The sequence below is a fragment of the Cheilinus undulatus genome, linkage group 23 (assembly GCF_018320785.1).
Source record: "Cheilinus undulatus linkage group 23, ASM1832078v1, whole genome shotgun sequence".
Classification (NCBI taxonomy): domain Eukaryota; kingdom Metazoa; phylum Chordata; class Actinopteri; order Labriformes; family Labridae; genus Cheilinus; species Cheilinus undulatus.
This window is the reverse complement of record NC_054887.1, coordinates 9,449,166-9,686,869: the sequence shown is the minus strand read 5'-3', so window position 1 is coordinate 9,686,869 and position 237,704 is coordinate 9,449,166. Positions and strand designations below refer to the sequence as shown.

General features: G+C 39.2%; 6 protein-coding genes across 10 annotated transcripts; 3 read left to right on the top strand and 3 right to left on the bottom strand.

Moving 5' to 3' along the window:
• Positions 1-305: 305 nt before the first annotated feature.
• Positions 306-78,164, bottom strand: arid2 (AT rich interactive domain 2 (ARID, RFX-like)). 2 transcript variants are annotated; one of them, XM_041780596.1, is made up of 21 exons: positions 77,641-78,164; positions 77,424-77,517; positions 76,408-76,505; positions 49,816-49,949; positions 33,675-33,893; positions 33,208-33,275; positions 32,446-32,515; positions 29,767-30,017; positions 21,650-21,746; positions 20,876-21,085; positions 19,754-19,924; positions 16,060-16,138; positions 15,834-15,968; positions 15,016-15,239; positions 12,170-14,592; positions 5,613-5,767; positions 5,390-5,528; positions 5,141-5,226; positions 4,332-4,455; positions 3,750-3,841; positions 306-1,929 (listed from the first exon to the last, which is right to left on the bottom strand). In XM_041780596.1, the coding sequence occupies exons 1-21, from the start codon at positions 77,730-77,732 to the stop codon at positions 1,818-1,820; spliced, it is 5,073 nt and encodes a 1,690-aa protein (XP_041636530.1). In that variant the 5' UTR covers positions 77,733-78,164; the 3' UTR covers positions 306-1,817. The 2 variants fall into 2 exon arrangements, with proteins under 2 accessions (XP_041636530.1, XP_041636531.1); XM_041780597.1 differs by having other exon boundaries at positions 19,760-19,924; positions 77,641-78,163.
• Positions 78,165-96,266: 18,102 nt separating this feature from the next.
• Positions 96,267-143,075, top strand: gas2l3 (growth arrest-specific 2 like 3). Of its 4 annotated transcripts, XM_041780513.1 has the most exons (10): positions 117,014-117,153; positions 117,256-117,327; positions 120,272-120,327; positions 131,177-131,363; positions 133,333-133,451; positions 133,904-134,045; positions 136,096-136,159; positions 136,390-136,531; positions 137,517-137,621; positions 140,246-143,075. In XM_041780513.1, the coding sequence occupies exons 3-10, from the start codon at positions 120,304-120,306 to the stop codon at positions 141,608-141,610; spliced, it is 2,148 nt and encodes a 715-aa protein (XP_041636447.1). In that variant the 5' UTR covers positions 117,014-117,153; positions 117,256-117,327; positions 120,272-120,303; the 3' UTR covers positions 141,611-143,075. The 4 variants fall into 4 exon arrangements, with proteins under 4 accessions (XP_041636446.1, XP_041636448.1, XP_041636447.1 ...); XM_041780512.1 differs by lacking the exons at positions 117,014-117,153; positions 117,256-117,327 and adding an exon at positions 96,267-96,395; XM_041780514.1 differs by lacking the exon at positions 117,256-117,327 and having other exon boundaries at positions 117,006-117,153.
• A 3,760-nt stretch (positions 143,076-146,835) lies between these two features.
• Positions 146,836-181,890, bottom strand: tm7sf3 (transmembrane 7 superfamily member 3). The gene is made up of 12 exons (XM_041781076.1): positions 181,618-181,890; positions 175,349-175,503; positions 165,906-166,056; positions 164,878-164,998; positions 158,044-158,215; positions 157,784-157,961; positions 157,446-157,532; positions 154,016-154,096; positions 152,637-152,789; positions 152,404-152,504; positions 150,029-150,191; positions 146,836-149,937 (listed from the first exon to the last, which is right to left on the bottom strand). Exons 1-12 carry the CDS (start codon positions 181,709-181,711, stop codon positions 149,684-149,686), a joined length of 1,710 nt encoding a protein of 569 aa, XP_041637010.1. The 5' UTR covers positions 181,712-181,890; the 3' UTR covers positions 146,836-149,683.
• A 1,340-nt stretch (positions 181,891-183,230) lies between these two features.
• fgfr1op2 (FGFR1 oncogene partner 2) lies at positions 183,231-192,072 on the bottom strand. Its single transcript, XM_041781067.1, has 6 exons — positions 191,801-192,072; positions 189,280-189,416; positions 188,965-189,082; positions 188,594-188,736; positions 186,216-186,329; positions 183,231-183,625 (listed from the first exon to the last, which is right to left on the bottom strand). The coding sequence occupies exons 1-6, from the start codon at positions 191,823-191,825 to the stop codon at positions 183,488-183,490; spliced, it is 675 nt and encodes a 224-aa protein (XP_041637001.1). The 5' UTR covers positions 191,826-192,072; the 3' UTR covers positions 183,231-183,487.
• Positions 192,073-192,092: 20 nt separating this feature from the next.
• Positions 192,093-196,496, top strand: med21 (mediator complex subunit 21). The gene is made up of 4 exons (XM_041781068.1): positions 192,093-192,188; positions 192,582-192,696; positions 193,926-194,026; positions 195,861-196,496. The coding sequence occupies exons 1-4, from the start codon at positions 192,147-192,149 to the stop codon at positions 196,038-196,040; spliced, it is 438 nt and encodes a 145-aa protein (XP_041637002.1). The 5' UTR covers positions 192,093-192,146; the 3' UTR covers positions 196,041-196,496.
• A 6,271-nt stretch (positions 196,497-202,767) lies between these two features.
• Positions 202,768-231,878, top strand: LOC121505417 (serine/threonine-protein kinase 38-like). Its single transcript, XM_041780739.1, has 14 exons — positions 202,768-203,099; positions 212,607-212,746; positions 216,498-216,549; positions 216,655-216,777; positions 217,021-217,104; positions 219,139-219,262; positions 219,620-219,774; positions 219,876-219,978; positions 220,114-220,175; positions 221,539-221,656; positions 222,075-222,198; positions 222,286-222,381; positions 224,562-224,653; positions 224,788-231,878. The coding sequence occupies exons 2-14, from the start codon at positions 212,613-212,615 to the stop codon at positions 224,910-224,912; spliced, it is 1,392 nt and encodes a 463-aa protein (XP_041636673.1). The 5' UTR covers positions 202,768-203,099; positions 212,607-212,612; the 3' UTR covers positions 224,913-231,878.
• The last annotated feature ends 5,826 nt before the right edge of the window (positions 231,879-237,704 follow it).

Genomic DNA, 237,704 nt, shown 5'->3' with positions numbered 1-237,704 from the left:
TTTTATCTAACAAATGCATTACTAATGTCTCAATACGTGACATGCTTTGTCAGCAAATTATTTATAGATTCTAGCTGGCTAAGAGCACTTCCCTGCTTGCTTTGCAAATGTAATGTATTCTTAATCATAAAGCCATAATCTATGTGATCCAGGACAGTAAATTTGTAGATGTGTTTTTGTCCAGAGTTTCTTCTTAGCTCCAGGCAGCTGGGGGAAGTTCAGGTGTATGTAATTTGGAAATAAGTTTAATTTGTCAAACTGGAAGTAGGTGAAAAAACAAAAGAGTCAAGCATAAAACCAAAGCAAAATGTTCAGTGTTTTATTTAAAAACTATAAACAGTCACCAAAGTAAATAAAGCCAATCTCTAACAGACTGTTAGGTCTATGTATAGTCACACATCCTACTGACACCGCAGAAATGAGGATGGTTGGGTCGCCCCGGTCAGATGCTAATACGACAGGCAGTCATAAATGTTACACAACACACGGTAGAGAGGACAGTCTGAGGACGTGAGCCGGAATGTGGCATGGTATTAAGAATGAAAAAATAGTACAATAAAACTCCACACTATATTAAGATAGAAAAAAGTAGTGAAGAAAATATCATACCTGCACGTAAAGCAAAGAACACAGGAGAAAACCTGTATAAAAACTCCATGTATTTAAACCAATTTACAAATACAAAAAAATTTTGGTACGCGCACTGTGCCCGTACAATGACAAAACGCTTACAGTGGATATATGTTACTTGTGTGTGCGTGTTAAGGGGAGGGTGTGTGAGGGGAGAGGAAGGGGAAGAGAATACCTTCAATATTTTTTTTTCTTCTACAAAATGACATGAGATATATTATTCCATACTCTTTCAGCCAGCAAAATGAGTTCTACAAGGTATTATAATACAAAAAATGTCACAGTTCCACAAAAAACTGTTTTTCCCCTCCCTAAGCTTTACAGCATCAGTACCTTTGCAGAATTATTTACAGGTTTTAAGTACATTCATCCACTGCTGAGTATAGAATCACATTAGATACAAGTGACCAGGGATCATAAAAAAGCAAAGAAACAAAAACAAACAAAAACAAACTATTTTATTCAATCCTACCAAAGTAATGCTTCTATTACTCCACAGAGCAAGTTCTCCAGTGGCTGCATCGGCATGAAAGAGGATCTTCTTTATATATATTCACAACATATTTACAAGATTCTTTTTCATTAATTGTAATGGTATTCATTTCAATAATAAATAAGTGAAAATATATTGACTCAAGTAAGAAAACCAAGCTACCAAGTTTCTAAAGAAAAAAAAAATTCTCTGCGCCAGTTGCCAGCTGAGTCCGCCTCTAACTGAACGTGTGGGACGCCTGCCTAAGCCCCGACCCCCTTCCTCCCCCGCCCACCTGTACTCTTCAGTCGACCGCCACTCACTCCAACGCACACACCGTTTCACGGGACGAAATAAAAACAACAAAAAAACTTGAACAAAATGTGCTCGTGTTTGGGGTTTCGTCGGTGGAGGCCCTCAGGGAAGCAGTCTTAAAGAGCTCCCCCTGGTGGGCAGCTGGTGGAAGACCCCGTGGCAGTTTTTTTTGTGTGTGTGTGTTGATGGTGGAGGGTGGGGGGTTTTGAACACAGGTCGGTGAGGAAGGAGAGGGATGTGAAGGGGATGGAGGGTCCCAGGCTCAGCAGATGGAGGGTCCTCTGGTCTTCCTCCCGCCCTCTGCAGACCCGCTACGGCTGACTGGTGGCTTCCTCCTCTCGACTCAGGAGAGGGATGAGGGAGATGGGGTGAGGGGATTGTAGAGGTTGTCCTTTTGGCGTTAAGCCTGGAGCGAGCGTGTCAGTTCATAAAGGCATTTGGCGAGCGTGGTGGAAACCTCCATGTTACTTAGCGCGAGCACAGAGAGATGCGTCTCATGCCTCTTTACCAACCTGAGGAGAAGAGAGACAAATTAAAGTTAGATTATTCTTATACATCCACACAAGCAGGGCTGGGTATTGTTTGGGTTTTTCCAATACCAGTGCTAAATCAATACTTTTAAATGAGTGCTGGTGCCATAATGATGCCTGAATCAATCCTTTTAGGTGGGAAAAATGACTCCACATACTCTGTGCTTTGACCCAGAAGTTGAAGTATCAAAGTTTCAAAATTCAGCCTGGTGTTGTTGTCTGCCTTAAGATATGCTAACAAGGTTTTTTTTGTTGTTTTTAATCATTCAGCCCTAGTTTTTGATACACATTCCTATACAGAAGAACACAAAAACCCTTTTCTTTACTCTAACTTTGACCCAAATCAATACTTGGTAACACTGATAACTGCAGTCATCACCTCTGACACCATTCTGATCCTGACAAAAATAGATCTCTTACAAGTAAAAGTGAAGATTTTTATCCCGTTTAATTTTATGTAAAATAGAAAATATTGGTGTTTTCACATTTGCACAAATCTGAAAATTTCCCAAAATTCGCCTGTTCATCAGGAAAAACTTACATGTGCATATTGCCCTGAAAATATCAGGAGAGAGATGAATGAAAAAACAAAACAGTTTGGGGAATACATGTGTTAATTATTAACTATTTAAAAAAGGAAGCTAAAGTTATGTAAAAATAAGCCTCCTAGTGGAAAACCACCACCAGGAATAGTTTAAAAAAGGAATTCCCCCTCAATCATCAAATAATGCTTCATTTTTTAAATCACATGTTTAGCCAAATTAGAATTTAAGTTGTAAGTAATGAATTATATTTTCTGAAATGTACTTGCAAAGTTCTGGTACCTGTTGCTTGAATCACAGTTGTTTTAATACTCAGACTAGGCCTTAATCTGCAGGCTTATAACTCTAGAACCACTAAGATGGTCTTACGGACTGCTTGGGATTTTATGTTGCAAATAAATCTGTTTTAATAAAAACTAGAAGATATTCCATGACTTCTACCAAATTTGTGCTTTGTATGATTGCTGATGATTACAGTGTTGGTGAATGAAACACCAGATTTGAGCATTTATAACTCTGATTGCTGCCATTTGGGAAGGGGGGGGGGGGGTACATTTATATGCACAGTTAAATCAGACTACAGTTACAGTTATAGCTCACTTAGGATATTTAACTGGGTTGCTGTCCTTGTCCCATGATACAAGCACCAGGGACAATCGATTTAAAGATGGAAGCATGACCGACCCGGCTATGCTGGCTAACAATATTTGAGCTAGTTGCAACAGATGTTGCTCCGGCAGCTTAACAATTACAGCAACTTCTGCTGTGCTAAGTATTAATGCTCTGCAACTGCTGGGTCAAAGCCTGGAAACTGTGAAGAATGTGCAAAGAATCCAGGCAAGTCTGGGTCTGATGTAGCTGCATATATGCAAGACTAAAATCGGTCTCCCTGGTTCAGTACGATTTCAGTCAGACTAACACGTTTACATGCATTTAAAAAATCTCCATTCGAGTTTTGTAACTGCATGTAAACATAACGACTTCCAGCAACTTAAAGGATGTACAGGTTGAGGTTCATGAATTCTTTTAAAGATGCTCCATAAACAGCGCAGACACTATTTAATGCAAGCCGAATGCATTTGGACTATGCCCATATCATCATGGCATGTCTTGTATCTGATTGCATTTTACTACCAGGTGATTTTTCATCTTCTCCACATGTCTATCAGGATATCTTTGAGGTTACAAGAAAGAGAAAACAAACAGCAGCAGAACCAGAAAGTGCACTCAATGCCTCCTGAAAGCCGGTAGGGTACTTACATGCGACCACATTCTGAGTGCTTGGCAATGTTCTTTAACGTTAAGGCAGCAGTTAGTCGTATGTGTTTGGTCACTGGTCCCTCTTTCTCATCCTGGGAGAGAAAAACAGCCAATCAATTTATGGATTTCACTTTAATAGAAGCAAGAGGTTCAGTAGAAGAAAGGCAATGAAGCTTGCAAAGTAAGGTAAAGGCTTGATGTTTAGAGAGGAAAGACAGGTTCTTAAATCAAACATCTGTCCAGAAATGTTCTATCCTTTACTTATAATATCCTTAACAGGTAGAAATCCCTTATCATATGTAAATCATACGTGTCTTTTTAGTTTTAGATTCTAACCTGATGAAGGAACATGGAAACAAATTCTTTCCCAAAAACATTTCCTGTCTACTGTGACCTGTGTTTGAACTGTTAAGTGGAGGGAAACAGTGGGCTTTAAAAGCCTAAGACCTGCTTATGTCCACCTCGGCCAACTAAGAGCTTTATAAGTCATACAAATCTCTGCGTGTCCATCTCTAAGTCCGTGTGAGCGTTTAACAAAATATCTGGGAGTGACGTGATCATAGTAGGCTTTGTTTTACTCACAGTGAAGTCCCTGAAGACCAGGTTTCGAGAGCCTCTGCGTAGGGCCATGAGAGCTGCGCTCGGATGATTCACGATTGCTTTTGGTGCTCGCGGTGCCGGAGAACTGCCTGCTGCTGGCGAAGTCCTGACACAACAAGGAGACACAAAACACAACAATGTTATTTACCAGAATAATTTTTAAAGCAGCATTTATTGATTAACTGATCTTAAAGCTCTTGTGAGGGTTTTTATCAGGTTATGAAACAGACTGTGGTTACCACTAATGCTTCTTTATGGTCCACAAAGGCAACAAGACTATCAGCAACAAGATTATCATTTTTATTATTTTGTATTTACTGGACAGGACAGCTGAAGAGAGAGGAAATACAGAGAGAAAGGATGGAGATCAAACAGCACCTGTTAGGATATGAAACCTACAATCTGTGTATTGAGGCCTCTGTAAAAAGGTACCTTCCTTACTAACCAAGCTAAATTAGCAACCAAGACTAAAATCCCTATCTAGTGACTTTAGGAGCCTCTCAACAGAAGGATTTTCTCCCAGGAACTAGGAACCTTTTCAGGATCTCTGCTTTAAATGATCAGGAAGAATGGTCTAAAAATGGTCTAAATTTACATCAAAGTCCCACAAAGTTTGTACTGAGTGACTGTCATTTCTTTTTGTTTTGCGTAGGATTGAATGAAGACTTTAGCCAATAAAATTTAAGAATACTCCCACAATTGAAGACTTTTAAGGCTTAAATTTGAGAATTCAAATTCAAGACCTTTAAGACCCTGTTGGTACCCTGTATATAGGTCTAATATCTACTTACTGGGAAGAAGTCTGATTGGGACTCTGTGCCTGCTGCTCCTCCAGTTTGAGTCCAGCCAGCAAAGCTTCTCGAGAACAGTGCTTATCCTGGAAAATAAATAACGGGAAAAATTCAGGTTTTACTTGTTTAGTATGTAAAAAAAAGTTGTAGGAATTTTCTGCAGATGTGGTGGCATTGAAACAATAAAAAGTGATTAAACAAAAAGCAGAAAAAAAGAGTTTCTCTGCTGATGAAGGAGTTAAGTCTCACCTGTAGATGCGTGATGAAAGACAGTCTCTGCCGGGGAAAAGGTTCACATCCCTCCCACAGACAATGGCCTCCATACACGCCTTTCCCTCCGTGTTGCGTTGCTGCGTGGTAAAACACTTGAGATGGCGTTTCAAACCACCTAAAGAACAGACAAAAACAAATAAGCAGGAGCTCAACACCTTACATATCTCCAAATAATACAGAGTTAGTCAAAATAACTCACCGTTTACAAGACTGCCACAGACATTTGAAGTTCTGCCCTGCTTTCCTGCTCTGCTCCGGTGGTGCTGTGGGTGTTTGCTGTGCTGGGAGGTGAGGACTGTGGTTACCCACTGGTGCAGACTGGGATACAGGGGGCGGAGATGGGGTAACGGTAGGCTGTAAAGAGTTAAAAAGTCACAGTGAATAAATGCAGATTCTATCAATTGATGGCATTTATTCCAGTTCTGATAAAAGGTTGCTGATATGAGAATAGGCCTTGTTGGCTGAGAAGTAACTCAGGCCTGTCTATTGACATAAGTTGTTCTCTCAGCTGCTTTGCTGTAGGAGGTGGGTATCAGTGAGAGCCACATGGTCTTAACTGGTCTCACCTTCTTAACCTCCAAACATAAACACGTCCATATACTCTACGTAAGAAGTGAATGTAACCTCTACGGCTGAGAAGAAAGGCCAATACATCAGATTTAAACATTTTTATTACAAATGGCAATGGTTACCGTGACAACCATCATGTAACTCATCATTTATCTTTAAAAAAGCAGGGTATGCTTGAGGGTCATGACAAGTAGGTACCATCGGGAACTGTCAAGAGTGACCAAGATGGCAAAAATGCAAAACTAAGTCTTGAAATAGCACAAAAAGAAAGTGGTGTGGCTACGTCCATTTAAACTAGGGTTGGGAAATAAATCACAAATTAGATTAAATCGCAGTATGGCATCTTTTTTCTTTTTTTTTGCAGCAGCAGCGATTTTATGCAAACATGCTAGTGCCTTTTGTTTTTGTTTTGTTTTTTTTACAAAAATCCTACTTTTCTTGTTCATGTGTACGTTCCTAAAATAAAATGCAGTAATTGAAATCAGCTTTGCTATATGAACCAAAATCACCATTAGATGTTTTTCTTTTTAACTTATCTAATATTGTGCTTGTTAAAACATGGAATGAGTTCTTGCTTGTATTTGCTGAACACAAAAGATGAGAACCCTTAAAATATATGCATATTAAATCACAACCACAATATTTGGGGCAAAAAAAAAGTTGCAGTTAGATTATTTTTGTAAATCGTCCAGCCTAATTTAAACACCGTCTTTGCTTATCAGATGAACCAAAAAACATAGTGCAATTTGAGATGGTCCTTTTAATTGGCTTATTTGGCTCCTAAGCCTCAATTCCACCAAGCAGTCTTGGTCATTTTACTTCAGTTTACTACACAATCACTTATGATTCCACTGCCAAAAGTTGGTAAAGGTGCCAAAATAGGACACTGCACATCCTACTTTTGGCACTTTTTTGTTACGCTATCAAGCGTACGTATCTGATCTTAAAGAGTGGAGCTAGCTGTTGTTTGATTGGCTGAATCATTCTTCACTTCCTGTAGTATAGCTCTAATAATAGACGAACATAATACACCATATTAACAACTAAACACCCTGTCATAAACATGCTTTTGAAGAAAACATTAATACACTATCAAACTAGAAAAGCTCTCAGAGAGTGCAGACCTCCACCATTAGCCCTATCTCCCAATAGTGAAGAATCCTTTAAAATACATTTCTGGATCCAGACGGTGATCTGGATCACTCCCAAAATCTAATTTGCCTATTACTCCCTCCCCGTTGGGGTGGAGAGACGGTGAGGCAAAGCACTGGCTTCGCTACGTGTGGACTGTCATGGCAGAAGCACTCATGGTCTCACAGGACGACTGAAAGTCATGGCAGAGGGTGAATATTCCTCTATTCCTCCCAGCATTAAGAGTATTCTTGCTACAATTGGCTGTCTTTCTCTCTGTTACGCTCCGACTCGTCTCCTCGACCTGGCGTGCGTCTTTCAAACTCTATAAACTCCAAAACTTTGAATAGAAACACACCCAAAACATGCTGCTGGGATTGAAGTTACTTGTGTCCGCCATCTCCTGGTCTAAAGTGGTAACAGCACAGACCTCTGCCATTAGCTCCATCTCTTAATAGTAAAGAATCCTTTGAGAAATTCCTGGATCTAGATGGTGATCCAGATCAGTCCCAAAATCTAATCAGTTCCTCCTTATGCCATTTCTGACATTTCCTGAAAATCCATCCATGACTTTTTGAGTTATGTTGCTAACAAACGAACAAACCCACCCGATCACATAACTTCCTTAGCAGAGGTAATAAACCCTGTGAGGTACCAGAAAGACTGAAATGATTGATGACATTTTGATAGCCAAGTTAAGATCCATAGCAATGTGTTATTTGCAAACAAGCTGGTTCTCAAAGCTCATTCTTATGAGAATGATGGGAGGTAGCTTATTTCCCTTTTTAAAATTTTTGTTGTTAGGGCCAAAATAGTACAAAATGAAGAGCCTTCTGGGAAGCTCTTATTCCCAAGCTGAGCCAAATGATCCAGATCTCTAAGAGAGCAAGAATCCACATCACTACGAGTGAGTCTGGACGGGCTGATAGTCTGTGGAAGCACAAGCAAGATAAGGGTTTACTGTATAAAACTCTACTGAACCAAAACAGACCACCTTTGTGGAACTGCATCATGTGTAAATTAAGGTCCAAATTGAAATCTAGCTTGACTGTAACAGTAAGTTTGAGGTCAATACATCTATTTTCTATAGTGAGCTATCAAGAAGGACCAAAATAGTGAATAAGCACAACCCAGAGTTTGAAAAAGAATGTCAAATAAGTGGAGTCATTGTGGCTAAATTCACTTAAAGTCTGCCGTTTTCACATGAACCAAAAATTCAAAACTCAAAATTTAGAGGAAAATGTTTTTCTAGTTAATTTGACCCTTAGAATCAGGACTTTTTAAAGTTTATAAAACAGGTTCTTCTTAACAGGTTTACACCTCCTGCAGGGCTGGAGAACAAAAGAATTACAAATATATTATTCATATCTAACCATTGTCTTGGACGATTACAAACTTTGTTGTAAAAAACACTGCTTGTTGGTTTTGTTAATAACAAAGCCTGCAGCAAGATTACTCCGTGCTTCTCAGGTTTGATATGTCTTCATAACCTTTTTTATCCTTTAACTAACAGATATTTCCATCCTTTCATCAAACTGATCCTTTTATTACTTAAAGTCACTGTTTATTTATCAGTCTAACAGATATCTTTCTTTTGAGAACCTACTTTGATTTTAGAATTAGTCTTATTTGCTGTTTTATTAATGGCTTCTATATGAATGCTGACTTGTGTCATAACATTTATACATAATCAACTAGTGAAGAGTGAATCAGACCTGAAGTATTATCTTGTTTAAAATTATGGAAAACTTCTGTGATCAGAAACACATTTTTACACAAGTTAACCCCCAAAATCAGGCCCAAACAAATCATGCTTCCTCACTTTGTCCTCTCAACAAAAACCTCCTTCCCTCAACTACAGAACATTTGTTTGATTTTAAAATGTGGCGTGACTTTACAAATTTCACATCTACTCCACAATGTGCAACTTTGATCCAGTTACATAACTGTTTATTTCTGAGTCAAACACTTGAATTAAATTGAAAACACCTTGTGATGTTTCTGACCACCGCTGGCACTAAAGAGCAAAGTTTTGATGAGTTCCCCGTATTCTACCAGCGTGTAAGAGAGGGCACAGATAAAGCCTGAAGCATGAAGTGATTTGGACCTTACCTTTACTCTAAAGTGCTTAAAAAAGTATGAAAAGAATATCTCACAGGATTTTTACACCGTAAATAAAAGTGGCTGTATTCCTCACAGCTGTTCTGCTCCAGGTTTACTGTAATTCAGTTCAGCTGAAGATGTCAGCTATGCTTCAGAGCAGAGGGAGGAACTGAATTGAGAAATTACATCTGGTGTTTAGGACTGTCATAACTTTTGCTGACTGGTGATGTGAAAACAATCTCAACAGGATAAATCAATTAAATGAAAAACTGATGTAAAAAAAACTTTACGTTTGCCTTATTTCATTGCATTTTTTAATCTTATATTTATCTTTTACTTGAGGAGATGCAGCAAACTTGACCGCTACAATATGTACAAACGTATAGGCTCAGTCCCTTGCACATGTTTTACCCCTACCACTTAATTTTAAGTGCCTTCTTGCCATTGGAACAGAGTTACGGCCTGTGTCCATAGCTAGCACATTTTCTTCTGGCAGCACTTCTTTTTAACTCAAAACCCTGAATAGTCCAGCGATACCAGTGTTCAATGTTCCACCCTGGGTAGAAAAAAACACCATTGGCATCAGCTGTTTGTGTTGCAGCACATGGAGCACTCTCAGTTGAAAACTGTTAAAACTTTTTCAAGCAGCGCTGCACTCATTAATGTCATTCCTCCTTCACTTTCCAATCAAAATCAAGAAGGGACGGGACTTCTGACAATGGTGGTAGGGAAACAAATCTGACCCATTTTTCCCAAGCTAAGTTTTCAACTGATGCCCATGTCAGGACAGGAGTCTTTTATTTTCTTCACGTGTGATATTTCCTTGAAACACAGAAATAAGAAGCACATAGCTATTTCAAAACAATGTTCCAATTCTACAGGAGAGGGAGTCTTTTTTTTGACGGAGTAACAAGGAATGCTGGTGAGAAGTGCTTTAAAAGAAGCGGTTGTGAGTGCTGTCAGTGCCATAAAAGCCAGCTGTGGACAGGATAGTGGTGAAATCATCCATTACAAAAAGTTCCTGAAAAATTCTCAGTAGTTGTCAACAGTGTTATGTAAACACAACAACACCGTTCATTACTAGGGATGTACGATATCAGCATGATATCTGTATCAGCATATATTTGCTCTACAAGTTAAGTATCTGCATCTACAGATATGAAAATTTCCGCCGATATTTACAGCTGATACACCAGTCATGCATGAGCAGCATCAATCATATCAGCCTTATATATCAGCGAAATGTACAAAGAAACATAGGGTAAAGATGGCTGCCTAAGGCGCCACACACTCTAGGGCAGTGGTACAAAGATGTGGCTTGAGACAAAGTTTAGGTGTGCCATGGGAAGCACAGTCCTGTCATATTACTAAAACTATACAGCGACTGAAGACACTTTAACATGTATTAAAGAGGACATTTTGCATTAATTGGGCAAACAAAGTGTGAAAACCACTGTTCTAGGGGGGCCCACTGTGAGCCTTTAAATGAAGTCCCAAATGTAAACCACCAGACGGTCTACTTCTCTGCTCCTTTCTCTCTGCTGTACTCCACTCAGCCTCTATTTGCTCTGGGTATAAAAGGTGTGACTATATTGGTATCAGTATTGTGTCAGCTACAGTGAGTTTGGAAAAATTGGCATATCGGATATCTGGAAAAAAAAATCCAATATTGTGCATCCTCATACATTGCTATTTTACCTATTTTCAAATCGCTTCCTATCCTCGCTGCCCTCCACTGGCTCCCTGTCACTTTTTGAATTGACCAATCACGTTTAAAGCTCTAATGGTTCTTGCATAAGCTTATATTTCTGAGATGCAGATCCCTCTAAGGGTCAACACGCAGCCTTAGTTCCTCAGGTGGGTGCTTCCTAGTCATTCCAAACTCCAGACTAAAATCTAAAGGAGATCGGGCCCCTTAGCTCTGGAACAACCTGTCTGTGGAATAAGGCTTGCAGATTCTGTGACATCTTTTAAATCACTAAATAAATCCTTAATTTTTTAAAATTGTAACACTCTTATTTATTTTGCTGCTCCTACTCTATTTATCCATGTCGTATCTTTCTGTTGGCATCTTAACACCCTCTGTTTTTAATTCATTTACTTGTTCTACCTCTATCTGTTTTTCATCCTCTTATGTATGTGATCTCTAAGGACGTGATGTCCTCTAGTTTGTCTCTATTTTTCTTAATTTTTTAATTTAAAAAATCTATCTAAATCATATCATATAATTTATCTAAATATCAATCATTTATTATTTTCATTGATGTTCAGCATTGTTTGTGTCATTCCCATTCCTTTCAAATGTGTTAATTTTTGTTTTTGTGCTTCAGTTTGTTCCGACTTTTTTGGTTTGATTATTAATGTTTATTTCATCTATCCCCGAGTTCGTGCCTTTGCCATGTCTGTTAAAGCACTTTGTAGACAACCATTTTTAAAAGTGCTATACCAGTGAAGTTAATATAATTACATCATGCAGATGATTTGCAGGGTTGTATGTTCTGAGCTGAGAAATACACACTTCCAAAATATGGCAATTCTCTGCATTTTCCTCGATAACCAAGCATGTAGACTCATGATACAATTTAGATATTACATCTTAATCGCAATCCTAAATCGCAGTATTGTCCAGTATAATCACAACTGCACATGACTACCAAAACAGCAGCACTAGAGAGGGGTATACTGGGACTGAGCCATAATCAGTTCAGGTGAATGTGAATAAATCTATTTAGAACAAAAAGTCACACGATAATCTTAGAAAAAAAAGGATGTGGTAAGTTAGAAAAACAGAGTAGCCACAGGAAACCTCCCTCTCTTGGCTACAGTCCCTGTGTTGTGTTTGTGACAGACAAGTAGGACACATTTTGTGGCAGGCCTGACATCCTGTCACACTACCAGAAAACAGAGAGGATAAATGTAGCTTACTGCTAGACTGACCGTACAATGACTCACCGTTGAGCCAGCTGCCTGTGTGGGCGAGCAGTTCCTCTGCTGTGTGGCATTCTCTATTGCTACTTTGGCTACTGTGCTTGGGTCTGTTCCTGCTGGCACCGCCACCATCGTGGCGCTGCTGCCGGCGTTGTTGGGGTCGCTGATGGTGATGATCCGCACGCCAACTTTATTGGGGATCCCAGAGGGTGCTGCCGGTGTGCTGCGGTCCTCATTCTCAGCCGGTCTCTTGAGACCTCGAGCCTCAGAGGCCACTCCGTTTGCAGGAGAGATAGCAGGACCCTGGGAGGTATGAGTAACATTGGAGGGGAGGGTGGAGTTGGGGTGCAGTTGCTGTCTTAGCACAGGGGCCGAGTAGCCCGGCCCTAAAGGTCCATTGGTTAGTTCCGAGGGAGGCTTGTTGCCTACCACCTGGGGTCCGTTGGCCAGGCGCTCGGCCTGCTGGGCTTTGGCAGTGTCCTGCTGCAGGGGAGGACTGGGGAGAAGAGGATCTGAGCCATGACCCTTCTCGGTGGGGCCCACCTCCCCGTTTCCCAAGTACTGTTTGGAAGCAATGTGATTTGGAATGTTTTTGTTGAAGTTGCCACCACTCTCACCCCGATCAAAGTCACAAACCCCGTTGACCAGAGTCTTTTTGGGGTCGGGGCTTCCCTCCAGAGGTGTGTTTGGGCCTGGGGAGAGGGCCTGCTTCCCATTAGCAGGGTGACTCTCCAAAGCCGGGCCGTTTAGCGCTCCCTGGCTGTTCCCTGAGTGATATGGAGGTAGATTAGACTCCATGCACTTTCGACCGTTTAGCAGCTTGGCACCTGCTGTCACATCGCCATTACTGGTTTTCCCATTGGAGGAGTCTCCTTCCGCTAAAGAAGAGTTCTCCATCACCTCGATCTTCCTTTCGTGGATGTGCAGCCCAGTGGCATCCTTGGCCTCCTCCTCCTTCTGACAGATGATCTTGTCTCCTCTGAGGGGAGCTGGCAGTGGTGGCGGTGTGGGTGGCGTTGTTGGTGGTGGAGCTGCTGGGGCGTGGTGGGGCACTGTGCCCGTAGAGAATGGAGGAGGTGGTACACCAGGAGCCACAGCACCCTGGCTGACAGCAGCGACAGCAGCAGTAGAGGTGGTGAAGCCAGTGTTAGGGACCACAAACGTGACCTGTCCAGCTGCTGTGGGGCTCTGGATGATGGTCGCAGTCCCTGGGCTACTTGTGGAAATGAGCTGGCCTGGCAGGAGCTGCACTGTCTGAAGGGCTGGAGCTCCTGCAGCAGGAAGCTGACCAGGAACCAGCTGAACATTGAGCTGCTGAGGCTGGGGAGAGGGATTCTGGGGGCTGTAGTTTGTCTGATAGATTACCTGCGGACTGGGGGCTATCGTGCTGTTGGGAATGGGCACCTGTGGAGCAGGAAGGATTAGTTTCCCTCCCGGGGTCGAAGGCCCTCGCTTTGGAAGCAGTAGCTGTTTGATCAAGCTGGACTCAGTGGAGGTAGGCTGCGAGGGGGGAGGTTGGGAGATGATTTGGAGTGGGGGCTGCTGTTGATGCTGCTGCTGAAGCTGCTGCTGTTGATGCCGTTTGATGGACAATGCTTGGCTAACGGTTTGACTTGACTGGACCTGGGTGTTTGGGAGAGAAGCAGGAGGCGGACATGGGCTGGAAGCAGTTCCAGGCTGCCCAGCTATCTGGATAGTCTGGGCGCCCGGAATGGCGGAGGGGTTGGCAAGAACGATCTGGTGTATGGCAGGGGTGTAGGCAGGGTTCTGTTGGGGGTTGGGACTAACGATGACGACGCTCTGCTGCTGAGGTGGCTGGTTGGGAGGAGCTATCGTGGTTGCGGCTCCACCTGATTGGTTTGGCGCTGGTTTGGGGGCGATATTCTGAAATGTAACTCGTGACGCCTGGGAATTGGGCACACCTGCGATACTCAACGCATGACCACCCCCCACCTGGATGGAAGAAGAAGGCGTTGAAGCTGCAGCAGCACACTGAGGGTCAGCCTGGGGAGGAGTCTGAGGCATGGGTGGTTGCTGATTAATGGGAGGACACACACCCTGCACCCTGGCGGTGAGGATGTGGCCCTGCGGTACCTGCTGAAAGAGAGTGACGGGTGTCCCTGTGGGGAGGATGGGGGAGTGTTGCTGCTGTTGTTGCTGGGGAACAGGAGGGGCTGCGGGGATCTGGGGGCTGTGGTTCTGGCTGGCCGGTGTCGACGTTGGAATCTGAACTGCTGGACCAGGTCGGACTGGTTGCTGCTGAGCTGCTGCATTTGGTGGTAACGGAGGAGGCACCTGTGGGGGCACCGGGTGACGGGGAACAGATGGGTGGCTTGCATGTGAAGGATCTTGTGTGGGATGGGCTGTTGATGGGGCAACACCAGTGTTGCTGGGGACTGGGCCACGGACGAACTGGGGTCCAGGACTGTGATGCCCGGGAGGTAAGCCTGGTGATACAGCAACACACAAAACAAAAGTGTTAAGGACATAGGTGAATTAAACTACTACTATTCCATATGAAGCAGAATGACAGAGTGTTTCTCTCCTTCAAAGCTTTATGCACAATGTCATCATAACAATATGGGGTTACAATTTATGGCATAAAGGCTATTTTAATGTATGATCATGCACTTACGATGTTATTTCTGTGAACAATAAAAGATTCCCCTAATTCCTAATTCAGACAAACTCTCTGGTATTTATTCAAAAGGACATCCAACTAAACACCTTTGACTAAAGCTATCTGAATGTATACCAGAGGGAAGCAGAGTGAGCATCTAGGGTGAGAAAGTCTTTTAAGGACGGTGCACACCCCCAGATTAAAATGTGTAAACCCAAATGAGAAACACAAATAACCCTAATCCGTTTACCTGGAGGTGGGGCCTGAGGGTCTCCAGGAGCATCGTGTCGGGCTGCTGGAGGTGGAGGAGCTGCTGCTGGGTTCTGCTGATGCTGCTGCTGCTGAGATTGCTGGTAGTACAGCTGGATGGGCAGGGGGATTGACCTTCTCCTTAACCCCATCAGGAGGATCTGAACCTGACCGTTGGACTTGGCCTCGTCTTGCCGCCGCATCGTGTGGTTAGGAAAAACAGTCCTGTGAAGGGAGAAGGAAAAAAGAGTTAGAAACCGTCAACTGCAGCATGAAGATTAGTTTTCAGCTTTTCTGGGACTGCTCTATGAGGGGTAGACGTAACCAAAATTAAATTATAAAAGTAGAGGTGGTAAAAACTCATGAGAGTTAAAGAATGAACTGACAGAAATGCATTCAAACTAAAATGAAGTGATAAATTAAGATGTGATTAATATGAGGTTGATCTGCTGAAAATTGTTATTTTTCATTCATCCTCATAGTGAACAAATATTTTAAAAACATGTTATATGATGTAAATGTAGCCCTGGAAAATGCACAAAATCACTTTATAAACACATACTAAAGTCTTCAAATAAGTCTATTTTGGCTATTCACTTTACAAGCCACCAGTGTCCTGCACAGTTGGAGGAAACTGACAGAATTATCAGTGCATCTATTAAACACATCATCTAACAGCTCTGCTCTGTTAAAGCTTTTCTACAACAGAGAAATAGTAATAGCTGTGATATAAATCTCAGTCAGGCCTGAGACATTACTCTCCCTTCTCTGTGCTGTCATAACAAAAAAGTATCAGACAAGGGAGGAAAGAGGACTCACCGCAAACATTTGAGGAAGCCGGTAGCGTTTAAGATGTTGGTTCGTCCCATTTTACTGCATGTGGAAAGGTACTCCGAGTACATTTCTGACCGAGATACAGTGCCGTCACTGTGCGTCTCAAAGTGTGCGTTGAGCCTTGGGGAAAACAAAGAAATTAGACAGTGATCATAGGGCTGCGCGTCTTCACACTTTGATTATCAGAGCTGATAATATGAAGGAAACTCACCACTGCAGTGTAAATTTCTCCCCATCTAGTTCAACAATTCCAGGTGGAGGTTGGGCGGGTGGGACAGGGACCCTTGGTGCTGAAAAGAAAAATTGAACATTTAATGCTTCTTTTCTTAAAAGCAGGAAAGTCATGTGCTGAGTTCCCATTTAACTTCTAAACTGAAACCCTCCGCAGGCTCCACTAGATGTCAGCAAACCACAGACAGCACAGGAATGACACTTCCAAGGTTAGGTGTGTTTAATTCCCACCAGGGTTCAACCGTTAATTCTTGTAAGTCATGAAGCTGTGACACGTTTTGAAAGCAGCTCATTAATCTGCGTTTTTCTTGTCTGTCTCATTGTGGAACCATCATATGAGACGTTAGCTAACCAAAATACACTTTTGAGAGCTACAGAGATCTAAAAATAAAGATGTTATTGAGTCAAATATAGAGATGATTGACTGTTCAGAGGAGACATGACTCTTCACTGTTAAACCATGTTTTTCACTTCTAACACTGTACTTTCAAACAGTGGTCAACTGTCTCTTTATGGAAAGAAAAGGTCAAAATATTAAGCCTGCACAGTCCTGATAGGGTTTATCAACCAGCCAACCCTTATTTTGAAATTACAAACATGTCTTCTAGGCCAGCCTGACTTTTTAGCTGAGTTTTCACCATAAAAAAAGTAAAAAAAACTTATTTCGAGGACGAATTACATTCATAGCCCGCGAATATTTCACCCAGATCTGGGTACAAAACGAACCAGGCTTGTAAACAACCAGCTAAGAAGGATGCAGTGCATCTCACTGACAGCTCCGCAACAGGTGAGTTAGCATTTGGAGCTAAATTAGCACTACACATTCATATTACAGCAGCTCTTGACTAATCAAGCTTTAAATCCCCCACAGCCAAAGATAAATATAAAGACAGTGTTTGGGGTTTTCTGTGTGTTTTGTTGAACCGACTCAACACAACAAACTTTCATTTGCCCTCTTGCTGTGTTTATTGTGGTGGGTAAACCTTTGACTCAAGAGTTCAGTGAGGCTCTTCTGTAAGCTTCAGTTTATGTCATGACTCACAAGCAGCCATTCTGACCTCAAACAGTCTGCTGTTGTGTGTCACACTGTGGTCATTTATATAAATTACAGTCCCGTTTGAAGTTCAATCAGCAAAGAAATCTGGCTTATACGGGGGTTTCCCTGGCTCAAATAAGGCAGAGGTGGTACCATTCTATTCAGGACTTTCTAAGGGGGTCCAGGGGCATGCTGGAGCAAAATATTTATATTTTAAACTTAATAAGATCCATCTAGTGCATTTTCAGAGCAAAATTAAGATGCTAAATCCATGAAAAAAAAATTCTCTCTTATTTTTTGATTGCCCAATTCTAATTTTCATCCTGGTCTGGCTTCCTGATAGGGGGTGGAAAGTACTCCTACTGAAATAAGTTTTTACCTTAGTGAATTTACTTTTTCTTGACTGCAATACTCTTGTACTTTTTCCACCTCTGTTGACTATACAGTAGCACAAGAGTATGCTTCCACATCACATCACAATACAGCAAAAACTGAAGTGTTGATATCTGTGTGTTTTAATTGGCTTAAGTGTTGAAGTTGTTTGACCGTGTTGATCCACCAGTGTTAGTTTAACTCTACAAGAAGTTAATGAATCAAAGCTCCATCCACTGCCATTTCAAATCTGGGAGAAGTGTGAGCAGAGGTCCCCATCATGCCTTAGGACTGAGTGTTTAGATGTGTTTTATATGAGTTTAGTGGTGTTTGGATGTTGCCTGTTGTACAATGATCCCTTCTTATGGTCAGGTTTCTGGTCGGCAGTTGTCGTTTCTGATGTGAGACACATTTGCACCATAAGTGAAGTTATTAACTGAGTTAGAGTTCCTGCCTCTGACTTTAAGTGTTCCTAAAGAACGCATAGTGTGTGTTCTTTATCAGTCTGCTTTGCCTCGCTATGAGGTCGACTCTGCTTTATTCTTAACCACAGGTTTTATAGAGTTACTGCAGCTCTGTCATATTGTTAAATATTTAACAATTTCAAATGTGTAGCTTAACTATATGTAGAATGGACCAGTGTAGATTATGATTAGATTAAACACATTAGTTTTACTTGAGCAGACTTAAAGACTAGTAATTTTACTTAATTTAAACCAGAGTAACTGTATTCTTACTTGAGTACAATAGACATACACCTTTTCCACCTCTGCCTCCTGATAAAGATTTTGGATGATACCATTTTCTGTCCTTGAAAAACTGTTTCATCAAAAATCTTTTTTACCCTTGCTTAATGGATAGTCAATTTTATGTCCACAAAAAATATTTGCACAGATGTTTATTACCATACCAAAATTACATTGGTACTAGGCTATACATTAGTAATACACTCTCTGGGTAGCTTATACAGATATCTTTTGCTAGTAACAAATGTCTTCAGGCCTTTTTTGTTGATATATTATCAACTGAATCTTCAATTTGTGTCAGTTTTTTGACAGCAATGTAGGAGTTATTTATGTTAGATACAAGTACAGACGGCCCCTACTTACTTGTGTTTAGGCCTTTGTGTTAATCTAGATTTGAAATTAGTCGTTTCAGAACATCCCTTGTTTTTTTCAAAGCAAAGCATTATCCAAAATGTCTTGGTATGCTGAAGCATTAAGACTGGCCTTCACTGGAGATAAGAAGCCTAGCCCTAAAATCAGCCCCACACCATTATCCCTTCTCCAACAAACTTCACAGTTGGCAACTGTGCATGTAAAGAAAATGGGAAGTATTCAGTGTTAGAAAGAGAACGAGTTTCAAAATCTAGTGCCAACAGAGAACCGTCAACAACACATCCAATACCTACAGCCCGAATTAAAAAAAATAACAAAACAAACAAAAAAAATTAATGATGCTTTCATCCAGTACCCTGCCACACCAGTGCTACAGTCTACCACTTTGAATGAAAGGCACTGAATATGTTATGGAATTTATGTGGTTTATCTGCACCTACGTTGCATGTCAGCAGAGCATGATCGCCTTTTGTTTAGCTATCTAGAGTTATGTTTCTGGCTCTGCTTGTTTTTACAGTTACAGTCACCTACACATTTGTTTTGTCTCTGACAACATCAGTTTATGAATTTAACCTGAGCCTCTTACACAAAAAGTTAAAACACTTTCCTTTTCTTAGCTCACGTTATACTTGAATCTTTAAAGATATTTCTCCGAATCCTTTAAGATTCAGAGAAAACTTTTAATCTCCCATGGATTGTAATTTTTTTTCTACTAAGGTACCGATTCAGGCACTTTTTAGGAACCAGAACTGTTTTAAAGATATTGATTTAACAACAGCATACAAAAAAACCCAAACAATGCCCAATAATAGTGTTATATTCCAGCTTTTCATTATTCTAGAATACCAGCGAAACATTATTGATCCAGGAAAAACAAAGCTGTTTTAAATTATCTCTATAACCACAGAACTGACCTCTGGGTGTTAAATTCAGCTAGCAACAGTCTCTGACCATTTGAAACACTTCTCTAATCAAAGCAAAACAAGCTTATTTGACTCTCCTGGTGATTTTCTTGCTCACCTAGCAGGAGGCTGAGTGTACTCTGATTGTCTTGTTAGGGAAGAAAAAAAGGAGTCACAATTTTCTAATCAAGAACACACATTTTAACCACCTCTCTTCAAAGAATAAGAACGATAAACTGTACAGACACTCACCGGGTGCTGGTGCTCCCTGCACGGCTGCAGGAACCTGCTCCACCAGCTGTGGTCGAACCTCGGCTGCCTGCTCAGCGTTGGCTTGATGCTCTATCAACCGCACCGCCGTAAGGGCGTCAGGTCCGAACGTATGGAGGTCGACAGATACTAACCGCACTAACAGATCTGATGGGAGAAAGGAGAGAGAAACATCCAGGGTTCATTTACATTTTTAACAACTCATTTAATTTCTCTATCTAAAAAGTAAAATGTTCAGCATGATAGCAAATGAAAGTCATACAATCACAAATTCAAGCAGTTTATCTGAAATCCTAACACTTTTCAAACCTTGAAAATGCTTAATTTAAGCATTTTCAAAATAATTCTAGTGACAGTACAAACCCTACACATCAAAATCAATGGAGCCTTTTCAGTTGTCTTTTAACTAACTGATAAATGGAAAAACTAGCATAACAAAACTAGGGTGGAAGAAATTGGCCTAAAATCTTTAAAACCATGTGATGTTAGATTTTAAACCCTAGATTCACATAATAGGCTGTTTGCAATCATTGAGGCACTCCATGACCTCCATACATTATTCTTTGGTGGCACTGGTTACCCTCCATATCCATCATCATCTCTGGATCACCTGCATCTGTAGGCTGTCTACAAAAGCCAGCTCCTCATCTCTCAGTCAGCAGCCAAGATCAGCTGCACGACCTAATTTTTCTTTGTTTATTATTATTCTGTGATAAAGATACTTTTTAATCATCAATACTTTTTACTCTCTTGTGTTGCTTCCTCTGAGCTAAGGCTGGAACAATGTCAGAGTCTCTGCCATGATTTCTTTTTCCCAGGCACACATTCATGACGCACTGAAAACGGCTCTGAAACCTGCTTTCTGATCCCAACCCCCCAGTTGAGAATCACTGGTTTAGATGTTCAAACACAAGAGAGAAAATGTTGGTATACTACGAGTATGACACACACAAAAAAAAGTAATAAAAAAACATCAGTATCAGAAGTCAGCTACATTAATTCTTAAAACATCAATATCATGTCGGCTCTGATTTCACCATCTGTGCAAAAGAAAGAATATATAGAGTGACAGAAGATGAAATAGTGGAGGATTCATACCTATGCTGTGGTCCACAGAGGCGATCTTACTGCAGGTGATCTCTCCTAGCTGAGCCAATAGGTAGAGCACCTCCAACGAGGCCATGAGGAGCATGAGGTCAGGCAGAGTGAGGAGCATCATCACCTCCCTGTACGAGTCCTGGTCCACATACTCGCAGATCAGCACGCCGTTATCCTCTGCCTTGCTGAGGTTGCCCAAGATCTCCATGGCTAAAAGATAAACAACAAAATTAATTTAGTTTAATATACTGCAGGAAGCATCCTGACAAAATGAGGTCACTCTGTAGGATTGGTGCACTCTTTTTTTAAAAATCAACTTTAAGACCAAAACAAAGACAAATTAATGTGATTTCTGCACTGCGCAGCATCAGTGCTTTGGGGATTTCATGTAAATCTCAAGGGCTTTGATTCCTATTGTCCCAATTTTAAAAGCTTTTTTGCATATCTTGCAAGTTGCCTTATAATCATTTTTCCCATGACAACCATTCTGTGTCAATTTCATCTTCGGGCCAAATTTCAGACTTGCTTTTCTTCTGTTCACTACTTCTGAAAGCATGGTTAACGTATACAATGTCATATATGCTGCTGTAAACAAAAAATAAAAGAGCATTTAATGCCAGAAAGACACGTAGACTTAAGTAAGTATTCAGACAAGTCTTGTTCAAAGGGCTATCCTCAATAAATGACCCAAAAAACAGCACTTTCAAAACACTATATTGACATTTTAGGCATCTGCAAGACTCCCTGCTTCAATGCCACATTAAAACAACTCACCTCTCATTTTGAGAAACCGATCTCTGGACATCAAGCATTTGGTGATGGTGTGAAAGATCAGATGAGTTGTCCGAAAGTCAACGGGATCCAGCTGAAGCTGCAGAAAGACAAGAAAACAGGATTTATTCAAAGATGCTGCAACCATCCATGAATCAGCTGGAAACTGCAGAATTCATTATGAGTTCTTTCTGGTTCAAACAGCTTAATAACACTCTAAACAAAAGGATGACTCACTACAAGACTGCAATGTTTAACAGCAGGTAAAAACCACTGAAGAGCTTCACCTTGTCTGCTGATTGTTAGCCCGTTGGACTGATTTGAAGTGTTAAAGGCAGAGCATTCACCTTCCTTGCAGGTTGACTACACATGTGATGAAGTCTGGCAGATTTGTTTATAAAAACTAGGTCACTACTGTATGTTAGTTAATGAAAAGACACTGCACAGACACAGTGAAGCACATCTTTCCATGTGTTGTTTAGTTTCAACAGTCAAGAGAAACTGTCCACATTAGCTAAAGTTCAAGTGAAGCTGTTATGAAAAGGGAAATGTGTTAAGTCCCCTGAACAGAGGGAATAAAGCACCTGTTTTATCTAATGCAACTGCAACATCCCAGACATTCTTACTAAAGAGTTAGCAGATTCAAGCAACTGCTGATAGTTGTAGCTTTAACTATGGACAGAGAGAAGGTATGAATATACACAATGAAAGATAAACACTTTATATGACCTACTTTTGTATGGATGTTTGAGAAAAATGAGCAAAAATGACATTTTAGAACACTGAATTATCTCCCATTTGTTCAGCAGATCTCCATGGCTGCTAAACACACCTCTTAAACACTGCTTTTTCACTCAGTTCATTTACATGCAGATAGAGTGATACGAAGTTAAATTATTGCTCAAGTTAAACTGGACTTAAATATATGTACATATTTTGGGGGCTTTTTGCCTTTACTATGACAGCACAGCTGAACAGAGACAGAAAATATAAGGAAACAGAGAGGGGGAAGACATGTACCAAACAATGCCAGGATCAGGAATCGGCCTTTGCCTCTAGAACTCTTTCCTCTGTATGTGGGTGGCTGGTCTACGTTGGCTTTGACCTGGAAGTTTAACCTGCATAAATGCATAGCAAAGCTGAAGTCACGTTTTCTTCTGTCTGTAAAGTTTGTCCATGTTTTCACATGTTTGTGATAGAAACTAGTTAGCTGCTTTCTAAACTGTTAACAAGGAAAAGGTTCAGCAGTAACCCACTGAAATAACCTAGCATAGCAAAATCATGTACTGGAGCATATAACAGTTTGGCACTTTGATATGCCAACCATGGCCCTGCACTGCTCTTGCCTCCTGATGGCCATTGTCCGGGCCAGTGCCAGGTCAATGCCCCACCTCTCCAGGAATACTCCCAGCTGACCCCTCCACGACACTCACGGCCGCTGCCAGGCCTGGTTGAACCCATCAGGTCCCAGGCACTCACAGCAAAGTCAGACATATTTCCATCAACAAATTGATTCTCCCTCAGTGCTTGTATACTGAAACAGGGAATAGTAGTCCAGTTTAACAGCGTAATCAAGCTACAAGATGATAAGGTTTTTAATAATGATTACTCAGGAGCAGAACCGCTGAAAATATCTTAATCAGTGTACCATCTCAGACACAGATGCTGTAGGAGATGTACGGCTAGTTAGCTCCACTGTTAGCATTAGCCAACAGTGCTAACTCTTAATGTCTGTAATGTTTACAAGCCTGTGTCTAACACGCTTACAAACTACCTGCACTGAGTTACTCAGCCCATCCTGTTTTTCCAAAAGAAAAGTTTTAATACTCACTGGATTCTACAACCCCAGGTAAGAGGAAGCCTGACCTGACATGTCTACTTACTGTGCTAAACTAAAGTAATGTAGTCTACTTCAGGAATGGTTCATATGCCCAAATTCACGTCACAGAGACACATTTACCTGGGAGTGATTATCAGCCAGCAACTGCTGACAGACAGCAAAAACAACAGGATCTACTGTCTTGTATCACATCAGTGACCGGTGTTACGGTGTACTAGGTGACCATGTTAACTGGTGACTACACAAATGTGGCTGGGTTAAAACGGATATCAAGAACTTAAAAATCCTTTGTTTAGTTTTTCATTAATCAATTCTCCTTAGAGTATACTAGAAATAACAGAAAATGTTGAGTGTTTTTACAATGTTGAGACTACAAAAACCGCCAACACTTTGAGCTGAAAAGTCACCAGTTAACATGATGACCTGTTAAAACTTAACACCTGTTCTCCTATAGCAACATCAACAATAACAGCTTTACATGTATGCTCTCTTTTTTATCGACTGACGAGTTTCTGATAAAAGCCCACACCTTTAAGTCATATGAAAATATTTTGCCATTTAAGCACAAATGACTTTTCTTTTCTTTGACTGTAACTAGTTGGGTAGGAAAACAACAAATATGCTAAAAGAAGCATTATTTTGAGCGCATTTTATTGACTTATGTCAAGTAATAACATACAGTCCCTCAATGCACAACATGACCAGAACAGATGCTGAAATCATCACCTATTTCAAAGCAACCATGAATGTGTTATTAAACAGTTTGAATCGAAAATTGATTCTGAATCGAATCACGAGCCCAAAAATCAGAATTGAATCTTGAGATACTCAAAGATTCACATCTCTATTGACTACTGTAAAATGTGGTGTATTAGAGACACACAATGCCTGCTAGTCAATCTAAAACAAGGCCTAAAACCAGTGCAACCAATATACTCCGTGAAGTGCTCAGACAGACTCTGTCATCTGCCATCATCCACCCCACACCACCTTACAATACTGAAAATTCAGCCCCATAAATTGTGAACAAGTTTTTGCTTCACTGCTCACAACATGCAAGGATCCTTGGCAATGCAGACCAGACCATGGAGGTTTGCACTTTTGCCTATCAGTACTATGTTCTCCTTTGTTGGGTCATAATCCTGGATGTAAACAAAGCAGTGGCATACTGGTAGATAAATAAACTGATCTAACTGCTAAGAATCTTCAACGAATGATCAGTGATGGTGGGCAGCGGAGTGACTTGTGGGCCGTGGGTCTGTCAACTTCACAACAATCAGCACAGGCTGAGAGCTCAACTACCGTACTGACGCTAGCAGAGCAGCCAACTATGTGGCAAAAACTGATGGTACTAAAAGAGCTGCACAGCTGCACAGAAACTTTGCTGAATGCAGGATTACTAATAAAACCTTTTTCCCTCTAGGAGAGGCAGAAAAACTGACAAAATACAAATTAATAATCCAGATTTTACCATAACATTTTCAAAAAGTGCAGATGCTTTAAAAATGAAATCTATTTCATAAAGTTAGAGGAATAAATCGATCAAAACTGCATGCAAATTTCAGCACAATTTATAGTTTGCCTGCAAAAAACAAAACAAAACAAAACAAAATAAAACAAATAGAAATATTAGGTGTACAGGACCTCTATTTATTGTGAAATAGGTATTGATATTGTGGGATATTAAGTAGAATTTTACCAGTTTAAAATTCTTGTACAATGACATCCCTGGTAATTTCACTTATAACTGATCGCTTTTGTTTACAGCTCTGGATCTAAAACCTTCCTGAAACTTGTTACTGAAAGTAATATAAAGATGAGACCAATATTCAACCAGCTAAACCTTTAGTATGAGCAGCCCTAATCACAACATATGCAACCCTAGCTTTGGTGCTATTTACATTATCAACAGCAACAACAGATAATACACAGCTTAGTAGCAGAATCATTTCTATCATAAGAATCTGTCTAGAGCCAGAAACCCAGCAATCCAATTAAAGGCATCAAAGGCTTTAACTGATTCTATCAGGGACCCCAAGCCTACAGTTTCTAAAAAAAGATAGCAGCTCATTTACATGCTACTCAAACCAATAAATGTGATAATAAAATGGAGACAAGTCCACGTAATGTATTCACTGACTAGTCCTATAACGATATCAGTTTCTAATTTTCTACTTCTGCTACAGAAGGTTTGAGTTCTGCACCTGCTAGAGAACGTGATACTTCACCTAAGCCAAATTAATATGTAAAAATTATTCTGAGAAACAGACTGCTTGGAAGTGACACAGCACACCATCTGGCAGACAATGTCCTCATTTCTTAGGAAACCCTGGCCAAAGCCACAGCCACGGTGGATTGTGTTAAATAACATAATATCCACTGGTGTGTTACTGATGAACCAAGTGGACAGAGCGAGCCATTTTATTGTCAATCCATCTGATTTAAGGAGAGGAGAAAGTAATCCCACTGTCAAACAAACCTAAGTGTGCTCCACATATCACAGCATTGTTGTCAACATGTCTAATCTGTCCTTAAAGCCTAGCACACAGATTTTTCAAATCTTCACAGATGTTGAATATTTGACCACAATTATAGATTCAACTGTTTTATTCCTATAGGCGTGAAGAGCAACAATGTGACCAAAAATAGAACAAAAACAACAGTCTACATTTTAATAAATAGAAATCTCACAAAATCTCTCACAATCAAACATGGCTCTAGAGCAGTGGTTCTCAAATGGTGTGCCTTGAGACAAGTCTAGGTGTGCCTTGAAAAGTCGTCTAACTTCACATATGTACTACAACTATGCAACAACTAAAGAGACTATAACCAATGTCCTTACAGCATGCAAGCATTACATGTTGCATTGTATCATATACTATTGCATGCTCACTGTCCATCTGTTATCTGTTAAATATGCAAATGTAAATTTACATGTAAAAATATGACCTCTCATGCTTTTACTAAGAAAATCTGAGGTATGGTGCCTCTAACAGCTGTGAGCCACATAGTTTTATCTCCATGTTAGCACAGGTCAGACCATAAAACTTCATAAATGGGTATGGAGAATATCCATGCATCACACTCCTCTTTGTAAAACAAGCTAACAAGTTTTGGGAGTGATAAAAGTGGAAGAAAATTAAGACTATCCTCTAGTGGGACACTCCTGGTGTCTTCTCATCCTTTGTGCAATCTCTTCCCTTGTTACTTGTCCATCTTAATAGGAGCGACAGAGAGAAAATAGGAACAGGGTGACTTGGGATAAACCTGGGGAGCTGCAGTGCATCACTTGCAGAGTGTCAGGATGCTACAAAAGGAAACTCTGTAATCAAACTGATGTAGCTGGCACTTGCTCACATTACATGCAGTTGGGACTGGGACATGTTGCTACTTGCTACACATGCTAAAGAGGCTATTTTGCAAGGACATTAATATGGTGTGCCTTGAGACATCAGCTTGCTTTTTGGTGTTCCTTGGGCAAACAAAGTTTGAAAGCCATTGCTCTAGAGCAAGCAAGCATGGGAGATGACAGGCAAAGAAAAGTAACAGTTTATGAACTACTTTAAACTGAAAACTCACAAAGAAAATTGATGGAGATCAAACAAAAAATGGCTGTACATCTTTCAGCATGAGCTAGTAAAAAAAGTATTTGCTACAGTTCTTAAGTCAGTTTAAGCCATCTTTACAGTTCATAAGACAATCCACAGAGAGTGTGCCCCTCAGCTTCGCTTGGGGTCCTTCTGATGCAATATGACATCCAATCACAAATGTTGAGCATGTTTAAGGTTTGAAATTGGAAAGGCCCTGACATACTTAATCATTATCCAATCACCTGACAAGCATCCCAGACTCCCAGTTTGTCACTGCACTGCTATTGCAAGTTCTGCTCTGAATCAGCACTGCGCTCTTGCTTTTCAACCCTGACACCACCTGTAGGCTTCAAAAAGGGTTTAAGGCACTATGGCTGACTCTCAATCTTCCTAAACCCTGAGCCCTTATGGACTTAATTCACTGCACCTGGAAAGTGATTGAGTGCATGAGGCTGCAAGGGCTCTAACCCCTAAAATACACCGGTCCATCACGGCTGCGCTGCAGTTTGACTGCGTGCCCCGCCGTCCATCAGCACCCACCAACTGTGTTTGCAGTGCAGCACTGAGCTGGTGGAAGCATTCTCGTTGACTAAAACTAAAACCTATCTGTGCCGTTGCCGTGCTGGAGCGTAGAAGGACCAAACACGTATCTGGTGTAATGTAGGGGTAAGTGGTATAGATAGGAATGGGACAGCACTTTGTTTTGTTTTTATCGACAGCTAGCATCCAGCAGAAATAAAAACAAAGATTAAAAGCAAGCGTGCCTTGCCTATAGGCCTATTTCCTCAGTGGATGAAGGCTGGTTAATATAATAAACTTAAAGGAAAACTTTTTTTGCAGTGTCAACACTAATTGCACCCTCCATGTCTTTTGTTTACAATTTCGCTCTTTTCGCTTTGCTTTTAAAGCATTCACTAGCAAGCTTCCCCTGGGAATCAATGTCATACCTAAAACTGCTATGAACTGTGGGTGATTCCCTCTTGCAAAATCTACAGATATGCATACTTACGGAAAGGGTGCACGAAGGGCTCAAAAAGTCTGCACTTTATGATTTTGACAGTGGGACAGCCCTGAGCCCTCACAGATTTAGTGTGAATGTGCCTCAAAGTCAGTGAGACTGGACCTATCTCATCACTCCTTAAACTCTGCATATCAATGAATCTTCAGGAAGTGATGAAGTTGGAGCCTAGACGGCAAACACAAACTATGCTCTACTGTTGTTGCAATACATGCCTTTAAAAATCAAGTTACTCAGAAAAAATCTCAGCCCAAAGAAAAATCTGGCGAGATAATCTTCAGAGAATCGTGACTTCGCTTGGGACAGCCAAAAGCAGGAACTCTGGTCTAAAACTGGCTCTATTATCTTGTTATGTGGACCATGTTGAACCTCAGTCTTCAGGAGAAAAGATAATACTAAACAGTGTCTAAAAGGTAAGATATTATAACACAGATCCAACAAAACTTAAGAATAAAGGTTTCCTTGATTTCAGCTAGGCATTAGGACTTAGAAAATTCTAATTTATAGGGGACAAAACAGTCACTTTTAAGTTACATCAGCCACCAGCTAACCTTTACCTGGTTACCTTGGCTTTATAAGCTCATAGTACTTGTTGAAAAGTGACTTTAATCATGAAGCAGGCAGTGCTAGTCCTTAACAGCTTTCCTAACAATCTTTTGTTTTGTTAATGATGTGCTGCCTTTGAATAAAACCCTCTCTTACAACAGTAGAAAGTGAGCTGGTTGGCTGCAAAGCTAATGTTTGAAGTCCACAACACTGCAGATTTTTCACACTTTAGCTTCTGGGTTTCAGGATGGAAAATATGGGGGAGAATAATTTATAGTGCTTTTCACACCTGCACAAAACTACTGCATTCACAGCAGCATGTGTGAACGCAAACAGACGTATTTCTCTGGACTATTTTTTTTGCATGGAGTCCTAGTGAGATGATGTGAGAACACAGCAGGATATAATCAAGAGATTTCACTGCAAGGGAGTGGGAGGGGGTGGTGACATTTATATCCTGCGATCAGCGCACAGCCATAGACTGAAAGCATGCGGCTGGTGTGATATCCATGGAAATCATCATATAGGAGAATAGCACACTATTGTCTCCTCCTCCACTTCCATGCTGCGCTTTTTTACATCTTGCTTCTACAGACCTCGCCCTCTTGTCTGATGGTGTAATTTCCTGTGGTGAGGTTCATGTATATGCCACCAGATCAGAAGCATTTAAGGGGAGGACACCTCCAATTCTCAGGAAACCGTCAGGACAGTATGTAAATGGATCTACTCTCCAGTCCCATAGCACGATGCACAGTGCTTCAAACTGTGGAGAAACCCAAAGCTTGGCCAATCTGCTGCTCTGAAACTGCTGCAAACCCAACAGTTAAGATGAATAGTAGTTTACAGCTATAACTTTTCTCTTTCCTATGCTTAAGCTCCAATTCAGACTGTTTAGGAGTGGAGACGATGCCTCAAGACAAGACAGTTATCTGTGTCACACTAACCTACATTTGGACACAAAATCTTTCACATCTCCCACTTCACTCTCCATCAGTGTGAAGACCCAAATCTGTAACATCAGGTTCTGAAAATGCTCCCCTTTCTAAAATCATGCTGATTTCATTTGGCTGAATTTTTTGGCACTGAACCATTTTGAATCTGCACCAAACAGGACAAGCGGACCAACCTCGGCAGCCACGTTGCCCAACGTGTCAAGTCCAAGCTGTCGGAGTGAGATGAGGTTACAGTGGGCACAGAGCAAAAGGAAGCGCAGGCACGTTCGGTTGGCCGCCAGCAGCTTGACGTTGGCCTCCTCGAAGGAGAGGTTTCGCAGGATAACGGCAATCTGAAGCACCCGCTGGGCCTCCATGTCACTGATACCCGGGTTCCGCGGCGGGTGGAAGAGGCTCTGCCAGCCCTCCTCACACGACGTACCATCTGCAGGGAGAGCAGAGCAGGGAAAAACTCAGACTTCTGTGCCAGGTGAGGGTGTGAGAACATATTGTTCAACAGGGATGAAATAGTTTCTAAAACTCAACTTTCAGGATCCCTTCAACTGTCACTGAACTGGTTATTTTTACCGTTTATCAGTCTTGTGGTACCTGTGTGCTTCTGCTGTCTTTTAGCTATTATAAACATTTATTGTAAGAAGGAGTTCAAAATATAAGGTGCATTTACAAACCCAATTCCAAAAAGGTTGGGGCGCTGTGTAAAATGCAAATAAAAACAGAATGCAATGATTTGCAAAGCTCACAAACTCATATTTAATTTACAATAGAACATAAACAACATATCAGACGTTCAAACTGAGACATTTTAACCTTTACATGAAAAATATTACCTCATTTTGAATTCGACGGTAGCCACACATCTTCAAAAATGTATGGACAGGGCCATGATTACTATTTTGTAGCATCCCTGTCTTTTTTTAAACAACAGTCTGTAAACACTTGGAAAATGAAGGGACCTGTTGCCAGAATTTTGGGAGAGGAATGTTGTCCCATTCCATTATGATGTAGGATGCTAGCTGCTCAACAGTCCTGGGTCTTTTTTGATGGATTTTTCATTTTATTGTTTTATCATTATTATTATTATCATTATTATTATTATGCACCAAATGTTTTCTGTTGGTGAAAGGTCTGGACTGCATGCAGGCCAGTTCAGCACTCAGACTCTTATTGTGAAGCCATGCCGTTGTGATGGATGTGTGGTTTAGCACTGTCTTGCTGAAATATGTAAGACGTTCCCTTAAAGAGACGTTGTCTGGATGAGAGTAAATGTTGCTCTAAACCTCTGTTTACTTTTTAGCATTGATAGTGCCTTTCCAGATGTGTAAGCTGCCGATCCCATAGGTACTAATGCTACCCCATACCATCAGAGATGCAAGCTTCTGAACTGTGCATTGATAACAAGATGGATGGTACCTCTCCTCTTAAGTCTGCGGGACACTGTGTCACTGGTTTCCAAAAAGAATTTCAAATTCTGATTTGTACGACCACAGAACAGTTTTCCATTTTGCTTCAGTCCATTTTAAATGAGCTTTGGCCCAGAAAAGACGATGATTCCAAATCATGTTCACACATGGCTTCTCTTTACATTTTATAGCTTTAACTTGCATTTGTGGAACCGTGTTGACAGACAATTTATTTCTGGAAGTGTTCCTGAGCCCATGCAGTGATTTCCTGGACAGATTCATGCCTTGTCCTTTGTGCACAGAGTGCCCAGATTCTCTAAATCTTATCATGTAAATTTTTTTGGACTTTTTGCCTTTATTGTGATAGGACAATTGAAGAGAGAAAGGGGGAAAGATGTACGGGAAGAAATGCACCAAACAGAAACGAGCCTGGGAACCAATCACCACCATTGGTGTGTCAAGGACTACAGCCTCTACAGGGTTTCCTCCAGGATTTTTTGAAACTGTGGGGGAAGACTTTGCCTGTTTTGCCAGGCAAATATCATGGATTACACGAACACCTGACAGCCCATCGCTATTGTTTTTATCCAGTCTCGTATTGTAACAGAAAAGGACCTTAAGTTCCGCCAGAGTTTTTACGATAACGAGCTATTTTTAGATTGCTAGTGTCTCACCTCCATCATGAAACATGGTCGATGATGAATATATCTAGAGATGGCGATGAGCCACGATCAATTACATGTAGCGGAAACCCTGCTCTATATATGAGCACCTGCTTTACCCACTGAACTGAGTATTATGGACTGTAGATGGTGGGAAATTCAAAATTTTTGCAATTTTATGTTGTCATGTTCTGAATTTTTTTTCAATATTTTTAGACAGTTTTTCATTGACTGGTGAACTTGTGCCCATCTTTACCACTGAGAGACTCAACCTCTCTAAATTGCTCCTTTTATACTCAGTCATGTTGCTGACCTGTCTCTAATTAACCTAACTGGCTAGAAATGCTCCTCCAGCTGTTTATCATTAGTATCACTTACTTTTCCAGCCTTTTTTTCCCCATCTCTACTTTTTTGAGATTTGGTGCTGCCATCAGATTCAACATTAGCTACATTTTTTATGAAATAATAAGATGTTTCTATTTTGAATAAAACATGGGCTTATGAGATTTAAAAATCATTGCATTCTTTTTTTACATTTACATTTCACACAGCACCCCAACTTTTTGGGCTTGTGGTTGAACAAGGTTGGTAAGAAGGAGAAAGGAGGATTATGGTGACAAAAAAGTGCATCCCGCTTCCTGCTTATAGGTGTTACACAAAAGGAAGTCAAAGTAAACAAAGCATCTCTACATGTCACAGCACTTTAGATGTCAATAAAAACACTGTGGGAGTGCACAAGAGAGAACTCTTATTGTTTTCTGCTGAAGCACGGAGTGTGTTGAGTGTTTACCTTGTGCTGGGCTGCTCTTGTCCCAGATCAGCTCCCTGACTTCAGCGTCCTCCACCACCTCTTTCCAGAACTGCAAAAACATCAGCTGTTAGCAGTGCCTTTAAAACCCAAATTCTAAAATAGCAAATAGATGCAACTTTCACAATAGCATCATACTTGCTTAAAAATTCACATGCAGTAGTAAACAACAACATTTCTGATCACATTTCAAGGAGTAAATTTTGGTGGGTTCCCATTTAATTACAATCACGATTTTCTAGCCAGTGACCATCTCTAAGAACACTAACACTTTCCTAATACAAGGAAATCCTGCCCTGTATTACTCAATCAATGTGAGACAAGGACCACACACCAAAGCCTGTTGAACTGGATAAAATGCGTCTTTTTGCTGACTGTGACCTCCGGTCTCTCTAAAGGACTAGTAGCCACGATAATGCACCCACAATGGTGGATAAATTAAATGCTGTATTATTTTGGAGTCATGACTTTTCCTTCATGCTTGCCTTTTAAATTGAATGAGATCAAAGTGAGCTGACCTCCATTCTGCTTTTAAAGACGCCTCAGAGAAAACAACTCTCTGAGGTTCCTCTTTGAAAAGTAACCGCTGTATTTTATGCCAATCTTCACACTCCAAAGGACGTGGCTTCATAGTGAAAAATGGATTTATTATCTGTATATAATTGCAAGTGAAAAGACATACAGTATCTAACAAACAGAAAAGTGATGTAAGAGGTGGAACAAGAAACACTTTTTAAAGTTTACCCTGATAAAGTCCCGGGAGGTTTTCTCCTTCCAGTCCGACCCAAATACCCCGGAGAAGCTGCCTAGCGCTGCAAAAAGAAAGGGAGGGTTAAAATAGAGCATAATAGTCTCAGCTCAGTATTATTGGTCTCTCTCCTGTTGCCCTTTCTTTCCCCTTTGATAAATTACACCAAGGACACACTAGAAACAGAGAACCTTTGATCTTTGACAAGAGGGGGAGCTGGGAGGCAGCAAATTGGGGAGAAAATCTGCTTTCTTATTCCCAGAATAATATGACTTCCGGCAGACTTTGGACATCCTTAATCATAGAAAAATTTTCTACATATAAAAGAAGGTGTAGAGTATCTACATATGCAGACATTCTACTCCAAACATTCATGATTAATTATAGAGTACACTGCAGTGATTTGGGGTTAAAATTCTTATGTTTACAGCAGATGAAAGAGCATTAGGTTTGGGAAACCTACAGTCATCGAAGACGCCAGCGTGGGCCAGCAGCAACGTGACAAGTTTGGGGTCCTTGTCCAACTGCATGGCATGCTTGCTCTCGTTGGAAAGTAGAGTGCAAACATTGACAGCGAAGTCCACTTCATTGGGTAGGCCCGATAAGAGAGACAGCACCAGTTTGTTGTAGTCGCACGGCGGAACGAAATCCGTAGACAGTCCATAGCTTTGGCGGAGATAGTCTGGGAAACAGGAGAAAAAACATAAATCAGCATATTTTAAACTTTAAAGAAAATTCCCTAAATAATATTTTTAAAAATGGAACCTAAATCCAGTACTGTCACAGATAAGGTTGGAGTAGGACTATATGTTGCTATCCCTTGGTTGTATACATAACACTTGCAAGTGATGGCACTTCTTCAATGTTTTGCTGATTAGCTCATGACATCTCCAAAGGGATTAGCAGTGAATCAAAGTGTCCCAGGCTCACCCCCTAGGTGTCATCCACTCTTGAACACATCCCCTTGCTGGTTCTTTATCTGAGGCCCAGGAGGCTTTCCATTAGGATGAGGCCCATAAGACACTTGCCCTCAATGTCCTCTCCTCACCATGTCTGTCTGCCTGTGGCTAGTAAGGATGGGACTTTACAGTAGCTTCAGTACTCAAGTATACTAAAAAACAAAAACCCCTACATCAAAGAAATGCCAGCAGACCGCTTTGTTTTCAGGGGTGGGCTGCTCATCACTACATCAAATCCCAACTCTGAAAGAAATAAGGGATAACAATGGATCTGAGTGTTAATGACCTTATTAATATAAAAAACATAAACATGGAGCTGTGTAGTATGAACTAGATGCTCTAAACTTAATTCAATAATTTCAATGAACTCCTCCACAGACCAAAGCACACTACTCTGAGGCAAAATAGCCAGGCGATTATAGCTATTAAAAACAATCATTAATCGGCCAAAAGTTGGCCGATGGCCACCAATTTTAGCACTTGTATTTTCACCAATAAAGTGCAGGGAATATGACCTGGTTTTACTCCAACATATCTGTTTTCTATTATTTATACAGTAGAGGGCGCTCTGACTCCTTTCACGTCACATGCTCTATATTAACCTCCTTACAGTAAAGTAAACTAGAGCCCAGAAAACGGTTTGCCTCAATGTTAAGTTTATAATTAGTATGTGAAATAAGAAATAACTCCGTAAGTTTCCTTTTCAATTCAACCCACTTGTCCATGAGCCATGATCTGCCTTGTTGTGTCAGTCACACTTATCTGTTTATGTTAGCAAGCTAAAGTCAGGATAACCTAGCTCAACATTTGCTAGCTATGAACTTTAGTTGAGTCAGGAACAACGCAATGAACATAATGGTGAAATATCTCAGAGTAATATTACGATCACTCAGGCAGCCGCATGGGGATTTGTGACCGGAGTTTGATTCATATTGACTTCATAGTGAAAGACAGAGGAAAGAAAATGTGAATACAAATTTGGAGGACATCAGAGAGGCACATTTCAAATCGTGTTTTACCAGTGACTTTTATGATGTTGTCAATCCACTGACCTATTACCTACAGATAATTATACATTCAAAATCCATATATACACTTACTGACCATTTCATTGGACACATCTATGCGAAGTAATGCACACCAGAAACATCTCTATTTCCCAAAGGTTTCTGGATTTTTGCACAGCATTTTGTTTATAATAGTTCTTTGTTTTTTACAGTAAAAGTATTTGAAAATAGTAAAATGTTCTGCCTTCAATATATATCTTTGTAAAACATTTTTAAAACTATCTAGAAATATGATAATAAAGTGAGTAATGCTACATCATCTTAATCATTTTGTCACACTAACCGCAAGACAATCATTATGATAAATAATGTTAAAATTGTGAGAAAATGAGAGGGTGTTAATGCACTGCAGATTGATGCTCCTCATGTTTTATCCTTTAACTTCTCACCAGTCAAACATCTCGCTGTGTTCTCTTTTTAGGAAATTAACTTCAGTCATGTTACCCTCATTCATGCCATAAGCTCCCCGTGAAGAGTTATGGACTAGTGACACAATGAACCCAACTGCCAGGGAAATCTGTTTGGAGCACAACACTTTTAAACCAAAATATTGATATTTGGCTGCAGTGGTTACATAATTGTATCACTCAAGCCAGATCAGTGATTCCCACCCCTAATGCTTAAAGTATATTTAGTAAAAACAGAGCCGTTGGGAAGACATGCAGACATTGGTAAATGGCCACAGGAGCTAACAGTCAAATTTCAAACAAAACAGGCCACAGGAGGAGGAAGCAATACAATAGAGGACACAGCAGGCTCAAGAATCCATTTATGAATGCATCTATCAAAAAGCAATTCTTTCCTCTGTCCTTTTATCACATGAGCAACTGATCTTCATCAACCTTGCCTGCTTTCTCTAGTTACTGAGTGTAATATAACGGATTGGCCTTTTTTACTTTGTCTGGAGTGAAAAAAAAAACTAAAGACCTGAATATAGAGGAGAAAAAGGAGCAGAAAGGCAGGGCAAACAAGACAGTTCTCAAGCATGGGATGCTAACGCTCCAGTAAGCTCTGAAGTCCTGCACAGCGGTCCATTAGGACAAAAAAGGGAAGTAGGGACAAAATTAGGGATGCATGATATCTGACTTTTGCTGATATTCATTAAAGTTGGGTATTGTTGGGTTTTTTTCGATAACAGTGCTAAATCAGTACTTTTGAAATAGTACTGGTGCCAAATGGTACCCAAATCAATACTTTAATATATGATAATATGATAATGGTAAATGACATAATAAAGTCATTTTATGATTGCAAAGGCAACTTTTAACTTAAAATTGAGCTGTAAATCAAATCTTAAAATTAAAAAACAGAAGATATTCATACAATAAATAAATAAAACCATATCCAACTCCAATAAATTGTATTTTTTACAAACAACTCTATACTAATTCTTTAAGAGTCTTTAAATGTGATAGCCCTAGGAGAACTAACAAATGTCACAACATTTTTAACTACTTATTTGATAATACTACTTTATTTTATTTGAGTATTTTTAAATACATTTAAAATCATACATTTTAATACATTAATAACACATGATGATCTGTTGTTTGTGTGAACACAAACTTAATTTCACCCCTGCACAAATCAGGGTCCAAGCCTCCCAAGCAAAAGTCTAGATTCACCCCTAATGATCACACATCACATGCATCACGTTAACAATCAGCTGCAGCACAGAGCAGCAGCACAGACTGTTGACAAGACAGACAGGGCAACATCAACAATAACTGAGAAGTAAAGGGACTAAAATTTCACCCAAGTAAAAGACAATTTGTTGTTTCTCCTTTGTCAATCTGACCCACAGACGTTGCACTGCTGTGTGCCTCTCTGTCTGCTTTCAAACCCTTTAGAACATTTTGACTACTAAGACAGACAAATACCAGACACAAACTTAGAAAGGACAGTAGGTTATGTCTTAAGTTCCTGCCTTGTCTGATAGTTACAAACGATCTCTTGAGCAGTGTTAATTTTGAAAGTTACTTTTAATTTTAGTCTCAGTCTTAGTCTTTAGATTAAATGCATTTTAGTTTTAGTCACATTTAAGTCATTTCTACCCTTTATAGTTTTAGTCTACTTTAAGTCCTTTAAAAGTTCTCACATTTTAGTCTTAACATTTATTTTCCTGCCTGAATCTGGTACCAAATCATGGTAGTGGGTTTGATGCACTCTGCCAGACATGGGGTCCCTGCTTACTATAGTTTAGAGGCACAATAGCTACACAAGCATTGTACAGATTTACCCGCAGTGGAGAAATATCATGGATATTAAATGTCTGACACAAAGTAAATTACATTTTAGTCCAGTTTTAGTCATACTGATTAAAACTTAATGTACTTTTAGTCAGTTTTAGTCATTAAAGATCTATTTTTGGCTGGTCTTAGTCTGGTCTTTCTCATGGAAAAAAAGGCTGTCGACGAACATTTTCAGTCATAGTTTTAGTCAACAAAATTAACTGCTTTTGAGGCTTTCTTTGAGAATCTACCTCATAGCAAGGCTATTCAAACTGATTAAGAATACACACATGTCCTTTAGGAACACATAAAGTTGCAGGGAGGAACTCTAACTCAACAAATGACTTCACTCATGGTGCAAATGTGTCTGACAACAAAAAACAACAACAATCCACCAGAAACATGAGCAAAGAAATCCCAGCAGGGATAACAGTACAACAGGCAACATCAAAACACAACTGAACACATATAAAACATATCTAAACACTCCTAGGGCATGGAGGAAAACTCTGTCCACACATTCCCCCCAAATTTGAAATGGCAGTGGGTGGAGCTTAGATCAATTGACTTGACAATACTAACACTAGTGGATCAACACTGTCAATAACTCAAACACTGAAGACCATTTCACACATACTCTATGTGTTATTGTGTAGTCAACAGAGGTGGAAAAGTTCCCAAAAATCTACTCAATTACACTAAATTGAGTAAATATAATTAGTTACTTTCCATTTCTGGTAATACACCAGCCAACATTCAACTGTATCTCAATTTGCTACATTAAAATTAAAGCCAAACTGCACCGCTTCTTTAGATCTTTGTCTGCATCCAGGCAGTGAAATGAGGAGAGGTCTAAATAGGCAGGGCTATAGCCAATCTATGGCTGCATCTTTAGCCAGCGACTATTAGCTGCATTACACCATGGGCTTCATATTAATCTATTTGACCAGTTATTACTCCCAGTGCTTAGCACGCATTGACATTTATTCAGTCTGGTTGTAACAAACATCTCTAGAAGAGAAATCTAGATTTTGGATTACTGGCGATGATAATGGGAAGACATCACTGGAGCTTTAAAGTCCAGAATAGAGGCAGTAAAGCCGACCAAATCAAAGCCAGACACAAATGACTGCGGTTTTACACTAATGATGTTAGTGAAGCATAAACCGCTGGCGTGGCATTTGACCTTAACATGTTTGTCTCTAGAGATGTGGGGAAGAAATGAAGCAGGATGAAACAAACACCACTCAGAGTAACTGATTTCATCACAAAATTCAAAAATACAAGGGGGAAGCTGCCCTCATCTGCTCCTTTTTTGTAGTTCCTTTGCCTCTGCCCACCTTAGGCCACTTTAACTTAGATTTATTTCTCATTTAACTTAGTTGAAGCAAACCAAATGGGGCAATGAGCTGCTCAGTGAAAGCAGTTTTTAGTTCTAATTAGCCTGATGAGCCGTGTCTTGTCTGACTGAGGAACATGAATGTTCCCTTAACTTTTAATTGTGTTTGTCTCTGACTCAGTCAACCTCCATGATGGGCTTTTCATAATTAAAAGCTCCTTTAATCCTAAATATTACAGAACCCAGTATGGTGCAGGGGTCAGAATCATGACTGGAATATTCTTCAGCAGCTCTGAAATGACTGAAGATCCAGTCTGTCAAGTGCAGCCGTTTTGTCAACAAAGACCTGCGTCTCCTCCCATGCTATGGTTTGATTTTCTGCCATCAATCATTTTGTGTGTATAGGTGTCATTTTTCCATACAGTGGGTATTTCAATTTGGTGCAGGATCTTTGTAGCCTGCTGCCTCTGGAAACCAATCATAAAGCAGAGAGGAGTCCTGCTGAGTGAATTTGATTTCCATGCTGAAAAGGTTTGTGCAGGCAAATGTAATTCAGCCCAGTCTCTATTACAGCAGCAACAGCACCTGCATCTCGTCCTGCAGCTAGCCAGCACTGTACAAACGGCTCATGTGCAACGACACAGACGGACAAAGCTTCATGAGCAGACTGGATTAAAAGTGGTCGGAGGCCACAACATGACGAGACAACAGGGCAGACCGAAGCTCAGAGAGAGATCTCTGAACTGACTGTCAAAATATTAACCATCAATGAGTCTGCTGAGCTAACATAGCTCCATCTGAGCCCTGCTGTTCTATTACATTAGAGTTAAATTTAAATTCAGAGCCTGGGGTACAGACAGAGTTCAGTTATGAGAGGTCTGTAATAGAGCTGTACCAATAAATCAACCAGACAGATGTATCAGTGAGCATAAGCTCAGAAGTAACATGAAAATGTAGCAGAGAAATGCCAAAGCAGCTTTCAGGGAGTGAATGAGTATTTATCCTAAGGTCTGTATCAGTGTTTTAATCAAGTGTGGTGTTAATGGAAGACAAACAAAACCAGGTTAAAGAATGATCTGTTTAAATCAGATGTCTGGATCCCTTTTGTTGCTGCCAGATCATCTATGAGTTAGATTAGCCAATGCTAATATGGATTTGTGTTTTAATATAGCTGCTGGTTCAGCAGTTGGTCAGTCTACTTAGCTTTGTAGTATACTGGAACTAGAGCTTCGACTAGGTCCATAACCATACCCGAGCCACTACATGTTCTCACCAAGTGTGTCTGGGCCCAACACCGATTTAAACATTTATATTAATATTCTGAGCTACAACTCAGAGTTGCTTTGATGACAGAATCTTAAGATTGAATAGAGCGCAACACAGAAATCTGTATGTTTGCTGTTTATGATAGAGTGGCGAGGGTGACAACCTGATGCACCAACATCACTGTAAAATGAATACACAGAGCTTTTTGGAGAGCATCAACATGTAAAGACAGCTACAGTCTGCACTGCTCTTCCTTTACCGAGCATACGGAGTTGCATTAGAACAGATCATCAATCGAAGCATTTGCTTCTTGCATCCTGATCTCTTTCCTTCCCCACTGTTTCTCCGCCTACTTGCGGAGCAAAGCAAGCCGACAGTGCCACTTTAACGGCTTTTCTTCTTCATATCAAAAACAAATGTAAAGAAAACAGGGATAGAATGTTTTCTAAATAAACTGATTGGAATGTAGAAGAAGAAGAAATGTGACGGGCAAAAGCACAGTAAATCTGCACAGAGGGAAGTTGTTCTGAAATTATAAGAAAAAAAAGGAAGAAAAGTCAAAAATTCAGGGTCAAATAAAACTACGCAGCCATGTCTGACAGGACATCTCTGACTCCCGGCCACAGGTCACATCAGGCCAGTCTGACGCTTGAACATTAGATCTATTTAGTCAATATAATGCTTTCCCTTCCATTCTTCAACAGAGCAGTACAAAAACCTCCAAAGAAGCAATGCAACAAGTATTCTACAGTAAGGACAACTGAATTTAATGATGTGGCCATTCGTTCATCACATGTGTAAATATATGTGAATTAAAAATCACAATTTTCAATAAGTTAAAGAGTGCGAAAAGCCAAATAAAACAAGGGCCAAAGTGTTAGAACATTACTCAGCTGAATTATGCAACTAATGCCATTATTTCACATTGCTAAGAAAACAACATTCTCCGACAAATAGTGAAGTTTCTCACCAACATCTAAATTACCTTTTTTTAAAGTTGCGTTTAAACAGATCTTAAGTTTTATTTACCTTTGCCTAATAGTAATTTTACCAAAGACCCTAAACACATCATAATGTCGTGTTGTACCACCTTGTTCAGTTAGCTAACTTCCTTTCATCTTGCTGGTTTCAATACCCATTTCAACACTGGACTGATATTTTTTACAGCAACAAAGAGGAAGAAATTTTGGGGGATTTTGCCACAGCTGCTTCAGGCGGATCAATATGACTGAGAACATAAACAGCAGGTGATTAGATTTGGTTATTGGGGACTAGAAGTATTCATTCTGATCCAGTTTGATTGTTCAGTTTCTTGGATTCTTGGACCGCCTGATAAATATTTAAGATAACCGATTTTCATGCCTTTAAAACAAAAATAAATTCTTTTTATTGGCAAAAAGATTATTAATTTTATGTTTATAATAAAAAATTGGTCTTCTATCAACCTTTTAATTTAAAAAATCTTCAAAATTGTACCGGGCAACATGACCACCTATCATTTTAACTCAAACTAACCTTCACCAGAAATTGCAGGGTCCGACATTAAGGTTTTTGCCCACTTGCCCTTCAGGGCAAGTGCTTCCCAAATCTAATTGCCCCATCTAAATTCCTACTTGCCCTGTCCAGGAGGTACTTTTTCTGGCTCTCGAGTGCTGCATACATTTTGCTCACAAAATACTTAGAACTAAAATCCATTGCCTGTCAACTGTGGAAAGCAGTACACAACACTTCTTTCTTAAGGAAATTGTATTTATTAGCTACAGTTGAAACCAGAAGTTTACATACCCTATATAAAAAGGCACATAAACTTTTTTTTTCTCACCGTCTCACATTAAATCAGATTAAACTTTTCCTGTTTTTGGTCAATTAGGATTACCAAAATTATTTCTATTTGCTAAATGCCAGAATAATGAGAGAGATCATTTTTTAGACCATTTTTTATTATTTTCTTGAGAGTCAGAAGTTTACATACACTAAGATTACTATGCCTTTAAACAATTTGGGAAAGCCCAGATGATGATGTCATGTCTTTGGAAGTCTCTGATAGGTTTATTGACAACATTTGAGTTAACTAGAGGCACACCTGTGGATGTATTTTAAGGCACACCTGAAACACACTGCTTCTTTGTGTAACATCATGGGAAAATCAAAAGAAATCAGCCAAGATATCAGGAAGAGAATTGTGGACTTGCACAAGTCTGGTTCATCCTTGGGTGCAATATCCAGATGTCTGAAGGTGCCACGTTCATCTGTTCAAACAATTATACGCAAGTACAAACACCATGGGAATGTCCAGCCATCATACCGCTCAGGAAGGAGACGGGTTCTGTGTCCCAGCGATGAATGTGCTTTGGTCCGAAAAGTGCATCTCAACCCAAGAACAAAAGCAAAAGACCTTGTGAAGATGCTGGCTGAAGCTGGTAAGAGTGTGTCATTATCAACAGTCAAACGAGTCCTGTACTGACATGGGCTGAAAGGCCACTCTCCCAGGAAGAAGCCATTACTCCACAAGAAACATAAAAAAGCCAGATTTCAGTTTGCAAATGCACACAGGGACAAAAACCTTAATTTTTGGAGACATGTTCTGTGGTCTGACGAATCTAAAATTTAACTTTTTGGCCATAATGACCATCGTTACATTTGGAGAAAATAGGGGGAAGCTTGCAAGCCTGAGAACACCATCCCAACTGTGAAACATGGGGGTGGCAGCATCATGTTGTGGGGTTGTTTTGCTGCAGGAGGGACTGGTGCACTTCACAAAATAGATGGCATCATGAGGAAAGAACATTATGTGGAAATACTGAAGCAACATCCCAAGACATCAGCCAAGAAGTTAAAGCTTGGGCGCAAATGGGTTTTCCAAATGGACAATGACCCTAAACATACTGCCAAACTGGTTACAAAGTAGCTTAAGGATAACAAAGTCAATGTTTTGGAGTGGCCATCACAAAGCCCTGATCTCAATCCCATTGAAAATTTATGGGCAGAGCTGAAAAGGCATGTGCGAGCAAGGCGGCCTACAAACTATGTTCAGTTACACCAGTTCTGCCAGGAGGAATGGGCCAAAATACAGCAAACTATTGTGAGAAGCTTGTGGAAGCATATCCAAAACATTTGACCCAAGTCATACAGTTTAAAGGCAATGCTACCAAATACTAATGAAATGTATGTAAACTTCTGACTCTCAAGAAAATAATAAAAAAAATGTCTAAAAAATGATCTCTCTCATTATTCTGGCATTTAGCAAATAGAAATAATTTTGGTAATCCTAATTGACCAAAAACAGGAAAAGTTTAATCTGATTTAATGTTAGACGGTGAGAAAAAAAAGTTTATGTGCCTTTTTATATAGTTTATGTAAACTTCTGGTTTCAACTGTATGTGTTAGCCCACTGAAAATTATATTTAACTTTGTACAGATCAGTGCAATGTAAAAGCTGCAACAGGTTTTTTTCTGAAGACATTCAAACTCAAGAATTTCATATTTACAATACTAATACGGTAATACTACAAACTCAGAAATATTTTTTCTGTAACTGATGAAACCAACTATTCTCAGAGGAAAATGAGGTCAACAAAACACTGCTACATAAAGTGTAAAATGGTGCTTTTCTTCTGTTTTTATTTGGTTTATTCATCCTGAAACTGAAGAAATTTTGCTGACATGTGAAAACCAACCAATTAAGATTTTGGCCAAAATTTTTTTGAAGATATTAGAATGTGCTGAGTTTGAGCTCTGAGATGCTTTTCAAAGAAATGATGAATGATAGCTGGCTTTTTGGGTATGTATATCTCACACTGGGGCATTTACTGGAGTTCTGTGACTTTATTAACATAAAAGAGATGCTTTCAATTTTTTTCCCACTCATTATTAATCCCTTAGTTAAAGGGAGAGGGGCCTCATATTGGTCTTTGCCCTGGGCCTCCAAATGACTAAAACCAGCCCTGCCTCACACCTACTGCTCTCCAGACACATCGTTTCACTTGGCCTCAATTTGGAGATTTGGTTTTACATTTCTGCTCTTTCGACAACACTTATTATCATTAGTCAAAATCAAATAAAACACCCACATTTGGACAAATTTCACTAGATATGATGTTATCTCCACGTGTGATACATGTGAGTTATGCTCATTGATGACGCGCATCGGTATAATTGTCAAAAGATCTGGGTGTGAGAGAGCATCGGCAGGATGTGACTAGAAAAAAAAATGTTAAAACGAGGAAATGAGAAGCTTCAGATTAAACACGACAGCACAGCTCAATGAATGTGCTTACTGAAGAGACGCACCACCGGTGGACTTCCTCTGCGCTCTTCTCTCACACACACTCCTCCGTCGAGCGCATCCGACGGTAATAAAATACGGATTTAAAACAATAAATGCTTAAATTTGGAAGTTAAAGCCTGTGTTCCTATATGTGGGTAACAGATTTATTAGTGTAACCTACCATGAATCTTTACTGATGACAGTGTTTATTTTCATAAAGGTTTTTAGTTAAAGTTTGTGCAGCTATCTGCATGTCAGCAGACATATGGAGGCAGCAACACACTGAATCTGGATACCTGGGGGCTCCGTAGTAACAGAAACAAGAAAGGAAAAAAATAATATTAATGAATAGCAAAGCTCAGAATCGTGCTTGCCTGATCAGCCAAGTCCTTACAAGTTTTGCTTGCCCATCAGCTTTTTCAAGTTGCCCCGGGCATTCGGTTAACTGTTAATGTTGGACCCTGAATTGTGTCACACCTTTTATTCAGCCTACTTTATCATCTTACTGCTCGGATGTCTTACATCCATCTGGGCAGCTGCCCATAGTCAAGTGTTTGGAAGGGCAGAATCTTTGGAAATAATCTCAAAGGGTGATTGGACAAACGTTCTGTTTGTTTCATTTGTTACAGGCCAATCAGCGTGGCAAAACATGACATAGAAAGTGCACAGCTCCAGAGTGAATTCAACAGTAACTGCTATCGTTGATAACTACTAGTGGAGCCAGTTGGTAAAATAAACCCATGTCGAAATTGGTTGGGAGGAGAGTAAAAACATCTTTTCAGCCAAGAAATGCATTAATTGCAGTTCTTTTCTCTTATTTAACAAAGACATGCCCAGGTCGGATAAAAACTACAGCTGCACAACAGGTGCAACCAAGCCAATCGCTACACCGGTGGCCATAGTTTACCGACTTGCAGTATGACTAAACCCTGCCTGTAGCTACCACCAATCCCCTTAAACCACTCTGATTGGTTGGATAAGAGACATGGAATCTGGCCAATCCATTGACTTTGCAAGGTTAGGTTAAGGTTAGGTTACATGTAACTCAAACAAATTAAACAGACCTAAAACAGGTGGATTGGCAAAGCCAACTGTAGATGGTATTTACAGCATTCCTTAATGTCTGACTCACCAATAGATAACAGGAGAAAATTGCAAGCCACAGAAAAAGTTCACTGCAGTTCCTCATGTGTCTTTTACCAACCAAGTCATGTTTTGGAGTTATTTCACTCAGCAGGCAGAGGGGTGACTGCTAATGAAAAGAGCTAGAGTCTAAAAGGCTGCAGGCTCTGAGCTAAACTGCGCTGGAGGGAAAACCAACAAGTGTTTCCTCCATCCTTTCATGACAAAACTGCTGTCAGCAAAGTCAATTATCTCTGAGAGCAGCTTGTGGTCACCATTACAACACAGAGAGGCTAATGGACAGCTTGCATTCACTGTGAGAGGGCAGGGTTGGACAGTACAGACAAGAGGTTGGCCTTGACAAGTCGCACAAAAATGTTTGGTTTGAAATATGATGTGGTTACTCAGGGGCTGTTTTTCCATCATGAAAGCAGCAGCATGCCTGAGTTTAAAGGATTATTATTCAGCACTGAGGTGTGTGTGGGCAATGTCCAAAAAGAAAAAAGGTACCAACAATTCCTGCAAACACATGCTTGATAGCCTTGGTTCAAACAGAACAGTGCTTAGCAAGGTGAAGAGTGAATCAAATGAGTCACAGGGTAATGAAAAGGATGAATGTTACTACGATAAGAAGGCTCATGAGCAAGGTAAAAAAGCAGAGCTATGATTGGGATCCACTGCCTGTTTTGTAAAACACAATATGAATAAAAACATCAGACTTTCTCTTTGGATGAAATGATAAAGATCTTCAAAAATGACATTACGTTAATAGACTAAGTGCGTCAATCGAATGAGAATCACCATGGAGATTATGTGCCAAAAGACTCAATTAAACAAGAATGAAAAGACTGAAAAAGTGGAGGATGAAAGAACAGAACAGTCTGACCAGATGTCATAAATAAAAATTGGACCTAAGGAGGAAGAAAATCTTGTTTTATCTTATATAGATATGTCTAACAGGAGATTTTGCATGAAAAGGCTCCATTTGGTTTCAACTGAAGGTGATGTAGCATGAACCAATCTAAGCATTTTTAAACGCCCAGAGGTCCAACTAAATTGAATCACAGGGCATCTTAAGGAACAGATTCCACCTTAAGATGCCCTAACTGCTCAACCTGAGTCTGCAATTAAATGTTCACAATTCAGCTTTTTAACCTGTAAGATACTGCATGGTTTAAAACAACACAACACTGTTATTTTTAGAGATGGATAGAATCGGTACCGTAGCTTTAAAAAAAACAAACAAAACAAAACAAAAAAAAAAACTCCAGCTCTTTAGTTAGTCTTTTAAGACAAGTTTATATTGGTCTTAGAGGTCCCAAAAACAGGCCTGTGAAGTTTACTGCTGAAAAAACACTCCAGTATTGAATTTTTGCATGTCTAAAAACCACCTCTGTTTCAGCCCTTCTCAGAACGAGCCGTTTCTGTTTCTGTGGCTTTAAATGGTAATTAACTGTCGGACTCTGCCCCTGACCACACCCCTCTCAGGAAATGGATGCAGCACTCCTGATGTTACAGACACTTTTATCCAAAGGTTAGGACCTGACTGGGATTTGAACCATCAATCTCCCAGTCAGTCAGTAGTCAGCATCTTAGCTGGTAGCTGAGAGGATCAGTAGAGGAGGGCAGAACTTTCCTCCAAGTGGGGGGAGGGCCAACCAAACCTGGGGGCGGGTTCTTACTCCCAATGTGAGGTCACTATGCATAAAATCTGAGAACAGCTTGTTTCAGGACACATTTTCTGAATGGTGTAGAAAGAGAGGGGGAGTGGATTTTTCTGGTATTTGAGGGGATTGTGGATAGGCCAGGGGCACATATTTGTGTTAGAAAAGCCTGAAAAGGTTATTTTTTGCATAATATGTCCCCTTTAAAGTTGGTGGTGGCCACTAGTGGCTGGCAGTAAACCAGTATCAATCCAGAATGGATTTTTGCAACACCATCATCACCAGTTTAAATGCGTGCATTCAGTTGTAGTGCCCACAGGGGGGCATAGCCGATACCATCAACTCAGTCTGAGTCCAGTCAGCAGCAAGTTTTGCTCTAGCATTTCGAGCAGCCAGGTTACTAACTGAACGTCACCCGCTTGGGCTGCTGTATTTAATTTTTAAACAGGTAAAACCTGTGTTTTTTCCCTCTCTGAGTTTGATATCTGTAATAACAGCAAAACACAGCGACTGTGCTTGCTTCGCAGAGTGTATGTTGGTCTTTCTAGGCTTTTAACACAAGCCGGGTTGCCTCTGTTTACTTTTAGCCCAGTGCTGCAGGGGTTCCGCTTAAACAACAGTCTAAAGGTGTGTTTAAACTCATGACTCGGTTAATGCAAGTCCAAGAAGCGGGCTGTGGCGTATGCATGTAAATATGTTTTCTATTTTAATTCTATGATATGATATTGTTATCGTGACAGAAAAGATGATATTAAGGCCGTACTGGCAGTGAAATCTTATGCCACCACCGGCCCTTAACAGTGTCAGGACATGTGCTTCCATGAAGAACGCCATGACAAAATGACAGCATTTGATTTATTTGTAATTTCTAATTGCAATTACGGCAGAACATCGATAAGGCAGCTGTATTGTGATCAGTCCAGAGCACTAGAAATGTGCTGCCAAACTCCCAAGGAAAAAGAAAGGGGTTTTAGGTCCTTTCAAAAACTGCTCCCTACACACTCACTTTATTTGCTCCTGCGGAGGGTCTGCCACAAAGAGTGCTGTCCAAAACCATGGAGTGCAGAGTTAGAGTTAAAATGCTCCATCAGGGAGTCTGCACTGATATGATGACTTACTGAACAAGTGTAAGTATGTCAAGGGAGACACTGTCAGTTTAAGTTTAAGTTCTAGCACCTGCACAAACTTTAATGGATCAGAATAATTATGAAAAAGATTTGTTAAGTGTTAAATGCTTAATGAATCATTAGATTGAAATACTGATTAATAGCAACAATAAAAGAAGTGTCACCCAAAATCTCTCAAAATTGTTTTAGTGAGTTTGCCAACATGATTTATGTGAGCAATGTATGCCACACAAAGTTCTGGTTTCTGAGGCAGTGAGGGGAGTTCATCCCAAAGCCTGCTGCTATATTCAAACCCTCCTATTAACGGAGGGAGTTTCATTCATGAGGTCAGACGTAGTTCACTCCATAACTGACAAGGAGTGATGAAGGAGCACTTTGAGAAAGCCCCGTAAAAAAGTGAAATGTTTGCAGGAGTAAGCATCTGTTTACTGCTGAATTTCCACTACATTTTATGTTCCCATAGTTTTGCAATGCACTAGTATTTCACACAAAACCCATGCATCTGCTCAATGTAACAAAGGTACAGCCTCATTTCGAGCCAGGAAAACCCCCGCCAAAAACTGCTGTGAGTGAAAGAGATGCAGCAGCAGGCTTGGAAATCAAAAATCATTCCAATCTGAAACTGTTTCTATATGTATGAGATTTGTGGATTCAATAAGGTGCATGAGTTCCTCTTTCCTGTTCCTAACAGCTTGAAGCACTTGCTACAATACTGTGTGAATTTAAGGGGGTGTACAGAATTTAATGTGTCATGGTCTATCCACAGTTAAAGCTCTGGCCACAGGTAGCAGAAGCAGCTGTTACAACTTCTTAAACATTGCCAACTGATTTGTTTGCCTTAAGCTTTTGGTTATTGAAAAAAGCCTCATATTGCTTAACTAGGACTTCTACTTCTGTTGACATCAGATCCAAATCAAAACAGATATGTTTTCACTACTATCAAACTCATGTCTGAGGAGAGGCTGGCTAGTAGCTCCAGCTTCATATGTGACAGACATGACAATGGCATCAATGCTCTTGGTCCTACCATTTGCAAAATACTTAGTATTTCACCCTGTATGCAAAGTCATTGCTATAAAAATCTTATTCAATACACACCTTCAGATCAGAGCAAAAACAGGCTGTGCTTGAAGAAAAACTAGCATTTTTACTATAAAGCATAGTGGATTTACTTTTGCAGACACTGGAGCTTAATGCTCCAACATATTTCCTTTCTCACTTATTTCCTACAGTTTCAACCCACTTGGAAATCCTTGGAACAAAACAGCTTTTGTTGTGGCACATTTCTATGCATATATTTGACCTGTGGGCTGGCCAGTTTCCCATGCCTCTCTCACACAGCTTTGATGAAGACAGACTCAAGTGTAATCACTTCTGCACGAGGATTAGTATTTGGGTTGGAGAGAGAGAAAAGACGGGATGACTTTGGGAGAAAATGAGAAACTGACAAGACAATGACAGAGTACACTGACAGAAAGTGAGTCTATGAACCTGATACAGATTGTACTTGTGACCAGAGAGAGAGCAGAAAGAAGCAAGAGAAACATGTCAGCTCTGCCTACCTGATACACTATGTTGCTGGTAGTTATAAGAGTTGGGAATTGCACCGATTGGAAGAGAGGTTTTGGGATTTCCCGGCTGCGCTTCTTCATCATCCTCGCCGAAGTGGTGGACTTTCTCATACTTCTCCAAGTATCTGCGGAGGAAAAAAAAGAAGAAAAGAGAAAATCAGCCAAGACTTGCTAAGTGTGAATTCATGCTCTGCTTTCTCTAGTGACTTAAGATTTTTTTTTATTTTTTATTATGCAGCCATTTTTTCTTTTCTTTTGAGAGCAAGTCTCAAAGTCATTGCAGCATTCTGACTCTGTGAAACAAACTAACAAGTGTCAGTGTTTTTGAAAATAATGTTTCTAATTACAGAAACCATTTCACTTTGAGTTGGACTTAACTGTTTTCTAGTGTCGCAAACAACATGACTGGCTGTGTTTTTCACAAACGATACATTGAAAACCACTCATAACAAAAGAGGCTCAAGTAGAAATTAAATTAGGGTCAATATAGATACCGAAGTTTATTCATCACTTCTGTTGGTCAAACATTGCCAACATTTCCAAAACAGATCAGTCAGTCCAACAGGTTACAATTTCAGCCTGGAAAAAAAATCCAATATTTGATTAAGCAGTTAGGTGAATCAGATGCCAGCATTATTGAATACAGTAAGCTAAACATTGACTTCTGATTTATGTGTATTATGCCACATAGTCAAATGTCTGATGTTTGTCAACAGGTATGACAGTGGCCAATACCAGCGTTAAACCAACACATCAGTACAGTTCAGTGGCACAGAAGCTGGAAGGACAGAAAGCTTAGGAATCTACTATTGGCCACTACGCTGAGCTGCAGCACTGGCATTTTAATGCTTCATCTCTTTAATAAAGCATGTTTAGCTACATCCCACTTTGAACTAGTTAGAGTCAGACTCATGAAAACATCATTTTCTCTTGTGCCCGACTATGAAAACAGATCATTTTGTCCAAGAGGTAGCATTACCTGTCCAATAACAAATCTCTCTTCTAAATCAGCAGTTAGGTACACTGTATGTCAGAATTAAACCGTCAAGACACAAAAAATAAACATTAGTTCATGCCTACATCATATACCAACGGCTGATATTGGTCAAAAGACACGGCAGCAGCCAAAACCGATGTTTAACTGATGCATCTGTTTCATTCATCCATTGAACTACAGCTTCATCCAAGGTAATAGCTACTGTGGCAGCAGGCATCGGATACACCAGAAAACCTCGACCGTTACGATCGGTAGCAGACCGGGAGAAGAGCAATATTTCTGTCATGAAAAGCTTTCAGTGTGAATCTTTGCTGTCGTTTTAATAGATAAATGTTGTCCAGTTCTGATATTTTATTTTTTACAGCACTGTTGCTGCGGCTAAATCCAGGCTAATCACTCCACTAGCAACCATTGTATACAACCACTCATACAACGGTTAATCCTTTCCCTCCATAACTATCATGAACTCATGCCGAAGCACGTTGGCTGAAAAGCAAAAACATCTATCCTATCATGAAAAGCTTTAAGTGTTGTTTTTATTCTTTATTTCATGCAGAAACAGGATTGAGTTCTGGTAAAATTGATGCTACACTTAGCTATATCCAAGCCATCACACTGGAGTTCAACTAATTCCCGCCCATAGCTACTGCCTTGTTCTCCCCAAATGATGGTGATTGTTCTGAACAGTGTTCAGTTTGACACAATCTAGATTGGAGTTTTTCAAGATGGATTTGCCAGATGACTGGATGGTCTGGCAAATCCATCTGCTTTGCAAGGTAATATGTGCATCCTGACTTGTGACACTAAAAAGAGTACTATCTTCAACATTTTGATGATGCTGCCATTTGGGAAATGAAGGGCAAGACAATTATCATAGCATAGGTGAGTGCTAATAAGCTGACAGTAGCTTTTAAAATTAGCATTAGCCTGTAATAGCAGGATACTTATTAGCTGCCACTATCAATCCCTCTTGTGGGCAGTATTGTTAGAAAAAGACAGTCACATCTTGCTGAAGTTAATATTTCTCAGCAGGAGTAGGAAACGTCTGTTCAGCTATGATGGTTATTAGTGGCACTTCTTCCAGCTATGTGCTGCTGCATGCTTCTAAAATAGCATGCATCATGAAAGTAGAAGGCATTTCCACTTTTAGAACCCCTTTCCTTCCTTAACGTGTGAAAGTCACCCTTGAAATGACAACAGTGGTTTAATAACCAGTGCACACACACATTATCAAGAGCAGCTTTGTTGAACTGACTCAATTCAAAAAGCTTCTTTGCAATGGATGTTGACAGCTCTGAGCAGTCTGTTGCTGCATGGCTTGGATGCATTCAGTGCAGCCGTGCTGTCATGCAGGTGTATCTGTGACAGCAGCAGTGTCATCTGTAACCTAAACATTTTGACATGCAGGAGACTCAGACTGCATGCACAGAACTCAGTCAGCTGACTGCTGATGGTGATACTGGACAGACGTTTAGTGTATTGGTCATCAAAACAAGGAAAGTCACATTTTGCACTGCACCAAACAGCACTAAAGTGGCAGAATGACCTGCTTCATCTGACATCCTGTGACGTGACGATTGCACACACCACCATCACAGTTACAAAACGATACACCATTAAGCCCTATCAGACACTCAACTTCTTAAACAATTCTCTACTGATATTACACCAATAATATCATGCATCTCTGATTAAATCCAATACTAAAAAGGCCCTGAACACTCTGAGAAACTCAGACACACCACAGCAGTAGAGCTTCAGCTTAATATGAAACATAAATCTGGTCAGGAATGTTGTTTACAGTGGAAACTGAAATGTTAAGAGCTTATTTTAATTATATGTGCATTCACTGTGAATTCCAATTTCCTACCTTAAGATTAGGGTTTCTTTCTACCTGGAAGGAGTGCCTGAAAATCTATTCTTCAATGCCTGTTTTGGCACTTAAAACCTTGGGTCGAAATGACTTCAGAACAACACGAGATAAGCAGAGAAGTACTCCTCATATTAGCCAGTTTTTCAAGCGTGTAAGCAAAAATTTCTGCACAAATTATCTACCCACACAAAAAGTGCAATGTAGATTGTCATGCATCTTCATGACTCCTTTCAAATGAAATTACAAGTGGTCCATACTGCATTTATATCACTGCCTGAGCAATGATCATCTTTATTTTGTAGAGAAATGTCTTAAACTTTTAAATGAGTCAAAAATGATATCACTGAACCACTCATTTAAATGTTTGCTTATCAGGGAGCACCAGGAAGTTAGTCACCTCTAAAACAAATACGTATAAGGGGTTATTTCAATAACAAGAAGTCTTATCAGTAACAGTCTGTAGTAGGAACTAGTGAACTGACTACAACACAAGCAGCTGTGAGCCGACATCAGGCAAACAATTCATCTTTGCCTGGAATCATTCTCACCTTCAAGAGGGGTTTAAGTTTTAAAAAATTACCCATGAGCACACAACAAATACTAATTCAAGCTTTCCTGTATCAGATGACATCTTATGATAATGCTGACAAACCTGCCAGACAAACAAAAACACTCACACGCGCTGCAAAATACCTCAGCAGTGATAGCGTGGTGAACCCAGCCTGCGCGGCCGTGAGTCACCGAGCCGAGCGCCCGCTTCTGAATGAGGCCCCGCTTGTTCATCGTGGCCAAGGTAATCCCCCGTCCGCTGGCTGCCGGGTGACACGCTGGACTATAAATACACTCAGCCTTCATTTGTAGAGTGAGTGAGAAAGACAGGGAGAGGGAGGGAAGGAGTGTGAGAGAGAGAGAGAGCAGGAGAGATAGGCCCCTAGTCCCCGACTGCAGCGTCATCAACCGCTGTCTGGGTACAGGCGAGGAAAAGGCTGAGGGTAAAGACGGGTGGGGGCATGATGAGAAGAGAGCAGGAGGGAGGGGGGTAAACTGCAGCTGCTCATGTCTCCGCTTCCCTTTTTTTCAAACATGCACGATAAGAGGAACATCAATCCCCTCCCACTTGCCACAGGGCGAGTAGAAACCACAGGGTTTTATCATTTTACTACAACCGTTTAGGGAAATGTACACTGTCAACGAGGCATAGTTTTCCCTCCAAAATAAGAACAAAAGGTGAGAAACAAACAAGGAATGTAGGCTGATAACCAGAAAGAAGGCACTGCAAACAGCCAGTGTCATGATTATCATGTTATTTACGGTCTTCCATGCAGATACTCTGGGCTTCAATTACTCCCTGCAAATGCCCTCATATGTGTGTCAGTGTGTTTGAGTTGATTGCCCCCTGCTGGACTTGGACAAAGACATGCAAACACACCCAAACAGAAATGTTTGCTGGGGTTTAATGGAACCGGCTGTCCGACACAAGCGAAGAACGGTTTGCTTTGTAAATAGCCAAAGGACTGTTTACAGAGGGCAGAGCCAAATAAGAAAATACAGTGCTGTGACAAAGCATTTGCCCCCTTCCTGATTTCTTTGTCACACTTAAATGTTCCAGATAATCAAACACTTTTAATACTACACAAAGATAACCCAAGGTAATACAAACTGTAGTTTTTAAATGATGATTTCATTTATTTAGTGAAAAAGCCATCCAAACCTACCTGGCCCTATGTGAGATTACAAAGCCATTTCTGAGGCTTTGGGACTCCAGTGAAGCAAAGTGAGAGCCATTATCCACAAATGAAGATAATTTGGATCAGTGGTGAACTTTCCCATCCAAACCTTCCTGGCCCATTGTGGAAAAAGTAATTTACTACAAAGCCATTTCTAACCCGCGTTCCAAATTATTAGGGAAATTATGTTTTGTCTCTGATTTTCCTTAATTTTACCTGCCCAGGGACTACAGATGGAAATTAGCTAGCAAGCTAGATCTGGTACCAAGCATCTTTTTTTTTTTCTTTTGAGACTGTGATTTTGTACACTGTCCCTGACACAAAAACTAAATAAACTAAACTAAACTAAACAGTTAATGCAAATGACAGCCAGTATAGTTTTAAGTCATCAACTGTTAGAGCATAATTCAAATTTTATTGAACAAACCATCCAATCATCACTTTTTTTTCCCCAAAAATGAAAAAAACTCAAAATGCACTTGGTTGTAAAGAACTGAAAATGGTAATTTGTTGAATTTGAATTATAAGGAGGTCATAACTACTAAAATCAAATGGCATTTCAATCGAACACATCTTAGGCCGGCCACACATTAGACGGTTTTTTAATCTGAAACTATTTAAAAACCGTGAGAGACCACAGACTTCAGGATAATTTGCAAAGATTTTTCGTCTTTAATCCTCTGAACGCACACACTAGACGACTCAGCCAGACTGTCAGATCACTGGAGACCACACACCTGCCGACCTGCCTAGGACCTCACGTGATCACTTGACTTCAGAAAAAAAAACAAAAAACACAGATGTCTGTCGATACTGTCTTGCGGTCTCTCCACAACAGGCTGCCCTGGCGTGTGTTACAGGTACAGCAACAATCATAAAACAAGGGAAAGACTCAGGACGAAATCCTGGCTGGAATTAAGGCACCGTTGTTTATGGTTGTGAGCGGGGAAAGTACATACAGGGTCCACCATTAACGGTTGCCCGAATGCCGGGGGCAACTTGAAAAAGCTGACAGGCAAGCAAAACTTGTAAGGACTTGCCCGATCAGGCAAACACGACTCTGGGCCTTTCTATTTATTAATTTTATTATTTTCTTCTCTCATTTCTGTATCAACGGAGGCCCCGAGGAGCAAGATGCAGTGTGTCGCTGCCTCCATTGGCTGAGCGAGTCTGCTGATGTACAGACAGCTGCATAAAACTTTCACTAAAAACCTTTATGAAGGTAAACACTGTCATCAGTAAAGATTCATGGTAAGTCACATCAATAAATCTGTTACCCACATAAAGAACACAGACTTTAACTTCCAAATTTAAATGTTTATTATTTTAAATCTGGGACTGTCCCCTCGACGGAGGAGTGTGTGTAAGAGAAAACAGCAGAGGAAGTCCGCCGGTGGTGCATCTCTTCAGTAAGCTCATTCATTGAGGTGTGCTGTCGTGTTTAATCTAAAGCTTCCCATTTCCTCATTTTAACATTTTCTCCAGCCACATCCTGCCGATGCTCTCTCACAACTAGATCTTATGACAAATATGCCAATGCGCGTCATCAATGAGCATAACACACGGATCACACATGGAGATAACATCATATCTAGTGAAATTTGTCCAAATCTGGGTGTTTTATTTGATCTTTAATGCACTAATGATCATAAATATTGTCAAAAGAGCAGAAATATAAAACCATAGCTCCAAAATGAGGCCGAGTTAAACGATGTGTCTGGAGAGCTGCAGGTGTGAGGCAGGGCTGGTTTTAGTCATTTGGAGGCCCAGGGCAAAGACCAAAATGAGGCCTCTCCCCCTTTAACTAAAGAATAAATAATGAGTGGAAAAAAATTGAAAGCATCTCTTTTATGTTAATAAAGTCACAGAACTCCAGTAAATGCCCCAGTGTGAGATATAAATACCCAAAAAGCCAACTATCAGTCAGCATTTTCTTTGAAAAGCATCTCAGAGCTCAAACTCAGCACATCCTTATATCTTAAATCTTTAGGCCAGGGGGAACTTTCATAAAGCTAGTGTTGGGCCAAAGACTGGTATGATCACTTTTCAGGGAATGAAAAGTTTATAATTTATAAAAATGATATAAATATGATTCATAAAAACAAATCAAAATCATGAAAAATTGAGATACAAGGTTATAGCCTGATGTCAGTGATAAGTAAATTAAATATATGCTCACCATCAGTGACATATTGGTTCTTCTGACTCTATACAGACATTTGTATCCCATTTAACCTCATAATTATCTACCAATCCACTGTTTTTTTTATTTCAACTACAGATTATCTGATCTATTTACCTTACATTCCCGGTTTGTATTGTGGCTTTCACTAAAGTATTTTTTAGACAATGTGGCTCTTTGGTAGAATAAGGTTGAGTACCACTGGTCTGTCACACTTACAGGGTGGAACTGTGAAACAGCACTTTAAAGGGGCACTATGTAGTTTTGGGGGAAGACATTTTTAATCAAACAAGAAAAATCTTAATTGATTGATTTTCATGTGTCGGCAAAATTAAATAAAAACAGAAGAAAAGCACCATTTTACACTTTATGTAGCAGACCCTGCCACCTCTCTAGTGTCAGTGTTTTGCTGACCTTATTTTCCTCTGAGAATAGTTGGTTTCATCAGTTACGAAGTTTCATCAGTTACTGTATTGTAAATATGAAATTCCTGAGTTTGAATTTCTTCAGAAAACAACCTGGTGCAGCCTTCACATTGCACTGATCTGTACAAAGTTAAATATAATTTTCAGTGGGTTAACACATAGCTAATAAATACAGTTTTCTTAAGAAAGAAGTGTTGCGTACTGCTTTCCACAGTTGACAGGCAATGGATTTTAGTTCTAAGTATTTTGTGAGCAAAATGTATGCAGCACTCGACAGCCAGAAAAAGTACCTCCTGGACAGGGCAAGTAGCAATTTAGATGGGGCAAGTAGATTTGGGAAGCACTTGCCCTGAAGGGCAAGTGGGCAAAAACCTTAACGTCGAATCCTGTACGTATGATTCCTCTGGTGATGCTCCCCGGTGTGCTTGCTCTTATTGGTTGTTGTGGGTACTCCGTCAGCAGCACTACGACCAAGAATTGTAAATATCAGACATGTTTGATATTTACGATTCTGGGTTTGGTAGGCTACGACACGATTTGGAGCAGTAAATGAATCGTGTTGACACCACACACATGCAGACTACTCAGACAAATAATCGTTTGCGACGAGGCTCCAGTCTTTATACGCCCCCAGGATCGCCAGGGGAGGCAAATCTTGCCTCAAATTGGGCTTAAAATCCTGTAGTGTGTGGCCGGCCTTAAAAGGCCAAGTTACATGTTAACCTGAGACCCTTTCTCTGATATATAAGCCTCAAAAATGGCTTTGTAACCAACTACTTCATCACACAGGACCACATAGATTTGGATTGCTTTTTTCCCTTAATGAATGAAATCATTTACACACTGTGTCTGGTATTTACTCAGGTTATCTTTGTGTGATATTTTAACGTATTTAAAGATCTGGAAAAAAAAAAGAGTTTGACAAGTATGCAAAAAAATAAGCAATCAGAAATGGAGTGAATATTTTTTACAGCACTGTAGTTAAAAAGTCAGACCATTCACAGAAGGCTAAGCAAACTTGAAGCTACCATATAGTGTGGTAAAAAGCTTCATGGTTAATAAAAGATGACCCTGTGTCCTATAATGGTATTCCTGTGACTCAAGTAAGTGTAAAAGAGGAGTCAAGTGCACACAGAGAGGTCAGCATGAAATATAAAGTTATGCTCAAACAAGTAAGGTCCTTCATGATTTGAAGCATTTCTGTTGCAGTTATCAGCCAGTTAATATCAACACTGTGGTATTTTGGTTGCTTGGTAGTATTTCCTGGGTTATACCAGGCTATATGCAGCAGAAGTAAGCACCGCTCACGTGACACTTGTTGAGATGCTTTCCTTGGACCCAGTTGGCCTTTTGAATGATTGCTTGACAGTGGAGATACACAGTATCCTAGGAAATATACTAGCTAATCACTCATGTATACTTTACCTTGGAGTCTGAGGGGGAAAATGGTCAAATAAAATTAACTGTCCAGACTTTAATTAGCCGTTTTCTATGGTGTAATCCAGAAAAACCTCCAGTCTGGGTTGTGAGTCCTTTTAAGGGCCGTGTGGTGCAAAACATCAGTTCACTTGTTCATATATTTTTTGCTAGATCTCTGAAATGCCTACATTTGTGAGGATATACTTCTTCAGTGAACAAAAAGGAAAAACAAGACACTGCTATTAACTTCACATAAGAAGGGGTGTAACTCATGTATATTGTCCCAAATGTTATTGTTTGCTGCATGGAGTTGTATGACTGAGTGGAGGGAAAGGCAATCACACATGGCGGTAACCACACCAGCTTTGGACAATGACCACCTTCTGTGAGGCCTTCGGTGCAATGTCGGGTCAATTTCCTCAATCTACCAGCCACAGTGGCAGGTAAAAGTAGCATAACAGAGCAATTTGTGACAGAACAAAGAAGACTGATTCCTGGTTTTCTGCTCATTTTGCTCTGACTTTAAAAGCTGAGCCAGGCAACCCTACACGCTCACTAAACCAAAGAGCCCCACAGTGTGTTTGACAATGTCGAACACGTAACATCATGCTGTTCATTTAGCGGATTGCTCAGGCTGCTCCTGCAGTGCAGGCAATGTAGATAAAACAGCAAACAGGTAAAGGGTTAAAAGAGAGTATATCTGCACCCAAAATAAAGTGGTTTAACAACAACTGCAAGGCTACATTTACCACTGCAGATTAGAGTCTAATATGTGATACTAATTATATTCATTGTTTCATGGGTCGCCATCGACTGATAAATGCAAACAAAATGATGTGATAGAAAAAGACAGAAAAATGTTTTATACAAATGATTCATACCCATTAAAACATAAATACATTACCAGATCACATCTCCATAGCATTTACACACCACCACAGCGCTGCCTCCCTTTTCACTGACACACAGTGATTGAATATTTTCTGATGATCTGATAACATGTATTTTGTGGCTGTCACAGATCTGTACAGAGCTGTACGGATCACAGCTCAACTGCCACGAAATAATAGCACATGGAGGCAGGCATTCCTGTGCCTGTGCATCAGTTTACTAACCTGACACACCAGATGGATTTGTTTCACACACCGATCTGGGAAACCTTTGATATACAACGTTTGGGAAAGGGCAGAACCTTTGAAAATAACTAGAAGGGTGATTGGATGAATGTTCTGTCTGTCACGTCTTTACAGGCCAATGAGAGCAATACAATACGTTACATCATCGCCACTACCAAGGTGAATGTGCGCAGCTACTGAGGAATAAACTCCATATAGAACTGCAGAACACGAACCATGGCGACTACAGACATGTCAGTACACGACTTTTGTAATTTTTTAAAGGAAACCAACTCACTGCTGTTCTTTGTTCTTCTTTAAACGAAGAAATTACATCAAGTTCTGATAAAACCGGCACTTTAGCAGCATACACGCTAATGTCTTCCACCATCACGGCACCTGCCTCTTGATGTTGCTTGCTTACGCCCTGACTCCGCCACGCCCGAAAGTACTGGCCCTTGACGCTGATTGGTCTTGTCACTTTCTAACCGGGCCTAAACGGCTCAGACGGGAGGTTTGCAATATGGATTCGTGTAATATAAGTGTAATAGTTGTTTCAGAGTGGGTGCATGGCTGCAACATAACTGCTGTGGCATGGCTACATTTTCATTTTGGTGTGCATGTTTAAAATTTAAGCATTTCCAACTGCCTGCACGAGCGCTACGTCTCACTCACCAGGGATTTAGAGCAGCCTTTTCCAAACTTTATCCTGATGATCCACTTTTTAGAAGATAAAAACTATCCTGACCCAACAACTTTGCTTTCCGTACATTACTGCTAATCAAGTCTGCCTTCTGCACCTTCAGGGCTGGTTAGTTGAGACGATAACTGGTGCTAGCTTTGACAATATTAATTCCAATCTGGTCCTAACCTGGAGCTTTCTGTTTCATAAGCCTAGAAGGGGTCACTTTACCTCTGATACATAGGCTTTAATTACATGCTCGGCCACTTGGGCCATCAGTGGCTGTCTGGTCTGGAACAATAAGTTTCTTTGTTTTTTGTTTTTTTTAATAAGGCAAGCATTCGTGATTGTGACTTTGGCTCTTTTGCCATCCAGTGGCTGGCAGAGCCTTGTTTTGTGTTTTAAAAAATCCTTCACATCCCCCTTGGGGTTCCAACCCAGACTTTGGGAAAAAAGCGATTTAGAGAACAGAAGTCTTACCCATTTTTTTCCCACGGGTCTCTCAGGTAGAAATATGATAAATAGGGAGCCATATTTACCTTGTTTTAGCCGATAAGCAAGTCCACAAGCATGGACAAAGCCACAAGCCAAAACACATCTAATAGAGCTGTTCTCTAAACTTTGATAGTTGCTGGAGTTAGAATGTGTCACAAGAAAGATAAACACTGCACGGTTCCACTTTTCAAGGTAAAAGCCTGACTTTGCATTAATGGGAAAAACACCTCTTTGACAGAATATTTTGATTCTGTTTTGTTCCCAGCTCAGTTATGCAATGCATCAAGACACTTGCAGAGGAGTTTAGGTAACACTAGACAAGAGCTGTGACAGTGGCTGCTGAGTAAGCAGCCAACATGCTCCTAGTATGAAAACCGTGATTGCGTGAGCCCAAGCAGACGTGTGCTGCAGCCGTCATGCAGCCAACACGCACCCAGTCAACCATGATTGCCTCCCTGCACAGCTCTGACATACAGAGAAAAACCCACAGCCATCCATACATTTAAAAAAGTCATATATATTTGCCTTGTTCAGTATAAAAATTCAGTCCACTAAAATTTAGTTGCCAAACAGATAAGCAACCCAATTATGTGCTTGACAGGTATTAATTTCAGACCTTGTATCAAACTGTTGAAAATTCTGACAACTTTAGAAGCAGGTGACCTAAATATAAACCCTCCCTAATACAAAGACTAATCCTGAACTCAATGCTAGTTTTATCATCTGTCACCTAGACTAGCCAGGAGTCTCTGACTATCCCCCCAAAACTAATTACTAATCATGGCACTACCTCGTCATTAGCATCTGGTCCTGCCTGTGTGTGAGTTTACCTTTATTTTTTAATTGTGCATAATTCTAACAGCTTTGCAGATGGTGCAGGTACTAAAAACATTAAATTGTGTTTCAATTTTATGTGAAAATCAGGACATTGTGAATTCTCATGGGGTGTTAAAAGATCTTTTCTTTCTGGTCGTATCCCCAGGCCCAATACTAGTATTTCAGATTGATGCTTATTATCATTAAAGACAGTGTGGAGGTAATTATACTTGTGTCAGCAACAAAGATATCTGGATATCAACAAGCTCCCAGTCCAAACACAAGTCTTTTTGCTGCAATGTCTGAAACACACTCTATAGCTTCCTAAAAGCAGAAAACTAATCTGTAGTACTTGGAATAGACTTATATTCAGAGAAGACCCAGTTATGTGTAAAATCCACTTACCAAGTAGAGCCATTCAACTTCTAATGAAGAGCTGATGCCCCTAAAACACCCAGAGCAAACATTTGAAACACATCATGTGTCTAATGAAGTGGAAAAGCTCAATCTTAGGTTCAATGTCAAGTACAAGACACATCAGTCCATCTGCTAGTTAGCATGGAGACTGAGAGAAAGAGATTAGGCTATCAGTGGTGGCCAACAGTGCTGGAGGGCAGGTCAAATTACACACAGGCAAAAAACAAAGTCTCAAGAGCCTTCAGATGGCATTTGTGATAGCAACTCCACTGCTCTTTTATTATGCTGTTCAAAAGAAGCAGGGACAGACAGTCCACTCTGCATGGCCTCTTCTTGATCCACAACCCCTCGTCATCTGAGCATCTCTACAGTCTGAGCAGCAGTTCAGATGAGGCGGGGGAATACAAACACGGCTAATGCAAGCCAGATCAAAGGCCACCTCATCCAGATGTTTCAGATGAGCGGGAGAGTCTATCGACAGAGACAGGAAGCAGAGCAGGACCAACAAGCATGATAGTACCAAGAATAATCTCATAACCAGGTGTGAAGATTTACACCAGCCAACAGGAAAAGTTGGATAGATAAAAAGCGGGGCTATAGTATAATCATCCTGGGTGTTATCAGCAGAATAAAAATCCCATTTTATCCTTATTGAAATGCCTGATGTCGTCTATGAACTGCAATTTTTTTAAAAGACTTGTAAAGAGACTCACGTCTGACACCCGCTTGCATCTATAAATACATTAGTCACAGGCTGTAAGATTTCACAAAGATTGAGTATCTTTCTGTGTCACTTCTGAAGAAAAAACTACAAACAGATTCATGTTGAGATTATTTTCCACTCTGCTACTGGTGGAAACTTAACAGAAAAACTGAACAGCAACTTTCATCTCTCTGTGTTCAAGGGTTAGTAAAGTCTGTCTCGTGGGACTGAACTCTTACTGGTTGCTGGGTTAGCATTCATAGCTAGCAGGCGTTCCCTTTTGAAAACTCTCACTGCAACCACAACACCACCACCCTGGTCCAGACAGCAAGCAAACATCCATTTATCTTGTCATATTTAGTTAGGACTCCCATACAGCAACATTTGTGTGCCATGCCTTGTCATTCACCTTCATGTTTACCAGCCACCAAGTTCGATAACATTGGAGAGTGCTTGTCTACTATCAAACTTGACTTTCTACATGTGCCAAAAACACAAATTTCTTGTCATATTACATATCTGGCTGTAACAGACCATAAAGATGAGACAAAAACTGACTGAAGACAACTCCAGACAGGTGAGTTTGCTGACCATTTCAACCCACAGAAATGTATAAATTACGGCTGTCAAAAGATTAAAATTTCTAACCCTGATTAATTTCAGGATTTCTGTAGTTAATTGTGATTAATTGCACCCAACTAATAATCACATTTAAAAATTCCTCTGTTTTGCATTTTAAATTGTTCTTGTGCCTTTTTTGATTTTTCCATCTTCTTATAAACTAAAGTATAAAAGACTTCCTGTTTGGATGCAGACCTGCTTCTAAAGATCTTATCTTATGTTTTCTTTTTGGCTTTTTATGCCTTTATTCAGAGAGGAAGACAGTGGACAGAGTATGGAACAGGGATGAGAGTCGAGTAGAGACATGCTGGGGAAAGCACAGGCCAGACTTAAACCCGGGCCACCTACATACATGGGGTTTGCCTTAGAACACTAGGCCATCTGGGCCCTGCAGACCTGCCTTTATAGGTAGATCAGAGAATATGACAAGACCTTAACCACAGAAAAAGGAACTTGTTCTGGATCTTAAAGGAAAGGGGAAACAGTAAAGAGGTAAATGTTTGATGACTTCTGACTCGTCCACTGAGCTGTCTGAGTTTTTAAAATGAAATGAGACATTAAGGTGCAGTGGTGGACTTATTTTACATCACCACTGCAGGGAGACTTTTGCAGACTTAGCCAAAGTGTGCTGAAAGGGACTTTAAAGCATGCGATTAAAAAATTAGTGCACTAATTGTGAACTGTAATTAATTGTGATAAACTTGATTAATCTTGACTGCCCTAGGCTACAATCATTTAAAAAGGAGGGCATTTACATGCAAAAATACAATTATAATCTGATTTCCAGAGTTACCCTACTACTTGAGTAGTCATGTAAAACACAATCTGATAGTCTTCATCAGATAAAGGCCAATATGAGATAATAAAATCCAATAAACACACCTAGATTTCTGCCTAATAATCTGGAGAGTCCACGCAAGTAAACAGAGGCAAATATGGTGAGTTGCAGCTTTTTTGGACCGAGGTTGAAAAGAATTTCATGCTCAGTGAAATGAATGATATGAATGTCTCTTTGATGGGAGGAAAAATGTAAACAGTAAAATAGTGTCTATGAAAATGGCCAGGGTGAGATTTACAAGTGTAGAACAGATTGGCGCAGCTGGAAATCACCAAGACTGATTCTGAAAGTCTCTCTCAATTCTGAAAGAGGAATCCTTGAAAACAACTCTTGCTCCCAATGTGCATGCAACATGCACATTGCTGTGTTAGTAGAAGAAGAACAGATATGATACAAAGGTAGGCTTTCTGATTAAAGAACGTGTTGCCTATTGTGGTCATACAGAGAAAACACAAAAAAAGGGGAGCACTATTAAGCATGTTTTGCATGTGTAGTAGGTTCCATCTAACCACAGCTGACTGTACAGCCTTGACCAACTTTAGTGCCAAAAGAAGGGAAGCTTTTAAAAAACAACTACTTCTTCTGAAAACAAAACAAAAAACTACTTTGTGGTGTTTCATGGTGTTCTGGTGCATTAGCACCACAATCGGCATCTTGCTGAAGTTTGAGTTTTCTGTCTTGTACTTGCAGGAAGAAAGGGAACTATTGGCATAACCATGTAAACGAGGTTTAAACAGAAGAAGGATTTTTATAAGTGCATGCTAATACGAACCTGGTTAGTCTCATTTCATTCAGGAATGCTCTCTTTATACATTTAACCATTTTACTGCATAATGGATATACCATTTTACTTGGCATTGAAGGCTGTGCTCAATAGAAGCTCTTTAGGTTAGTCAAGCAGCATGCTTTGACTTTACAGGAGCACAGAAACCTCCAAATGGATAGATACATTCATGGCAATGCTTATTAAATATAATAAAGCTAGCTCAAGAGCAATTTATCCATAGTAGCATGAATTGAATGAGGGTGCAGCAAGCTTTATGCTATAAAGGAGGAGGCTAGGTTGGAGGAGGTTAGGCTTTGCCAGCAGCAGCAGTGTGGTGCATTAGCATTGATGCAAGCAGGGATTAGTGATAAGTATGTCATATTTACATACTTCACTGTGTTGAGAGAAAGAGCTGTGATTGGCTCTGGGAGCTGGGAAGCAAAAAATTGGGATCAGTTGAATGTCAGCTGATCACAGCTGGGCATAGGACTACAGTGTCCTGCATGAACAAACTCTAGGCTTTAATTAGTCAGCACACTCATTGGCAAACCTATATTATGTATTATTTATTTGAGGACTTAAACTACCTCAAGTATTTCCAAAAGTTTCCACAGGCCAACAAATCTTTGTGCTTTCTTGATTTAACTGGACATGTCCATTTCACCGCTAAAGACCTTATGCATTCATACTGTGTCCCACACTCAGGAGTAATTCAGTCACTTTTTAGTCTATCTCTGCAATTCTGCAGCACAAACCATATTCCATCTCTGGAGCATGCCAAAAGCACCACTTTGCTCTGCATGAGAGCAATCAGTCAATTTCAAAATACAGGACAATGCATGGACTTGCAACTGTGAATCTCATTCGTATATCAAGATAATGTCCCAAATGATGGCACAAGCCACAGTCATCAGTCACTCAAGGGGACAACACACTATTTACAAGAGAAATTCATTTATAACGTAGAAAACAACAGGATATTATCTGACACTTACTACACATCCTCTCCAGATATTACAACCCTTTAAATTTCCTAATGTATGCACCCAAAGCTTCCATATGAACCGTTTGGGCCTGGTTAGAAAGTGACAGGACCAATCAGCAACGAAGGGCAGTACTTTCAGGCGCAGCAGAGTCGTGACATAAACAAGCAGCAAGAGCTGGTGCAGTTATGGAGGAAGAGATTAGCGTGGATGCTGCTAAAGTGCCAGTTTTATCAGAACTTAACATTTCTTCGTTAAAAGAAGAACAAAGAATAGCAGTGAGTTGTTTTCTTTTCAAAAACAACAAAAGTCGAGTACTTACATGTCTATAGTTGCCATGTTTCGCATTATTCCTCAGTAGCTGCGCACGCGCAGCTCAATAGCAGCCTCTGCCTCTTCTCAAATGTTTCCTATTGAAGCTTTCCTAGATGGATGTGAGGAACAAATCCATCTGGCGTGTTAGGTTAGTTATTTTGGGATCTCGCAATTCCTGCATAAACTCAGCAAAAAAGACATGGAGTATGTGGAATTTTTGGGAGACTTGGCATGTTTTCGGAACTCTGGTGTTATGTCAAAAACTGCTGCATAAGGAAGTGGAACTGCTACTGGAAGCTGCTGTCCTGTTGCTGTATCTCATTCATGTTTTGGGCCACTTACTTGGGATAGACTTTGATTACTTTCTGCTATCGACTGGGTTTTCTAGCTGAGAGCTAATTTTTGTCACAACATAGCTACATCACATTTCAGTCTTTGATTGAGAAACTTCTCTAGAATTGTTTGGCACAGAGACCAGAGAGGCGCTGGATATGTCTAAGCTTCTGGACAATATTTTTACATTTTCTACCATTAATCATAATGTACTTGCAGCTGGCTGGAAAAGGAGGAAAAAGTGTGCCATACCATTTGCATGACTTCTAAATTACAGTCTAATTGCTGGGGTTATGGGAATTGGGGGCCCTTAAAGTGGCCTCACAAGCAAGTAACAGTTGAGGAACAAAGTCAGCAATGACAGGGGATTAATATCAAAGCGTGAAATATTCAAATATAGACTGGAATGAGTAAATCTGATCGCACCTGCTCCTCTAAACCACAGACAGTTAGGGTGACAAATGACGGTGTAGTGTAATAATTTTGCTGTGCAGGAAACGGCATGTTCAACTGGTGAAGAGGCAGATTATTTTGAGGAGGAATCAGCAGAAACAGGTATATTTAAGAGCTGGTTTATGTTTCTGTAATCACTGTGGACAGCAAAACTTAAAGTCTATCTTGCTTAGTATACAGCATGAGTCAAAAGGAAGAAATTGATCTGGATTACATTGGCACAACCAGCCCTGATGCATCAAAAATTCTTAAACAGATCATTAATCATAAAAATAAAGCTTTGGGTGTAGATTCTTTTCATCCTATCCTTTCTTTGAAGTATTTCAAACCATGTGTCCAAACTTTATCACAAAAACAGATAAAAAATTTGAGCTAACACAGAATTAAGTAAGCAGTTCCTACATGTCGGTGCCTCTCGGGCCTTATTTCCTCCCAGCGGGGATGCAGCAGAGAGGTCAAACTGAGGTTGAACAAGGGTATCTGTCACCTGACTTGGCGTCTGTGTTCAGAGAGCTGCAGTTTGGGAAAAAGAGTCACCCACTGGCTGCAGCCAAACACCAGAGGCCTTATTTCCAAACTCCTTTCATTCACTCTCAAATTACAGTGTCTATCTCCAGACGGTGTGGATGGTGTTTGGTGGAAAATCTGCTCTCCTCTGGCCTCATGAGGAAACAAGAGTTTCACACAAACCACTCCCAAATCATATGAAACGACTAATGGAAGAGGAAAAGCGTGGAGATGTGAGGCAGTTATTGACTGGGAATCATCCAAATCAGTGTAGCCACAGGGAAACTGCTTAGTGACTAACCCAATCTACTGGAACATAGTGCACAGATGTAGCACATAAATCTATGCTGCATTAAGGAACAGAATCTGCTTGATTATTATATTCAAGAAATTTCCTTCAGTCTTTTAACATTCTTGACATGGCTTTTTTCATGTTCATGATCTCTATTGGCAAAATCTTCCTGTACCAGGGTCTGAAATTGTCACCTGCCATCTGCAAAATGTTGTGTTTTTGTTCATCCTGTCGGCCACAGTGGTGGAAAAATACAAGAAGCGCAAGAGAGTGATGTGACACAGAAAACAATATAAACTGAACCAGTCTTCTGCTGCTTGGTTGGTTAAGACGCTGTATTTTGGAAAATGACATCAAATTTATAGGTGCAAAACTAACATTTTAAATTAAATGTATTAAAGATTGAAGACACTCCAATCTATAACTCAACCTAGAGCAGCCTTACACCAGAGGACTTTCCAAAAACTCTTAAAAGACTCTAAAAAGACTGACACCTGAGACCCTCTCACATCTAAAGACAATTTGTCGGCAAGCCGTTGAGAGTTTAGTCTCAGACTGAGATTTTAGTCTCAGACTGAGATTTTGCAAAGACTGGTGGTGACTAACTACAAGACTAGAATGCGATTCCTTTTGAGATTATTTCCCATCATGCATCTGTTGGAAATTCACAATAGTTTTCAAGCAGAGAACAAGGTGTAGAAGGAAATGGAGATCGCATTTCAATTAATATCTCTTATAATCCGATGGCTGTAAATCATTTAGGTCGAGTAGAAACGAAAGGAAAGTTAAACACCAACGCAACTTTGCTTGTTACTGCAGCAACTGAGGAACTATCCTGGAGACACTTGTGAATAAAAAGTACCATATGTAAACGTGAGTCATCTCACCATGGAAACAAACTGATCGGGCTTTTACTTTGAAAATCCTAGTGGCAGTTTACCGTACCTGTCATGTCAGCCTGGATAAATTGACAGACAAGGCACACAGACACACAGGTGCAGAGATCTGAGCTCTGAGCAGAAAAGTTTCTCGATCTCTTGAGTTCTGAGTGGACATTCAGCAGCTCTAGATTGTTTTACACTCAGGTTCATATTTTGAAGCTTGAAGTGAATTAATGTGTTTACGCACAACACCGGCTCCCATTGGTCGTGGATGACAGTTGGGTCACTGAGAAATACAATTTGCATACAACCAGATTTAAGACTTAAGACATAACATGTTTGATATTATCGTAACACCAAGGCTGAAGACTGCCTTAAAACTGCTAAAATCAAGCTTTATGACCGCATTGCACCCAACAACTGAGACAACGCAAGTGAGCTGCGACTTTAGCGAGACTCCCATGATTTTACAACAACTTTGGAATTTTGTCTGCGACTTTGAAATCAGAGGAAAAGTCGTCAGGTGTAAGGCCACCTTTAGAAGAACTACGAGTGATTTTTCTCTGCAATCAAGTAAAGTTAACGGGTTGAAAATAAACCACCTACGATGTTTTTTATTCTGCAGGTGAATTTGCTTCTTTTTTATTGTGGTGTTACGTGAATTCTGTAAACAAACATAAACAAGATATCAGGGGTGAATCCAGTGGTAGCCAAGGCAAACTCCTAAAATCTGATTTGCCAACCCAGAATCCACACCAATGATTGCTTGTTTACCTTGTTAGCCATTTACAGGAAGCTGTGATTTAGGGTGTTTTTTTCTGTATGCATAGTTAAACACATAGCATATACTGACCTACACTGGATTGGTGTTGCTAAATATGACTGTATGTGGCCCTCAGTGAAAAAAGTTTGCACACCCCTGGTTTAAACTAATTTTTTGCTCTTCTTAGGTCAAAGATGATGAAAAGAAAAAGGCTGTTGCTCTGAGTCATGGTCAAATAATCGTCTGACTGAGATGACACTCCTCATATACCTCTCATATAGCGACATGGTTGCAATGGAGCCTCAAATTAAGACACCAAGATGAATTTTTCTCTGTTATGAGTGAGACAACAAGCATTTTCTTTAAAAGCTTAAATTTTTAGCTTCATACAACAGCCAATTACAAGAATACCATAAGCCTTGATTGTGTTTGATGTTCTTTCAAATGCTGCCTGTTAAAAAAAAAAGGTGTCTGGTAGATTTTTAAATCCACCAGCCATGGTGGCATGTAAACAAAAAAGTTAATCTTCAACCCTGTACTGTACGTCTCCACCGATCAATAACACCCCCACTCTCACGCCTGAAGACCTCATTCAGATTTGAGCATTGTTTTGGCTTCAATCTGGTTAATAAAGCCAAAAAACAGAGCTGGTGTGCCCTCGGTGTGATTCGATGCCAGAGCCTGGATCCAGACTGAGAAGTCTTCCTCTCCACAAAGCTGAAATAAGATCAGCAGCATTGGTAGGGCTGATGTCAAAGCAGCACTTCAACAAGTTGAAAACGAGCTGGAAAACTGTTTCTGGCAAGCATTGCTCACTTATTACTGAGTGACATTCAGATATCAAACACACAGCAGCAGAAACTGGCGGCGAACTTTCAGAGCTGCTTATTACTCTGCTCAGACTGGAGAGACGCAACATGGTCAACTGTTTCATTCAGGCAAGAGAAGCTGGGCAACACAAACACTATCCTGTGTCAAAGACAGATTTCACTGCCACAGACATGGGGTCCTGAGTAAATGTTATTGTTGTTCTAGCTGCTAAAAGTAAAGGACCAGAACTCAACACTGGAGTTGTCATCCTAAAGTTAGGTTTACATACTTCAAGGACCTTAGCAAGTGAAATTATTCACTAAATTGTGTACCAAGATTCTCACAGGTTTCAAGACTTTCTCAGTATATCATGTTTCACAATGACACAATCTATTATTTTAATCACAGACAGTGTAAAAGAAGTGAAACTTAAAAACAACTACATCTGATTCACAGGAGAAATGCATAAGAGAGGAATGAGCCAAGACAAGCAAACTCCTCACATGGTTTAAAATGCACAGAAATAAAACGTTTTCAATGTCATTGTGTATTTCAGGAAATTTGAAATTGATTACCTGGAATAGGAGTGAATACATTAATTACACAATTCTGAACAGATTCGAAATTTCCCAGAATTTATCACACCCTGAGTGCGTTTTCAACTTCAGACACACTGCTGGTATCTTCCTCCGTGTGCCGCCTCAGCTGCAGGAGGTTGTGTAGCACTATGCTAGTCTAGTTTTAGTCATCTTGACAAAAGTTAATCTCACTTTTAGTCATCAAAGATCAATTTTGGCTAGTCTTTCTCATGAAAAAAAGGCTGCTGGCGAACATTTTTAGTCGACGAAATTAAGACTGCTGCACTCTCAGTTGAAAACAGTTCAACTTTAGGAACAGCTTCATCTCACTTATCCTTAATTGGCCAATCACAATCAAGAAGGGCAAGACTTGTGATAATGGTAGAAGGGAATCAAATCTGACTCGTCTTTTAGAGGGCAAATTTCCAGGTCTACAAGATTCCTCTTCATTGTTATGATGTGTTTTCTTTGGTGACATCCTCAATTTAAAAAATGATGTCACAGATACGACCAAGGAAATCAAAACATGATCGCCATCTTGACCACAAGCACGTGAGAGAAAAGGAGAAATCTTCTAGTACATCCCTCTAACATACAGTTTAGGTTGCTTGATTTGTTTGAATTGAAATATTAACTGGACTCGAGCTTGTATAGGGCTTTTCTAGTCATAGAGCAGCCATCAGTATAAGCTAATCGCATTCATACGCATCCATATATATTCACATGCTACTGATGCAGCACTGGGAGCAAGCTAGGGTTAAGTGTCCTGCTCAAGGACACATGGACATGTGAGCTTTAGGAGCTGGTGATCAAACCCCTGACCTACTGACTGAGAGACTACCGATACTTCCTAATGAACCACACTGACACTGTGAAAAGAGAGGTGCAGTGTGTTTGCAAGTTTGTGAGTGTGTGTAGAAATGACAATGAAGAAAATTAAATAAAGGAAGATATTTCTTCACATATACAGTGCTTAACAAATTTATTAGACCACCCTAACCCTAACCAAAGTAAGGTTTATGCCACAGCTGCCCTAAATTAACAGCACTGGTAATTACCAAAATCATTTTTTATGTTTCTGCAATGGTTAATACACCAATATGTAGAAGCTCTTTAACCCAAATGATATTTTAATGCTAAAATATAATTATTATTGTTATCCATTAATTTTCAGATTTACTGATTTACAAAAGACTGAAAAATAGTAAAGCACATTATTATTTCTTGATTAATATGTCAAATTATAGTTATTTACTTACATTCCTGAACAGAAAAATTAGTTTTAGTGGTTGAATGTTATGCTTGATTAATTTCTGACTTCTCAGAGAAGCCTAGTGAGCCGGCTCAAATTTGGGTGAATTCAGTTTGAAATTCCTCATTCCTGTTCAACATGGTAAAATGCTGAGAGCTCACTGAAAATGAAAGAGTCCGCATTAAAGCACTTCATGGTGCTGGATGGTCTTTGAGACAAATATGACAGGGGGTCTAATGAATTTGTTAAGGACTGTATATCACTATTAACTCCACCATCTGGGTACAGAGTAATTCTGCGGGAAACACTGGAAGATGGTCATAAATAAAAGACAAATTTTGGACATACATTTCCATTTTTTTGCCCTTAAAGAACATAACACTGTACTGAACTAAATCAACTATAAAAGTATAAGTAAGAACATAATATTTCTTGCTAAATGTTTGGATTTTTGAGATATCAGCACTTTTGTAGGAAGAGTGGAAAGGCATTTTAAAAGTTTCATCTGCAAGAACAGCATGGTGCCTACGCTGGTAGTTTGACTTGAGGGGATTTCATTTCATGGGGTATCTTCAAATGCTCCACATCTCTAGAATGTGTACAGCTTCAAGAGATTTTATACATGGTGTAAGTTGCACTGTAGCTTTTACAGCTTTTTATATTTGATCAATTTAAACAAGTTTATGCAAAAAAAAAAAAAAAACTGATGCTGCCAGATCACACTTGCCCCCCTAGGGAAAGATGACATCAACTAAAGAATAACAGGATGATTCAGAGTTGAGCCTTAGCATTTTGGCATATCTATTCAAAGTCTAATTTTATATAAGTTAAAAAACATTTAAAATGGTCCTTTTCTTAGGGTTTAAAGGCTAGAGATCTAAAACACTGAGCCTGATTATTGTCATGAAATGGTACATGATGTACATTCATCACCTTCATTACCTACATCTATAAATCATTGTAGATGTTGGTACATATATGATAAAGAGCACAAACAGCTTAGAAATTTCCAGGCAGCCTGGGGTCACAGTTGGTCATTTAACTGGATAATAAAGCTTAGCACCTGATATTAGCAAACATCCAGCCAGCTTAGGTGTCCTTGAGCCAGACACTGAATCTGACCCAGCTCCAGTGAGCGCACAGCCACTGTGTTACCGGCTATGACCCCTGAACTCACCGCTTGAGGGCAAAATGAACATTTCCCACCCACGGCGATGACATTATAAACCCACTACTGCAAGACAAACACCTAATTCTTTCCGTCACACTCTGTCATCAAAAAAAAAAAATAAGCAGCACGAGGGAGGAGAGGACAGTCTCTATATCTAGTTGAGGCAAGAGGAGTCCAGCCGCCTGCTTCCTCTGACATCCACTACACTGAACTGCCTTAGATAAACTTTATAAAGTAGCTCCAACGGCCATTGTAACATGATTGTGAAAGTCAGCATGTTGACTCTGTTTACTTGCCTCTTTTGCTCACCCACAGGTGAAAATTTCAGGAGAATAGATCATTCCTGTTACAGGACATGATGGTAATGCCTCCATATAATCTCCTGCCTCATCTTGTCATCTGCAGGGTACTTTATCATCCACCTGCTGGTATTTATAAACCACTTTCTGACACAACCTAATGAGACAAACTGTTGCCTCCTTACATTAATATAGAGACTCAAAAACTCAGATCATCAGTTCACTTTCTGTGACGGATATTTCAGGTAAGCTCTAAAGAAAGTCTGTAAAATTAAGACAAAAAATTACCGTCTTGTTTCACTTGCTAAGTGAAAGTTCCGTCTTCACTTTTGGACAAAACTAGTCGATGTTAACCTAAGATGTATAACTGATCGCACCACAAAGACATAAAGTCCACCTCTACTAATGGAGTGTAAAGCCAAATTTAAGCCAATTATCGCCACAGATATGGGGTTTTCACTTCAAATGACAAAGTGAAAAGGCTTTTCCTAATTTCAAAAACTGTTACCATCCAGTTTCATATCAAACTGTTTCTGAAAGACTTAATGCTACAACTAACTTCTGTCAACTGCTGTTAACCCTCGGAGCACGAAGCTACCTCTAAACCATTTTGTCCCAGCCTGGACTTATTGTCTTGAAAATCTTGTAAAACATCAACCCTTTCACACACAGTCAAGCTCTAAACATCTTTTTTTCCAGGACAACCTGGACTTTAAGAATCCGAGGGCTGCAGGAATGTCAAGTGAATTTTTCAAAACGTTATGGGACTATAAAAATAAAAGAAATATTCAGATATTTACAAAAAAAAGTCCTTGTGTTTTTTATATTAGCTGTTTATAAGGCATTATGCAAAACAGTTTCTGTCTGCATTGACACAGAGGGCCACATCTCAGGTTCTCTGTCTCTTTTTCTCCACATTATGAGTTACTTTGGCCCTCTAGGTGTATACACATGTGCTGTTTGGCAAAGCATGACATGATGACAGAACAGCCTGCCATTGGTTGTCACAACCCATGTGGGAAAATGTAATGGTGGCAAATGCTAAGCTACCGACACAGACTAGCGAATATGGATAAGTGGATGAGTTACCAGTGTGGATTTAATCTTTAAATGCCCCGAAATTCCCAAATTCCAGGATGGTTAGAAAAGCTACAGTAATGACACAAGAAAGACCTTCAAGAGGGAAAAAACAGAAAGTGGCTATGATTTATGGTTCAAAAGTTATTAAACTTTTTATAACCAGTCTCTTCTTGATATTTCGTTGTTGGTGTAAGATGGTAAATCGTCAAAGTGCAAGAAAATGTATCTTAAGTGTTATGTCTAGGCGATAGAGAAAACCTTCGTCCTTAATCCATAGCCAGTGCAAAAACAACGACAGTGATATCAGGTGGTCAACTTGGTGGTATGCACTATTGCTGAATGACCAAAATGAACTAAAGAAGGGCAAAACGATTGTGTTTCTGAGGGATGTAATCTATCACAATCGATGCATCTCTGACACCAAACAGCCATCTACTCCTTCACATCTATCAAGTTATCCCAAATTTTAAAATGATACACTTCTACAACCAAATTTTACTGAAGACTTACACTACCCCAGGTGGTACGTGTAAGCTTAAGTTCTAACTTACGCCCAGGATGGAGCTGTTTGAGCCTGTGCAACACCTTAAACATCAGCAGAACATAAACCCCATCATAAGCTGGAAATTACGTTCAAACAAGGCTACATTTGATCTAGTACATAGCTGGTGCAACCTAGTGCAGATTAAGGTATGTTACTGTTGTACTGAGCCTATAAGGAGGAGTTCCCATGTCAATAATTTCACGACCTCGACATCTTTACCAATAGCCCTTTCAACTCGACACACAGGCGTAAATAAGAATCTTGTCAGCCGTCAGAGCTTCCAAGAAGACTGTAACACCAAAATAAATGATCTCCTGCTTCAAAGAAAAGGTTTTAAGAAAAGTACTGGCCCTAAATGTGAAGCCACTTGCAGCCAGCCTGTATGGTACTCAGGAAGACCTCAAATGACTTCAGCAGTACTGTAAAGCCGTCATGTGGCTTAGGTGTATCCCCTGCAGCAGATGTGCCCATGGTTATCCATGAACTTATGAGAAGCTTCAAGTCTCAGTAATCAAACCGGCTGCTTCTTTTCCACGCTGCAACAGATTGCTTTAAAAGGGAGCTCTGTAAACTGCAAAAATAATTAACTGCTGCTTGTGATATCAACCATGGCCCTGCAGAACAATATCAATGAGAGTCCACAACTGTTCCTCTGCTACAGAGGTGTAATCCCCTGCAGGCAGGTGCTAGTTATGGGAACAATCGTTGCATGGTGTAGAGGGGAGAAGAAAAGGAGTACAGAAAAAGCAGCGACAACCAAAAACCACAAATGCCAGCTGTTGGGGAGAGCTGCGTGTACACCAGACTCCCATCACTGGCAGCTGACTGTGTTGAGACTTGGAGGCTGAATGCTGAACACATTTCAGCACCCAGAGCGGCTTAATTATTCGAGCTATATCAAAACTCACCACCCTGTAGCTCTACCATTTTCAGACCATCATTAGTGTATGGCTAAGGGCTGTTAGAGACAAAATGCTTTTTAAATGTTGTCTTCCGAAACTGTCAAATTAAGAAATACATGAGACATATTTTTGTGTCGACAAAGCTGATCAGAGCGATATCTTCTGTAGAATAGGCAAGTGAAGGCAAATGTACACCTTATAGACCTTCTATTGCTTGTCATAATATCATACCAGTGCTGCTTCCTCTCAGAGGGAAGCACAGATCCTGCTGACTGCATCTTAACGTTTGTAAACACTTCCCACATGCTACCTGAGAGGCAGAGCTGCATGGCCATGCTACTTACCGAAGGTAGTACTGTTTTAAAGCAAATGCAGCGTTTGAACAACTTCTTGGAAAGTTAAACTCTTCTCCAAGTTCAATCCATTGGTTTTTGTCTGAAACCTGAAAAAGAGGAAAAGAGCTGGTTAGGAGATAAGACGGTGACAACAAGAAAAAGAGCGGTTACACTTGCGACCATCTGGTCTGCTACAGGTTCTCTCAATGAGGCAATACAAGAGCCACTAATCAATAACTTTCAAAAACTAGTGGACAAACATAAATATATAGAGAAAAATGAAGTAATGTGGCGCAAAATTATATTAAAATGACGTTACATTAGCTACTTGTGTTTGTCTCCTGAACATATTTACATTTAACACATCAGTGAGTACAACTGCCTTACTCCCTTTAGGATACTATCGTTACTGTTAAGGCTAGTTAGCACTCTAGCTAACGAGCTAACTTGACTTTCCCATTTTAGCGTTAAAAGCTAACGAGGCTAACGTTCCTCAAAGTGTCTCCGTCTGAATATAAAAGCTAGAGTTTGTGGCGAGCCGTTTGAATTTGGAGTATGTTAAGGTACCGTTTACAGTATTCACTACATGGGCCTGTGAGGCCTACATTTTGTGACCAGCCATGAAGCCGAAGAAAGATGGCTATGACGAGAAAGAAAAACGAAGCTTCACCGGCGTGAAAACTGCCGGTAAAAGCCCGGGCGAGACGTTATGTCCTGCGCGGTGTTTCTCCAGGCCGGGCTCCGTGCCGATAATCGATGTTAAACGTGCCCGCTAATTTTGAGTCGCTCCAACTGCACTCTGACTCCGAGCGGTTGGACTCTCAATTCAAAGCACACAACAACACAAGCCACCACATTGCATTGAGATACATGGCAAACTAGCACAAGGCCAACACCGACCCACTAACGCTGTTCTGGAGGATTACACTTGTCCCGGGGAACCCACACGGAGTTGTGGAGTGGTCCACGGAGCAGTCCACACACAGCAGAGTGTGGAGGAAAATATAGTTTTAGTTCCCACTCACCTTAGCAAATCCACCTAAAGAGACGACTCTGATATAGAGAGCATTCAGATCCAGCTCTTTCCCACCCACGAAAGGAATCTTCTTAAACGGCGATCTAAAGGGATAACACAAGAAATAGAAGCCCATATGTTTAAATAACACTTTCGGTTAACTCACAGTCACATGCAATGAAGATTTAAAGTTACATTTCTTGGGAATAAAGACGCCCGAATCTCACCCTCTGCTTTGGTGAAATTGCCGCAGCTCGTCCAGGAAAGCCTGTCCTTTCCTTCGCTGATCTAGTAGATTTTTCCCCGTCGAATTTGCCATTGTTTTTGCATGCAAAAACGGTTAAACCCCACTTCAGTCGCTTCTTAAGACACCAAGGATCCCATACTCCGCCGGCGCTCAGTCATTCGCGAAGCTGAGTGTTTAAAAAGTTAAAGAAATAGCTGATAGCAAGAAGAGCGGCAGCTCGCTAATAAAGACTGATGCACACAGAAAGCAAGCCCGATTCAACCCCGGACTAAGTTCCAACGAACAGTCACAAATACGACCGATTTACCGGCGGATTAGAAACGCCATGGCAGGATGTGTAGAATAAATGCTTTTGGTCGCGGTTGTATTCGTTTGGAGTGGTTTGACAGTGTGTTACGGACGCAGCTCCGAGGCTATCGCACACACTGTAGAGCGGCAGAGGGATCCAGTTCTCAGACAAAAAGATGTGAAGGCCGCGAGCCCGGCCTGCCATGCGTGCAGCGCCCTCCGTGGCCACAGGCGGCACTGCACCGTCCAGAGCAGAGCGGGTGCTGGAACAATAGAGACTGTTTTCTTTTTTAGGGACCGTCTGACAACTCGTCTCTGTTTGGAAAACGGGTCAGGAGGTACTTGGAAACGTCCCGTGGGGGGAGGGGATAATACTAATTAACATAGCTCCCTTGTTATCCTAACCAAGCGTGTAATGGAGGGCAACTCTATATCTTTAACATTTAAACAATTTTATAAGCTGTCATAAAGTATAAGTTCATGTATAACTAGCTTTAAAATTGGGATCTTACAACACTTAAACCTGATCTAGTATTTCCTCTAGTTTTGAACTATATTCACCCTTAAAATTGATTCAAAGCAGATAGTAAACACAACAAAGTAGGTAATAACATAGTGTAACATTATTTTTTCCCTTATGTTAAATAAATTCCAATGTAAGGGGTAACAATGTATTTTGACAGACAGATTCCTTTATGGACTATTTTGGCTTCATAGTGTCTTATTTGATATTCAAGTGTAAAACTGTATAATTTGGAAAGGAATAGTTCATTGTAAATACAACACAAATTGAGTGTAAGCTATAAATTGAGCTGTATTTCACATTGTTTGACATATAATACCATCTGGAGTGGAATTCATGCAATACATTTAGTTAAGACTGACAAACATAGGTTCCTTATTAGTCTCACCAGGCATGTGACATAAGGAAATTGGACATTACTGTCAAATATACATTTATGCCTTTTTTTTAAGCTGTCATAAAGTCTTTGTGTATGTACAACTGGCCTAATAAAGATGCTCTTACTTACAAATTAATAGGATATTTCCTTCTGTTATAAACTATAGTCACCCTTTAAGGATCAATACCAAAAAAAAAACCCAGCAATTTTCATATACTCCACTAGTTCAACAGTTTATTGCAAGAAATAATAAAGTCTACTTTGATTTTAAAGGTGTAAGGAGGGATTTTATTTCCAAAAGTACAACTGTAAAGTGTAAAAGAAAAGAGATGGGCCTAATTTAGTCATTCTTGTGATGTGTTTTGACATCATTGTGTCTCAAATATGGCATGTTTATGTGTAAAAAGATGTTTAGTTTATATTCATAAAACTTAATTGGCATAAGCGGGCTACAATATTGCCAAAAGTGCATACAACAATGCATAAAAATTCAATAATAGTAATTATTTGGATACAAAAACTGAAATTAGCATGCTATTATAATAACGGCCATAATAAATTAATAGGAAGCAAAATAAATCAAACTATTCAAAAAGAAATGAACTATAAATTGTAACAAATTGACTGTACGATATATATATGAGCTATATTTGACTTTTTAATATATATGATACCCTTGTGAGTGGAATTATAGCTTTAAATTCAGTTTGGTGGAATATAAATTCGTAACCCTAAATCTGGGTATTCATTGAGATCACTATCTTTTTGATTCATTATTCAAGACTGGCAATAGGTTATCAAATTTTCTAGATTCACATATGGTCTTTTATGTTTGTGAAGAAATGTGTTGCTGTAAACTTGTCAACGCTGTTGTGTGCAGCCCCTATCCCTAGCTACCCACTTCAAAACGACTTTAATCTCACGGGATGGTTGAAAATTACTCCTGATCCCTTCTCCCTGTAACTGCCAAGCGGATATCTTCTTGATGGGGTTACATTCAACCATTACACGTACCCCTTTGCTCAATGAAAAACCTGTCACAAAATGGCGGAGACGTACGTTAGCAGACCCCATTTTGAGGAATTGACACTAGACAGCGGAAAAGTGTTTGTCCTTGCGTGTGGTTTTTAAAAATAGGGCTATTTTTTTAAACAAACTGCGGCACACCCGTGATCACCTCACGCCTGTTTGGACTCCCCACCCGTCATCCGAATTCTGGGCTAACGAGGCGGTCACGCGCTAGCTCGCTCTACTTTGGTTAGCTAACTTAGCTAAATCCCGACGAACATGTTCTGAGCAGTTCGTGTTAATCCAATTAACTGGACCTCTATGTTTACGGGTAATTTATCTACTGTTCCCTGTTAACAAAAAGTCATCTTTATCCCTGTTTTATCGCAGAAGTCTTCGTTTATGACTCGCTCGGTCGCTAACTGTAGCTGCTGCACCAGCGTCCTAAATTAGCGTGCCGTTTCCAGCCCTTTATTTAGACAGCTTACGATGCTAACTAATTTGCCTCACGAAGCCACAGCGGCTTACATTACAGCTTCCTCGGTCAAATAATGATTAGTCTGTCGTGTTTCGGCAGTGTGTTGCAGCAAATGATGAGCAATTTTCACTACAGAAGAACTGCCACCGTAAATATCTGCTATGTCAGTGAAAGACAGCCGTTGCTAAAGCTAACGAGCTCGTTAGCCATTGTATGAGCTAACCGTCGCTTCAAATGTTAAGTTACTTAAGAATTTTCACGGATTAATATACTTTGTAATAAGAATTGCGACATTTTTGCACTTTATTAAACGAATTCAGACGGTGTGGAATCATTTAGTAGAATTTAATTTCAAATTAGCTGCTTTTACTACAGTATTAGACAAAGATGACAAAAAGGTGTAACTATCTTGGTAATTTTTATTAAGTGTATTTGTCATGAGGAATTATAACATCACTGTTAACAGGAGGCATTAACAGATGTTTGATTTTGTTCTGATAATACTAATACAAAGTAAACTCGTTCATTCTATTTATAATGCGACGTTTTAGCTCTTACTGTGAATGATAAGCGGGGTTTTAGTTAATATTTTGAAACATTGTGCTATAATGTACAGTTATGAACAAGGAAAACAGCTGTATTAAGCAGAGAATGTCAGAAATCATCTTTTATTGTGCTGCATTACATAATTGCATAAATTAAGTGGTAGAAATCATGTAAGTGGCTTGTTATTTCTACAGCAGATGCATTTTTGTGCAAAACAATTTTGAGTTGCCAATATCATTAGCAGCTCTTCATACCCTGAAGTCCAATGCAGTGATATGTAACAAGCTTACATTCAAGTGAAGGCTTTTGATTATTTACTTCTAGGCCCTGTATCTGAGTAAGACCTATGTTAAACAACAAATATGCAAATTTCCTTATCTATAGTCAAATAATTTTTCTGTTTGAGGGGCAAATATCAGTTCAATAAGGGTGGAAAATGATAGGCTACTTCACTATGTTAGGGCAAACATCAGCTAATGTGGTTAGCAATTGTGTTTATTGTCTTCAGTAGTCTCAGTTTAAAAAGAAAAGGTGACTGGCTTACTGTTGAATAGTGCCACAGAGGCACTCAATAAAAATCTTTCTCAAATACTCATTAATGCACTCATCCCAACAAGATTACATGTAGATTACTTTAAGTCATTAGATTATAGCGTGTTTACGACTCCAGAGGTGCAAGTTGAGGAAATGCAAGCTTTGAATAGAAGTTGAGGTTAATTGAACCTAACTTTAATCATTGAAATCCTTACAGCTGTCTATTATAACTCGATGAAAAGCAGTCCAGTGGCTGTGAATATGCTCATGAAAGCTGCTGGGTCAGTTATGCCATCACACAAAGGTCCTCATCTGATGTGACAGGCATGCATCTCATGGCATATGGTGCAAATGGGGCCAGTAAGCCCAAGCTGCCTCCAAGCCCATAGACAAAAGATCCCAGTGGGAAGCTAACTGCTTGTAACGTCCTTATACCTCCCCACTCCCTGTGGCCCCCTCTGCCTGAGGTTCACGCTCTGGGTGTCTGAAGTAATGTGGAGTCATTTGATGGGAAACGGCTCCATCTTCTGGCAGTCATGCATCACCTCTAAATGGGCGGATGGATTCACCTCATTGCTTTAGGAACATATTGTACTTGGAGGGATCAGTTGAGAGATTTTAAACTGGATACAGTCACAGTTGGAGGATGATGCATGCTGGGAGATTAGGGGAGGGAGTAGTGGCATGATAGTGATCCTAATGCAGCTGGAAGTAATGCAGCAAGTAGGCCCACTGCACATTTACACTGCAGTTCAGCAATATTTGTTTTATAATTCCATCAAGTCAGTATAAGTTTATGATTTATATTTAATATTAAGAAATGATACCTGCACATTAAATCAGCATTGATCACCAACCGATGGGAAATACCACAGCATTTATAAGTTAAGATAATTTATGTTGTCTGATTTATTATAGACCTTTACACAAAAGCACAACTCTATATGAAACATAAACTCGCTAACTGCTTCATCAGGTAGATATCCAACCAGTTAATCACAGCAGCACATACCACATTAAGCCAAACAATGCGCTGAGTCAAATTCCTTTTTGCATAAGCATACTTGGCCAGGAAAGCTCATTCTGATTAAGGCATTAGTTTCCAACATGGGGTCCAGGTACCCTTGGGGGTAGGGGACTTCTCTGGCGCTGACAGAATGAGATGTGCATGTATGTTTTTTTAGAGTAATGATAAACATAATGGACGCTGGCATATTAGGGCTTCTCTAGAAGTTTAAAAGGATAAAGAGAATATATTTTTGAGAGACAAATCCCAATTTTTGAAATTATAAAGTTGTGTAATTCGATTTGAAGCACACAAGATACTTGTGCTCTACAGAAAGAATAAGCACTCAGTGAAGAAGTCCCTAAACCCAGTTAGATCCTGACTATTTGCCTCCACAAGTCAATCATGCCAACTAATGGGCAGCAAGTAGCCAACTAGGGTAGGGTTGACAAGTAGGAATCCCACTCTGTTAGTGTATCTTCCAGCTAGTCCCATGACACCCCCAGAAGACTCAACAGTGATCTCCAGTGTCCCAGAGCCCCCCCCTTTCATGCCAGCTCTCACCGCCCAGCATGCAAACACTGCAACATTCTCTTTCTTACTTACCCTACCACATGGCCAAACAGCATTGCTACTGTCAATAGACCCATGCTTAACAAGAGGGTGGTGGCAGAGCTAGGATGAGATGCCCTGACCAGGGCGGACTCTCACCCTTATCATACTAGGCTGATGCTCTACCTCCCCATTCTGCCTACCCTAGCACAACTCTTAATAACAACTTCAACAGACCCAGGCTTTGCAAGAGGGTGGAGGAGGCAGAGCTAGGATGAGATGCCCTGACTGGGGCTCACACTCACTCCCACTGGACTAGGCTGATGCTCTACCTCCCACTCCTATCTATCTTAGCACAACTCATAGTAAATTCAACTGGCCCCGACTTAGCAAGAGGGTGGAGGAGGCAGAGCTAGGATGAGATGCCCTGACTGGGGCTAGCACTCACCCCTGCAGAAATAGGCTGAAAAAGTAGTACATTTTTGAGAGAAAAAAAATGCAGTTTCCATATCGAAAAAGTTGTTAATTTAGACAGTAAAAACTCAAACATTTCTATTTTTTAAGCCATTAATTTACGATTTTGCAAAGTCAAACATTTCTAAACCAAACTTGAAATTGCTGGATAGCCCAGGTTTACAGAAATGTTGCTTTTAAGTCCAGATGATAATGATCAGTGGAGTATTGGTGTGTGCAGAAGCAGCTATACTCTCAAGTTATATGGCCTTTACAGGGTAGACTCTTTTGAGAAGTTGGTATACTCTATGGAGACTGAAAAATAAGTGGGTATTCACTGTATACCCCCATATACCATGCAGAACGCCAATGAATATGATGATTTTGGGCTTAAATCACTAGTATTTCTTTATTGCTTAGTCCCAGTGAGACTATGGGGCTTGTGCAAGGAAAACAGCTTTATCTGGTTTGATTTTCTTCAACACAATTGGATCTTTCAATTTTATAATCTCAGAAATTACAAGTCAGGTTCATGTGAATTTACGTCTTTTAAACTAAGAATATATTGTTTTTCTCATAAAGTTAGAACTTTTCAGCTTGAAAATGTTCAAGTTTTTATCTTTTTTTTTTAATAAACAGATTATCCATACTTTTTTTTAATGTCCTTAACACACTGTCATAATCACGGATTGTTAGTACATAGATCTTTTTGCAAGAAAAAAGTGTGTGTTTTGCCCATTATGTTGGGTTTTTGTCGTTAAAAACAGTTACAACTTATGTTTGATTTTTCCAGGTGGGTCCTGGGGTCCAGGCTTAACTTTTCTTAGATACAAGTATCAGAGCCATAAAGAAATAAAAGGTTGGGAACTACTGCATTAAGGCACGTGGATCTGCCAGAAGAGAAGTGACTTTGAACGTGCCATAGTTAACGGTGCCAGACGGGCTGATCTGAATATTTCACAAAGTGCTGATCTACTGGGATTTTCACACACAGTCATCTCTAGAGTTTACAGAGAATTGCTGGAAATAGATAAAATATCCAGTAAGTGACAGTTCTTTGGGCCAAAATTTCTTATTAATGTCGACGGTCAGAGGATCAGACTGTTTGGAGGTGATAGAAAAGTAACAAAAACTCAAATAAGCACTCATGTATGCAGAAGAGGATCTGCACAACATGTTGAACCTTGAAGCAAGGTTGAAATTACAGTGCTCATAAGTTTTAGTCACATTTTAATCCTTTACAGTTTTAGTCTACTCAACAAAAACATTTCCCTCCAGTTTTAGTCAATAAAAGGTCTTGCATTTTAATCATTTATTCTCTTTTAACTATGAGATGAGTTAAATTAATGGGGATGTAAAACTCTCATATTCAGTTAATTTAGAATATGCTGTTAAAAATAGTGACAAAACTTGTTAAAACCTGACCTGTGCTTGTGTTTTGACAGATTTCATGCACATGGTGCAATTTCATGGATTTTGAATGGCGGTCCAGCATCAACATTTACTCTTGTTCAGTCTCCTCAGTGAAAAATAAACATAACCTGTTTTTCTCATCAAAGACCTTTTTCTAGCTCCTTACCATCCTGTCTTGTGGAAAAGAGATTTTCAATAAATACATTTAGTCACGTTTTAGCCACACCTACTCATGTCAGCTAAGAACAGGAAACTGAAGCTATAAATCACACAGGCCCACCAAAATTGGACAATGGAAGATTGGAAAAACTGTCTGGTTTAGTGAGTCTCAATTTCTGCTGCATCTTTGGGGTCTAAATGAAATAAAAGCTTGCCATGCCACCAACAACCATGGCATGTTTAAAGTCATTTGTCTCATCTTTCTTTCCCATTCTGATGCTTAGTTTGAACTCTAGCAGATTGTCCCGCCCATTGGTCCCCAGCCTTTTTCCATGAAGCCCCCTTTTTGTATCTATAAAAAGGTGAGCCACCAGGGGCCCATATGAATAAAGTGATACATTGCTGTTAAAAGTTGATATTTTAACTGTTTTCACCAATAAAATCCTAACCAAATAGGCCAAAGAGACTTTCGTATAACCTGTCAGTATCAAAATCAACTTTATCAGCGAGTATGCATACACAACAAGGAATTTGACTATTTAAAACATTAAATATGGTGGAAAATTACCCTTTAAAGTATCAAATGATACTTGTACAGAATGGCTGTTCAACTATGAGCTAACTGCTGTAAAATACAAAATTCTCATGGTTTTGCCAAACATTTTTATAAAACCCACAGGCTACTAACCCTAAATCTTTTTTTTTTTTTTTTGCATGATCTTTGTGTTTAAATATGTCAGAGGTTCTCTTCTAGCCTCAGAAACCACCACTGCCTCGTTAATTAGAAATCATGTACCAAGTTTTTAAAATTTTAACCACTCAGATTTATTGTAAAACACGTCGTCATTTGGACATTAGCTGGAACAAAACATGCCTGAACAAAGACACAAGAGTAAACTTTAAAATTTTTATTGTTTTTTAGAGTTCTTAGGAAATTAGTAACTTGTCATGGGAAAACCAGCTTTGTTATCCCCAAATATTGAGATAAATAAGGTAAGATCTTGAGGAAGAAAACTTATTTACCTCAGCAAATTGAAAATAAATCATCAATTTTGTGCTAGATTTTTGAAAGCACACTGAGAACAGCCCTTCAACACAGTTTTGGGCCCTGACCCCCCAAATGAAAACCACTTTTCTATACAATTCTCTGAATCTTGACTGTAAAAAGTTTGAAATATCCAGAAAATAAAGTATGAATGTTAGCACACTTTTAAAATGTACATGAAAGTACCTAAAGATCCAGCCGCTCTGAGGAGAAACAGTCTCACTGATATCACATATAGCTTCTATAGTGATCCCTCTTGAGGCTGAGCTCTGTATACTGGTTATCCATCATGATCACTTTGCACCTGCAAAGCAGCGCTCTTGATTAATATGTTCCTGCTTCAGGGAGAGTGATTGTGCCGGGGTGGAAAAGTAAGGAGTGCTATTCGCTTGAAATGTGGTGACAGAAACTGTTTTCCTGCCTTATTTTAGAGAAACCAGTGGATGTGAAAAGAAGGGATTCAGAGTAGGAAACTAGGGGACACTGTGGCATGATTCTTTGAAAACATCTGGCAAAAAAAGTAGTAAAAAGACAAAAAAGTTGACAACAATTTAAAAAGAATGACCCAATGGCATATTGCCAGTGTATTTTACTTTATTTCATAACTCATCTATTTATTCACCTCAGTAAGTGTCAGACATTGAGGGTTTAAAGAGGCAACTTTTGTCATTGCTTTTTCAGAGGTGAACAGACCCGCCCACAGGATTGGCTGAAACCCCAGAGAACGGGCCCTCCACAGTGATTTACTGATATCAGTGCATGTGTGCTGGATCAGTAGTGTCAGTGCTAGCATCCTGGTTGACAGTTACCTCATGTTGGAGCTGAAAAAGTGTGTCAAGCTGTTATTGGGCTCGATGTTGGGATTTATTTCATTCATTCATGCAACTTTTTAACCTGTTTCACCACATTTTTCCATTTATTGCAGCCATTTTCAGCCAATTTTTGCCTCATTTTCATCCATTTTTGCCTCATTTTTGGGAACTATTTTGGCACTTTTGTCCTATTTGTCCCTTTTCATCCATTTTTGACACTTTTTGCCAATATTTGTAATTTTTTTTGGCCCATCTTGTGACATCTTTTTGCAACTCTTCACCTATTTTAGCAATCTTTTCCTATTTTTGCTGCTTTTTGCCCAGTTTTGCAAATTTCTGTCTATTTTGCAAAATTTTTGCTGCTGCTATTCCCATTTTTGTCATTTTTTTGCACGTATTTGCAATTTTTTGTTGCATTTTGTCCATTTTTACCACCTTTCCTCCCATTTTCAGCCTCTGTATGCCCATTTGTGCCGTTTTTGTCTGTTTTTTTGCCCATTTTTCACTTTTAACCTATTTTTGCCACTTTTCGACCATTTTTGCTTTGTTTTCTTGATAATTTCCACCAATCTATGCCACTTTTGCTATTTCTTTTTACAACTTTTCTCCCCATTTATGCCACTTTTTAGCATTTTTTCCACTTTTAACCCATTTATGCCCTTTTTTTTTTACAATTTAAACCTGTTTTTTGCACTTCTTACCCAATTTCAGTTTCTCTTTTTGCAATTCTATTCTCTAAAAAAAGTTCTCAGTTTTTTTCTACTTCATGCATCCTAATATTTCTGCACATTGTGGCCTAGCCTTGAAGTCTGACATGGCTTTCCTAATTATTTAATTCAGTGTGTCAATCCACTTCGTTAAGATCACTAATATCTCATAATAAGATAATCTAATATCATGTCAAGATCACTGCTTTAGGAAATGGCATTTAACCTTAAAAATGTTTTATTATACAGCAGCATAAATCAATGAAATTTCATTTGTGCTTTTATAAGTGTGTAGCCTTTCTGATGAGCACCCACCTCTAAGTGTAATGTTACAAAGAAACTAAATTAAAAACAACAGATCTCAGACAATAGTTCAGTGAAAAACTCAAATATGAGGGCTATAACATTAATGACAGGTGCAAATTATGTATTTTTTAAAATCATGCAGAGTAAATTGTGTTGACTGTCCCTCCTAAAAAATACAACTTGGAATTTCAGTGTCAAATTCCATCCGAATGTAATTTACCAAACAGCCAGTTGAGGCTTAAATTCCAAACTTGTCAAATTTAACTGAAATACATCCTCAGACAGACTGTTTTCTCACTAATCTTTTCAGTCTCGGTTACTGCATTTCACATATACCAATACACATTGACACTGTATGTCCTAATCTTGATAATAAATGCCATTACTTACACACTAAATTGTGTGTTTTTTTGTTAAATAAACTAATCTTTATGTTTAACATTAGCTCAACACTAAGCAACATTCAGCAAATTTCAGTGGTAAGTAAAAGCTTCCCTTCTGAAAGGGGGAGGATGAGGAAAATGCAGGAGACAGATTGATAGAGATAAATAGAGCAACAACAATGTAGGGGTGAAAGTTTGTGTGGAATTAGGATTACATCAATGAGCTGGATTCAGCTCTTATGTTCACATTAACATGATAACAGACATGAGGCTGATGTTAATAGTTGTAGTATTTGGAGTCAGGTGGGGAGTAGCAGGCCGTCTGCAGCTTTGATCCAGAAGAATCTACGAGACATGGGAGCTCAGACACTTCCAGGAAGATGTATGTTTAGTTACTTAAATGGTACATGAAGGTCTAAAGTTAGTGACACAGTAATGTGATATGAATGCATACATAAAGAGAGAGAGAGGAGCTCAGTGTGCCAGTCCCCCGGCAGTCTAAGCCTATAACAGTACAGCTAGAATGAGCCATACCTGGGCCTGCCCTGGAGTTTGAATTTCTTCATGACCATTTTGCTCATTTTGTTGAAAAAATTGTATCCAAAATGCTGTCAGTTTATTTTAATGGACAATTCCACCCATTTCTCATGAAGGCTTGCATTGTATAACTTAAATCAGTGTGATACTTCAAATAAAAGTGTAATCTAGCTAAATTTATAACCTCTAAATGAAACAATGTTGTATGACTCTAAATAACTTGAGGTTGAAAATATATCATTTTTGACTCTAGTTGGAAATGGATCTGATATGATTATACAGGAGGCATGCAGCCTTGCCTGGCTAGTGGACACCTTCTGTATTGCATTCCTTTAAAGTACAGAGGATGTTGTAGAACAAAATCCTTCTGTAAGACCTCAACAGAACATAATAAAGAAAACCCAGTCCTAAATGAGATTAAGGCATGTTTTGCTTTGGGAAGTTACTGAAACTTATTAAACAGTTTGCTACCTAAAATGAAGAAAAATAAAGGAGAGTCAGATTAAATCCTCAGAGGAATAAAACACTTCAAACCAACTTTCAAGATCTATTTTTAATGGCAGCAATAACGTTGTAGTCTTGAGAAGTTTTGCCAATAAAACAATCAATCATGGGGCGTAGGTGGCCTAGTGGATCATACAATACAAATACAACTAGAACTACTGCCTGGTTGTTATATGCCTTTGTGAAATAAAAATTGTTTGACAGTAGAAGACGAGTGGTAGGTCAAAAAGCTTTTATTTGCTTGTATTCCTAACAAAACTGAAAAAGAAACTGGTAAGAGATAAATGTGGATCCACTAGAAACTGTAATGCTTTAAAGAAGGTATATCTCCTATAAAGTTACAAAGGTCACGGTGACCTCACAATAGGTAACACTTGCAGTGACCTTTGACCCTCAAGCCCCAATATAAGTTTGTGCCAAATTTGACAAAAATCCACCAAAATGGATCTAAATCTGCTCAGTTCATCCTTGAGTCTGAGTTGACATTTGTGCCGAGGTTGAAGAAAATTATCAAAGACTTCCTGAGATTCATCTTCACAAACAAGGGATGAACATAAAACTCAGTGACCCTGACCTTTGACCCTCAAAGTCTTACCAGTTTATTTTTGACATTTTTAGAATTTAAAGAAAATCTAATTATGTTCTCTTAAGATATTGTTTTCACACGTGAATATGTGGATGAAATTCAGAGTCTTTCAGTCCTTGGTCCTCCTGGTCTACTATACACTTGTCAGGTGTGGATGTTGACTGATGACCGAAGCCACCGGCTGGACTCCTTTGTGAAGACTTCTCTTCAGTGTGTTTTTGGATATCACTGGTAAGACTGTGTGTCTAATACTGACGTGCTCAAGGGAGTGAGGAGGTGAGGGGTCTGCTGGTTGATATAAGAACGGCAGCTCTGCTACTATGAGCACCTGATCCAGCTCACTGCATACCGGGTGCCCAGGGCCCAGTGGCTGGTCCAGACACTGAGGGCCCCCTTGTGCACCTGGGTCAGCTGGGAAGATACCTGGAGAGGTGAAGCACAGGCCAGCAAAGGTCTGGAGGATGGCCATCAGGAGGCCAGACCAGTACAGGACCAAGGTTGATGTTCCCATACCTGACTTGACCTGATGAGCATGAGGCCCATTCAACTTAAACCTATAACTGCAAAACTCCAGTCAGTTCATCCTTGAGTCAGAGTGGATATTTGTGCAAAAATTGAAGGAAAAATCTCCTAAGCAGTCTTGAGATACCACGGTCACAAGGATAACCTGGACACACGGATGGACAACCCGAAAAACAACCCAGAAAACATAATGCCTAAAGCCATCAGGAAAATGAAAAACTATTTGTATGATGCAGAACAACACGGACATAGAAAACACATTAACATTAATGTCATATATACTGTAGTATGTTTCAGTATGCGGGGTTTTCTTTAATTATCTAGGCATTTCAGTGTGTGTGTGTGTGTGTGTGTGTGTGTTTAAACATTTTCATCAGTAGGGGGCAGATTTGTTCAAAGGTTGGAGGCTCATTCTAGCAGGGTGCTCAGGAAACACATTCCCACATTATCAAAACTGTCTTACACATATTTGAATGGTAAGACGTGATGGTAGGAACTGTGCTTGCAGGAATTTTTTCATTTGTATTTTTATTGTTACATGAAGCTTTTCCAGCTTTTCAAACTTCATAAAATCCAACAATGACTGGTGAACGTTTGGAGCCTCTGTCATGTTTACAATAAATGCTGAGTCTAAATGATGCTGCTGAGGCTCAGACCACACTCACATTTCCAAACAGCTGTCTTTTTTCTTTTGCAAAGCATTAAAAAAAAAAACAAATTCCCAAAAAAGTTGGGGCACTTTTGAAAATCTCATCAACCCACATTTCATTCACAATGGAACATAAAAAACGTATTAGATGTTGAACTAAAATTTACCATTTCATGAAAAAAAAGACCTCAATTTCAGTTTGATGGCAGCAACACATCTAAAAAAAGTTGGGACGGGACAACAAAAGGCTGGAAAAGTAAGTTGTAATGACATCTGAAGGAGTATTTTGCAGCTAATTAGGTTAATTGGCAACAGGTCAGTGACATGAGTTGCTATTAAAGGAGCATTTTAGAGAGGCAGTCTCTCTGAGGTAAAGATAAGCAGAAATTCATCAATCTGCCAAAAAAAAAAAAGTATCGAAAAAATTGTGGAACAATTTCAGAACCCCCCCCCCCCTCACACACACACACACACACACACACACACACACACACCCACACAGAAAATGGCTCTACACACGTTTTTCTTACCAAAAGATCATTGTTTAACTGTCCATTATGTGTTTTATCATCATTTTACTTAATATATGCAAGTCTAATTATGACAGCCTCAGAGCAGAGCAAGTCTTGTGCCCCCACTGAGGTTTCTGAGGTTTTTTTTCCTAGTCAGTATTGGATGCTGGTGATCTTTAGAGCCCTGTGTGGCCCTGCATTAAAGGTCACATATTCAACCCTTTTAATACAAGTTTATATTGGTCTCAGAGGTCCTTAAAACATGTCTTTCGGAAAAAAAAACACACCAGAATTTTTGTATATCCAAAAAAAACCTTTGTTTCAGCCCCGCTCAGAACAAGCTGTCTGACTCCGCCCCTCACAGGAAATGGATGTGGCTTAATGGATGCGGCCTGGGGGCGATGCTAACTCCCCCCACATGACATCATGAGGGGAAAATCTGAGAATGGTTTGTTTTAGCATACATTTTCTGAAAGGTGGGGAAAGAGAGGTGGGAGGGAATAGATTTTTCTAATTCGGGGGGGGGGGGGGTGTTGACAGGCCAAGGGCATATATCTTTACTAGAAAAGCTTTAAAAAGTGTGTTTTTTAAAACATGTATGATTCTGTACTGGAAATGACTGCACAGTCTCAGGAGCACTTCCTTAAATCATTGTATGTCAACACAGTTGGATGTGCCATCCACAGATGTATGGTAAAGCTGTATCATGCAAAGAAGAAGCATATATGAACACAGTCCAGAAATACATCCAAATAAATCCATCTTCTCTGGCCAGAGTTCATTTAAACTGGACCGAGACAAGTTGGAAAACTGTTCTTTGGTCAGGTGAATTAAAGAAGAAGGTGATGCTGGTTAACATGACGTGTTGCTACCAACAAAATGAGCTAATATTTTTCATGAAATGGTAAAATGTTTTCGTTTCAACTTCTGATATGTTGTCTATGTTCTGTTGTTTTTACATACACTTTACATAGCACCCACATTTTTTCTGTAATTAGGGTTGTACATTCTCACTTTCATCTTTGATACTCATTACTGACCTAACTTCAGACATGTCATTTGACCATGTGTTGTTTCTGTGTTCAGCACAAATACAAACATTCATTGTACTAGCTCTCCTGGTTTCCACAAATGCTCCAGAAAAGAAGAATTCCAAGTCCTCTTTTTAAAAGGATCCCTTTATCAGAGGTTGTGTTGCTGATCAGCTTATCTGGTCTGTGGGTTTGCAGCAGGAAGATATTGTGTAGAAGAGTCGCTGTGGTTCACTAAGCTCACTAAGGAAATGTTTAATCGGCTCACCAATGCACCAACCAAACATTTCAGTACGAAGGAAATGACCAAATTTTCCACTGGTTAGAGCCAAATATCTGTTAACCATCACCTGCTGTAGTTGTGTGTCTGATATTGTGAGTTTTCCCTCTTCGACAACAGAACAATCTCCAGTTTCAGGGAGCTTAGAGGAGTCAGCTGGCAGGGAGGAGAGCTCGGCAGCTGGAGGACTGGCTGTTTCCTGAAGTATTTATAACAAAACAGAGGATGAAGAGGAGGCTGCCATGGTTTCAGTCTACAATAGTAGAAGGGCGCGGCTGAAACTCAACACATACCTGTCCTCCTTCCCCCTCACGGGACCAGGCAGCCCTGAAAACCCTCTTGAATGAAAGAGTAGTGTAGTACAAAGAGAGTCATCCTCTTCATTGTTCAACATAAAGTAGGCCAGTGTGGTTCTATTTGTGGCCTCCTTAATGTTTAATGTTAAACATTGTATTACATCTGGCACGAATTTCAGGGGTGCACGAGAGACAAGAGTGATGCTTGTGTGGATCCACATTATGAGGACAAAATTTCCCTGTTAAGTAATAGCTTTCCTTATTATTTTTTTTCTGTACTATTATTCTTATTTTGAACTTTGGTTTCATATTTTGTCCCACTTTCTTTCCCCTCTTGGCTTGTCCCGAATAGATGCAATCTCTGACCTGCATCGCTCTGTGAAGCAGAGGTGGAATGGCCCAGGACATTCACAGAGTTTTCCCTAAACCACTCCAGTGTTGTCTTGGCTTTGTGCTGAGGGTCATTGTCATGTTGGAAGGTAAAACCTTTGGCTCAGTCTGAGGTCCTGAGACCTGCAGAACAGGTTTTCATTGAGGATATCACTGTACTTTGTTCCATCCAGCTTCCCCTCAACCCTGACCAGTCTTCCAGTCCCTGCTGCTGAAAATCACCCCCACAGCATGATGCTGCAACCACCATGCTTCACTGGTGGAATGGTATGTGGCAGGTGATGAGCCATGCCTGGTTTAGAAGGGATTTATTAGACCAGATAATCTTTTTCTTTTACAGTGTGAGAGTTTCTCTGGTGCTTTTTACAAACTCCAAGTATGAATCCAAGTGTTGCACTGAGGAGAGGCTTCCATCTTTGCCATAAAGCCCTGATCTGTGGAGGGCTGCAGTGATGGTTGTCCTTCTGGATCATAGAATCATGTCCAATCAATTTAATTTTCCAAAGGTGGACTCCAGTTGGGGTTCTGAGACATCTCAGCAGTGATCCAGACAGATGGGATGCACCTGAGCAAGTGTTGCTGAAAAGGGTCTAAATATTTAAGTAAATGTAAAGGCTGAACCCCTGAAAAATCTACTGAATGGGCCTTGTTAACATCATCAGTAGATCCATGCTGGATCGGCTGCATTTGCACCAGGCTACTGTATTAATTTGAAGTGGGCAAATGGGATTACAGTATAGAAAAAAGGGTGATTTTGTCAATTTTCTTCATTTCATAAACATTTTAAGGATTGTCCCAATCACCTGAAATTATACTGTCCCTTCCAAGGCTGCCCATAAGGGGGGATAAATGGGAACCACCTAAATGAAAGGCCCATAGAGGGCAGGAAAATCATGGTTCATTGTAAAGTTAATCTGTGATAGCCGTGTTTTACATTTTACCTGAATTAAAACCACTCTTGTCAAAACAATAAATAAATAAACTTTATTTATTTATACTGTAGTGCAATGTAACCTTAAATTTTTTTTTGATAATACTAAAAATGTGGATGGACACATTGAACCAAACCATTTGGAAAGTAATGTCACACTTCAAAGCAAAGTCATGATGTGTACAAACATCAGGATGCCAGTAGAAGCGCCTGAAACAACTGTAGGGGAAAGTTTATTTAATAATTGGGAAAAGAGGCAAAAAAGGCTGAAAAATTGGCAAAAAGAAAAAAAAAAAGGCTTAAAAGTGGCAAAAATTTGAGGAAAAAAAAAGTGAGACATTGCGAAATTAGTTTAAAGGTAGCAACCTGGGTTAACAGAGAAAAAATGGATAACAGTAGAAAAATTGGGCAAGGAGAGGAGGTGGACGAGAAAAATGGGGAAAAGTGGTTAAAAAGTGGCAAAATGGATAGAAATTAATTTAATAATTGTGAGAAAAGGCTAAAGAAGGCTAAAAATTGGCAAAAAAAAAAAAAAAGGATTATTTGTGATAAGAATTTGTTGGGAAAATGGTGAAATTGTTTCAAAGTAGCAAAATTGGTTTCAAAGTAAAAAAAAAATGGGTAAGAAATGACAAATTTGATAACAGAAAAAAAATCAGAAAGAAAAGGCAATATGGATTGGGAAAATGGAAATGGTAAATAAAAGCAGTTAAAAAGTGGCAAAAATTTGGTTAAAAGCAGCAAGAATGGGTTACAGAAGCAAAATATAGGCAAACAAGTGGCATAAATGGGTCTCTAAATTAATGAAAAGGGGTTAAAAAAGTAGCAAAAATAGGTTAACGGTGACAAAACATGGGCCAAGAAAGGCAAAATGGGCAAAAATATGAAGAAGAAAATGGTGAATGGCTGTTAAAAAGTAGCAAAAAATAGGCAAAAAGTGATGAAAAATGGCATTAAAGGCAGCAGCAATGGGTTACAGAGGTAACATATGCAAAAATGGACAAAATGGATGTCAAAAGTAATGAAAAGGGGGTAAAAAGTAGAAAAAGTGGTACAAACAGGTGAACAGAAGTGGTGAAATGTTACAGAGTTGCAGAAACTGGTCCAAGAAGAAAAAAATCAGATAACAGTGGCAAAAAACAATTGGCAAAGAAAGGCTCAAAGGGGCAAAATGGTGAAAAGCTGTTAAAAAGTGTCAAAAAATTGCTTTAAGTGGCAATAATAGGCAAAAAGTGGCAAAATAGGTTAAAAGCAGCAACAATTTGATGCAAAACTATGCACATAAGTTTTATTATTAGAAAAGGGTCTGGAATATGTGTACGATCTGATTTATGACCCTAGGATGGTATTTTCATTATTCGGATGAAGAAACAAAGACATTTTTGTTTAACTGTCTAAATCGACCTGAACTCACCTTACACATGTAAAACATTCATTAGTTCAACTAAAAACATACAGGACTAGATGAAAGTTGCTGGATTCTTTTATCAGCTGAATGAAGATCGGAGAAAAAAGAAAGGATATGAAAGGAGACGTGGATAAAAGAAACACTGTCGTTTATTTTCAGTGCTAATCTGCCACTCACAATCCCTTATACAGCCTTGTCCCAACACTATAATGCCCTCGAAGCTTTATTTGAGCCCTCTCATGTAATTGTAGTGGATGGAGTTGTCATCATTCAGTAAAATGACACTCAGGTGCGCTGTAGTCCCGCCCCCAGGAGACGGAGCGCTCTGATTGGCTGGTTCGAACAGCGCAGCCCATAAACACAGGGCAGCGGAGAACATGAGTAACTCCAGTGAACTGAAGCACCAACTGAAGATTTCCACAAGGAAAAACCGCTTTCTATCATCACAAACCACCCGGAATTTCTGCTGGGAGACTCTATATCCTTGACTACTGCTGGTAAGTGTTAAAGGTTCACTTTTAAGACGGAATATGACGGATAAAGTGTTTGTAAAGGTTTTCGCCTCAGCTGTGCAAAAGTTTGCCAACAGTTTTCATCCCCAAAATCCATGAGGGAGCCTCGTGGAAGCTGCTGTGAGATAATGCAGTGAAAACATCAGATTTTTGTGTGTACATTTGACGTTAAATCATTTTAAAGTCTCGTGAATTAAAACGACACGCCCGGGCAAGCTGTAAGATGTTCACAAATCACGCGATGATTGTCGTTATGTTTAATAGGCTATTCTTCACGTTTTTTAAAAAACGTCAACCACTCAGCTACTTCAAAGCTGAATGGCAATACACAATATAAAAAGCTTGATATTTTGTCTGTAAATACATGACATATGATTGTCACTGGAGCAGAGTTATAAACTTCGATATGGTTTAGTTAAAATCAAATTATAGTTAGAGCTGTTTGATACCAAAGCAACAAAAATAGAAGTTCCATACACCCAATATTGGGCACTTTTTAGTTTTTAGTAATCATAAACGGCAGACAAAGTGCTGCACAGTCAAAATTGTTGAAAAACAGTCAACAACAGTATGAGGTTGTCAAAATACTAGTCTGTACATTTAAGTACCATGTCTTTCAAAATGTTAAAATAGCTATTTTTTTTATGATCAATGAAAAAAAAAAGTACAGAAAACGGCTGATCTTCAGTCATATTTTTGACTAAATAGACAGGGCATTCTCTAAAGTGCACAACTATATTGACGACACTTAGAAAAGTTGGTGGGACTGATGAAATCCTTTCATAACTTCAAATGTTGCCAATTTATTTATGCAATTTAATTTTTGATGTATATTTTTAAACCTTCAATTACCCAATATTGAGAGTTATTTGGACAAATAATTAATTGTGATGACAAGCCTCCACTTGGGACACAACACCCTGATCATCAAAGGGGGTAAAGTGGCCTAAAGTAAGGTTTAAAATTGTGTAGTGAGTCCAGCTTAAGGATATGGACCAAAGATTGCAATTCCACCTGTGATGTGGGGGCAGTATGGAGCAATGTAGCCAACAGTTCAAGCCAGAGAAGTAAAACATAACAAAGAAGAATATTTTTGAACAATGGTGGAACTGGGCTCAAATTAAAAGGACATTGCTGAATTTTGCATATTTCAAATCATCAAAACTTTTCACAGTACTGTCTTACACTCTCATTTGAAAATACATCAACATCCTAAAAACTTGATATATGTCCCAGCCCTAAATAGTCTTTTTAAAGCTGCAAGGTTGGTTGTATTTTCCTTTTAAAAAATATTTCTGCTTGAATATTTACATTGTGTTCATGGACCCCTGCAAACCTGCTACTTTAGCTCAACAGCTTCCCAGTCTGGGATCAATTCATCCATCTAATTAACTTTCTACTAAGCGACATTCACTTTTACCCAACAGCTGTGTTTATGCTTATTGGTGACTCTAAGCTCAATGATGCACTTTCCTTTTCTCAAGAGCCCCAATCACATTTAAACGAAGCTGCTACTTAAACCAATTACCCTCCCTGCTGTGTACAGATTTCACTCTTACATAATGACTGTACTGTCCTGTGCGTGTTTGTGTTGATTGTGAGACAACGGCTTTCAAAGTGGAACATGCTCACTGTTATCCTTGATTGGCAGCTACGAATAAATAGGTAAGAGGATCACTAGTTTAGTGGTACATATGTAAGTTAGGAGACGTTGTCTCCTGAAGAGTTGTTAGGATACAGAGGGATTAAGTGAATGTTGCGTTGGATGAGATCACTGGGGGGAGCAGGTGGAGGTTTGGACTCTTTCCTCTTTGTAATGAAGATTTTGGATCAATAACCATTGTCTGGCATGTTTTACCCTGCTTGTTTAACCTCGGTATATTTAACAGAGCTCAACACCAGATTAAAGCATCTTTGGGTAAACAATGTTCGATTGCCTGCCAGTTCAGACTAGTGTATGCCTTTGGCCTGTCCTGTATGTTAAGGTGCACTCACACTAGACAATCCTTCCTGTGTCCGAGCACATCTGACTTGTATGTGTGCTCTGCACCATGCACATTTACCTGGCCATGGCACAGTTGAAAGAGGAGGGCTTTGGTATGGTGCAGTTGATAAAGCATGTACACAATTTGTACAACCGGTCAATGGATTTAGGTTTTTTCGGGGTCAATATCTATACCGATTATTAATAGAGCATGTAACCGATATTTGGAACTAATATGGACTTGTTATGACAAACAAAATGTAAGACTGTATATCAGAAAATGAAGGAAAATAAACTATTTAGCATCGGCTTTGTCAAGCAGCACAGTAGCGCCAGGAAACAGGAAGTGATGCTGTATACTCCCTGTGTCAGTGCCACCCAGGCCTCGGTGCTGATTGGCTGGTAGTTGTGACATCAAGCCTGTCAGAAAGTGTTATGGGCAGGCATTAGGCGAGGAAAATAGAGAGTGGAACCAAAACCAGAGGGGAAGACGCATCTTGCAGTGGAGCGAACATAGCAGACCTTTGAACTGAATGATTTTTGGCTGATTATCAGTTAAATAAAATGCAGAAAGATACCTGTAATTTGCTAAATGCCAAACATCGGCATCAATAATCGACCAGGCAGATAATTGATCTACACCTAATTTGGACACAACATAACTGAAAAATTCAGAAGTGATTGATAAGATGTTAAAGGGCTTTGTCTAACCAAACTGACTCAAAATAAGCCGCAAAGTTTCAAACATGTTATCCGTGTTGTTCTCCATCGGCTCTCAACTGCTCAGTCTCATTAAAGTAAAATAGCTAAGTGTGGCTAACTGTTAGCTACCTGGTACATCCGCTGAGGTAGCAGTTTTGTTCCAGCTCTTGTTAGTCAACTGTACTTTGTACAATAACAAATCATATTTTAAAATTCACAAACCAATAAATAATCAATAAATTAATTTAAGCTTTGCGCTAACTTCACATAGGAACAGGTAGAGGCAACAAATGTCTTTTAAGATTTATTTTAGGGCTTTTTATGCATTTTTTTGACAGAGGAGGACAGAAGACAGAATCAGGCACGCCTTAGATCATCTGCACCGCAAATATAATGTTTTTGAATTAAGTATTTTAAACTTCATTGCACTGTAAAATAAGCAGAATCAACTGTGAACAACCATCTTCAGCACAGGGCTTCCGCAGCAAACTGAATATTTAGCTAAATTACATTGCAACACTAAATAAATATAAGTATACGAAGAAATATCCGCATAAAAAAATCTTCAAATAAGTAAATAGCCAATGATTCAGCTAAATGGGATATATCAAGGGGCTATTGCAGCAGGAAACAATAAAAGGTCAAGTTTTCAAAACTTGGAAATTGATAAAGAAGAGCAAGCTGCTCCTGAAAACCCCATGTTTCCTGATGTGGGTGTTCACAATAGAAGTCCTTGCGAAAAACAACTACAGGCTTTTACTGTGAAGGATTTGTTACAGGATTTTGTTTATCATTGATTTCACTTAGCAGTTACAGTCAGTTAGAGGCTTCTCAACCTCGCTGAAGGCCACAGCTCACTACTTTGAATCATCATGGACTCAAAACCAGCAAGTCATGAGTTAAAACACCTTTAAACAGCTGTTTAAGTTGTAATAAGAGTTGCTGCAGCTCTTATTAAAGCCACAAACAGGACTACAGAGTACTGCTGCTTAATGTTGCTGGTAATACAGACATTAAACTTGGAGAGGAGAGAACACCTTTTGCCTCATACTTTTACTTCATATTAATCACACAAACAAAAACGGGTGACATTTGAGTCGCTGTCTGAGTGAAATATGATGATGGGTGGACCCAGACTGAGCTGCTGTCTCTCACACAGACAGCTGCCACAGCTGAAATCCACTTGTAATCGGCTGGTTGGCAGGTGTTAATAACAAGCCCTGATGTTAGGAGTGATGAAGGTTGTGAAAATCACCCCATCCCTATAGTCTCTATCCTCCTATAACTGTTAACATTATGACAATTATGCTTTTATTTAACAAACAGAGAATTTCAATGCAAACTTTTAGTTTTCAGACAGCAACATTGTGACTCCTCGAGCTCTTTTCCAGTCACATTACTGAAGCTACTTGTACAGTCATATAAGCTAGTGGTGTACTGAAATGTTTAACAGACTGTCACCTATTACTTCAACACCAGTTGAACTGTGACACCGGTTTTGTGCATCAGACTAAATAAGTGATAAAGTGGCGTGCAAGTTAAATCTTTATATTGTTTATTTATTATAAATGATCTCTCACAGCACAGACTTTGGGAAACACTTTGGGAAACACCGGTCTGTGGGGTTGGAGTTTAGTCACTCAAGCTTTGATTCTGCATTTTATGTGTTGTAAAATATTTTTTCATATTGGCAGTCATACATTAAAACTGATGCATAACAGAAGCTTCCATTATTGGGCGAATAATACATGGGCTGGATTCTTGTCCATAACGATTTGCAAAGATAATCAAATTGTAATTTATTTTTCCAAATATTGTGATTTAATATGCATTGATTCTTGGGTTAATCTTGTGTGTTTCTCAGTAAAATCAAGCAATAAATAATTCCATAAATAATACCACGTGTATTGAAAACAATGATATTGTTTCTGAAGCAATTACTCCACAGTAGCATGAATCTGAATAAAAGGGTGCAACAAGCTTTAAGCTATAAAAGAGGCAGCTGGGGTGGGGGAGATGAGGCTGGCCATCAGCTGATCGCAGCTGCAGTATGACTTTCATGAAGTACTGCTAGGTTTCATCAGTTTTAGATAGTGAGTATTCGATTTTTGCTTGTTTGCAACTGTGATGTTATTTGCTTTGTTTAAGGGCATCATTTTTATGTCACTCATTTTGATGAAGAAAAACATACATAAAACACTAAAAGGAGGACTTTTGTAAACCATTATAAAAAATTTGACATTTGAATGTTTGCATAATGTGCATAAAATCTCTGCCGCTGTATAAAAATGATTTATTGAACTTGTATTTTGACACATTTCATGTTAAAGAGATATTGCAACTTCTGCGGTTTGAAAATTGCAGTAGGCCATATTGCGATTTAATCTAATTTGCTATCAATTGCCCAGCCCTATTGTCCATTGTGCCCAGACAATCACAGGTGATAAATTATGTGAAGTCTTTGTATGTGACGGTCCTCGTTTCCTGATGGAGGAAGAAGGATGGAGTAAAGGGCCTGCAGGTGCTTCCTTAAACCAGGAAAAGATCATTTCACACACTGGTGATGAAGTAACCATGGTGTTTATTTTTGACTTCACAACAACAACTTTTATGTACTCTTCCTTGTTGTTTAGCTTCAAAATCAGGCTGACCAGTCGTTTCCTTTCCTTTTTAAAGAATATAACAAAGTCTTTAAAAAAGGGCGTGTACTTTAAAAGCTATGAGTTCACTAAAAGTCATCAACCTCTCCAGCAACTTTAGCGTCCACGTGACTTTGTTTACTTGGAGTTCAGTGTGTCAAACTGAAGGTGTCGTCGTTATGTTGTTGTCCTTTTAGCCCGTATCGTGATCGGTCACCGGATCACGGGCTGAACAATACACGGCTGTGTTTGAGACAAAGCTGTCGCTGCTACTCTCAGTGAATGAGTGCACACATGAGTAACAGCCCCAATTCAGCTATCTTCATAATCACCATCTGCTTGATGTTTGGCATCAGGCCCTGCAGAGTGGATCTGCCAGGGGTCCTGAAAGTTAAGACCGGGACCCACACACACACAACCACAGACGGAGCAGAAGAGACAAAAGAGGCTTAATGAGTTAAAAATGCACGTGGGCACATATGGGCTGTGATACTGCGTGTGTGGACACAATAGAGATGATAATGAAATCTTGGATTAGCACTCGTGTATCTAGGGTACAGCTTACAGGAGGGTGGGGGTGGGTGTGGCTGGTCATTGGTAATATGTGTTTATGAAGGGGTTTGTTTGTCAGTGGGTTGTTTAGTTACTGTGACATCATGCATTATTCATAGATGGTGGTTTGAGTTGATAACATTTAAATTGCATGAGGTAAAGGACTATTTTGTTACAATACAGTATTCAAAGTTCCAGTTAAGGCTATGAAGTGAATTTAGATTTCAGTAGGTAGTTCTAGATGTTTATGAACCACAATTAATTTAATATTTATACCTTTTCATTAGCTATAATGTCAAATAACTCTACCAACAAGAGTATTTTTATCTAAATTTGTGGTTTTAGTGCCTGTCAGGTGTCAAAGTGCCTCACATGAAATAACTCAAACCACCTTTTTAAAGATAAATTTTTCCCGTGGAAAATTCTTTGTAAGTGATTATACCATCAAATGAAAGCAGGGGGAGATTTTTAGTTTAACATGCAGAGGACACCTGCATGTTACCAGGCAACATAAATACAGACTCATTCAGCCTACTTTATCACTGCCTATTAGCTAAAACTAAAATGTTGCTTGAATTTAGATGTTTTTTTGGGGCATATTACCTCAATAAGAGGCATAAAGAACTGCAAACAGAAATATCAGATTAATAGCCGGCTAGAAAGTAATTGAAACACCTGAATTTAATAATTAACCGTTCTGGCCAATCAGATCCATTGCCCCAGGTGTTTAAAATCAAGCACTTAGCCATGCAGTCTCCAGTTACAAACATTTGTGATACTAAATGGGTCGTTCTTAAGAGCTCAGTGACTTCAGGCATGGACTGTGATGGATGGCACCTTTGCAATAAGACTAGGGCTGGGTAATTAATCGAAAATTCAATTAAATTGCAGTTTGGCCTGCTGCAATTTTCAAATCACAGAAGGTGCAATATTTCTTTAACCTGAAATCTATGTTAAACTGTTTTAAAACTTTTTTTCTTGCAGCAGAGACATTATTGATTACATATGTATGCAATCATTCCAGTGCCTCTTTCTAGAATGGTCTACAAATAATCCTTTCTTCATTTTTTAACTTTCTTATTGAAAATGACAATACAACAGATCGTCTCCAGTTTACAATACAAGTCAAAATCATCACAATTAGGTATTTTTTTCAAAATTGTTCAGCCCTTGTTTAGTCTAATATTGTGTTCATTGTAATATAGAATGATTTATTCCTTGTGTTTGTTGAAAAATACAAAAGATGAGGAACTCAAGGAATAATCACATTTTAAATCACAATTGCAATATTTGGTAGAAAAATCACAATTTGATTTTTTTTCCCAAATCGTTTAGCCCAAATATACTGTTAAGGAAATTTAATCCCTACTGATATTACACAGCATTTGAGGAACAGCAGCAATTTGGCCAGTAAGACAAAGACCAATGCTCTGATCAACACTCTTCCGGTTCTGTGACTGTAGAGTGCTGAACTTCCACTGGCATCAATGTAAGCACAAAAACTGTCCTGCTGGAGCATCATGGAACGGGTTTCCATGCCAGGCTTTCTGTTCCAACATCAGTGCCTGATCTCATAAATACTCTACTGAATGAATGGGCACAAATTCCCACAGAAATGCTCGACATTCTTATGGAAATATCATAAGGGTGTTTGTCGGTGTAATGGTCAGGCGGCTGAATACTTTTGTCCATATTATGTATTTGGCTGTGCCAGATACAATGTACTCTGTTTTAAATTTAGACAAGTCAACCGATCTAGATTAAATTTTGTGGTTAATCAAACAGTGAAATTGGTTGCTGGGAACATCCTTAGCTTTTTATGGCTATCTGCTGTTCTGCAGTTTTTACACAACAGTGATGTTTACAACATATTTTTCCTCAGACCACAAAATGAGCACCATTTCTCTAAATTAGTTATATTGAGCTCAGTCCAACTGCATCAAAATAATGTAAACCATAGCCATGATACAAAGATGGATTAATATTTGTATGCTATACGAGACACCATTACTTGTTCACATAAATATTCTTATTTGCTGTGGTGAATTAAGAATTTTGGGTTTATTGCCTTTAATTGTATCCCATTAACAGTGAATTTGTAGTTGATTACAACACTTTGGGCTGCTAAATATTCTTGAATTCAAACATGGCAGTACCACCTTTAATCACTTTTAATTTTTACTTATTTATTGTTGCAGCATTTTTATTGATGCCACTAGACTGCCACATGTAGGATCAAGATGACAAAGATGCTGTAGTTGTCCTTTCTTTCTGTAGTTTGTGTCTGATTGTTGAAGATTTGTTGCAGCATATGTTTCTCCATCATGTATTAGCACCAGTGAGGCTGATTAGGGTGAAAGGTGCCCCAGTTTTTAAATCCTGCCACAATCCCAACACACACACACCAGCAGGGATTATTAATGTGACAAAGAAATGTAGCTAATTAGGCTGAGCTCGTTGACCCTTGACCTCTCTGGTCTCCTTGGTCCAACCTTGAGCAGTAAGGAAGGGGCGAGGGGGGGCTTATGGTAGGTGACCCTGAAAGCTTGTTATATGGCAGATCAGGGGTGTGTTTGGACTTTGGTTTGCTCCTAATTATGGGGAAATAATCCCTGATTATTAGCCAAACTCCGGGGCAGAGAGTCACTTTCTTGACGTGATTAGATTTAAAAATATAACGGATAAACGTTGTGTTCAAGTTAGCTGGATTCTGTCAGTACTTACAGCTTCACGCCCCAGTTCATTGATTTAATGAACTCGTTATAATCACTTCATATTATTATGGGATGTTTGTCAGTTACTGATTAAAGACTAACAGTCATGTTGGTGCTGTCGTGTGTTCAGGTGTTTTGAACTGCCGCCTGTGCTGTGACTGAAACAGGCAGTTGGTCGGTCTTTGTGTGAGGTCAGCAGAATCACCTCGGCTCGGGCGTCCTGCCAGCTCTCCTGCAGCTTAAAGGATGCAGAGCCCGTCTAACTGATCTCTGACATCATGCAGGGAGCTTTTTTTTTCTTTAAAATCACTTTATAAATAGATAATGTTTAATCCGCTATAGTTCAGACGTAGTAACGTGCTCAGTCACAGTCTGAGAAGGATGGGTCTCCCAGTCTAGGTTACTGGGACGAAGTGGACGTAGCTGTGGCCTCTATACGTTACAAAGAAACCAGAACACATGACAGGTCATTTGATTACAAACACACTCTGCCCACTCATTCATCCATTTAATCCTATAAGTTAAGATTGCCTGCTATAGAGCTTCTCCTCCTGTAGCTCATGTTAAACATAGTTTGAATATTTACTGCTGCTGAAAAATGTTGCTTGTTCAGTTTGTTCATGTTTCAGGGTAAGAATCGTGTTGTGGAATCTCCTCCTGTTATTAAGAGGCTGAGTTCAGGGAGCTTCTTGTAACTTAAAGAGAATTTTAAGGAACTCCTTGAATTAAAGGGGAATTCCAGTACTTTTTAAACTTCGGCCCTATGGGGCCTAAATGGCCTAGTGGTTAGCTGGCACACACATCTCTCTTCATATTTCCTACTCCATTCAGTGTCCTATTTAATGCAAAAGCTCCAAAGTAAATCTTTAAATAAAACGAATTTTGGACTAAAATAATGTTGATGAAAGAAATAATGATGAAAGCTTGTTTGCTGCTGACCACAGCTGTCTAATTAGTGGTAATGGCTGTGATTGTGTCTGGCTGCAGTGTTATCTGCCAAGGCCACAGACTATGAATTTCTTTCCTGTGGTTTTCTATTTTTACCTCCTGTTTTGTCTTTAATCTGTTAAAGTGTATAAATACAGCAAGATGACAGAAGTAATGGATGGAATTTGATAACATGTATTTAAAAGCCTGAAATAAAGAAGAAAAAAATAACTCAAAGGCCACAGACTATGTAAAACATGGACAAATAGTCTGTCGTCACCTGTTGCTTTAATTAGAGATGTTCTGAATAAGCTGCAACCCTCTGCGGTTGAAAAATGAAGCCAGTGAACACATGCATAAAGCTGCAGTTTAGTGCCTTCTTAAGGCTGCTATGTCTTGGGCTGGACAATATGGGAGAAAAAATTAATATATATATTTTTTCTTATTTGGGTCTTAGTCATTTTCTGATTCCAGATATCAAACCATGCAGCCCTCTGACACCAGCTCTGAATCACAAATACACACAAGGAAGACGAGCGTGGACAGAGTGACTTATTTCTTCGTAAACTCTACAAATACTGTTCTACCTGTACTGCTTAAATGTTTGTCAACTATCAGCCCTTACTATGTCCTGTAAATTAAACTGGCAAGTCCATGCCATTACCTGTCCTTGTATTAACGAGCACCTGATGTGGTTCTGATGCTAGCAGGGATACACCTGCTTAAGATCTGCCCCATGTTAGGAGCTCCGATATTTCAATCAGACCTGTTGCCACAGGTGTATTAGATAAAGTACCTAGCCATGCAGTCTCCATTTGCAAACATTTGTGATACTAAGTGGGTCATTCTGAGCAGCTCAGTGACTTCATGTGTGTTGCTGTGATGGATGCCATTTTTGCAATAACACAGTTCAGGAAACAACCTCCCTTCTGGATATTCCACAGTCAACTTTAAGTGATATTATTATAAAGTGGAAGTGTTCAGGAACAACAGCAACAAAGCAGAAGACTATGTAAAAACACAGAGCAAGGTCAAAGGTCCATGGCTCATAAGAGTTGCTAACACTGCTGATTCTATAGCTGGAGAATTCTGAACTTCCACTGACATTAATATAAGCACAAAAAAAAATATAACCTAATGGTGTGGGGCTATTCTTCAGGTTTTGGGCAAGGGGTAAACCAGTGTTAATTTCGTCGACTAAAACTATTCGACAGCCTTTCCTTCCGTGACAAAAACTAGACTAAAACTAACAAAAATAGATCTGTGATGACTAAAACGGACGAAAACTAAGTTTAGTTTTTGTCAAAATGACTTAAACTAGACTAAAATGTAATTTAGTTTTCATCGGGCACTTAAAATCTGTGATATTTCTCCACTGTGGGTAAATCTGTCAAAATGCAATGCATCTATATCCCTTCTGCCTCTCAGCTGTAGAAAGCAGGGACCCCGGGTTGGCAGAGTGCAGAGAACACACTACCATGATTTGGCACCAAATTAGGCAAGAAAATAAATGCTTAGACTAAAAGTAAAGACTAAAATGTGAGGACTTTTTATGTACTAAAACTAGACTAAAACTAAAAAGGGTAGAAATGACTAAAATGGGACTAATTCTAAAATGCATTTCTTTTAAAGACTATAACTAAAATTAAAAATAGCTGCCAAAATTAACACTGGGGTGAACAGATTGGTTTTTCAGGGCCAATACCGATTTATTAGTGGTGCATGAGACAGAGAACTGATACGCATTTCTTATGCTTTACAAAATGCACTTAACGTGGCAAAGTAAAAGCGCATGATCAAAAAAATGGAGGAAAATGATCAATTTAAAGCTATCTCTATCAGCATGAGAAACGGCACAGAGCAATAGCAGCAGGATAACCAAATGGTTCCATACACTTATTGTGTCAGTGGTAGCCAGGCTTAAGTGGTGATCGGCAGGTACTCATGTCACATCCAGCCAATCAGATTGTTTTGTATACGGGACCTTTGGGGAGACTTTGAAGAGTGAAAATTAAGCCAGATGAGCCAAAGTGGCAACATTTTTGGTTAATTAACTTTGCAGATTTTTGGTGAAATAAAGTGCTGATACCAATAATTGGCCAAATGCAAAATATCAGCATCAAAAATTGGCCAGGCTGATAATCAGTCCACTCATAGTTTGGGCCAGGCTCATTATCTCCAGTGAAGGACAATCTTAATGCTTCAGCATACCAAGACATTTTGGACAATGCTATGCTTCCAACTTTGTGGCAACAGTTTTTGGAAAGCTCTTTTCTATTTGAACATGACTCCTCATAAATGCCCCTTCAGAATGAATGGCCACACATTTCTATCATTATCTTTTCCGTATTGTACTATAAAGAACTTTGAGGAAGAATCTGAGTCTGTAAGGGACAAAAGAAGCACTTTGACTTCCTGTTATTCATTTTGGAGGCAAAGTGAGTAACATGTTAAAAATAGAGACGTAGTTTATAAAATACTGGCATTCCCCTTGAGCTCTTTTGTGTTTCATTGACTGCTGCTGGTTTTCTCAGCTGCAGAACTTAACATTTACACTCAGACAATGACAGCCAAGAAAGTTTGACTTTTTTTTTTAACTGTAAACAGTCTGTGGAGATCATGTTGGATAAAGACTTCCCTGAAGAATCAAAGGAGGCCAGTCAGGAGACCAGCCTGTTTTGAGTAAATAAAGGCCGATTGTATCTTCTGTTTGACGCCAAGGACAATCTTATCTCTCGGCAGCTCACGTTAGACTCGGTGTTTGAGCTGAAGGTCTCTATATGCTGATCTGGAGTCAGCTTTCAGGGGTTTTTCTGCTGGTTGAGGAGATGTAAAGCAGAGCAGGAAGCCTGATCCTGAGTCAGCACCGAGGGTCTTTAGAAATCCTGGAGGTGACCCGATGGCGTGTGGTGAGCCGAGGATTAGCATCAACAAATCAAAATGGGATTGGCAGGTGGCTCCCACTCATTCAAGCCTTTAAGATGGACTTTAGTCCCACTGTCTCACCTCTGAGGAAAGATGGCTCGAACAAGGACGAAGGGAAAGAGGCCAGGAAATGTTTTAATCCTGCTTGAAGGGGGGGGTAGTCTTTTAGTAAGAGAACCATCGGGAGCAGGCGTGTACAGGCCCAGGGGGGAAGTGAATAGCTTTAGAAAGTATGGTTTGATTGAAGACGTCGGGCTCAGTTTAACAAATAAACGGCTGACTTATATTTACTTTGGGTAACTGAATGAATATCTCTCAGCAACAAGGCCCCATCTGTAATGAAAAGGGGGAAGCCGGGCTTTAAATGAAACGCTCCTCTGACGGGGTAATTAAGTCCAGACACAAAGGGCTCAGCAGGAAGGAGTTTAATAGATGAGGAGTTAGTATTCTCCGGGGGGACGCCGGGTCCAGCAGAACCCTTTGGACTGCAGGGAAAGGCTAAGGGTGGCAGGAGGTTTATTGGTCCAGAGAGCTGGCCCACAGCCACCTCGCACTGCGGGTACACCACAAGGACACACAAAGATATTACTCATCCGTTTCTGTCTGCTCATGTTATCAAAGAAAAGGCCTAAAAATAGGGCCTCTGAACACGAAAAGCTCAAACAAGATTGTTCTCAGAAGTATTTAAACGAAGATGCTTTCAGGAGTGAAGTAGGACTGAAGGACTGGGAAAAACACGAGTTTGATTACAGCAACATTTAATCATAAAATAACAGGGCTAACAAAGATTATATATTCTGTAGTGGTAAAAATGGATTTATTCAGACTCCTTCACTTCTTTCTATCTTATGTTGCACTCTGATGCTATATTAACCTTGTAAAGCAGATGGATACGCCCGTTTCCTTGTTTCTCACTGGCAAATCCATCTTGCAAAGCTCCCATCTGAACTGTTTGGGCCCGGTTAGAAAGTGACAGGACCAATCGGCAACGAGGGGCATTACTTTCAGGCGCAGCAGTGTCGTGATGTAAACAAGCAGCAGCAAGAGCTGGTGCAGTTATGGAGGAAGAGATTAGCGTGGATGCTGCTCAAGTGCCAGTTTTATCAGAACTTGACGACATTTCTTCATTAAAAGAAGAAGAAAGAACAGCAGTGAGTTGTTTTCTTTTCAAAAACGACAAAAGTTGAGTACTTACATGTCTATAGTCGCCATGTTTTGCATTATTCCTCAGTGGCTGCGCACGCGCAGCTCGACAGCGGCTACGTCACGTGTTTTGTTGCTCTGATTGGCTCGTAGAGATGTGACAGACAGAACGTTCACCCAATCACACTCTGAGTTTTTTTTGAATCCTCTGCCTTTTCTCAAACGTTTCCTGTTGAAGAGTTCCCAGATGGATGTGTGAAACAAAGTAGCTACTTATTTGTAAAGCACTTTTCATACAAAACAATGCAGCAGAAAGTGCTTTACATACAAAAAATGGATAGAAGCCACCTACCCCTCTCCCCCAGCCTGTAGTCCAATACATGACATTTGGAAATATGTCAGAAATAAAGGAAATTGTAAGAACAGGAAGTTGCATTTTGAGGAAAAACTATCTTGACTTCATAATTGGGAAACGCTGGAGGTTAGGTGAAAAGTGTCAAAACAAAATAACATCATCAAATCAAGATCTAATGTAGTAATAATGGAATAAAAAGATGTTAGAATAACAATAAAACACAAAAAATAGCTCTGTTAAAATGTTCTAAAATAAGAAAAGAACAGAACTTGGTAAATTATGATAAAATAATTGTATTATAACTATATTGTCTATTACATCTTTAAACAGTCAGATGGTTGCTTAAATGTAGAATAGAGCCAATCAAGCCTTATTCAGAAAGAGGGCTGAAGACTTTGATTGAACACCTCATCTCTCGTTTGCATTTTTGATTGTCCCTTTAGTAAATGAAACACTAGATATTTGGTTCTGCAGCTGTTTGCATGCTAAAAAATTGAGTCACATGACGTTAAAGGATGTTTGTGTAAAGTTTGTTTTGGAGTTATTTAAGGGGAGTGTTGTAAAAACTTGCGCAATGATCCGTGAAGAACTCTGATGTCGTAACAGAGGGCTTAAGACTTCAATAGACCTTTTTCTTTTCTTTAGGTGGTTTTTTGCTTGTAAAGACAGATGAGAAGTGTGCACAGAGAAGCTTTCAGTTAGAATAAGCTAAAAACTCTCAAAAGTGCATGAACCTCCCTGGAGATATTCAAATCTGCACATGGACGACTTTTATTTCATTTTCTAGCCATGCGTTCTCTATTTTTATTCCCCTGACAAACACAAAGCCATCCTATAGTGAGAAATCAAATGGACATCGCTGCCCGAGCATTCTACTTTTATTCATTACATAATGCGTTCTCATTTCTTTTGGCACTTCTGCACGGGTGCACGCATGTACAGCGAGAGCGCCGCGGGCTGCATGTGTGTGCCACGTGCTGCGTGTGTTGTGATGACGGAGCGTCGTGGAGGTGGATGCGCTCTGCTGTCTGGAATAGCGCTGATCCTCTTAAATGATTACCAGAGAGAGGGAGAGATAGGCGACCTGTGTGGGGAGCACGCGGACAGATGTCTCACCCCCCCACTCAGAGCAAAACACATAGAGCATCTATGTTTAGGCAAGACGACAAGAAGCTCTAAGTAGATCTCTCTCCTTTAATTGACTCCAAGTCCATTATAAAGCTCATTGGACCAGGACGAGAGCAGTTTAGTTAATTTATTCAGCACCTTTCCCTGTCAGGAGGCAGACTGTAAGTGAAGGACTAAAAAGAGAAAATAGGACACTGAATAAATTAAGTTTTAGCTTTATTATATCATTAATCCTCTCCAATTTGACTATTAATGTAAGCTAGATTTGTAAAAGTTTCTTTGTGGAGTTCCTTCATAATTAAGCATTGTGTATTGATGATGGTCTTGCAAAGATGTCTGCAGAAATTGCAGTTGTATAATGCTAAAGTAAGAGGATATCTTTGGAATGTTTCAGGAAAACTGTCATGTCCTACTCAGACTGCAGGTTCTAGACATGATACTCCCACCGCATGATGTTGGTCATCCTGAACAAAGGTCACAGAGGCTTACTGGGGGAATGAAGTGATCCCTTATCTGTGCCGGCTTTGGAGGTGGCAACAGAGGCGAGACGAGATCGGCGGAGTCAGCGGAGGAGAGCAGAGCGTGCGCATGTCTGTGTGTATGTCAATGTGTGCACTCACGCTTCAGTGAGCCTTTAACGCACTGAGAAATGACTGATATCATACCGCTGCTCAGGGATGCACCGACGCTCTGGTTCAGTATCAGCGATAGCCCCGTAGATAGACATCAGCAACTTTAGTGTGCAAACAAAGCTTTGCCCCCCCTGAGATCTTTGATGTGCACCCACTGGCCACTTTATAAGGTACACCTTGTCCCTTTTGCCTTCAGAACTGCCTTGAATCTTCGAGGACACATTTGGTCCATATTGACATGATGGCATCATGCTGTCATGTTTTTTACACCAAATTCTGGCTCTACCACTTGAATGATGCAGCTGAAATTAAGACTCATCACACCAGGCAACGTTTTTCCACTTGTGAATTGTGGTGGATTGGTACCTGTTGTGGTCTTCTGCTGCTGTAGCCCGTCTGCTTCAAGGTTTAGTGTGTTGTACATACAGAGATGCTATTCTGCTTTTTTTGGTTGTAACAAGTGGTTATACGAGTTACTGTTGCCTTTCTATCATCTTCAACCAGTCTGCTCATTCTCTTCTGACATCAACAAGGCGTTTTTATCCACACAACTGCCACTTAAAGGATATTTTCACGTTTTCAGGCCAGTCTCTGTAAACCCTGGAAATGGTTTTGCATGGAAATCAAGCGGCAACCTCCAGTCCTGAAAAATGAAGCCAATGCAGAAGTGCAAAAAATTGCAATATAGCGAGTGTCCACTTGAGGCTGGCTGCAGGAAGTCACGTATGCAACATGTTAACAAAACTTTTTTACTCTAGAAATAGACTGTTAAACAGCCTGGTTAAATAAACGAAACTTGTCTTTTTAGCTAATATCTTCATGAGTTCACACTGTAAGGGGGTTGAATTTTTTTGTACCACAATCGTTTCGATAATAGTTGGGAAAAACCTCACTGTGCACTGATTGCCACGTCTTATTCGAGATGGTTTGACAGACAGATGCTACTACCAGAAGGCTAGCTTTTAGTGATGGCTTAGCTGACAGAAAGTCGAGCTCAGTGGGCGGGCTTGTCTGCTGTTAGGTCGATCCAAAGTTCGGTTGAGACAGCGATTTCAATATGGAGTCCGTCATGGATTGGCCATTGTAATCAAACGGCTCACGTCACACAGGCTTTGTCCAATTCTTTATTCAGTCTATGGTGAAAATCCAAGTAGATTCACAGTTTCTAAAATACTCAGACTGGCCAGTTTGGCACTAACAACCATGCCATGTTCAAAGTCACATAAGTTCCCTTTCTTCCCTATTTGGATGCTCAGTTTCTACTTCAGCAAGTCGTCTTGACCACATTGCTGCCTTGTGATTGGCTGATTAGCTATTGGTGTTAAGCAAATTAACAGGTGTACCTAATAAATTGGCCAAGGAGTGTAAAGTGTAAATAACAGCAGCCCCAACACTGAGCCCTGAGGCACTCCTTTTATAACCTCTAGATATTAATAGGTGAATCCCTCATCTTGCACATACTGCATTCTGCCTGATAAATGGAGCTTAATTTTGAGACTTTAGTCGACTAAACACAATCATGATTTGTGTGTAACTGGATCGGAAATAAATCTATAAACTTGTGAATGTCACATAACTTCACACAGTCTTGAATGTGGGTCAGAGTGCAAGACTCTCTAAACATAACATTATAAAACTCTGTCTCAGGGTGTTCACGAGTTTACTAAATGTGCAAATCACAGACTTCCTAAGGGGATAAAGCTGCAACAGAGCTTTTGTTTCACTCCTAACAAGAACTACTGGTTTATCAACCCAATCCTGAACACAGTCTTTTGTTTGCCAGGTTTCCGTGGCTCATTTTCTCAGATAATCCTTCTTTAGAAACAAACAGGAATGGCTCAGATTGCATCTGAATGAAAACTCAGTTTTCCTGATGTGGATGTTTTTAAATCTTACAGAGTAACAGAAATTCTAAAATATGAATGTTTCCTGCTTGTTAAAGAGCTCAGCAGTAGATGATATAATTCCACCAAAAAGAGGCTCAGTTGCATGCTTTGCCCCAAAGAAATCCTAGAACCTAATCTCCAAATCGTCTTTATACACAATCTTGTGGGACTTTTCCGAGGAAGTGGAAGTGTTGCATTACAGATGTCTGAAAAGTGATGGCATGGTTGCGTCTGTTTTCTCTTACTGACCGATGGAGAATGTGCGTGGTCGCGCTCGGTGTCACTGTGTCGAGCCCTGCCCTTCTCCTAAGTTCACCATTATAAAATGTGTTTTTGTCTTCGCTGCCTCCATTTTTTTGGCTCCAGCTCTCTCGCCTCTCCTCAGCGCCGTGACATTTGACTGCGTGTGGGTGCCTTTAGTCCCTGCAGGGAGTCGCGCTCTCAGGCTCTACTGGGGCCCCAGATGCACACAACTGGAGTCCAGAGCCAAAGATTTGCCCTTTTGTCCCGCGCTGGGTGTGAGCGTTCAAATGCATGAAAGCTGAAAAGAAACAGAGCCTTTCTGAAGAGTTTCCATCCGCTAGACCCATGTCTTCAAGGCCTCAGAGGAGAAAAAAGTAATGGAACGATGACATTTAGGGTTTGAAAGACGTCTCTGACCCTTTAACATCTCATCATGCTTGGCCTAGACGTCACCACTTAAGCTTTTTAATGGTGCTTCTGCTTTTTTGATCGATTCATGATACTTTTATCATCTTCCCTTGCAACCCTAGCTTTGTTTTGTCCAATTTTAAACCCCACTGATCATGAAATCTTGTGTTCAATTTTTAACAAGACACTCTATCACTGGTTGCGTGTTTGTTTTTACTTCACGGTTTGATCTTCTGGTCAAAGTGCAGCATGAATGAAGAGCTTGTGCAGCCATCTTTTGACCAAATGTCAATGGCATTCAAGACTCGAGGCTTGTTTCAGGGATTGTCATGTCTTCCTTGTGTCTCTCAGTGTTCAGTTTTGTGCGGGACTTTGTGCCCAAGGACGTGTGATGTAATATCTTTAGACAGTATGTTCCCAAAACTAAAGAATACATGTATTACAAGACGGATGTACTCTTCGAGTAATCTTATTAACCCTGTAAAAACTGGGGAGGCAGCTGCAGGAGATCGGTATTGCATAACCCTTTTTGCATGAATCTAATAACATGAAATATAGAGCCTTAATGCATTGGAGACTTGTCTTCATATAACCATACTGTTGACATTATTATGCTGCTTTTAGAGCAGTTTAAATATTGTGATAAGGAGCAAGCAGCAGGGGGTAGCTGCATCTGGCCAGAGTAGATTTTGTTGGGTAATCCAGTTTAAATTGATCCTAAATAAAGAATATTAAGAATTAGCTGGAGTTTGACCTCCAGAAATTATATAGCCCTGAGACCATACAGATTTTAGAAATATCATGGTACAGTTTAATATTCTTTTACAAAAACCAGCAAAAAATAACAATTTAGGCATCCAGGTTGTTCGGCACCATGTTTCTAAATAATGCATTTTTATTTTAATAAGGTGTTATTATTTATGGTGTTTTGGCACTTGCTCCACAACCTTTTTTTTTCTGTAAGGTTTGGCAGATGAGGGCTCTGCTACTAAAGCAACACAGCTGGAGTTGCATTGGTTTTGTTTACATACAGGTATTGTTGAAAACAATGTTCCACTTCTTTATTTTGCATGGTTACAGAAACATAGTGTTGCAGAGCCTTTAGGATTCATTAGCAGTAATATTAAACCACAGCCAATCGTGACACTGTGTAATCTCCTCATCCCTCTCTTATAGCCCTGGTTAATACTGCTATAATGACCTACTACCCAGATGTTAACAAGCACAATGAGCAGATAGTATCGATAGCATCTCTTAGGAGCTGAGCACATGGCAGTATATTGATCTATAAAATGCAGGTAGCTGTATGCAGGCTTTGTCAGCTTTAAGTCTCAAATGATCAACGTATTTCTTCTATATAACCACTGATTGGAGCATTGTGTAACCACATCTAGTACAGGAAAAGAGGATCAAAGCCCAGTGGAGCTAGAACTGCTAACTTTAGCAACACTCTGCAAACCTATTTCTCATTGTTCAGCTGCAAACACTGTGATTCCCTGTTAATCTATTCACAGTTCTGTTTCCATAATGTTGTCTTAACCTCTGACCTGTTAATTGCATAAATTTTAGATTTGCAGTCAGTCAGAATAAAATAAGTAACCCTAGTTTAAACAGTCTTTTTAAAGGGCATAAGAAGCATTAAAATGCTCAAAAAGGGCTTTTCAGGAAGCAGAAACATCATTGTAGGCAGCAGTGGGCCATTTTACCACTGGGGGCAGAAATATTGCATCATATAAACGAAACAGCTGTTTGAAACAGCTGCAGATACATCTGTGCATGTAATTCGACAGCATGACGTCATGTTTTTGTTCTTTTCCTCAGAGTTTGTTTTCTCCAGGGCTGATATGTTGGAAGACTTTCCACATGGGCACTGAAGTCTGTTCTTTTTACCCCTAAATCCACACTGACAACCGTCAAAATAACACCAGAGGAGCGAGCTCTGCACTTAATGTTTTCCTACTTCACACCCCAAAACTTTCTGCTTTTGGTGGGGGAGGTTGGGGGATGAAAAGGAAGTCCCCCACTTCTCTACCCCCCTTATTTCATCTCATTCCATCTCATTGCATCCTGGTTGGGGTGTTCCTGGTTTGGCGGCTCACTCGGAGATGAGAAGAAGTGTGTAAATGAGTGTGTGCTGGGGAGGGTGGCGAGCTAACAAAACAATGGAGCCTTTGTGCGAGGGTCCCGCCGTGACAGGATTGTTGGAGGGGAAAAAGAAGGGGGGAGCGAGCGGTCAGGGCTTAGCGAAGCGTAGCCACTTCATTAGTCAGGGCTCTCCCTTTGCACCTCCTCCCTCCCTCCCATCCATCCTTCCCCCCCTCCCTCCCTGTCAGCCTCACGCTGCCTTTTCCTTCACTCGTGGAAGCACACAGGCAGGAGTCGCTGCTCTGGCTGGACGGCAGCGCAAGGTTCTCAGCTTGGTATCCTCCAGGATGTTCTTTTGAGGCTGATCGGAGTTGTTTGGTGCACTTTCCTCGCTCTGTACTGTTCTGTTTTTGTTCGAAGGTAGGTTCTCTTGTGCTGTCAGCCTTCCCTTCCCATCCCGTCCCGTCCCATCCTGTCCCGTCCTTGGACGCTGACTTGCATCTTCTCTCCTCTGGGCTGCAGTTTGGGTGTCGGATGACTGGACGCTGCACTCTCAGGCAGGCCTTTGATGGACAACTGAGAATTCATTTCAGGGTTTGTGGTTTTGGAGGGATTTTTTTTAGAGACATGCCACTTAAAAAACAGTTTAAATGTGTAAATGTTATCCCCAAAATAACATTGCATGGTTGTATTGGTTTTTTTTATCAAGATCAGAGCAGAAAACATGATCTTGCGTAACAAAATTGAACTTTTTAGGTCTGCAAAATGTGCAAATATAAATATTAGTTGCTTGCAATGTCTCTCTTTGTAATTTCATCCCTCTTTGCATGATGAAATCAGTGGAAACATGCGTCCAAGTTGCCATTGTGTTGTAGTATTCAAGGTGATACTCGAGGAGAAAGGTGGGGGTTGTTGTTGTCAGTGGGAGGCTATTGCCTCAGCTGTGTTGTCCAAATTATCAGCGTTATTAGGATCCATGCTCCTGTGATTGCGTTCTCCCCCCACCCACCCGCTGCCTCTCTTTGTCGAGCGCACACCCCCAGGGACGATCGAGCGTCGGAGTAATCCTTCACATCCTGTATGGGAAAGGGCAGAGAGGAGCACTCTAGGGCTAACTGCATCACTTCCTCGTGAGAAAGTCTGAACCACTAAAACTCAGTGTGTTGAGTAAAAACAACGTCCTGGCTTGTTTTATACCCAGAGGGCCATTCGCTGCATCCTGAGTGGAGCTTGCTTCCTGTTCAACTTTCAACCTCTCAAACCAAATAACTTCACATCCTTCCAAATCTCAGTTAATATCATATGAATTTGACTGCCAGTCATAGTGGTGAATTTGAAGATTACTCTGACGTCCATCTCTGCAGGTAGCTGAGACAGTGAGTGGAGATAAGTAGTAGAGACCCAAGAGCCACATGTCTGAAATTGGTTAAAAAGACTGTCCGGACTTGACTGGATAATCAGTGCATGGCCTAAGATCTTTCAGGTCAGTCAAAGGGATTTGTCACATCTTTCTTGTGCCCGGAGTGAGAAGCTCAGGTATACTGCCAGATCATGCAGCGAAAAGTCTGGGAACGACCTACAGATGAACTAGTGAATCAGTTTGGAGGATTAATTGATGCAGTTGCGGGACGTTGGCTGCACAGGTTGTGCATATGTTCCAGATTTTATTCGCGTAAGCTGTAACAGGAGGGGGTGGTAGCTCAGCCAATGAGGACTTGGGTTGGGAACTGGAGGGTCGCTCCAAGGCTCAATCCGGATTCATCCATGGACCTACACTTACATTTCGCACATATATCCTAATTCTTGCTGGAATAGAGGCCACGGGCGCGTTACATGGCCCTTCAACCTGAGATTTCCAAGGGTAACACTCCAAACCAAGCATTATGGAAAGTCTGAAAAAAATGCCAGCAAGATCACTGCTTAAAAAAGTTTCAGAATCAGATTCATTGGGCAATTGAAATCCATGGTTAGGAATAGTTAGAAATGGGACTGAGCCAATGTCTGGAAATTGAGCAGGTAGCTGGAAAAGAGCCAGTTCACTTCCTGAGTACTGCCTGAGAATTGCCCTTGAGCAAGAACCCCAAACTGCTCGGGCTGTGCTCTTTTGTGGTCAGCGGCCCCTCAGTTTGACATCTTTCCATTTGTGCTTCTCCACAGGATCCTGTTTGTGCATGTGCATGTATTTTTAGGATTTTTTTTGGGCTCTTTGCCTTTATTAGATAGGACAGCTGAAGAGTGACAGGAAATATGGGGAGAGTGGGGCAAGATGTTTCCAAACCAGCACCTGGATTGGGATTTCATCTTGTAACCAGTGCATTGAGGACTCTAACCTCTGTATATGACTGTCTACTCTACCTACTGGGACCAGTGTCCCATGTGCATATATGAATGCATCAATTCCTCTTGAGTGATTTATTAGTGTTCTAATTTAATGGAGGTGGCATGATCTATTCTGTCATTATGGCTGCATTAGATAGATATCTTGCTGATATTGCCCAAGCTTCTCCATCAATCAGTAAATCAGGTTTAACCTTCCCCCTACTTGATCTTCGTTTTAAAATTTATTGGTCAATTTTTGTGAAATCATCACTCTTAGTGATGTAATTTCACTTTCAAAACTGGTGTGATGGTTGCTTTGTTAAAGCCAGCAAAGCTCATTTCAGAAGATTCACATTTTGCTTGAAAATGCATTTTGTAACGATGCATTGGCCACACATTTCCATGTAATATTGTAATATATTGAGCTTTTGAATTACATCATATTTTTCCTAAGCACAGCCTCAGGCATGTTTGACCCGCCTTAATTAGCTCTTGTCAGATATAGATTTGCAAATTGATGCCTTGTGTAAAGCTGAGTTAAGTATGTAGTCACAACCATTCCCCTGAAAACCCACTTTTGATGCACTGCTTCTTTACAAACAAGCTTATTTCACTGTTTCTTTGCTTTTTTTCCCCTCTAACACCAGCATGTTTTATACTTTGTCTATGTAATCACTTGGTGTTTTTACATGCAGTTAGAAAAAGTCTACTTATTGGGTTAGCCAAACAAAAGTGGACTTTTGAAATGCATGCAAACATTTAAGTCCCACTGAAAGTTGATTATTGATAAAACAACGGAATCAGACCCAAATTTGGCTAGGTTTTCTGTGAATGCTCCTCAGTTTCTAGGCTGAACTTTGACCCTGAAGCTGATGAGCATAAATGCACACTAGCACGCAAATGAATGGACTCTATAGTTATGATTACAGCATGTTGTTGTCTAGTCTTTATAGGAAGAAGCTAAGCCACTCACCTACTGTTTCTATGTTACATAGGCTTATTAGAAGGATATACATCATAAATGGTCTAACAGCTAGATTGCTGACAAGATGATCCTTAACATGTCTTTGTTTCTTTCAAACTGTCCTCCTTGTCCAGAATTTATCCAGTTTAGATGCTGGTGAATACTTCTCAAAAACATCCTAACCATCTTTTAACACGCCAGCTTAACCACAATGTGATGGAATTATTTTGTAAATTCTCTGTTGTGTTTCCACAGAATGAAGAAGTGAACCACCATCGATCACAGTCATGGCCGTCCAGACTGGCATTCAGGTTGGCTTTTCTCTAATTTGATATGTCATGGTGAACTTTTAGGATTAAAGAGTGAATGTCAGTCTTTTATGCCATCATTGTTAGAGGTACATGTCAGGAATCAAGGAGTTTTGTTGAGTTCTGAAAGTAATCAGTGAGTTTACAAAACTGGCTGTTACATTTACATTTTATGGACAGTTTAGACCCCAGGCAGATGCATGGGTGTTTTTTTTTTTTTTTACTGTGCATTCTCATGACAGTGCCATAACAAGGCTCCACTGGCATAATGCTTGAAGACATTCAAATAAATTCATTCAGATTTTGCATTTCTCTCTACACCCCAGAAATCCTCTCAACAATTTGGGGTGTCCATTGTTTCTCCTTGAATTAGACTCTTAGAATTAAACTCTGCCATTATGCCAAGACAACTGGCAGCCCTGAGTGGGCGGGGCCTTCTCTCTTCCCTTATATGTTGGCATGGATGACAGCTGGAGAGAAATGGAGTCAGAGAATATATTTGATACATGTCTGAATGGAAACCAGCAAGCAGAGGGAAGTAACATCTTGGAAGTGTGAACACCAAGCTGAGCAACCAACCCAGAGAATTTGACTTCATTTTTAAAGACAGTTTCAGCTTCATAAATGCTTAAAATGTCAAATATTGCTGATATTGGCAACCAATCATAGGAACATACAGCCAAACTCAACTCCTGATTGGTTGTTTAACGATAGTCCCAATTACAGCAAAAACAGACGGACATAAACTCAGTTTAAATGTTTTGATTGAATAAACCTCAAAAGTAAGGTAGATTTTCACAGACTGGCCAGAAAAACAAGAGCAGGATCACAGTAATTGTGCACTGCCTTCAGTTTTAAGCCCTAGAGGCTACATCCACCACTTTTTCACAGTTAATTGTCTTGGAGTAGGTTTTAATCTCTTTCAGGGACTCTACTCTTGACATTGTGGCATTTTTATAGCGCTCTTTATCGGTCAGTCCACTGAGTCACTGCTTCTACACAAAGAATGGTACTCTCTGTGTGCCAATTTGGGGGAAAGTTCCCAGACCATGCCATAGTTATCCAGATTAAATAAAGAAATGCAGACATCTGTCTGGTCCTCGACAGCTGCGGCGAGCCCACCTGTGTTACAGCTTGCCGCCTTGTTGTTGTTTTGCATGTCTGACGTTCCTACGCTCCGACCCTGAGGAGTTTCTCTCCACATTTTTTAAAGGGAGTGGGAGGAATGCTCGACACTTTTTTCCCTTTCTCCTCCCAGCAACGAAGTGTCAGACATCCCAAAACCCAAAACAACAGACATATCGTGTTACAGATTTGTCACATGGCAGCACCTCGTTGGGAAAGGCTTTCCTCTGTCATCTGCTTTGGAAAGTCCTGGCTCTTTCTCAACCCGCCTTGGAACGTGGAGATGTTAAATATGTATCCCAGAGTGCTGTGCACTTCACATGTGGCAGGAAGACTCTCAGACTGATGATGTGTTGACAGGCAGTGAGGAGCCTCTTCACAGCTGTTGATGAACTTTGGTTTGATGGGCTATCTTAGAAATTCAGCCCAAAAATAGCCTAATTAGAAGACTTTTTCATGCCAGGAGATCATTCGGTTTGTGGTCAAGACTCTCCTCATCTTTGCCCAAAATGTTGTTTTTAACTAAAATGTGGGAAAGACAGTCTACATCCAAACTATTTAGGAAAAATTGCTGGTTAATATGGTTTCAATTAGTTTTATTGCAAGTACTTCAACAGCAGCTAGCCTCCCACTGATGCACCTAAGCTTTCCCAAACAGAACGATACATTGTGATCATCAAACTCGTGCTAAAAACACAGTAAACAGCTAAAGAAACCTTGCTGTCAGAGCTCTGCTGTCTCAACTCTGTGCATCTATCTGCAAAGACCAGATCCCCATGTGCCGTTTCATGACATGCGAGCTCAGCTGCCAAGACAGCTAGCCAATCACCACTGATTTCATCTCAATGATTAAAGATATGAACTTCATACTGGTGATGAGACTCAAGATGAGTTACAAGGATTCTTGATTTTTACTGTTAATAACTGCTTTGATACTCCTACTCAATCTGAGTCCCTTTCAAAACTACTATCCCTCCTTGTTTTGGTACTCTGGCGCTCAGGGTGACCATCGGGCTTTTATTCACCTCTCCTACTAAGGCCCTTCTCCCTCAATTGCTCAGTTTTGTCGCGTGACCAGCTCTTGGGAGAGCCCTGGTTGTGCCAAACTTCTTCCATTTGAGAGTTATGGAGGGCACTGGAAACCTTAAGTGCTGGAGATTTTTTTTGTATCCTTCCCCAGATCTTTACCTTGATCAATCCTGTCTCTGAGTTGTGCAGGCAGTTCTTTTGACCTCATGGCTTGGTTTTTGCTCTGATATACATTGCCAGCTCAGCTGTGAGGCCTTTTATAGAGAGGCGTGTGCTTTTCTATATCATGTCCAGTCAGTTTCATTCATCACAGGTGGACTCCAATCAAGGTGTAGAAACATCTCAGCAATGATCAAGAGAAACGGGAGGAACCTGCGCTAAATTTACATTTACTAAATATATATTATGTATTACTAAAACTGTTTTTTGCAAATGTGATATTTCAGGGTTTTCAATTTCCAATTAATCTACAATTTTTTAAAATGTTGTCACTTTGTCATGATGGGGTGCTGAGTGTAGATTAATGGAATTTTTTTTTTGACTGTAGCTTCAGGCTGCAACATAACAAAATTGAAAAAGTTAAGGGGGTGTGACTGACTGTATATCCCTGCCTATAAGAGTCTTGTCTCAGCATTTTCTGTCTGTGCTGTATTTTAGTTTCAGTTTTTGTCAGATTTGGAATTTGATTCTCTTAATTTCAGTGTTTTTTTTTTTCCTAAGAATTTCTTGAATCTTTTTTGGGGCCTGTTATATTTCCCACCTAAATCCCCACCTGTGTGTTTCAGGGACTAACCAGATTGAAAACCTTTTAACATTGCTTCATGAACACTCAGATCAACAGAAACAGCTGTGAATCTCCATTTGGCATCTCTGTAAACAACAGGCAGCAAATGCATTAAAATAGCCTCACATTTGTTCTTCATGTCATTAAGGCATTACAAGTGAATTAAACTCCACGGTGGAAAGATTGAGTTCATAGTGACTGATTTTTTTCCCCCTTTTTTTGCTGTTGTGTTATCAGCAGCATCCTGCAAGGATATTGATCAGTCTGTGTGATGCTGCAGAGACTGAAACACTGCCGCTACATGCAGAGCTCGGCTCAGAGCTTCACTGCTCATGTAGAGCACGGTCACATTGAATAAACAGACAAAGTCTGACTGCTCTGTTCAGCCAGGCTGAAAATGTATGCTCTCATGGAAGTATGAGTAGCATATGAACCCATCTACTAATGTAACAGTAAACTCATTGTTATACAGGACGGGATGTCTGCAGGTTTTGTTTTTATCTTGCTATGTCTGAACAGATTTCTGACATGTCTGGTGATTGACATGAATTGTTGCTGTGGGGTGAAAACCTCGTCACAGGAAAGAAGAAAAATCCTTGTTTTTAGCTTGACGGTTGACTTTGTTAGGAACTTCTCAGCGAACAATCATTGGGAAAACCTCAGAAATTTTTCCCTGATTGACCACAGTTCGCCTAACGTGCATCTCTCAAAAATCCCTCCCCATCTCTTGTTTGCCTTCTTAAATTCCTCATTAAAGCCTTGGCTACGTCGTCTTTCTCCCAGTGTTACAAATATCAGAACTGAAAGTGACTAGAGCTGCTCTGATGGTGTTTGAAAGGAGCAAAGTGACCTCGTTAGTTCAGCCCGGACAAACCAAACAGCCCCAGGACTGGTCACCATCATGAAAGGTCAGAGGTCAAGAGCCAGGCCATGGGAAGTTTTCAACAAATTGTCACAGCTGGGAGATGATTTAATTCTAACATGGGTGTGGGAATGTTTTTGTATCTTTGAGCCTGATCATGGTTTTTATGCTGCAGTAACAAAACTGAAGTTGTAGGCACCTAGTATGACTCTTCACATTGCATTCGCATTTTTCAAGACATTTGACATTAACTTTCTTTGCATGTGGCTACTTTCTTTGAAATATAATTAAAGATTTCAAGGTTTTAAAGTCTCATTTGAATTAAAAATACAAGAGATTAAATACAAAACATGTGCTATCAAATTGTATGAAAATGTGCAGAATTTTGATATTTTTAGTTTCAGTTGTTAAATTTGTGACTCAGCTGTGGTAAGAACTAAAGTTTTCCTGAGTACAGCGTGTTGCTTTTCATGAGTCATGAAGATTGAGGAGCTTACATGAATCACTAACACAGCATGAGGGAATGGTTTGGTGTTAATGGGAACAGATGATGCAGTCATGACCAGTTTATGTAACCAGTAAAGATGATACTATCTCAAACTGTATGCACGCTGTTCAGGTGTACGTTAGCCTGCACATAGGATAAACAGTGGGAAAAAAGAGTTCGTTTTGTTTCCATTTATGTGCCTATCAGCTGATACTCATGTTTTAAAAAATGTGTTTGCAGCTTGAATGAAAAAAAGGAATCCAAAATGCATTTTTCTCCAATTAATTGTCCTAAATCATCCAGAAGTTAGTTTGAGACTCAGATGTGTCAGACGGTAATCTAAAAAGCATGGCCATTATACTCTGCTAGGTTTAGCCCAGTACTCAAAAATTTCTAAGGCGATATATGGTTGAATATTCCTTACAGATTGATACAGATAATACAGAATTGCTATTGGTGCAAATGCCGTAATGGCAGTTTTGAAATGCATAATCTCTATTGCAGTTGACAAGAAAGCCAATAGATGTCAGCACATGCTAACCTGTGTAGGGATGAGTATTGAAATCTGGTACCGACATGGTACCGGTACCAACACATCTGATAACTACTGGACCAAATTACAACAAAGATATTGATACCTCATTTCAATACTTCACCACCCCAAATGAGAGACAAGAAAGTCGTTATGGAATTTGTGTGATTTATGTGTTAAAGTATGCTGGTTTATTTACCTTATCCCATATTCGACTGGCATCCTATAAAGAAGTTTCTGCGAATCATTTATGATACCCAGACAGCTTTTGGTCTCCCACTGACTTTCAACACACTTTCTTCCTCTCAAAAGTATAAATTCAGGTACCGTTTAGGCACCAGCACTGTATAAAGAGTATTGATTTATCCGCATTATCAGAAAAAAAACTAAATGTCCATCCCTAAAACTGTGATGCATTGACGCCTCATATCAACAAGACTACCAATAATATGGATGAGAAAGTCAGCATCTTACATTAAGACTGTAAACAAATATTCTGGATTATCTGGGGTTTCTTCAAACACCAGAAAGTCAGGAGTTGGACATGAATAATGCAAAATGTAATCTGTTCAAAAACAAGGTAAAATACTGCAGTAACACCCGTCCTCATCTACACATGACAAGATGCCAGGCATCAGCAGCTAGGTTTGCTACACATGGCAGGTGCATCCATCACTGAGTGATGCCAAGATTTCTTTTAATCAGAAAACCACAAGCAACACTTTTTAGCTTTAATTGTAAAGACTTGAGCCATACAGCATAGTTGACAAAGGCTTTAGAGCAGCTAAGCCTCTCCTATGCAAATATGTTTTAAAATTTAGATATTAATGTTATGATATGGACTGTTTGTTTCTTTCAGTCATTAAAATATCATATTATGGTTTAAAATTATGTGGTTTTGAAAAAGCCTTGAAGTTCTTAAAACTTTGACCGCCTTATAAGAAACAAGAGGAGAGATACAGAAATGTCTGACCCTACAAACCTCAGTGTTTTTCAGATTTGCATTTTCTCAGTCTCTCTTCAGTCTTTCCCCTTTGAATGGCTGTATTGTTCCAGAGTCTTTGCTCCAAGTGGGTAAGGTGTAGATTAGCGAATAAACTCCTAAAGCGTAAACATACAGAACATATTTGATAATCTGTTAGTTGCAATTCTTACACGGATTATCAACCCACATTCCAGTTGCTAATGGGAACAAAATGCTCATAGAAAAATGGATTAACTAAGAAGTTCTCCACACTCGTGTTGCAGATTTACATTTACATCACTGGTCTGCTTTGAATGCACACAACACACGTTTACAGTCAGGTGTTTCATTGAAAGGCTGGATTACTTCACTGTTCTAATCCACGTTTTTTACATAACTTGTAAGCTATACACTACACTGCTCTATTTTCTAATTAGCTGGATATTGAGCGGGGCACATATGTTGTTCTGAACCCACAGAGACCCACAGGCAGCCTGGCCTCCTGAACCGCGTTGCGTAATGCGTTTGTGTAGGCGGGCTCATCTCTTTTTGAAGTGAGGTAACAATTTCAGATCTAATCCAGGTGGTTCTGCAGCTTCCTCCTGACCTGTCTCATATTTTTCTAACCCTTATTTCTGGTCCAAAATTGCTTTCATGGGGACGAGTGGAACCGAAACTTGACCAAATTATGGACTCTTGTTTTGATGTTGATTATAATCATGGGCCTTCATGTCTCTAATCTGATCAGTGAGCTAACTAAAGGGCTGTGAAGCTCAAAGAGTTCATCTACCAATCAAATTAAACCTTCAAGTTATTAAGTTACACTAATAAAAGGAGTTAAAGTCACCTGAGGTGGAAAGAGAACTGGATAGACCACTTATTTGTCACAGGATGTTTTGGGAGGCTGAGGGTAATTTTAGACTGTTTTCATTTGGCTGTAGGTCATTTTTGCAAAGATTAAATTCATATAATGTGATGTGGTGGGTGGTTTTCAAAGAGGTGGGCATTTAGTATGAAATCTAAAAAGGCATTGGGCTGCATTATGGGAATTTTTGAATCGAGGCTGATCCATTCTAGGGACTAAATGTCAGCCTTTAAAGCGAAATCCCACTACCCAGATGTCCACAGAGTGAAAGCATCCACAGCTGTGTTGTCCGTTAAAACAGACCATCTACAGAAGTACATTATCATATAACAGCGTCTCTGTTCCACTGTCCAGGAGGTTTCCTGTTTGAAGGAAACAAGCCTCTGCCTTGTTCCAGACACAAAAACGCCTCGCCGCAGTGAATCTCATTATTGCTCGATGACATGTGATGGACACAGAGATTAAAGGCTGTATCTCAAACAGATGTCAATATTGTGGATGCGGGGATAGGAGCGGGGGGGGGGGGGCGTCATCCAGAAGTGAGTTATGTAATGTGTGGGCGAATCGTAATAATGCACATCTGCTGCTGATTTTGGAGATTTCCCCACGAGATGCCTGTTAACAGTTTGAAAGTTAAAAACAAAAACAAGAGGCTTTTTGCTCATGTGAAAACTATGCTCTTTTTTTGAAGAGGAAACTTTTTCTCTTGTTTCTCAGGAAAGCTGAGAGCCTATATTACTTTGACTTTGTTGTTTTGTCCATATTATTCCCCTTTTTTGCTCATGTTTTTTTCCTATTTGAGTAAACATAAAGATAATTCTGCTAAATGTGGTCAAAAGGGGCGCTGGCTGCGTTGTGGTTATGTTCGTGCACCTAGTGGACAGTAACCTTGCATGCAGAAGAATGAGGCGCTAGCTATGACTGTGGCTAAGTTGTGCTGCAAGAGAGTAGTGCGGATGTAGGTATAGCAACCAGTTTTATCAGAATTTCTTAGACGAAAAGCAAAGAGCCACGTCAGAGTCACTTTATTACAGCCATCTCATTTTTCTGTTCTTTGCTAACGAGTTGTGACTCACCTGTAAATTTTACATTAACTTTACAATATATTGGGTTAAATGACATAATTTTGTATTTAAAATATTTCTTTGCAACATAGGCATAGAGAAAATATCTTTATTTGGCATTTTCATGTGAGGTTATGAGGTTTGTGTCACAGTTTTAAACTTTAAAAAGTCTATATTCAATGTACATGTGGAAAATGGTAAAAACAATTCTCCATTGAAATTGTCTTTTACATTGAATGGTTAATTTTTGACATGCCCGTGAAAAAGCACATCAAAACCTGTAGTAATAATAAGCATAAAATAGCTAACTTTTTCTTTTTTATTAAAATTAACAATGTGAGGTTAAGCTTTTCCAAGTAGTCTGTTGCAGCAGTGTTTCCAAAAACTTTTACCGTTGACCCATTTTTTTACAAGGTGCAAGCTATCATGACCCGACAGCTTTGTTTTCTATACATTATTGCTTGTCAAGTCTACGTTCTGTGCCAAGTTCAGCTGGTAGGTTAAGCTCATGTGGGGTGCTCACAAAGCCTAGCTCTCTAAGGCGCTACCCATGTATGCGGGCAGCCCGGGTTCGAATCCAGCCCTTGGCCCTTTACAGCAGGTCTCTCTCCAGTCTTTGTCCAGTTGTCGACTCTATCCACTGGCCTCCTCTATAGAATAAAGTCATGAAAAGCCCAAAAATAAATCTTTAAAATAAACAAACAAACAAACAAACAAATTTAAAAAAAGGTTAAGCGCATGTCTAGAGTTAAAGTCACAGTTATTGATGTTATTGAGGCTAACAAAAAGAAATGCATTGTTCCAGTTCAGACAGCCACTGAAGGTCAAAGGGGTCGGGCATGCAAAGAAAGCCTATGTGACAGAGGTAAAGTGGCCTTTTGAGGCTTGTACAACAGAAAGTGCCGGGTCAGGACCAGGCTGAGTCCAGAATTAATGTCATCCAAGCTAGCACCAGCCATCAGTTCAACCAACCACCTGAGGACAGTGTAGAGGCAGACCTGATGGGGCAGTAACGTACGGAGAGTGAAGTTGTTGAGTCGCGATGGCTTGTACCTTGAAAAAAGTTTTTTGAAACCTTGCATTAGAGTACCCAGGTAATGCTTTTATGGTAAAAAAAAAAAAATAAACAAAAAAACAAAGATCTGCACTGTTTCTGTTTCTCTCCTTCAGTGCTCATGTTGCATGCCTGTTAAACTGCTGAGATTGCAGAAAGGGGACATTGTACTCAAAATATTCTTATTATACTGAATTTCTAGGAAAGAACATCATAGCAAAATGTAAGTTCAAAAGCTCTTGTTGTATTGTCAGCTGTGTTGCAAAGCACTTTCACTGAGTTGCGCAGTATTACGCACAACCTGTGTGTAATTCTGTTTGCCTTCTTTTTTTGAGCATACTAATGTGCATACTAAAATGTAATTGGGTAGGTTATTTTGTCTGCTTAGTGACAGATTATGGATTCCACACGTACAACAGTTCAGCTGGCTGCATGCAGATTTTACAGGTAATACAGAACATGATCTTTCTTTCTCAGTAGGTAACATAGTGAAGTAATAAGATGCTAATGAAAGTAACACTACCCAAAACTGTTTAAAAAAAAAAACAACTGAATTTTGCAGTGAAAACAACAGATTTTTACAGGGAATTAGCCTAAGTGTTGAATGCTCAGAATGTACTGGGATAGCTACCCCAAAATGGATCTTTTCCTGTGCCTCATTTTGTCTAATGAATCAAGAGAAGGTTAAGCTATCAGACCCTCCTATCTGGCTTCTTTTCCCCACAGGCTGTAACTCTGTATATCTTTTGAAAGCCCTGTAAAAGAGTTTTTAAGGTTTTACCCTTCCAGAACACCATCTATGGGGCATTGCCATCATGGATATAAAACATGCCATGCCATGGATATGTGAAACAGTCTATTTAGTGTGTCAGGTTAGATGTACAGAGGCTGTTGTCCTTGAAGCAGACTGCCTGGGTTCAAGTCCAGCCTGTGGCTCCTTGTCTCTGTCATTTCCCACTCCCTCTCTAGCCAGTTTCTGACTCTTATCTACTGTCCTGTTTACAATAACAGCAGAAATGCCTCAAAATATGTCTTTATTAAACAAAAAAAGTGGTGCTAAAATATAAAACACAGGATTTCTTCCCATCACTCCTTTATATTGAAGACTTTGCTGGTGAAAAAGGCAGGGCAGAGCTGGACTCTGATGAAGGAAATAGGAGGAATGGGTGGGACAGTAGAGATGGATATGATGGGACAACAAGGTCAAAGCCAAGATCAGCGGCTCGCTTCAGGCTCTGAAGTCCTGGACTGTGAACCAGCGCAGAACACCCATTTAAGCAGTCAAGTGCATCGACATACAACCATCTTGGATTTTCCCTTTTATGATTTGAAAACATGACTGTAAGACTCTCTTTCAGTGAAAAAATTACATAAAAAGAAGGAATATGTGGGCGTTTGGGGCTTAGAGATGTGGTTGTGATTTTACTCCCAGAGTAAACCACAGTGGATACAACGCCAAGTTAAAGTGTAGTAGCAGCATCGGAGCGTGCTCCAAACTCCAGCAGAGCATTAAGTGAAGTGTGGTATGACGACATCCCTGATGCATCCTCTCTGCATGGCTGGGTCTCTTAAACTCTCTGGTATTTTCTCAGTGCCAGGCTGAATGGTTACTAGAGTATGATAATGCTGAAATGTTGGCTCTGTACAGAAACTGCTAACCTACATTCAGGTTAAAAAGCAGCGAGGTGATATGGAGAAATGCTGTGCAGGTTTGTTGGCTCGTGTTGTACGGTGTTTACAGAAGAACATGCTCAGGCTTATTCCATAGCGCCTCACTGAACGGATTAAATTTGCAAATCCGAGTCCTGAATCAGGCCTGGCAGGAAGAAAACATGTTTTTGACATGAATATTGAAAACAAATCTGCAGCACAGTAATTGAGGGAGTCCTAAAATAGAACAAGACTGCAGTTTTCCTCACATTGGCAGAGACTTGATAAAACCATACGGCAGCATCAAATGAGAACAAAATCAAAGCATCGTATCTCTAGATTCATAAGCAAATGCTAAATCTGAAAAATAGGTGTGTCCCTACTTTTTGAAAAACCTGCCAATAAATCTTTTGCTTTCCCCTCTTGTCATCTCCAGGTATGGTTCGGTGAGAAATTCGATGCCCCGTTGCTGAGTCCCAGGAGTCCTCGCAGCCCGTTAGCACAAAGACACGGCCCCGGCCTCGCAGACGTCTTCCAGTACGACCAGTGGCTGGCTGTGCGACATGAAGCCACTCTGGTGCCCATGCAGGAGGATCTGGCCATCTGGCTCACTGGCATGCTGGGTAAGTGAAACGAATCTGTCAGAAAATTAAGCTCGGTAAATATTGTCTCCATTAGTGATTAGATTCTCTGCCAAACCATGAGACAGGCCTTATGTGGCCTTCAACCCTGAACCAGACGGGCCGAAATCCCGCTCCTCCACTTATTCCCAGGCCGGGTCAAGCTCAAAGGGTAATTCCTGTCAGACATAGCAGCGTAACTAAGTTTTTACACTACATTTTTGAGTTTTTAACCTTATTTTATAAATTCACAATAACTTCCCTTGGTGAAGACCCACTGCACAAATTGAGAGATGCACTGCCCAGGTCTGCTGGTTATTATTTTCTAATACTGTCATACCCTCCCCGAATTCTACCGGAGTATACGGTATCACTGCCAGGTGTTCAAAGATCATATTATATATGCACTAGTGAGCAGACTGCCTGTCTCTACAGTTGTTTCTATAATGTAAGGTTTACATAACACCACACATCACTCAGGAATAGTTTGTAATTGATTTGCCATTCACTTTGACATGATTCCATGACTTTATTGCTTCCACTATAGGAGAGTACATGAAGTTAAAGGTTTGTTTGTGTGAATGTGTGGTTTCATCTAAAACTGTTTAGTTTTCCACATCAAAAGTTAACCATCAAAGGTGCTGTTGGAGCTTTGTGGCCCACTGACCTTCCAATGACCTTTTGTTTATGCTGCAGGATGAGACGTAATGTTGATAGAGTAATGATTTACGATTGGGAGTCTATTAGTCGGCAAAATTAACACTGAAATAGAGCATTTGATTAATGTGATTAAAAAATTAATGTAATATTATGGACCTTACTCACATTGAGATTAACGCTGAATGCCCTTCTATGAATTTATATCCTCCTAATTAAAATTTTTTTTGAAAAATCTTAATTTAGACTAAACAGTCCACATAGGTTATCTTGTGGTTGATAAGTATGCTACTGTTAGTGGTTCTTATTAGTATAAGGAATGTTTTTACTGAACTTTCGGCCTGTTATTTTTTTTTTTTCTTTTTTCATCTTTTTATATTGACATAATATATTGATGTTGACTCAATGTTGTCTTTTACTATATCCCTTTTTAAAATGTATAAATATATCTTAAAAACTTCATCTATTGACCAGTCTGAGTAGTGTTGTTTCACAGGTAAATAAAGCAGACTATCTGAGTCCAGGCCTGTACCTATGTGAATCAGAACTGTGCTGTTGCATGCCAACAGTATTCCCCCTCAAGGCTTGGAAAATACCGAGGCACAATTGACATGGATGCCCCATGTAATTGGATTTAGATGCTGTCATTTTCAACCAGTCTTTAAGCACAGCACACAAGCAGGAGTGGAACAAAATCCCTCATTTCATGCCTCTCTGCTATTATACTGACCTCTATTGTCCTGTCACATACAATGGAGCAGTGAGGGAACTAAAGCTGACTGGAAACTGACTCTATTGTTGACTGCTGAAACCACTTTTTAAGGATATAGTTCAGTTTTTCTCACGAGGAATGTGGGCAGGTACGAAACACTCAACTTGAGTTATTAGTAGCGTGACCTCAGTGACCCGTATCCCACATTTTTAAACTCCTTAGTCCATCTGATGGTGAATCCTGAGGGGCTGGATGCTTCATAAACAGGTGGCGTGCAGCAGATAAAGTTTCAAGCCCTGAGGCTCGTCTGTTGTCGTGCAGAAAATAATCTTTTGTGGGCAAATCTTTGTCACTTAATGTTATGGATGTTGTGGGTTGTGTTCTCAATGTAAGTTAAGTTCACACACCCATTGTGAAGCTCCTCAGGGTGGTGATTTACAACAAGAGGTCGTGGGAGCCCAGTAAGTCCTGGAGGAGTTTGTGAGGGGGTCTACTGTTAGACGTCAATGTGTCACTGCACAAAAAAAGATGCAATACAAGAAGAACAGTTAAGAGGAGGATTTATTAGTAATAAAGGCTGTAATTTTCTCCCTTCATTTTCAGGAGAGGAAGTGAGAGCAGAGTTCTTCATGGAGGACCTGAATAACGGAGTGAAGCTCTGCCAGCTTATTGGCGTGCTGCAGACCAAGATCGCCGAGAGCTGCCCCTCTGCGCTCTGCAAGGTGAGTCAGACAGCCGGGATGGAAATAGCTCAGATGATCATCAAAAGGGCAGCCCTGATGTTCACACGCGGTGGGGTGTTGGGTTTGTACAACGACCTTCAGAGCTCACCACAAAACTGAACTCCTACATGCACATTCCTAACAGATGCATAAAGTTAGCTGACTGTTTGGGATCATTTCCCATGCCATTTAAATATAGTTTATGTTTAAGAGCACGACACCAGCATCACCAGTAACATTAAAGTAGCAGAAAAGGGTAAGAAACGGAGGAGCAGCTGGCGTTGGAAGAAAGTCAACTTTCGCCCTCCTATTTGATTCAGTGCATCTTGAATTCAAATCAAACTGTTTTCTGGCATTGAAAGTGTTTTTGTCTGTGTTCTAAAATCCCCTCCTTCTACAAATGTCACCACAGTGTTTGGTGCTGATGCTGACATATTTATTTCTTTTGACAGCTGTTCCCCACGAGGAAGGTTGCTTGTAAGCGGGACGCCTCTCCAGGTTCCTTCTTTGCTCGTGACAACACAGCAAACTTCCTGGCCTGGTGTCGCCACATCGGTGTGGAGGAGACCTACCTGTTTGAGTCTGAGGGCCTCGGTAAGACCTGTAGCCCAAACCTGCCAGACCATTTAAGTGAACGCATCTTTATTTCTTACAGCTACAGATGTGCATTGTGTCTGATAAAAAATGGCCTCACGTGTGTAAAAAAAGAGGCTGGAATATGTCTTAATAAAATGCCAGTTATAGGCTGTTTTCAGTTCTTGTACAACAAACAGGCTAAAGAGTTAAAATCCTGTTGTCTTTAAGTATTTTTTTAAGTTGTGTTGTAGGGATACTTGATAATCTGTTTGATATCTGTATCAGCAGATATGAAAATTTCTGGCTGCTATATTCACTGTTAGCGCTATCTCATAATGGTATCCTCTCATAGCAGAAAGTGATCATTTTTAGTGTTTTAGCTTGGTTTCTTATTGTTTCCTAACAGCAGTTCAGATACGCTTGGGCAGAAGAGCAGGTAGCTGGTAGTTGAAGCTTGCATCGTGAAATATTGCAAAACACCAAGGCTTTCTAGGTGGAAATGTTTCAAAAATGTTCAAAATGGAGTACAATTGAGCAAGCATTGTATTTTGGGCACATTTTTACCTATAACTTGCTAAATTATGTGCAACAACTACACCTGTATGTGAATATTAATATTATTGACCTTTTGAAGCAACAATTTTTGGGGCTATGATGATGTAACACAATCATCAGCTATGTTGATAGAAATCTAGTTCATTGTAATACAACAGTAACAAAGCCCTTCTGATTTTTTTCTTTTTTCAAAATTGTCATTAAACCTAAGGTGTACAAGGTGATCCATGCCGTGCACAAGACCGATTAAACCTCAAATTCCAGCATGTTTGACCAGTGTGAGCTCTCCATACTGTGCTCAAACAGGGTAAACTTCCTTGACCCCATCATGGATGGAAAAGATGGGCTTTGGTACGTTTGCACGGGCAGAAATGCACGTGTGCAACCTGAACATGCAATCAATACCACAGTCCTTCGAGACAATCATTTTAAACAAAGCCGGGATGTTAAAGAGCCTGCTCAGACCAAAAAAAGCCACAAAGGGAGTAAAGTTACAGCCATGTTATTCATTAATTTCTCCACTGTGTCTAATCTGTGACAGCACGCTTTTTGTAAACTCATGCCCAGGCCCAGCTGGGCTTGGAGCAGTGTGAGTGCAGGCCAGCATGGTACTGCAGGGTGTTAGTGGGATTGACACTTGGAAAACAAAGATACAATCCTAGTAAAAGTGTAGAAGTTAACATTTTTATTCACTTAAGGTGATCTTTACCAAGCTGTGGGTAAATCTTTAATTCCAGGGGTTCAAAGTCTCAGAGAATCTTGACTACACCTGCAAAGTTTTGCTTAAAACTTTTGGATAATGTATAATGAGTTTTTCTTCTGCTATATTCACTGTTAGCGCTTACATTCAGAGTCCAAGAAAGTTTAAAATCATTCCAAAAGGAGACCAAGAAAAACGAGAAACCAGACCTCTGTGCACGTCCAGGACAAATAGTAACAGAACTCTTTAAATACTTGCAAGGATGTTAATCTTTCCAAGGTTTTGTACAAAAACTAAATCAAAATGATTCAGCCACATGATCGAAGCACGTGTTTTGGAAAGATTCATTGTACAAGAAAACAATGAAGGCAGCATACTGTGGTTGTAATCTCCTAACTGTGCACAGATCAGTTGTTTAAGACTACCTTCTTAATGATTTAATAGGATCTGACCAGGAGAGTAATCATCCTGAGTACTCTGCATGGGAGATCTCTTCATTACAGTAATGACTTTTGGGGTAAAAAGAGAGGTTTAAGCCGGAAAAAGTCATATTCCTCCAAAATCAAATCAATATTTTCTTCTTTTTAGACAATCGTCAAGTGATTTTTAAATTTGTAAGTTGGTCCTAAAGCTCTGTCTGTACATATGATTCATCTACCATCCCCCAGGGAAGAGCTAACTTTAACTTCAGCGCTCATAATGTCACGTTTTTGCAGTCATACCACGTTCTTAATCCTCTAGAGAAAGAAGAAGTGGCAGCTGCTACTTTGGATTATCTGATTGGTCTATTAATTGTTGCTTTTTCTCCCTCAGTGCTGCACAAAGAGCCTCGGCAGGTTTGCCTCTGTCTGCTGGAAATTGGCCGCATCGTCTCCAAGTAAGTCTTTTAACATATGAGGTGATTAAATTTCTGAACAAACAGTCAGAAAATAGATTGAAAATAAAGTAAAAGTTGTGTTTTTGTACTGAAAACTCCTAATAATTTCACCAGTGTTGACTTGGACTCAACAGTGCACATTTTTTGGTTGGACTTTGAGACCGTTCCTCAGCGTCCAGCCTTTTCTATAGGAGTTGGGAGTGATTTTGATGACCTGCTCTGTCTTTCAGGTATGGAGTGGAGCCTCCTGTCCTGGTGAAACTGGAGAAGGAGATCGAGCTGGAGGAGACTCTGCTGATGACGGAGGAGCCGCCTCCAGCTGTCAAAACTTTCAGCGTTTGCTGCCAACACGGCGGCCTCTACCAGCCCGGGGTGAGTTCTGATTGACAGCTCCAACATTTGCACAGGAAGTGATTGCTGTAATGTTTTGACACAGACCGAACATGAAACTTTACACCTGGAGGCAGGAAGCACTGCACGAGGAACGCCTTTAACTGGTCGCATAACAGCCCCTGAACTCTTGTTATATCACCGAGCTGTCGTCTAACTTTAGCCTATATGATGATGCTCACTGCTGGCTGTGCACAAACGAGCAAAAAAAGTACCAAAAGGCCACAGCTGATCACATTAGCATCACATAGCCGCTGCATGTGCGACCCAGTTGAAGCGGGGCCAAGATGGCGGCGAGCGGCGGCTCTTACCGCTTCACTGGCGCCCCACAGGGCCTGACGCATCGCAGCTGACCATGTGATGCTCGTGCGGTCGCCCCGTGCTTCGCCATCACACGTGACCTCCAGGCTAGAGGAAGATGCCGTCATGCAGCAGCGCAACGATGAACTCACTGCTCATTTAAATGCACAACATCTCCGTCAGCTGTGGTTACAACACTTCCTAAATAACTCTGAGTTTATTCCCCGGTGGGTAAAACCAGGCCCAAACACTCTCAGGGTTGGGGGTTTTATTCCCAGAGGAGATGGCACAGCTATAAATAACTGCCCCCATTGAAGCTAAAGTCAGTTTGGATAAGCACGTCCCACAACTCGTGCATTTTCTCCTAAATTGCAGCTTGAATTCCACATTCATAGAGGCATCAAACAGACAGTTAATAGCTCTTTCAGTCCAGTGTGTCTTCTTCACCTCATCACTTCCCTCTCGTCATGGGAGATAAATTTGTCTGCATTAGTCATCGGGTGTAATTGCATCACCGCTCGCTCATGCAGCAGAACTAGACATCCTTAATGTATTGCTGTGTCATCTGAGGTAACTCTGACTTATCCTCCAGCTGGAAATATCCCATTATATGTTTGCAAAGAGGATCCAATATGGCCGCCTTATGGTCCCCTTTTGTCCCTTGTAGGAGCACGGCATGGACGACCCTCCCTGCAACTGCTCCAACAGAGTGTCCATTGAGTACCTGTCAGAGGGCCGCTACAGACTGGGAGACAAGACCCTCTTTATACGGGTGAGTGTCCTTAAAGAACAGAGTAACACTCTTACTCTCTTTGCAGAGGGAGAAGGCTCATGGGGGTTTTACCCAGAGCCAAATGGTTCACAGATGTCTCGTCTCCTACAAAATAAAAGAACTTTGTTTAAAAAACACACATCGAAACACATTAAACAAAGCAGTTTCACTGTCATTTTGATGCTTTCTTACACTGTCTAGTAGAATTGAGAGATCTGTGAGCTGAGCTGCTGGTATCTGAGGCTCTCTAAAGGACTTTGCATAACATGCAGTTATTCTCATTTATTTGTAACTTTCCAAACCTGTTGCCGCCAATACAACTTTTATATTTTTACATACAGGCGCATCTCAGAAAATTAGAATATCATGTAAAAGTTCATTTTTTCCCCATGATTTACCTCAGTAAGTTATTTTTATTAATTCTACATTCATCTCATTCAAAGTGAAATATTTCAGGACCTTTTTAAAATCTTGATGACTACGGCTTACAGCTCATGAAAATCAAAAATCCACTATCTGAAAATATTAGAATATTGTGCAAAGGTTTCTTGAGCCTTCATTCTCACGCTGGTTCAGTACACACAACCACAGTCATGCACAAAAAGCTGTTTTAATGTAGTCGATACTTGAAATACAAAAGAAAAGGACTTCTCTTAATGAGTGATTCGGTCTTTTTAAATAACTGTCAGTTTCATAGTACTGTATAAAATAAGAGCTCAGAGGAGTACAGTGTGTAGTGTTGAAGCATAAATACTCCGTTTATATCCTATTAAGAGCGTGTGAGGATACACACTGACGACACAGGCTATGAGAGCTCTGGCAGAGATGCAGAGCGTGCAGGCGTCTTCGCTGCATCCCTGGCGGCTGCGATTGGACACATGTAAGCTTGTTACCCAACAGTGACGGATTGCGTTAAGCGATTACATCATAATTACTCTGCTGTCCGCTGTGCCAAGCCTTAGGATGGGCACTCATTAAAAACCCAGAGCTGCTATTTAAGGAACTTCAGGGAATACGTCATTGTTGATTTCTGCCTGGCTAGAAGAATGTCAGTCATGGTAGAGATAGGACTGGTCAATATGTTGAGTTTTAAGATGTACAGACCAGACAGCGCTATCAATAAGGACTCTGCTCAATAAGATTATCAGAACGAATAAAAGTGAATGATGTTGAAAATAGTCAAAACGTGATACTTGTGTGCTGGAAAGCTCTTCCTGGGAAAGAATGCAGTTCCATTGGTAAACATCCACTAGAACCACTTGTGGTTCTCAACTGGTACAGCCTCAAGACTCACTGGTCTGTCTTACAATAGCTCGTGACCCAAGTTTCCAAAAAAATTTCAACAATACATGTTTATATAATTGAATATATTGCAGTTTGGATCATGATCGTACCACAAAACCTGATATAAAAAAGAAAAGCGACAAAACTGACACATTATATGCCAATTTTCCCCATCATTTGTGTCTTTTTTTGCCAGTTTTCCAGAGGACTTGAGAAATAATTTCATTAACATGGGAAAAGCAGCGATTCATTGCAAGAATAGGAGATAAATTAGTTAAAATATTAATCAAACATTTCAATTTACCCAATTTCACAGTAAAACAGGGTAAAATAAAAGGTATTGATGCATGTCCAATAAGGACTTCAGGACTTTGGCCACCATTTTTTTTCCAGACATCTCGTCACAACCCACTGAAAACTGTTCCAGACCCACCTCTGGATCCCGACCCACCAGTTGAGAACCAATGTACTAGATCTAATCTGTATGGATTTTCTCGGTCTTAAACATGGCATCATCAACCCAGAAGACAAGTTTGCCTTTGCCATTCCAATCCCAAACTAAAAAGTGGAAACAGTGGCCAAATAGAAGTGGGATAATTTCAGTGTTTATTATGGAATCCCAGAAGGACTACATGCAGATCTAGGTCTTGATTTTTTTTTTTTTTCCCAAACAATGCCCTATTATCCTTTTGAAAATCCTGTGGAAAGATTTAAGCGGACATAAATGAAAATGTTGGAAACTTAAGGAAAACAAAAATTGAAATGGAAAGAATATGTAAAGCCAGGGTTACACATGCCCAAAACTGTTTCATAACCTTTTTAGCATATTTTGAAATTCCGCTATTTTGCATACAAAACTGCTTTTGTCATTTTGGATTTTGTACAGTGTATTCAGAAAGTATGCAGACCCCCTTCACTTTTGCTTTTCTTATGTTGCAGCATGATACTACAGTGTGAAAAAAAGATTAATTCTCTTTAATCTTCCCTCAGTGCCCCATAATGACAACATGAAAACAGAACTTAAGCAAGTTTTGCAAATTTATTAAATAAAAAATTTAAATACTGTTGACAAAAGTATTCAGACCCTTTACATAAACACTTGAAATTTTTCTTGTGTGCTTCCTATTTGTCTGCTTTTGCTGAGATGTTTCTTCACCTTGATTAGAGTCCACCTGTGGTAAATTAAAATGATTTCCAATGATTTGGAAAGGCAACCACCTGCCTTGTTCCAAGGCACAGACCTTTCAGCTAAAAGATTGAGATGTGATTTTTTTTTTGTTCATCTCTAGCATGAATCCTTCTTAAAGAGAGAATAAACTTCAACTTTTCTTCTTTCACAGATGCTTCATGGGAAACACGTGATGGTTCGTGTCGGCGGCGGCTGGGACACGCTGCGAGGCTTCCTTACAAAATATGATCCTCTGCGTGTGCTGCAGTTCACCACCCTGGAGCAGAAGATCCTCGCCTTCCAGAAAGGTCCACCTGGTCTTGGAGGTCACCATGGCAATGCAGCCCCGCCTCCTCCTCCTGACATGGACCCCCTTGCTGCTGTCAATGACCTCATCTCCTCCTCCTCATCGTCTTCCTCCTCCTCCTCCTCCTCCTCATCTTCCTCCAGCTCCACCTGTAAGCCGATGAACGCTGCCGGTCAGACGTGTCGGTCCTATACCCCCTCCCCATCCTGCACCCCCACCCTGTCCAGGAAGGGGTCTGTCGCAGCACCTAAAAAGATCCTCCAGGGGACGCCGTCCTCCCCCAGGAAGCCCACACAGCTGCCCCTCCCCATCACCACCAAAGGCTCCTCCTCGCTGCCCACCACCCCTGTAGGAGCGTCTAAACAGACCCCCAGCCCGAGTAGCAGCCAGGGTTCTCAGGTTCCTCGCCGAGCTCTGACTCCATCCTCTGCCCCTGCAGACCCAAACCCGGCCTCCAAACTCAAGCTCAAACCATCACCACGTGGCCCCGCCTCCCAGCCTCGAAGCCCTGTCTGCCCTGAACCGTCCTCCAAATGCCCCAAACCTTCCACACCATGCACCTCCCCCACTGTCTCCTCAGTCCCCCGCCCTGTAACTGCTCCAGCGCGGGCCCCCACCCCCAAAGATGGCCGACCTCCATCGGGCGCCAGCCAGCGATCTCGCCTCGCTCAGCGCCGTCCTGGTTCTCCTGCCTCACGCCTTCGGTTAGAGGCGGCAAGGCGGGCAAGGACGGCCGCAAGAGTCGCAGCAACTTCAACAAGACCTGCTGCGTCTGCCCCCCAAACTCGCTGCCCCACTCCCAGTTCACGGACCGTCTCACCAGCGCTCCCAAAGGCGACCTGCCCCCTACCCAAGAGCAAAGAGGTCACAGCCAAAGCAAAGGCTCAGGCTCCAACTAAAGCCACCGCTGCTCCTCCACGCAGCAACACAGCCATCCCCGGGCGGGTCCTGGGTGCCAACACAAGCCCTTCTCCGACCAGCAGAGCCAATCAGAAAACACCCGCCACAGCACAGAGGACGGGGCGAAAACAAACCGCCAACACCACCAATGAGAAATCCAGTCTGAAACCTGAACTGTCCCCAGCACCATCCCTGACCCCACAGAAAACCACCCCTAACGTCAAAGCAGTGAAGACTGAGCCAACCGTCCGAAAGAAGATCCCGCAGTACATCGGGAAGAGCGAGGACGCTTACTTTGAGATGAACAGCAGGAGGAAGCAGAGGGCGTAACGGGACGTCCTCTCTGAGGATGATCACGCAGCAGCAGCACTTGTTGGACTCTTAGAAAAAAAAAAGAATCTCGTCACTAATCCGATCCACAAAGCTTCGTTTTTGACCATTGTTTCGTCTCCAAATTAATTGTTTTGTTTTTGTATGTTATTTAATAGTCTTTTATTTTTTTAATCCAAAGGGTCAATGATGGCATGCTTTATATGTTCATTGTTGTGATTTAATGGTAATTTTTTAAAAAATATCAGCTCCATTAACTGCTAAATATGGTGGCTGATGAGGGCAAAAACCTGCAACTGCAAACGGATTTTAAAAAGGAGAAACAGGCTGCAAATTCAAGAATAAATGCAAAAATTGTAAAGAAATAATTGTCAAAATACTGGAATTGTAAACTTTAAATTTCTCTGCTAAAAATCAAACGATAATGAAACTGTTAATTTCGTTTGCCAAAACTTACTAAAAACGCAAAAATTTGATGCAAAAATGATCCAGTTGCTTTTGCATCTGTCATTGAAAATGTTTTGGTCTTTTGCATGCATTTCTACATTTTCAGCACATTTCTCCTTGTTGAAATGTTTTTGTCCTTTGCAGTAAAATGTCCCTCCTCAGCCACCGTAGCATAACACTAAAACTTGCACAATGTTTACATTCTTAACTCTGTTACATTTAATGATACAACTTTTTTAAATATCAAATGATAGAGTTATGTAATATAATCATGTTGAACACTAACCTCAGTACTTTTTTAGCTCTACAGTCAAAAATGGGACACAGCCATGACTCGATGCACTTAGTCAAACATTAACAGGACAAGGTCAGTTTTATCACTGGAAAAGCAACAGTCTTGTTTTTCCTCCACATTACCAAAGTTGTGAAGACTTCAGTGACACAACTGGAACTCTACTGGTTTATTTTCCATCCCAGTGAGAATAAACTTTCCACTGGTGGGGGGTCAGACGTTTAACTTTTTGTATATCTCAGTGGGAGGAGCAGACCTCCCCTTCGTGTGCCTTCATCAGAGATGTGGTCTCTGAGCGGCAGTAGAATGTATTAGATGATCCGGGGTGTTATTATGGGGTGGAGGGGTGGGTTACTGGTTTTTAAAGATGACTATTGCACAGTGTGTACAAGCACTCTCTTCGTCAGAGTTGCCGATGAACTACTGATCAAAAACGCCTCTTTTCTTTTGAACAGGAAATCCTTTTAGAGCTTCTTGGTAGAGACTTGTTTTTATATGGTTTCTAATGTTTTCTGTGGATTAAAATCTAGTTTTCTATGTGGTGTTTGTGTATATGAGTGTGTGTATGTGTGTGCAGTAAATATATCATCGGTGAGGCTTTTTGTTCTTGTTTGGCACTTTACAGAAACCGCTGTTTGTCTGGATTTGAATGTTGATTCTGTCGATTGTGCTCCAGCTACCTGTTTGTCATTTGATTAATAAATGGACAAGTGTTTTAAAGGTCAACTCGGCTGGGTTTGTCTGTTTTTTTAAACATGTCTGTCAAACATTAGTGCACTGACTGTTTCAGGATTTGTATCTCTTTTAAAGGAACCTTACAGTTAAGATGTATCAACTTTATTACATAAACATTGGTCTATTATATGTATGATGCACCAAGAAACTCACAAGACCCCTAGATTCTGAGAACATTAGATCATAGATTCACATCTTAGCTGCTTTTTTTGCAAGTGGTTGCATTGGACGACCTCAACCAGCCATTCTTAAGAAGATATTTGTTCTTAAACCCACTAACCTTGCAAAGCAGATGGATACGCCTGTTTTTGTGTTTCTCACTGGTGTGAAACAAATCCATCTGCCGTGCCAGGTTAACTAACCACCGTTTTTAAGAAAATTCAGTGAAGTTTGCTTTCACTCCAGAGCTCTCTTGTGCACATTTGAGCCTGATATGCCATTCATTTAGAGAGACGCACAGTAATATAGTTTGTAAAAATTAAGTTTCATTATATTTAAATTAAGTACTGAAATATGATCAAATCTAATGCACAAATACATGACTTAAATATGGCCAGCTTTTAATTAAACCATGCAGTGTCAGTTGCAAGAAACAGAGGCTATCAGAGCTTTATCTTAACATTAATGCCACGTTTACACAATTTCAGCTGAAAAAGGCAACCTTTTGTTGCAATTCCACTGTTCACTTTAAGGATGCTCAAAACATTTTCAAAGTCTTTGCACATACCCTGATATTTACAGCCAATTTGTCAGTATTAACTTCATTATAAGCAGACTTATACAGCCAATGTTAGTTGAAATTTGCTGCCAATACAGGCCAATATTTACACAAATATAAGCTGATATTTAAAGGTTGATTTTTGCAGCTATTGATGGCTATTTGCTGCCAATAGGGGGTGATATTTTCAGCAGATATAGGCTAATATTTACTGTCAATATGGGCCAGTATTTACTTCCAATACCAGGCAATATTTTCAAACAATATAAGCTGTTATTAATAGCTGATATATTCTGATATTTACAGCCAATTTAGGCTGATACTGCTGATACAGCCACATTTTTGCAACTGATAAGGCTGATGTTTATTGCAGATACAGGTCCATATTTGCCTCACCTATAGGTTGATATTAACTGCCAATACAGGCTGATTTACTGGCAATACAGGCCAATGTTTGTAGCAGATATAGTCTGTTAAATACGTCTAGTATTGGCTGATATTTACTACAAATATGGGCCAAAATTTACAAAAGCAACCCTGATATTAATGGCCGAATATTACAGCTGATACAGGCTTATATTTACATGTGATACCAACAGATATTCATATCCTATATATGCAGGCCAATCCTTACAGCCAATATAGGTTGATATTTACTCCTAATACAAATGTAAAATGATGAATGTAAACTGTGCACAATAGGATTTTTTTTTCATTAAACATTTATTTACAACAATAAGAAACCTGCCTTCATATGTTGACCAGTTGTATTAGACTGGGATAAGTCTCACCTAGGGTTTAATCCCTCATTTGGACCCCCTCACTTTAACAGCATCACAAACAGCGCATGTCTGTCCACCCTTTATTCAGAGCGACTTTCTCAGTAGTTTTCAACGTGTGTTTCTCCATAACCGACATGAGGATGTTTTTAAGAAGAGGGAATGGTAGTTAAAATAAATTTAAACTAGTCCATTTCAGCTAAATGAGAGCTAAGTCTCTGGTAGAAGGGGACCCTAGTTTTCCCAATAAAAGCCTGACTGCTCTATAACATGATTGGAGTTGCAATGGCATTATTCTCAGTCTCTTAACTCTGATTATTAATTTATTGTATCAGCTCTCAGATGTTTGCCAAATGGAAAATTAAATCCTGCACAAATGATAATCAGATGAATAATAATAATAGATATTAAAAAAATCTTAATGTTTACGTGAATGATGGTGAAACTAGTTTTTTCATTGTGATGTAAATTGTTCAGTTCATCAGTCAGCAGACCTTGTGTGTTTGTGAGGAAGGCTTTATAAAGCACTGTTAAACTCTGCTGCCCTCTGGTGGTCTTCCACAAATACTGCATTAGTATTTAGTTACATTTATGGGAGGTTAGTGTTTAGATAAAGCTTCATTTCCACCAGTTGAAGTAGCATATTGATGGACTTGTTAGAAAAGATCAGCCTGAAAAGGCTCTCAGATCATAAAACCTCAGCATGTGATATCTTTTTTAAATTAAGTTTGACTTGTTTTTAACCGATTATACATTGTAGGAACCATTAATGGATAAGTAAAAGCTATCACACATTAGTCAGTTCTGAAGACGGTTGAAGCAGCAGCTGATGTTTCATTTTTACCATAAAATTACATTTCCACTAAGAAAAACTTTTTAGAAATGTAGTTTCTTTGAAGAAAGACAGTTACTTTAGCCTAAATCAGAATCAGCAGTCCGTACAGTTTCTATCCATCTATGAAGAAGTGCACTTCATTGCATTAGACAGTAGGAGGAATCATCCCTGCATTTATGGACATCAGACAAACGTTCCTGTATCAACATTATCACTCTTTATGAACGTTTACTGAGGCCACAGTTAGAAAATAATTTAAATAAAGGATTTGTTCATTTTTGAGAAAAAGTCAACATTTTTGAGCAAGGACTCAAATTTATTTAGATGGTAAAATTGCGGAAATACAGGAAACCAAGTTCACGATTCTGAATTTAAAAAGTCCCAAATTTTGACATTATAAAGTCAAAGATGTCAAGTTTGCAAAGCCATACATTTACAACATTATAAAGTTATAAATTTTTGAGAAAACAAACTTATTAATTTATAAATCAATCAGGGTCAAATGTAATTTGGCTTTTTTGATAAAAAAAAAAAAGAAAGAAACAAAAGAACCCTCTCTAACGTCAAGGTGAAAAAAACTTGCTACAGAATAATATTGATTAGATAAATATATGTAATGTGAAATAAGTGACTGAGTAATATTAACCCCTTCAAGTCAGTCCCTGGTGCTGTGATTACAGTGAAAGGTGCATCTATTGAGTCTGTGTGGATAGGTCTCACCAGGCTTGTACATCTGGACACTGCAATTTTCTCCATTCTATTTTGTAAAACTGCTCAAGCTCCCTCAGGATTCAGGGGGATCAGGTATGAACCACCACCGTGCTTCAGTGTGGATGGTGTCTGCCAAACATGTCTGATGGCCAAAAAGCACCATTTTGGTCTCATCAGACTGAAGAACTTTCTTCCACTTGACCATGGAGTCTTCCATATGCCTGTGGAGAACCCTAGATGAGATTTAAATAATAAAAAATATTCAATAAAAGAGGAAAACGTCCAAAGAGGTGAATACTTTTTATAGGCATGGTAACTTTGTGTGTTTAACCAATAAAAACTTGTTTGTCCATATCAGCAGAAAATGTTTAGCTAAATGGGAATCAGCTGTTGTCCACTGATCACTAATGGGTCACAGAGCCTTTTTAATTAGGCACAGAGTTCTTCTGAACACAAAGCTACAAGGAGAAAAAGCAAACTTCATGGTGTTATCGTGCATTTGGTAAGAAAATCAAAATATTGGTAGTTTTTATGAGGAAAAATATAAACAGTAAGGACTCTAGTGCTGGCTCAAATGACATCTAAAGAAATTCAGCTTATTATTCTTCCTCTTCTAAGATAAACAAAATTAAATAAATTTTATATATTAACATCAATGAAATCTTTAGGAAAGAACAGAAAACAAGGGTTTACCTGTTGACATTTATTAAATATCAAAACATGTTAATTTAAAAAGTACATTTGACCTCATTTTCAGACATGTGTGCATGCTGCTTTGAATTTCATTAAAAATTAAGAGACCAGAGCGGTTCAGTGGTTATATAAAAAATATTCACGTACAGGCTTAAAAACTGAAGGTTTCATCAGCAGTCTCAGTGCATCGGTGTATAAAAGCTGAGAGTGAAACCCTGAGAAGAGTCATCGTGGCACAAAGAGTTAAAAACATCAACAATCATCATCCTAAAAACCAGACAGTTTTATATATTAAAATTCAGTGTGCAAATTACAAAAAGACTGATCAGACTTCAGCCTGATCAGGAACACAGACACAGCCGGTGAAGAGAGGGAAATACTGATGATTTCATACTACAACAGTGCAATATTGTGTTCTTTCAGTAATACAGTTCTTATTCTAGTATTCTACTGACCTGTGTAACCACATCATGAATGCTGATTAAACATTACATTTTAATGGATTAATGCACATTAAAACATTAAATCATCACATTATCTGTTATAATTTAGAGTCTATTCTAGGGTTTAATTCAACATTTAAAGACACTATGTTGATCAACAGTCTCACCTGGGTGTGTTGTTTTTAACCAAATAATGCAGAACGTGTGTTTTCCTTTTATTCCAGTTGTCAGAGAAATCACAGACCCTAAACTCAGTGACGAATGGTTTGGTGATTGCAGTTCTGAAGCCTTTAATTTTGCTAGTTTGTGTTTTTGCAGCAAGTAGCTTTGAATCTAAAGCTGCAAGAGCCTGAAGCGGACATGCATCCATACATTTTTTTACTCTATTTTCTTGTGATAATTAGTCATTTTCAGCTGTTGTCTTATCACTTAAGTATCCCGAAGTCTGAGAGTTGCTAGAAATAACAAAGCTTTGTTATTCTGACACAATTTCAGTCAAAAAATTGTGACTTTGTTGTGCTTTGGCTTTTTATTAGAGATGCATGATATTGGATTTATGCTGACATCTGATGTACCTATATTTACAAGTTTATCTTAGTCACTACAAATATATAAATGTAGTGTAAACCTAAATCTTCAGTCTTTGAAAATACTAAACTTAAAGGAATAAGAATGAACAAAGAAAAAACTTTAGCAGATGGAGGTCTGTTGGTTGTCTAAATTTCCACTAAGATATTTAGAGCCGATATAAGCTTGAATTTACTTTTGACATAGGCTTACATTATCAGATAATATAGGCAGATATTTACAGCAGATTTAAGCTAATATTGAAAGCCAATCCTGGTGATATTCACAGACAATATAAAACAATTTTAAAGGGCAATATAGGCCTATGTTTACAGCAAATACAGGCTGACATTTAAAGCAAATATAGGCTGATAATTACAGCCAACACAGGCTAATATTTACAGCCTATATAGACTGATATTTACAGACAGAATAGACCGATAAATACAGCTAATTTTAGTTGATATTTACAGCTGATATAAGCCAATATTTAGAGCCAATATAGGCAGATATTTACAGCTGACATAGGCCGATATTTACAGCTGATATAGGCAGATGCTTACAGCCTACACAGGCCCATATCTTCAACTGATACAGGTTGATATTTACAACTGATAAAGGCCGATATTACGGCTGACATAGGCCAATATCTACAGCCAAAACAGGCTGATATTTACAGCCAATATAGGCTGATATTTCAAGCCAACATAGGCTGATATTTATAGCCGAATCAGGCCGGCATTTACAGCCGATACAGGCTGATATTTAAACCCATTATAGGCTGAATGTAGAAAGAAGTGAATGTGCCTGTGTTGTTTCATTACAAAGTCACACTGACAGCTACTTGCCAGGCATGTACACCTCTGAGTTCTAGTTGCTTTTTTAGATCTGTGTGTGACTGTTATCAACAGAACTTGCAGCTTATCTTGTATCTTAGAAAATGTCTATTATTATACAACAGATAACAAGAAAACAGTTGTTATCTTACGAAAACAACCAGAGATTTCTTGTTTTAGCTGTAAAATGGTGTTACTAAAATTCATGGATGCATGTCCACCCCAGGCTTCTATTTTACGAGAGGTTGCGGTGCTAAAGATTACCTGGCATTACTGTTGATTTCCTAATAAATAGTAATAATGAATATTGTGCTATGATAAAAGAACTTTAAACTAAAGGTTGGGTTCATAAATCTGTGAGAAAAATGCTCACTGAGGTAATAATATTAAAGTGAAGCAGGGCCATCTTTACAATTGCTTTCACATGATTAAAGTTGCCCTCTGCTGGCCATAACAAAGAATGCAGGTTTAATGCACCACTGCTTTTTATCTACAGCTTCTATACAGTATAAACAAAGGACATAGATGTCATTTATTTCTTCTATTAATGCAGGTAGAATGCCTCTCTTTGTGGGTTTTAGTAGGTTGTGACTTTAGTGCAAACAGCAAAAGGAGCACAAACAGACAGACATCATAAAGCGCACTGTAGGTATTAAAAACATTTGAAGACAAATCTTTAGTTCTTCTTGAAAAGTTTCAGTGATTATTTAAAGTAATTTAAGTGTTAAAAAAAGTGGTGTTCAAGCAAAAAAATGAGTCTTGTATGAAAAGACGTATAAAATTCAGATCCACATGAAGAGTGTCAGTGATTTCAATCCCTCTTGGAGCTGCTTTTCTACGAAAGCTGATTTTTGGTCGACTCCAAGCAACACACGAGGAAATGTTCTCGTCCTAAAAACCAAAATATCTCTGGTTCCTCGAAAATTGGCAGGCAGAGTCACCACAGGCCGGAAATACATCCCAGAGACGTCTTTTCTCCTACTTGTTTCAGTCTTAATCGGCCTTTAGAGAGGGCAATTACAAGAGCAGAGGTGTGTGTTCTCCCGCCGGCTCGCTCCTCTTGGTGAGCTGCCGTGCTCGGGCCAGGATGCGGTTCGGCAGCGGGGGAAAGTGGTGGCTCGGGTCCAGGACGTTGGTCTTGCGGCGCTCGCGTTCCTGCAGCCACATGAGGTATGGGCTGGGAGGGAAGAACGGGCGAGAGCGCTCCCGGTAGAGCTGCAGGACGATACCGCCAACACCGAGGACCACCCACACTGTGATCATGATGTAGTCTGAGCGTGGAGAAGAGGAGACGGAGAGGTTTGTTAAGCTGTGGTCACAGGTTTGAACTGGATAACAACACTGAGATTGAACTGAACTCACCGATCATTTGGAAGGGCACGTCTGTGAACACAGAGCTGAAGTTGTTGTTGAGGAAGCGTTTCAGGATGTTCAGAGTGATGTAGGAGAGGCTCGTGTAAATGTAGGCGTTTAAGGCCAGAACGACGGCGTAAGCACCAACAATACCACAGGTGATGATGTTCCCCTGTTAAGAATGCAACAAAAAACATCTGAGTTATGTTCATGAATAGTATGCTTTTCCCTTTTTTATTCTGAATTCAGAATTAGGTGAGGCCACATTTATAAAACACCAATAAAACAGGTAAATAAAACATTAAACTACAACAAGTGACTAAAATACAAATCATATTAAAATGCAAGATGCATTGAAATGTAAATATATAAGATTAAATGATAAAAATGGGTAGAAATGAAGGTGAACTGATCAAAGAAGCAGTTAATTAAAAAAAGACCTGCTTCAAAATGAGGCTAAAAACATGAATTTCATAAACTATTTCAATATATTTACTCTTGCTTCTATTTCACATGCAAAAACAGTTTCTTATTCAGGCACAGGAACCTCTTTAGGCCTCATTTATCAATGGCAGGTGCACACAGATTTGTTAATAACAAGTGTGAAAGAATGTTCTCACAGAAAGTGTTGGATTTATCTATTTAGTATAAATAAAAATTCAGACCATGAAGAGAATCTAGCAGTAGTAAAACAATGTGTCACTCACCGATAAGTCAATTCTATCATCAATGCATGAATGGGTTTTCTTGACTTAAAAACACTCAGTTCATAATTTTGTCTAGTCTGAAACAGACACAGTACCCAACCAAAGACTTTTGGAGTAAAGCAGTGGCAGGTTGTTTAAATATAGTGCCATGTCTTACAGTGCCTATGAAGTGTCTCAACCCCTTGGATGTTTTACTCTTTCACTGATTTTATAAATCAGACATAGTCAATATAATTTGGCTTTTTGACAAAAAAATCAAACAAACAAACCTCTTTGATGTCAAAGTGAAATCAGATTTCTACAAAGTAATGTCAGTCAAATAAATATGTAATGTAAAAAAGTATGTGCATATACTTTCACCCCCTTCAAGTCAGTATTTAGTAGAAGCACCTTTGGCTGAAATCACAGCACTGAGTCTGTCTGGAGAGGTCTGTGCAGCTTACTCTGTATGCTTTGGGTCATTGTCTTACTGGAATATAATTCTTCTCCCAAGTAGTAGTTTTCCTGCAGACTGAATAAGATTGTTTTCCAGGATTTTCCTACATTTAGCTCGATTATTTTTACCATTACAAGCCTTCCAGGGTCAGCTCCTGAGAAGCATCCCCACGGAGTGATGCTGTCAGCACTGTGCTTCATAGTGGGGCTGGTGTGTTTGTGGTGATGTGTAGTGTTTGGTGTCCACCAAACATAGTGTCTTGTCTAAAGGCCAAAGCACATCATTTTGGTCTAATCAGACCAAAGAACTTTCTTCCACTTCAACATGAAGAGTTGCTGAACTCTAGTTGAGTTTTCTTCAACAGTAGCTTTCTCTTTGCCTCTCTCCAATAAAGCTTTAAATGATGAAGAACCCAGCCAACAGCTGTTGAATGCAGAGTTTCTTCCATCTCAGCTACTATAGCATGCAACTCTTTCAGTAGTCATAGGGTCTTGGTGGCCTCTCTCACTAGTGTCTTTCTTGCACGGCCACTCAGTTTTTTGACCTGATCTAGGCAGATTCACAAATGTGCCATATTTCTTCTATTTCTTGATGATGGGGTTAACTGACCTCCAGTGAAGGCCACGAATACTGATTAACCAGTGGCTGGACCTCCCAGACATAGGTTTCTTTATACTACAATCACCTGAGACATATTCACTGCACTCAGATGATCTCCATTTCAATAATTGTGACACTGCTAGCACCAATTGGCTGGACCTCTGCTGAATTAAGTCAGTCACTTTAAAAGGGGGTGAAAATTTATGTATGTAATATTTTGCCTTATATATATTTAAGTTTATCTGATATTGTAGAATTCTGTTTTCACTTTTAAATTAAAGACGTTTGATTTGGGTTTTGTTTTTGGTTTTTTTTTGTCAAAAAAGCAAAATTATAGTGTCCATGACTGATTTATAAAATCAATAAAAGGATAAAACATTCAAGGGGGTGAAGACTTTTTATCGACACTGTATGAACAGAGATGTGATTTTTTTTTTAAATGAATACTCATGCAGTCCAACTTGAGCTTGAAACTATAAGAGAGGAACTACTGCTTCAAATACATAAAACGTTACTCACAGAAAACAGTGCACAGCAATATGACTGTGTTGGTCTCAATACTACCACTAGAGGGCATCAAAGTTTGAAGGTTAATCTGTAATTAACTAGTAGTGAGTGGGTTGAGGTGTGAAATCAGTTACCTCTCTGGGCCACCGCACAAAGAAGAGCGGAACGATGACCATGATGCAGCAGAACGTCACCCAGAAAACTGCATCAGAACGCCTGAACACATCTAGGTCACCTGAAGAAAGAAACACAGAAGACACTAAGTATACATAACTCAGCAGTATTCATAGTTTGACCATGACTGGGTGTTTTTACAGCCACACAAAGTTTTAATGCACTAAGTGACAGGATGTTGTAGTTTCCATACCTAGAGGAGTGAAGAAGACTGTGGCAGCGAGGAGGAAACCCAACATCAGTCCAACCACGATGATGCAAGCCATGACTGAACCAAAACGCCACCAACTTGTCACCAGGAGGACGCCACCCACGACGCCAATCACTGCTGACAATGCCAGACGGACTGTAAAAACACGGGGGGGGGGGGTTACTTTAGGGATGATATCTTTTTTCTTTTTACAGCAATAGGTATGGAGATTTTGGGGGGGATTTTAAAGATACTGACACCAACACGAAGACTCCTTAACATGCTTTATCTTTATTCCTTCATACTAGAGGTGTCACAATACCAGAATTTCAAGTTTTTTTTATGGCTGTCAGTGTTTGTGTAGGGCTGTGAAGCTGTAACAAGTCTACAGGTTAGGATGTAAAGGAAACCTTTCAGGGACCAGGAGATATTTTTTCTCTCCCATCTTCTCTTTGTCTGTCTACAACAGACACTTAACATTTACATGTGCGTCTTTATGAGACACTAAGTAACTTATTTGCCTCTTAATGAATAAAACAGCAGTGTGGTTTCTATGGTGATAGCAAAGCAAAAAAACATTTGGCATAATTATCTTTTTAAAGATTATTTTTGAGCTTTTTCATGCCTTTATGAGGACAGTGGAAGAGTCAGGAATAGACATGAGAGAGTGGGGAATGATATGTGGGAAAACAGCCACAGGCCAGACTTGAGCTTAGGCTGTCCACGTACCTAACTGCTAGGCCAATCTGTGCACCATTTTGTAAAGACTGGCTTGTCATAATACTAGTATGTCTAGAGGGAACAAAGATGGAAAATCTATGAAATCAGTGCTTCATAGTCTGAGATATTCCATTAAAAAAGGTAAATTCAGTCATTTAAATCTTTTTTTTTTTTTTTTTGAAAAGCATCATGTGATGCAACCATTAGTGTGTCACAATCCCCCGAGGGGTTCTGACCCCCACTTTGGGAGCTACTAGTTTACCCAATGTTGCTTTGATCCCAGTCTTTAACAAAATAAAAGCTCAAATGTTTATTTGACTTAAGTCTACATGACCAAAAACAATCAGAATTTGTGTTTAACAGGATGTGAAAATATTTACCGAGGCACATCACTAGTGGACGTTGTACTGCTGGCTGTTGATAAAAGTGCATGCAGCCTATGTCTATATTTCCAATGACTTTGTTTATATTTCTTTACAGGAAACAAATGTCAAGATACATGTCATGAATCACCATTCAGCTAATTTTTTTGTCTTTTGGTCCCTACTGCCAAGCCCTGTTCTTGATTGAGAATTAGGTTCTCAATTTTTGTATTTCCATATTTACAACTACAAAGTGACAGACAGGAAGGTTTGCAGATGAATTAAGTGAAAAATACTCACTGTCATAGTCCAGTAGTGTTGTCCTTGTGATCAGCACAAAGAAGAAAAACGCTGCAAAGCTGAATCCCATGCAGAAGAGTTCTGCAGCAGAGACAGAGAAAAAAAAGAGGAAATAAAACTTCATTAAACTCCAGTCAGACATGTTTGCATGAACATCTTTGATGCTCCTGAAAATCAGCTCCTGCATGTTTATGAAACCACACAGTACAGGATGAGGATTTTCCACTGTATCATATCTTCTGACGCTGTCACTTTCAGATTTTTCAGATCTACTAAGAGAAGTAGCAGAACGCAGTCATGGGTTCAGATTGGAACAAATATATTTCTGCATCACATGCCAAGAAGGCCACTGCCGCACCCAGAGAGCTCAGTTTCAGATATTTCTTTCAGCATTGACTTTTAAATGGAAACAAGACAGGATTAACTAAATCTCTCCACACCTCTTTAGTGTATCCTGTCAGCAACACACCAGAGCTGTGTTTCTGTCTGAGCCATTTTTATGGAGAGTCATGAATGTGACCCCAGATAACTTTTATGTTTTAAAATAGGAAAAGGAAAATGGCACTAGAAGTAAGCCAACTAAGATTCATCTTTAATCTTAGAATGTATGCTAGTTAATCAAATTTAAAGAATTTTATCACAGTGCATAAAATGACATTAGTGCAACAATCCTTAATCTTTCTATAGGTTTTTCATCTTTACTTTTCTTAATGGCATAGTATAACTTGTTGCTAAAGTTTTATTTCTGTATGTACATAATTCAGTGCTTGAAAGTGGAATTAGCAGAATTATAAAGCTCTTTGATCAATTCTGACAAGTAGCACAGTGCTTAATTTAAGTCACAGTTTCTTATTTCAAGCATCTGATCCTTTTCATCTCTTCATACATTCAGAATTCACAGTTTTATGTTTTAATCTCACACCACAGCACAGAAATCATGTGTTTTCTTTAGGCCTTAAGAACAAAGACAGCAGCATTTTCTCATCATGGGAAATTACCATGAGTTATTTGGACTGTTGTACAATTCTGTTACAGCCCCATCATGGTATTTGGCTTGTGAATGTTTGTCAAAGAAATGTATTTACATGAGATAAACTGCTTTCTTTAAGAAAGTAAATCTCATTTCTGCAACAAGCACATTCAATCAGGAGGACTGCTTTACTTTAAGCACAATAAGCTGTTTCCTCTGCAAATTCCTGCACTTGTAAGCAAAGTTCCTCTTTTTTTTAAGCACTAAAGACTGAATTTATGCATATTGCCCAGTAAAATCTGAAATTATTCTTCCACTTCACCTTTAATTATACAATTATTCTCTCCTTTTTATGATAAATAGACAAACAGAGTGTGTTTAGTCCATTTTGACACAAATGCCATCAGGGTACACCTTGAAAATTTTCTTGCACACTTAATAAAGGCAATCGCTTTTACAGTTTGTCCAGCCCATATTTTGCTTGTTTAAATAAGGAGCTAGGGAGGAAGTAGTATTCATTTATTTTGGGGTGCACCAAGGATCAAACCAATCTGAGCATCCCCTCAAATTTCCCCTAGAAGCTTACTGGCCTGGACGTGGCCCTTCTCTAGGCAAATTTCAGTTTTTTCCCAAACAGGGCTGCTCTGAATCGCATAATTTCTGTCATTCTCTCTGTGACCACTGTTTGATCTTTTGATTGAACTTAAATCAGCTGAACTGGTTCCACTGCAGCAGAGACAAGAATCTAGTTTGACACTGAGGGACACTGTGCACATTAAAAATTTCTTTCGTCTTATCAAGTGAAACAAGCAGAGGAAAAAACAATATTAGCCTGTCTATGATGACACATCTCTAGTGCTTTGCACTCTGATTCCCTTTTTGTATGCAATTGGCAAATGTTCAAAAACAAATACAATCTCATGCTGTGTCTATCATTTTTGAACATCTACAGGTTTGACTGTCTGTGTTTTTTCAAATCTGTCCAGGTAGTTTCGAGCAGGGGTTTTCAGGTGTTGGCTCAGGACTTTTTATTGGGAAGCAAATGTGTGCCTGGAAGAAAAAAGTTGAGGCATAGCCCAGGGTGTATGGAAGCTTAAAGCAGATGTACATTTGGATATTTTATTTTAGTCTGCTTTGCTGTGATAACAATTGAGTTGAGTTTGTTTCATTAGACCTTGACTTTTTAAACTTGTCATCTTGGGATAGCAAAGTGGGTTTTTCCATGATAATGTGCAAATTCTCAAGATGCTTGGACGTCTTCCCAAGGCTTGTGTTTGATCATGTTTTGTTCCATTTTTTAAGATCAAACCAAACACTTAAGCAAAATTTGGTACAAGTGCATCCAAGACATTCAGCTGCAGACTGCACATCTCAGACGCCCCCTCTTGCAGACTGTTCATGTGAGACGCTGTCTTTGTAAGAACGTAATTACATGCTAAAACTCTCAAAATAAAATTGGATTCCATTAGGGGTTAGGGTACCAAAAGTTACAATGTTCAAACCTGGCCTGCAAAACATAATTACAAAACATTTAATAAAGCAGAGTAATCAGTCTGCTTACAGTTAAAAATCTCTTCCTCCATGAAAACTATTCAAACATAGCAAATGCAGCTACTTTAGCTGTGTAAGCTACGTACATAATGGAGCTACGTAGATAATGGATCTAGAGCTCAGCTCACAAAGCACATGAATATCTAGCTACGAAGCTGCGTAGCTAATGTTATGTAGCTATGTCATCTTTAGCTACCCTTGCTAAAGCCCATGTTGCTAAAGCTAACTTAGCTACATTGGTTTACATAGTAATATTGATTACATAGCTAGCGTAGATATGTCAGCTTTAGCTGAAGCAAACAAAACTAAAGCGAGCCACCGTTTGCGTAACTATTTCTAAAATGAGTCTATACATAATTTAATCCTGGATTAGACCTTTGACCTTTTTTTCTGTTTTATTAATGCAGTGTTGCTTGGTCTGTAATGTTTGCAAAGTGGTTATTTCATTAATGTAACTGTTAGACTTTGTTTAAATGTAAAGTTGAATTTGAAAAAAAAAAACAAAAAACAACAAAATAATTGTACTGGCAAATTACATCACTTCTGTTCTGACAGAGGCAGTGTCTCACAGTAGTAGTCTGTAAGAGAGGGAATCTGAGACCTGCAGTCTGCAGCCAGACCCCTCCAAGTACAATTGCTTTGAAAGCAGCTGGATGTGCGAAAGACAACATCAATGATTGTAAATGACAACTGCATTGTCTTTGTGTGCTCTATGCAGCCAAATTAAAAAAATCTTCATAGGTGACAGTTTATTTACTTGCCTTTTTAAGTTTTCTTTTCTCATGTAATTGCTATTTTCCTTGTTTTATGGTGCTGATTTTTTGAAGCAATATGCTACTTAGGGTGTTACTTAGGATATGCGAGATAATGACGACAAAAAAATGCATTCTGTATTTTCAAACAGCTTACCGGTTTTGAAAAAACGGTGTCCAAAGAAGCAAACGAACAGGCCTGCCAAGCCAGCGATGGTGAAGAAAACCTTTGTGGATATTTTTCCTGAAAACAATCAACAGATATTAAAAGATTAATTCTAATCATTATTAGTGTTCAAAGCAGAGAGTTTAAAGGTTAAACTTTCTCTAATAGTATTTACTATAAGCTTCCTGATACTTCTAAAGGAGTGTTTTAATTTATCAGAAGCTGACACGAAAACAGCAAATACATTTATGTTTCACAAACCCAACACATGAATGATTACAAGCAATCAGATTAAAATCCAGTTGTGGTGTTTGAACCATAAAGCTCACCCTGTGTTTGGCAGCCATCAAGAGTGGAGGCGAAGCTGCAGGCATAAGTGTGGACGGGGACGTAGGAGGACGAGGTGTTCCGCAAAGGGTCTCTGACGATGACTGAGTAGATGACGCCCTGACCGGGGATCGAGTTAAAGACGGCCTTAGTCAAATCTGATGAAAAGAGTGTCATGACCTGCAGAGAGAGCAACAGTTGCAGCAAGTTTGAATGCCATCTAATAGAAAATATACTCCAGATTGTGTTATTGATGCCCTACCTGTTTGCCATTTGCCATCATGCCATTAACGTCTGCCACTTCCTGGATGCCACGAAAAAGGCTGCGCTCTGATAGGTCGTTCTCAGGCAGGAAGTACTGGTAGATGTCGTACTGCAGCCGCCAGCGTGTGCTGGGCTCTGTGGATTCATCACAGGGAGGAGGATCATCTCCCCTGATAGAGAGAGAGGACTTAGTAATGTGCTTTTATTTGGGCTGCAAAATTAACCTTGTTCATTTGGATAAATTCATTAAGATGTTTTTGATTGAAATAGCTTTTGATTTAAGTAAATATGAACTCCTAATGCTGCAAATTCAAAGAATCACCATTTTCAGTTCTTTAAAATGAAATCTATGAAATCTTTTAAAACTCTGTTTATAATTTATTTATTTATAATAATGTGGAACAGTGCATTTTGAAGTTTTTATTTAAAAAAGATAATGGTTATCATTAGGAAGTTTGCTCAAAAACATTTGGATTATGCTCTAATGGCTGATGACTTGAAAAATATTCTGTCATTTGCATAAATATTTAGGAAAATAAGAGAAAAATGCCATTTGCATAATGATGTGGAAAGTGGTGTAGAAAAAAAAACAATCCAAAACTAAAAAAGCACTCGGAGAGTGCAGACCTCCGCCATTTGCCCTATCTCCCAATAGTACAGAATCCTTAAAAAAATTCCTGGATCCAGACGGTGATCTGGATAACTCCCATAATTTAATCAGTTCTTCCTTATGCTATTTCTGACATTTCCTGAAAATTTCATCAAAATCCATCCATAACTTTTAGAGTTATGGTGCTAACAAACTAACAAACTCTGCCAATCACATAACCTCCTGGGCGGAGGTAATTATTAATACAGATTAAATGCACAGCACCATGACAACTGGCATCATAGGTGCCTGGGAATATAACCATCCACTGCAGTTTTGCAGACTTGACAAAAGCTGAAATATGAAAATACTACTGATGAAGGCAGCCAATAGAGTAGACACATTCAGACAGACAGAAAGATGTGGGCATATTGCAAAGAGAGTGTGTAGAGAGCAGATGTGTAGGTGTTTGTGTGTGAAACAGAGAATGATCGTGCAGATTAAAATACCACTGTATACTCACTTCACTACTAAAACTGTAAAAACAAGAAACAACCCAAGGAATTAGAACAAGGAAGATTGTGTTAGTCTGCCTCTAAACGCAAAGCTTCTCACAAACTTAATATCTGATTTATTGTGATTAATTCACAGTAGTTATGTTTTAATCTTACACCACAGCACAGCAATCATGTGTTTGTTATAGTATTTAAGAACAAAGACAACAGCATTTTCTCATCATGGGATCTCACTATGAGTCATTTATACTGTTGTACAACTCTGTTACATTTCCATCACGGTATTTGACTTGTAAATGAGTTTGTCAGGGAAATGTATTTACATGAGATTAAGTGCTTTCTTTAAGAAAGTAAATCTTACTTCTACAACAAGCACATTCATTCAGGAGGACTGCTTTGCTTAAAGCACAATAAGCTTTTTTTCTTTAAATTCCTTGGATAATAAGGACTATTAAAGACAGCTGCATTAGTATTTATTCTTTAACTTATTCTTTGATCATACAGTTGTCCACCATGCTATTTGAGTTCTGGACTAATAAGTGTGTATTTCAATATTGCATAAACCCTGGCTCTTATTTCGATCATAAGGAACATTGTATATTACTTTTAGGGCCTATTCTGCCTATTCTTCATATATTTTAGGGCATACACATAAAGACACATAAAGTGAGAGGGAGGAGGAAACTTTGTGATGATGTCAAGGGGGTCCACTTAAGCTTCTGTACAAAGAACTTCTGCCATATTTTTTCTCCTGGCACACATTTGCGACCCACTGGAAAGAGCTTTGCAACACATCTTTGGGTCCTGACCCACCACCTGAAAACCACTGTCACAAACTGAGGATAATTTACCCCTTTGTTTGGATACAGACCTGCTTTTATTTTGAAAGAAAATAAGAAACTTTGGATAGAGTTAAGTTATGACATAAATTTAACCACAGAAAAAGGAACTTGATATGGATTGAAAAGGGAAAAGGGGAAAGCTAAAAGGTAAGTGTTTGATAACACAAGCTGCAGATGGCTCGACTTGTCCACTAAGTTTTTCAAACTAAAATGAGACATTAAAGAGCAGTCTTGGACTTATTTTACATCACTGTAGCTGCAGTGAGACGCTGCATATGGCTTAACCAAAGTGTGCTGAAAGTGTACTAAAGCCTGCCATTAATGAAATTTTAAAAAAAGACTAATGCACTAATTACAAACCTTGTATTGATCAAGCTTAATGCATTAATGATGATATACCTAACTTTCAACATTGTTCAAATACTTTGAGGCCCTGATAATGGAGGTACTTTGAATAAAATAGCTTGCTGTGCTGTCAATTAAACAATAAACTAAACTGAGCATGTGTCTTCAATACTGTTTCTTAAAGCTTTAAAAATATAAAAAATCATCATCTTGTAAAACCAGTCTCTGATCCGCATGATTTAAAGTTGCAAAAGTAATGTCTAAAGAACATTTAACTCACACACTGAAGCAAAGGCGAGAGCAGAGTTGGGGGAGTAAAGAGAGTGGGTGTGATAGAGAGAGTGTGAAGTCGGTAAAAGTCAAACTTGACACTTGTTTTTCTGATGTAATTCTATGTAACTCTGTGCTTTATCAGTGCACTGACTGAACTGCACTTGTAGAGCTAAGCGTGAGTGGTAGGGGTGCACTGATTGATCGGACAAAATCGGTATCGGCGCCGATTTCCTTCATTTTAGGACATCAGCGATCGGCCGATCCTTGTAAATAAGATCAGTGGATAAGATCGGTTTTTATATGCCTCTACCTACTAAAATGTGAAAAATGAAAGACTAAAGGAACTGATATAATTTAGTAGTTTGGACAGCAATGCTTTAAACTTTTCATTTATATTTGAGAGAACTACCCCATGTGCAGTTAAAACAACAAGCTTGTATTTTTTCACGGGTATTGTTCAATGTTATTCAATAAAAGTAAGATTGGAACATTGAAGGTGTATGCTGTCAGTTATAAAAAAAAAAAAAATGGTATCGGCCAAAATCGGAATCGGCAGGTCAGGCTTTTTAAAGATCAGTGATTGGTGATCGGCCAGAAAATTGCAATCGGTGCACCCCTAGTGAGTGGTAATGATAACTGAAGATGTAATTGTGACAGCGGTCTTCGGTGTATTCAGTCGGCATAAATTTGTCTGCTGCAGAGATAGAAGCCAAACACATGATGAACCTGGTTTAACTTTTGTCATTACAAAACTGCTATAAACTTTTACAACGAGGAAGTAATAAACTACGTGCAGGCTGTCATTTCAATGCTTTGGTTTTATTTCATTTTCTAATTTCCATTAATTTGATGTTGCTGTTTGTGTCTAACCCAAAGTTAATTTATTTATACTTGCAGAACATTGTAAGAAGAAGTGATTTAATTTGACGATTACATGATGGAATAATGCTATCATAGGAAAGGGATCTGTTTGTTCAAAAACAAGGGGTAATTTATTGTATTCCACCAAAACTGATGCATTGAATATTGTCAGTGATGTGGCCAAAAAGTTGACTAAGCAGAAGGGGTATAAGGGTTCCAGAGTTCACAGTTTGGTTCATACCTCAGCTTTGGGGTCATGGTTTGGTACAAGTTGAAATCATTCTTTCTCCGTCATTTATTACTTTAAACTGATAATAGTACAGCTTGAAGTTTGTTCCATCCAGCGTACCTAGAACTACCTGTGATAGTTGGTACAGCCTGTGGTGTGTGCAAGCTTGCACCTGAATCTTGAAAGGAAAATTGAGTTTACTTTAGTTAAATGTTATTGAGTGAATAAAAGAAAATGTTTTGAAATCTCTATATTTTCCTTTGAAGGTTTTTTAAACTTGCACACAAATTAATAAAGTCATAAATCCGGTTTTGCATGAAAAATCAGGTATTTTATTTTGAGGCCATATCACCAAGCCCTACTTATTGACAGGCATCTGGCTGCAGACCACTACTCTCAGACGCTCCCTCTTGCAGACCACCTCTGACAGGAGTGACACAATTTGCTGTTAGTTAGTGATGTAATTATGCAAATGGTGGCTAGCTTTAGCTGCATTAGGTGAGAGAACATAGCTAACAGTAACATCTGACTCAATGGAGAGATCTGACGATAAGTACTCCAGCACTAGCAGGGATAGTGATTACTCCAGTAGCGTTTTATTACTCGCACACAGTGCACACACTATTTTGAGCAGTAATATTTTATCTGATCCACCAGGGAATGTGTGCTAGAAATCTCTGGGTTTGCCAAACTGAATATATTTGGAATGAAATAACAAAATGTAAGAAAATGATGAATGGTACACAGAGGTAAATCCTTTCCAGCCATGGCTCTGTCTTTATTAGCACAGTGAGCCTAATTATTGCATCACCTGCTTTTCAACAGCTATGGCAACTCTTAGTAGAAATGCCAATCAAAAGGCAAAACCAAAACATTAGCCTAAGCGCCGTTAAGCACATGCCATTTGTAGTGATACCAGAGAGGAGAAGATAAGCCTGCTGAAAACAAAACTTATGACAGTTGATAAGCTCCCATTAAGTTTTGGGGAAGGAAAAGACCAGTGGGCCGCTGATGTTTGTTGAGCCAGAGAAAAAGCCGCCATCAGGGCTACCAAAAGCTATGAGAGTAGAAGAGATGTAAGAGAAAAGAGCACCATTTTGTGAAGGTGACAGGAGTTGACAGTGATGGCTGAATAACATTTCGACTGCCATTCATACTACAGAGATCTGTGTTGACGTTTTCTATTTATTTATACAGTTAATAACACTGGGTTACATTATTATATACTCCATTCAGAAGTGCTGATGGGCAAAAGAGGATAAAAAAAATAACATAGCAGACCACTTACAGCCCTGTGTTATGTTTTTTATGTTAATTATGATTTATGAGAGTTACAAAAACTATGCATTTGTGTAAATATATTAAACTCCCAAACTTAGTTGTAATCCGGTTTTGCAAGTCAGGTTAGTTACTTTTGCTGTGAAAAGACTTCAGCTTTAGAATTTAAAAAATTACTGTCATTCAGGCTATTCCTAAACCAACTCAAATCCTCCACTTTAACCAACAGTTAAAGGGGAGACTATGGAGCGCATTCAGAGCTACAAGTACCTTGGTGTTGTCATTGATAATAAGCTGTCTTTTAATTCATCAACACTGATGAAGTTTATTAAAAAAAACAGCAGCGCCTGCATTTCGTCCAGAAGCTCAACCAGTTTGGTCAATGTTCTATCACTTCATGGTTGAATCTGCCCAAACCTTTGCCATTATCTGCTGGTTTGGTAGCCTCTCACTAGGAGGTAAAAAGATATTGGAACACATTTTTAAGATTGCCAGTAAAATTATTGGTATTAAACTACCTAATCTGTCTCTAAATTTTAACAAGAGAGTGAGGTCTGAGGTTCAGGACATCATACAGTGTCCTGATCATCCTCTGCATGCTGAATGTGAGCTCTTGCACTCTGGCAGGGGATTCAGATTGCCAAAGGCTAATTCTAACAAGAAAATTCATTCGTAACTCAAGCCATTACACACCTAAATTCTAAAAATCAACAAATATGATGCGCTTCATTTTCACTACAGATGTCTGAAGATGTATTTTAAGGATGGTTCTGCCTTCAGTTCTCCTTTAATGTATTTTGTGCTTATGCATTGAAGTGTTGAGTTTCAGGTTTATATTTTAACTGTCTGCAGTGCAAATTTCCTTTAGGGGACAATAAAGTTAAAGTAAAAGTTGAAGTTCAAGATATTTGAGGTTGATCCTACCATAACCCTAAACCCTACACCTCAATCCAACCCTATCTGGAAGTGTAATCTGATTTTATTTTGAAAGTTTTTGCATTGTTTTGCTGTCCTGACAGTGGTGTTGTCTGACAGACCCTCTTGTATGTATTAGACTTTTTGAAATGTTTAACCAATTTAAAAGCAATTTAAAACCAATTCTATGTCACCAGATCAGGGCATCACTAATTTAATGTTTTGGTTTTTGTTTTCAGAAATCTTCCTGCAGCTCCACCATAAACATATTTTTGTTACAGGTTCTGTTTACATTAAAGCTCATGTTAAAGTTACAAAAGGTGTGGTCATCATGTGCACTTCTCACATGATGCATTTGTAAATCACACAAAGTCAAACACGTCAAGCAAGTTTCGCCTCAAGTGAACTCAACTAAAGACAGACAACAAAGATACAACTATTTGTCTAAAAAAAAACAAAAGTAATGAGCTGAAAATTAGATTTGCCACATTTCAAGAATGCTGCTAACAATCTAAAAACAGGCCCCCCCAAAAGGTCTTAAACCTTATGTGTGGCGAAGTTTGCTTTATCCGATGACATAATCCTTCACTGTATCTTCCTTCCCTTAAACCCAACCACAGCACGAAATGTAATACAGAACTGAAAACTTCTTGCAAACATGCAAAACCTTTCCTTCCTCAAAAGCATTAACCCTTCAGATAAACAGAAGCTAAAAACAGAGGTGTGTATGAAGCTACACATGAGCGGGAAATGGATAAAATGGTGGATGTGCCTCTGTTTATCTTCCCTTCAGACACATTTGAAAAATAACAGACACTCTTGAAAAAATGAAGTAGGCGCTATCAGATATAGCGGGGGGTGGGGGGGCATGCAAAGCACACAAACAGTGAGGTGGTTTAACAGCTCTTGGCAGAGCAGCTGCTAACTTCATCTGAACAGGCTGAACAGGAAGTTGAAGAGGGTATACCAGTCATTTTGGTTTTACCTCTGATATCCTAAATTTGCTGGTGCAAAGCGGATCGTGGTCTCATAGAGGTTGTAGTGGATGTAGACGTTTGGGTCAATGTCCAGGTTGAACTCTGTGTTACAGGCTCCAGGGACCGGATCTAAAAAAAAAAACAAAGGACATGATGGATGATTTGAGAAAGTCCCCAAGAAGCCTACTGTCAGCTTTTATTAAAGATTATTCGCTTACATTTAATAGAATCTATTTGAAAGTTTTGTTTTTGAGAGTTGGCAGGTTGGGCCTCTGGGTCACTCTATGACATGGATGTTCTCCAAATCATCTACCTCAGGATAAGTCTGAGCTTTTGCTGCCAAACAGTCATCTCAGGGCATCTGTGATAGAGACTAAAGCCTGGTTTTTGCTTCTGCATTGAGTCTATGTCACAGCTACAGTATCGTGGACTACACTGTTGTGAGCACCACATACTTGTGAGTTGGTGTGTCCATGTTGCTCTGCAATACTCTGCCAAAACACTTCACAACAGTACATTTTTTATCCTAGTTCTGATCTCATCACCACTTTTCCTGCTTGTTTATGTACAGGAAACTATGGTAACATAAGCCAAGAATATTATGTTGGAGTGGGGGCTGATTAATATTGAGCAGCAGTTGATTATACTGCACTTATTTCAAAGAGAAAAGGAGAGGAGACATCATGGGAAATGGAAAGTACAGCTGGTGAATCAGCTAATGCAGATAAAATAATGGAGTCTAATATCAGAATTGACACAAAATTTTTACAGACAGCCATGTCAGGATGGCCTGTTGTGGATTAGTTTCAGCACACTAGGAAGTCTTCAGAGCAACCGCAACATGTACAATCAGTGATATGCGTGAGCTTCCTGAAGAACAAATCACTCTGAGCTATTTAAGTCTGTTGTGAAAGTAACTATGCCTTGGTTTTGCAGAAACAGAACAGTAGCTACAACTTCCTTGTTTTTAAATTTCTTTTGTCAGACTGAGCTTAAAGGATTTTTTCCACTGAAAAGAGGACAGACGAGGAAATACCAGTGCTGGTGTATGGGAGGATGACCCCAGTGCCTGCCACAGGGTCACCTTCTGGAGACGACAGGAACAAGGAGAGAGCTGACTGGCCAGGCAGTAGAGCTGACAGGAGCCCAGAGTCCACTGCTGTTACTGAGAGACCAAGGTCTGGAACCTGAAGCAAATAAAATGATTGTATCAGCAAACACACAAATAAAAATAAAAAAAAGAAACAAGCACACAGTTGCATAACATCCCAATATATAGGATGAAAACAAGACAAACTGCTTACAGACATGATTGCAGCTTTGTGAGGTTTAGGCACAGCAAACTTTAGGTGAATGCCAACACTAAAAGCAAAGTTAACAATACTGACATGCCGGTGGTTGGCAGAACAGTATTTTACTGTATCAAGTTCACCATCTGAGTTTTCTTTTTCCCACAGCACTTCTGCAAAAACCTGCCCTACTGTGCTGTGATTGGCTGTTAACTTGTTGCCTAAATATTTTTTTCAGAGCTTTCTACCTGTGAGCTCTTTTACTTACTACAAAGGATGCTTTGAAAGTCTCTTGTCACTTGCAATTTAAGCCAAAACAACTATCTCTTCATAAACATGACTAACAGGGTTGATGACTACACCTACACACTCATGCTGCAAGAATTTTCTACGCTGTTGACGGCGTACTTAGCAAGGATAACAAAAAATCACAGTAAGTGTTCAGTTTTAAATTAGTGTGACCATTTGGTGTCACACAGGAAACAAAGAGTCTGGCAAGTTTTGGGACGCAATGTCCTGTTTTGGACTTGTATCCTTTCAAAGGCTATCAGCCCAGCAGATTGGGCCAACAACTGCTCAGCATGGTTGCAGAAAGTGGAACTATGTAAAAGAAATTCTGTGTTAAAAAAAAAAAAAAAAAAAAAAAAAAAATCTTTGATTACACTAGTTATTTTGTTTAATGTTTCAGCCTGGACAAAATAAGGGGCCATCCTAGCTTCCTTCAGCTATGCTGCTAGCATGGCTTACACTGTAATCTTGTATGATCAAGAATGAAACCTACATACTTTCCTGTCTTCTTATGAGTCAGCTATGCAGAGCTCTGAGGCTTTTAAACACGTACATGTTCCCTGAATGAAATGCATACATGTTTCTACCGCAATAGGTTGGTAGACTAAACCCCACAGTTCATAAATAAATGAGCTGATGCAACCACAAGCGAACAGTAATGACAGCTTTAACATCTGAAAACATCACAACACCCAGCCCTTTGTTTGGATTTCTATGATTTTAACCCACTCTACTGTTAGCATTAGCTGAGGATTACAATCCAGTGCTTCTAAGCTCTCCGAGCAGTGACCTTTAGAACTCACAGAGCTTATGATACAACTTGTGAGACTGTGGTAACTTAAAGGTCAACGGATGTCTCATGTCTTCGTTAAAATGAGGAGAATCAACTCTCCCACTATAATACCTGGAATATTCATTTTTACAAACCGTATTAGTCGTTTATAAACCCATGATCTGAATTAATCAATTTCATTGTCAAAAAAAAGGCAAAGCAAGTTCAAGTAAGTACAAAGGCTAGCAGAAGGTTCTACTTTGCACTGAGTCTGTTTTATACAAAAAATGTTTTGCAAACAAAAATTTCACTAAATAACAGAACTAACAGAAGATATCTTGAGCACTGTGTGTAATCAATGCCTAATATATCTTATTTTCAAGCATGTTACAAGTTTTAAAAAGTGAAAAAAATAAAATAAAATGAAATAAAGATACATTTTCATGTTTACCACAGAATGATACTATACTTGGGTGGTAGGAGTTGAAAAAGGGTCATCCCAACCTGCCTCGTTTTGTAATAAACCTACAAAACAAGGCATTCTTCAGCAGTATTTTTTTCATAAGATAACTCAAATAACATCAATTGCTTTTTGAAATGTTTCATTTGATATTCCATAAATATAACAGGTAGGCAGAAAGTGTCAATGCTCATTGTTGATGTGGGAGCATATTGCAACCAGCATCCAAGACCGCAGGAGTACCTATTAATTTGTGCTGCAAGCACTTGTAGAATATAGAATAAGATCACAGTATCTTGCTGGATTTTCTTAAAGCTACTGGGCTTTTGGAGCATATTGTTGGAAGGTTTGCTACCATCTTACCGGAAGAACACAGGCTGTTCAGTTAGAGGGTGTCACATCAGCGGTATTCCAAATTCACAAGGGAGCACCACAAGGTTCAGTACTGGCCCCTCTGTTATCTAAGATTAACATTAGTTGCCTCTGACAGAATATTTCCAATTCTTCTTCTCATTCTTATGCTGGTGATATGGTTATTTACTGCTATACACAAATGCCTGCACACGCTTTTGCATATCTTCAGCATGCTTTTGACATTGTAAAGATCAGCTTTGTCAGCTGCAACTTAATTGCTGCTAAAACTAAACTCCTGTTTTTTACATCTACAAGAACAGTGAAACAATGAAATTTTCAGGGAAAATTATTACTAAAAATGGCCATGACATTGAGTTGGTAACCTTTTTTAAATATTTGAGGGTTTTACTTGATAAAATCTTTCTTTAAATGTACCTGGGTGGTCCACCAAAGTATTATCTATTAGGGATGCACGGTAATTTCGGCCAGATATCGTTATTTACAGATATTAGCTTACAAAGGCAATTATCAGTATCGGCAGATACTGATATTTTCTGCTGATATTTACAACTGATATTTTGGCTGTCAATATCAGCGTATATGGACTGTAAATTTTGGCCATATGTACTAATAAGTTTGTGGAGTTTTAGGCTGGGTCGACAAAGCAACGTCAGTTGAGGTCTTTTTTTTGTTTGTCCTCATTCCTTACACTTTAAAGTGTGTTTTAAGGACATAAAATTTCTTTCTTTCTTATCCTTCAACTTCAAACTGTGTTTAAAGGAATGAAATTTCAGGTCTGTAATACTTATTTAAATATGGATGTCAATATCAGCATCAGCTGGAATGTATCTGTAAATATCTGCATATTGGCAAAAATCCAATATCTTGTATCATTATCTATATGTGTGAAATCCTGCAATCCAGAAATTGCATACCTCATGGAGGCAAATAACCCCCAGGCAGTTTTTCCAGTTTTGTTCTTTAAAAAATCTTTTGTTTTATTTTATAGGAGAGTGCTTATGTTTTTATAGATCTTCTGTCTATGTCAGGCACTTTGTTCAACATTACTTGTATCAAAAGAGCCATAAAAGTGTCTGATTGACTGTTGTTGCTATAAAGACATAAGATGTACTGATTTGATGAATAGTAGCACTGTCTGCAACACAGCAGCAAAATATGTAGGCATTTCGAAGCTAATCCAACTTATGCATGATATTCTATTGTATAACACTACTGATCTCCTCAGTTATAACAGTTAACCTTAATAAAAAAAAGAATAATTATTGTTCTGATTATGTGGGTTTCCATCCAAAAGAACAAATAAGAGATTTTAAAGAAATCATTGCTGAAATCATTGCTGAAAGTAACAAGAATTCAGAATAATGTTATTTTTCAAATCTTTAGTAATTCAACTAAATACAAAATTTTGCAACAGAATGAGAAACAATTTGATGTCTGACGTATCCTGAACTGGTGAACTCCCAGTTGAATCAACCTAATTTGATAACAACAACATAATGTGTGATATCAGATTAGAAAAAAGTGACCAAAGCACTTGGCCTTCTGGACAAAATGTTCTAAGTTTCAATTTGACGAACACGTTGCACCACTTGTGGGATAGCCCTCTGTGCTGCTCACCCTTTTATGTTGGTAGCATAGAGGAGGATCTTTGCAATGATCTTATCTGTGTGGTTCGCCTTTGCCTTCTGTGAGTGAAGCCTTTTCTCTCTTTTAGTGATATGAATACATGCTCTTATTCCAATTCAGATACAGGCGACTTCATTTATTCTAGAGGTCCAATTCAGTTTCAGTCGGTAAGACCTGGTAGTCTTGTACTCTTCTGTTGGACAGATAAGTAAAAGCACGTTGTTGGCTGAACAAGGATGAGGTTTATGATCCTTTTCAGGTTAAGCTGCCATTTGTGGGAGGTCTGTGCACATCACAAACTGCTTAACAAGCTAACATAAAAATCTGTATTGGCTAATCTACCGATAGATAATGGCAGCAAAAATATGATTGAGGATCCCTACAATCTTTCATAAAAAGTTGTTCAAGAGAGCTGTCATCCAACTTTTGCACAGCCATGTTTTTGCAAAAAAACTGGTGCAAAATCCACAAGTAGAAGAGCTATTTTTGTTCAAGCCTTAAAAAAATCTCTGGCTGTAATATCAGCAAGGTGATATGAGTATTGTCCAAAATCCCAAATTTATCAGATTCTTGTACAAAGTATTATAGCTTAATTGTGTTTACCACAGAATCTCTTTTATAAGAAACTGCATTAAAGATCAATATCTGAGTAAGGATTGATATGTTGTGACAGGAAACAGATGGTCGGATATTTTAGGGCACAAACCAGATATTTTGAAAAATATTTTTCAGAGGGTCAACTCTAAATAACTCGTGTGACGAGTCTGTCAGCATAGAAGCATTGTGCCCACACAGTGTGACTCTCAGTCTGACTGCTCATACAATAACTCCATTGTATGATAACCCGGCATCTTGTGCAGACAGTGGGGTGGGTATAGATACGGCATTCGATTTGGTTTCCACTATATTTATCTAATACGCCAGTAAGCTAGAGCAACTATCCAGAAGTGTGTAAAGGATTTACAACTTAATGACTGCTTATTAGTTACTGACAGAAAACACACAACAGTGATTTAACCGTGTGATCAGTTCATGAGAGCATTTCTAATTTTCATTTTAAATTCAGTGATGTTTGTAGTGGATTCTTCATCTATTGTGTAGTTTGTTGACTCTGCAGCATGGGGAGCAAAAACCACAGTAGCTGCTAAAAAGTAAGACATAAAAAGGATCCTTCGGTTTAGTAATGTGTAACCAAGAGTGGTAAAATAAAGAGAATAAGTGAAATAGACATAATGATACAAAGAAAGCTCAAGTGTATTGGAGTGAATACGTTTCTATCATTGAATTGGCCCATCAATGCTGCCTCTGTTTGATTGAAACCAAAGGCTTTAAAGGGATACTTCAACATTTTGGCAGATTCGCCCATTGCCATAATTCCTATAGTCTTAGTAATAGGTTCGTTACCGTCAGTTGTCGGTGCAAGCTATTTTTAGATCGGCGCTGCCGAGTTCGGACCTGCTGTGCCAACTCAATGTAAGCAGACGGTATTCCGGCTTTCCCTCATCAAACTCATCAAATACACAATCCAACAACTCTAAAACGCTCTCGTGGACAAGTTGTGACCTGCACATTCACCACACTATGAAATAATCATGGAAAATTACCAGAAGGAGATGTTTTAAAGCTAAATGCAAAGCCGGAACTACACTCCAGACATGGCTGCTGCACTGTGTCACTCCACCCAGTGGTTTGCTCAAGAAATAGTTCCAAGTATTTGCTTCATGTGTCGTAATGTTACATAATTATTAGGGGTGTGACGAGACACCTATCTCATGAGACGAGACAAGATTTGGGCCCATGAGACACGAGACGAGATTTTACCCTTTTTTTCAATTTTGGAAAAAAAAATACATGGGTGGATAATATGTCCTTTATACAACTGAAAGTCATAATTGCAAAGTATTCAGGTCTACTCAAAAATGTTTGAACTAAGTACTGAATAGGCTATTGATGCTTCCAGAGTATGTTTTGTCTAACTTTGACTCAAACTGTACATTTGGATGCTCTTCAAATCAAACCTTTCATTTTAACAGTCTACAACATCTTTAATTTACTACACTATGCACTAATCCCTACAATTACAATAATTATTTTTAATAATATTAAAAACAGTATAATAATAATAAATGTAGATTATTTTAAAAGTGCTTTAAGCACTGTTTACAACAGACTGAAATTGAAAGAGCTGCATCAGTAAAATCAAACTATTTCTCATCCTCTTTAAGGACTTCCATATTTAAAACACTCAAAATAAATATTTCTCTCAATTACACGTTTGCTGTAATTTAAAGAAAAAGATTATCTTATCGTTTTGTTGTCTTTTTTTCTCATATGAGTTTTGATAGTGTTGGACACGACGCACAGATGAGCGTGTGTTAATGTGTGTGCATTTGTGAGTGCGTGTGTCTCTCTGCTCTGTCTGCTGTCAGACAGCAAACAAGACGCGTTTAACTGGAGCTCTAACTTCGGTTTTTGGAGCTACTCTATGGCACTCATACAGAGTGTGTTTACCGCTACAGTATGCAGACCTGTTGCACTACTCATGTTAAGCTTCTGATTGATGATACGCACAGCCAACAGCTGATGGATGACATGACAAAGCAGCGACTCAAAGTTACAAAGTCACAAACAGCAGCATTACGAGTGCGTCTGTGCATACACGAGCTAAATAAACGCTGTATTCTCCTCATGGGGAAGGCACAGGCTTACACCTGCAGTATTTTATCAATTCACACAGCTTTGATGATTTATAGGTGGATCATGTGCGGCTCAAGTAGCGCATGTGAGGGGTGTGGGAGGTTGGATACCGGATCAGCTCAGTTTCTTCATTAGCTCTCTCACCAACAGTTTAAAGTGTCCAGGGCATCTTTGTGATCTTTTAGAACGTCCAGTTTGGTATTGTCCTCTGTGAGGAGAGCTGCTGCTCCAAGTGTCTGCACAACATTGATCTTGCGAGATTGATTTTTCCGACGAGAAATCTCATGGCGTTTTGATCTCGCGAGATCTCGTGGCACGAGATCTTGTCACATCCCTAATAATCATACGTTATTATTTCATAGCGTGGTGAATGTACAGGTCACAACTTGTCCACGAGAGCGTTTTGGAGTTGTTGGATTGTGTATTTGATGAGTTTGATGAGGGAAAGCCGGAATACCATCTGCTTACATTGAGTTGGCACAGCAGGTCCGAACTCGGCAGCGCTGATCTAAAAATAGCTTGTACCAACAACTGAAGGTAATGAACCTATTACGAAGACTATAGGAATAATGGCAATGGGCAAATTTGCCAAAATGTTGAAGTATCCCTTTAATATCGCCATCAGTCGTCAGAGAACTGAGCACTGTGCATGCAGAGTCTGCACATTTCCTGCATATAAAAATGTTCAGGCTATATTTGACTCAGCTACTATCACAGATACACTAGTATGACGGTTGAGGAAGACACAGTTATGCCAAGTGGATCTTAAGTGAGTGTATTTGTGCTATCATCAGCACTTAGTTCCTGTACTTGGTCAGTTCACTGCACTGACATGCTGCCGATTGTTTCAGCATTACAGCTGCAGGTGGAGAGTCACAGCAGTGGGAAGACGGAGAGCTTTCATTACGTTAGAAGTAACACTCATCCCGAATTTCCATATACAGCGTGCGCGCCACGCACTGAAGCGCCGCGGGTTTGCTCCGACTGAAAGACGAGCGACCTTGCCCATTGGAAGCGAGTCTAGAGCGCTGTGCCGTGGCGTGCAGCCCTGATCAGCAGCAAGAGATCACGGGAGAACTGTGAGTTCACGCAGGAATAGCATGTCAACAGCTGACTATTTTACCTTTTGGGGTTAATTTATCATCCTTTCCAGTATAAGCCCATGGTATTATTGCTTCCTCCATTGAGTGAGTACATTAGGAAGTTAAAAAGTTCATGTTTGCTTAAAGGATCTGTAGTTTTATGCAAAATTCTTTGGCTAAATATCCCCAAAAGTTGACTTTTCCTCGTCAATGGCGCCATTATAGCTCTGTGACCCACTGACCTCTCGGTGACCCTTTGCTCTCCCTGCAGGATGAGACATAATGTTGATAAAGTGATGATTTACGATTGGGAGTCCGTGCATTGTGTTTTATTTTGAAAGAACCGTATGCTTTATGCTTGTGACATCCATGGTTGGTGCTTTCTGAACGACAGTGAATTTACGAGGTTTGGCAGCGGCCAGTGCTGAACTAGACCTGCAGCAAATCTGAAACGAAGTGGAGTGCCGCTCCAGGCACGGGCCGCTGCCGGTCTAGAGCGTCGGCTATGGAAATGCTCTGATAGACTAGAGAGGGAGCGAAGTGCTCCGCAGTTCGATTTGCCGGCGTTCCGCGGCGCGCATGCTGTATGTGGAAATTCGGGGTCACAAGGCTGATAAGCGCTAACATTTATTTTCAGGCCTTGAAAGATTGGTGATTGGGTTTTGATTTCCATCCCAAACTATTCAGTTTTGCAAATCAGGCAGTTTCTGTTAAAAGACAAACATCCTGTTTTTTTCCCCATTTGGTACTTGTGATCTATCTGTGTCAAGTTCTGGCCTCCATTTACGTCACCACGGCTCTTCTTTTTCTAGCCGAGGTCTTCTTTCACTGAGAGACTCACATGATTCTGTTTTTCTTTCTCTTGTTTTCAGACTGTTTCATTCAGTAAAAAAAATAAAGTTAATCTAAATCAGGCTCTGTGCTCTGTCCATCAAGCATGGACCCAAACCAGATCTCTCCCACTGAGACTTTTGGGACTAAGGCCAGAGGTTTTTCCTTGGGGCCGCCCTGTCTGCCACTCATGACCAGTGGACTGTACATCAGCTGACTGCCACTTCTCTCACTTGGTCAGACGACCTCGCTTCACAAGGCTTCATTCATTAATCAGGGGTTGAACTAACCGGGTAATCATACAGCATGAAGCATATCTTTAATTTCATCGTTTTGCTTGCATCTGGGAGCATGCCTTGAATACATTTACTCAATTATGGGAGGAGAAAATCAAGCAAATGATTCAGCATTTGATTTGCTAATTTAACAGAGAATAATACATGACAAGCTGAACATCTGTGATCTTTCATCTTGGCCATTTTTACTGTCTTTACTGCCTCTCCTCTGCATGTTATGAAGCCACTTTTAGAGGAATGCAGAGAAATCACTGTACCATGACCAACATGTCAGGAAGTTTACTCTGATGAAAGTACAACACCAAGTAAAAGTTATGTGTTACATGTTTTCATTAAATCGCTTGATGTTAATCTCATTAACAGATTCTTTATGAGCAGGCAATTAACATGTTTTGGTTGAAGCCCTCAGGTTTCTGTTTGTAGTAAAATAATCTTCCAGGGATTCAGTGGGCAAGAATCTGTCAATGATTTACAGTAAGGTCTGTAATTATTTGGACAGTCACACAGTTTTTATCCTTTTGCTTCTATTTGCCATCACACTGGATTTAAAATAAAGCAGTCAAGACCTGTCTTTCCTTTTGAGATGAAGAGAAAGAAAGAAATCTGGCAACTGTTTGTCATAGGTGCAACTACAGCACTTAAACAGGAGGAGTTTCTCTTCAGAATACTCATAAAAAAACCCACACTATCACACCACATCCTGCCCCTTTATTGGCTGTTACTGATGATTCAACACTGTGAAATCAGGTCAGGACTATCTCACCCTCGTGTAGGAGAGCGTGGCGTTGCGGTGCTGCGTGTGAAACTGCAGAGTAAGGAAAGCGATCTCTGGGGGGATCCTGGACACCATGGCCTGCACCGTCTCGTTCTGGGAGACGCTCACATTCTGAAACATTCCCGGAAGAAAAACCACTCGGTCTGTGAAAGACAGGGAAAATCGGATTGGACTCCATAAACCACTGGATTTTACTGGTGTAGTGTGTAGCCTAAGACTCGTTCTGCTACAGTATAAACATATAACTCAGCTCATTAATCTAAAGTAGGACAGAACAATGTATGATCTAAGTATAACAATTGTTATGATACTAATGCTGCAAGCATGTAACGTCATTATTTAGCATTTTAAAATAATAGTTAAGAGGATCCCTTACAATGCCACCCATAACCCATGCACTGATCATGAGAAACATAATTACAATGACAAAACAAATATATAAATACAAACATTTTGGTAAAAAATAAATTAATTAGTACAAATTAGTGAATTATAATTAGAAACAATAAATTCTGAACACATGAATGGAAATATAACCTGAAAAAGAAGATACAATTTAAAAGCATATTTTGCAAAAAAAAAAAAAAAAAAAAACTTGGTTGTTGCTTTTTGATTATCAGGAAGAAGTAAGAAGTAAAATACAGCAACAACAACGATCTTCATCAACACATGACAAGACACCAGGCTAATTAGCAGTTAGCAACAACAGCTAGGCTTGCAACACCGGGATGGTTCGTGCAATCACATCCAGCTTTGAATGATGTTGTAAATCCAAAATTCCAACTTAAAACACCTTTATGCTTTATTGGTAAAGACTTGAGCCATACACAGTAGCTGATAACAAAAGCTTAAGGAATGTGAGTAATGCTGTTTGTTATTGTTGGGTTATTAGAGACTGCAGTGTCTATGTTTTATGTAGATGCAAAGCAAAGGGACATTCTTACAAATACAAGTGGACTAATAGTAAAATCAGAACATTTTTGTTGTCTAGAGACCAAAGCAAGAGAGACAACAGAAAGGGCCATTTCAAGTTTATAAAGTTAGATATTATTGTATAATTAATTAGCTGCTTCTTAAAACTCATTTTTATAGACTTGCTTTTATGTGATGTCGTCTTCTTCTTATTTGGTTTTTTATCTTCTCACAAATTTTCTACCTTATTTAGTTTGTAATGATATTTGATTTCCTCTCGATCTTTTACTCACCTTTACTACCTGTCAACCTCATTTTAATTCCTTGCCCCTTGGCTGTTTTTAACAGCTACTGTCTTCCTCACTTTATTGCTTTTATCTCTTTAGCACTTCCCTTTCATTTGCTATGATATTTATCAATTTTACTGCTTTACCGTTTTAGAGCTTGTTTTATTCCACTTTATTTATCTATTTCTGCCCTCTTTATTTACATTTTACTAACTTCTATTGTTTAGCTCTTGTTTTTGATTGACTCTTTGTTTCTCTTTTTTGTCTTAAATTTTTGTCCTCTCAGTCTCAGCCTGTGCAGCTGGGTTTCTGCATTGCCTGGGTTCCAACTTGGTTCTGTTGTTTTTATGGTACTTGATTTCTGTGTCCTGCCTGCATCCTGATGAGGTCCACAATGTCTTAGTTGTGTAGCCTCGCATGATGTCTGCACTCTGATTGTTGTCTGACATGCCTTAGTTTGCATGGCATCACATGACATCTGGGTTTGATGTATTTTGATGTTGATGAATTATTATCTCAATCATATTTTTGGTTAGATTCTTTAATTATTTTGGACTTTGTTGATGTTGTCAGGTGTCATTTGTTCTGTCTTCTTTGTCCTTTATTTGGGTTTGTTGCTTTGTCTTTCTGTTTGCTTCTACACATCTCTAAGCACTTTGTAAATCCATGTTTTTAAAAGTTCTATACAAATAAAGTTATTATTATTATTATTATTATATAATTAATTAATATACTTATTAATAGCTCACTGATTACGAAAATAATCAAGAGGATCTAGCTGCAGACCTCTCTGGTGGGGCATTTTGGGCTCATCTGTTGCAGACCTCTACAATGGGGCAACCTCGACCGTTGGGCAGGAAGTGACTCACACTGACACACTAGAATGTTGTACTGAATAATGTATATTTTCTGCTCCCTGTCAGGGGTCACAAAAAGTGGTTACTTTCCACAACAGCAGAATTTTATGAATAAAAATCAAACATTTACTGAGGTGGGTAAATCTTAATTTAGCACACCACAAACTAAGGAAAACCAAAAGAGGGTTAGGGTTGTGCACCTAAAGATTAAAAATCCTAAAGATTAGGGTAAGAGTAAAAAGGGAGGGGAAGAGTAATAAAATTAAACATAACAGACCACAAACAATAAGGAAAAAACCACACAAGGGTTAGTACAACACTTCCTGCCCCACAGTTGAGGTTGCCCCATTGTAGAGTTCTGCAGCCAGATGCCTCTTACTGAAATATCTACTACTTCAATTTCTGAGGACATAAACTTTACTGTTTCAGAGTGTAAGATCCTTAAACATTTTTTTCTTTGCGGTTGTGATTAATTATGTGTCTGACATGTTTATTATTCAAAAATCAACATGTATCACCATACATACCATATCATGGCCTCTACTGGTGTATTACATATCGTATTGTTAGGCTGTGGGAAATACCCTGCCCCATCATGAAGCCTCTATCATACTTTCCATACTTTACAAGTTGATGCAAGAGAAATACACATTTTTACACTGTAAATGAAACTTGAAGCCCAACTGATATAAGAATTTTGGTATTATACTGAAAAACTCTGTGATTATGTCTATGTACTTGGATGTTGTACTAATATGAATATCATAATGAGTTCAGAAATGCCCTTTTATAGAGAAATATCATGATTAAAAGATACTTGTCGTATTATGTATTCTCCACCATCAATGGTGCAGATCATTATCTGCTATATATGCAGATTAGGACTCAAAATATATTATAATACTTGAAAAGATCAAACAAAGAGGATATTCCTTTTGAGACCACAGCAACAAAAATGGAAGTCCAAGGCTTCACAATACTGGGCAATTATTGGTGTGAGTGATAAAAAGCTTCAGCACACTGTCTAAAATCCACAAAATCACTGGCAACATTTCTGTACTTTTCTATATTATCAAAACAACCAAAAAACATCTAAGTGCCAAACATTCTGACAATCTGTTTAGACTTTTACTAGTTCAATACTAAAGTTCAAAACTGTTGATGCGATAGAACAATTTTTTCGTGTATCCCTAGTTTTACAAGCGCACTGTGACAACAATGTGGCCTGTGATATTAGGTAGCAGCTTGTTTAAGTCTAAGGAACTGAGAAGAAGAATTATGACTGGCTGTGGGAAAACAAGATAACATAAAGGCAGTTGGTGCAAAACCAAGCAGTCGACCTGAAACGAAGTCAACAGTGTATGAGAGAGGCATCGTACAGAAAAGGCTGAATGAATGAAAAACATACAGTACTGAGCTATGAGGCAGCACCCTCAAATACTAAAGCAAGCTTCCACCATGTGCTCAAATACTGTAAACAGTGCTCACTACACTAAATTAACACGTTATCCAGATTATATCTTACATTGATTTTACAAAGCATTAGAACTTTAAGCATCAAATCAGCTATTTATTAAAGATGCTCATGCATAAAATCATAATACTATGTCACTACTATTCAGTACAACAGTCCAGCATTAGCTCTTTCATTCTCCATGTTTATCTGAAACCTTTGGATGGGATAGTAAACTATATCTTCCTGTGATCATCTGTTTGCATCATTGCCCATATCTTTAATTGCTTTCTAACACTGTGATGATAAATTCAACATAGATGTATGAAACTGTATCTTACGGTAGTGTTCATCCGTCTGATGTGTATGCAAAAGCATTGATGGCAAATGGCGAACTTGAGCTTATAAAGTGCTTTTAACTCATCTTACTATTCAAAGTGCTTTTTACACCACAGGTCAAACTGATCCACTTTGAATTTTCCCTTGTGGGACTTATAAAGGAATATCTTATCTTCAACTCCATTTACACACTGATAGCAGAGACTGATATGTAAAGCAGCAATCAGTGTTCTTAACTATTATTCATATGCATTCACACACCACTGATGTAGCAGTGGGAGCAATTCCACACCAATATGTGGCTGCAGGAGCCACATGTTGAACCCCCAACTTCCTGGTTGAAACACAACCAACTCTACCATTGAGCTATCCAATTGATTTACCCTGATCACGTCAAATGATTATGCTATAATGAGCAATGATCTTTGAATTGGATCACACAAATTCTTCAATTTGACTGAGAAATTTTTAAAAAATCTTTTGAAGTGCAGTTGTAAAACTACTTAACATCCTCTAAAATGGTGAATGTGTTTTCCACTGACTGCAGCTTGAACAGAATCTGGAAGATACTTTCCCCTTCTTTCATTTCAGCAATCATTTAATCCCCAGAAGTGCTGTCATGTGCCATTTTTCCAGCTTATCACTGAAAGAGTGAACTTCCCTCACTCTTTATTGTCTTTACTGACCGCTCAGATTGAGTTCAGTGCGTCTTAAAAGTTTGCAGAATACAGCTCTGAATGTCGGCTGACTCCTGCAGCATGAACTGCTCTCCCTTCAAATAACTCAGGCTGTGTTTTGTCATTTTTATAACATCTAGAAGTTAAAAATAAAGAAAAAAAACTTGCATTTCGTTATCAGCGAGTGCTCTGACCAAATATCATTCTCCCTGTTGATTATAAATTTATAGAGCCCAAGAAGGCAGCCACGAACGTCTGCTTTGTCAAAAAAAAAAAAAAAAATCACTTATTTGCAGTCACATAGGATGAAATACATCAGGAAATTTCACAGCTTAATAAATAAAGACCAAGCAGTGCTGACCTTTGTAGTTAAAAGCTAGCAGTTAATTTAATTTACAGCTTATTTATTAGCCCATGTGGCTCTATTTAGTGATATAACCATCAGCACTACTCTGCATGGATCGTTTCTATGGTCTTTTGTGGTATTTTCATGTTTACTGAGGAATGTCAGGTGAAGCTCTGAGGATTTACTGCAAGTTAACACGTGCCACTTTATCTAAACTGACTGTTTGTAGGTCATATTCCAGGTTAGGAGTGACCTGCTGCCTTGATTTCACGTGAATGAGACAAAAATGTCAGCCAGAAATGGCTTTATGAGGTAGTAACCATGTGCTGTATACACATAAACCATGGTTTATTTTGAGGTTGTCTTTTTTCCACAGATCAAACACACTGAAAAATCAATGATGTGCCTAATGCTTTAGACATAACTCTTTTCTTTACTCGATTTGCATATTTTCATGCCATATTTAAAATGCATATCACAATAATATAGCCTAGTGTTTGGTGCCTTAAGCATCCCCTCCAGTGGATGGGTTTACTACCTCTTGTGTTGTTACATGTTATTTTAGAGACTTTCATACATTGACAACAACAAACGGACATTAACAATTGACAAGTTGAACCTTAAAGCTATATTTTGTTTCCTCTGGCTGTTGTTAAAGATCAGAAAACAACCAATGTTTGCTTGAAATGTCATGAACTTCATATTGCTGTTTTTCAGCTATCAAGCAATGAGTAACTGCACTTGACTTCAAAAGCCATTGGTTTACAAAACTCACTATTGCGTTTGACTATAAATGTATACAATTGCATGGTGATGGTTGAATTTTTTGTTTTCTTTTTTAGTAAGACACTACTAATTTAAGTTTTTAAGCTGACTGCATGTAAACTGTAAACCTCTCAGATGCTATTATTGTGCGAAGAGACAAAATAATATGAACATGATCAAGTATGAAAGGAGTATTTTATGCTTAGAGTTTTATGCTAAGATTGCTCTGTAAAGAACCCCAAACATGCTATTAAAAGGGGATTTTTGAATGTTAAATGCGTTTAACTATTAATTAACCGTCCCAAACCTTAAGTTCAACTTAATTCAAATCACTATTTGTCATGTTAGTGGTTTGACGTGTTTAGACTTTACAAAATAAACGTTAAATTTATACTGTGTGGGAAAATGTGAGCTCACGTGAGCTAAAACTACAGTGACAATTCAGCCGTTGACAGTTGAATGTTCTACTGTAAATCCCAACAGTGGGGGAAACGCAGATTCACTATTTAAAATGTCTTTTACCGTCAATTTAGCTCCATCTTAGCATTTTTTAATCAGCAACAACGACATATAACATTGAAAAAGTAATAAAAAAAAAACGTCCAGAAATTGCAGACTTACTTTCCGCTTGAGTCTGAACTTCACACATCACGAGAAGCAACAGCAGCAGCAGCAGGGGAGGCAGCAGGAGCGGGCACCAAACCCAACGAGACATTTTTTCCTTTTCTTCTTTCCTTAAAAAACGAAACACTTCTCTATGCTGCTCTGTAAAATCATTGGTAACCCTGCAGTCTTCTGTTTTTGTTCAGTACAGCTCCCTGTAAACGCAAAGGCGACATGCTTGACTGGAGCGGTGAGGCTTTCACACGCAGCCTTTTCTCTCTGCCGCTGCTGGACGATGCTGCTCCCACGAGACTTCTAGCGCGAAGTCTCGCGATAGCTCCCCCACTTCATCCCTCAGATTGTAAACATTGGAAAATAGAATATTTAACCTAAAAAATCCGATAAAGGACCGGATAAAACCGTTAGATATTAAAGTGTCTTACATAATGCTTGATTTTAGTTCTTATTTGGAAGGCTGTGTTCAGTAAAAGTCAACAAAAATTCTACATATTGTAAATTTTGCACACTGTCATTGCTTTGACTTGCAATTCCCCACACAAAAATGTTTCCTGACCCTTTAGTATATTTAATCAACATTTTCTATAATAACGTGGATTTTGTTGTTCATCTGACCTTCCTTACTTACTTTTTACTCGTATTTTTTATTCTCTCTATATATATGTTTAACAGTGATCATCAACTGGGGGCCTGGGCCAAATTCGGCCCCCCCAATGCTTCCCATGCAGCCCTCAGAAGGTTGGAAGCACATGGGCACGACCTAACCATGAGGCCATTTGCTCCCAAGCATGCTATTATTCAACTTTTATAGGATACAGTTTAAATAAAAACTTTAACCCAGCAACTTATCAAACAATAAGCAAGTGTAGTATTTTTAGGTAATAGATGCTTGTGTCAAAAGGCTACAAGTTTCACTCATTTTTAAAGGAAATGTTTTTTTGTGCAACCATATGCCACTAGTACAAGTAAACTCTGGCTACTTTATGTTTTAAAGAGGTTATATTGTGAGGAAATAGATGTGAACCTTAATGCTGGGTTGATCTTAGTAGTAAAACTAAACTTAAAACCACTACTCTATAGACTGTCTATTATGTACAAAAATAAAGACAAATTCCTTGAGTGTGTAAAATATTTCATAATGAACCACACATGGAATAGGAGCTTTAATGTTTGTAGATCTTAGAAATGATTGTGTACTTGGTGTTCTTTGTTATTACCTACTCTAAAACCACAACTAACCACAAAATTAAAGAAATGAAAACTTACACGCATTTTGTAAAAAACAAAATTTTGAAACAATTAAAATGCTGCTGATCTTCACTTAGTCAGCACTGTTCTTCACCTACTGAATCAAACACTATCTTGAGAGATCTTCAAAGATGACCCTTATTTTTGTTGCAGCTTTCTGTGGAAGGGATAATTGGAAGTTGCTGCAGATCCTGTGTTGCATTAAGTTTCAATTCCTTCTTTTGGCTGCTGCTGACAATGTGTTACATCAACATAAACAGGGAAAGTGAGAAGTTGAACACCCTCAAATCCACCAAAACAAACCCACCATTGTCCGACACCATAAAGTCAACGACAGCTACAGTAAAAAACACGCACAGACAATGTAATATTTCCAGATTTATTTCAACTCAAACCCTTCTCTTCCTCACTCACACTTGCAGGCACCAAGGACTCATGCATGCTAGCAAACATAACACACGTACCAACACAAAATCTGTGTCTGAATCACCAGACGGGAGCACAGCTCATGAGCATCATGCTATAATCACTTAAAGAGAAGGTGAAAAATGACGTAGTTTGTGGCAACACACTGTACAGACTGTACACAGCAGTGGCAGCAGTATGGGGTACGATGGGCGCTCTAACTTTTCCGTAAACTGACATCAGCGCTCGTGAGCAGCGGCGACAGCGACGTGTTCTCTGATGTTTCGTCTCTCTTAAGAACCAGGAAAGCTTCTCGACTGATTCCCAGCAACTCTCGTAGTCCACTGTTCTCCAGCTAAAAACAGAGACAGTCAAGCATCAATATCAAAACAATGCAAGCTCTATTATATGATCTCATGTAACTGTTAAGGTGTTACTACTCTGCTTTGTGCACAGTTAGAGTATTTTCTTGTTGATCAAATCACATCGCCATATATCCCCTGAACTTTGCGTGTATTTGAAACAATTGAAAAGAGCAATCTTTCTGGATACTCTGGACAAATTATGCCATCCTGTCCCTTTTGGGGTAAAAATAAATGGCGGGAAATGGGAGAGACAGAGTCTTTAGTGATTTAAAAGCTTAAAATACATAAACTGTACAATTTAAGTCAAAAGGAGCCTGAATCCAGTAGCCAATGAGTTAATTGTAAAAGTTATGAACTTTCTAAACAGGGGTCCTCAGCATACCAGTAAGAAAAAGTTGTAGGTATATACAAGTGCCTGTTCAAACTCTTGACATCAAATTGGACAAACAACCCCACCTTGTGACTGGAGATGTCATTAGCAGATATCACATATCTTATGTGTGTATTTCAACCATGTTGAAAAACTCAGATCTTTACTTTTAAAACATTCATACATGAGTGAATGTGTGAAGGATCTGTTTACAGGCACAGAGACTACAGCTCCTGCTTTCACAGAGTGATTGCTAGCTTTTAGTCAGTACCAACACTGATCCCACATTTGACTAATTTACTCTGCTTTAGTTACAGCCCAAAGCCATAGAGTTTCTTTTTTTCCAATCCCTTTTTCTTTAAGGGTGGAAAACGTATTGTAAATTGTTTTTTTTTTATGGTTTTTGAAGAACAAAACAGCATTTAACATCACGGCTACCACTGATTTCTTATCCACCACCATTCAGACTAGGGGCTTGTTTCACCCAGATGAGGGCATGATCACTCTGGAAAGCAGGAAATGACACTGAACTGCTTTTATCAGTACCCTTGACTGTAGATCAATACATAAATCTGAAGTACGCATCACAATAATGTTGCAGCAGTTGATTTGCATCCTAGTGGTGGAAAAATTGTGCAAACAAGTGGAGAGACACATGGAAAAGCAGACAGATCCCTGGTATTGGAGGAAAGTTATTGAGAAGATGTGACAAGAAAACAAGCCTACATTTTTCGGGAAAAACCTTGTCAAAGACACTCTTCGAAGCAAAATGCAATGGTTTATGGTTCTATGTTCAGTATAAAGTGAAAGCAGCAGTGCTAGTGATTTAAATTGCTCAAACATGCAGCAAAAAATGTATCAAATTATAAACAAAGAGTAAATCAAATGCAATTTTCCACTAGTTTGTCTTTGTTTTTTGGTAATCCACATCTTCTTATGGCTGCCTATGCTGCTGGCTAGATAGTACGTCAGTCCTTAACGTACAAAAATGTCTCACAAAAATATCAGCATTTTATTTTTTCCTGGACATAACCACAAAGTACTCCACTTTTATGTGTACAGACATCTGTGTACCTTGAGTCTTTCTTTAGAATAGATGCAGGGTTTCTCCACAAGGTATACAGTGGTATCCAACCACTATAACTGTCTGTTTTGTTGGAATGATGATCCGCTGAGCAGACAGTGAGTACAGCTCAGGAGTCCTCAGCTCATTTTTTTGTGTTAGCTTGTCATTGTTAAATAACTTCTCTACTGCCAAAAAATGTTTAAAATTATAAGAAAAGGTGCCCAGGTGATCTAGAACTTACTAATGTAATTCACAACAAGCTACTGCTAATATTGGTACTAAACTAGTAACTTCAATCATGGCTACAAGGAGTCCAGAGTCTTTTACACTCAAGTTGTAATAGAGGTTTCAACGGTAAGTCAAATAAATGACATGCATATGTCTGCTGGTTTGTGGTCAACTCAGAAAGTCTAATTTTGCAACTAGACTACCAAACGTGGCTGGAAATTATGCATGACAGTTTAATCTATTTTAAGATCATAGATGGATCTACAGGAAACATCATGAGGTCTGCATACATGGAGGGATAGGAAAGAGCTTTACACAGAGCTCATCAAGGGAAGTTATTTTTGAGTTAGATGGCACAACTAGAAAAAATGCTTTCATCCCAAGACAAAAAACTCTTTATGTGCACGATTAGATATACGTGTTGTAAAGCTGTGCTCATTAATTTAAAACAGAGAAACACAGCACAGTTTAACTGTTAATGCAGATTCAGGGTAAATTAATGAGTTCTGGAGTACTTCTTGTGCAGAAATCAGCTTTAGTGTTTGACTGAAGGAAGATGACTGGCGGTGAATGAATAATATTGTGATATGTTAATCCTAAGAATCCATGTAGTCTTGCTTCAAGATCTTAGGTAGCTAAGAAATAATAAAGCCCGAAGAAAAAATAATTTAACAGAGTAAAATTCAAAGTAATGTTATTTCAGGTTTTGCATTGATGCCACAATTTTTTCAACACATTTAGCATCTGGTTTATTTTTTGGTACAAAGCAGGAATATTCACAAATGCTAAGATATTAACCTTAAATGCTTTTGGAAAGTTCTGGTATTGCCTGCATCTGGACATTAAAAGTGACTAGACAATTTGTTGTCTGAAGTTTGCAAGTGCGTGTAAACAACATCAGGATACTTTCTGTTACCTCTAGTTGTTTAATCCTCTCTTCGTCTTCACATATCCGTTCTTCGTCCACCTCTATCGCCTTTCTCATAACGGAGGCCATTTCATTGATCTTGTCTATATGTGCTTGCATCTCCTACAAAAACACATAAAAATGACACACAAAACACAAATATGCAAAAGAAACATATGGTAAATGAATGGAAAATGGGGATATACTAGCTGAAAATATGATTCCAGTTAATAAAAGCTGTGTTTACGTGGACAACAATAACCAGAATAAAAGTCTGATCAGAATTAAAATGTAAACATTTAAATCTTAAGATTCTGATTCAACCTAGCCAGTTTGAGAAGAAATTTAATTCTGAACAAACAGGATGGTTGATGCCAATCATTATTCTGATATGTGTCCATGTACACACTTCTTCCAAACACGTCTTCCTGGTTGGGACCAAACTGTTCTCGCAGCCTTTTATAGAGAAGGGCAGAAAAGTATTGTTTGGTGTGTAAGATGTATGGATGAGGATGAAATTTCAGTTTTACCCAAATGCTTTAAACAGAACAAGGGATTTTAAACACAACTTTTGCAAACATCCTAGTTTTGTTTTTGATGCTTCTATTATTTTACTTTCTACAAGGGTCTTAATTATTAGCCCCCGATGCTAATAGTCAGTTGTGTCTTCTTTTTCTGGATAACAGTTTGCAGTCTTTTGTTGTAGTTTTCAATACGTCTCAGACACATCTCCTGAGGAATCCCAGCCCATTCTTCTTTGGTAAACCTCCTCCAGATTTGATTTTCTTCTGCCATGAACCTTGGTCTTCAATTTACCCCACATACTTTCAATGGGATTCAAGTCAGAGCTTTTAGCAGGCCGGTCAATAATGTTCACTTTGGTCTTCTGGAGGTAGTTCTTCACCAGGAGCCACGTATGTTTTTTTTGCTGTGTTGGAAGACAAAGCGACTACCCTGACCCAGTTTTGCTGATGACTGCTAGAGGTTTTCTTTTAAAAATCTTCACATATCCTTCTTTCGTCATGATCCATCATGGCGAAATCCCACTGAAGCATCCCCACATCATAATACTCCCACCATCCTGTTTCACTATAGGGACGGTGTTCTCTGGATTATACTGTATGTCTCTCTTCTACAAACATAAGCAAAGTCTCTATGGCCAAAGAGCTCTAGTTTGGTCTCATCTGACCAAAGTACATGTTTCCAGTATGCATAATTCTTCTCTAGGTTGTCCTTAGCAGACTTCAGTCTGGCTTGAAGGTGTCTCTTCTGCAGAAGAGAGTGTTATTGGTCTGCAACCTCTCAGTCTACTCCTGTGCAGGGCTCTAGTGATTGGCCAATTCATTCACCAGTGTTGTGGCAGTTGTTCTGGGCTCTTTAGACACATCTCTCACTAGTTTTCTTTTCAGAGTCTTTGAAATCTTTCTCTTCCTACCTCTGCCAGGCTTGCTCTTTTGAATTTCTGGATGTTACTTCTCTCTCTAGTTCTAGACACTGAGAAACGCTGTAACTTTGCATATCCTATATCCAATTCTTTTTTTCTCAATTCTAAACTGATTTTTTTTTTTTTTTGGTTGATGCTTTCTCCAGTGATAGCTCAAACTAAAGTGTTTATACTGTGTGCAAATTGGGAGAAAACCCTCAGTTTTAACTTGATTTTACAATGAGGCTAATAATTTAGACCCAGGTAGTTTTCGTTTTTTGAGAAATAATTTTGTGTGTGCAAAGTAAAACAATGTTAGCATCCAAAATAAAGCTAGGATGTTTGCAAAAGCTGTGCTTACAACTCCTTGCTCTGTTAAACAGCACTTGGGGAATACTTTAAAAACTGAAAACTTTCATCTGTAGGTTGTTTTGAAGATAAAGACAGAAATACAGACATCCAAAGTCACAGCCGGACGGAGGAAAAACTAAATATCTGTTGCACAACGAGGAGTCAAGTGGATTCACAGAAACACATACTTGAGTTGTCACACTTCACAAGAGCATATCAATGGCAGCTGCCACTCTCCGCTTTGTTAATGAGTTGATACGGAACAGAAATCAATTTCCTACACGTTAAAGCAAATTTTTCATTTGTTCATGGAAAGAAGCTGCTTTTGCTCCTGATGTTTCTGACAGGACAGCTCTCTTCATGTCAAAATGCTTTACTGTGATTAAATGCCTCATGCATGCATGCATGTCATGATCGGATCCCTTTATGCAGCGTCCATGAAAACGGTGAAGATGGAATCTCCAGTAAGAATGATTTTAATCAGATTGAAGAACTATGGAACATGTGAGATGATGTGTAAAGACATCTTAAAAAGGAAAATGCTGGCCTAAAAGAGATGTGTAATATCTGATACTTTCAGTAAAAGGCGGTTGAAATAGTGGGCCTCACTGACCGTGGTGTGCTGCTCTTTCAGCTGGGTTACAATGGCTGGGTCGTCTCTCTTACTGGCCATAAGAAGCCTAAACACCTGTTCCCTATATTTGGTCATGATGAGTTCTAACGCAGATTGGTGTTCCTCCAAAGACGTCCGTAGCTCTGCAGGAAAAGTGCACACATGAACAAGAAAACTGGCTTTGATTGTGCAGGGAAAACACTGCAGAGAAATGTCTGTAAGTGGGGTTGTTTGCTTTAATAAGCAACCGCATTTGAATTTTTTCACCAACATACAATCTATTTCTTTGCCATGTTTTCCTCAAAAACTGACTACAAAGGAGTCCAAACTTTAACTGGCTCCAAAAAATAATTTGAAATTGACCTGCCTACCTTTGTTTTCCTGCTGTAGCTCTCTGATCTGACGGTTTTCCTGTTGGATTCCCAGAACCAGACTAGAACGAGGACGATGTCGTGCAACCTGGTTCAAAGAGTCAATCTCCTCTTGGTACTGCAATCAAGAAAACACCACAAAACTACATAAGCAACTAAAAGCAGTTAAAAATAGTAGATAGAATAAGCTGACTTGTAAACATTGCCAAATAAACGATCTTTGCACCCTTAATCATTAAATGTCTAAAATAAGCTTATCATTGTAATAAAGCATTGATAATGTTTAACTAAACCTTACAGTTTGCAATATCAAACCTGTTTCATGGCTTCAACTCGCTTGTTGAGTGATGTTGTCTGTTCAATTAACATTTCAGCAGCATTGTCATGGTTGCGAAGCCTTTCCACCAGTGATTTGGCATCCGCCAGAACCTTCTCTAAAGTACAATTCATGCCTGTGAAAAGAGGAAATGGAGGAGTGGATTCATTACTCCATAAGTGGATTATGTTTCCGTTTAGAGATAGATGACAAAGAGTATTTTTGAAGGCCTGAACCTGAAGGTTGGTTCAGCACTTCTGCAAGAAAGCAACGGAAGCCAGATCTTTGGCAGTGATATTTAAAGTTGCTCTGCCCTCGTTTCCATTCACACGTCTGTACTTTAATCAAGCTTTTATCTCAGGTGATAAACTGGATTAGTTAAAGTTCATTACACTAAACCCAGGTATTCATTACACTACAAACTGGCCTCTAGTAAGGGCTACTACTAAAAGAAACTGGAGCTTCTTGTGTGTTCATTAATAGCTTTAGGCAGACACGATACAAGAATGTTAAGCTTCAATACGATACTTGTAAACGTGAAATAATATTGATGCTTCATATGATACCACAACAACAAGCATTGAGGTCCTAGTACGGATGGAGACAAAATACTGCTTATATCAATATGGTTAAATCTAAATAATGTTATATGTTTCTTGAAACTTGATTTGGCAGTTAGAGGATTGTTTACAAATAGAACCACTTACAGTAAATGCTTACTGACTAAGTATAATCCATTTAAATGTTTAGGCTAAAAAAAACTATTATTCAGTCTATTTAATTTATATAATGTCATTTTTCATGTACACATTGACATTGTGCTGCTGTCTGTTAATAAAAGAGCCTGTGTTTCATTGGGCCAATGAAGATTTTCTTAGAACATGCTTTATTTTTGTTAATTCCTACAAAAAAATATTGAGGACATTGTGATTTATCACGATATTTGATCCATATCACCCAATTTCAGAATAAGGTAATTTCTTTTTTTTTCCATTAGGAAAAATGGCAAGCAGACTGCTACACACTGTCTTAACTGTACAAAAGGCACACAATTAAAAAAGTACTGAAATGTTGCCAATGTTTATTTACAATCTAAATAGTATGTAGGACTTTGCATGCGAATTTAATGGTTTCATTCCTCGCTCATGCACCTTTCACGTGCAGTTTGGTAAACTTTTTGTTCTTCTCAAAAGGGAAGTACCAATACTACATTTTTCTGTCCAAGTACAAGTACTAATATTTAGGTACTTACTGCTATCAAGTACTAGGGGTGCTGATATTATGGGCATGATATAAGATATCAGCAGATCTTTGCTTCAAGAGTTAATAATCTATATCTGCAGATGTGAACATTTTCGCTGATATTTACATCTGATATATCAACCGTTTATATCAGCCTTTATTGGCTGTAAAGATCAAATATGTATGAGTAAGTTAGTGGAGGTTTAGGCAGGACCAACAGACCTAAGTCAGCTCAAGTCTTTATCTTTGTTCATCCAAATTTCTTCAATTTTAAATTGTGTTTCAAGGACAGATGTTTATTTCTAAGTTCATCCTTACAGTCTGAAGTGTGTTTCAGGGACTGAAACTTTAGAACTGAAAAGCATCTATAAATTTGTATTGGTTGAAATTAATTGGGAAAAAATGACATAACAGATATCAGTCTCTTTTTTGTTCAGCAACTTTCCTTATACTTTACAGCGTTAGTTAATGACTTAAATGTTGTTAATTTGTCATGCCTTTTGTTGTGTGTTTAAAGGACTGACGTTTTAGGTTTGTAATACACTCAAATATTGGCATCAGTAATACTCTATTTATAAACAGCGGAATATCAGATATCGGCAAAAACCCAATAACATCCATCCCTAGTTATGCAGGCACTACAAAAAAGCACTGATATTGATACTCGTATCTGTGCATCCCTGCTTTTAAGTACTATTGATCATTAAAACAAAACAAGTGCACTGTCTTAAAACGTGACACCATAAACTGTCCAAGTATTGCATTGCTGAAAGCCTTACCTTAGTTTTGGTCATACTGAATCATGACAGATAGTGAAGCCTCATTGTTGTTGTTAAGGGAAAGACTAAAATACAGTCCAAAAAGGCAAGACTTATAAGAGAACTAACCAAAATCACTACATACTTGCTATACTTGTTGTTAACCCTACCCTCCTTCTCATATGTCACAGCTTAAATGTCAGTTGCTGTGTCAGCTAATTCACCTAGTTAACACAACCTTATAGTAAGACTTACCGGCTACTTATACGCCACATTTATCTCAGCGAGAGATAACGTAATGGTTTTAACACTATGTCTTGGCTCGATCAATAAGAGTATTAATATACATTACCAGAAGCATATACTTAAACCTTTGCTAACATATTAGCCGACTTACTGATAACACAAAATAATTACAAACAAGCTTCATATTACAAACAAGTGTAAGCGGTCGTCTAGCTTTCAAAATGCCTATTCCTTACCTAAGTCATGAATAGAGTAAACAAATAATCTTCAATACCTGGAGAACTCAAAGCGCAAGACATTGAAGTTTAGCCCGTCCGTTACTTCCTGTTGATGTTTGGAAGCTAACATTAGCTCCAAGCTAATGAGTCCCCATCAGGTAGCAACAAGTCAAGGTTATTATACAGCTCTGCTTCGTTTTTTTATAAAATGAAATTCTGTCAGAAATCAAAACGTCGATTATAACACTTTTCTCGCAGGCTGTAAAAACATCATTGAGAGGATTTAAGAAGCTGCAGCTAACCCTTTTCGAAAAGCAAAGCTTCTGTAACACCGATAAATCACGCGAGAATTCAGGATCAAATGAGATTCTCGCGACAGACAGCGGGGATACCACAGAAAAGATGGCGGACAGGTTAACGCAGCTGCAAGATGCTGTCAATTCTGTAAGTGTCTTTTTCGAGTTTAAAAACGACAACCTACCGAATGTAGTTGAATCTAAACTTCTGGATTAATTTCAAGATGTTTAATGTTGTGAAGAAGTAGTCCTCTTTGATAATAACTGTGTAAAGCGAGGAGTAAACATTGCTTCGTCGCTAAGTGGCTAACGGTCAGAGGCCTTATGACGAGCAAGTTCATCCTTATGATGTTTTTATCAGAGAAACGTTTGCTATATTACTATGGGTTTTAAGCATTTACCCTGTGAATGCCTCGTATTTTCTGATTTGTAGAATTTGAGGAAAGACGTGGCACAAAGAGAAGGCTTTCCTGCCTCTGCCAACATGAATAATGTTAATGTAATTGCAAAGTGTAACATGAATGGTGTAATTTGTGCTCAGCTTGCAGACCAGTTCTGTAATGCCATTGGCGTCCTGCAGCAATGTGCACCTCCTGCCTCCTTCAGCAACATCCAGACAGCAATTAACAGAGATCAACCAGCCAACCCAACAGAAGGTGATTGTGTTTTCTTAATTCAAACATCTCACTAACTATCTATCTCTCTAACTCCTTCATTATCGAATTTTGTACACATTTTCTGTTGCAATTTACTTGTTTGCATTTTGATGGGTGCTACTGACCTCTTGGCCACATCCCCCTTGTAAGAGGTCTTGCTCCCAGCGGCTCTTCACTTCACTACTGAGGCATAATGTACTTGCATTCCTTTGTGCATTTGCACAATGACAACAAAGTATACACGATTTTAAACTGTATTTGATTAGTGCTGACCATTGTTAATTTTGTCATCTCAACCTATAACTAAAATATTTGTCAACTACCTTTTTTCCAAGAAAAAGACAAGACTTACTAAAATAGATCTTTGGGGATAAAAACCTACAAAAAAGTTAGTTTTCATCAAGAAGGCTAAAATGAGTCCTAAATGTAGTTTAGTTTTCATCAGACATTCAAAACCCATAATATTTCTCTACTGTATGTAAATCCATGAAAACCTATCATATGTGTTGCTCTTCTGCATCTCGGTTGTACAAAGCAGGGATCCCAGGTTTGCAAGTTGCATTGAAAACAAGTATGATATGGCACCAGATCCAGACAAAGGGAATAAATGTTTTGACTAAAATGGAAGGACTTTGGATGGACTGAAACTGAACTAAAATTATTTTTAGTTTTTGTCGACTAAAACTAGATTAAAGTTTTAAAGGGTGAAAATAACTGAAATATGACTAAAGCTAACATTTTATCCTTAAGACTTAAATCAAAAACTGGTGTCAAAATTCAGACTCACTCTGACACCTTCTTTCCTGATTTAACTTATACTTGGTGTTTGTCTCAACTAGGGATGTACAATTGTTGCAAAAATCATAATCAGGATTATTTTGATCGGTATTAAGATCACCATTATGAAACAGTTGCTGTTGATTTTACCTTTTCAACACTTGTACTTGTTCAAGTTAGAAAATCTTTATCCTTGCAGAAAAGCTATAAATTCAAATAAATGATTCATACAAAATATTGATATTAAATAATGTATATATTAGCGGTTAATGACCAAAATGATTTACTTTTATAATCAAAGTTTAAATACAATTGCTGAAATTTTTACTACATGACAAAAAAGCTTAATCTTTTCCTTTAACAATTATAATTTCTTGTGAATGCTATTGACTTACAGGATAAAGGAACATAATTTGCATAACAATAACATTAAAGGTTTTTTTTCTGTTTAGAATATGCTCAGCTATTTGCTGCCCTGATCGCCAGAACAGCCAAAGATGTGGATGTACTCATCGACTCTCTTCCCAGTGAGGAGTCTACAGCTGCTCTGCAGGTCAGTACTTAATGTACATGCAGAAAACACGTAAAAATAGAATATCATGAAAGTTCTTTTTCCGTGATTTAATTCAAGAGATGAAACTTCCATATAGATTAATCTCATAGAAAAGGAAATATTTCAAGACTTTTGTTTAAATCTTGATGATTATGGCTACACTGTGGGCAGGTGCCAAGTCCTGGTGGAACAATTTAATATCTCCGTAAAGCTTCTCAGCAGATGGAAGCATGAAGTGCTCCAAAACTTCCTGGTAGACAGCTGAAAATGTTGACTCTGGACTTGATAAAACACAGTGGACCAACAGCAGCAGATGACATGGCATCCCAAACCATGACTGTGGAAACTGAAAACACTGGACTTCAAGCGTGTCTCTTCGATCGTCCAGACTCTGGGGCCTTGATTTCAAAATGAAATTCAGAATTTATCTACAGATAGTGGATTTTTTATTTCCTTGAGCTGTAAGCCTTAATCGTCAAGATTAAAACAAAGAAAACATCTCAGAATATTTCACTTCATATGAAATGAATCTACAGTGTATGGAAGTTTAACTTTTTGAAGTTAATCACAGGAAAAAATGAACTTTTTGAGCTGCACCTGTATATATCTTTGAATGGAATGAATATGCACAATGGTACACATTGTGGATCTAGCTTTCAGTCAGTAGAGGGAGCCAGATGCTTTCAACATTGAAAGCTCAAGGTAGGAAAAATTAAAAAGAAAGATGTGTACTAATGTGAACAAAAAGCTCAATAATATTCAGCTTTTAGGCTTCTGTTTTTTTCTGTCATACATTACAAGGTTAATAATCTCTTATATAAACTTGTTTTTAATTATTGATGCATGAATGAGGTCTTTTGAAAGCAAGGTTGGATTTTGAAAAAGCACAGCTGGTGAAGGGCAAACTAGGGTCTTGCAACAATATCATGTTTTTTTCCTGTTTCTTAGATTTGTTGAGTCTGTTTGGCCTCCATTTGATTTTTTTCTTACTCTGAAAATAAATAGCAAAAATTGCTTTCATTTTCAGTATTTCAAATAACTTGTGTGGTACAAAAAGGTTGAAAAATAACACGAGATGATTAAGGGCCTGTGTCCTTATCTGCAATGTTTTGCGCTAGCAGCTCTCATTTTTTAGTAAAAAAACAACTTTTCAAAGGTACAGTTTCAGGTCTGGAGAAATTAACCTTGCAAAGGTGATGGATTATCCAATGTAAAATTTAATCATCAGGCAGATCCATCCCGCAAAGCTTCAGTCTGAAAAGTTTCTGCCAGGCCTGAGAATACATGAACCAATCGGCGTCATTTTAGGAGAAGGAAGCAGCAGTTATGGGGGAGTTTAGTTTTACTGCAAGCTGGTAAACAATTGCGACGGTGAAGCGATTAGCTCAATTGTACCTATGGTGTCAGTTTTATCAGAACTGGACCACATTTCTTTAGTAAAGGAAGTTCAAAGAACCACATTGAAAGCTTTTGTTGGCAGATGTTAACTTTTGTTACCTTGCAACTGTAATAGCTGGTTAAAAGTTCTCTGAAACTGAGCTTGTGAGCGCTGCTGGTGCAAGAAGTGCCGTCTTTGGATGGACACGGGCCCTAGATGTTTATGTCTGGCATCATGATAAGGATGTTTAATGACGACTCATGTATTCTTGAACACACGAGTTTTCACTATAAAACCAAAGGTACTCCATCTAGAGTTATCAAAGTTTGATAAGAGTTTTTGCTAGTGTCTGATTTGCAAGTTTTTGTATCTAAAGATAAAAAAATACTCCATATGCATGAAAGGAATACCTTTTACACCCTTCAATGCAATTCTATCTGACTGTACTCTGATCAGGCGGCCAGTCTGAGACAGCTTGAGGAGGAGAACCATGACGCTGCAGCTCGTCTGGAGGAGGTGGTTTACCGTGGAGATATGCTGCTGGAGAAGATCCAGAGCGCTCTAGCCGACATCGCCCAGTCTCAGCTCCGCACCCGCAACGGAGCACCAACCCAGGCGTCACCAGCCGAATCCTGACCCACAATGTACATAATGCAGCTCCCTCAGTCGTTATGTGCTTTATTTTTATTCCTTGACATCAGCTGTGAGCCTCAAAACTCTCAAAAATGTGCTGATGATGTTTGAAAGGAAATGTGAGATACCACACAGTTAAACAGCCAAGCGTCTCTGTTATTGTTGCACCCCAGCCACTGGCCTCCAGACAGATTCACTGAAAAAATTTGAAAAAGCTTGACTCCACTTAGAGGGTACAAAACAGTCATCGTAACCTTCAGTGATTCAGAAAGTATTTTCAAAACTGTCATGTTTTGTTATGTATAATGTACAGTATGTGTTGTAAATTTAATGTTTTTTGTTGTTGATATTTATGAATGACAGGAAATTTTCTTCATCCCCACAACAAACCTGTTTAAAAAAACCTCCCAGTTCACTACTACTCTCTGTATTTTTTTAATAATAAAACTTGATAAGGTATCTTTTAATGTTTCATTTGTATTTTTGCATCGACATGTCATTAAATTTGTATTGCTGAACAATGATGTACGTTTTATTCCCAAAAATAAGGAGGATCTTCATAGTTGAAGTTAGTGGTCACAAGCTGTGTGGTGGACTTCTTTGAAAACAATTCTAACTCATTTGAAATCCATGGGAATGTATGTACTAACACAAAATGATCTAATTTCCACTATGACCTCACTTCTGCTTTTAAAGGGTCGACCTATGATCTAATGTTTAATTACTGGTATTGTTAGTAATGACTAGAGATATATTCAGCTATTTCCTATCGGTGAATACACAAGCAGTTTCAACTGTTAGGCAAAGTTCGGCAATTGCCTGGAGCCTTGTGGTCGAGGAGGCCTCATGATAAAGTCTTTGTAGTCACCAGCTGTAACAACTTTTAGCAAAACAGGAAAAAGCATCACATTGGTCTTTGCCTAGGGCCTCAAAATCACCAAAACCTCCCCTGGGGAAACGATAATTTTGAGCTAATAGCTGAATTTTTTTAGGAAGTGAGCGCTGATTTCAGTGTTTTTCGTCTGATTAGGGGATTTCATGAGAGGAGTAAATATAGCATGGGAAAAGAATGATGTAAAGCAGAGGAGTGAATAAGGGAAGTGAGTTCCTGATGACCTTAAGATCAACTTCTTTGGGAACCTCAACCAGAGGTTTTTAATTTTCCAACTCTTTTACATATGAACTAAGCACTGTTTCCCAGAGTAGGTAACAATGAAGTAAAAACTAAAAGCTACCTGACCTACAATAAAGGCAAGTTAATTTTAACAACACTATACCTATGACAGAGTGATTTAAAGGGCTTTATAGAATTAAAAACAGAATATTTATAACATTAAGAGCATTGAAAGACACCAAAGAGTCATTAAAAGTGAAATACATTTCAATAAAAACAAATGGAATTACAAAAAACAACGTCACATTTATGAAAATATCCTCAAATTTTAGATCTACTTTTCACATCAGATGTAAAGTGCTCTGAGGTCCCGGTCTACACTGTCCTACTTTCCCAACAAACACAGACTCACCTGCTGGTCTTAACTGAAATGGCTTCTGTTTATCAACTCAGCAGTGAATGTTTCACAGAGGATTTAGGCTCACAGTTTGCTCTGCCTGTGCTGTAGTGGACCCTAACCTGAAAAGAGATGCTTCATATATTTTGTTGACTTACTATGATTCCTTTTAACTAAATGGAGAAGGGCCCGCTACTGATGTTTTCCTGCTGTGATGCCTCTTTTTGAGGATAACCGCCCCTGTCTAAAGGCTTATTTCATTTATTCTCTGAATGTTTAAACCCTGCAAAGCACTGGTGGACCACAGGGTAGAGAAAGAGCCGTCTAGGATGCCCCAGTGGTAGATGACATGATAAAGTGCCCTGTCAGTGGGTTAAAAAATAATACAGTTCCCTCTCCACGGTGCCCTTCCAGAGGACAAATTGTGATTTTTGACATCCCACTGGACAAAACCTGGTGAGGTACCCTCTAGAGAAGTGGTTCACTTGGTGGGTCAGGACCCAAAAGTGGGTGGCGGAGCAGTTTTCAGTTGGTCTCGAATGTGTGTCTGGAATAAAATGGTAAAAGTCAATGAAAAACATGCACCCATACCTTTTATGTTACTCTGTTTTATTGGATAAATGTAAATGTTTTAACAATATTTAAACTCATTTATTGCTCTTTTTTGCAATAAAAAATCTGCTTTTACCAAGATTATGAAGTAATTTCTCAGGATCTCTGGAAAACTGGCAAAAATTTACACATTTTCATGGGGAAAGGATTCTTAAACTGGTCAGTTTTGTCCTGTGTCTCTTTCCTATCATAAATTCTGTTCCTCCAAGATCTTAAGTGCAACATTTTTTTTTACGGAACGCGCATTGCTGAAATATTTTGGAAATTTATATCGCGATTTGTCATCAGGTATTAGTGGGTCCTGAGGCTGGACCAGTTGAGAACCACTGCTCTAGAGTGTCATCCCAGTGGACAAACCCTGATAAGTGCCCTCTATAGTGGTATTCCAGTTGACAAAATGTGGTAAAGCCCTCTAGGGTGTCATTAAAGTGGAAATAAAACCTGGTAAAGTGCCCCCTGGGGTATCCTACCAGTGGACAAATTGTGATAAAGTGCCTTCCAAGGTGCCAACCAGTGAACAAACCAGCCATCCTAGTGGAAAACCCATGACAAAGTGCCCCGTAATGTTTTATTCCCGTGGACAAACTTGATAAACTCACCTCTTGGATGTCATTCGAAAGAACAAAATGTGGGACAGTCCTCTCGAGGTGTCATTCATGTGGAAATATGTGATAAACCCCAAAGCCCCACCAACATCCTGGGCCCACCACTACTTTAAAGCAGTTTGAATTACACTGATGAATAGTGATTGATGGGTAGACTTTCCTTGCATTCCTCTTTTGGACAACACTGACATCTTAATTTCCAAAATTCCTGTCTTAATGCGCCAAAAGGTTCACATTCACTGTTTTAGAAGTCCCAAAGTTAGCACAAACCAAATGGATCTGCCCGTTGAGCTCAGAAGCCCAGGGGACTTGAGTTCACACCTCATCAATCAGGCGTTGATTTTCTGTGATAAATATCTGCCTCTGACTATCTTGCGAACAGCTGAACTGTATATGTCTGAAAACACACTCAGCTGATGTCTTGAAAGTCTTGATTTCTCTGGAAATGTGCCTCTGTGGTCTGAGGCTGTCAGACTGAACTTAGTGAGGCTTAGGCTACCGGCCAGAGTGTTTATAGCCCAAATCTAAATATAGGTGCTGTGTCACAGCTCAGTGAGACCCATTGATGTGAGAAATATAAAAACAGCCTTGTCTGCTGGACACCACACCCAGACGTGTTAGCAGGGTACACCCAGCTCTGTGTATGTTGACATCATGGCTGTAACAGTAAAAGCACTCAGCCCGTCCAAATAAGGACATTTATGACCCCGAGGCTTCACCTGCCAGCCTGGACTGCTCCCTGCTGTGTTTAAGTCAACAGAAGTTTGTTGCTGGAGACACAGATTTATTATCTGCAATTTAAAGTAGGAGATAGTGTCATTGACAGTAAGTATATATTATTGTCCTACAGACCTTTGCCATATAGCCACAAATAAATAAAAGTGAAGATTCAAGATAAGGTACATCTTCAAGGTAGGGCTGGGCACTATAACCTGACACGCCGGATAGATTTGTTTCACACATCCATCTGGAAACCTTCAATACTAAGCATATGGGAAAGGACAGAGGATTTGAAAAAAACTTGGAGTGTGACTGGATGAACGTTCTGTCTGTCACATCTTTACGGGCCAATCGGAGCAGCAAAACACGTGACATAGCCATGACTGAGGTGTGCGTGTGCAGCTACTGAGGAATAACGAGAACCATGGTGACTGTAGACATGTCAGTACACGACTTTTGTTGTTTCTGAAAAGAAAATAACTCACTGTTGTACTTTGTTCTTCTTTTAACGAAGAAACGTCGTCCAGTTCTGATAAAACTGGCGCTTTAGCAGCATCCACGCTAATCTCTTCTGCCATAATTGCACTGGCCTCTTGTTGCTGCTTGCTTATGTCCTGACTCCGCTGCGCCTGAAAGTACTGCCCCTTGTCGCTGATTGGTCCTGTCACTTTCTAAATGGGCTCAAATGGTTCAGACAGGAGCTTTACAAGATAGATTCGCCAGTGAGAAACAAGGAAACGGGCGTATCTATCTGCTTTGCAAGGTTATGGGCACTATGGACTAAAAATCCAATCTTAGTATCAGTTAGCTGAATGTCGATACACGATCTTTTTCTCATTGTTTTTCTGTAAAGAAGCGAAAAAATGTCACAATACCAAAATTCAAAACTTTGATGTGAATTTAGTAAAAACTGAAACCTGTTTGATAGTATGTTAACAGAAATAGAAGCCAGAAATACCCAATACAAAGTTGTTGTCACCACTTAGCATGTGTTTTAAAATAATCAATTCTCCATTATTTCAATATTTCGTGGTATCAAAAAATACAAAAAACAACAATCTTGTTTTTAACCAAAAGAGAAAGAGAGTGAATTTTCAAATATGCTGGCAAAATTTGGAAAAGTGGGTGAAACTGTTAAGTTCCACACACCTGGGCAGCAGTTGTTGTCTGCAGAGTCCCATCTCAGCTGCTGAAGTTTGTAACTCCTTCAGGGTAGTCATAGGTGTCTTGGTGGTCTCTCTTACTAGTCTCCTTTTTTCAGTGTCACTCAGTTTGAGGACGGCCTGATCTAGGCAGATTTACATGTGCCGTCGTCCCTCCATTTCTTGATGATGGGTTCAACTGAACCCTGAGGGATGTTCAGTGCCTTAGAATTGCTATGGATTGAAAAGGAAATAAGAGGACAGTAAAAGGTTAAATGTTTTATATCACAACATTCAGATGACTTTTGACTTGCCCACTGGGCTGTCTGAGATTTTTGATACTGTAATGAGACATTAAGGGGCAGTGGTGGACTTACTTTAAATCAATGTTGCTGCAGTAAGCATTACATATTATTTAGCATTCTCAATCAATCAGTCAAAATAGTATTCAATTAACTACATCTTTGTTATTAATTAATCACACAGAAGTATGAGGACTGTATTACTGCTAGATCCCATGACAATAATGAAACAATCTGAAATAATTTGCTTCTGAAGGGCACAGGAACTTTTTACATTCCTGTGAAATATTCTTGTAGATTTATAAACAGAAAAGAATACACAGGTATTTCTTGGTAGATGCAGACTGAAACAGGAGGAGGAGAGACTGAGGGCATATTTCTAACTTTTTATCAGTTGTAGATTGGGCTGACCTTGGGAACCAGTTAGTTTAGCTTGGTTGGTGGAGCAGGCGCCTGTAAGCAGAGGCTATAGTCCTCAATACACTGGTCCTGCGATCGATTCCCCTCTATTAGTTAGCCCTGTGAATGCACCCCACAACATTAAACAGGACATGTGGTACAAATAAAGGATGGATCAATGATTAAAAAAATGCTCCCTAAATGAAATAAAATACACCTGATCAGGCCTGCCATTGGAAATAGATGAACCCCTGATAGGCTAAATAAATGGGCCTTTTGCAGATGTAATTTAGTAATATCAATGCATGTATGCTGGATCAGTTGCAGAAGTGCTAGCCTCCTGTCTGGCTAACATTTGCCTAAATGGCCAAAAAAAAAAAAAAAAACGCTTGCTATTATCTTATTGTAGGGTAAAATGCCATAGCGTCCTTCTTTTTTTTCGGCATCCTGGCTTTCTGACTCACCCAGAGCTCATATCAGTTTTAGAAGGAGTTTACATTTTGAAACATGCAGCAATGTGTATTTTTTAAGTTATAAAAATTTGACTACCATTGCATACATTTTTTTAATGACCATATTCACTTAAACATAGTGGGCCCCTCAAGAGGTTAGGCCCCAGAAAGCTTTCCCCTTCATCCCATCTTAAGGGTGGCATGGATGTGACAATCCTCTATGTCGGCTCCACATGCTGTGGTCAGTAGGAATATTATTATTACTGATCCTTACTATAAACAATATATTTATTGACCATAAGGCCTCTCATCTTTAAAAACAAACAAACAAACAAACAAACAAACAAACAAACAATTCTGATGAAGTGAAAGAAAATATATAATTGTTGTGGTTGTTGATTTGGTTTAATTTTTGTACTCCCGTGTATATATGGTTTTTAGTAATAGCCTGCATTATTATCAAAAGCTTTTTCTTTACATTTCTTGATTGATTACAGTTAATATAAAACTGAAAGTAGTAGTTTGGCTTACAATGTGACCTTTTATTGACCTACAAACTCTGCAGTAGTACTAGTTCATAATATAATTTGGGAACTTGGTTTTATTTCGCAGTGTTTGTGTTGCTTGATTCCTGAAAAAATACAGCAATACTACACGTTCTTGTTTAAAGCGTTTTCTAAATATTTCCAGAGAAAATTTGCAGCCAAGCGTTTCCCTAATGCAGCTTCATACCGTTCTTTCATAGCTGCAAATCCTTGCTAGCCAAATGAACCTGCGTCCTGTAATACAACGCTTACGGGGCGGGTTTTATCTTCTCATTGGCTGACGCACATATCAATTTAGTGCATATTACACATATGATTGGTCAAATCAATCCAGGAGGGCGTTCCTGTCTTAATGATTGGCTCAGGTTGACGTCAATCAAATGCTGCGTCGTTGCGTGGTCGGAGCGTCCGATGAGCTCAACGGTCCCAGGAAGCAGCGCTGCTTATTTGGTGTTTTATAGCGATAAAGAGGGGGTGAAGCGCGGATTTTCGAGGTCAGGGGGAACAAATGGAGACGTTTAAATATTTATAAATTAATTTCTATTAGTCCGCTGTCAAAGTCAGATGACTTTTGTCATGATTCGCTATTGATATCGGCGATGTTTACTGTGCAGCCAGATAAGTTCCCCTAAAGGGTAGCCAGTAACTGGAGCCTCTAGCCTTCAACTGCCTAAATATTAGGCAGGAAAAATCAAAAGAAGACGATATCTTTTATTTCACTTGGGTTGTGGGCTGGCGGCAAGCCAATAATTTACTCTGGAGCAGGACACGGAGGTAGGTGAAACATATTTCGTGCAGAAAGCTTTTTTATTTTAATGCTGTCGGATTTTAATTTGTGGCTGTCATGGAACCTGCCAGACAGACGCAAAGGCAATATAGCGGACTAATAGCTAGCTAACACAACACAGCAGAAAACGGTCTGATATTTCCATGAAACAATCTCATAGTACTGGAACCCACCGCTATGTTAACAGTGAATACAGTCAAGTAAAATGTAATGTGTCAGGCGTTAGTGTTTGAACTATATTACCACACTCAGAGATGTAACATAGTGGCATTTAAAGTTGACATTTGAATTATTTGTGAAACATTAGCCTGGCATTAATGTGGGCACATGGCTCATTTATTGCTCCATGCAGGTACAACATGCAGGTGAATCGAGGAAGTATAATTCCCCACATGGGAATACAAGCGGGAAACGTTAATAACGTTAATCATTAAACAAATATAGTATTGACTTCCTTTAATGTTTATTCTGCCCACTTGTAATCCTTTATTGCATTGGTAAAACACTTCTGCACATGCTATCAAAACGTCTCTCAAAGCCATGGCTTCTTTTTGGGGCTTTTATTTAACTTTTTAATACATTCTTCTATAGAAACCAGACACTGCCTTGCATAAATAAAAGTGTCCAAGCAATGCAAGTCTAGGAGATGAGACACTATAATTACTGGAATTTTAAACCTCAATATGATTTTTTAAAATCAAACAATACCTTCATGAAACTAGAAGTCTCAGACACCCAGTGTTGTCTACATTTTCGAGAGAATACTTGGTAAATTTCAATTGCTTCTTGTAAAAATCAAACCATGTCAACAGCAAGGCTAAGAATAGAATCCTTAGGTGTCAAATATTAGGTAATTTCATGTATTTATTGCCAAAAATAATGCAAATTACTGCCGACTGTGCAACTATTTTACTAGCTTTTTGTAATTAAATACAAAAGAATTACCAAATATTTACCCCCTAGGCAGCTTTAGGTTATTTTTTAAAATCCCCACAGCTATTAAAACAAACCCAAAAACAACTGAGATTGGAACAGTTTCATCAGAGATGAGTTAATGTTTGTTATTTTTTACATAATCCATCCATCAGCCATTATTAAACATGAATGAGCCATCATTAAAACATATTTATCATCTATTCTTGATTATAGCTACCGCTTTCAGCATAAACTTTCCATGTCAGGGTCTTTTAGAGTTCAGTATCCCTGCATCAGAAGCAATACCAAAGATCTGTTATCTGCACAGATTTTTCATCAATCAAAACACAGCATGTTAGCATTAAAGCTAGTGATGGACAGCCCAACAGCCCCAGATAAATGTGGCAAAAATATCTCAATCACTCCCTTGGGGCTAGGTGGTCTCAATACTAAAGGCTACAAATTTCATACATGTCAAAGAAAATTAAAATATTTTGTTAATAGTTTGTTTATTAGACCAAAATGTTTTTTTATGAGTTCCTTTGAAAGTCCAGCCCTCAAGTGTCTGTCAACAAACAAGATGGACCTTGTATAGTTTATGTAGCAATGGTATCCACATCATCTTTTTTACTAGTATCATATCAAAGTTTTAAATATTTTAGAAACCTTATAGAAAGTAAAATTTATGCATGAATAGTTCTGTATTATTACGGTCATCATGCTTAACTAGAGATGCACTGATTGTAAATTTTAGGGCCAACACTGATGTCCAAAATAGCTGCTTGATTTTGCATCTTTTAGTGTAAGACCCCCTTTAATCTGCCTCTTTTTTTCTTTTTTGAAAACAGACCAGAGTGACTTCTTCCTCATTTATTTGATTCAGCGGTTAGGTATACCAGATGATGGCACTGAATTGTTCAAACACAGCAGATAAACACTAGCTACTTTTATTTGTTCATGCCACGTTATTTGCAGACGGCTGATGTTTATCAACAAGGCTTATATCAGCCAATGTTAAACAGATACATTTCCATGCAAAACCATCTAACAGACCTGTATTGTATGGACACTTTATATCTTTATTAATAGTTAGACTCTCTGTTTATCTAGTGGTAAAAAATACAGCATTAAAATTTTAAAAAATAATTGCCATTAAAGGCATGCATTTCAAATATATTCTGATAACATCTGCAGAAGTGTTTCGTCAATACATCTGTGGATTACAAGTGGGGGGATTAACTTTCTAATTGAGCCATTATTTATTTAATGATTAATGTTGTTTTCCTGCTTGTATTCCCATGTGGGAAATTATTGTCTACTTCCTTGAGTCACCTGCAGACATGGTCTGGCACATGCATGGAGCAATAAATGAGCCATTCACCCACATCAATGTCAGGCTAATGTTTCACAAATTATTCAAACGTGAATTTGTGTTGGATTTTTTTTTTTTTTTTTCAAAATTTTTGAGGGCACCACCTACCTTGTGAAATAGCTTTTTTTGTTAAATCATCCCAAATTTTCTATTGTATTGTTAATCAAAATAAAAGAGTGGATCATTAAAAACATACTGCATTGTAAAGTAATACAGTTTTAATACATACTTACAGGTATCAGTAACAAAACTGCTTTTGTGACTTTTAGTTTAAGCTGAGGAATCACATGCATCCCTACTTTTTTAGCACCCTACTGTTGTGGTACAAAGCACACCTATTAAGCTCTAAAGGATGGCGCTAGACTCACTGCTAGCTTACATGCCTGTCTAGTAAATGATGATGTGGTTTACTGTGGAAAACCAGACTGTACTAAACCAAACCGTACAGCTCACTACACTACAAACTTTTTTTTTGCAAGCTTTCTGTGCGTGTTTGAGTCTAAGTGCAACAAACACCCCATTCCTCTCCCAGGCGTCATGACTGAGTCCTTTCATTCAGGATGGAAAGGGTTTCCTGTGCAGTCACTTACAGTACTTAAAGGGTGGAGTGTGTTCAATCTGAAGTGTGTGTGTGCTTCCATATTCACTCTGCACCAAACTGAGAAAAACAACGTCTGGGGGAAAAGTTGCATAAACTTTGACTACATGCTTAAAAAGTTTTATTGTCCATGCCAGATATGATTGTGAATTTCAGTGTGTGCTGCTCTCATGCCATATTGTGCTGCAGGCTATGTATTATCTACCTGAGCAGATACATTTGAGATAATCAGCATACCTGACTGTCAGCAGTTTGCATTGGGAAATGTGCTATCTATATCTGTGGTTTAAAAAGCCTGAAGGTCGCCGATTATGCAGAAAGCTTTGAGCAAGAGATCTTGAAATCTTAGAAAAGAAAATCTACCTTAACAGCTAAGTTTAACTGCTAATATTTGAGAAAAGATGGTATATTCTGTGTAAGTGGACTAATCCTTTCAGATCAGGAAATGCCATCTGACTTTTAGAATACATGTTTGTTAACTGTGATTTAATCCTTAGCTTTAATTTTAGGCGATCGTTTTGGGCAGCCCGATTTAGACCCAGTCCCTGTTTTTAGGCATCATGCTTTGGTCTCCAAATAGTGAACTTCCTTTTATAATGCCTTCCTTATAAGTGCCTGAGTGGTGTTTGTTTAGCTGTGGGGTGGATTTGGTTCATTTTAAAGGCAAACTGAATCCCTTCAGGCTGAGCTAAAGGCTCGACTGTGAGCTAACAGTTCATGATGTTGCTTCATTTTCCACCTTGGTGGGGAAACAAGCACAAATCCCCATCCCGGCCCACGGCTCAAGTGGGCACACAAATTCCATTACTCAGTTTCAGCTCCTTAAAAAGCAAGGAACAGAATGCAAGACCTGGATACTATGGAAGAAACTGTAAGGAAAATAAACACCTAATTATGATATGACTGGAAGTTTTGAAAAGATGGAAGGGCCCACACAGCATTTTGGTCTTTGGTCTTCGCTCTATTGGTCTAAACTGCTAAACATGCATTGCTGGTTGCAATACCATATACACTGGTGAAATCTGGGGACATTATGACGGTATTAAAAATGAATACCACCCAATCCTGACTGGGAGCTTCCCAGTGCAGATCTAAATTTTGTATAGGCCTAAATGAGGTTTAGACGATGCGTTCTGACAACTAGTCATCTGTCTGGCCTGATCTGATGTTACTGTTGTTCATGATGTTATGTTAGTTCTGATTTCAGAATTAACATTCTAGTAACCCCCAAAGGTGTTTGTAGTTTACATCTAACACATCAGGCAGTTGTATATGGCCTGAGCTCTCTTGTGTGCCCTTTAGTGGTATCCTCCAGGAACGTGTGTTGTGTATATGCAAATATATTTACAGAACACTCATGATTCAGCTGGATGCAAGGTGAAACAGCAAGAATGTATCCGGCCTAATGCTGCCTTTGAATGGAGCTCATAAAGTCATAATGAAGAGGCTTAGGATTACAGTGATAACTGTGTGGGTTACTACCATTACACTTGGCAACATCAACAAGGACATCACAGGATCACTTGTTCTCTCTGGCTTTCTACATGTTATGCTAACAAGTTTTCTATGTGAAACACCAAGTGGAGGATGAAACAACAATGGTGACAATGTAGAATAGCTCTTGCCATTGAAGTTGAGCTAAAAAATAGAGAAGCACCAATTTTTCTAAATCAGAGCCATTTATGATGTTTAGCAATCTAACCAGTTGCCAACAGAAGTACTAATTTTTTTTCCCTCATTGCTTTTTTGAGTAACACTCCACTGTGCCAACATTTCCTCAAATATTTGACCATAATCAGAGTTTGTCTGACAGGTAACTTCCTCTGCCCAGTAAGAAATCTCATATGTGATTTAGCTGTTTTGTTTACATGCTGACAGCATTAAATCGATTTGACACATCAGATAAACATCGGCTACTGATATCGGTTCATGCCATGTTTATTGCAAGTGGCTGATATTTGCTAACAGGGTGATAATCAGTTGTTAACTGTTCAATGTCAAAGGTCAAATATTATGCAAAAATCACTTTTTTAGTCTTTTCTAACAAAAATCTGTGCTCCTGGCCTGTCCACAATCCCCTCAAATGCTAGAAATACCCCCCCTCCCCCCCTTTCAGAAAATGTGTGCAGAAAGAAGCCGTTCTCAGATTTTACCCTCATGATGTCATGTGGGGAGTTAGCACTGCCCCCAGGTTCGGTTGGCCCTCCCCACTAAGGGCGCATTCACACCAGAGCTGTTTGGTCTGCTTTAAACGAACTCTGGTCTGTTTTCCCGGATAGTCCAGTTCATCTGGAGTGGTGTGAAAGCTCAGATGAACTCTGGTGCAGACCAAACAAGCGGACTCTGGTCCGCCTGAAAACAGGGGTTCTCGGTCCGCTTCCAAACGAACCCTGGTGCAGTTCATTGGAGTTGTGAAAGCAAAGCGGACCAACTTGTGAACAGAAGACAGGAAGTGGCATAAAGTGGCATTTATATGTGATTTGATACACTCAAATACATGTCGGTACCTCGCTTGGCGTCTGTGTAGCCATGACAACACTTTGTAGTCCGTGCTTATTTATTCGTCTTGGGTAAAGAACGATAGCTCACCTTCTCGCTGACTGCTCCTTATGCCCCAGTGAAAGAGCAGAAACCCCAAGACAGTGTAAATTCTGTTATTTCATTGTTTATGTGGAAAAAAGACCGGTGGAAGGAGCTGGATTTCCCCACTTCGTCTTCTTCTACACCGGCTTTTCTTCTTGGTCGCCGTTTGTGACGACAACGCCCCTATCGGGCAGATGTTGTAGGCGTTCAGAGGGTTTGGTCCGTTTAACAAAGAGCAGTATGAATGCAAACCAAACCAAAAGAAAGTGCAACATTGTTGCAATTTCCATTCCAAAATGGACCGAGTCCTCCAGACTATCAGGTGTGCAAACGACCTCAGAAAAAAGTTCCGCCCTCCTCTCCTGCTGAGTAGAGGATCAGGAGAGCCCCATCCATTTCCTGGGAGGGGCGTGGCCAGGAGCAGAGTCAGACAGCTAATTAACATTTAAAGCCACAGACACAGAAACAGCTAGTTCTGAGCAGGGCTAAGACGGAGGTTTTTTTAAAAAAAAACATACAAAAATCCAATACTGGAATTTTTTTTGTTTTGGGGACCTCTGAACTTGTCTTGAAAGGGTAAAGTATGTCCCCTTTGATCGGATGCATCAGTGCTGTGAAAGTGGTTGGTGTAAACTGCTTAGCTCTTGCTGTTCGTTTGCTCCATGCAATGCTAGCTCCACTTACAAAATGCACAAGTCTATCGATGGACTAATGGCAGAGATGTAGCACATGCATATGTTTGCCACAGAATAGAATAGAACTGAACGGTATGGATTGGCCCATTGTCAATGATGCCTGAACTAGCTATCAGAGCCAGGGTCAGACTGGCGCATCCCTAGTTGCCATTTTATTTGTAAGTTGGACCGTGCTCCCTCATTCACTTTGGATGGGATTTAGTTAAAAATAATAAACTGAAGATCTGATATTTTGTCTTCTTGTGCTTATTTGGATTTCTTCATAGCTGTTGTTTTTGTCATCAAACATCAGTTACATTACTCTTTAAGCTGATCAAACTATCAGCTGTGCCGCTATCTATAAACCACAGTAACTCACTCCCATGTTTGCTAGCATCTGTTTCCAACCAACAGATGCAGTTTTCAGGAGAATTCAGGGATTTTTTTTTTCTGAGAAGTCAGGAAGCGTCTTGTTGTTGTGGGATTGTTGTCGTGGGCTGTGGACGGGAAAGGGACTGTTGACTAGACGAAACATGGGTCCTATCTGGCGGCTGCAGAGCTGTTTTATCTCTTTGTGAGCTAATCAAGCCCATTCATAACTTTCTGATGGCGTTGTGCTGAGATGTTTTGATGATGTATACATCCACCCTCTTCCTCTTTCCCACATTACATAATAGAGCCAAAATCTGACCACGTAAATATTTGTTTCATTTTAGAAAAAAGTTACTTCCCTTTACTTTTTTCCTTGCATGTTTCTTCTACTCCCAGTGGTTTCTAATCCACCCACACAAGGGCAACTTCAGACCCAAGAAGTCAGTTTGTGCTCGCGCAGAGAGAATGATTCTCAAACTGTTGGATAAGTGCTGCTTTTATGTGATGAGTTGTTCCTATGACGGGTTTCCTTTGTGACAATCGCATACCAAAGATGCTTCATCAGTCCTCCATCTTTGTTTCTTTGATTAGGAAACGGTTTGATTTTATCAAAGACTGTTTAAAAATGTGAAAGGAATGCATGCTGAGATAGATCTGTGGAGATGCCACTGATTAGTTCCTGGAATGAAACCATGCAAACCATGGATTATTTAAAACATGATTACCTGTCCCACAGTCACAGGAGTTTTTCTACAGGGAATCAGACTTGTGAGTCTGTAGATCTGTTCAAATGCGGCAGGCATCAAAATGCAACAATGGATAGCACTTGGCTTATGTATATTTATGTGTAAATAAATAGTGGAGGAGTATTTTTGTAAGTCTGAATGGCGCCATATACTATATATACATATACATATACTCAACACTACATCAGTAAACCACACAAGAAAATCCACCAGCTTTACACATAATTAGGGATGAAATGGAGTAAGCACATTCTGTGAACCAACTTCACACCATAAAGGTCCATAGTTGGTTTGCAGAATGTGGCTAATGTTAGCAGTGCTAACACCACTTGTCTTCGATCCTCTTTGCAGGTTGACGTCCATATTCCTGTGATGAATAGCATCACATATTGCTGTGGTTAAATGGGACTAAAACCTGACAGCCTCTGGATAGCTTTATCCCCATTTTCTAGATCAAAATTATACAAAACCACACTGTTCCTGCAAGATGCTATCAATGCCATTGTCGTCATTTACATCAGATAAAAGAGCTTTATGGCAGTACGGCAATTGTCATTAAGGACAGCCACAAGGGCTACTAGTGTTTAATGGATACGTTACAGTTTAGACAGACTGTTTGACCAGGACTGTAGGCCTCAACTATTAGAAAAATATAAAGAACTAGATTAACTGACTCGTAAATCTGGTATTTACTACCAAGGGATCTGACTTTAATGATAATTATGATAAGTATCAAGAAATTCAAAGAGAGCCACACAGTCTAGAACAAGCCTGGTAGGAAGGAGGTAGGAAGAGAAATATTTTAGAGACTCTGGAAAGAAAACTAGTATGAGATGTGTCTAAAGAGCAAAGAACAACTGCAAAGACACTAGTGAACAGCTTAAACAAGTCAGGCATTGTAGTCTCAAAGAAGACAGTCATGAGAGCCCTGCACAGGAATGGACTGTGAGGTTGTAGACCAAAAAACTATTTTAAAAACTGTTTTCAGAAGAGACACCTTCAAGCCGGACAGAAGTATGCTAAGAACGACTTGGAGAAATATTATGCATACTGGAAGTATACCCTTTGGTCAGTTGAGACCAAATTAGAGCTTTGTGGCCATGGAGACGTTGCTTATGTTTGAAGAAGAAGGGAGAGGCGTTGAACTGGGAATCTTGTAAAGGTGGAAGGAGTCATGAAGAAAGATTGATATACGAAAACCTCAAGCAGTCAGCAGCAAAACTGGACAGAACACCAAAGTGCACATTATTGACTGGCCTGCACAATGTCCTGACTTGAACCTGACCTCAGGAGACGTGCACGAGACGTGTTGAAAACTACAAAAAACGACTGCAGGCTTTAATCAAGAAAGAACTGACTAGCCTCAGGGGGCTAATCATTTTGACCCTGGTAGTTTTTGGTTTTGTGAAATTATTTATTTTGTGTGTGCAAAGTAAATTAATGTCAGCATTCAAAACAAAACTAGGGTATTTAGAAAAGCTGTGATGAAAACTCCTAGCACTTTGGAAATACATTAAAAATGTCCTTTTCATAAAGAGGGCTAATAATTTCATCCCCATTTGTATGTGGTGCAAGGATTAATCTACTGGCCTTTGGCCACCACATTCTTTAACAGCTTTTAGGTGTGAAGCCAGTGATTGATCTTCTTGTTGCACCTCTTATTTACTGGTCTGTATGGGAGCCTGCACAAAGGTAACTACAATGCAAACCTCCTATGCATTTGAGGCATGTCTGTGAAGCTTTTGCTGAACAAAAGACTCAACCTCCAAATGTGACAGTCATACAACAAAAGACTGGTCTGACCAGAAAGTAGAACTGAAGTGTTTATTGTTGAAAAATAAGCAGTGTTGGATGCTTTACCATATATGGACCCACCTGGCTAGATGTAAGAAAATACGCTTGTGAGAAATAGTTCAGCAAGTTAGGAAAAGGGTATAATTGATACTAAAATAGGGAAACACCAGAAGAAGTAAAAAGATGAACAGAAAAGAAGTTATGCTTTTGTTTTCTTCTGACATTAGTGTCATGCCAACTGTAGCCACTGGTCAAACCAAGCAAGAATGCAGCCCCAAAACACAACTGTGCTGAATCCGTATTAACGGTTCTGAAAAACTGCCACAAAGGGCTGGATGTCTAAATTTGGTGCTGAAATTCCCAAAAAAGGCTTTTAACAGAAACAACAAGTTGGACTGAACCTGGTTTGTTTTGCTGTCTTTCTTTATGTCGTCTCTCAGGATAGTATGGCCATGACGGGAGGGACTGCAGCTGCCCTGCCCATGAGCAACCACACCCGGGAGAGGGTGACCGTGGCCAAGCTGACACTTGAAAACTTCTACAGCACTCTGCTCACCCAGCACGAGGAGCGAGAGATGAGGTACGGGTCTATAAATTTACCCAAGTAAAAGTAAAAAGTATTTAATTCAAAGTTTACTGTAAGTACTGAGAAGTTCCTGAGGAGTTGTGAGAAAATTATGATCTTTCCTTTTTGGCAAGAACAACAAGAGAATAGAGCTCCAACCAGGTAGTTCAGTTAAAGTCACACCTTTATAACAAAGTAAAATACACAGCAAAATTGACAGTGCTAGACTTGTATAGAGTTAAATTTGCACCTGGAAACAAAATATGTGTCAAAAAGTCTACGATGTGCTTTTATTTTGAAGGTAATGTCTCCATCTCTTTGTTCAGTTACATTTTTTGTTCCATTTCATGTCCAAAGTGCCCCATTTTCATTTAAGAATAGTGGTTATGATTGACAAATGTAAGAAATTTGGGTTGACATTTGGCATGGCGGGGGTTGTGGTGGGTCCTGGCGTTAAACCAGTTGAGAACCACAGCTTTAGGAGCACTCAAAGTGAGGTAGGAACTCTAACTGGGTGGATAACTTCACTCATGGCGCAAACATGTCTTACATAAAAAAATGACAACGATCCACAGGAAACATGAGCAGAAGAACCCCAACAAGGATCAGTACAACAGGAAACACCCAAACACAACTAAACACATAGACAGCACATCGAAACACTGCCCAACAGCATGATGGGGAACTCCGCCCACACATCGCCCAGGATCTGAAATTGCAGTGGACAGAGCTCCGATCAATTGGCTCTTTAAAGTGTTGACCTAACACTGGTGGATGAACACTGTCAAATAACTCCAACACTTAGGATGGAGTTAAAATTACTCTTTAAGGGTTGAAAGAGTGTAGTCAACAGAGGGGGGGAAGTACAAGACTGTTGCACTCAAGTAAAAGTACAGTTACTCTGGGTAAAACTTACGTCAGAAGAAGTAAATGACAAAAAAACTACGAGTAAGCAAAGATTCTACTCAAGTACAGTAGTGGTACACGTTTCTTTGAGAAACGCAGAAAAGAGAACAAAGCTGCTTCACTGCATGTACTACAAATACACTGTTGATGACTACTGATGCCTCTACATGACAAATGAAAGCAAACAGGACCATCAGCAAGAAGTCAGGCTTTCTGTAAATATATTTTTTTAAATGCATGTAACCACTGACACTGCATAGGTGTTGAGGGGGTTGATGGCATCCTGCCAAACAACCATTGTTTCATTTGCAATGGTGAAGTTTCACATTGACTTATACTTTTGACAGTTTAAGAAGTGAAGTGTGACATTTTTCATCAGAAAGATTTGTTTATGCAAATACAGGATGCTCTGTCCACAGTTGGCACCCAGATTGACACTAAACAAAAGTTCCCCCTGTAGTGTTAAGAAGAGGTACAAAAAATCATGAGCTACCTATACAATAGGGCTGAATAATTTGGGAAAATAATCTAATTGCGATTTTTCCCCCGATATAGCAATTGCAATTTGATATGTGATTATGTGATATGTGAGTGATATGTGATGCATTTTTTAACAAACACAAAGACTAGATCATTCTATATTATAACCAACAGAGACTAAGTCTAAACAAGGGCTGAACAATTTTGAAAGAGATTGTAATTTTGATTTCTTTGACTCATATTGCAAATTGGATATGAATTGTTTTATTAAGAGGAGTGATCAATTTTATGTCATTCTTGTATTTATTAAGAAAAAAATACAAAATTGAAGCATGATATGTAATGCATAACATCTCTGCTGCAAAAAAGTTATAAATTGGTATTTTGACACAAATTTCAGGGTAAAGAAATATTGCACTTTCTGGGATTTAAAAATTCCAGCAGGCCATATTGCGATTTAATCTAATTTTTGATTAATTGCCCAGCCCTGCTATGCAGTATGGGAAAAAAAATCCCAGTGTGAAAGTTCCAAGGCCAAACTTCTCAACATGAATCAAGGGAGTGATTCCCTTTGGTAAAATGAACTCTGAATGGACGATAGTCATGATGAACATGGGGAGCTACGGTGGCAGAATGTGCAGCTGATGGCAGAGAATAAGGGCTTGTGTCAACAGTTGCGCTCTTAAGGCTGGCATTGCCCACAGCCTTCGTTTAGGAGTGCTTCTTACCAGCATTTGTGTTGCAGTGCAACAACTATTCACTTCTGCTTTTCTCAGTAATATGCAAATGTTTTAAATAGTTTTGTGTGCATAATATTTTCCTTTTTTAAGTGAAGATCGCCAAGAAAAGATGAAAACAATGTAAAGAAGCGCCATCTTGGCATTATTAGTAACTGCAGACCTGGAAATGTCGTTCAGTTTCACTCTGCTGCCATAGTTGTTGACAAAGCTGGTCATAAGTCCTGCCCCTTCTTGATTTTGATTGCCCAGTAAGGGAGAAGCAACAATGACAAGTGTGGCAATGTTGTCAGAGTTGTACCTTTTCTCAACTGAGAGCACTGTTAGTGCTGAAACAAAAAAAATAGCTGATGTTAATTTGTAGCCAGGATGCTGTAGTCCTGAGAATAAGGATGAACAAAAAAAAAAAAACGACAGCTGATGTATATAAAATACAAATATAGGCTGTTGTTAAATGCTTATATATTTGTTGTAAATATTGGCAGAAATGTTCATATCTGCTGCAACTATAATTATTGGCCGCGTGTGATCGACACTGTTGCCTTACTACAAGGAGGTTCAAATCCTTGTCAGGGCCTTTCTGTGCAGTTTGCATGTCTTGCGTGTACTCCTGCTTTCTCCCAGAAACATCCTTGCTAGTTTAATAGGTAACTCTAAATTGCCTGGAGGTGTGCCTGTTTGTTTGTCTCTAAATGCCAGCCCTGCAACTTGACTGGTGACCAGGCCAGGGTGTACCCCATCTCTCACCCAGGATTAGCAGTGTAGAAAATGGATAGATGGATGATACCATAATTAACTTTTAAGCTAATATCTCAGGATACTGATATCATGCCAATAATATTGTGCATCCTTATGGTATTGTATTAAAAATAAGTGCTGCATTGCTAAAAATGTCAGCTGTGGGTGCTGCTTGTGGTTCATCACAAGTTTGCTGCACAAACAATTAATGAGATACAGCAACAGAACAGCAGCTTCCAGTAGCAGATGACTGTCCTCAGCAGTCTTTGACAAGATATCCAGTATTAGCACAGCAATGTAAAATGTGGCTAACAAGATACATGCCATTACAACTCTAAACATCAAGGATTTCTCTGGCTATTGGAAATATTTGAGCTAGTGTTAGCACTCAAATGAAAGAATATAACATAATGTAAATCATTTTTTAAATAATTCTGATATTTCAGTGCTAAAATGGTGCATATTTTACGTTTGAGACCTCCTCCAGAGAGCAGTCAGTCACCCTCCCCATCTTACATGCAGCAGTTGTTGAAGCATCAAGTGTCACTTCAGCCATTTCTGGGAAAGGAAACAAAGCCGAGGTGTTTCATGCCAGGTGTGAGCACAACAAAGGAAATGTTATAATTTACCATTTGCAGTGTCATGTTACCACACTTAAGATGAACTCTTGACCAGGTAACCTGGCTCATTGCTTGTTGACAAAGACTCATTTACACCATTTATGTACGCTTCACTGCATAAACTAACAAAAATTTCAGTTCACTCTTTGTGTATTTTCCCACCTAAATTCTTCAGAATAATGTAGTTATCTATAATTGGTTTATTTTTGTTGTATTTTCCCCTTATTTAGATATCATGACCTCTTTTAAAAAAGAATCTTGTATTGTTTTATTTTGCATCTGCAGACAGAAGAAGCTGGAGAAAGCCATGGAGGAAGAGGGTTTACCTGATGAGGAGGTACCACAGTAATCATTGTCTGCATTTTTTACTGGTGTGTGTTGTAAGCTAGAAGCTTTTAAATTCCTCAAATGTCTCACATTACTGTCTGTCTGTGCTTTGCAGAAAGTAATGCGGCGTTCCCAGCATGCACGTAAGGAGACAGAGTTTCTGCGACTGAAGAGAACGCGGCTCGGCTTGGATGACTTTGAGTCTCTCAAAGTCATTGGGCGAGGTGCTTTTGGAGAGGTATGTGAAGAGGCTGATGCTCTTGTCAATCTGAGCTGAAAATATGATAATTAGTGGTTTTGAAAAGTGGAATAATGGCTTTCAGGAAATGGTTTTGTTTCACTTGTGCTCACCCTGACACCGGTTCTTTGCTGTTTGGCTACAGCATTAATTGCATTTCTGCTGAACAGCATCTGACTTAAACATATGCAGTCTTCATGCAGAGATTTGATTGCTCATGATCTGACATGTGATTTCCACCAGGTGCGTTTGGTGCAGAAAAAAGACACAGGGCACATATATGCCATGAAGATTTTGAGAAAAGCTGACATGCTGGAGAAAGAGCAGGTAAACTATGGCCCTATGAAAGTTTTCATTGCTTCACATTCAGCTTCTATTTTACCTTAAGTCCATATTTTTTGTCTTTTTCCTTTTTTTATGATTTAAGCACATTTTACCTACTTTGTCTCCTCATGTGAACAACTGCTAAGATTTCAACAATTCATTAAGAAAACAGGCATACTTCCTGAAAGCTGATCAGTGCATGATAGTATTTCTCTTCCTCATAAAGAAAGTGCCGTGATACAGTCACAAATCACACAGTTTATGCTTTTGTCCTGTTGATTCATAATACTAGTAGTTGGTTGAATATCCCTGCGTTGTCAATTCCTTAGCTTCCCAGTGTTAATTCATAGCTTTCATATGGTCACTCACTCATGAAACTGCCACCTAGTGGGCAAGTCTTCCTACTGCTGTACACTTTGAAGTTGACGGTCTCAGTGGCCCCCTTTGTTTTTAAGGCAGTTTATTTAAATGTTTGAATGAAAGAAAGTTGTACAGAAGAGAAGATAAAGAAATGTATTAAAGCTGTTAGACGCTCCACTTTTCCTTAAGGGAACAATACTGTAGAGACAAACAGACCTCTTCTAGTCCTGTCACCACATATTGAGTTTAATTGACTGTCTTTAACTGATGTTACAGTGCAAAGTCATTGACTGACCAATAGAGATCCTTTGTGATTTTTAAGCAGCCAGCAAATGTTTGCCAATTAGCACTCATCTATGCTTAGATGATGAAGAATGCCTTGCCCTTCACTTTCAAAACAGCTGCATTATTGACCCAAACACATTGTAAATACCTGATCATGTCCGTGCTTTTGTACACTTTCACTCTGACAATGGTGTAAGGACAGGGCTTCTCCTCTAATTTAGTTACACCAGTTTGTAAACATCACGGAAGCAAAGTTTAGTTGGGAGTTTTATGCCCATTTAAATCATGTCCCAGGTGCTGCATAAAGGCCCAATGTAACAAAAACGTTGCGTTTAATTTACAGTCGCAAGAAAAAGTATGTGAACCCTTTGGGATTTCTTGGATTTTTGCATAAATTGGTCATAAAATGTGTTCTGATCTTCATCTAAGTCACAACAATAGACAAACACAGTCTGCTTAAACTAATACTGCACAAAAAATGATATGTTTTCATGTTTTTTTTTTTTTAAAAACATGTAAACATTCACAGTGCAGGGTAGAAAAAGTATGTGAACCCCTTGGCTAATAACTGGTTGACCCTCCTTTGGCAGCAATAACCTCAACCAAACGTTTCCAGTAGTTGCAGATCAGACCTGCACAATGGTCAGGAGGAATTTTGGACCATTCTTCTTTACAAAACTGTTTCAGTTCAGCAATATTCTTGGGATGTCTGGTGTGAATCACTCTCTTGAGGACATGCCACAGCATCTCAATCGGGTTGAGGTCAGGACTGGGCCACTCCAGAAGGTGTATTTTCTTCCGTTGAAGCCATTCTGTTGTTGATTTACTTCTATGCTTTGGGTTGTTGTCCTGTTGCATCACCCATCCTCAGTTGAGCTTCAGTTGGCGTACAGATGGTCTTAAGTTTTCCTGCAAAATGTCTTGATAAACTTAGGAATTCATTTTTCCATCAATGACAGCAATCCGTCCAGGCCCTGAGGCAGCAAAGCAACCCCAAACTATGATGGCCCCTCCACCATATTTCACAGTTGGGATGAGGTTTTGATGTTGGGGTGTTGTGCCTTTTTTTTCTCCACACATAGCGTTGTGTGTTCATTCCAAACAACTCAATTTTGGTTTCATCTTCCCACAGAATATTTTGCCAGTAGTGCTGTGGAAGATCCAGGTGCTCTTTTGCAAACTTCAAACATGCAGCAATGTTTTTTTGGGACAGCAGTGGCTTCCTCCATGGTGGAGCTGAGTTCTACTCTGTTAATGTGGCTTATAACAAAGAAAACACATCACTGTGAGCTGAAGGAAACGCCGATTTAAAAAAAAAAAAAAAAATCAAACTGCCCCGTTGACACCGTATATATTCATAATGTGTGTGTTTTGTGTACTCTGTCTTTGCAGGTTGCTCATATCCGGGCAGAACGTGACATTCTAGTAGAGGCAGACGGTGCCTGGGTGGTTAAGATGTTCTACAGCTTCCAGGACAAGAGGAACCTCTACCTCATCATGGAGTTCCTGCCTGGAGGTTTGTACTGGCAAAAGTCAAGGATACCAATTTTCTTTTCTCTGATATGCATTGTCAGCTGTGGGGCCTTCTATAGAGAAGTTTGTTGTTGCCAGAGAGCTCAACAAACTTTTCATCATTCTACTTTAGTTTTGACATTTCTTTGTTTATGCTTGTGACTTGTCACTTGCAGAGATCGCTTTTTTTCTCCAAGGTCAACTTTACTGATGTGAAGAGGGTGGAAAGAGAGATTGAACATGCTAGACTCTGTCATGCAGTTGTTATGCAGCCTAGACATGACCCTGCTGTTGTTCACTATGACACACAACACAAGATAAAGTGAGAGCCAAACCGACTGGTTGTGACCTTCGTCTTCAGGTGACATGATGACTCTGCTGATGAAGAAGGACACTCTTTCTGAAGAGGCCACCCAGTTCTACATTGCAGAGACAGTCCTGGCCATCGACTCCATCCACCAGCTGGGCTTCATCCACAGAGACATCAAACCAGACAACCTGCTGCTGGACTCCAGGGTGAGACTCCCACATGACAAACAAAACAACCTTCTCTCAGTGAAGAGAATTGCAAAGTGTGTATTTGCTTTGTGATTCATGAAACGTATGTTTGCTCACAGGGACACGTCAAACTGTCAGATTTTGGCTTGTGTACAGGGCTGAAGAAAGCTCATCGAACAGAATTTTATAGAAACCTGACGCATAACCCGCCCAGTGATTTCTGTGAGTTTAAATCCAAACAAACATAACAATACAGGATAGTTACATTGCCCAAAATACATTTTCAAAGTGCATAAACATGAGCTGAATTAATTGAAATGGTTCATTTTCTTCTTTTCACTATCCTGCTCCTTGCAGCTTTTCAAAACATGAACTCCAAGAGGAAAGCAGAGACATGGAAGAAGAATCGAAGGCAGCTGGTAAGAATAACACAAAAACTGGTGACAATATGCAGGACAAGAAAAGTGAAGTAGTTACATGCATGCAAAGGTTTTTTCTTGTCAAAAGTTGGTAAATTTGTGTGGTATTTTTTCATCAGAAAAGGCTAAGACCTATAATACAATCTTTAGATGAGCACTTACATTACCTCAGATATTTCCAACAGTTTTCAAAGCCAGAAAAATCTTCAGTTTATATAGTTGTAATGGACTATGTCTTGTCCAGGCAGTGGGCATGACAGAGCCACTATGACATGCACAACTTATTTATTGTTGCAGTGGAAACACATGTTGTTACATTTCAGACTGCAGCATGAACTGCTACAGAAAGCTGCCGCTCTGTTGCTGTGTCTCATTCATGTTTTGTGCTGCTTACTTGTAATGGGCCATGAATATTCTCTGCAATTGGCTGCACGTTCCAAGCGCCCCGTACCAAAAAATGTGACCACACCCCTCCACCTTCCTAAATTTAGGATTCCTTTTAACAACAACTTTACTCCATAAGGTGTATTTACTAAATAGTAACCCACCATTGTCATTTATTGGATGAATTTAACATAACATGGGAGTAAAATGGTTAAATGTGGCCATAGATAGGTACACTATAAGGACACAAGTATTTGGCCACACCTATTAATTATTGAATTCAGATGTCTCAATCAGACCTCTTGCCACAGGTGTATCAAGCCCCTAGCCATGCAGTCTACATTTGCAAACATTTGTGATACAAAATGGGCCACTCTGAAGAGCTCAGTGACTTCAAGTGTGGTACAGTGATGGCTGCCATCTTTGCAATAAGATTGTGAAATTTCACCCCTGCTGGATAATCCACAGTCAGCTGATGTTATTAGAAAATGGACGTGTTCAGGAACAACAGCCACAAAGCAGAATCCTTCCAAGAAGAGTGAAGACTGTTATAGCTGCAAAAGGGGGCCAACTCCATTTTAAAGCACACGTATTTGAATACAGTGGTTGGTGTAATGGTCAAGGGGCCAAATATTTTTGTCCATATAGTGTAGCTTCTGGTAGCAGTTCACACTTCCTTATATAGCACCCTTTCACATAAAAAACATTCAGTGTTTTCATGGCAGCTATTAAAATTCTGTCCAACACATTTGCTCCATCATGAAAGCCACCATAAGAAGACAAGTCTTGTTACAATCATCAAATACAAGACATTGTTCTGTCTTTGAAAAAACACTTGGAAATACTTGAGGTCATTTATACATAGTGCAAAACACAGGGTTAGTCATTTTTTGTGTTTATAGACTACATACTGTAGCTTAAAGATTTTGCATGTATTGCTACAAATCCCTCACCTTCTTTTCTTCTGTTTGAATTTCAGGCTTATTCTACAGTAGGAACTCCTGACTATATTGCACCTGAAGTCTTCATGCAGACGGGATACAACAAGCTTTGTGACTGGTGGTCTTTGGGTGTCATCATGTATGAGATGCTAATTGGTAAGAGAATCACAGAGAAGTTCATGAATCTTATATTAAAAATTACACTGTACATTAAAGAGATTTTGCATTACTATTCTAACAAATTTTAATGCCACAAATAGAATAATATAATATATGGCTTATGGTAAAGTCTTTGCATGGTTGTCCCTACTTATTCCAAAGACATCACAAGTCAAATACATCAAGATTAACCTCCTTAAAAGTGTTCTTTAAGGTCAGAAGTTTCAACTAGTTTACATTTAAACACCTTTGTCTCGTACTGGGTCTTTTTTTTATAAGATTTTTTATTTAAAAAATGTATTAAAAAAAAAGCTTTTCTTTTGCATTAAGCAAAGCTTAATGGCTACTGCAAAATTCAAAGTTCTGGTTTTGTGACCTCCAACATTTTTCTCTAATGCACGCTGATTTTGTTCAGGTTATCCACCTTTCTGCTCGGAGACGCCGCAGGAGACGTACAGGAAGGTGATGAACTGGAAAGAAACACTCGTCTTCCCCCCTGAAGTCCCCATCTCAGAGAGGGCCAAAGACTTGATATTAAGGTTTGCAGGGTTGCACGTTCTCTGCTTTATAAACTCTAAAACTGCGCTGTCATTGTTTTGTTATACTACCTGCTGTTTGTGTTCCAGGTATTGCACTGATGCTGAGAACAGGATCGGAGCTGTGAGCGTGGAGGAGATAAAGAGTCATCAGTTCTTTGAGTCAGTCGACTGGGAACACATCAGGTAGGTGAAAGCGGAGCTCCTGTAATCGTTACCAGCTCGTCTGCAAGAGTGAGTAAATAGGTTTGAGCTGTGACATTTCGAGGACACTCTTAACAACTCAAGTGCTTTCAGAGAAATGTCAAGGCTACAGCAGCGCAATGAACACAAAGCACAGAGAACAGACCTTTAGTTCACCTCAGTGGGAGTGCTTTAATTGTTTATCATTGCCTGCGCTCTGACAGGAAATAAAAATTGGCAGAAGAGCAAAAACACCCTTTCTGTTACAGAAAGCTTTTAGTGTTGCTGTCTTCGCTTTTTTAAATAAAGAAATGTCCAGTTTTGACTGAAGTGCTGCTGTGATTAATTCAGAGCTAATTGCTTCAAGCAGCCAGCATACACAAGCATTCACACAAGATGTTACCTTTTCCCCCTCAACTATCACATAGTCATGCCAAAGCAGGTCAGCAGAAGAGAGAAAACATCTTTCCCAACATGAAAAGCTTATAGGGCTGTTTTTATTCTTTGTCATACAGAAATGTCCCAGTTCTGGTTAAACAGAGGCCATGCTAAAGCTTTATCTGAGTATTTAGAGCAGTGGAGGCAGCCATTAGAGGGCTTTCAGCACAAGTAAACCCCGCCCCTAGTGCAACTCTGTATTTATGGCTCTAGTTAACACAGTGGAGGCAGCCATGACCGACAGCATTCAGTACAAGCAAACACAACTCTGTATTGTATGGCTTATAAATTAGTGTCGCTCACTCACTCAGACAGTTACTTACTTACTTACTTACTTACTTACTCAGACACAGACATTGCCATGTGTAGGGCTGACCTCAGCAGTCAGCCAAAAATATCCCTTTTAAGCATCACTATGGATTTAGGGAAAATCATTTTATCTTGGACTATTACCTCATCTAATTACAGGACGATCTCTTGTGGTGTACCACAGAGTTGATTTTGGAACCTTTACTTTTTCTTTTTTATACAAGTGATTTATATTTAAGTCTCAAGTCAAACATTTATCACCTTGTTTGCTGATGACTCTAATATTTTTCTATCTGGTGCTGATGTTCAAAGATCGATCTCAGAGTTGAACAGAGAATTAGGTAAAGTTGACAACTGGTTCAAGGCAAACAAACTCTCAGTGCAGAAAAAACGCTCGTACATGATGTTCATATCCAGAAACTTCGAACCAATGTCTCATATTTCTAATAATGTTTTTAAAACGATTACAGTGACCAAATTTCTCGGAATTCTCATAGATGAAAACCTCACCTGGAAAAGTCGCGTTACACTAATTTCTAACAGAGTAGCAAAAAAATATTGTCGTTGGAAGAGCAAGGCAATGATTATCAAGAAAAATAGCTCCTTCAAAAGCAACCTCAACTCTATTTTTGCTTTGCAAAAATGTTTCATCAACATGATCCCACTCTCTAACAGATTCAGTAGTTCAACTCCTTTGTTTCCGTCTTTATAAATCCTCCCAATAAACGATATAAGCCAGTTTCCGATATGCTTTCCGTACACAGCTTACTCCCTGTCTGTTTTCAAAATGTATTTCAGTTTGAATCTGAAAATCCATCGTGACACAAGACCAGCCAATCTTCATCCACTCTTTTTCAGTAAAACTTTTTCACAATTTTCCATCTGATTTCAAGGACTTCGTCATTCTAACTATTTAACAACTCATATTAGAAACAGCACCAACTTAAATGATTGTTCCTTACAAATGTAGCTCCATTTAAAAGGGAAAAATGACTTTCAAATGGTAAAGCTGTGGATCTGGGTTAAACTACTGTTTTATTTTCGTACAAAATAAAAGCATGTTTTTTTTCTGTGCAAGAACCAAAATATCCTAATTTTATATTGTCATTTTTTTACTGATCCAAGGTGTGGTGCTTCTACTGCCGGTTTGGAGACATAATATTTTCAGGTTGTCCATCTGTCAGGGCCATTCTCAGGAACACAATATCTCAAGAGTGCTTTGAAAGGTTTTTATTCAAACTAAACACAAATGCTCACCCTGACTCAAGGATGATCTAATTACCATTTTGAGGTCATAATCAAAGCTCAAGGTCATTAGGCCTCATGGTCAGCCCTTCCTTTCCAGGCCATTCTTGTAAACGTGATAGGGAGGATAGATAAAGTATTTTTTTCATATTCTAAACTGTTCATGATTGTCTTTTTTTTTGCCGTAACAGGGAGCGGCCTGCAGCCATCTCCATTGAAATCAAGAGCATCGACGACACCTCTAACTTTGATGACTTCCCTGAATCAGACATCCTTCAGCCAGGTGTGTTTTATGAATTATTCCTTTCTTTTTATCATCATGTCTTTAAATGGGTTTAAAATTCACATTGTATGATCTTTAGTGCCCTCCAGTGGCATTTACAGTAACTCCTCCTTTTCTTCTGTGTTCATTTACAGCTAGTGCAACAGAGCCGGACTTCAAATCAAAGGACTGGGTCTTCCTCAACTATACGTACAAACGTTTCGAGGGTCTGACTCAGCGAGGAACCATCCCTACATACATGAAGGCGGGGAAGGCCTGACAGGCCGCAACGCTGAGACGATGTCATAGAATTACAAAAAACAGACGTTTACGGACACAGGGTCGGGCCCCGGAGCCCTGCTGGTGCTGAAGGCTGTGCTGTCAGCCTCTCAGTATAATTTAACCCTCATCACAAGTTATTTAGGTTTGCTCAGCCTCGGCAAGAATGCCAAGAGCTCAGAAGTTAAGGAGCGTTGCCGCATTACCTCGGTTGTTTGTATCGTATACACGTGCCGTCTTTAGCCATAGCTCTCAGGCCAGTTCTACAACACTAAATCAGCATACAATGCATGTAAAGCAGCTTCTGGAGAGGAGGTTTTAACTGCCTATACACAACAGTGAGAATGAGGATGGAAAACAAATCACTGCTTTGACATCTTCACTGCGATAGTTTTGACACTGGGAGAAAAATTAGCTCTGATGCAAACATAATTTCAAACACTGAAAAAAAGCTTGGTACACTGAAGTCAAACTTTAAAGGATAGGTGAGTAAGACTAGTCCCTGCCCTCTCTTCTCACCCATACTGTCATATCCTGATTTTAAAGGGAGGTTCCAGCATGATTTGTGAGGTTTTGGCTCATTTTTCACTTTGTTTCCATTTCTAAATCTTACTGATGGAGATAGCAAATTGACTGTATAAAGTATTTAAGCTATAAAACCATATTTTTTGGTTTTATTTAACTAGAGATGTAGCCTAGACCACCTGTGGCCCAACTCTGGTTTAAAGGCATTTTGTAAAATTCAAGGATAGATGCACCTCAGCTGAGACTCTTGGATTCAGCACCCTGAAACTACCAAAAGAGGGAGAGGAGGTTAATTATAAGTGTAACGTAGTTTTTGTGGTTGTGGCTCGGTAGTAGAGCCGGTTGTTTCTAAACAGAAAGGTCAGGGGTTTGTGCTCCAGCTCCTGCAGCCACATGTCTGTGTGTCCTCGGGCCAAAGACTTAAGCCCAAATGGCTCCCGCTGCGAAGTCAGTGGAGTGTCAGTGCATATGAATGGGACGGCCACTTTACACAGCAGCCTTCACCATAAGTGCATGAATCGGTACGTGTGATCTGTGGTGTAAAAAGCGTTTTAAGTAGTGAGATGCCTAGAAGAGTGCTTTAAAAGCAAAGTCCATTTAGTTTTTCTCAGTAATGTTTAGACAGAAAGCGTTAAGTGAACGAGCAGAGCTTCAGATGATGCTGGAACCTTCCTTTCACCCCACGACGCTGATGAAACACTGAGCGACTTTGTGTGGCAACTCTTCCTGTGGTACCGCCTCAGCGCTGACAAACAGCTGTTGCCAGGAAACATGAATGCAGTTAACCCTGTGCTTGACATCCGTTACTGCTGAGTGTTGCTCATTCACATATGGCAAACAAACGGCCCGAGCGTGTCACTTCCCCTTTAGAGGCAGCTGTTTTGTTCAGAGCAGTGCCACAGTAATTAATACTTGCCCTGATTTTAATTCTAAGGAACCCCGCGGTCAATCAAGTTCTTCTTAGATGGACATGTGAAGTGCCTTTAAATAGATGACAGATTTAACCAGATGTTTTAGCAGTCAGAAGATTAGATGGTATTGAAAATAATGATAGAGCTGCAGGAAAAAGTAGGAATAGAGGAAAAATGAAAACAAAAATGCATGGTTTGTAAGTCAAACACATAGAGATGTGTCAAAGTTAGTGATTAAATGTGAAGCAGTAAAAGAAATAAAAAATTTGAGTTGAACAAAATGAAGATTTTTTTAGAGGTTGGATAATAAGGAGCAGTATCATGTAAAGATAAAACTAAATAGAAACTAAATAAAGACAGATTAACACTGAAGATATTGTAGACATGTTTTAAGTTTTTAAATGTCTTCATTTTTTATAATAATTCTTTAGAGCTATAAGTGAACATGCAATCACTTTACTTGGTTTCCCCATGATGACAAGCAATCTTTGGTTGTTTTCCTCAAGATCTTGACTTATTTATTTAGTTGTCTCAGGAAAACGAGGCTTGTTTTCCCATGATAACGAGTAAATTTGATTTAGTAACTCATTGTGTTGTTATCCTGAGATAATTGGATAAACATGTCACAATCCTGTCAAAGCAACTCATCTTGGGAAGACTGAGAAGTAAAAATAAATAGATGCATGTCATCTTAGGGCCTCCATAGATTCCAATGAGTTCTATTCACTCAAAAGGGTCAATTGTACCTTGCATTAAACTTGCATGGACATCCATCTCAGGCTTTTGGATACCAAGTTGACGGCACTTGGTGTGCATCCACATAAAAAAAAAAAAAAAAAAAAAAAAAAAAAACCCTGTTCAGCAACAACCTAAAAGTGGAATTCTCTTGCCTCTTTTTAAAATAACAGTACACACATTGTTTCACTGATGTAGAGATCCTTGCATGCTATGTACAGCAAAACCCCTGGCAGATTTTTATAATCCTAACCCTAAACCTGTTTGGTTCACCAACAGCCAGAATCTCCACACTCGAAAAAACTCAGAATCTCACACAGTCAAACATGACTAAAAGGGATGTTTTGGTATTTTAGAAGGTGAAAGTGTTGTAAGATGTACTTGGCAATATTAGGGTCATTCTCCTCCAGAGATTTAAGTGAGTATTGCTCCTTCAAGCAGGGCATTCTTGAAGAAGCGAGGCTAAATAGTGCTACATAAACTTTCTAGGATGACAAGTTTCCACTCAGCTCTTCTGGTAGGGTTGGCTTCTCTATTTCAACTTCAAATGTACCGAAATATCCCTTTATGAGTAAACAAGCCAAATGTGGCTAGCTGTAGCCATCTGCTACATCCATATAGTGGCAATGCCAGTCCTCTCTTGTCAATTAGTTTGTGGTATGTTTTACAGGACACGTTTAAACACCTGTATTGTTACCACAAATCAACAAGTTGCTACTGGCTGCGTTTGCTGTGCTTCCTCTTTCTGTCAGTTTGCCTCCTGATTGGCTGTTGTTCCATAACAGTCTTGTTCATACCTGCTTGGCTGTCCTCAGCTTTTCCCCACACAATAGATCCAAAATCGGAGCAGCTCTTATTGTCTTCTGAGCAGATCAAAGAGAGAAAGATCATGGTAAACACACATCAAAGCATAGGAAAAACTGGTAAATTGATCTCTGATAATCAGACCTTTGCTGACTTTGGTCTTAAGGGGGGAATCAGGCCAAATAAGTGTGATTATCTTGTAGTGTGTGCAAGGCTTTGGTGAATAAACCCTGTGGGTTACTGGCTAGTAAGTAATGTGTTATTCCTGATTGAGCCCGTTCTAAGAGAAAGCTCTTTTATCTGAATAGCAGGAGTCAGCTCCCTTTTGAGAGCTGGCTTCCTTTTCTCCATTTTTGTGTTTTAATACACATAAAGAAGCAACCTCATAGCTTACTGGCGATGAGATGGTCTAAAATGCATGCCAGTACGTGTAGCGCCTACACAGCCAGTCCAATCCGGATGAAGGCATCCTAGACCACCTCTGCTTGCAGTTTGAGCTATCGAGTCGTCTTGGTGTTAGATTGCCTGAAATGGATGTTGATCTGTGTTAGTGCAGGATGTAAACAGGGTCAAAAAGAGTTATTATGTAAAGCTAAACCGAGGTCTGTCCTCAATGAAAAACAACATTTAACTGTCACGTTTGCTCAGAGTTGTTACTAGACAAGGCGCTAAAAAGTAGTTACCAAAGAGCTCTGATCATCCCTCATTGTGATCTGAACACAAATTCAGATGTAGCTGCACTCAACTCGATACTACCTTCAAACAAACACCTTTACAAGAGAGCTAAACATTGTTGAGGAATAATTTGCCATTTATATTATTTCTACACTTTTTAAAGTGTGCCAAGGCAGATGTTTCTAATTTAGCTCTTCTGCTATGTGTCAAAATGCAGGAAAAAATGTACATACAGGGACAGGAAACGTTAGGAGGACTTTAATGTTCAGCTGTAGCTATCACATAGATCCCATTTTGAACAGTTTGTGGTGCTATTTCTGAGGAAAAGATGGAGAAATTATGTGGTGTTGATGTTTATTATGAGAGGGACAGATTATAATAGCCTGTGTCATTTTATTTTATTTAACTGTAAAAAAGGCTGAGAACACTCCAGAAAGAAACAAACATAAGCATGATTGAAATTTAAATTGAAAATGATATTTATATTCCTACTCTCTATAATATGTTTATGTTCTTAAAATGAGAACTGAGCTAAAATTAATTTAGACTGGATTTATTTCATGGAAGTTGATTCCACTACTTATTAAAGGGGCACTCCAGCTTTTACATATTGCTAGTTCATAAAGCTAGGGTCCTTAAAAGAGATGCAGTAGAAGTATAGGCTGATTTCTTCTTGTTCATCCCTCTGTGTGGTGAAGTTTCAGCAAAGGTAAACACTACACTTCCCACAATGCAGCTTGATAGCAGCACTATTATGGTGCATTCCAGTTCATCTTTGAAGTTGGAAATTTAGATATGCCAATCAGATATGAATTCAGACTTCCAACTCAGTGGAACTTCATTTCCCCGAGTTACTAGCTCATAGTGTCTTGAACATGATAAACATGGGTGTGATTTCATTCCCACCTCCAACATCCGATTTCCAAGGTACCTAGATTGTACTATTAGTCCCTCCAAGTCAGGTATATTGCCAGTTTCCTCTAAACTCACCATCTTTGTTACACTGGTTCTCTGGTGGAAATGTTGGTCTTCAAGTTGAGATTTTCATTTGACATCATGACATCAGGGTAATTTTGAGTTGTATATTAAATGGACGGTAGCTCACATTCTTCTTCTTTTGCATAAAATTAAGCCATAGTCCCCCGGCGATGGCTTTTGACAAGTTGGTGATGTAATTTAGAGCCAAGACATGCATATTTAATTTACCAATAAAACATCAAAGATCCCTTAGATCAGTACAGTCCACAGCAGAACATGTTCTTGTGTCAATTTGAAGCAGATACAATCATGGGAAGTTTAATGACCCATTTGGAATATTTAAAATAAATTTCATTTTCATTGACAAAATCCAACATAATACCCTACATACACTTATTCTTGACAGGAGATCTATGTATAAGCTATCCATTATTACGACGGTGTATTAAAGCCACTCTAGAATAAAATAATGAGAAAGAGGATCTGTTAAATTAAAAAAAAAGTGAAATTCTTAAGTTTAAAAAGTTGCTAATTTACAAGAAAAAAGTAGATATTATTGGCTTTAAAAGTTGTAAATGTACGTGAACCAAAATGTAGAATTTTTTGAGATCATAAAGTTGAAAAGTCCAAAACCCAACCACTGTTTTCAGTTTGGTTTCCTGTAAAAAAATTTTTTTTACTTTACACTGTTGTTAAAATTAAAATTTTTTGTAAATGTCTGACCTTATAAACTCTGAAATTCTAAGTTAATTTTTTTTTTTTTTTTATAAATCTACAGATTTTTTTCCCTAAAAATGTACAAAAATGTAAGGGTTTCCTCTCATTTTACAGCTTATAGGTTGGCCCTAATACATTAGCTTTCTAATCATGGTTTTTATATCTGATTTTGACAACGTCAGAGCAGACAGGGTCTGAGATCTTTGGTGCCCCCCCCTCCAGAGGTGCCTAGACCCCAGGTTGGGAACCACTGGTTGAGACAATATGTTGGAGTTTTTCTGCGATTTTTGATCAATTAAAAAAAAAGCCCAATACTGGGTGGCTAGGACTTGTAACTAGGATTTTACTTGACTCAGATCAAAGTTTATACTTCTGTTGAAAACCACAGAAAAAAATACGCAGATATATAGAATATGTATTCCCTTTCAGCTAGAAAATATATGCTTTATGGCCCTTATCCCCCAGCCCTGTAGGACACAGCGGTCTCCTGTGTGAAAGAAAAACGACTTTCCTGTAACTGTCACAGTGCTCATTGATGCATACACTAACAGAAAACAGCATTCAACTGTTTTAGCATGCTGCACAGTTTCCCAGGGTTCCCCTGACTGATCATAATGTGAAAAAGCAGCGGAGTGCCCCTTTAATTCCAGACTGAAAATGTCTGAAAACATAAATCTGCTTTATCGGATAAAACCCCCTGATTGGCTGCTATTTTGCTCCAATTTCAAAAATTACAAGGAGTGTTTTCCAAAGCTAAAACTGTAGCAGGACAGATGCATGATGGGGGATTTAGATGATGTCTACTGCTGTAGATTCCCACATGTCAAATCACTAACATAACCCTGTTAACGGCCACATGCAGAGCGTCCTTTCTCACAGCCAAACACTTGGGGTCGTTTGAGTGACTGAGTGTGACTGTGTGAGTGTAAACGTTAGGGACACGTTTTTGTTGTGAGGTGATATGTTCAATGTCAAACCTGTGTTGTAAAAGAAAATTATGACACCTTTTATTTTCAAACGTAGCTGCACGGGAGATGAAAAAGAAGACTGTACTTGGGATCCATACAGTTCTATATATATATATGTATGTACAAGACTTGAAATCCATTACTGTGCCACTTTACCTAAAGGGAGCTAAATTATTTAGACTTCGTGTCTCCAGGAGGATGAGTTCAGGATGTGCTTCACTTTTATCCCGAAGTTTAGCAACACAATTTATTTTTAATGGACCAAACCAGCTTAGCGACCCAGCCTGTGTGCCATTAGTCACGTCAATGTCACACAGATTCATTATTAATGTTCAGCAAATTTAACTACCCGACTCTGAGAACAGGAAGAGATCTACAAGCCTAAAGACTAAATTCCCATTATGGCTGAAATCTCTGCCAGGGAAACCTCAAAGCCCCGTTACTAAGCTGTAATTTCCCCTGTTAAAGAACCTTGAAAAGGTTTAAAAGCATCCGCCACAGGCCAGGACGGTGTTGTGAGGTATTTCTGTGTAATGCTGTGTACATATTGTTGTAGACACTTGAAGGAAACTGTTTGTGGCGTTAAAGAGGAAATGCTCATTAATATATTCATTCATGAGTTTTTATGTTGATAAAATGCTTAAAATAATAAAATTAAACACTTAAATACTTAAAAGTGTGTTTTTCTTGTTTACAACCAAGGTAGGTAAGCAGAAGAGCATTGTAACTTACATCAGATAGGCTATAGCAGCAGAAACACACACTGTGTGCCACTCCAGAACAGGAAACTGAGGCTAAAATTCACACAGGCTCACTTAAATTTGACTCAAGAAGATTGGGGAATGTTGCCCGGTCTGATGAGTCTCGAATTCTGGTGGAACGTTCAAAAAGAGGCAGGATTTGATGCAAGCAAGTTGGAAGTCTTGATCATGTCTACATGCCTAAAAGCATTGGTTGCTGCGATATCATTGACTGGTTATTTGAACTTGTCATGTTTGTTAGTGGTCTGGCTTTTCTATTGTCTAATTGTGGAGAGCCCGTGTTAAATGTAGCCTCAGTTTCCTGTTTAACTCACGAGAGTCGCCTGGTGTGGTTTTCTGCTGTAGCCGAACCATTTCATGATTTGGTGTATTGTGCAGTCACAAATGCTCTCCTGCATACTTCAGATGCAACGAGTGGTTTTTGGTAAACTCAGAGTCACTTTAATCACCTTTCATCTCCCTGCTGGTGCTCGATTTGAGCCTCAGCAGATCATTTTGATCATGCCTACATGCCTAGATACATTAGTCATGATTGGCTGAGATTTCTTCAACAGTGGCTTTCTCTTTGCAACTCTCACATAAAGTTTTGACTGGTGAAGAACCCCAGCAACAGTTCTTGTAAGCAGAGTCTCATCTCAGCTGCTGAAGCTTTAAACTCCTCTTGGTAGCCTCTCTCACTAGTCTCCTCAGTCTGTGAGGATGGTCTGATCGAGGCAGATTTACACATGCCATATTCCTTCCATTTCTTATTGATAGATTTAGCTAAACTCAGGGAAATGTTCAGTGCCTTACATATTTTTTTGTACATTACTTGACATTATTTAACATTGCTTTGTAGAAATCTGTGCTCACTTTGACATTAAAAAGGTTGTTTGGACTTTTTGGGGCTAAAAACTGAATTAGATTGACCAGGATTTATAAAAACAATAAAAGGTAACACATCACAACTGTATAAATTTAGTATAGACCTAAAACTTCAGACCTTAAAAGACTTGAAAAATTAAAGGAATGAGGATGAACAAAGAAAGACTTCAGCTGACGCAGGTCTGTTGCTCTGCCTATGCAAAGTCTTTTGTTCATACAACCAATAACAGATGATATATGAGTTGTAAATATTTGCAGAGATGTTAAAATCCACTCAGAATTGATTATTATTTCAATGAAAAATATGCTGCCAATTAGAGATGCATGATGTCATTGGCCTGATATATGTTTGGGCAAATGTAAGCTTAGAAGGTTCACAATTGGTATTGGCAGATGTGAAAATTTCAGCCGATGATTACATTAATTAGAAGAACAGTCTTAATGTGGGTATTTCTGGTTTTTCTGTTTTTTCTTTATATGTAATGAGTAGGCAATAAAATAAATTAAGGATACTGGAAAAATATATTAGTAGTTAATATAATAACAAGCAAGAATTTATAAAATAGCTGTAATAAGGAGGAAAATTATAATTAGCCTCATCATTTACATTGTGCCGCCTTGTTGCTGTGGTTCGCTCCCACCAGTAGAGGGAGCTGTTGATACACCTGAGTGAAGCTGAATGGGGTCTTGTGAATGGGCACTGTGTCTGTCTCATAGCTGTACAAGTGGTGTCACGTGCAGTCATGTAGTAGCCTACATTTCTAAATTGACTGAATATTTTTCACAATGGGAGCGAAAAAACAGTCTTTGACCTGAGCTGACGTTTAACGGCCTTAAGAGCAACGAAAAAAATACATAAAACTGTAGTAATTTGTAACTTGAAGTACAAATATAATTGTCAATCTTATAAAACAACATGATCCAGAGCTCACCCTGTTTAGGATATAGAAACGCTCCTAATGCGTTAAAGTATGTGGACTAAAATGGACATGTTGATGACGTAGCTTGGAATCCCGCTATCGAGGCGGAAACACTATATTAACTAAATATTAATGATACGACAGCGTCAAACAACTCCTAAAAACGTCTTTTTAAAAATCATATATCCATGTTTGGCGATGTAATTTCATCAATATTACTTAATTTCGCCCTTATTGTCGCTTTGTAGTGATAAACAATGACGCCACTATAAATTTAAGGACGTTTCCGGTGGGCTACACATCCCACTCACCCTTTTCCCCGAGTGCAGCCTTGCAGGTTTTCACGTGTGGGTCATATCACAATTACTCACAAGGTTACATGAATGGCCGGCAACCAGTTTTTTTCCAGCAAAAAAAAAAAAAAAAAGTTGTGTTAACCGGGTTTCTTTTGATCCCCTACCCCGATTAAGGAAACCGGGTTTCTGGTGTACATCAACGTAAGCCTAGAGCCTTAAACGCATCTAATGAGAGGTAACTGAAACAAAATGTTCATTTACATATTAACAGTTTGTTGAGCAGTCATGTTAGAAAACTGTTTACAGTCCATGTTTTGAGGTTATTTGAGAGTTTATACTGAGTAAACATTACTGTCCAGCTTTTAATGTTGACGTTTCAGCTCTTGACGCTCCATTTAATATCCATTATCAGCCTGATTTATTAAAAATACACGCTGGTTTCACCTGGAGATGAATGCAGCAATGTTTTTATTTGTTTGCATAACAGACATGGCAACGCGAGGCCCAGAGGCTTTGTTTATATTGCACAATTTAAACACAATGGCAGTTTGAAGTAGACAAAGAAATAAGCTGTAGTAATTAAGATTACGGGTATTTTAATGGGGCTATTTTGGATTTAATGACGGTGATATTTTAACCTTGACATCTTTCATATGCAGCCCCTTAAACAGAGTAAGACTGATGCTGATAGGTGGCGTCAAACTGACCTCAATTACAAGAGAAAGAGTCTTTCACAGCAACATTCAGTCCTTCAGGGGAGCTTTAAAGTTGTTCACTTCAGAAACCATCCTTGTTTTCCAAGTCATTACATGCTGATGAGGTATGGATGTCAATTTATGCCACTGGTAAAAAAAAAAAAGACAAAAAGTTTCAAGTTAAAAGAAAAAGAAAAAGATTTTTACTCAGAATTATTTTTTTTTCTTGTCAAAATCTCATAATTATGATTTTTCCATCACAGTTTTGACTTTAAGTGTATAATAATAATTCTCTAGTTCATATTTCTAGCTTTTAATCTCACAATTCACTCTATTCTCATAATTTGGACCTTTTCCTCATAAATATGGCTGCCATCTCCCTCTTTCAACTGTAAATTGTGTAATTATAACTTACATGGTATAATTTTGAGCTGTTTATTAATTTTGACTTATAGCTCATAATTATAAGTTTCTATCTACTAATTATGATCAATTTTATCACAATTTTGACCCTTTTAACTCAGTATTTTGACAAAGGTTTAGATTTTTAAGCTTAATATGAGGACTCACTAAACCATAATTTCTAAATCATGACTGAGATGGTATCATTTTGACCTTTTAATCTCATAATTATCATTTACCATCACATAATTTAGACTTTCACATCATATTTTTGAGTTTATGACCCCAGATTTTCACTATTTTATCCCATTACTCTGACTATCACAGTTTTGACTCTATAAACTCATTATTAGGCCTTTATGCATCATAATCTTTAATTTTATCTCATAATCATACTTTTTCCTCACTATTTGACTTTCTTTCTCATAATTTGACTCACTTTATCAGTTTTGTCACGTCTAAAATGTATGACTTACATATCATTTCGACACTTTTATCATACAATTTTGACTTAAACATGATACCTTTGATAATTCTTTCATAATAATGGCTTGCTATCTCATAAATTAACCTTTTATCTCATAATTTTGACATGCCATCTCAATATTTTGCATTTTTGTCTCACAACTACATCTTACAGGTCATCATTTTGAGTCTTTCATCTCAAATGTATGACTTAGGACCATGGTTTTGACTTTTTAAGCTTAAACTATGTCATAATTTTACCTTTTCCTTCATAATTAATGCTTTATCCTCACTATTTTCACTTTTCCCTTGTCATCTTGACTTGCAGTCTCATTATTTAGTTTTTGTCTCACAACTATGACTTACATGCCATTATTTTGACTCTCATCTTGAAACTTTAACTTTTATGTCAACATTTTGACCCTCGTCTCATAATAATGACTTGCTATCTCATAATTCAACTATTTATCTCATAAATATGACTTGTACTGTATCAATTTGACCCTTTTGTCTCATAATTATTACATTTTCCCTCATCATTTTGATATGCTACCGCATTATATTGTCTGTCTCACAATTATGTCTTACATGCCATCATTTTTACGGTTTTATCCAAAAATCTTGACTTGCCGTGTGACATTTTCAGGTTGTATCTCATAATTGTGAGTTTTTTTCTTGAGTACCCTGACTTCGTTCTCATAATTACAACTTAAATCCCACAGTATGACTGTGTAAAAGAAAATGATGGCTTGCATCTTATTTTGACTGTTTCTCATTCTTGACTTACTACAACATAATTTTGACATTTTTGATGACTTGCCATCTCATAATTTTCACCTTTTTTAATAACTATAACCTTTTCTCTCATGATTTCCGCTGAAGCCTTATTTTTATTCTTCATTATGCTTATGTTTCTTTGTTTACCGGCTGGAATGGGCTTCCATGGAGATGAAATGAGGACATCCTAAGTATTTGCTGGCGATGCAACTGCAGGACCAGAGTGGCATTCTTCTGACATGAGTAAGAAAAAAAAAACAAGTATTCCCCTTATGGAAGATCAGGGGCTGGGCTTGCTGACGTCAGGAAGGTCACAAACTGGACGATCAGGCGAGACTCAAAGCCACAAATAAAATCACACCTATGGCAGGAATGGGACCTACATTCTTCACTGCTGACCCCCTCAAAGTAAACACACCTACAGGCAAACACAAGCCCATTTAAACCCTTTTGTTTAAAAACGGAGAGGACTGTAAGTGCCAGGAATTATCCCAGAGAAGCTCGGACAATTTCCTATTCATTCCCTACAATAATTCTGAAAATACAGCTTTGTGTAGATACTTATACCCAAAATATTAATGCCATTTATTTTCATTTGATAAGAAAAACAACATCAACTGCTACAAAGACACAGATATGCACATTAAACCCACTAAAACGTCCCTTCTAATATAGTCGAAATTAACAAACGTCACGTTTTTCTGCAGGCTAAACACACTCAAAACATTTCTTACTACAAAAACAAATATCGTATTCGTGTATGAATCTCTAAATAAGCTGTCGAAAATTACTACATTCTATGGAAATTTATAATATTTGCTCTTTTTCACCTGATATTTAAATTTATAGTGCCCGTATAATGTCAACATTTCCAAATGTTACTTATTTATAAAATTAATACGTGTTTTTAGCATTGACGTATTTTCGTCTTTCCCCTGAACTTGCAGTATTTCCGGGTTGCTATTGTGCACGAGACTCTACTTTCCCTGCAGACGGTCTTTATATGGGTTAACGAGCCAACCGACGACACGTGACCGCTAAGTTATATAATATATAGGTCAACACGTTTCTCGCTGGCACGTGCAGCCATCACTCTTACGTAAAGTCTCGTGCAAAGGTCTCAAATTACACTATGTAGGTGAGGGCCAAAGATCGTCTAATTGGGAAAAGATGCGCCACTCTGAGTTTTACTGAAACGGGGTGAATGAGGGCAGGCTTTGTATGATTTTTAAAATCGTTCGTTTTGTTTTATTCTGGCATTTTTCACGTTAGTGTTTGGTAGTTATTTGGAGAGATATTC

What these genes read in the sequence shown, in the direction of transcription:
- arid2 (XM_041780596.1), bottom strand. Translation starts at nt 77,732, where the DNA reads ATGGCAAATTCGACGGGGAAAAATCTACTAGATCAGCGAAGGAAAGGA. An exon ending in GGCTTCCTCAAATGTTTGCG is followed by an intron (nt 15,240 to 15,833) that starts GTGAGTCCTCTT and finishes CTCCCTTCACAG; the next exon opens with GACTGTTTTTCCTAACCACA. An exon ending in CTGTGGCAGTCTTGTAAACG is followed by an intron (nt 5,529 to 5,612) that starts GTGAGTTATTTT and finishes TCTGTTCTTTAG; the next exon opens with GTGGTTTGAAACGCCATCTC.
- gas2l3 (XM_041780512.1), top strand. Translation starts at nt 120,304, where the DNA reads ATGGCCGTCCAGACTGGCATTCAG. An exon ending in GCCCCTCTGCGCTCTGCAAG is followed by an intron (nt 133,452 to 133,903) that starts GTGAGTCAGACA and finishes TTCTTTTGACAG; the next exon opens with CTGTTCCCCACGAGGAAGGT. An exon ending in ATTGGCCGCATCGTCTCCAA is followed by an intron (nt 136,160 to 136,389) that starts GTAAGTCTTTTA and finishes TCTGTCTTTCAG; the next exon opens with GTATGGAGTGGAGCCTCCTG.
- tm7sf3 (XM_041781076.1), bottom strand. Translation starts at nt 181,711, where the DNA reads ATGTCTCGTTGGGTTTGGTGCCCGCTCCTGCTGCCTCCCCTGCTGCTG. An exon ending in TGATGGCTGCCAAACACAGG is followed by an intron (nt 157,533 to 157,783) that starts GTGAGCTTTATG and finishes GATTGTTTTCAG; the next exon opens with GAAAAATATCCACAAAGGTT. An exon ending in AGTCTTCTTCACTCCTCTAG is followed by an intron (nt 152,505 to 152,636) that starts GTATGGAAACTA and finishes TTCTTTCTTCAG; the next exon opens with GTGACCTAGATGTGTTCAGG.
- fgfr1op2 (XM_041781067.1), bottom strand. Translation starts at nt 191,825, where the DNA reads ATGTCTTGCGCTTTGAGTTCTCCAG. An exon ending in GAGTTGAAGCCATGAAACAG is followed by an intron (nt 189,083 to 189,279) that starts GTTTGATATTGC and finishes TCTTGATTGCAG; the next exon opens with TACCAAGAGGAGATTGACTC. An exon ending in AGAGGATTAAACAACTAGAG is followed by an intron (nt 183,626 to 186,215) that starts GTAACAGAAAGT and finishes CTCTGTTTTTAG; the next exon opens with CTGGAGAACAGTGGACTACG.
- med21 (XM_041781068.1), top strand. Translation starts at nt 192,147, where the DNA reads ATGGCGGACAGGTTAACGCAGCTGCAAGATGCTGTCAATTCT. An exon ending in ACCAGCCAACCCAACAGAAG is followed by an intron (nt 192,697 to 193,925) that starts GTGATTGTGTTT and finishes TTTTCTGTTTAG; the next exon opens with AATATGCTCAGCTATTTGCT. An exon ending in AGTCTACAGCTGCTCTGCAG is followed by an intron (nt 194,027 to 195,860) that starts GTCAGTACTTAA and finishes TACTCTGATCAG; the next exon opens with GCGGCCAGTCTGAGACAGCT.
- LOC121505417 (XM_041780739.1), top strand. Translation starts at nt 212,613, where the DNA reads ATGGCCATGACGGGAGGGACTGCAGCTGCCCTGCCCATGAGCAACCAC. An exon ending in CACGAGGAGCGAGAGATGAG is followed by an intron (nt 212,747 to 216,497) that starts GTACGGGTCTAT and finishes TTGCATCTGCAG; the next exon opens with ACAGAAGAAGCTGGAGAAAG. An exon ending in AGAAGAATCGAAGGCAGCTG is followed by an intron (nt 220,176 to 221,538) that starts GTAAGAATAACA and finishes TTTGAATTTCAG; the next exon opens with GCTTATTCTACAGTAGGAAC.